The 243793-nt window shown below is 43.1% G+C and overlaps 2 protein-coding genes across 6 annotated transcripts; one reads left to right on the forward strand and one right to left on the reverse strand.

Moving 5' to 3' along the window:
* Positions 1-37294: 37294 nt before the first annotated feature.
* On the reverse strand, positions 37295-78012 carry ETNK1 (ethanolamine kinase 1). Its single transcript, XM_080914569.1, has 8 exons — positions 77647-78012; positions 64851-65110; positions 58851-58991; positions 56936-57078; positions 48501-48584; positions 46485-46645; positions 42511-42584; positions 37295-42324 (listed from the first exon to the last, which is right to left on the reverse strand). Exons 1-8 carry the CDS (start codon positions 77800-77802, stop codon positions 42252-42254), a joined length of 1092 nt encoding a protein of 363 aa, XP_080770695.1. The 5' UTR covers positions 77803-78012; the 3' UTR covers positions 37295-42251.
* A 59140-nt stretch (positions 78013-137152) lies between these two features.
* Positions 137153-226076, forward strand: C2CD5 (C2 calcium dependent domain containing 5). Of its 5 annotated transcripts, XM_080914910.1 has the most exons (29): positions 137153-137323; positions 137460-137578; positions 147553-147639; positions 153828-153999; positions 157100-157195; positions 163952-164107; positions 165475-165673; positions 170947-171098; positions 174311-174496; positions 175924-176009; positions 176629-176661; positions 180775-180883; positions 191924-192038; positions 194138-194233; positions 198351-198542; positions 200601-200787; positions 203186-203350; positions 205497-205637; positions 208836-208899; positions 209130-209191; positions 209382-209480; positions 210065-210154; positions 210623-210710; positions 210830-210916; positions 218502-218552; positions 219412-219513; positions 220676-220866; positions 223535-223681; positions 224918-226076. In XM_080914910.1, the coding sequence occupies exons 2-29, from the start codon at positions 137489-137491 to the stop codon at positions 225044-225046; spliced, it is 3372 nt and encodes a 1123-aa protein (XP_080771036.1). In that variant the 5' UTR covers positions 137153-137323; positions 137460-137488; the 3' UTR covers positions 225047-226076. The 5 variants fall into 5 exon arrangements, with proteins under 5 accessions (XP_080771036.1, XP_080771038.1, XP_080771040.1 ...); XM_080914912.1 differs by lacking the exon at positions 219412-219513; XM_080914914.1 differs by lacking the exon at positions 198351-198542.
* The last annotated feature ends 17717 nt before the right edge of the window (positions 226077-243793 follow it).

The raw sequence follows: 243793 nt of genomic DNA on the forward strand, positions 1-243793 counted from the left end.
TGAGCAGGAGACCTGGTCACACAAGCCAGAGATGCTAAGTCCCTTGAGAACTGGCAGCAACACCCCCTGAAGCTTCTGTCTCTGGACTCCTGTCTCCAAGATTGGATTTGACTTTATCAGAATGTCTCCTGGCTCCTGGATCATGCTCTGACGTTGCCCTCGGCATTCACACCCTCTAATGTCATTTTGGGGTTTAAACGAACCTCTTGGGAACCTCCAAAACTTTCGAAGGCTTAGATGGGTTTAATAGACATTCAGTGACTGTTTGCCCTCCCCGCTCCCAAACAAGGAAAGGGACTGGAAGAAGAAAGCCGCAGAGTGTGACGTAGGATTAGGTACTTCTCCTGTTGCTGTGATCAGACCACTAACAAGAAGCAAATTAAAGGAGAAATGGTTTGTTCACACTTAGGGAAGAACACACTCCGTGGGGCAGAAGGCACAATACATGAGGCTGGCGTTTACCCCTGAGTGGATCAGGAAGCAGAGGAAGACTGGGTCTAGGAGCATGCCTGACCTGGAACAGTCACAGTCCATGCCCCAGCAACCTGCTTCCTTCAATCAACCCCCCACCTCCTAAGTCTTCAGAAACAGTGCCAACAGCTCGGAACCAAGTGTCCAAACCCATGGGGGTTGGGAGGGGGCGGCATTAGTGGTAGGAAATGAGGTACATGCCTCAAACCTTCTATTATGGGGTTGGCTTGCAGCCTGTGGCTCAGTGGGTGAAGTGCCTACTAGGTAAGTGCAAGGACCCATGTAAAACCCAGAGATGACTGACACCAGTGGACCCTAGGCTAGGATCCAATCTAACCAATTAGTGAGCTCCACCCACATTCAGTAAAAGACCCTGCTTCATAATAATAATAATAATAATAATAATAATAATAATAACAGAAGAAGAAAACACCAGACAAGAATGCCTGCCCTCCACATGTGCCTGTATGGGTAAGTCACCTGTACATATACGCATATACTAACCTTCACACATATGTGTGTCCATGTGTGTGCGCACACACACGGAGGTTAGAGGAACACTGTCTCAGCCTAAATGACTGCACAGGTATCCGTTTATCTGGCTACTCATCATTGATTCTGCGTTGAGGTGAATCAATCCCCTCCACAGACCTGAGCAGCCCAGAATCTTTGACTTAACACTTGGTGACTGCAGCCACCAAAGCTCTGAGTAAGTGTTCACGGGCTGCGAGTCTAACTACATGTGTGAGTGATTACCATTTTCATTGTCTTCTGACCTCGTTTAGAACTATAGGAAACACCTCTCAGCCCGAGACCCAGTGCCACCCATCCCCCAACTTCCAGAAAGTTCTCTTCACAAAGGGCTGGGCAGCTGAGCATCATAGAGGTAATTGTATCACATCTTACAAACGTACGCTTTTATACTGAGCAGGTGAAAGGTATACGTCTATGAGAAACCCCTAAAGAACGATTCAACAGAGGGGCAAGCTTAAATGAATGTTTTGTTGTTTGTTGATTAAATGACTAAATGCTATGATGAATTAACAGAGATTCTTTTCCCTCTAACAAATCTAAAGGAGATTTTCAGCACTCTTCAAACATGCCAAAGTAATTCTCTGCCTTGGATGAAGAATGTAAGAAGTCAAAGGAAAACAAGGCTAAGAAAGTTCTCGCCAGGAACGAAATCCTAAATGAAACCATCTTCCTATAGGTCAGGTATGGAGATACATGCCTGAGCCCAGTGCTCAGGAAGCTGAGGCCTGAGGATTGCTACAAGTTCAACATCAGCACCTGCTGCACAGTGACTTCCAGGCACAACCAGGCTACAGAAGCAACCCTATGTCAATAAGCTATTTCCCTGAAATTTTGTTGAAAATATAGTAAAATACACTAAATGTTGCTAATATGTCTTTCTCAGGATGGTGTAAAGAACCTTTACCCCCTGGCCCCCGGCGCAATGATAAAATGAGTCATGATTCCACCGGCTTATCCTAAGCAACCAACGAGAACATTAGGCTCACTTACAGAGCAGTGGGGGAAGGGAAGGAACATGGGTGGCCTTTAGTGCCAGCAGTGCCATCTCCTGTCCCTCCTACCTACATCCTCTAGCCCCACCCCTAGGCATTAGGGTAGAATTGCATCCACCTGGGCGGAAGAAGTGGCTAGCTGCTCGGTTAAGGGTCCCAAGACGCCCCCGCCACCTCTCCTATGAGGGAAGGTAACAAGCCCCAGCTGCTACCGTGCTCATTTGAAAGAAGTCACCGGTGATCTAATAAAGGTGGTGGCTCAAAGGCTAGTACGCCGTAACATTATAAACATCGGAACGTACTGTGCGGTTTTAATTAGTACAGGTATTTTTACCATAGGAAGACTTTTCTCCGAGGGAGAGAACCCTTCATATAGGAGCCAGAGTAATGCCTCCACAGTTGAGAGATTCAGTACCCAGCACTCACGCCGGATGACTCACTGATAGTAACTCCGGCTCTGGGGACTCTTGTCACCCTTTTCTGGCCTCCATGGCTACCACACTGACATGTAGAAACCCACATAGGAATATGCATATCCAAATAAATAATGTGTCCTTTTTTTCCTGATTAAGTCATCTCATTAAGCCAGTTGACTTGGGCTTCTACAACAGTGACTTCAGCCTCCTCCACTGTTTAACAATCTCAGAAGGACTATGTAAGCCAATGAGTGGCTTGTGGATGCTCTTCTGGAAATGATCCCACTTCTTTCCCACAAGGTGTTTTCCTTGTAGCGATGCTGTTTTGCTGGGCATGCGCACTGGTGCTTCATATGCGGCCTCTTCCTTTGCGCCTCGATGAAGCTGCACACACCACCAGCGACTTGGCGTTACTGCTGGTGAGCAGGATTAGAAAGCGGTGAATCGTCCCACGGGCGTCTTTCCTGTGCCTTTAAAAGCTGCAGTGTGACTTCATGGCCGACTCATTGCTAGCACAAAGCGAACAGCGGTGCAAGCCCCACCTCGTATTTTTTTTTAAAGTAACACGGATGCTCCCTCTATTATCTTTTCCAATTCAGTTCTTCCTTTCTTCCCAAGGATAATCGTGGCTTGAGTATGAATTTATAATATCGCATATGTAGGAAGAAAGATCAATGGATCGATCGACTGATTGGTTGGTTATATTTGCAATGCTTAAATTCATTGTCGACTGGACTTAGTTAGAATCACTGTGAAAACCCACATTGGTGTATCTCTTAGAGTGTTTCCAAAAAGGTTTACCCTGAGGAGGAGGATCCATGCCGAATGGGGCCAATGCCATTTCATAGGCTGAATAAAAAGAAGAAATCAAGCCGTCCACCTGCATTTCTCTTCCTTGCTCCTTCCCCCCCTTCTTCTCTGCTTCCGGACTGAAGATGCGAGGTGATCAGCTGCCTCAGACTCTGCTCCGTGGCTTCCCAGCCAGAAGGGTCCCTTCTTTCCATGGCTTGCAATGAGCCTTTCCCTCGAGCTGCTTTTGACAGGCATTTTGTCTCAGCGGGGAGCGAGTAACTAATACAGCACCCTATCTGCTTAGTGTATATCCAAAAGAACATGGAGTGTCAAAATATGGTTTAAAAAAATGCATCGAGTGTGCTTGTCTCTGAAATTTCATCTTTTAAAATATAACTTTAATTTTCCTCCTGACGCTGGGAAGTTTTAGAGGACAAATTTCATAGAGCCTTTATTTTTACAACCAAAAATCAATGGCCTCTTTGTGGAAAAACCAACAGATACAAAACGGATTGGAGCAAGGATATTTCTTAGAATGAAAAATCCTGAAACCCGTGCTGTCAGTTCCGAGAAGATGCTGGGAGTAAGGAGGAAGTCTGAGATGGTGATGATGTGACTGAAAATACTCTCAGACAGTTTACACCTTATCTACACCTCTGAAATCGGGGGTGAAATGAGTTCAAATTAGACTGTGGAGGTGAACCCAGAAATGGTAAAAGGTTACTACCGTTGAATTCTTTTCCATTTGCGGAGCTTCACAGCCTGGGGCTGCTGCTTAATGGGGTATTATCTGATGCGCTAGATTTCTCCTTGCACAATGTAAGCTGTTCCCGGGCATCAGTGACGGCCTCAGCAAACCACAGTTTTCTGATCACTGAAGACTTTCTATGGCTCCCAGAACTCTGGTTCATCACAGATGTGGCTTGGGTCACCTGAAAAGAACCTAAGCAAGTGAAGTCTACTCAAGCGACATTACACACGTGTGCTTACAGACAACACAGTGGAAAAGGCCCGTCTGGAATATTCAAACCTTAAGAGAGAGTCAACAGACTGCATGTAGGATCTAAAAGGCCGTTAAAATTGTCGGGCCAAGCCGCTTAAGTAAAGAATAGCTCACTTACTGGTTTTATGCAGTCAGAGTTTTAGTAAGTAATAAATGCACATTAAGCCTGGCTCTTGGTCAGACTTCTTTGGATCATTATCAGCCGCTTAGTAATTTTATCTAAAAGAGAAGTATTGATTTGGGTGTCCCAGCCAGATGCTAATTCAGAATTACAGTCCACTCTTCCTAGACTGCCTTTGGCAACCACCTAGACCAGCGTGCCCTCTGTCACCAGCTTCCAGAGAGGCCAAGGTAAGCTCCCTCTGGCTAATTTCAACACACACACACACACACACACACACACACACACACACACACACACATCCCCAAGGGTTCCCACGACCTCTTGCCCATCATATATTCAGCCAGATAAATTTTCATCTTTTAATCCTTTATGGCAACAGGGTGTTCTTTGTAGTCAGTCCCTTGGCCAGATCTACTACACAGGACAGGGGCAGATGTTTCTTTACAGATGCCTGATTTCGATACAGAGTATCCCAGATTGATAACAGAAACATGAAGAACAAAGTTGTAGACTGGCTTCTCACAGGAAGGGGGAGAATGAACAACTAGCCTAAGTATTTACAGGATGGTTCAAAAGCAGAAAACGGCTGTAATCTCACCATGTTAGACAATTCACGGCATGATCATGATTTTTTTCCCACAGAAGAAATATTCCATACAATTTATGAAAATTAACATGGTATCAGGTCAGATGGCTAGGCAGGTCAGTGTGGTGGCTTAACTGTCCTGGACAAAACCCCAAGCCAGCCTCTCTGATTTACAGCTGTGCCATTAGGAAACTATGTATTTCTTTTATTTAATTTTGAAAACTTTGTTAATTTGTTGCAGGAGGAAAATGAGTTAAATCACTTGAATCCAAGTGGCTTTGATTGTAAAAGATGTGTCAACATAGAAACACAGGTAGTATTTAATATAATTATCATACTGAAAAAATAAAATTTATACTAATAAAATATGTAAAATGCATTTAAAAATGAGTTAAAGATGCAGTTTGACCTCTGATAAGTTTTAAAAGGTATCACTTAAACTTTGATAGGCTTGCAGAACTTTTAGAGAATTTTTTAATTTATTTTTAAGTAAGTTTGTGGGGTTTAAGTTTCTGTTAGCTAAGTTAATAGCTTTATGGGAGATCAGCAGTGTCCACAGAGGCTGGTGCTGTTGGGGGCTGAGGGGCTGGGGTTGTGAACCGCCCTATGTGAGTGCTGGCAGCCAAACTTGGGTCCTGTACAAGAGCAACAAACACTTTTAACCACTGGCCATCTCTCTAGCCCACGGTTTCAGTTTTATTTCTGCTTTACTATGGTGTGTGCTCACGTTTATACTCCCTATAAACCCTCGAGAGAGATCACAACATGCTTCCTACCTTACCTAGGAGGCACTCAGAAAAGAATTTAATGAACACAGACAATCACATCTGCACCTAAAATGAATACTTCCCCACGTGTTAGGACCCTAAGGCAGCTTGTTGTACTTTAAAAAAAGAGAGAGAGAAACTTTTAAGATTACATCTGTTTGTTTGTGTGTGTGTGTGTTTATGTGTGCACACCTGTGCCACAGTATGGCATACCGGAAGTCAGTGGGCAACTTTGGAGAGTTGATTTTTCTCCCTCTACCTCATGGTTCCCTGGAATCAAACTTGTGTAATCAAGTTTGACCCCAATCACTACTCTCTGCTGAGTCATGTGTCCAGCTCGTGTGGCGTTTTGGTGACAGGATTTCCAAGTACATGAAATCTCAACAGTTACTTTTTATTGTCAACTTGATTGGATTTAATGACACCGGGCGCTGGCCTGGGGTGTCTGTGAAGCTGTCTTTAGACAGGTTTAGCTGAGGGAAGATGATCCACCCAGCTCCTATGAATTAGCTATGGAAGAATAATACATCCAGTTAGCACATACACACAAATTGAGAGCTAAAAAAATTAAATAAAATCATCTTGTCTTTCTTTAAGAATTTCTGACATTCATTAGCATCTCTGGATATAACTTCATGCAATTTATTTTTTTTTTTTATTTATAAAACTGTTTCCAGGTGTGACGGCATCCACCACAAGATACAGTTTAAAAATAAAACATGACAGCATTCACTTCCAAAATTTATGTGTGCTGTAGTTATACAAAAAAGTAATGTGTTAATGAAATCTCTCTCCCCCTCCTCCCTCCCTCTCCCCTTCCCTCCCTCGTTCACTTCTCTCTCTCTCTCTCTCTCTCTCTCTCTCTCTCTCTCTCTCTCTCTCTCTCTCTCTCTCTCTTTCTCTCATATGATGTCACACTCTCTAGAAGATGTTTTCAAGGTGAAAAAAAAAACCAAAAGAATGAATTCCAAAGTCTAGGTATTTCCCTCAGTCCTCCCACTGCTTTTGAATGGGTTTTACCTATGCACCCTAACAGCATGCTTGGTAATTCTCCTTTGGACTTTTTAATATGCTGAGCAGAAATTCTAGTGGCAGGCGAAACATCTTGGGGGCTCACAGTCGCCAGAGCAGACTCTGGCGGCACGTGAAAGCCGTAGGGTCCGAACACTGAGCAGCGAAGGAACACTGACAAAGTGTGTCTGAACACTGAGGAGGAACAGCGGAAGCTGGGAGGGTTTGCATTAACGTCCGGGGGCACAGGGCACTGAGGACCTAGCAGAGGAGCCCAGCAGCCATCAGGGAGGGAGCTTGCTCCAGTCTGAGCGGACCCTGAAGCAGGAGCTGTGAAAGGGCACGTGGAGGCTTCAGTAAGCTTTCTCCTTGCTACTTTTCATTCAGCCCTCAATGGTCAGGGTGGATCTTCTTCCCTCAGCTAAACCTGTCGAGAGACAGCTTCACAGACACCCCGGGCCAGCGCCCCAGGTGTCATTAAATCCAATCAAGTTGACAATAAAAAGTAACCGTTCAGATTTCATGTACTTGGAAATCCTGTCACCAAAAATCGCCACACGAGCTGGACACATGACTCAGCAGAGAGTAGTGATTGGGGTCAAACTTGATGACACAAGTTCGATTCCAGGGAACCATGAGGTAGAGGGAGAAAAATCAACTCTCCAAAGTTGCCCACTGACTTCCGGTATGCCATACTGTGGCACAGGTGTGCACACATAAACACACACACACAAACAAACAGATGTAATCTTAAAAGGTTTTTTGTTTGTTTGTTTGTTTTGTTTTAAGTACAACAAGCTGCTCCGGGGTCCTAAAAAACTTGGAGAAGTGTTCATTTTAGGTGCAGATGTGACTGCCCGTGTTCATTAAATTCTTTTCTGAGCGGCTCCTAGATAAAGGTAGGAAGCATGTTGTGAGGAGAAAAAGGAAGGGCATTTGTAGCAGCCCGGTGGGAGAGGCAGAGTCCTGAGGGATTTGTCCATAATTAGGACAGAACACTGGGGGTGAGCCTGTCTGGGAGATGTTGTTGGGGGGAGGGGGTGCGTGAGGGAGGGGGCAGGATCCAGCAGGGTCCATTCTGTAGGAAGATGGCAAAATTAAGCCACCATAAGAGGCAAAAGCCCCCTCTTCAAGGCCCCTCCTCTGCAGCTGGCAACCCTGGGGCTTCCAGAATTCAAGTTTCCCAGCCCCTGAATTATAAGTATCCCAGACAGTGTGGTCTATGAGACTCACCCTCACGGTGGGGCAGCTACATTATCTTTTCGTTCTCACCACTAAACCTCCTTCTAGTCTTTTCAAGTGATATTTGTGGGTGTCGAACACCTGGCCGTGAACACATACAAATTTCCCAGGCTTCTGGAGGATGTGCTGCTCTAGCTGAAAGGAATCTAATCCACCCCCAGAAGTAGCCTGGCCTCTTCACTCCCCGGGCACAGAGGTTAAATGCACACTCAACACAAAATCAAACAGGAGCACTCCATCCCTGGGTGTGTGCGTGTACTCACAGAACCCCAGGCCTGCAGCGCATGCTTGGTGCCTATATCATGTTGCCAGATACCAGTTGTCTATTGTAGGCTGCATATGCAATACCATATGGACACTATAAAATATCACATGTGTCGTCAGGATAATTTTACATTCGGTGCATGATTAAAGTGTCCAATATCGCACACCTAGCTTTTCTGCACGTGCATAGGTTTGCCTAGCAAACCACCTTCCTGATCAGCCTCAAAGGAAACCTGAGTTAAGGCCTCGTTACGTAAGATTAAAAAACAATATGGAAGCGCGCGTGCGGTTTGTTTTTCCTCCCTTGGGTTCTGCCGAACAGAAGTAGCACCCGCGCAGCTGTCAATACTCACTTCATCTGCTACGGGGCGGCTTCGCCTTTCACTCACTGTGACATTTTTAAAGTGGCAAAAAAAAAAAAAAAAAAGAGCTTAAAGCAGACATATTTGTCACTTTTTTTTTCTTCCTGGTGACCTTTTAAACACTGAGGGAAATGACTCTGTATGTACAAAAACCTCTAATCATTACACGTGCACTTCACAATAGTGTTTCAAACAGCCGTGTCGTTTGAATGTAAGAAATTTACATGGTGCTTTCCATGGGCCGCTGTTTATTTAATTATGCAAGAATTTAAACATAATAAAACCTCAAACATAGTTCTGAGACGTGGCCAACATGCAGTGCAACTGTCATGTGTCTCATTTTTAAAGTGGAGAGTCAGAAATAACTTACACACACCCTCAGCTTCCAGCTTTTAAATTCTCCTAAGGAGCTAAAACAGACTTATTCAATACATTTATATTTTAAAGGGGGTCATGGGGGGATAGGATTGTGACAGTTTCAAGAAGGTGAAAAATGAACTCTCAGCCATGCTCAGATCGGCTGTGTGGTCTCGAGAGCATCACTGAACATCTCTGATTTATAGTGTGATCTATCACACATGCCAGGCTGTATGAAGGGAATGAAATTAACAAATATTTGCACCCGAGCTCTAAAATCCATTTAGAAGCGAAGCTAATTTAACAGGACTTTGAGTTCAAAGTGTATTATTGTGTTAGCTAGAAATGTGGACAAAATTACTGTAATGTACCAAAAAGAGATAGGATGTTTCAAAGAAGCTGATCCTGACCTTAGCAGAAGACTGTGTGGTTGGGTGGGTGCTCAGGGGATCAGCTGGAGAGATGACCCCGAGGGTAAGTACCACACGAGCTTGGAGCCTGAGTTCAGAGCCTAGTGGCCTGTTAAGTTGGGTGTGGCCATGCACACCTGCCCCTTTGGGGCCTGAGGCTGTGGAGAACAGACAGACTGACAGCTCCAGGGGTGAGAGGTACTGACTCCGAGGAATACAGCAGACGGCAGTGGAGGAGATCGAGGACAATCCTCTATGACTTCTGCACGTGTGCACACGCACACCACATACACACATATACACATAAACACACACACAAGTACATATAAGCACACATACATCACACACAAATACACATAACCACACACACATCACACACAAATACACATAAGCACACACACACACACACACACACACACACATTAGAATACTAACTAAGCAAACAGTAAATAAATACAAAACCTGAGGCCTCCTAGGCATGGGGCTTTTCCTGGGCCCTACTCAGGGACAGAGAACCTTCTCTATAGTCAGCTCTCGGTAGCCACCTGGTGAGTGGTGTCTCCTCCTAGAATCCTGGCAAGACCATCTCTCCGAGCTTTGCCATGACAGCAACATGGTGACTCGAGCTCCCTGCTATGGCCAACATGCATTTCAACTGTCTCCATTTTAAAGTGGAAATTTAGAAATAACTTCCACACCCCCGACTTCCAGTTCTTGAGCTCCGATAAAGAACTGATAGTTCTGCCATTCAGAGAAAAAGCCAGGCATGGATCTCAATGCAGCATCCTCCCTGTCCAAAACTGCCTTGGAGACCCTGACCCCTAATCTGGGCCAGCTTGTGAATAGGGGACAAGGAACAATGGGCCTCCAGTCAAGGCCAAGGAACATGACATGTCTCCTTGATATTCAGTTTACTCAGGAGGCCGGGGTGATAAAGAAGGAGTCTGAAATGAAGATGTGTCCTAGGAAAGATCGCAAAGCACCAGAAGGAAGATGAGCATATAGGATTATTTGAAATCATGTATGTGAGGAAAGTTTGCAGCAGGAACTTGAGAGGGTCACAATGAGTAAAATTCTACAGCCAAGTAGGGGTGCAGAATTAGATGCCTTAACAAAGGGTGGGGGTCCCATCCTCGGAGAAGTAAGGTAGCCGGTAAGATGTAGCTGCAGCCGCTGAGCTGGAAGCAAGTGGGACTCAGCGGTGACGCCATCCAGCTGACACCACAGACCAATGAGGTTTTCATCAAGGAAATGACATTTCCAACTTTAGGGCTTATGTGGAAATGGTTGAAGTGGGAAGAGGCTACACCCTGAGAGCTTTACTGGAATAGTCCAGGCAGGAGAGTGCGTTCCTGCGGCCACGCTGGGGTGACAAGCCGGTGGGGAGAATGGGAGAAGGACCACCAGAGCTTGGCGGGTGAGTCTGATGAGGTCAGTGGAATACAGGCTATTATCGGCCTCCTGGCTTGACTAAATAGGTAAATGCTATTTTGTGATGGAAACACTTAAAATACAGTCACACAGATGTTAGAATGACGGCTCTACAAATCTGTTCCTGCTTGCAATAAACATCTGTGTTAAAGAGAAACTTTTTTTTGCTTGTATTTGACATTCTAGAATGAAGAGCAAGTCGGTATTTTCTCACAGACTGCACGTCACTGTGAACACACAACATCCACCGATATTAGGTTCTCTTGTCATTGATGAAACTCTTTCTCCCCGGCCACGAGTTAACCGCGGAACAACATTATACAACTCTCTGTTACAGTCTCAACAAGACAGAGTACAAGTTTCTGTAGCTCACACAGCACCTGTGTGGCAATAAAATTCCATGCACCGTTAAGTGGTACAAATTTATTTTATGTGCATAAGCAAAATGATTACAGTCCGGGCTGAGAAAAAAAATGTTTCAAAAAAATGCCCACCTAGGTGCATAGCTCCTGGGAATATATAAAGCTGCACAGAATCATCCTCTGCAAGACAAGATTCTGAGCATCCTTTCTCCAGCCCTGCCATGACGATTCCTCTATGACACTTAAATCATTGAGATGATAGTCTCCCAAATTTCCAGAACATTCCCAGACCCCAGAGAAGACAAGCTATGCTTGGGAAAGTGTTGTGGAGAAAAGACAGAGTCTGTTTTTTTGCTTTGGGATTTTTTTTTTTCCTCAGCAACTACGGGGTCCACTGCAGCTCAGAAGCAAACGATCTCCCTCCACAGGAGTTGTACCCAGGTATCTGAGGCCATCCTTGGCAGAGCTCACAGTGTGGATGGTACACCAAGAGCCAATAAAAAGGGGGAGGGAAAACACCGCACCATGATCTTTGGAAGGGGCCTCATCCCATCTCTGTACATTCTGAGACCTTCAGGCCTCCAGGAACTCCAGCTTCACACCCTGCAAGTCCCGGATTAGGTAGGTTGAGGGGAAATATGGTCGCCTCATCTAATGCTCTGTCTCCCCATTTTGCTGGTTCCCTGATTCAGCTGGCTAGGCTCACATGGGTTTCTCGAAGCCAATCTCCAGAAATGTCATTGAGCCAGTTGACAATATGTTAGAGGCTCGAAATTGGCTATGGTAAAAAAAAATATGTCAACTATAGAAACTGTCAAGCACAGAAAGTCCAGGCCTTTCCCTCTCCAGAGCCCATCATTAAAAGTTTACAAGCCTAAAGCGGTCCTCCAGCCTTCGGGGAGGTGAGAGGTCATTGAGGAATCATGTTTGCAGATGCCCGGCACCCTCTTCTCTCTAGCTTCACAGGAATCTTGGTGTTCGATGATAATGTCCGAAGTGGGAACTCATGGACACATTGATACTGTCTCTCTGAAGCAGCCATTCCTTAAATAGACAATTTGAGAACATCCCCGTATCCCAGTCTGTCAAGGGACACATTTCTGCCTCCCCTAAATCTCAGTTTTGTTTTTTCTTTTCCTCAGATCTTCAGCTTAGACGCAAACACGGACTCACTCTCTTCTTTCAGTCCGCTCCTCCTGCAAGACCAAGCTTGGGGAAATGCCACCGTGGCCTCCAGAGGAACTTGAAGCTGACAATTCCCTCAGCTTCAGTTTCTGGCCAAAAAGAGTTAAGACTCTGTCGGCTCCAAGCCACCAGGGGCTTCAGAAAGTCAGTCAAATCTGCCGACTCAACACATCTTAGCTTTTGATGGAAAAGATGCCAACCGAAGCAAAATGGGAAGACATTTCCAGGGAGTGGTAAAACCCAGACAGAGGGAATAGGGAGAAACTGAGATGACTTCTGTCTCAAAGATCCCAACAAGATGACATACCTCGTCAACCTGTCTTGGCCTCATTTGCTCAGTGAACTATTATCTCGGCCATTTTGCAAATGTCAAGTTGAGAACAGCCATCTAAATCGGCCAGCTTTGCAGAAGTTATCACCCTGACATCTTCCTCTCCATCATCCCTGCCCCAGGCCTTCCCTAGGCACGCCGATGCGGCCTTCTTCTGCATGCAGGTCTGTATAGACAACAGCCACTATTTAAAGTGCAGCTCAATGACTTCAGGGCTTTTAGCATTTTTGTAAGGCTGTAATATAGCTGGTGACATCTGTGGAGCAGTTGGTAGAGTTTGTCATTCTCAGAGTCATGGGTTCGGTCCCCAGCATTGCGGAGTTGTGGTGTTGAACATCCACTAACCAGCACTCAGGAAGTGAAGCCAGTGCCATCAGAAGTGCAAAGTCATCTTCAGCTACGTTGAGGTTCAAGTTCAGCCTGCACTACTTGGTGCCCAGTCTCAAAGATGTATCTTTAGATATACATGTTTTTCATTTATTAAAACCTTATTTAAAAGAACTTATAAATTTAAAAATAAATTACACAGCACAATAGCTTTTTTACATAGCACAAAGCTCAATGAAACCTCAATGTCCCCATGAACACAGATCACTGTACCTCTGAAGCCGTGGAGATTCACATTCAGTCTTACCCTTTCCCTCTCTGGTATATAAATTTAATATTTGATAGTGAAAAGTAACCGTGCACCTGTAAACATACACATTATACATTATATACATTGCATAGTCAGCACATCTCCTATGCTACCTGCTTCTCATATATCTTTTTTCCTTTTCTGTTTCTATAGGTTTCCTTTAAGTGTGTTTCAGGCACATACAAACATACATGTGCAGATAAATGTTGACAGATGTATAAACCCATAAAATCCTTGCCATGTTTAAGCTGATGAATATATGCATCACCCCAAAACATTCCCACACTGTTGGTCCTCTCACGCAGACTCCCTTGCCCAACCAGCAGGCAACACCCAATTCGTTTTCTGCAAAACTCAGCTACCTTTCTGCTCAAAGCTCGATTAGAAACAGCTCCAAAACCAAACCTGTCCTCCCCAACTGGCCTCTTTCACTTAGCATAATGATTTTTCTAATATTAATTTTGTAGCATTTAAGATAACATTGATTTAGCTCTAACTTTATTGTGTGTAATATCTGTGCATATCCACGCATATCTGTGCAGAAGATGGTAGAAGCTGAGACAGAAAGACGAGCAAAAATCTGCCAGCAGCAGCCGAGGACCAAATAGGAGCACCAGCAGCTCTGACCCCTTGTTCCGGCCACGGAGTCAGGGGGGACTCACTTGACAGCCTTTGGCTTTGCTGTTCAGTTTTGTTTTGTTTGGAGGGAGGGACTGAGACTCGGTTTTACTCTGAAACCGTGAATTCATTAAATTCACAGAATCCCCTCCTGCCCACCCCGTGGATTCCACGTGAGAGCCACCCCGCGCCGCTCACTCAGCTGGTTTGCCCGACTTTTCTGACAGAGGCCCCTTTTCCCCTTTGCAGTTTACAGCAGTTTCCCTGTGACTGTTTTCATTCCTGCTGGAGTGAGATGCGGACCTTTGGGGTTTGACTTTTGATGTTCCCCAGGAAGCTCTCTGTGAGGCTGAGCAGTGGCAAGAATTCCAGCTCCGGCTGCTCACAGGATCCTTGTGAGGAAAACCTCACTGCGCTGTGGCTCAATAGCGATCCTTGAATAAGGTAGTTTATCAAACATATTTTGACCTAAGATATTTTCGACTTCCAATGACTTATCAGGAAGTTACCCTATCATAGGCTATGGGATCGTCGCTATACAGAGGGTGGGTTAGAGAAAGGGGGAGGGAATAAAGGAAAAAAAGAAACCTGCAAATATCTGGTCATTTCTTCCCCATATTTTTCTTTTAGGAAAAAAAATAGTGCCTGTAGTAAGTAGAAGTAAAGGTATAATCAATAACTTCACAAATAAGTAACCCAGGGCCAGTGAGACTGCTCAATGGTTAGAGCACCAGCTGCTCTTGCAGAGAACTCCAGACTCAGTTTCCAGCCTCCACACCGGGCAGCTCAGAGCCGTGGCTGCAATTCCAGGGGAGCAGGTGCCCTCTAAGGGCACCAGCTATGCACATGGTGTAGCAACATACACGTAGACAAAACACATAAAATAAAAAGAAGCAAATAAACCTTTCCAACTAAATGAGTAATACAGGTCTTATCCCTCCAGGTTAAACAGGGCGGGCCAGGTGGGGGCGGTGCTCCTGCCCCCGAGAGTCCCAGCTCCTTCCTTCCCTCAGACTATCCTAACTGCGGACCAACTCTCCCCTCTAAGACCAGAGCACTGACAGAGACTTAGACTCAATAAAACCCTGCCCCTTCTTCCTTCTGCCCTCCACTTGAATTTGCTACAGAGGGTGAGTAATCTGAAGGTTCCCATTCACTGAAACGCAGATAAATGTGGCCTGCTTTGAGCTTACAGTGCCCGTGCCAGCTGAGAGGTCTACACCACTGTGCAACTGTCAAGAAAAAAAAATTAATACATCTAATTCAAGGACGAAAATAAAATAGCTCTGAAATAAAGTTTAGCATTTCTTTTTTTTTTTTTTTTTTTTTTTTTTTTTTTTTTTTTTTTTTTTTTTTTTGGCACTTAAAATACCCTTCTATTTGTGCTCTCTAACTGAGCATATGACTTGCAAAGGGAAGTAGCCATAAATCAGGATGCTGTAACACCCTCCTCACAAGACATTTGTCAGGGAAAAAAAAAATAATTCGCTTGCTGGCTAACGGGACACTAATACAGCCGTCCGGCCCATTCCATTTGGTCCCTTTTCAACAATCTCAGAGCGTTCCAGAGAACTAGACAAAGAAAATGGGAAGGCTCAGGATACTACCCCAGGCCTGATGAAGAGTATTCCCTGATGCTGATAGAACTCTTGGACCAGATCCTTCATTCTGAACCTTTTGAATCTCATCCATCAGTGTGGCAGACTTGTTTCCACTGCTGCAAGGAATGAGTTTCCAAATTGGCCTGAGGGATACATGCGGGTTAGAAACAATATTGTCGTTGGCCTAGCATTGGCAGGGTTGGTGGAAAGTCAGACAACTGTTATGTTCTGGAGTCTGAGCTAATGGTGCCCTCTGTTTTCCATTTTGGCTCCCATCAGCACAATTACCAGATGGCCAAGAAGCCACTAGAACAGAAGCAAAGACCCAATGCAGCAGACCACTCCAGGAAACAGTCATAGCATCCAGTGGTTGAGAACAGCCATCTGGATGCTGGGAGATGAAAGGGAAGAGGGAGACACAGCAGAACCCACTGGTCTCCTGCCTTTTGCCAAGCGCAAGGGCTGTTTAGAACAACAACTTCACCCAGATTCACCACGCACAGAGACGCCCACTCCTCCCTGCCAAAGCCAAGCCTTTATAGGTCACAACCAACTGGAAGACTTAAAAGGTTCTTCCTGGGTCTTCCCAAGATGTAGGACAGATCTCTACAGTCTTTAAAATATCTTTCCAGAGCCAATGATCTGGCTCAGCAGGTAGAGAGAGAGGCTTGCCACCAAAACTGCATTTGATGCATACCCAGAGTCCACAAGGTTGGAGAGAACAGACTGCCTCAAGATGTCCTCTGTCTGCTAAGTGCACACTGACTGCGCTTTGGCGAGGAGCACATACACACACAAATTAACTAGTTACTTTGTTAATAATAAGCAAACAGATATTTTTTTAAAAGAAAATCTTTCCAAGTGGTTCTGACAATCAGAATTCTGAGTCTGCTGGCTAGGAGGAATTTCAAACGCCATACCGAATGCAGAAGTTCTCGGCTGGGTAGCAGCTCTTCAGCTTCCCACTTCCAGCGCCTTCTCCTACACTGGGCAGGGCCCCAGGGCTCCTCCTGCCTCTGCCTCCTCAGCGTGAGGGCTGTAAAAGTTCGTGTCACCACAGCTGCCTTTTTATGTGGGTTCTGGGAAACCAAACTCGGGTTCTCGTGCTTGAAATGGCTGAAATTCTAGCTATGTGAAGGTGAGTGAGTGGACTTCCATCGGAGGTTGGGAGCAGGGCCTGCGTTCATCTGGCTCCCGCACTGACATCTGGCCAGACCAGAGGCCTCCTTGACCAAGGCACAACTGTTTCCGCAGTAATTAGATCTGAAGTCAAATCACCCGTTTGGATGAACAGCAGTCCTCGGCACAAGATAGCACTCAGCCAGGGCAAACTCAGAAGAGCAAACAGACAGCCGAGTGACTTCCACAGGGCTGAATTTCACAGCTATTTAAAGACTCTGAGAATACTGAACAGGAAAAACCCTCCAATCAGAAGAATACCAGAAAGGGTTGCAAATGAAAGCTAATCCTTGGAAACATGAACCGGAATTCTTTCTATTTCTACTTTAGTAGAGAAGAAATAGAGGATAAGAGGAGGGAACAAAACTTCTTTGGAAAACTGAAGAGAAATCCCAAGAATGAGTGGCAGCAAGGATTCTAAGTGTCAACGGACTCGGCAGTTTAGATGGCAAAGCTGAACAGTAGCAATCGGAGTAACTAGTTTTAGCTCTCTACGCCTATTGTCTGACCACCCTCGACCGCTGTAGCAGATCACACTGTTGTTTTTAGGTTCTGGTTGTTCTTTGGGTCTAGCAGACAGGATCTCAGCCTCTTGTCCAGATTGCCTGGCACGGATTCTTCACGGTGTAGTCTAGGCTGCTTCAAACTCACGGCCATCCTCCCACCGCAGTCACTGAGGCGGCCCGCCTGGCTGCGTCTCTGGTACCGCACTGCATAGTGATGAGCCAAATACATTTTCTCCAGCTCACTGACCTTCGGCCTGATCACGCGACTCCTGGGGCTAACAAACCAGGGAGTATCCTGACGCAGGTTTGTCCCCGGAAGCGTGCAGCCCTGAGAAGGAGGAGACTTAGCTCCCCAGGCAAGCCTCTGAGCCTCGGCAACAGCTGATTAAAACGTGGGCCAAAGATTCAGACAGACTCCCCGTGCTTCATTGAGACTGAAATAAACTTCCAAATATTCCATTGTCCTTATGGTACCTTTTGGTCTCAATTTAGATACCTCAGCTCCTACTATTATCGCTGCTGCGAATTAGGCATTTTATTTGTGAAAATGGTTCTAAAAAGAACTCACAAAAAAAAAAATCTGAATGGCTAAAGAAACTAAAAATGTCCAAAGCATGGATGTACACACCCCCACAGAGCACAGGTATACACACATATATACAGACACACACACAGACACACACACACACTACCACCACCACCACTTTGGTGTTTACTGTCTAAAAATCAAATAACCAAGTGGAAACTATGGGCTGACTCAAATAATAATGTCAGCTGCTGGATGGGCAAGATCATCAGGCTGACAATGACTTTTGTCACAATGAACTCCTACCATTAGAAACATATTTAAAGACGGCCTAGGCCCTGCTCAGCGGGTGTTTACTGGGTGCTTATTCCATATCAGAATGAGCAGCTGCAGTTGAAACAAAACCACAAGAGACAGAATTTTCTGTGAGCGAGCCTCTCCCTGATCCTTAAGCTCCTCGGGGCTCCACACCCCAAACAAATATCCAGAACAGCCGACAGTCAGAATCTGCTTCTAAACAAACGTCAAGCTTGCTAAGAAAAGCGTCCATGGCTCCCTCAAAATACAACCTACAGCGAACTTCAGCTAAGTGAGCCTTTTCCAGAGTACTTACTTTAAAGCTGGAAACAAAAATTTTTTACATGTCTGGTGTCATGACATAGCTAGAAGATAAGAGAGCCAGTAAAACCGAACGGAAACCAAAGGAAACCAAACGGGCCGGGGAGATGGCTGAGCAGGAGACGCGCAGGCGTGAGAGCCAGACTTTCAAAGCCCCAGACCTCCAGTCACTCAGTGCCCAGGAGGTGTAGACGCGATCCCAGAGAAGGAAGTTGGCTAGCTGGACCAGGTAATTGGCGAGCTCTGGATTCAAGTGAGAGAGACCTTGTCCCAAAGCATGAGGCAGAAAGCATCCAAGGAAGAAAGCCCACCTTCAACCTCTGACCTCCAAATGTATGCACCCATACAGGTAAACGCGCACGAGCGCACACTCACACATACACACACACACACACACACACACAGTGAAAAATAAGAGTTTAAAAAGATGACCCATAGTTAAGGGCACAGGCTGCTCTTGCGGGAAACTCAGGCTCAGCTCCCAGAAGCCACATGGCTGCTCACGGCCATCTTTAACTCTAGTTCCAGGGGATCTGATGCTCTCCATATAAATAATAATAATAATAATAATGATAATAATAAGTGAATTATCTTTGAAGTACCATGTAAATAAGTTTAACAAATGCTTTGAAGATCTCTATCAAGAAAAAGGTAAGTTAGATAAGCAATGTTTCTCACGGCCATTGATTATAATGACCTGTGTAAATTACAGCAATAATTATTCCTAACTTGTTTATAAATGCAAGTGAACTTTACTTGCAGTCCAACGGGGTTTTTTGGGAAATCAAAGGCTAATTTTCAAGAAACACATGCAGACAGATGGATGAATAGAAATGCAGTTAAAGTGGGGAGCCCAGGGGTGTCTGTCTACCTTTCAAAACCTGTAACAGTCTCTTCACCGGCGCGTTTTCCAATGGGTCATAATAGAAGCCACGGGGAAATCTTACTGAAAGAAAAGTAGGGCAGACCGTGTGTACCACATGAAGACACTTGAAACAAATGCTGTAATAATTAAGAAGGTGTGAAGAGCATCAGTGCAAACCGGATTTATGTCTGATCTAACATCACAGATCACGGGGGCAAGGGAGGGCGTTTCAGAATTGTATGAGGAAAAAAAAGTGTTATCAATGTTGAAAAGGATAAAAGTATCAAAGCCAAAATGTTAAAACATAACTGATAGATATCAGGAAAAATGCGTATTGAAAACTACATGGAAAATTCCACACTACCCCAGTCAGATGCCTGTCGTCAAAGCCAACAGGGCTGGGGCTGTAGCCTAGTGGTTAGTGCACTTGTCTGCTAAGCGCAAGGCCCATGACTCAGTGTGGGGGGAGGAGGATGGAGGAAGAGAGGGAGGGAGGAGGAGGGAGAGAAGGAACAAGAGAACGAAGTGAGGGAAGGTTGATGGAGACACAGAGAGAAAGGACTTTGTCTCACTCTGCAGTCACTGGTACAGGCAGTATGGAAGTCAGTGTGGTGATTCCTCAAACAGTTCAAACTAGAATATCCACAAGATGCAGCTGCACCACTCCTGAGTAAAGACCAGCAGGGATCTAAGTCAGCCTACTCCCTTTAAGTTCCCAGACTCAGGGCTATGTGTCCTTCTCCCCATCCATGTTTCCTGCTGTACTATTCACAACAGCAAAATAGGGAACCAGGTCAGGTGCCCGGCCACAGATAAACGGACAACAGAGTCCTCCCAGACATACCCAGCGAAGTTGTGTCCAGATGTGCAGAAGACAAAGTTGTGTCATTCTCGGAAAACTTGGCTGAACTGGAATCACGGCGTTAAGCAGAATAAGCTGAAACAAACTCAATTGTTTTCTTTCATCTGTGGAATCTAAATTTAAATATTGCCTTAGGGTTTCTATTCATGCATAAGCATCGTGACCAAGAAGCAAGTTGGGGAGGAAAGGGTTTATTCAGCTTACACCTCCACATTGCTGTTCGTCACCAAAGGAAGTCAGGACTGGAACTCAAGCAGGTCAGGAAGCAGGAGCTGATGCAGAGGTCATGGAGGGATGTCACTTACTGGCTTGCTTCCCCTGGCTTGCTCAGCCTGCTTTCCTATAGAACCCAGGTCCACCAGCCTAGGGATGGCACCACCCACAATGGGCTGGGCCAGGGATGGCTCCACCCACAATGGGCTGGACCCTCCCCCCTTGATCACTAGTTGATAAAATGCCTTACAGCTGGATCTCATGGAGGCATTTCCTCAACTGAGGCTCCTTTCTCTGTGATAACTCCAGCTTGTATCAAGTTAACACACAAAACCAGCCAGCACAAATATATGGTAAAAACCCTTATATGATGTGAAGAGAATTTTAAAATGAATGGCAGAAGGGAGGGGGATGTTGGGGGCAGGAATGGGGACACTGCAGGGGCCTGTCAGGAATTCAGTGATGTACATTTGAAATGTAATGAAAATGTAATGACAGTCCACCGTTTTGTGTGCTAGTGAAAAAAAAAAAAAATCAGTGTGTCTTAACCATCTTTCCGAAGCTGTAAAATTTTTTTAATGCGACACAAAATATAAACCCTAAAGTAAAAGACTAGTCCTTATTACTACACCAAAATAAAACAACTGCTCTGCATCCAAAAGACATCATTGAAAAGGTAAAACATTATCCTGTCCAGGAAGGAATTGTTTCCAGCACAGAGAACCAAGAAAAGATTAATATCTATCATTTACAAAGTTTGCTTATGAATTCCTGACCCCAAAAAAGCCCAACCTTATAGGGAAAAAAAAAATGAGCATGAGACACATCCGGGTATCTCTCAGAAAACGAAGCACTCATAAGGTTTATCTATACCCATAAATTATTAGTAAAATGCAAATTAAAGGCACAACCGGAATCCATTTCATACAGAGCAGAAAAGAAGCACCCGGAACTTCCGGACAACCGGAAGCACAACTTGGTACAACCGGTTTAGGAAGCAGCCCGGAGCCACAAATGGTAAGCTTCAGGCGATGGCTAATAGTAACTGTCAACCTGATGAAAGTCTAAGATGCCTGAGAGATGAACTTCTGAACACATCTGGGAACCTTCTGCTTTGTTTTACTTGTGTATTTAAGCGCCGTGTACTGATCCAATGGACGTCAGAAAACGTCGGGTCCTCTGGAACCGGAGTTACAGAAGATCCTAAGCTGCCATTGTGGGTCCTGGGAACAAAACCTCTACAGGGGCCTATGAGCCATCTCTCCAGCCCTATCTGAGGGATTAGTTCCATCACATTAACTGCTCTGGGAAGACACATCTTAACTGTGGATGTGACCGCTTCCTGGGCAGGGGACCCCTGACTGCAATGTAGAAAGCAAGCTGGGCGCTCGCTCGCATCAGCCCTCTGCTTCCTGAATGTGGATGAAGCCACACACCTCAGAGGCAGGACTCAAATTAAAATAGGCGGACGCTCGTGGTCTACGCTCATGGACTTCACAGCAGCGTTGCTTGAGTCAATAGAACCTAACTCCAAGGTCTGGAGAGTTGACTTGTCAGGTAAGAGCACAGTTAAGGTGCTCGTGCAGAGGACCTGGGCTCGGTTCTCAGCACCACGCGGAGGCTCAAAACCAGCTGTATCTATCTGCAGTTCCAGGGATCCAACACACTCGTCTGTCCTCCGTGGCAACGCTCGTGTGTGGTACACACACACACACACACACACACACACACACACGAGAGCACACACGTACTAACACATACAATGAAAAAAATGAATCTTTAAAGCAACTAAAAATAGTGACTTGTCATATACACACATCCCTTAACAAAGAATGTCTGGGGACTGTGTTGTTGGGTAAATTGTCCATTGTGCGTATTATCATAATGTGTAATTATACAAACAAACGTCAGGGCCTGCTGCACACCCAGGCTGAATGTTGTAAATACAGCCTGACATAACATATAATATAGAGCCATTGCTCCACAGGAAGAAATAACGTGAAATTAAATCAAGAACAAGAGAAAGTGCAATCAGAGTAAAAGGCTAATGACGCATTACACACGGTGTGCCGCTTCTGTGATTCTAATTGGTGTTCTAACCGTTTCTCCTTTTAAGTTGGTGTGTTTTCCTTTTCTAATTTTTTTTTTAATTCAAGTGTGTGTTCATCCGTATGTGTGCGTGGCGTGCGTGGCGTGCGTGGCGTGCGTGGCGTGCATGCAGTGTCTGTGGAGACCAGAAGAGGGCACTGGTTTCTCTTTTGCTGCTGAGCCTCTCTCCAGCCCTTTCTCAATGTCTTGCAACGGGAGAAAGATGCTGAAGAAAGGAGGGAAGTGGGGTCCCCTAAGCAGCGCTGCTGCTGTGACCGGTGGTGGCATAATACCTTGGGCTGTACTCCTGCCTGCAAGCTCTGCTCTAGGGCAGACAGAGCTGACAAAACGGTACAACCCGCTGTGTCGCTAGGCCACAGGAACCTCTCAGCTCCATCATAATTGACCAGGCCAGAGAGGACAAGATGGTACACCACTAAAGGTGCTTACTTGTGGGACTGGTAAGCTGGACTCAATCCCCAGGTTCCACATGGTAGGAGAAAGATGACTTTAGAGAACTGTCTTCTGACCCCACGCACGTTATGCGGCATGTGCAAACTCACACTCACATATACATAAATAAATGTATATACATTTTAAAAAATATTAGTGTGCTGGAGAAATGGCTCAATGGGTTGAGTCCAGTTTCTAACACTATGCCCAGCAACTCACAACAGCCTGTAACTTCAGTCCCAGGGGACCTAATAACAGAGTCCTGATCTCTGTGGAAACCCACAAACCTACATACAAATAAGTTATAAAATGAAATGCTTCCAATTAAAATAATAATAAGGGGCTGGAGAGATGGCTCAGCGGTTAAGAGGACTGACTGCTCTTCCGGAGGTCCTGAGTTCAATTCCCAGCAACCACATGGTGGCTCAGAACCACCTACATAATGTGATCTGATGCCCTCTTCTGGTGTGTGTGAAGACAGCAAGAGTGTACTCATATACATACAATAAATAAATGAACCCTTAAAAAAATAAAAAATAAGTAAATAAAATAATAATAAATAACGGCTGACCACAGTTATGTATGAAACCACTCTTGACGGAAGCATTTTGTTGTCTGTACAAAGCAAATACTATAATGTGAAAGCACACAATCTGAAGAGATGTCATACCAAACCAACAATAAACCGGGGCACAAAAATATACGTTCTAAGTACGAGCAAAATGCTCCGAAGTGATTAAATTAACAATACACAGCCGGGATACAGACACTACAGACAAACAAGGTGCTGTCGACTCAGAGTTTATGGGGCATAAAGATGAAACTAAACTATGAAATGAACAGACGGTGAGCGATACAACAGTTAGGGATCATGGTCTTTTCTAACTGGGTGTGTAGCTAAATGTCCGTTTTAGGAGCACCTTCTTATGTGAATATATACTGTTTGTATGTAACTTTCATCTTAAAAAAAAAAAAGACAGTTTCAGAAGGAGAGAAAGACAGAAAAATCTGAAGTTTATCAGACCGGCACTGGGAGGACAGCCTCGAGGGAATTCCTCTCAGTGCGCCTGCGCGAGTTTGGATTCTCCGGGTGTGTCGCATAAAAGCCAGACGCCAGTGCACCCCTGCAATCCAGCCGTGAGGAGGGCAGAGGCAGGAGAAGCCTCGGATGCTCGGCGTCCAGCTAGTGGGCTTTGTCTCACACCAAGTGGAAGGAGAGGACAGACACCCGAAGCTCGCACCCTCGGGTTTAAAAGAGAAAAACGAACACAGAGATGTCTGGGGCTTGTACTGCGGGGAACACAAGTTCCTTGAAGCCTCCGGGGGGTGGGGGGTGGGGGGTATTGCGCGGAGACTCACAAAGCACAGGGAACTTCAGGACCCGCGCTCTCTTTATCAAAGGTGTGTAAGGCATCACTATACCTTTCTGAGACAGGAAACAGAACCGAAAGGTAGAAAATGTGAGCATTGCTGGCATCACGGTGGGCAGTACTGACACTGAGGTCACGGAGGGCAGTACTGACACTGACGTCACGGAGGGCAGTACTGACACTGATGTCACGGAGGGCAGTACTGACACTGACGTCACGGAGGGCAGGCCAGACACTGACGTCACGGTGGGCAGTACTGACACTGACGTCACGGTGGGCAGTACTGACACTGACGTCACAGAGGGCAGTACTGACACTGATGTCACGGAGGGCAGTACTGACACTGACGTCACAGAGGGCAGTACTGACACTGATGTCACGGAGGGCAGTACTGACACTGACGTCACGGTGGGCAGTACTGACACTGACGTCACAGAGGGCAGGCCAGACACTGACGTCACGGAGGGCAGTACTGACGTCACGGAGGGCAGTACTGACACTGACGTCACAGAGGGCAGTACCGACGTCAAGGAGGGCAGGCCAGACAGTAACTAAAGACTGGTGTGTCCCGACGTGATGTAGTCGCTCCATAGTGCTGTGTTTTTCTGAGGAGATTAAAACTTGGTGGTGTGAAAAATCAATGTGTTTCCAAGTTTGAAAGAAAAGTAGAGAATGATCATCCCTCCCCTCCCTTCCCTTCTCTAATACTTTGTCTCCTTTGCTTCCTTTCTCTCTGACTTTTCATATTGTTCATTTATCCATGAAAATAAAATAAAATTAGCAGCCCCTCATAAAGCAAATCATTTTTCCACTGTTTCTGTGGGGAAGGGACCCAGGAGTATAGCCTGGGCTCCGTGTTCGGGCCTTGGCAGGGCGAGGGTGAGGGCTCAGGGCCCTTTCCCAAGCTCCTTTGCTTCACTGGCTGGCAGAGGTCAGCCCTGGGGCTGTAGGACTGGGTTCCCAGGTTCTTGCTGGGGCTTCGCTAAGGTCAGTCCCTGGAGACGAAGGTCAGGGCTTAGCTGCACAGCCCTCTTGTAACCACGAGGTCTTCCACGCCCACTGAGCCTCCGTCTGCTGCTTCTAGTCTCTCTCAGCTGATGTAAGCCGAGCAGTCAGATCAGGCCCTCTTTGGATAATCTCCCTTTAGATGAACACAAATCAGCTGACCCGGGGTCTTCGTGACAGCCAGAAACGTCACGGTTCGACATGTTTGCTGCACACGGTTGACAGGTGGTACTGAGTGGGAGAGAGCTGGGGAGATGGAGGCCATCCCATAGGACTCGAAGACACACATGGAATGTAGCCTTTATCCCATCAACAGAAGCCACTGAAGGATGGAAGGACTCTCTCTCTCCCTCTCTTCCTCTCCCCACCCCCCCCCAAAGGAAAATGTTGAACTCACATGAACTAAGTCTGCATTTTTGAAAGATGGCAAAGGAAAGACAGTAAGAAAAAAAAAAAAAGAAGTCACACTCAAAAATCTGAACAGCCCACAGAATACTATGACGTGCTCTCAGAAACCTTTTAATTTGAAAACTTATGACTGAACATCTACTATAGGCCCAGAAAAAAAATCATAATCAGAAAGCAAATAACCTAAGACTTCTCTTCTGCCAGCCATGACATACAGGTTCGATTGCTCTCTTCCTGGTTTCATTTTGTTTCTGTTGAGACACATGGTCTCATGTAGCCCAGGCTGTCCTTGAACTCACTAGGTAGCTGAGGATGATCCTGAACTCCTAATTCCCCCCGACTCTACCTCCCAAATGGTGGGGTTACAGGCATGTGCTTTGAGACCCAGCTACACACTGGCAAAATAGTTAAGACACGGCAGTAATCAAAATGCAAAACAGACTAAACTTCAGGGGAGACCCACACCACGCCTTCAAACTGTGGCTTCCCATTAAGACCCGAGCTTCCTTTCCCTAAAATCCACATGATGTGGTTTATGTGTGTCTGTGGGATTGCTGTTCAGGAGAACTAACGTTCTTACCGGTGAAACTGAGAGACACTTTCCCAAGGATTCTCCGTGTTTGTTTCCTTATGCAGAACCAGGGAAGGTAAAAATTTCAAGTGACTGGCACACTGCTGCCTTTACCCAAAAAGGTTCCTCAGCCAAAGCTGGGAGGAACAAGGCTAGAGATCAGTTTCCCTCTAGCTGGGGTATCCGATTACTCCGATTACTGCTCATTTGGTTCATCAAGGGGCTTCAGGGCGACTGGAGCAGCCCACAAGTATAATAAATCGCTACCTTTATCTCTTGACTGACTTGTAAATCTTGAACCTTTTCTGGGACTAACCACTTGCTCAAATCATTTATCAAAATTAAAACTAGGTTTTCAGAATACTGCCTTCTAAATCCCAAAGAACTCTGGAAGCTTAACCTTTCGAAGATCCTGCTAGGCCAAACACCAGTGGGTGACAGTAGCTGCTCTGATTAATGGCCGGTACCTGAGGTCTGGGGAGGACGCTGTCAGACACGTCCCTTACACAGTGGCACGAGTCAGCCAGTGATCAAAGTAAGAAAACACACTCCCTGTGCTGCTCTCGCAGATGGAACGTTCCCAGTGAACTGTGAGGGCATCCTGTGGGAATTCTTTTGCCATGGAAGTTTGTCGGAGCTCTTCTGCAGTGAGACAGAATCCACAGGCTTGGCTCTTTGTGTCGGTATGTGACATACATGTATGTGTAACAGTGCATGTTGCAGGTGCATGTATACAGAGCCCAGCAACTGAGGGTCTCCCCTTTTGGGGGGTAGAGACTTTCACTGAACCTGCAGCTCACTGACTCACACGGGTTGTCTGGTGAGGAAGCTCCAGGGACCCACCTGTCTCTGCCTCCACAGCGCTGGGGTTGTATTCACATACTGCGGTGCACTGCCTTCCATGTGGGTGCCCATTAGGGACTCGAACTCAGGTCCTAATGCTTGTAAAGTACATACTTTACAGGCTGAGCCATCTTCCTCATCCCCGTTTCGTACTTTTAGAAAGCCTTTCTAAGGGCAATCCGTGGCAGTCATAGAATAAGCCCTGGAATCCAGAGTAAACGGATCATAGCTTTTCTGTGATGCTGTTCTGGGGAAGAGAAGGACTTTGGTTAGCATTTGGTACTGCTTCCGTGGCACCGCATCTAGACACCCATCAGCGAGGCATGCTGTTCTGCCTCCTCTCCCCTCTCTATTTATAGTCTCTGGTACTATCTTAGGGCCTCCAAGGCATTTCATCCGAATAGCCGCTTTCACACAGAATGTTCCAGTACCTCCCCAGTGCAACCCTTGACATTTTCCCTTCCCTTCCTGGGGACACATGCTGTGACCCTGCTCTTCCTTTGTCAGAAACAGCAGCTGGGTGAGTTAATGGTCCCCTTGGATCTTCTGCCGCCCCCCTCCCCCCCCCCCCCCCCCCCGTGCGTGGCACCACCATCAAAACAAACTGTTCCTGGGCTCAGAGCCTCGACTAACTACTCACTCAAAGGCACAGGTTAGACCCAGATAGAGGAATAAAACAGTTATGTGCCCTATCAGGGCGCTCCAGGTTCCCTTAATTACATTTTACGAAATTGTCCCTTCAGATTCCTCAAACTAATGGTGAAACAGCTTTATCCTTTGGGATCTACTAACCACTAACCAGAGGGTCATAACTGCGGGCCGCACAGATTTTGGTAGTTTTATCAGCCTCTAGAGAAGCTTGTGTCTTTACTAGATTACTGTGTGAAGTGATTAATTCCCCTGTTTGTCTCAATATTTACATCTGGGAGATGCACCCAGTTACTGGTCCTCATTGAACCCTGAAAAACTGAGACATTGGACAGCATAAAAGCAACTTGCCCCAAACCAGTGAGTAACAAAGTTACACCCTGGTCTCCCAGATGCTGGGCTGGACTCCTTCAGAGACTTCTGTCTTCACCACCAGTGAAGCCCTGGATGAGTCCCAGGGGCAGGTGGCATCGTCCAACAGTTCTTCCGTTCTAGCTGCGTCTGGGCTTCAGTTCCGAGTCCGAAATATTTAAAAGCCCGTGCAAAGTTAGTAGCTGAGTGGTAGGCCCACGTGGGAGTTGTGAAGCTAAGTGGGCAAGAGGATTGAAGACAATGTCACCGGAGTAGGGGCACCAAAAGTGACACTTACGGAAAGCATGGTCAGGCCACTAAGGAAATGCCGTGGGAAGGGGAGACACAATATGGAAAGTCAAAACTAACAGCTGAGAGAAAACTCCCACAGCCTCAAGCCTCGGTGGGGGCTTCCCTGCAGGGTTCCAGAGGCTTCGGAGGCCTCAGCAGCTAGCTCACTCCAAGGTCATGAAGCAGAGCAAAAGAGGGGACCGGAAACAGGGCCAGCCCCCAATGATGCACTTCCGCCTACAGGATCAGACCCCCAAAAAACTGCTGGTTGAGAGGAAGCATTCAACACAGAGCTCATGGGACGTTGCATATTTGAACTTCCATGTTTTTATTTTCTGACACAGCACCTTGTGGCATTGCCAGGCTGGCCTGGACCTCTCGGGTATCCCCTAGTGTGACGAAGCCGGACCTGAACGCCCAGTTCCCAGGACTCTGCCCCACTGAACAAACGGAGCAAACCTGAGAGGTCAGAGAGAGCAGCTAATATGCTTAACTGGGTTCAGGTGTACAACACAAAAGGGTTCTGAAGTGCCGGCCGGATTCTAGAGAGACTGGCCTGAGACTGGGGTTTGAGGAGCAGGGGAGTCACTGGAAATAGAGAAAACCAAGGTGTGTTAGAACGTCTGACGTTCTGATCTGCATGGCTGTCGACTTCACACAGGGTCTGATGTGAGTCGCGGTAAAGGTGTCAGATTTTTTTTTTCCTGGAATGTTCAGAAGCCCCGCAACAGGAACAGAGAAAGCAAGTGCTTACTTTCTCATCTTAAACTTTATTTAGAAAATTACCAAATGTTTCACTACCCATTTTAAGAGTTGACAGCAATCAGGAAAAAGAAAATCTAGACTATGGAAAGAAAGCTACAGAAAAATAACTTAGCTCTCTCAACAAACAAACTGCAAGCAGAAAGACAGACAGACGGAGGGAGGGAGGGGAGAAGAGAGGGAGAGGGCTACCAAAGCTCTACTGAGACAAAAGTCCCAGCACAGCAGGAAGGTGGTGGGCACGAAGTCCCACCCTTAGCCTAGGAGCCAGTCACAGCAGATAGTCTGAGGAAAGGGAAGCCTTGTTTAAATGTGTGGCCCCAGCAGACTGGTCACACTCCAGTGGGTACCCACACACCCAAGAGTGTGTGGGCAGTCCCAGATGTACTCAATAAAGTAACAAATGAGGGTGTCAAACTGGGACTGTGGATCCAGGAGGAATTGGGGAGGGAGGTGAGCGAAGTAAAAAGTATAAAGTTCTCAAAGCATTAGCATTAACAGATTTTTTTTTTTAAGCCTAAAACTAATTTCTAAAAAGGAATCAGTGTGGTCATAGGACACGTTTGTAACCCCAGTACTCAGAGGATCATTAGGAGTTCGAGGCTACCTGGGCTATGTAGTGAAACCTCATCTCACAAATAATAATAATTAATAATAATAATAATAATAGAGAAAATTGACCAATCGCAAATATATAGGCTTTATTTAAATGCCAGTTTCAAAGATCAAAATATAAATTTTTTTTAACTTATGAGCCATTGCAACTTTGGATGTTGAGTTTGTAATATTAAGGAACTGATGATATTTTAGGAATGATGCTGGCATTGTAGTTACGCTGAAGCACCTTCATGAGTAATAGATGGGGTTACAGATAACTTGAACATGCTTCCAATCATGGTAGAGAGGAGGATGGAGTGTGAGGGTGGGGACCCAGAGCTGCCAGGATTGGGGAGCTCTGCGACCGAGTTATGGGTTCGAAAAGATTTCTTTTGCTAATCTCTGCACTTTCACATAGCTCAATATTCTGTAATAAATTTTACTGGATTTAAATTTTTAATGAATTCCTATTCAGTGAATAGTGTAAAAATCATGATAGTTTTAATGGACAGCTTAGGAGAAATTTAAAAGGAGAAAACAGTTTGAAAGGCGCAAAACATTTAAAAGGACTAAAACCGAGTCAGAAAGATTGAAAAAAAAAAAAAAAAAAAAAAAAAAACAGGGAGGATGCATTCAGAATGAAAGCGAGATTCCAAGGCAGACTTGTGACATTATATCACCACCTAGTGGCCTGTTTGCGTATTGCCCCTGAGCACTCGCGTGGGAAAGTTTTTTCCTGTAGCTGGCTGCACGTGTGAATATCCTAGACACCCTGAGCTCAGAGCTGAGCTTCAGTCTTTGAGGGGAGGGGATGCGGGGAGCAGGGGGAAGTCTAGCCTGTGGCAAAAACTCCCTTGACTCCTTACCAAACTTTATCTCTGCATCTTGTCCTGAGGGTCCGTATTTACTAATCATTTTGATCACAAGCTCCAACTTTGTTAGCTCCTAATTTGGCGGTTCAGGGTCCCGTGAACAAACCCTTGCTCGCTTTGTATGAACTCTGACCACACTTGGTTTTATCACATCCCAGAAGCCTGACTGGCTGTCGGCACTGAGCGTTCCTCTGTACTGAAATTCCAAGAGGAAAAATAGCTGCACCAAGCCGTCCAAGGCAAGGATGACTTCTGTGGTTAAAGAGACATGAATTTTGCAAGTCTGGAGTCAATTTATATTGAACATGAACTAGCTTAGCCCCTAATAGGCATTCACCACCCACCTCTGTGTTTGACACAACGTCCTATGATTATCAGGTGAAATCCTTTTAGAATAGAAAACAGACCACTAGCTTCCAGCAGCCAAAGGCTAAGAATGTCAGTGGATACCATCTGAGGCCCATTATGGAGATTTCCTGCTTTTTTGTAAATCACTTACCAAGGGCTGGGGATGCAGCAGTCAGGTGCTTATGCACACACACACATGCACACACACATACACACAGACCAAAACAAATGCCATCTCTGACAAATGCCTTTAATGACAATGAACCAGTATTAACCAGATGTGACAACGCAATCCCTTAATCCCAGCAGTGCCAGAGGTGGAGGCATTGGGAACAGGAGTTTGAATTCATCCTCAGCTGCATATCAAGCTTGAGGATGACCTGAATGTGAGATCTGAGAGAGAGAATGAAATGAATAAAAATAATATGTCAGGCAAACTAAAAAGAGAGTAAGGGGACAGAGAGGGCTCCATTGTTAAAAAGCACTTGCTGCTCTTGCAGAGGACCTGGGTGAGCTCCCAGCACCTACAGGGTGGCCCAGGAATATCTGTAACTCCGGCTCTAGAGGAGCCAACATCATCTTCTGGCCTCTAGGGGCAGTGCACGCATGTGGTGCTTATGTGGTACAAAGACATGCATGTAGGCAAAACACCTATACACACTGTTTCTGCCAGTCTTCTATTGCTGAGAAGAGATACTGTGACCAAAGCAACTCTTATAAGAGAAAGCTTTTTACTGGGTGCTTGCTTACAGTTTCAAAGGTTTAGCCCGTCATTATCTTGGTGAGGAACATGACAGCGCACAGGCAGGCATGTTGCTGAGGAAGTAGTTGAAAGTTCTACATCCAGATACGTAGGCAGAAGGGAGAGACACTGAGCCTGGCTTGGGCTTTTGAAACCTCAAAGTACACCTACCTAGTGACACACTTCCTCCAACAAGACCATACCTACTCCAAGACCACACCTCCTAATAGAGCCACTCCCTGATGACCAACCGTTCAAGTATAGAAGCCTATGGGGGCCAATCTTATTCAAAACACCACATTCCTGTCTCCCATAATAGGCTTATAGTTGTAATAAAAAATGCATTAGGTCCGACTTCAGAAGTCTCCAGTCAATCACTCTCAACCCCTATAAAATCAGAATCGAACAGCAGACCACACTGGGTGGTGGTGGTGGTGCATGCCTTTAATTCCAGCACTTGGGACGCAGAGGCAGATCTCTGTAACTTAGAGGCCAGCCTGGTCTACAGAGCTGGTTCCAGGGCAGCCAAAGCTATGCAAAGAAACAGTGGGTCCAGCTTTGGGGGGCTGGAGGGGGGCAGATCACATATTTCCAACATACAGAGGTACAGGATATACACTCATTCCAAAAGGGAGGAAATACTAGACCAAAGCCAGAAATGAAACCAGCAGAGCAAACTTTGAACTACATCTCCATGTCTCAGTCAAAGTTCTCTTTGGTTTGCAGCTCTGTTCAGTTTTGTTGACTGCAACATACTTCTCTCTCTTGAGGTGATTCCACACCCCCTCACAGACTCTCCCCTGTATGTATCTCATGGCTCTCTAACATCTTGAAGTCTCCAATACGATCCAGGCTTCACCTTCTCAGCTTCATACATGCAACGGCCTCTCCGGCCTCCATGAGCAGACACTGGAGGAACTGGTATTTGGAAGACACCCTAAGACCAAGTTCTCAGCACAAACAAAAAGATTTCTTTGCCCCAGCGGGACATAAGGCAAGGAACAAGAGACAAAGCAGGAGATCATGAGCTAGAAGAATGGGAAGGGTACAAGGGAGAACAGGAATAGGGGATCTGCCCAAGGTGGGAGTGCCTCTGGATAAAGGGGAGACAGACATGGCCCAGAGGCAAATGGCAGTTTGTAAAAGTAAAAACGAAAACCCGGTGTTGGAATGAGCTGTTCAGTTTTAATTAGACAGGTGAAATAGAAGAGCCAAAGGGGGGGCTTTTGATAGCTGGACCTTAGTAGCCATCATTCCCAGGGGAAGAAAGTGGCCAAATAAGGGGATGAAACTTGGGAGATTAGCTTTAGGAATGCAATCTATGGTTTAGCAAGGAAGGGCAGAGAGAATGGAGGGCCTACTGCAGCCATGTTTTTCATGCTTGAGCCAGCTTGAGCCCCTTCAGACACCCCTGACACATGCCTGGCCTCAGTGGTTTTCCTTTGCCACAGAGGGAGACTCCACAAACCTTTTCTTGCATCTCTGACTCTAAAGCCCAGAACCACATGGCTAAAGTCACCAAGTACTGCTTGCTGGTGCTAGAACATGGCTTCCTCATTCACATACATTCTCATTGGCTTCCTGTTTCCATGGTTTCCTTCACTCTTTAAGCTTTTCTGACTTGTCACAAGTTGGAGGTTGAGCTGAGTGGGGGTTTTCCCTTAGGTCACCATTCCCTTTAGTTCCATTTAACTTCAGGCTTTGCTTTAGATGTTTTATCTCCTAGAACACAGAATTTTGCTCTTCCTGGTGCTCCTTTTCTCCTCAAGTCATACATTTTGTATTTTTCCTTGCCCAATTATTCCTTTTTATTATAGAACTGCAAAAGATTGGCTACACCCACTCCAACAAAAGCCACACCTCCTAATCCTTCTCAAGTAGTGCCACTACCTAATGATTAAGCATTCAAATACATGAGTCTCTGGGGGTCATTCTTATTCAAACTATCACACACATAAAATAAATCTTTGAGGGGGAGAATAAATTATCACATTCCCTAGCTACTCCTCTGTGAGTGTATACCTTTCATGCATAAGGCCTTTTTGGTTTTGTATACTATAAAATCACACTAAACACTATATAAAGTAGTTGCTCATCAGGAATAAGGGGGTAAAAAGAGGATCGGGGTGAAAAAAGAATGAGCTGAGCTGGGGATAAAGCTTGGAGGTGGAACATTTGCGTAGCATGTACATGGTTCTGGATTTGACCCCCGGAACTGTGTCAATAGATAATAGCCAACTGTGGTGATGTAGGCTTTTAATCCCAACACTTGGAAGGAAGAGGCAGCTAGATTTCTGTGAGTTTGAGGCCAGCCTAGCCTGGTGTACATAGAGAGTTCCAGGACAGTCAAAGCTACATAATGAGACACCCTGTCTCAAAGAAAGAAGAAAGGAAAAGAAGGAAGGAAAGAACATGTTATTAGCAGGTCAGCTGCCATCATCAAAGACATCTAGATATATCCAAGCCTGTTTTGTAGATGGTGGTAAGAGAAACATTGGTGAGAGGTGACTTGTTACAGATGCTGGCAGGAGAGACCGCAGTGACACATGAGAGTCCAGGATTCCCACTGAAGGTCAGAGGAGGGAAACAGAAAAGAGGTCTCCAGTTGGAAGGTCCTAAAGAGTCCTTAATGAGGTAGAAGCGGGGCAATGGCCAGAGCTGAGTAAACCCAGATGTGTAGAAAGACTGCCATAGTGATGTCTTCAGACTTTGACCATCTGCCCAACACCCTGCCCTAATGTTTCATCTTTATTCTGAAAGATAAATGAAATAGTTCCATCACCACTTGGGAAAAGTGAAGACAACAGGAATCTGTTCTGATAAGGAAGTGAGTGCCGACAAACACTGTCAAGTACTTAGTATTTTCCTTCTTGTTCAGTTCAGTCAGATTTCAAAGTTGGTGCTCACAAATCTTTGAGTGAGATAGCTTTTGGCTTTTGTTAGGGACATCAGCAAGACAGCCTTTTCTGCCACCACAAAAGAAGAAATATGCAAGGAACACAATAACATTTTAAATTCTCTCCTAGTGTTACAAAACGAGGAAAAGAGAGCAGTTTGAATTAGCATCTTCAGTGTGGTGTGAAGATCAAAATAGTATTCATCAACTAACTACTAAATATAGTATTTTTGTAAAAAGAATTATTTTTCAGCTATTAAGATTCACAGTACAAATAGTTGTGAAAACCAACTACAGAGATCTTAGTAGAGACGGGTGTGTGATATTGATTCATAGTCTTATGCAGAATTTAAATTATTCAGGAAAGTTACTCACTGTGTCAAAAGCAATTGTAGGCTGTTAATTAGCCTCAGTTGTCAATTTGGTGAGATCTAGAATCACCTCTGGGTGTAACTATGGGGAATTGTCTCATTGGGTTAAGTTGGGAAGACTCAGTCGCTACAAATGGCACCATTTCCTAGGATGGAATCCTGGGTAGGAAAACGAAATGAACCAATCACAAGCATTTATCTCGACTACAGATAGCGCATGACCTTATCTGCTAGCACTTTGTTGTCAGAGCCATGAACTGTATCCACCAACTGTGAGCCAAAATACACCCTTGCTCAGGTTGCTTTTGTCAGGGTACTTTATCATAGCAACAGAAATAAAAATTAGGTTGTATCAAAGGCAACCCAGTGCAAGTGCTATGTGTTTGGACACAAGATTCTTGCCTACACCAGTCATTACTAACAGCTGTCATTATCTGCCACAAATAGGGTTCTAATGTAAGCCAATAATGCCTGCTTTGGGTTTTTCTGAGTTCTGTAAAATAGTACAAGAAAACTAACTGCAGATTCTAGCTGCAACTCTAAGACACACACACACACACACACACACACACAGAGAGAGAGAGAGAGAGAGAGAGAGAGAGAGAGAGAGAGAGAGAGAGAGAGAGGCATCTGCTGCTTCACTCACTGTTGTAGACCCACCTTTTAAAAACTAGGCTGAACTGTATGGTGGCACACACCTTTAATCCCAGTGATTGGGAGGCAGAGATAGTGGGATCTCTGTGAGTTGGATGCCAGGTCTATGTAGAGAGTTCTAGGACAGCCAGGGCTGTATAGAGCAGGCTACTGTAAGTCTAGTAACTCGGACTTGATCTCTGTAAACCATGTGCATAGTTCATTGCTGTGGTGCACTACGACCAGACCACTTATGGAGAAAGATTTATCTGGGTGTACGGTGCCACTGGAAAAGAAGGCGTAGTTTCTGAAGCAGGGATCTGAGGAGCAGACATCTTCAACCATGAGCAAAAGAGCACAGTAAGCTCGGAGAACAATGTGCTTTTCACCTCCAGGGACACTTCATCCAGCAAGGAAGGCTACAGCTCCTAAACATTTAACAACGCCACAGGCAAGGACCATTGACTCAAACATCTGAAGGGGGCACATTCTCATTTAAATATTACAATACGAAAGGAACTGACCACACAACTGTCTTTGAACCCCACAAAGGTGCAGTGGTACATGCACCAACCTACACACCTCTTTCACGCACACACATGCACGCAGACATGCACAGTATTTATAAACACACACACACACACACACACCCCTCTGGGAAATTAACTGCAGTTAAAAATATATTTCTCTCAATTGAAGCTTAAACAATACAAAACAAATCAAGATGGGAGGGAAAACATGGCGGAGTTCAATTAATTTCAACTTCAGGTTTTCTCCTTGTAGGCATCACACCGAGTCAGACAAGTTAATCTCACCATTTTTGCCCAGAGGGTTTAGCTTTCCTGAGATAATAAATCCTACCCTCCTAGTCTTTTCTTGGAAAATGTTTCTCTACTTTCTTACACTTTTGTGTGGGAAATGAAAGCTCATCATGTGCCCTTAGTACTAGTGTTTTGAAACTAGAGAAACAACATTCGCCTCACTAGGGAGCATGGACACACAAGGAGACAGACCCCAAAAGCATAAAACTGGACTGAGGAATTAAGTCCGTTGACATGGGGCAGTCCGGTAAAGTAAGGGCAAGGCCACAGGTGGACAGCTGGCTAAACAGAAACTTTCTCAAATCTCCCTCAGAGTTTGGGCCGAGAAGCCCGAGGAGCAGAGATCTGGAGCCTGGGAGGGGTGGCTCAGTTGGTAGGATAGATTTTCAAAATGTCTCGGCCGCACACTGCAAAGCCAGAATCAATGTGGCGGTTTGAATGAGCTGTACTCCCCTCCCCCACAGGCTCATGCATCTCAACACTTGGTCCCACTGGAGGGCCTCTGAGAGGCTGAAGAGTGTCTAGGAGGAAAAGCTTGCTGGAAGTATGTTACCAAGTGGACTTTAAAAATGTACACAGCCTTACCCCACTTCCTGTGCTTTTTCTACATGGCTGAAATGTGATCAACCTACTAGGGTGGAGGAAATCTTTAATCCTAGCAACTCAGGAAGCAGAGGCAGGTGGATCTCCTAAAATGCACATGTGGATCTATGTGGATACGTATGAGCAAGCTAGATTTTGGTATCCTAGCATGCTTCAACCTGGGCTCGTACTTTCTTGGTTAGGCTGGGAGCCAGCAAGCCCCAGTGATCTTTTGTTGGGCATACAGATACCCTTGCTAGATAAACACTCTATGACTCGACTCCAATCCTTTCAAGTCGGGTATTTCCCCATATTCTGCAAGACACAGTCTTAATTACATATGAACAACATGGACACATTATAGTTAGAACTCAACTTTATTGTTACAACCAATGTTTATTTACAGAATATAAATCTCTTCAAAAAGATACATTCCTTCATTTAATCAATGGTAGAAAGCCTTATTAAACAGAAATAAAGCCTAAGCCGTACTTTATCCGAAAAGAACCACGGCTTCACTGCAAGTTCATGAACACAGAACACAAAGGTACTTCACTACAGCAGCTTCATAAACGAGGCTGTTGATTTTCACCGGCAATGCCATTTTATACACGGAACAAACGTCACTTAAATTAACAGTAGTAAAAATTAAATTTAAAACATAAAAATATGTAACAACAAAGGAAAAAGCAGGAAGTATCTCTGCTAGCAAACAGATAAGCAAGTTCCCCAGCACTCAGACACTTGACGAGGTGGAGGGAGACCTAGGACAATGGCTGCGCTCATCTGCGAGGTATCGATCCCTGTTCAGTGCTGAGACTACCCATAGCACTTACAGTCTACACAAAGCAGCACTCGACCACAATTCACATTTGAGAAACACAAAGTTAAGACCCTATGCCACAACTTCCCAGTTCAACAGACAGCTAATGCAATGACAGTTCCTCATTTCAGCTTTCCCCCTTGCATATGGGTAATACCATGTCTCATTTCAGTCGAGACATGTAACCTTGCTGTACAAAAGCTCCTAAATACAGAAAGTTCTTACAGGTTCCCTTAGTTTACAGTCACCTTAGTACATGTAAATACAGGGGACAACTTCAGGTTACTAACAAGGAACACGCAGTATGTCACTACCCACAGCACACAGCAGCAATGCCACAGCACAGGCTCAGACAAGAGGTGCTCTGCCTCCGCTGCTCTGCCGGTGTCACTGGGCTTCAACCTCGCTGTTTCTGCCTAGGAAGCTGTAATCGGATAGGCTTTCCTGCTCCATTTTCACAAACTAGTCAAAAGACAATGGGGTGTTTTCAGTTCTGAGACTTCTAGTGTTACTGATAAGATCTAAAGGACCACCGTAGGTAAGGCAACCAAAAAATAAAATCACTATTTTAGAGTATTTTTGCAAGTCTATATGCCACTGACGCACAATGGACAAAGATGGCGGTGGTGCTACACTGCACAGTCCAGGGAGAAGCTGCAGCCAACACAAGAGTCTAAAGTGCTTATCAATCAAACACCATCATTTGTTTCTAATCCAAATACTTTGGGGTTTCTTCCCATATCAAACTGAGCCAAAATTAAAATTTTCAGCATAGAACCTGTTAAAACAAATCTAATTTATCTTGTGAATGTCACTGAATTTAGCCTTCAAGAATTCAGAGTAATGCAAAACCTCAAGTATTTTCGTTTACAGAAATATGGACTGAAATTCCAAAAATGGGGGCGTTTTGTCTGGAGCAGCTGATAGCATTTGTCAAAGCCAAGACTGAACACTGCTGTCACTGTGCGGAAGGCGGCTCAGCACCGTCTCCTCTGCGTCTCAGAACAGGCACAGGCCAGAAGGTGCAGGTTATCTTCACAGTAAAGACCAGCCTATAACCTGACGGGAAAGCCAACAGCAACTGAGGCCAAAGACTCTCTCTCCACCCGCACGCACCTTCCCAGTGAGGTAGCACATGCTGCAGCCACTAGGACAACCCCAGGACAAAGCACTGTTGACAGGCGACAGGTGAAAGGGAACTATTTAAGTCTACAGTACTCTGGAATGCAGTATAAAATGCTTGAAAGCAAGTCAGAGAAAAGTCAAACTCCACCTGGCACTCCTGCCCTTTCTATGCCAGTCAGTGAGATCACCAAGAGGTCCAGGGGCATAAGCGGAACAGAAGACAACTGAACACTTTTCTAACTTTTCTTTCGAGTGCTTGGGGGAATTGTTTTAAGTCTAAATTTAATTTTAGCAACACAGAATTAAAATAAACATTTGGAGGTCAGGGAGGGAAGTAGTTGGCCCGTACTGACCCACTCCAGAGAAGGTGTCTGACAAACCTGCGGGGTGCCGTTCGCCCTGTCTTATGGATAAGATTTACATTCACATTGAATTTCAAGTTTTTATAGAAAGTGTCAACAAACTCTGAAAATAGAAAAGGGACCACACTTCAGTTTACAAACAAATTACATTTTTAGTTTCCTTTAGCTTCAAATTGTGACTCAAAGATGAGCTCTGTAAATGTACTGCTTCCCAGAATCTAACTTACAAAATAATAATAACAGCCAAGTAAAAAATGGAAAAAAGTCTTATTAGGCACTGAGAGGCTAAATAAATAAATCCAAAGTGAACTTAACCATTAACCTTCCTTCCCGTTCCTGCTATCTCACTGCACTGTTCCCAGCCTAATGCCAAGGCTGGATCATTTAGTGACAGAAAAATTTCTACAAAGGAAAATGCAAAACTACACGCTCTTTACGCAAGACAACACTCACACTAATTACAGCGGCTTATTTACACTGTCCTATTTACACTCCAAGCAGACCTAGTTGATGAGGTTTGTGCTCATGTTGATCTCAGGCAGATCATGTCAACAGCAAGATGTGGCCACCACATCTCATTTCCAGAAACGGTGGTAGCACAAGGGGGAGAGAAAGGGCATCAAATATCACTGGTCAGGTTCAAGATCATACAGTGTGCCAGGGAGACAGGATGGGGGTGGAGGGCAGAAATGTAGAATTTTGCTTGTTAAAGCATCCAGGCCACTATGGTCTATTGATTACATTGAACATCCATGAATGCCACCTCTAACATCCACGTTCACATTTACAAAACTAGCCGACTACCAGCTGAGTGATTGGTAAGGCATTCAAGTTCCTTAGCTGAACAAAGAAGGCAACTGATATCTAGCAAGCCACAGGACACATTTTAGAGGGATGTTCTTCAGAACAGTCCCAACACACCCTCTTTAGAATCCCTTACATGGTCAATACAAAGAAAGACATTTTGAATCCTGTTGATAGTCTACACCATGATCCCCAAAAGTGTATGAGAAGCAGGTGCATCAGAGCACCCAAGTCTGGCCAAGGAATGGGGGCAAGAGTTTCCATGTGCTAGTCTCTTTCCCAGATCTCTTACAAGCTACCAGTGTGAACGAGGAAGCCTTGTGGTCATTGCACTCACTGCCACAGGAGTCTGTCACCTTTTAGCTGGCTGCTTTGCAGTCCACAGCAGCAGCAGCAGCAGCACAGTGAACTTCCATGCAAAGCACTCTCAAGAGCAGGAACAGACCAGCCAACACTGTCTTCTCCAGAGTTTCCACATGACACAAACTCTTGGATTTTAAGGAGGAAAGCAAAGAACCAGGAGGCTCACATCTTTATCATCCTATGACAATGTTCCAACCATGAATGAAATTCCACTAAGCCAGTTTTTGCAGGTTTGCTTTGTAGAGAGCTTGTCACTATTTGTTTCCATTCAAGGGAGTCGGCAGAACTGTAATGATCTTACAGTGATGTGGTTCATAAAGACAAATGTGAACATTACAGCACTGGGGAGGGAGAGACCGAATCCAGGTCTAACACTGTTAGAGACACGCATTTAAGAGTCTATGTATGTGGCTAGAATTTACCATCTCAAATGGCCTGTTGCTACTTTATTAGGTTTGAACACCTTGAGACAATCCAAGTATTTTAAAGCACTTGGCTGAGAACATAAGTCATGTGAACACCAGACAATCTTAGAATAGATCTGTATTTCATACTTTAAATATGCAGATCCATGGAGCCAACTTTGTACATAAGCACTTATGTGACCAAAGTGCAAAGCCTGTCTGACTAATCTAAGTAGTTACCCCTGACTGCTCAAGCCCACAGAGCAGTCTTCAAAGATTAAAGCCTTGTCTACCTCAAAGACCTAACTTCCTTTCATGAAATAGTTACCTCCCTCTTACACCTACACAAAATAAAAACTAGACTGACAAAACCAAGATAAATAAAAACAAGTCCTCCTACCACAACTACTCCTACTTCACATTTCCTTATCTGTTAGACTTTAAGTATTCAAGCTCAGTGACCTAGCTAATATTCCTTACTGATTCTGTAACACTACTCTGGAATTACACATATAACTAATCATTTGCTGACTATAGACACAAAACCAACATAGGGAATGAATCTGAATAGGAAGCATCTAAATGACATTCACTGCTTCCCAGAACGATGAACTCTGTCTGTTTCAATACTAACAACGCCAGCTATTGTTTAATGAACAAAAACAGAGCATCTCAAGGAAACATAACATGTGGTTACAAACAATTTGATAGGTAAATTCTAAAAACTGGGACTATTACCTTAAATGACTGTATCTAGTATTTGAAAACATGACTAAATAACAGATTTTAACATTAAATTGTTATATTCCAGGCTTATACACTAAATATATTTTATATTGTCAGGCTATGTAAAGAGACAATTTAATTCTAAGTTGTACTCCCCAAAAAAGAAATGATTTCCAATTTCCAATTCAAAAAAGTATTCCCAGGAGACAGTAACTGCCTTGCTCCCTCCTCCACGGGCATTTCTCTAAAATACCCTAAGTAACTACTGAGGCAGTGACTGCCAAGGTTGAGAGTAAATGATTCGTTTTACAAAGATTACACCAAACAACAAGAATGCCTTTTTGAAATTAAATCTATCAACAAAACCTTTCAAAGATGTCCACAATATTCTCATTGCATACAATGAACCAACAAATGAAAGATCAAAGTAGTCAGTCATGTCAAATCTGTAATAAGTAATTCACACATAACATGGGCTGTACTGCCACAGGCTAAAGCCAGACTCTACACTCTCTGCTGATGGTCAAATGTTTAGCCCACCACATACTGACAGCAGTAAGCATATTCTTAACATCATTCTATTTAAAAATAGGTTGGTTGTTTAGAGGCATAATTTTTAAAGCAAGATAACCAAATTAAATGAGTTTTAACAAATATTGGCTTTTGGAATTTCTCAGAACCATCCATAAGCGCCGCTCAGCTCCTGGAGAACAGCGAGGCCTCTTCTTTACTCTGGCATTTTTAGTGCTGTGACCTCAGGCTTCATTTTGAAGTACTGGTTAAAACGGACAATCGCATACCTAGTGGAGAAAGAACAAGGTGGAGTCAGAGCTGACCTCAGTCCTGCAGCTGCTTCCTCTTACGCTTCGCCTGCTGCCCCACCGGACACTCCCTTGCTGAGCACAGAGGTGGGTGTGACCTTCAGTGATGGACGCCCTTGTCATGTCTACCTAGGCCAACCTCGACCTCGGTGAACATCATCTTACCCAAGGAAGTCGAACTCGATCGTGGAGTACTTAGCTTGTATCAAAGCCCAGAGTCCCCAAAAGAAATGCGAAGCCTTAAAGAGAAAAATCAACAATTACAGAAATATATTTTTGTACGCAATACAAAATTGTTAATTCTATACTTTTCATCAATTACATGTATGGTACTTCACTTTCTCTCTACGTTCTTGGTAAAGACTGCATCTGGGTCTACTGAGCTACGCTCTCTAACCCAAAGTATCTTTTTTTCTTCTTCTTTTTTTTTTTTTTTAAATATAACATGGCCATCCAAAGCATACAAGTAATTATAGGGTCAGCCCTGATGACGTCACTGACAAGTGACAAAGTCAAAATAACTCGGAAAGTGAAGTCTAGTAGTTTCTGTAACCTCTGTCCAAAGCAGAATCCAACATTCCACATAGCGCACACACAGACACAGAACTGGTTCACACCCTCCATCTATTTTAATGGCTCCATTATGCACACTGCTTACAACAGTGACGAACAATGAATATATCAATGAAAACGGCATCCTAGAACTTAAAGTTAATGTGATTTATTTTACATGTTTGAGTGCCTCCATGCATCTTTGTGCACCACGTGCATTCCCAGTGTCCAGAAGAATGTAATATATCACCCGAACTGGAGTTGTAAATTGCTATGTGCCAGCATGTGCAGTGCTAGGACCAAATTCCAGGTCCCTCTTGGAAAGCTCTTAACCAATGAGCCATCTCTCCAGACCCTGTTTTCTTTCTGAATTACATTTGTTTGTGTGTTTAGAGAGGAGGGACAGACAGACAGACAGACACTGTAAACATATGTGGAAGAAAGAGGACTCATTTTCTCCTTCAACCATACAAATTTCCAGAATTTACTCTGGCCATTAGGCCATTTCACTGGCCCACAATTAATTTCACTTAGACATGGTATTTTAAAATTCAGCTAGCACAGGTCAACAGCAAGACAATTCAACAAGGGAAAGAGCTCTGAGTTTGACTCCAGGAACTCGAAGGAGAAACTACTCTCAAATTGTCTTGCCTTTTGATACGTATGTGCATGTATGTGTATACACATATACTAATTATAAAATCAAAATTTTATAGTTAAAAAAAAATACTGGTAACATAGAGGCTGCTCTTCCAGAAGACTCAGATAAGATTCCTAGTACCTATATGGCACCCACACAGGAGCTCACAGCCATCTGTAACTCCAGTCCCAGGGGACTGATGACATCTGATTCTGAGGGCACCAGGCACACAAAGTGGTATGCAAACATATATCAGGCAAAACATTCACAGACATAATTGTTTCTAATGCTGCTGGTAACAAAATTAGAGTTCCATTTCCCCAGAAATACTCTACTTTTACTAGAGATGCTCTAGAAAAAAATAATGTTAAAAATACAGTTTTATTTCTGGTATATCCTCTAAGGCAAAAGCAACAAATTGGCAGTGAGGTTGCTCAGAGAGGAAATGAAGTGGCTTCCACCCATCAAACCTAACATCCTTGATCTCCAGAACCCACATGGCAGAAGAAGAGAAACAATTCTAGTAGGCCGTCCTCTGACTCCACACATCCTGTGGCCTGAGCATGCTCACACCCAAAGTAAATGAAGACATTGTTTTGGTGTCATGTCAATGGAGGTCTCAAGTTTCAGTGCCTATCAACATCAACAGCCATAGAGAACTGCAAATAAGCACAGTGGAGATGCCCACCAGCGTGAGAATGCGATTATCACAAACTGTCAGTAACTGCTGAAAGCATGCAGCTGGATTAAATCCCTCTGCATTACTAACTGGACTGCACTCCTAGCCAGTATGGAAATGAACATGGAGACGTCACAGAAAGGTCTAAACAGATGTACTATGTGACCCAGCTACATATACTACTTCAACATTTACCACAATATGCCATGTTCTACACAACAAGGACATCTGCTGGACAAAGACCTTAAAGTAAAGAGAACGGGGGAGTTACTCATCCATTCAAACACCTCAGTGTTCTGCAAAAGGAAATCAGAGTTGCTAACAGCAGCTAGCAGAGGTCTTAAAGGGAAGTGGAGCATGCACCTGCATGCGTCGGTGCACACCTGTGTAAAAATCCTGCCACACTATTCTGGAGACAGAAAAGCCCCAATGTAACATTTCCAGAAATGAAATGGCCGAAAGCCACATAATAAAGATCAGTAGAATAAGACAAAAGAAATTCAACAAAAACTAACTAGTTTAAAGTTGGTATCTGACCTCAGGATATAGTGAACATACCATATACTCAAAAATGTATAGAAAATGCTAAAGGAGTGACACTGATAGAACAGTTCTTCAGCCAGCGACATGGGTCAATGACTAAAGGTTTCACCATAAAACCAAAGGGCACAGGTTCAACGCCTGATCCTCACGGGGTGATGAGAACACTCACACCTGCTAGTTGTTCTCTAAATTACACACACACACACACACACACTTTAGTCTGATGTCCACTCATCTTTCTCTATCAGCGTGCATAAATAAAGCAGGGCAGTGTGCACCTGTGTGCATATGGAAACACTCCCTTCCCACCTTACATTTTTGCATGTGTGTCTGTGAATGCGCATGTGTTGGAACACGTATTCGAGGTACATATATATGGAAGCCACTGTCTCTGGGTATCTTCTGTGATCTCTCTCCACCTCATACATTGAGGCAGGCTCTCTCCTAAACCCAGAGCTGAGCTAGCCTAGCTAGTCAGACGGCTCTGGGAATCCCTGCACTGAAATTAGAGGAGGGCTGTCACACCTCCCCAGGTGTGGCATTACACACCCTCTATTCTGGCCTAATGTCTACACAGCTAGCACTTTACTTGCTGAGCCATTTTTGAGACAGGAGCACACCAACTCAGAAGGCCGCCAGGACTCACCTGTTCACCCGTCTCCCTAGCACTGGAACTACAGGTGTGTGTCATGCCCACTTCTACATGGATGCTGGGGGTCTATCTAAACACAGGACCTGTAACCCCAACTCCAGGGGCCTGGACGAGGCCAGATACCACATGGGTCCAAGTAAATGCATTTGAAGTATAGTACAGTCATTTTTAACTTCAGCTTGGCTTAGTTTTTTGAGACGAGGTCTCAAATAGTCCAGCTGGTCTTGTTTGCTGTACGACCAGACTGACATTAAACTCTGCATCCTGCTGTGTCTGCTTTCCAAGAGCAAGTACTGTAGGCATGCACCATGATGGTTTCCTCCTTAAATCACATTGAAGTTTATTCTTAATTATACTTCACTAAAAATTTTAAAGATGGGTATTAAAAAACAAAACAAAACATGCATCTTGTCATCTAAGTTATAAGCATTTTGAAGAACTTTACTTACAACAGTCCTAACTAGAGCAGCAGTAAGGACTTAGCATCTGGCTGATGAACTGCGCTCAGACACAGCCCCAGTGTCTAAAGCACGTGGACACTGCAGTCTGTTAAGTCCACTCCTCTCTCTGGCAGTGAGCACTGTGCCAGCAGCTCGCCCACACATCAGACAGTGGCTGTCACATCTACACAGCCACTCCCGTGTTGTGCTGCCAGTGTCTCTGGAGAATCATTGCCTGCACCTAAGAGCAACAACAATCTAGCTGTGGGCCATCACTGAGTCTATCGGAAAAGACAAGATGGCCAATGCTCCCAAAGCCACATTCAAAATCTATAAAGTAGCTGAAAGAACTGACCTAATATTCAGTAATGTCTTAACACACCAGCTGCAGGCTGTGCTAATGAACTACAGTATTCTTATAGCTAATTTTCAAACCAAACTCAGGTAAAGATATATAAGTGGGTAAAGCAGCAACAAATTAGATCCTTAAAGCCAAGTAATCATTGACGCAGACTGTAAGCAACCACATTTTTCATTATTTTAAACAAAATTCACAAAACTAAAATTTGGTTTATCGAATGAATATTTAGTTAGCTACACTCAGGATGTGTCATTGATGCTATTTAAACTTACCAATGCAAACTGATTGACTTGAATGAAGAGTGTCTCTACTTCCTTTTCAGTGACGTCACTGCCAAAGCCCTTATACTCCTTGTAGGCTTCAAGGTAAGAGCGCAGCCACTGGTGCTGGAGTTCTCTATCTGGATAGAGACTATAGTCTACATCGCTGACACCTGAGGAGGAACAGAACAGACTACTGAGAAACACCCTTCACCACACCTATGTACTGCAGCCTAGCTTCTAGCCGAAAAGAAATGCAGCCTCTCTTCTGCTGGCAATGCCTTCCATTACACAATGGGCCCACATTCCGAATCCTAGCTTCACTCTAAGTAAGGCACAGAGCTGGTGCTCATCATAAGAAGCTGATGATGTCACTGCTTCCATTGGGCAGTCTTCAGCAGAAGCCCCGTATACGTCGGAGTAAGTGCCCCTGAGCATTTTTAAGTGGTAAAGGGAGAGCAGAGCCTCAAGCCCCACTTCCTGACACCTCTTGATAACACTCAGGGTATAAACATTTTTTCTTCCAACATATCTGTATTGATTATTTAGTTTCACACAATATACCCAATCACTCTCTATTCCCAGACCTCCTAAGTGCATCCCCAACCCTTGTGCCCTCCAGACCCCACAAAAGGGGGAAAAAAACCACCAAATCCAATTTGTATTGTCCATATACTTCAACTCTGCTATTTTGTATCTCTATCTTTTCCAGAGGAAGGGAAGGAGTGATGAAGAAGAGAATAAAGAAAGGTGAGCCATGGCCACAGTCTGATGACAATCCTAAATGTTTCTGCTACTCTTGCCTGGCACTTGGGGTTCTTCATAAATAATCTAAATCTAGCTCTTTGATGTTATAACTTTTGCTTCTCCTTCCAGAGATTTCTCTCCTACAGACAGCAGCCTCACCTTAATGTTCTCTTCCTCCCTTCTATTTCAACATTCAGGTGTTATTTCAGCTTTTCCCACAGCAGGTCGAAGACCATTGTGGCAGGTCACAAAAGGGCAAACTCTTATTCTATACAGACTCATTCCTGCCTATGGGAAACCGTATGAGAACATGCACAGCACTCAAATAAGGTTGTGTAGTTTGTTTGTGTGTGTGTGTGTGTGTGTGTGTGTGTGTGTTTGTGTGCAAAGCACATGCATGGGGCTGTGGTGTGTACCTGTGTGTGTGTGTTATGTGTATGGTAAATTTGGTTGAAATAAGTAACTAGAAACAAAACTTGCACCAACTTCATTTATCAGTCTAGACCCAAATTATATAAATATACAGACAGGAATCTGCTACAAGTTCAGTGATACAATATCCTCACTAGAAATAAAACATCTAAAATATTTGCTAATCTTTACTTTTAGAAAAAAAATCTAAATATAGTATTAATTATATACTCCACTTACATAAAAAAATCTGAAGTTTTAGAAGTAACTGTAAAATGAAATTCAAGAGGTAAAAAATGTACAGCCTTTTAATAGCAATCAAGTTTAAACTGGTATTAACTCATAGGCAGCAATGAGTCTGTAGGATAAGATTCACCCTTCATGACACGCACACTGCTCTCGCTATGAAGGAGGAAGCAGCAATGGTCTTTGAACTTCTGTGAAGAAAAAGCTGAATTGATACCTGAATGTTAGGTAGTATTTGGATGTGCAAATGAACAGAAGGGAGGGTGTAACATTAAGATGAGATCTACAGCATTCAAAACAAATTCATAAAAAATGTGAGTTAGAAAGCCTTTCAAGAACCATGTCTTTCTGTTGTGCTGGAGATGAAGCCGTGCTATTGCACATGTGATGGGCACGAGGAGCACAGGTCTGCACATGATCAAACCCAGGCCACAAGCCCCAGGACTGTATCCCTCTAGTGCAGTATTTCTGATGGCAATAAGGGAAAGCTCTCTTCTCCAGGAACAAGTAAACAAAGCCAGGGGGTCAAATGGGGACATGCTACTCCTGCCCAGGGACTCGTCCTTGGAACAACTGTAGAATGCTGTAGATGGTAGAGGACCAACAGTGAAGCATGGGTCTTACCTGCAAATTCATTGAAATGATTTCCAATATCATATGCCAGGTAGTTGTATCCAGAATACTCATAATCAATGAACTGTACATCACCTATGTGAGACACAAAAACAAAGCAAATAAGCAATCGTATGCATGACCAGAAACCCCCTATGCTATCTGTAACTCAGTCTCATACTGTCTCAATGCGTGTGCTTGGTTACATGCACTTCTGAGACAACACAGGGCAAGGCTGTGAATTTTATGGCAATGAGCTTTACAAAATTTAAATTAAGTCCCTTCATCAACAGCATTTCCAAAATATTATTATCCACTTTTGTTAAAATGAAAATATATCAGTTTCAAGTTCTAACAGAATATATGTTTTTCACCACATGGGGGCATCAGTAGCTTAAAAATTCATGTTTAGTTAAAAATAACTGTGGAAATTGTTAACAGCCTATCTTAGCAAAACATCATCTATGACAAACATCGCCTGTGACAAACTGTATACTAGTGAGCTTATCTAACATATGAAACAAACTCTGAAAACCTGAGTTCTGTGGTTCTGACAGCTTACATGGTAACCAATTTGATGTTATCACCAGTGTAAGAAGTGAGTTGCTATCAAATTCCTAAGTTTGTATGGTATAACCTCACAACTGAGTTTTCCATGTCTTAAGGGCATTATATGAGTTAAATTAAAATTTCATTCAAGTGTGTGTGTGTGTAAAAACAATCCTGTCCACCAAGTGATTACTATGTAAATACACAACTATGACAAAACATAGAAGTGATACTAATTTAAAAAAAAACTAATGTATGTCACTGCCCACACCAAAAATGTGTGTATCCCATGGCGGTACAGCTCCGGTGGAAACCAGAGCAGCCATGGCTGAAAGTCTTTTCCAGGATGCTCAAGTTGAGAAGCTGTAACGAGAATGTGGTCACCCCATCTTGTAAGTGTGCTGCAGTGACAAAGCAGACACAGGGGCGTTTCTCGAAGAGAGCAGTGTCTTCATTTTAATGTCTTAATAGAGAACTGGATACATAATCCAGAAGCGTAGTGAGCATAGTTAAATCAGCCACAAAAACAGAAACTTAGGACTAAGAGCTGTTGTGGAAACTAAAGCTCTTCAGACAGCGATAGGATTTAATTCTCAAACTGTGTAAAAATGGCCCTGGGGCTGGGGAGTAGCCTGGGGGTGGGGTGCTTCCCTATCAGGCACCAGGCCTGGGGTTGATCCTAAACACTCGATTGGGAAAAGTGGCAATGATCAAAGTATATTCCAGTTTGAAAAACTGGACACATCTTGTTACAATAGGTTTCTTAAATGTTAATAAGAATAAAATATTGCAATTTAGCACAAGTGAAACCTGCTGATCAGCACCACTAGCAGCACAAGGGCACCAGGACAAGGCTGGCAGTGAGAAGCTGCAGACCAAGTGTCATGGCAAGTCCTCCACTGAGACAAAGCAGTAAACAGCTCTCAACATGAGGAGTCGGAAATGTAAACTTATGGAAATGGATACTGAATCAGCTAATATACTGTGATGCTGTTTATTAAAATATGTCTATGAACAGAGAGCATACTGAAGATAGGGCAAAGAGGAATAAACCAGTGGTAGACTAGTGACTTTCCCTTTCAAACTTCTTTACAATGGGCGTTTCTGAAGACAAAACATTATTCTTAAAAAAAAAAAAAAAATACTATGGATATTCTATAGAAAATTGTCAACAAGTAAAACTAAATAAAATGATCCAGAACATACCTATCCTTTCATGAGCCTTCAAAGAACAGAACACAACATTTACCACAGTCTATAAGTGAACCAACTGAACGCCTAGCAGGTGACTTTACATGCAGCTGTTGATGACTTTGGCTCTTTAAGCACAACTTCTTGTAGAGCTCATTTTAATAGTTAAGTGCCAATAAAAATACACAGCCCAGTCCTGAAGCTTACTTTTGCCACATAAATAAATGCTTCAATTTTCAAAATTATATTTAGAATTTGGCAAATACAGTTAAAATAGCAGGTAAAAACAGACCCGCTTATACACATAATTTAATTAAAACATAAATTTTAAGAAAAGTTAAAATCTGTTTCATCATGGAAAGTTTTAGCAGTGACTTTTGTAGTAGCGTTAACTCATTAACACTGGCCTTTATGTTTAAATGCTATGTTGAGTTTATATTGAAATCTAAAGATAAGAAAATGAAGCTAACAAAGTACAGATGGGGCTGTTACCAGGCTCCGTGCATGTGAACAAGTGAGACGACAAAGCTCCAGTCAGTGCGTTTAAGAAGCACGGTGCGCCGCCACATGGCAGCAGCAATGGCATGCCTAATCTGTAGCAGATGAAGAAAATTTGGCAAACTCACATTGTACAAGACACAAAGCTTTAAAGGAAAGAAATTTTTTTAAAATCTGCATTAACTATTCTTTTTCAAGTTATTACAAAGTGGAACTCAACCTTAAATTTAAGATTCTGCAACAATGTAAAATTAAAGAGGCCTTTTATCTTAGGGTGCCAGAAAAATCAAATTACGGCATTGGAAAATATTCTCCTAGCAACAGAAGCATGTTATTTCTTTTTCCAGTGAGTTTAATTATTTCGTTTCTAAGATTTCCCAATATTAATGTTCATTACTATTAATAAATAACTCCTTAAGACAAGAATTTCTCCTTGAGGTCTCAAAGGTGAACAGATAATGAAAATACACCCTAGAATCTTATGTGCACACTCACTTCCCAAGGAGGGGCTTCTAGATCATCCAGACTCTCAGGGCATCCTTAACCTTTAAAAAAAACGATTAGCTTAAGGGCTAGCATTGATTTTCATCATCTTTAAATAAATGTACCAGTGACACACAACACAAAGCAAATAATGGATGAATTTGAATTTTCAAAAATATTTTTGATTTTTACTACTGTTTGAAGCCCTTTACCGCTGTAGGAAAAATCCAGTTAAACTGTTCAAATCTCAATACAAGAAAACTAGTCTTCCATTTATAAAAGCACTTTAAAGCCAAAAGCTTAAAATTAAACAAGGCTATATAATTAGAACAAGACATGTCTTGACTTTATCTTATTAAAAATGAAAAGTAAGGTCACCCATATGAGAGCCTGACCCTCGACCTAATGAGCTATTAGACATGGAGAACCAACAATGAGGAAAACTCACAAGAATTCTGCAGAAAACGCTGCCTGTCTTACACAGAACATGCCAAGAGGGTATGAGCTAGGAAAACCCAGGCCTGCTTACAGCACCTCCAGCACACCACAAGGGCTATGTGACAGAGCCTGGGGGAGGACACAAGAGCCCTCCTGGCACATGGACAGCAGTCAGACACTAGGAGAGAAATAGAGGATCTACACAGAACAGACACAGTAACATGTGAGGAAGGGTTGCAAAAGAACATTTTTTTTTAAAAAAGGAAGAAAAAAAACATGGTATTTCTAACATTCTCATCCAAGTATGACTCAAATACAGTGGATTTTAAAAGGCTCATGCAAACAACTCTAATTAAGGCTATGAGAACACATAGAAAGGGAAGGATGTTAGGAAGAAAAGGCTCACCAGGAATGGGTAAAGAACAATGGAGACGGAAAGGACCCACATACATCAGAAATGTGTGAAACTGTCAGACAGTAAAAATAAATATTGAAACCAAACATCCAGCAATATCTTAGTCAGTGTTTCTTACTAAGGAATGGAGGAGGACTGCTTTTGGTTTGAAAGCAGGGTGTTGCTATGCAGCCCTGGTTGCCCTGTCACTAGGCCATGTAGGCTACTCACTATGTAGACAACACAGGTAGGTCACTATCCTCATGCTCAGTCTCCTAAGAGCTAGGATTACAGACATGCACCACTGGGTGTGGCTAGAGTTCTGCTTTACACTGCCTGTCTTCAGGATGTTTTACTCTCATACGTAGTAGTCTAGAATAAATCAACTCAGGATTAGTACTCTCCAGGATGGTAAAAAGGCTCTTTACTTAAGGGCATTCAGGTTACAGAAGCATAGACACCTGTCAAATTCACCAAGTAGCATGCATAAAACTTGTTTTTAAAGGCAGGTTTCCACTATATTGTCTAGGTTACCTTGAACTCAGGCCACAGATATCCTACACTTCAGTTTCCAAACATCTGCAATTCCACGTCACACTCCAGCTTGCTATCTAAGACTGGCAGAGGCACTTCAGTGAACACTGAGCTCTAAACACACTTTGCTGCTAAAGAGCTCAGGGATGGAAGGCACTCAGGTCTCCAGCGCAGTAAAGAGAAAGTCAGATGGACTGATTAACGAGCAGGTGAAGTGGACGATAAAGCACAAACCTGTCAATTCTAGACTCTAGGTACCAGGCACATAGTTAAAAAGAATTAGGTCTGTATCTCTGTAGATTTTAAATATTTAAACTCAATATTCTATATACATGGATTTTATTTTCAAGGTATGGTAATACTCCAAGAGGGTAAGTAAAAGGTATATATGTGCATGACTATATTGGTTTTTATAAACAAACTTTTTATATGATTATTACCTATTTCTACTTGTTTCATCACTAATGTTTACATATGTCTGTATATGAGATTATCTTTCAAAGACAAGATTTTGTTTGTTTGTGTTATTTCTTTAATAGAGACTGGGGGCGGGGGGAGCCTAAACCTAGCCGAAAATGACTTGAATTTCCTGTCCTCTTTGCTTCTACCTTCCAAATAAATACTGGGGTCACAGTATTGTTGCGCCATTTGCCCAATGCTGAGGATAGCACGTGAGGCTTTGCATATCTTAGGCCAGCAGTAACTGAGCTGCATCTGTAGTGCCATAAGAACAGCTTTATTGAGAGGCCAGGCATGTCTCTGCCAAGCATGAAGGGACTAGAAATCTCTATAAATTACCTCCTAACAAGTCAGATTTGTATTAAATTTTAAAATTAAATCAATGGAAAAAGTATCTTCTACGTCATTAAAATAAGAAGTTTTGCGTTAATAAAAGTAGGATGGATCTTGGTTAGAGCCAACCAGGACTCAGAGTAGTGCTAACTTTCCTACCTACAGTGTACAAAACTAAAATCATCCTAATAAAAGGCCTTCATTTCCTTCTACTCCTTTGTTTTGCCTAAATGCCAACCAGTGAGCTTCTTATATTTTACTGAATAAAAAATGGACAATGATTAACATCCCTTAAATGTAAAGACTTTATGTGGGCATTTATGAAGAAACTGGGGTCGGGGTAAAAGCTTTGACAATAAATCAACTAAAGTTATTGTCAAAGCAAAGAACCTTCTAACAAAAGTAGAGACAAAAGCATAATCTCACAAGCTTCATTAATGGCTTCTGACATGTCAGCAACTGAAGAATTAGCTACAATCTGAATACAACACTGGAAGTCCTTCTGAGTTCCCCACTCTAAGACTCGCAGACAACTGCACCGTGCTGTCTTACTCTGAAGGAAGAATGGCTGCTTCCCAGTTTATTATAAATTCCATCTCATCACTGTGCACTGACCCCACGCTGAGGACAGCTGTCCCTTCATTAAAGCCAGGAATAGGCCATCCTCTAATAAACACAATCTTAGGCTAATTCTTTTTGTTGTTGTTGTTGTTGTTGTTGTTGTTGCTTGTTTGTTTTTGTTTTGTTTGTTTGTTCCTCCACATAGCTCTGGCTGCCCTGGAACTCCCTGAGATCCATCTGCCTCTGCCTCCCAAGTACCAGGATTAAAGGCGTACACCACCACTCCTCAGATACGCTAGCTTTTCAAGTCCTGATAGCATTTTATAAAAGGTATACTATAAACAACATAATAATGGCAGACAAACTATATACACATCTATTAATACCAAAACCAGTTCATCACATTATTGTAAAATGTATGCAGTCACTGCAAGATGATACTATACAAATGTATTAAATGAGCTTCAATTTACACTGCTGAGAAATTAAAACAACAAAGGCAGCTGCGTGGGCCAGGCCACTCACTCCACCCACTATTTTTATTGACTTGTATCTCTTAAGATAAGCAAAAAATAGGAAGGTACAACTTTAGGACAACAGATCAATGTGTATGTGAATAAAATGCCAATTTAATCCATTATTCTAAGTTACTCTCCCTTCCAAAAGCTCGCCTTTCATAAGCTACAGTAAAGGAAGCAGCTAAAACAGGTGTAGCGTACTTGCCTTCATTGCTGTGGTTATGAGTCTAGCTTTTAACGGCTGAGCCATCTCTCCAACTCCCTTTTGTGGTATCCTCAAACCCCACTCAAGATGGGGGTCTCAGTATGCAGCTCTATCTGTCCTGGAACTAAGTACACCAAATCTGCCAGCCTCTGCCTCCTATGTGCTGGGATACAAAATGTACCTACACACACCTGGCTCCCATATTGCGTTTTCTAAGATCACCTCTGGAGTGTCAAAGGAATGCTCCCACACCAAATGAATTAAACTTACCAATTTGTTGGACTAAAACATGGTATCTTCTACATGTAACTAGATTCAAATAGGCCACAGGCTTTCATTATCTCAAAGCTACTGTCTCCTCACCTAAAGTCACACCAAAGGATGAGGACAGTACTGCTTCTGGTCAGGCGTTCTTGAATTTTAGGTTTTACCTCAACACTCTAACTACAGTGTCTTAGAGGTTACATATCAACTACTAACACAGAAATCTTGTTGGGAGGGGATGCCACCAGATCCAATTAGCCTTTCTAGTATACATACTACTACTAATTGATAAAGAGAAAGCAAACACACAGCCTTTCCTTACTAGCACTCAAAATGCCCACAAAGACAAGGAGCAAGCAATACACCATGAACGCTTACTGGAAGAAAGGGACAGAGAGACATGGAGAAGGATTTGGAGCTCTAAAACCAAATGAAAACTTAATTGTTCTCTTTGATATACAAGCAATTACATGTAAATTACCAAGAGCTAAGACTGAAAAATTGTTTAATGAAAAGTACCTATGACAAAGTAATCTGATTTTTTTGGTCCCTTATTTTTACTTTTATAAACAACTTTGTTCTATGAAATGAATATGCAAAAAATAAAATAAAAATATAAATGACAATTGAACCTACATTCCAAAGGAAATAACAAATTCCCTTTAACTTGCAGTTAAAAATAAAGCTGAGTGTCCACTTTAAATGTAAGATGAAGTCCCTTACTCGAAACTCCATTACACAAATGTGTTATTAGGTCTGGCACTGAACTTAACGCTGGCACACCCATTAGGCAAGGCTAATGCTCCTGTCTCATGTGGCATTGAGATCTGGTCGCCACTCATTTACTGTAACAGCCATGAGTAATCAATCAACACAGCTCTCCTTAAAGAACACTGTCAGAGACCGAAAGTTTAAAGTGAGGTGATTCCACACAAAAATTAACACAATTCAAAACAGAGCCTCTATCAAACATAAAAAAATGAATGTCTTAAGGCCACCATCCTTGACAGTGTCTCTTTAGTTGGGTTTCAGGTTAAAGTTAGCCATAATTACTAACAATTACTTTATTAGAATAGTCCCAACTTTGAATCACTCACTAGTAGCAAATGTAATAATTTATGACTACAACAACAGTCATTTTTTGGTTTTAGTATATACATAAAAACACTCTTTTAAATTTAAAATACAGTCTTTGCAAAATAACTACTTTAGAAAACCGGCCTTCTCTGAAAAGTAGTAGCTCCAATTAATTTTTTAACATGAATGGTACTTTGAAATTTCAATTTAGTATTTGAGGGTGTTTATTGTTTAGCAACCAAACCTCAAAGCACTTTACCCAGTGCCCTAATAATGCAACCAGTGACTCTTAGATATGAACAGTCACACAAATTACACCAAAGCATCAACTTTTACCTCAGAATACGTTAAGTCTATTTACCACAGTTATTTTATTACTACTGCATTTGCTATAAATATGAACAAAGACAGTAATCTACATCTGAGTCTCTCCCTAGAGTATCAGCATATACACAGGAATTAGGAAGCCTGGTGATATTAACTGCTGTCAGCCCACAGCACTGAGAGGTTCCCAGAGACCCAGCAGTGCAGCAGCAACCTGTTCATTTCCCATACTCCCCACAACAGCAGACATGCTTTCAAAAATCACAAATAGCCAAACAGCTTTCAGAAAGATATATATTTATGTGTATATTTATAAATATATGTGTACACAAACACACACACATATATATACACAATCATCACTGTACACTCAAAAGTCAACAAACTACTTCTAATAATACAATTTTAAAGACATTTTATCCATATATGTATGTATGTATGTGTGTGTGTGTGTATACATATATATATATTCCTAATAGCAATTACCATCATTTTTATAACCTCAAGTGAAAATCTTTGTGTATGTTTTACTCCTTGTTTACTGATAAAGACAAGGGACCATTAAGAAGAGCATAAGAGCAATCAATCAAATTACTTACTGCTAAGGTCAAATACCTACCTTGTTTCTCGTTGTAGATTATATTCTTACACAACAGGTCATTATGGCACAGTACCACAGGTGAGCCCAGGCTGGAAAGAATCTCCTTCATCCAAGTCATCTCCTCCTGAAGAAGCTGAGGGCTTGGGATCTCACTTAGGAACCTTTCCATTTTAAAAGAAAAGTCAGACCTTATTTAGTTGATTGATACACCAAATTTCTTTCAAATTTAAAGCTAAAATTCTACCTCAAATGCGTTCTATTGCATAAGCACATATTCCTGAATTCAACAATAAACCAATGTGTTCCAAAACCTGAATAAAGAAAACCTTTATAATAAACTTAAACATATGGCAGTTAAACTGTAAAGCAGAAACTAAAAACTGATACTTGAAAAGTGAGAGGGACGGTGTACGCAGTTGCTAGCTACAGTGCCACTGAGAGTGCCTCATGCTCACTGCCACCTTTTTACAGCTGAGAGGACTGAGACACAATGAACTCATTAACAGATTAAAGTATATTATTTAAAGTTACACACTGAAAGTATTTATTTTAAACAAGGAAAGATAAAAATGGGTGGTTTTCAAAAAACTACCTAAGAACACTGTCTGAGATGGAGATGTCACACATCACCTACTTCATGTCAACAGCAAAGCTATGGCCTGCCTTAGTAAAACTATCATTAACACAGATTTTAAGCACAAGGGTTAAGAGAATGGTGCCTGGGAAAAAGGAGAAACCCACAAAGTATGGATGTAGGTTATCTACTTGTATAAAATTTAGTAGAAAATAAAATGATACAGAATGGGTAACTTCCTCCAGCTTGCCACGAGCACTCCAGGCAGAGTCACAGACTGCTATTCACGTACTCCTTCCCAAAGAGCTGTCTCCAAAGTCTACCAAAGTACTCTCCACCCTCAACACAAATTAGCTACATGGCAAGACCACCACCAAACCCAGCTACTAACCTACAGTAGTCCCTTCACGGCTGACTAAAATGGAGCTGAGCCCTTGCCAAGGTGACAAGGCAGGGACATAAACTGGTCACCCAGTCAGGCTGGACCCACAGTCTGCTGCTTCCCAGTAGTACACTTACATTATTCTGTGTGAGTGCATGTGCATATGAACACACACTATGAACTTAAGAGATTCTGTGTGTGTATGTGTGTGCACACGCGCTTGCGAGTGCGCACGCACACACACACACACACACACACACACACACACACACACACACACACACACACACACACACGAGAGCACGCGCAAGAGAGAGAAACAAAGCGAACACAGACATGTGGGTAAGCACACTGTCAACACTTTAAATAATGCTTGCTTCTGTTTTTCTGGAAATAGAATTCCTACACAAAGTAAAAGCCTTAATACACTTTAGATATAAACCTAATAAAATTTTTCATGTTCATACTAGGAATAATATTCAAGATTTAGACTATAGAGTAATCTATAGAAAAATCTCATATAAAAAATAAAAAGATCACAGACAATTTGAACTTGGCATCCAATTCAAAAGAGCTAAGATCCCAGAAGGTAAATTTTCACCTTAATAATCTGTTATTTAAATAAACATAGTAAATTAAAATACATTCTTACAGTCCCACATATATACATCTCTGTTTATCATAATTGGTACCAGTGTACCCTTTCCTGGTATTCTTTATAATTATGTCTAAATAAATATATTTGTAGCAACTCCATCTCCCCCTTTATTGTTGTAGGGATTTTTCTTCAGATTGGGGGTGGGAAGGAGAGGGGGCTTCAAAAGGATAAGGAGGTTCTTTTTATAATGTCATCCAAGAGCCACAGTCAATAGTTTTGTTCACTTTAATGCAGAGAGGAATGCAAACCAGATTTTATACAAGCATTATCTTCCAGTACCTACTAAGGGCAAAACAATGCAAATACCAAAGTATTTTACCTTTTATTAATGTCTTCATCAGCAAATCCTGTGGGAATGAGAGAAAAATATTTTCCCATCTTTAGCCACAGGTTAGATTTGGGGATCCAGCCATTGTGCGCATGAATAGCATGAATTTTAGCAAGCTGACGAGCTATTAGCCTGTTTAAAGAGAAAACAGCACAAAACCTTAAATTAGTAATAATTAAGTTGTCTATTTAGAAAAGACTCTCACTCTATCACCATTAGGGTCCTCAACTGCCTTCCACGCACTTCTGAGGTGTTTCCGTCTACGCTCCATTGTAACAGTCGCGCTGCTTCCTGCGTGTCTTTCTGGATTCCTCACAGCTGCTTGCTAAGCCTACAACGTCCGTGACTCCTGATGCATACACACAGGAATTTCTGACCCATCCTGGCCACAGCTTATCACTACTATATCTATGGTCCCCAGAAGAAAAAGCTACCCCCCATTAGTGGTACTGCTAAAAAAACAATTTGCTATCCCCCCAAATTCTGATGTAATAGGCTTGGTTATGATCTAGCTAATGAATGAGAATATTTTAAAAAGACTCCCTGATAACCTAACACACAAAAATACTTGAGAACAATTCAAACTAAGACAGAGAGCCAAGTGCCATACAGCTGTGATTAAATAAACTTTTAAGTTTCTACAATTATTCTTGTCCAATTTTTTTGAGATGAAGTGTCATATACCCTCGGCTAGCCTTAAGACTCTGTAGCAGAAGATGACCCTGAAGTTCTGATCACCTTGTGCCAACACTCCCTACGTAGGAATGCTGCCCCGACTTCACTCATATCAAACAAGTACATCACCATCTGAGCTGTAGCCCCAGCTCTCCATCAGGAATACTCTGGGGTTTTAGTCATGTGTTTAGTTGCCTAACATGAGCACTAAGAACCAAACTCCAGTCTCTGTAAAAGGAACAAGCTCCTACCCAACTGAGTCATCATCATCATCCAGCCCCAATCAGCTTTAAAAAGGTATTTAATATTTTAAAAAAATTACTTTTGTGTTGCTGATATACCTTTGTGAGTCATTCTCGTGCATGTATATGTCTGAGGTAGAAGAGGTACAGACAGGCCTGGAACTTCCTATGTAACAGAGATGATCTTAACTCCTCTGAAGCACAGGTGAGCTCCAGCCAGCACTGGCTTGTTCCTGTCCTCTTCTTCTCGTTGGGTGAGGAGGTAAGGTTACCTCACATCCTGACATTTGCTCTGTGCCACTGGATATGGGAATTTGGCTTGTCCTTCATTTCATTTAAGATCCAATAAAGATGATCAGAGCTTCCTACCCAGAATCCTTTTATAATAATTTATGATTCGGACATACTGCCCTTTTTCCTGTTTCCTGCAGTTTCTGTTTTCTAGTGGTTATTAGAACCTACTAAGTGTTTAAATGCCGGAGGAGTTACAACATGACTGGAGATAAACTGAATAGCAAGCAAACAGCAAATGCACTTAAAACTAGCTTGATTCCTAACAGTTTCTTCTTTTGGTTTTTTTAGCCTCCTTTTGAAAGAGAGAGAGAGAGAGAGAGAGAGAGAGAGAGAGAGAGAGAGAGAGAGAGAGAGAGAGAACAGTAAATCAATTTATCACAATGCAAACCAGATTGTCACACAATATACTTGAAAGAGTCCATGCCTGTTTCTAGCAGTAAATATTATATCTACATAGTGAGGATATGACATTAGTATGTTACATATTCTAAATGAGTAGATTTAACTGAAAATACAAGTAATACCACTTTAATCAAATTTGACCATAAATGCTAAGGTCGGCTTTAGCAAACCTCAGCTGACTAAATCTGCAGTCAGTCCCACATGTGTCTGGGGCCCATGTCCATGAATTCAACCAAGCACAACTGAAATGGCTGAGGAGAAAAAATTATCTCACAAAGTTACACCTTGTTACACTGAGTACTACATAATCTCTATACAAATAACACTACATGGAATTATAGTGAAGCAGCCTAGCCCTCCGAATCCTCCCTCCCTGTCCCCTCCCCACTGTCATAGACTGTGCTCTGCCTCTCTGCAATGGCTCGTCCATACTGAACATACCTAACCGCTCTGGAGAGCATCCCTACTGCATGTAGGGATAAGGTAAGTATCACAGAGACAACCGCAATGGGAGCCACATATGCGCCAGACAAATATCACATCACACAAAGAACTCAACTGATACATCATGTTTTCTAAGTAGCACAACAAAGCCCCATTTTTCTCTCTATTCTATTTTAATGCCTAAGAACTCAGTCACCTATCAGTGGTATTCTTACAGCATCTGTCTGTGTTGGCATGTGAATCAAAAGCTAATGACCGAAATGTCTTTATAGCTGAGTTTTCTCATTGACTTATGCAAGTTTATTAACATCTATCCCCTAGGGTTATCCTGTATCAATTTTATTAAGTTAAATTTAGACACTACAAAGTTCCTGTTAAGTGTTCCATCAGTATTAGCTATCACAGTCATTTGATCATGTCCCCAACTTTAATAAGTGAATTCTGACATTTTTAGAATTGTAATATGCCCATTACAACTGTTTATACAATAACTAACTAAAAAAACCAAGAGCAGGTGTAGGTGGCACAGTAACAAGTGGAGCCCCACCCCAGGGTGCTCGGAGGCTGGGGCTCAGGAGCTGCCAGGCATTTAAAGCCAGCCTGAGCTGCTGCTATGAGGCTCTATTCACCCAAAACCAGAGGACTGAGGAGGGGCAGGGGAATGAGAATATGAAACTGGTCATTGTGTCCCCGTGCCTCAAGCAGAGAAGTCTTATATGGGATTTCCTAGTTAAAAACGAAGGCAGTCAGGCAGGAGTTGATGGCGCTCATGCCTTTGATCCCAGCATTACTGAGGCAGAGGCAGGGGTCTCTTGTGTTCCAGGCCAGCTCGTCTAGGGCTACACAGAGAAACCCTGTCAAACAAACCCTTGTACCAACAAGAGAAAAAGAAGGTAGGAAGGGTGTAAGAGGGAGGGGGAAGGAAAGGGAAAGGAGAAAGAAGGAATGAATGTGTGAGAAAGATTCCCCTTTTGGGGGTGGGGGTGCTGCCCCCCTCCCACGGCCCCCAAAGGCCTGGCTTTGCAGGCTTGGTCTCTAGTTGAATGTGCGACCTGGAGGTGCTGGAGCCTTTTGGAGGTAGAGCCTGGGACCCAGACCTCTTCATATGCCTCTCTGCTTCCTTGCCACTCTGGTCTGATCCACCACGTAATGCCAGTTGCCGCTGCTCTTCTCACCACACCACCCGCCCCACCCCAAAAGAACCAAATGACCGACTGCATAGTTTAAACTCTTCCAACGAAGTGAAAACTGAACCTTTCTTAAGTTAGGTTTGTCAAGAATTTTGTTGAAGAAGTGAAAACTTAGCTCATGGTCAGGAAGCATTCTAAGGTATGGGATGGGCCCAAGATTAGAGTTCACCTAGTAATGACAGCACTGACTGTCCTAAACAAGAGATGGGATTAGTACCCAGTGTTCGCCTGGCCACATTTACATGCAGCTTTCAGACACTTCCTAAAAGCCAAAGTCCTGAGATGGGACCTTGTTATTTTTCATCCTCCAAGCCCCAAATTCCTAGTCTCAAGTAATACTCCTCCCTCAGCCTTTGGAGTAGCTGGGATTATAAGGCTTGGCACTGTACCTATCTGGGTGTGACTTTTAATGTTTGTAAATTGGGCGAGGGGCATGTGTATGGGTCATGTGCCTGCCAAAACTATGGCAGCCAGAAGGTAATAACAGGAACTGTCTTCCTTGATAACTCTTCTTTTTTTGTTTTTGAAATAGTTTTTCTACTAAACCTGATGTTCCCTACTCCTGCTCAACTGGCCAAGGAGCCCCCAAGGATCTGTCTCCACCTTCCACCCCAGGAGTGGGTTGCATGTGTGCAGCACCCTGCATTTGAGTGGTTCTGGGGATGCAACCTCCAGTCCTCAGGCCGTGCAGCAGCACTTTACCCACCGAACCTCCTCCCAGCCACTTTAACAAAAAAATCACATAGCCAAGGTCAGCCCCTGCCTCCCACTTCCCAAGTAAAACCATACATACATACCACACTCAGCAAAAAACTTAGAAGAGCATACTTCCAAAAGCTAACGGAAGGAACCACTTAGCATTATCTATGACAATTTGCCAAAATACTATTAGCAGTTTTAGTATCCAGTTTGTTAAAACTGCAAAGGTTGGCTAACATGTAAAACATTAACACACACTACTTAACACTGTCCAAGTTTAGGAAGTTTACCTACACATACAAATAGAGCATCCTTAGAAAAAGGACACAGATAATTACACAGCTGACTTTGTGTGATAGGTTAGTCGGATCAGACACCCTGAAAACCCTGTATTACAACTGCATTCAGGTTCTGCTGCAGGTATATATACATAGATTCTGTGTTTAAACCTGGCCTCATCCTAAAGACCACACATTATGAACACGCAAATACTCCACAGCCAAAAATTACCTAGAACAGCATTTCCTGGCCTGAAGCATTTTAGATGACAGAAATTCAGCCTGTGTTTTTGTATTAATAAACTTAACCATTATGATAATGTAGAATTAGGTAATATTACTCCTATTTTTTAGATGGGAAAGCGAGGCAGCAAATTCCCACACCTCAGTGAAGGTGAGGTAGCCTGGCTATATGCCCAAATGTCCACAGCTCAAAAAGGTGGCAAGATGGCTTTAATAGTATGTCTGAATGAAAGCCACAGGACGTCTAATGTATTATTTCAACATGGCCCCTCATTCCACAGCATCCTACCAGTATCCGCAAAGTAGAAAACAAACCCCTATGTCCTGTTTCAACTATTATGTCTGTAAAGTAAGAGTCTCCTGAATGGAAACTGCTGACTGGCGTGTGTCACTGAGTCCCAGTGTGAGGGACTGAAGACAACTCAACGGTCCTGGTGCAGAATGAAGGAGACGTGGGATCGGCACAGGGAATGAGGTCATCAGAGATGGAGTGCCGCAAGAGCTGTGCGCACCGCAGGAACTGCGCTCAAGGGCACGTAAACCACCCTGTTCTACTTAGCCGGCAGGCAGGACTATGTGATGAGACTGTGTCTCAAAAACAAACAAAGGAGCATGGGAGCACAGACCTGCATCTCAGCACCCAAAGATAACGGCAGAAGAATCGCAAGCTCCAGGCCATCCTCAGTTACAGTTAAGTTTGAGGTCAGCCCGGGACCATGAGCTCCTTCCTCATTAGAAAAACAATATTTGTATATAGTGTTTAACAGAATTTCAGGGCAGGCAAATGATATGGCGCATTTCATTCTAATTAGTTTTCACTCAAAAAAGGTTACAGTACAAGCCAGGACTGCTCCTCCATGAGACATCGTCTCCATGTCCGCTCTCACGCTCAAGTTGAACGTGTTTGCTCGTCACACTAATTAAAACATGATGTCCACTTGACAATCTTTATATTTTAAAATGTTTCAACTTTTAACATAGGAAATATTGGTAAACATGGATCAAACACAAAAGTCTGATGGATGTTCAAACATGTTCCTTCTTGAGAGGGACACAGGCTGGGATTGCAGGTGTGAACTACCATACCAGGCTGTTAAAAAGTGTCTAAGAAGCCAGCTAAATGTCACAGCAGGTAAAGGGACTTGCTATGCAACTCTGATGGACTGAAATTGATGCCAGAAACCCACAGGGAAAAAGGTTTTCTGCTGACCACTAAAAATGTGCTATGGCAAAAAACACCCAGACTCAAAACCTCTCCATTCTCATGTGCTCTCTCTCTATCTCTTCTGTCACTCTCTCTACGAGAGCGCACATGTACACACACGTACACACACACACACACACACACACACACACACACACACAACCTTCCCTCCCCCCCCATACACATACCTGCCTGCCCCCTCTCCCTCCTTTTTCTCCCCCCCACCACATTCACAAAAACTAAATGTAATTTTAAAAAAATTTTTAGTGCCTCTAGTGCACATAGCATTCTTTTTTAAAAGAAGAAACTTACAAAATTACCTGAAAATGGCTGGGTTGCAGACATGCTGTGGGTCCAAAGCTTCCCCCTGGATAAACTCATAGCATAATCCATTGTTAAAGGTGCAATAGAGCTGAGGTGCACAGCCATGAGCCTGCAGCACACGGAAACTTTTCACTTCTTCATCTCGGTCGACTAACAGTTCAGTCTTGTTGCCATAAATCCTCACCAGAACTACATCTTCCATGGTGTCACCCACATAGCAGGCGATGAGTTTGTTTGTGATCCCATCTGTGAACAGCTGCCAGAAGAAAATAAGAGAAATGCTAACAGACTTTCCTGAGGCTGGAATTAAAGATAGCATGTGAGTAAAATGGTAACTGGAAACACAAGTTTGGGTATAGTTTAGTACATGGGTAGCATACACCTGACCCTGGCCTCAATCTCCAAAACTCAGGAAAAACACCTACTTTTGAACGACCCTCACTGGTGTGGAGGACCCTTGGTAGTGTGCTTCCTCAGCAGGCAAGTCCTTATTTGACCCCAGCACCACTGGGGAAGGCACCTGAGGAGTGAGTGAGCCCACTTGGGGAAGATAGACTAGCCTGATAGACTGTGTGCAATAAGGCAAAGGAGGGGACAAGGACACAGTGGGTAGAAGCTCTGTAAGAAGATTGGCTCTATTCACCGAGACAGCACAGAGGGTGAAAGCTCTTAGCAGCACACCTGACACTAGACTTCAAGCCCAGGAGGAGCCAGCAGAGAAAGGAGAGCATTCACTGTGACCTCTGCTGACAGTCACAGCATGTCCATGGCCACAAATACACACAAAAGAGATGGAACAGAGGGGTCTGAGAAAGGCCAGATGTCATGACTCCCACTCTAACAGCAACACTCAAGAGGAGCCTGAGTTTAAGGTTAGCCTGCACTAACTACACAGTGAGCTCCAAGACAGAGTAAAACTATCTCCTGCAAAACAAGAGTTTGAGAGGGAAAACAATCTATGTAATTAGATTAAATGCAGAATACAAATAATCCAATTAAAACCTGAGTATGAGGGAAACTAGATTTTGCTATGTCAACAGAAAGCAGGTGCTGCCACCTAAAAAGGGAGCACAACCATATAAACATTACTAATAACCCTAGTCCAAGATTTAGCATCTAGCCCTGCAGAAACCAATCCCTTTAAATGCATATGCGCACAACCAGAAAGAATAAGCACCCTAATCACTGCAGAGAATTAGCATACCACTCACACCCTCATTTTCAAAATCGAGAAAAGTGATTCCATGTAGGCAGTCAGCAACACTCACAGAACAGGCACCACGTCCAACCGGACACACCTCCTCCTCTCCAAAGCTCAAGCGCTTACGAACTGGCCTGATTATAAAGGTCTCAGTAATGCCACAAGCTTAACACCCAAGAGCACTTTCTTAAACAGTTGGAACTAAGCCACATGACAACAAAATACACACCTCAAGTCCTGTGACTTATTTTTATTACAATGTTTAAATGCTTTAGAAATGACAAAATCAATTAGAAATTAATCAAATGGACATCTAAAGGTCTATGAGACAGGCATGCCCTAGACGGGAATAAGAAACGCAGCAGGTCAGCTGTGGGGGCACTTGCCTTTAATCCCATCACTCATTTGAGGCCAGCCTAGACTACAAACCCTGTCTTGGAAAATAAAAGGGGCAGGAAACAGGGAGTGGGGAGGGGGTGTCAGACTGAGGAGCAGGAAACAGGGTGGGGAGGGGGTGTCAGACTGAGGAGCACTAACAGGCCGTCCATAAGTGACATGTGTCTTACATGGTCAGTAGAGGTGTGAGAGTCAGTCTCTGTAACCTGGTATTGGTATCACCACAACAAACACAATGAGCAATCAGGCACTGAGTGGAACAATACTTGGTTCAGAGAACAGCCAGAGCGACTGGAGCTTCCACGGTGGCTGTCAGCCCTCATACTGAGCAGGGACCTCCTAGCACTAGACACAGACAGCGAGGCTGCTCAACAGAAAGACCTGTCACCTCCCAACAGAAGACAGATTTAGTAGGGTGGTTGTATCTGTCTCCCTAGAAGCTGAAGGAGCTATATAATATAACATACATGCTTAACAAAACAAGCAAAGACTGATTCTGAAATGGTGTGATCACCACATACAGTAAAAGTTCAGCACAAACTAAATGATCTCTTCTGAGAAAGGGCAAGAAGACTGCACAAGAGACTGCCTTTAGTTAATATATAGTAAAGGATATATGAGTGAAATTAAGTTTCATTCATTAAAAAAGAACATGTAAGGCATATAAGTTAGTGGTATACTATACATCTAACATGCAGATAAAGCCTAGATTCAACACTCCACAGTGACACACACACACACACACACACACACACACACACGTGCACACAGAGTGATTTAGCCTTCCAATTCAATAAGCTAGAAAGGAAGCTAAACATGGCAGTTGTGTCGGGTACCTATAAATGTAAACGCACCGGGACTGAAGCAGGAGGGATCCCAGGGATCCCAAGCTAAAGAACGGCCCGGGCTCTATGATGAATGGAAGGGGGGGGAGAGCTAAGAAAAAGGAATGAGAAAGAGCAAGAGCAGTGACATACTGAGATCTCATACTTCCACACAGAAAATAACACCTCCCAGTCTGAACCTAAAGCTCAGCAAGACTTACAAAGGGGAAACAACACAAGGCCTCTTAGACAGTCTAAGGCTGTGATCCTCAGTCAGAACACTCAAGCAAGAGAACTCAAGAATGAGCTCAAGACCAACCTGTGCTGATCTGGTCTCCTACAAAACACAAACTAAAACTTTACTTTCGTGAAAACACAAAAATAAAACTCTTAAATTATAATCAATAGAAACATAAAACAAGTATGACATCTCAACTAAATTTTCTCCAGGAATGCAAAGGTGACTTAATGTTTAAGTTTTTAAATTCTATGCATTTACCACAGTAACAAAAATGAATACACTGAATGCACTAAGCTGTCTGTGAAGAAGGGTCTAATAGCCCAGGCTGGCCATGCACTGAGGCTGAAGGGGCACTGATACAGACACGCATCATGCCCAGCTCACTCTGGCTTTCTTGTTAGCTCTTTCATATGAGTGTTCTGCCTACATGTATGTCTGTGACCCATGTATGTGCTTAGTACCTGCAGAGGACACTAGAGGTCCTGGAACTATACTTGCAGATGCCTGTGAGCTGCCATGAGGGTACTAGGAGGGGAACCCAAGTTCTCTGAAAGAGCACCCAGAGCTCTTCATCACTGAACCAACCAACTCTCCAGCCACATCTTACTATTTTAAAGAAGGAAAATATATGAATACACAAACATATGTCCTTGTATGTAATTTATACACAGAGAAAGAACCATCTGCATCTATAGGTTACATATCTGTGGCCTCAAACAACCCTGGATCAAGAATACCTGAAGAAAAGGAAGCACGCCTGCACAGCATAGCACAGACTATCAGGCATCATTCCCTACAGGTAACGGCACTGTACTAACTGTGTTACCTAGGTTACCTAAATGGTAGGAGAGGATGTCCACAGGCTAGTTATATGCAAGACTTTTAACCTACAAGGATCCTGAAACATCCCCAGACATCAGAGAGGATACAGCAAAGGAATGATGCTTCACTATTACAATAGTGTGTGATTCTGACTCAACCTTGGAAATTATCAATTTTTAGGAAGAGAAAACCATGTCACCGGTGAGGCTGCCATGTTTAGCTAAAGCCACAGAGTAATAGAATCTACTTAACACCTGATGCTATGCCACAAATTTTTAGGTCAGCAACACAAGCCCAAGTCATTCATTACCTGTCAAAAATAATGAGACAAAGTGCCTGAGCGCTGGGTTGTCTGTCAGAATACTGCCAACTGCTAGCCAACTATCAGGGTGAGCAAAATCCGGAACTGACAGGACCAACTCCAGAAGAATTGGGTCACTGTATCTACAACAATGTGCTAAACACTGAGAAAGTGTATGACTCCCTGTCAGTGAGACACACTACCACAAAAGGAAGACAGTGGCCAAGCAGGACTGAGCCAAAAAAAAAAAAAATGCCTGGGGCTGCTTATCTCAGAACCATCACAGAATAAGACCTGCACTTGGTGACAGCTCCCTACTTACAAGAGTACAACTCAAGGCAGGCAGGAAGTCAGCAAACCAGGCAACCAACGGGAGAGGAGCTGCCTCTTTTCTAAACCAGTTAGGACAATGGAAGTGACAAGAGTCTGAGGCCAGCCTAAGCTATACAGGGTAAGGAGTGTGTGTGTGTGTGTGTGTGTGTGTGTGTGTGTGTGTGTGTGTCTGTATGTGTGTGTGTGTGTGTGTGTGTGTACACATATGCATGTATGTATAACTTATTTTGTGGGTTTAGGAAATTTATGACATTTTCATACAAGCTAGTTATGGCTGGGATCCTGGAGAACCCAGAACTCACTGTGAAGATCCTTAATAGCTGTGACAAATGTCAGCATGCTGCAACTAGTAGCTAGCTGGTAAAATGAAAATTGGCTCCTATGCACTTAAAATGGACCACCCTAGGTGAGGTAGCTGAGCTGTGTACACAGGTATCAGCCTGACTTCATAAGGACCAAAAGCTGGTTTCTTTTTAAGTACCACTGTGAGGAATGCTCTGCTCATGGAGAGAACACATACTAGGTGTCGTATTATTCCACATAACACGGGTGAACTCTTTAATTAGATGAGAAAGGCCATAGATAAAAATAAGCATTCCTAAAGAAATTCTGCTTCGAGACTGCATATGAAGCCACAGCTGAGTGTAATGGCACCATCTTGGGATTTACAGACCTACCAGCTGTCATATAAGCTTCTTTCCCCAGAGTTTATCATCACACAGTTTATGACACATAGTTTATCATCTCTCTAGTCCAGTAAGAACATACCCTATGGAAGCAGTCAGAAAATTCATCCAAATCACAAAAATGTATACGAGTGGTCTTGACTATCAAAAAACTGAAATAGCTTCAACAATGTTAAAGGAAAAGCAAACCAATAAAAGGACAAACTATGGATCAAACACTTGCAATCCTAGTACTTGGGAGACAGGCAAAGGGACCTTACGTTCAAGGGCAGCCTGGGCTACATATGACTGTAAAACATAAAATTACATAGCTGCAGTTTTTTTTTTTTTTTTTTTTAAAACAGGTTCTCTTTATGCCCTTTGTTGTCCTAGATCTCACTGTGCACCATGGTGTGCTTAAAAAAAAAAAAAAATCCCTCATCCACAACAATTCGTTTTGTGAAAGGGAAGAAGACGACGCTGCTACTGTGGTCACCACTAGGGGGAGGGCAAGGTTAAGACCAGAAAGTAAAGATAAGTTCTGGCATTACTTCTTGCCCAGGGTCTGGGGCTACACAACTACTGTTTCATGAATTTCTCTCCCACTTATTTTTGGGACAGAATCTTGTGCTGCTTAGGCAGGCCTTGGCCTCCTGAACTCAAATAACCTCAACCTCCTAAGGAGCTAACCCTATAGGTGAGTACCACCATGTGCTAGCTAAGCTTACTTTTGTTAATGAAATGTACAATCTAAAGTTTCAGATGTATTTTTTGGCATGTGTGGCATGTACATGTGAGTATCCACATGTATGCAGGCACACATGGAGAAGCCCAAGATCAAAGGCCTCCTCAACCACTCCTCCTCCTTACCAAACATCTCTCAGCTGACTGGCTTGCCCCAGGAAGGCATCTCTAACCTTCTGAGTGCTGGGATTACAACCAGACCCACAGATACACTCAACAGGTCTATGCTGCTGGGAAGTCAACACTCCGGTCTTCACACACAGCAGCAAGCTTAATCTGAGTTTTACCTGCTGAGCCATCTCCCCAGCCCTGATGTATCGTGTGCTATTCTTAATTTCTAATTCCACGTATATGCATAGGTGTTTTGCCTGTGTCTGTGCACGTGTGTGCCTTATGCCAAAACAGCTTTTGGGGTGCAATGTAGGTGCTGGGAACCAAACATAGAACCCTTGAAAAATCAAGTGCTCCTAACAACTGAGCCATCTATCTAACCCCTTTTATCCTAATTCTGTCATTTTTTAAATTGTGTATGTGTGTGTGTTTATGACATGTGAAGGTCATAGACCAGTTTGCTGGTCCTCTCCTAACACATAGGTTCTAGGACTCAAAGTCAGTGAACGAGTCTTGGCAGCAAGTGCCTTTCTTTACCAGTTGAGTCATCTCACCAGACTCTAGGCAGGTACGAGTTGATCTTCCAGAGACCAAGAGTTCGAGTCCCAGGACCCACATTGCTCCAGGGCACCCAACACCACTTCTGTGCTTCATGGGTACTTGCACACATGTCATTCACAGAGATATGCACACATACAGAAACTAAACTTGTCTCAGCCCCAGGATCTACTTGATATTCTACTAGTGTGTGGTTTTATAGGGTTCAAAATTCATCCAAGGTGATCATTTATTCCTCAATTCACATTTATCCTAAAAGCCCAGTGTGTAGGAGGCATGGAGATCCCTGTGCTTACAGGTAAGCACTAGGGAACCTGGAATGTTAGCACACGGAGTTGTTCCTTCAAAGGCAGAGATGCATAACCTGTTATCCACCCAGAAGGCTGGGGGCTGACATGGTTAACTGCCTGGTGACCTTGGCTCTGTCTATATGGCCAGAGACCATACCAGATCCTCCCCAGACCCTTATGGTAACCTTGTTGATCTCTGTCAGTCTAGATACTGTCTTTATGGAAGATGTCACATGTAGTTAATCTACAGAACCCATCTTTATAGAGGGTGTCACCTGCACTTTAGAGTCTCAACAAGATCCCATCTGATCTCTGCTTAGCTTACTTTGTGACTTACTGGCACATGGGACTGAGTTAATAATCACCAGGAAATTTTTCTCCAAAATGTGCTGTGCTTAAATATGCCTAAAATAAACTACTCAGGGTCAGACTCCAGGGTTTGACAACCCTTAGACACAATCCACCCACCCATGGCCATGCATGAGAAGAGAGGTCCTAGTGCCATGAGGCCTCTAACGGTACATGTGATCTGAGGAGAGGTATCTATACCAGGATGGAGACATGATGCCAGCTTCTCAAAGAACTAAGAAGAAAAAAGCTATCAACAGTCAGTTTTTTATTCAGCTAACATTCTCAAGGGTTGGGTAGAATAACTTCTCTGTCTGATAAACTCTTCGCATGTGCATATACATGTGTGCGTGTACTAGAGACACAGGTTACCCAGGGGGCACATTCCACTCTGGTATTTTACTTTTGTTTGTTTGGTTTTTTCCCACACAGGGTTTCTCTGCGTAGCTCTCGCTGCGCTGGAACTCACTCTGCAGACTAGCTGGCCTTGATATCAGAGATCCGCCTGCCTCTGCCACCCAGGTGCTGCGATTAGAGAGGTGTGTGCCACTAAACCCAGCTGGTATTTTACTTTAACGCCACAAAATTTCTCTCAATCAATATTTCTCTGCATTATGTGACACTTCCTGTAACACTAAAATGTCACATCTTTGGAAACATGCACTGCTTTCCAGCTACATCTGTAATAAAAACTACTCACTCCCTAGTGATGGAGATCTTCATCTAAAACCCCACTCCCACGGCTCTGCCCACACTACTTAGGGCTCAGATGAACTGTGTGTGTGAAATGCTTCTTCCTTGCCTGGATTCGTTCATTTCCTTGAAAAAGAAGAGTTGAGGGTTGAGGTGCACCCTACTGTGACTCAGTTTCCAACACCTAACCACCTACCCCGACACAAACCCCACACAAGTTTACATCAGGCCCCCTCCTCTATGAAGCATTTTCCCAATTCTCCAGGGCTGCCTCATGCTCCAGTTCACAGCACAAAGGTACCCAGCTAAAAATTAACATTATCCCTTGTTTAAAAATACGTAAACGGGACGTTGTGGCACTGGGAACTGCCCCAGGGCCACACTCACTAGGCAAGCACTATAGGACTCAGCTACACACTCATTCCTGGGACATGGGAGACATGGAGATTCCTTCTGTTCAACCTCCACTTAGAAGGCTGTGGGAGACGAGACGGGAGCACCACACTGAAGCACACGCAGTTCACTTTAGGAACGTTGTAGTCATTTCCTTTCTAAGGCTCACAGCACTGCCTATGCTGCTGTTTTCATCTGCATTTCTTTTTGTTGGAGGGGGTTACTCTTTAATCCAACAGGCATAGAAGTCAAAATCCTACCACCTAGAACTCCTGTTCTAGAAACCTCATCTCAAAAAATTTTTTTTAAAAAGGCAAGAAACTTGCCAATGATTACAAAGCCATCCTCTTCCCACAACAGTGATAGCCCCAGGCCCATCAAGTAAAACCCACTATAAGGAAGCATTTCAGAGGTTGGGTTTCTGAGTAGGTACAGTGGTTCTGAGACAGGACTAGCCAAATGCTTTCCGTTTCATGCTGCCTTGTTTTAAAGTCCCTTCCACCCCATATTCTCCGACCGGGAGACAGGCAAGAACTGCAATGGGTACTGAGCCAGTGAGTGACAGATCTGGGAGGGACTACCTTAGGGATTGCTGCTCTTTGACCTAGAAAGGCTGTGTGCATGTGTTACGGTTGAGGCAGGGAGACCATGCCTGTGCAAGGCTGACTTCTTAAAAAACAAGTGTTGGTATCTGAAATATCACTAGCAATTTAAGTCTTCAACCACAGTTAAATCATACATCACAATAAAATCCATGGATAGTTTAAGAAAAATCAATAATAGTATTTGAAAGCTGTCAAACATTATTCTTTTTGGCATGAGTCAAATGTCACATAATCTCTCCGATCCTTGCTGATTATTTTTCTAAGACATCTAAGACAGGTACAGGAAGGAGACAAACAGTCTTAAGTGACAGGGGAACAAACAAACAAAGGTGAAGAACAGTAAAGAGCCCACAAGGAAGCCATCTTTATGCTGGAATGTGGTGAGCGGGGCTGGGGCTGGGGTAAAGAACTGTTTGTTGGATCCATTTTATAGCTATGGATAACAAAGCTTAGAAGGGCTAAGAATTTGACCAGAGCTGGGCAGTGGTGGCACATAAAGTCTGAAAATACTGAATGGACATAAGGAACCAATGTCCTAGCAAGTTCCCTGGGACCCTACAGCACAGACGCTGGGGAGTGGGGTTGGGGTTTAATGGGAAGGCTGCTGCACAAAATTAATTCTTGTGTGTGAGGGTACACATGTGCAGGCATAATACAAGTGTGCCTATGGAAGCCCAGAGTTAACATCAGGCGTCTACCTCAAGCTCCACCACCTGAATTAAAGCAGGGATCTCTCACTGAACCCTGAGCTGGATGAGTCCACTTGCTCAAGGAATTCCTGTTTTCTGCCTCAGAAGTGCTGGAAAAGATGTTAATTTTATATCATCTGTAACAAAAATATGGTCTTCCCAGCCCATCAAACTCGGCCATTGTATCACCTACTGTGGACCCCAAGCTAAGAAGAATTTACAGAGTGACATGCTAATGACAATCAATCTTGCTCAAACAGTGATATACAGAGGAAGTCAAGAAATTGTCAGCTTTTTCAAAGGGAAAAGGATTTTATCCAGGCATTGTATTGTAATCCCACAGCTGGAGAGGCTGAGGCAGGAAAATCTAAGAAAATGACAATAGGAAAGAAAAACAATTAAATCTCTTTGATCCTTTATGACTACCCCAAGAAAAGTCCTCAGCTGCATAACAAGGGGCTCTGTCATTTTCTAAATGTGGCCAAGCATGAGTGAAAGAAATGCAGTGAGCACAGAGGCAGTTTGTCCTAAGCCACAGCAGTTTAAGGAGTCAGCCTTGCACAGGCATGGCCTCCCTGCCTCAACCGTAACACATGCACACAGCCTTTCTAGGTCAAAGAGCAGCAATCCCTAAGGTAGTCCCTCCCAGATCTGTCACTCACTGGCTCAGTACCCATTGCAGTTCTTGCCTGTCTCCCGGTCGGAGAATATGGGGTGGAAGGGACTTTAAAACAAGGCAGCATGAAACGGAAAGCATTTGGCTAGTCCTGTCTCAGAACCACTGTACCTACTCAGAAACCCAACCTCTGAAACCCCTTAGAGTGGGGGATTTTTACTTGTTGGCCAGCTCTATCCAAAGTAAGAGCCATTCTCATGGGCTAGTGAGTTCTAAGGAGACTATCTCTTGTAGCATCATCAAGTCTCTTTGTTTTGAGCCCTTTTTTTTTTCACATTCCAAGTGTTAGTATTACAGGAATAAGTACCAGGAAAGACAAGAGTTGTCACAAAAGCTTCTAAAATATATTATATAAGAATTTATTTTTAATATATTTTTCTTCTGGGGGCTGGAGAGCAAAGACAGGGTTCTCAAGTAGCTCATGCTGGCCTGGAACTTCTTATGTAAAGCCAGGAACAACCTTGAGGTCATCTTCCTGCCTCCACTACACACAGCCAAGAAAAATGTTAGTTTTGGGAAGAAAAAACAGGGAGAGTTTAGGATAGAAAGCTTGTGTAGCATGACCTATGCTCAAACTTCCATTCCCAGAACCTTATACAATAGGGGAGGGGGATACCAAAACAAGCTATTGACACCAGCTGACCTAAAATTCCATTTATCTTTTGGGCTATCGGATACGTGCTCCTCTTTCACAAACAAGGCAGGAGTATTAATTTTTATAGTTCAAAAGGTAGAATTTGAAAAGAAACTATAATCATTTAATACTAAACAAGCAGACCACAATGACAAAAGTCTTTAAGCCCAAGGCTCAAGAGGCAAGTTCCAGGCCAGCCTGGTCTACAGAGCCAGTTCCAGGCCAGCCTGGTCTACAAAGCCAGTTCTAAACCAGATAGAGGTACAGTGAGACCTTTGTCTCAAAAAAATAAAAAAACAGAATTATTAAACAAAGCCCCCAGGCATCATTACTTTGCTCCTCTACTGAGCTAGGGGTAATAAAAACCCTAACCTTGGCTTACTGATAGCTCAGCTTCTGGTCCAAGAGTTGTGCTTGCAGGAGGGAATGAATTTCTAATTATCAATTCTAGAAGTGACTGAGAGCTCTGTCAAATACAGTTAAGTTCAGATCATGAACCCAAAGATTAAAGTTCACAGTCACGACACAGGAAAGGAACAGTGGAAAAACCTACAACTCCACCACAATGGAGCCTGAAACAGGATTGACCAACAGGTTGAGTGACCAATCTAGCCACCTTGCCTCAAAAAAAAAAAGAAAGAAAAAGAAAAAAGGTTGCAGCATATAAATGATTTACCCTGAACTTCTGTACAACAACCAAAATAATTTTAAGTCTTTTTTTACATATACCTTGGCTTTCCCTCACTAAGTTTCACCTGAGGTAAGAGAGAGCACCTACCTAATATTTCCTAGGCAACGATGACTTAAAAAGAGCTCAGTCCAACACAGCACACAGCATTCCATTCAACAGCTATTACCACTTTTCTACACACAAATAAATGAAAGGAAATTCCAAGCTTCAAACTTTAAAAATCACTGTTTAAAAAAAAAACAAAAAAAAAAAAACAAAAAAAATGGGATGCCAGCACTGCAATTTACCAGGAAGCAGCACTGCCTTTAATTAGTAAGATGTTTTCCAGAAATACATTTTATTAAATTTTAAAACTCTCTCAAACAAGTGAGTGAATACACACTATAGGAACAATCTAACATGAAGGCTACATAGTGAGTTCTGTAGAACACTTGCCTAGATTTCAGAATAGCCTTTCTCAGTACTGCAAAAAAAACACACACAAACACACACACACACACACACACACACACACACAGAGAGACATGCTTCCATTTGAAAAGCACTTCCTCGAAGGAAATGCAATAAATTTCCAAGTTATACATAAAAATCATTTCGAATCCACTATTTCCTATATACTCTGCCACCGGGCACGCCTTAAATTTTAAAGTCTTTTGTCTAACAAGTTTCTTCCCCAAAACATATGGGTTCCTTTCAGTTGCTCAGAACCCTTCTAGCAAAAACCGAAACTAAAACTCAAAAGCCCCCAGGTGTCAGGAACTGCTTTGGGGCCTAGACACTACTCATGTTTTAATTATACTTAAAAAAAATAATTTAGCAAAAAACTTAAATCAATAAATCCTGTATAAATCCCACCATGTATTGGAGTCATCAAAACGAGGCAGACGACTCGGACAATCCAGATAAATGTTTCCCCCATTACTGCTCAAACCTAAAACAAGCCCCAGCCGTTAAAAATTTACTAATTTGGCTTGTTTGAAAATTCATTTTAGTAATCCCTAAAGCTGTGCACTGAAGAAATTAGAACCAATCACACTAAAATTCTGGGTTTGGGGGAAAATAACTTGGAAGTGCCCTTTTTTTAACCCTAGATTTTCGGGGAAGAATGGGGGGGGGCTTTATCCTTGAGAATTTTTGTCTTTAAAAATCAGTGACTCACGAAAATATTCCCAGGCCACTGCTTACTCCAACCCAGAGCACTAATTCTTCTAAGACTTTACAAATTTAGAAACACCAACTCCAGCCTTCCGATAACGCAAGGACTGGCGTTCCCTAGCATCCTGGCGTGGGCAGCATCAGGTCCACGGTCATTCCGCTTCGGAATGGAGTTCTCTCGCGGCTCGGAGGATGTGGGAAGATCCCAGGCTGGATAAGGCAGGGATGGGAGGGAAGCGCAGGGAGGGAGGGCGGCGGAGAGGACCGCGGGAGGCGGATGGGCTGCGGGGTCTGGCAGAGGAAGGAGCCCTGGACCATGACGAGGGCCGCGGCAGCCATCCCCGGGAACCTCTCCGGGGCCCGGGCAGGCGTCGCTGACGCGGCGGCTTCGGGAAGGAAACCCGGTGCCTGCCCGGCCTCACCTGCAGGTTCACCTCCCGAGGGTCCCAGTGCGGCCGCAGGTGCCGCAGCAGGCTCAGGGCGCCGTCGCGGCAGCGCTGCTCCTCCTGGTCCTGCACCGTCACGTCGAGCTTCGGCACCTCGGGCGAGCCGGGCGGGACGTGGATGTAATTGGCCATGGCCCAGGCGACGGCGGACACGACCACGACGACCACGGCGACGGCGACCACGAGCGCGGCGGGCGCCGGCAGGCTGCTGGACCCTTCCGTCCCGGGGCGCCCTCGGCGGAGGGCTGCGGCCGCTCGGACGCACGGGCGGGCGGCGGGGGCGACGGGGCGGCCGGACCGGGTGCGCAGTGCAGAGAAGCGGAGGCACGGCCGCTCTCGGGAAGATGCCTCAGTGCGCTAGACCGCGGCCAGCCGCGAAGCATGCCGGGACTGGCCTGACGCTAGCGTCACGCCGGGGGCGGAGCCTCGGCTGCGTCAGGCGGCCGGCGGAGTGGCGAACCCCGCGGCACAATGGGCGGGCCTCGGGGCTCTTGGGGATTGGGGTCCCGGGGAGCGCGCACCGCCAGGCACTCCGCTACTGCGGGCTTGGCTGGGCGCCTGCACACGAACGAGTCCGAGTGCTGCCGAGCCCTGCCGAACGCTGCCGAGCACCGTCGAGCTTTGCCGAGCCCTACCGGGGCTCTAACGAGCTTTGCCCGAATCCTACCGGATTCTGCCGAGCCCAGCCGGAGCACTGTCGAGCTTTGCCGAGCCCAGCCGGAGCACTGTCGAGCTTTGCCGAGCCCAGCCGGAGCACTGTCGAGCTTTGCCGAGCCCTTCCGAACTCTGCCGATGCGCTGTGGATCCAGCCTTGTCAGGCGTCACCTTTCTAGATCACTAGGGTCCTGGGCTCTGCGTACTTAGGGCTTCCGTTCTTACGGGACGCCGAAAGCACGTCCTGAAATAACCCTAAATTTAAGCTGTGAGCTTGGCTACATTCTGGCCAAATTGGATTAATTTGGTCGTTTTGTTCCTGAAGGTGTGTGTGTGTGTGTGTGTGTGTGTGTGTGTGTGTGCACAGAACCACATGCTTGCTTGGTTTAGCAACCAAATTCCCTTTGGCGATACATAAAAATCACAGTATTTGGGACAAACTTTAGGTAAAGTGAGAGTAAACCTCTGGCTGTGGTGTGATGACAGATTCCTGTTACCCTAGTTCTCAGGTACCTACGGCGGGATTGCCATGAGTTCGAAACCAGCCTGGGCTACATAGTGAGTTCCAGGTTTGCCAAGGCTACTTAGTCATCAGCCGATCGATAATAGGGTAAGAAGACCGCAACACTCATTTTAAGGGTCAAATACTTGACCTTGCTGAGAATTACACAAAGCCGGTAATGTAAGTTAGCGACGAGGAAGGAGATGGAAAGAAAATTAGACAGCTGTCACCGCGCTCCCTGGAACTCGCGGGGCTGCAGGAAACCTCGGGTATCGATTAGAAAGACTCTGCTCTCTTCCTGCTAGCGGAATATTAGAAACTGGATCATCTGCAGGTATTTGATCTGCCTTTCTGCTTTCCTTTTATGACGGAGACAATGGAAGCAAGCCTCCCCTTGGCTTCCGGCTTCCCAAGCATACAAAGTGAACGACTTGTGAATAGTCAAATGTTTTATTACCTACTAGCACACATTTTTGTTCTCATTGTTCTGAATGAGCCTACATACCATTGTAAGTCCCAAAGCAAATAAGTCTGAGATAATGATAAATTATTTCCTACACTACAAAGGGGGAGATCCACTCCTGCATTTTTGCAACATTGTAAGTTTTTTGAACATTTCCAGACTTGGAAGGCCCTACTTTCAGTATCCTGAGTAAGAAAGCAAGCAAGCACCCACATGCGTGCACACACACACACACACACACACACACACACACACACACGGGGAAGGGGGAAGGGGGAGTTATTACAGGAAACACTAGATTGTGTATTCTATCTAACTGAGACTAAAATAACAGAACACACTAATACTTCCGGGTATTTAAGTAGTATCTCCTTATTAAATCGTTACATTTTAAGAATTATATGGAATATTTTTAACTAAAACAACTAACGCCAAATTAACTCTAAATTAAAGGTAAAACTTTAAGAAAACACACAAAAAGCCAGGCACAGCGGCACACACCTGTAATCCTAGCACTCAGGAGGCACTGCAGATGGATCGGGAATTCAAGGTAAGGAATTCAAAGTAAATTATGAGAGCCTATTTCGAAACAAACAAAAATATCTATTCTTTTTCCCTTTTTTAAAAGAATAAAGACCTTTTTAGGCATCCCATGGCTGACCTGGAATTTGCCTTGACCTCAGAGATCTGCTTCCCATGTGCGATGATTAAAACAAGCCCATCCCCCACCTCTCCCTCCCTCTCAGTCTGGAAAAGAATTCTCACTATGCCCCTTGCCAGCTGGCCTGGAATTTATTAGGTAGACCAAGCTAATATGGAACTCACAGAGACCCACCTGCCTCTGCACTCCAAAATGCTGAGATTAAAACCACGCGCTACCACACCAGGAAAAACTCATTCTTAGGATATTCGGAGGAGCACAGCACCTGCCAAGAAGATACACAGACTGCAGGCAAGTATCTGCTGAGAACATACGCAGCATCCTAAGTCACTAAGGACTGGGACTTCAAACAATGAGATCTGGCTAAAACGGAAAAGAATAACCCGGCCAAATGCTGGTGTCCATCCGCATCCGGAAGCCAGCAGTTTCATCCTCTGATACCTACCTAAATGAGTCAGAAAGTTATGTGTATATAGCCTGTTTATGAATGTTTATAGGACCTATATGTGTAAGTTGAAGAGCAACCAAGATGTCTTCCCATAAGTTAATTTTTAAAATTGTCCTACAACTAGGAAATAAAACTGTCAGTTGGCAAACTGTTCATATCTCTACCTTTTATTTCCAGTCAGATGGGCTTGGGTTTTGGGGTTTTTTTTTTTCCCTCGTGGTCCTGCCTACTGATTTCTTAGTTGTTCCTTCTAAGCTCATTTGAAGGTTTAACACAAAATTTGTTCCCAGAGGCTGTTCCCATTGCTTCCATAATACAGAAACCCATGGGGGTTGGTTTATTCTGTTTGTTTGAGTCTCAGTACATAACCCTAGCAGATGGGGCTGACACAGCTTGCTATCCTCCTGCCTCTGCCTCCCATCAGACTCGGTTTGTTTGGGGTTTTTATTATCCAAACAACTAACACATTGTTACAGTGTTCACGGACTGTGTTCACCTCTTCTGGTTCATCTTTTGTACTAGAAAGTTGGCCCCAGGAGAAAAAGGTGCAGCATATCTTATCTACTGCCACATTTCCAGGGCTTAAAATAGTATCTGCGACATAAATGATTCTAATCAACTGTAAGCCAAGCTAGTAAGTTCTTGACACGCTGCCAGCCCACGGTAAGAGCAGCCTCGGTCAGGGACTGTATTAGCAAATCCCCGCAGATCACCGTGAGCGTTTTCCACAACTAACTCATCTGCTACCTTGGGGCTAGTCTTGGTTCCAGTGGGTCTATAAAACTGTAGCACCTTGTGACAAACACCTAAAGGATGTAAGACAGTTGTCAAGACATACGTTACCAGGAAGCATCTGTTGTGCCCGTTGCTTCCTGTATGCAGCATGGTATGGGGCTTCCCATCCTCGGGATCGCCTGCCTCCTCATCTGTCCTGAAAGCTCACTCACTCTCACATCAGGACCGATGCCCCAGCAATGGCCATCATTGGGAACTTATCCTGGTTCCCCTGTGGCACACACTTCTCCCTTTTATTTCTTTTCCCGACTAGTGGTGGTGTCTTGGTGGTGGTGTGACAGTAGTGGTGGGGTGATGGTGGTGGGGTGGTGGTGTCAGGGACAAACTCGGGTGCAGCCCAGGCAGCTTGACCTCACTTCTTGCATTGAATTTTATCTTTCCTTTTTTTTTTTTGTTTTTACATTATTTGTACATTTTACAGTTTTCTTACATAGTGTTTCTTTTCAGAGCAGAAGAGTATGCAAAGCGGAGGACAACTTGTAGAAGTCTGTCCTCTCCTCCAGTGTTGACACTAGGGATCGAACTCCCTTTGTAAAGCCTGGCGAGCCTGTGACTGCTGAGCCATCGCGCTGGCCCCCATTTCTTTCCCTTACACATGATAAAACATCTTTAAAAATCTGCTCTGTGACACCCACATTGTGCTGTTAAGTCATAACAATTATGCCATACATAAAAGATGAAGGAGGATTTTTATAACCGGTTATGTAATGAGAATTCTGAGTGAGGGAGCCAATGGGTGGTTGAGTACAAACCCAGAGGTGCAAGTGATAAATATTTTAATTATAATGTAGTTCGATTTCATTCCCAGAGTAACAACATAAAGCATCTACTGAAGAAAATATTCTGTGCAATCAAATTACACAAGCATGTCTAACAGCTGGATCATCTACCCAATTGAAAACATGTTTAATTGGTTATTACCCAGAGGACTCTGAATCAACATATCACAGAGGTGCTCACACGTTCATGTTTGTTGCTGAGCTAGTCTTAGGACTGAGCGTGAACCAGCCTAGATGGCCACTGAAAGACAAACGTAGGATCTCGGTGAGTTCAAGGTACAACCTGCCTATATAGGGAGTTCCAGGACAGCCAGAGCTACATAGTGAGGCCTGTCTCTAAATAAATAAATAGGTGAAGAAAACGTGGTGACAAGCACAACCCATTTTGCTTAGCTTTAATGAAAAGGAGAAATTGTAATATTTGTAGGAAAACAGAAGTGGATATCATTATGTTAACCCAAACAAGCCAGAAAGAGAAAGACATACTCTATGTTCTCTCCTTCTCTCTCATTCTCTCTCTCTCTCTCTCTCTCTCTCTCTCTCTCTCTCTCTCTCTCTCTCTCTCTCTCGTGTGTGTGTGTGTGTGTGTGTGTGTGTGTGTGTGTGTGCGCGGGTGTGCGCGCGCGCGCGCTTGCGTGCATGCAAGTTGAAACTAGAAAAAAGATCATAAGAAGCAAAGAAAAGATAACGGGAAGAAAAACAGAGGGAATGGAATTTATATGACATCAAAGCAAGAAGCATTGTGGGAAGAATCAGATGGAGGCTTGCAGGATGGAGAGTGGGGGAAGGGAATGGGGAGAGTGGGGGAGGGGAACAAGCTAAAACACCATGAAATAATACATGTGCACGAAGATTCTGGAACGGTATCCTTTTTTTTTTTTTTTTTTTTTTTTGTATGCAAATCCCAAAATTTAATTTTAACGATGAAAAAATGCTTAAAATAAAACCACTTCCAAGCACCTAATAGAAAATTAAAGTTTATCAATGTAACATATCTGAAAACTCAGGAATTCAAAACATCTGCAGTACCAAGCGTTCAATGAGAAGCCAAAAAACAAAACAAAACAAAACAAAAAAAGGGAAGAAGCCTGAACAAGGCTGTACCTGCTCTCCTGAACAACGGGAAGATCGCCCTGGGCAGCTGTCCGCACACCCAACCTCGGAGACAGACTCTGACCGCTGCTGGGCTCCCAGTTTTAAGAGCTAATAATGCTGCGCTGTGGGGCAGAGCTGGCCGTACAGGTCCTGTCTTGTCTCTTTCTCACGTTCATGGCATCGGAGAATAAATCTATTTCTATCGGGTCGCTCTCTAGGAGCAGAGTCTCTACCAGCTTCCGTTTTCCCGCTATCCCCTTCATGACCCTAAGCAGTGGCTGCGTGTTGCAACTGGGAATTTGACAGAACAGAGAAGAATGAACTGTCTCCAGCTTTAGTATATAAAATCCACAGGGGGCAACGTGAGCCTATATCTACCTGTCTGCGATCCCAGCACTTGAGGGACAGCAGGGAAAAGCTTTGGCCGCATTAGACCGGGTCTCAACAACCAAGCAAAACAAATGAAATAACAGCAACAAATTAAATATATGGAGGGGAAGTGGGGGTGGGGGGGCTAAACTTCTGGTTTTGTGCTTAAGATGTATTCATTTGTGCTTAACATTTATTCATTATATGTATAAGCATTTTTGCCTCTTCGTTATGTCTGTGTATTATGTGTGTGCCTGGCCCCCGTGAAGGTGAGACTTAGGCCATGGGATCTGGAACTGAAGTTACCGTTGGTTGTGCGCTGCCGTGTGGATGCTGAGAACCTACAGGTCCCCAGAAAGAGCAGCCAATGCTCTTAACCGATGAGCCCTCTCTCCAACACCTTGTTTTGGTCATTTTTAGTCATATCACATACCTCAGAGGTACTTGTATAAGAAATGAAGCTGGGGCTCTTCACATGCTAAGATCATGCTTTGCACGTGCTAGAGTTATTCTTTACACATGCTAGGATCATGCTTTGTACATGCTAGGATCATGCTTTGTACATACAGAATCATGCTTTGTACATGATAGGATCATGCTTTGTACATGCTAGGATCTTGCTTTACTGCTGAGTAAAGCAACAACAAAATACAAAACAACACTGTGGAGGAAAAACTAAGAAATATCTTGCTGGGTTTTTTTTCCTCTCTTTTCCTTTTCTTAACTAGCACATCCCACACAGATTAGGTAAGCATTCTACTGCTTAACTACTTTCCCAGCCCTAAGATAATTACCTGAATAATAAAATTTAGAAGCCACAAACTGTAGGGCTGCAGCAGGAAGACACAAACGTGATTTTTATTTATTTTTTTTTTTTTGATGAACAGTCCCAAGCATTTTACTAATATAACAGTAATGTTTTTGTTGGTCTTTTGTTGGCTGGCTTGAGGTCTACTTATACACCTCCTTGGTTCTTCAAAACAAATGTTTAGATAACTTTTTGATATTTTGAAAAAAAAATAATCTCAGAGGAACTGTGCATGAATGTACCTAGGCTGACCTCCAACTTAACTCGCCTCTTTTCTTAGCCTCCTAATAACTGGGCAATAGACGTCTTGATACGTGGCTCAAAGAAGATACTGCTTTTCTTTATTATTAATTAAATTAAAATTATGAGGGGAATATTTATTGTGGGAAGGTTGTGTGCTATTCAAGAATAGGGTTATAAATTGTTTTCCAGAGAGTTTGGTAAATTTAGTTTGACAGTCTTTATTGTTGCCTCTTAAATGACAGAGATAATCTTGTTTTGATGACACAGACCCTGTAATCCTGGAACACAGGGGGAGGGGCAGGAGTTTGAAAGCATTCTTAGCAACATAGTGAACTCAAGGTTGGATTATGGAAGACCATGTCTCAGGGGGAAAAATTATACTTAAAAATTTAAAAACCAATAAACAAAAAAATTATAGTGATTAAAAGTTCAAATGTGGATCAATTTCTATCTTAGTTCTATGTAGAACAGTAGCAAATATATCACTTCAGAATCAACAAAAAATGACTCTATATACCTACAGTTTCAGAGGAACTGCATACGTTTGCACCTGTTTCTGGGATGAATGGGCACTACCTTCATGCCCACCGAGGTGCTGAGCACACAGTGGGGCTGCCTGCATGCCCACCGAGTTGCTGAGCACACAGTGGGGCTGCCTGCATGCCCACCGAGGTGCTGAGCACACAGTGGGGCTGCCTGCATGCCCACCGAGGTGCTGAGCACACAGTGGGGCTGCCTGCATGCCCACCGAGGTGCTGAGCACACAGTGGGGCTGCCGGCTCAAGCCCCAGACCCTGCTCTGCCTTGATCCGGAAGCTGATGCTTTGCCCTCTGGCTCTTTGGGGACCGCTGTGCTCCAATAGAGCTGAGCATGCTCCCTCTGTTCGCCATGCTCCTGGTCAGCAGAGCAATGACAGTAAGGAATTAACACTTATTGGACAACCTGGTGGTCCTCCTTCAGGAGGTGGGATGTGTGCCTGGTTACTATGTGGAAAGATCTGGTTTAACATCAAAACACACAGACCCACACATGCACACGCACATACAAGTGGTTCATTGTCAAATCTTCAGAATAATGAACAGGCTAACTAACAGTTTTGGGGCTGGTTTTTGTATGGTTTGGAGTTGATTTGGGGTTTTGTTGTTGTTTTGAGACAAAGTCTTGCTATGTGGCCCTGGCTGGCCTGGTACTTTCATTGTAGCCCAGCCTGGTTTGAAATTCCTACTCCATCTTAGCCTCGGGTACTGGGATACAGGCTTGAGCCCCCAAACTTGACTTTCACATTTGTTTACTTTTAGAGAAGGTCTCATTTATCCAACATGGAGATCAAACTTGGTGCTATGTAGCTGGGAATTTCTGATTCTCTCGCCTCCACTTCCTGAGGACTGGAATTACAGGAGTGAACTGTCACACATGGTTTAAACGGTGCTAAAAAACTGATCCCTGGTTTTCGGCCATATTAGAAAAGCAGCCTTCAACTGAGCCACATACCCAGCTCCCAAGTGTGTTTTAAGATTTTTGTCTTCAGCCAAGTATTTTACAGTGGTTAGCCTTCCGTATTTTGCTATGTAGCAGGCAGTGGTAAAGATATATTTCACTCTGCCCAACAGGCTCATTGCAATGTCTAAATTTTAGGTCAAGAAACGGAGTCAAAAAGGTCAGACGTAAGGTCTAGCTTCTATCAGACATTGTTTGACTTTTTCTGCCCTTCTGTGTCTCCCTCTTATCTCTTGAATTCTTTTACTTTATTTTATCTTATTTCCACCTGAAGATTTAAATGTTGTCTACCTTTTATGTATTATTTTATATATATAGTTTGGGGTCAAAAAGATGTACAGTCTTTCTGAGCATTGTCCAGAGTTGTAGGAAAGGGTAGAAATCCACAGTGTTTGTAAAACAACTCATTCTTATGACGTATATATTAAAAACAAAACAACAACAAAAACCAAACCCTGGATTCTGTGCCATCCTCGTGATCTGTTACATTTGGACAAGATCAGCAATTGACCTTCTAATTAATCATAGGGGCTTGCAGGCCACCCGGGGTTAGTGAGTTCACACAAGGAAAGAATCGCATCTTACTGAAGTCCAGAGAGATGGAATCCAGTGTTTCCTCATTATGGGTCAAGGCCTAACAGCATCACACAAGTTAATTAATTAGTACAGCAGGCCTTGTGCCACCAGGACGTTTTCTAGACGGACATTGTTGACCTCTTCTGAGCAGCTATCAGCAGAATGCCTCATCATCTGTCACTCAGTCGTTATCCGGGCTCGGTGACAGTTTATCGTGCAAGTCTACAGTGAACCTGCTCACGGTGATTCAAAGACACTTAGCAATCCCCAGAGTTTCCGTGTGTCGGTGGACTCCGCACCCCGCAAAGGACCCTGCCGCACCGTCTCTGGTTGCCGGTAACTTCGCAGGCACCGTGGTAAACCGCCAACCCTGTCATTCTTCACGACTGTACTCTTTTGGGTCGCGTTACTGGTGGCTTTAAAGTAGAACGGGAAGAAAAGAAGAGTAACATGAGCAGATGTAGTCCCTTCCAAAGGGCCAGCAAGCATAGGTCCTCCTACTGCCTTTCCCTTCTACCCAGGGTGCAGCCTAGAGCCGGGTTACACTTGCGCTCTTTCATCTAATAAGTAGCTTTTCCTTACTCTCCTCTGTACTGGACCTAACATCCTGGAACTAACATAAGACAGCATATTGACAAGCAGATAAAACGTTTTTGCAAAAGTTTTAGATAATGTAAAATGGAGTCGTCTTTTCTGCCAAAGGGCTGAGTAGTGTCTGATAACATCCAAGGCCAATAGCCAAATTGCCCCCTCTACCTGATCGAACCCTCTTGTCTGATATACTCACTGGTGTGTTTGAAAAGTGTCTTGATTTATGGCTTTCTTTGTTCTGTTACTGTAAAAGCAGTTCATGAGGTAGCTGCTTCCTTGAAACAGGGTATTTGGGGTTGCCTATGCTCAGGGGTCATCACTATAGCTACAGAATAAACCATGCCTTTGGTTCCTTTGAGACGGAAGCTGTTTCTCTTGTTAACACGGGCATGAGCCACCTTAGCTAGCCTGAATTTTGCAATGCTCTTTATATCTTAAGTAGATCACAAAACCATAAATAGTTAAGAAGGGGATGGGAGGGGGCGGGGGAACCAGAGGGAGAATCCTTGGGCCAAGTGTGGTAAGAAATGCTTTTCGCCCTGGCTCTCTGGGCTGAGGTAGGACGGTCTTGAGAGTATAAGGAAAGCCTGATCACAAACAAACAAATTCCAGACTAGTCAAGGCTACACAGTGAAACATTGTCTCAAAACAGGAACAAGGAAAACAAGAACAAAAGACCCCATGACCAAGTGTACAAAAACCAAAGTGAATACCCTGAGCTCAAGTCCAAGTAAATGTTTATTCTTCAAAATAAAAATAAATAAATAAATAAAATTAAAATACACTGGAAACCTTAGGAAATTGCTAGTATGAGGCTGGGAATGCAGCTTAATTGATAGTGTTTGTCTGGGGAACGTGAAGTCTTGGGCTCATCTATAGCACTGTGTAAGCCAGGTATGGCAGCTCACACCTGAACTAGGTACAGGAGCTGAAGACAAGAGGAGGGTCAGGAGCTCAAGGTCATCCTCCAAGGTCATCCTCCCCAACATCGTGCCTGTCTCAAGTAGAAAATTGCTGGTAAGAAAAAATACAACCAAAATGGAGTGTTGCCAAACTTACATTCGCTTGCTGGTTTGTTTGTTTGTTTTTTACTTTAGGTATGAGAGTATATATATATATATATATATTTTTTTTTTCTTTTTAAATTTACTTGTGGGGAGATGTTGCCCATTCTTTTACTGTTTGTTTTCCTTCAGTCAGGCTTTTGGGTCATTTCTAAATTTCTTCTTCTTTTTAAAAATGTTAGTGTGCATAGTTCATGTGTGTGTGTGTGTGTGTGTGTGTGTGTGTGTAGATATGTGTAAATGTGGTTGTTCATGCTTGTGTAGAAGTCTAAGGACAGATTTCAGGACTTAGTTCTCTGCTTCTACTGCGGGTTCCTGGGATTTGAACTCAGATTGTGAGCTGCCAGATGTGGCTGCTGGGACTTGAACTTGGGTCCTCTAGAAGAGCAGTGTGTGCTGAGTCGTTCTTTAGCTTGTTTCCTTCTGGCTGTTCTGCTCACTGTTGCTTATCCTTCCTTCTCACGCTGACCTCCCTTTGTTCTTTTTTCCAGCTCCTTTCTGTGTAACATTAGCTGGCTAATTCAACCCCTAGCATGGACCGAACCTGTTTAGACACCTGAGATCTTTTCTGTTTGATTGACACAGGCACTGTGACCACACATTCATCTGCTGTGCCCCGTACAGATCGGTAGATTGTATTTCCGTGTTTTATTACTCTTTTGAGTTCGTCTCTGACTGTTTCTTAGCGTGTTAATTCTCAAACATTTGTGAATTTTTCAGAGTCCTCCAGTTGCAGGCTACAGTGATAAGGGGGCTCTACCTGACGTGGTTTCAGTCCTTTGAAAATTGTGAAGCCTTGTTTGCCACAGAATATGAGATCTCTCTCGGAGGACAGTCTTTGTGTGCACCGAAGAAAGCAAGCTATCGCTGTCAGGACACGTCTCTTAGGTTCTTTTGGCTGAAAGTGAAGCTTAAGTTTTTTCTCGTCATTGCTCCTTTTTTCCAGGAGAAACATTGACTCCGGGTTTATAGGACGCACTGTGCAGCCTTGACTCTCCGAAACTCCAGCTGCCACCTCCCCAGGGCTGGCAGGAGGCCCAGCTTCTCTCCACCGCTTGCGGGTGAACATGAGCAGTGTTGACTCCGTGTGCACACTGAGGCTCCGTCCGAGTCCCCAGCTGGGACAGGCTGTGGTGTTCTGAATCGGAAGTGGAGATCGGCACAGCAGGGACATAAAGGGGAGCCACATTATGACCATTTGCACGCCTGAGTCCTTCCTCAGAGGAGCACCTAAGTTAAAACAGACCGTGGAACTCCCTTTGCAGTGCCTCAGTAGGGTGTCCACTCAATACATGTTTGCTACTAGGTTGTTTTCCATCAATAAAAAGAAAATACTGTTTGTACTACCTAGTCATATTTTAACTTTACACAGTAGGGTCAGCTGGATATAGCTCCTATCTGGAGTTGCAACTATGTAAAGGATTGTTTAAACCTGGGAGCTCAAGGCTAGCCTGGCAACCCAGGAGGTCCCAACCCCAGAATTTAAACAGTAGCAAAGCCAAATGAAACCTGTATTTTTTTATACATTTATGCATTTACCTATTTAATGTGTATACATTTTATTTATTTACTGTGTGGCGCACACAAGTGTGTGTGTGTGTGTGTGTGTATACTCTCGAACACGCATGTGCATGTGACAATCAGAGGAAAACCTACAGGAGTCAAGTTCCATCTTCTGCCACGTGGGTCCTAGAGACTGAACTCAGGTCACGGGGTTTAGTGTCAACGCCTCTGTTCTCTGAACCCTCTGGACGGCTCACAACTCATGGGTTTGACATCTACCACGTAAAGTCTGACGCAGCCTGACTAATCCATAAATACCTCTTACTTCTGTATTTGTGCTCTGGATTGACTCCCGGACTTTGTGTGCTAAGTACACAGCCTGTCGTGAGCCACACCCTAGGCCCCTCAGCAGTCTTTAATGAATAATGTTGGAGGGTTAGAAACAGCCTGCCTCTTGCCACACACTGTGAAATGTTTATCCTGAGTGCACTCAGGAGAGTTTGGCTGATTAAAGACAGATGATGAAATCTTAATGACTTCCGGGAGACTGGGGAAGGACCCAAGGCCAACACCATCAGATTCTCCTCCTGCTCACCAAGATCTTGTGGTACTTTTCTGGCAAGATCCCTGGCCTGGAGGGAAGGAACCTTTTTCCTACTCCTTGACAGTCTCTGGGGCCACAAGCTCTCTAACATCCTGTGGGGGAGGTGCAGGGAAGTAGGTCAGACTAGACTGAATTTTAAATAACTTGGTATGATGGGAAATCCATGGGATTTGCCCAAGATGTTCTTAAAAAGTGGCCCATGGGGATGAGGTAGAGCAGAATTTGAGTTAGGAAAAAACATTTTCTGTTTCTATTCTATTGAACAAAGTCTGCTTATGGAATCAGTTATGTGTGCTTTTCTGACAAAAGTACTCTGAACCCTTCCATTTATTATTATTATTATTATTATTATTATTATTATTATTATTATCATCATCATCATCATCATCATCATCATCACCATCATCATCATCATTATCATTATTTTACAGTTTACAGGCTCGATAGCTACAGACTAATGCTACCCATCATCTAAGGGATCCAGCTAGGCCTGGACTAGATGTCTGGAGTCCCAGCTGTTTGAGGGACTGAGGCAGGATGAAAAAGCCAAGCCCAGTCTGGCTGACACAGTTGGTTCAAGGCCAGATGGTGCCAATTAGTGAGGCTCACAGGAGGGCTGCTGTCACAGGGCGGTGGTCAGGCACTGGCCTAACAGGCACGAAACCCTGGATTCAATTCTCAGTATTATAAAAAGCAAGTAAACAAATAAAAATACAAAAATGAGATGCCTGAGTATAGGCCCTTCAGATGTAACCAGTGTCGTACTTAAGAATAACGTTGAATGTGTGTGTCCGTTTGTTGTATGCTTGTTGTCTTTTAATCCCCCTGCCTAACAAGATGCCTGACACATAGTAGGCATTTAAATATGATGCAGACAGGCTGCGGGTAGAGATCAGTAGTAGAGCGTGTACCTAAAAGCAAAGGAGTTTGTAAATTCAAGATATCACATCTTTCTCCTAAGGGAAAAGCTGAAAGTACTTGTGGGCTGGCTAGCATCCAACCAACCGCAGCCACTGATGTTGAAGATAAAGGCTGAATGTGCTGGGTGATGGACCCTTTCGGGTAAGATTACAGGGTTAGCAAACTAATAATCAGCTTCATTGTCCACCAAACTGCTCCCACAAACGCAGGTATTGTAACAGTGTTGCAGGGTTAAAAAGCATCAACAGTCCTCTTTAAAGCCGGTTCTGTTCCCAGCAGACTCTGATGCACTTATTGTTGCAGAGGCTACTGGAGAACAGTCACAAGTCAACCTTTATTTCCCAGCAGCCTCATGCTGAGCCAGGCCGTGGAACATGACCAGAGGCTGGCCATTCTGCACGGTTGTTTGACTTCTTCCAGTAACTCATTAACTACTTGTTTTCCTGAAGTCATGATCTCGTGCATGTGTAGACTCTCCCAAGTGTGTTTGAAGGCGGGTACTCTTTTGCCCTCTCAGTCCAAGCCCTCTCGGGCACCCTGCTGGTAAGCTGCCGTGCATTCACTGAGACGGTCCCTCCAGTGTTTGTCTTGGCACGAAAACTTTGGACTTCAATTTTGTGCAAAACCTTTCAGCTGAACTTTGTCTCGTTATTCATTTCTTATAACAACTTGGCACCCACTCAAATATGCACATGGAAACAGTGGTGTGGTGCTGAATTCTAAACGTCCATTTAAAAGGCAAATGTAACCGTGTTTTGTTTATACTCGTGTGTGTGTGTGTGTGTGTGTGTGTGTGTGTGTGTGTGTGTGTGTGTTTCAGGCTCTAAAGAACAATAAGATTGGCATTAAAATGGTGGTTGCTTTGGAATGACACGTTTGTTGGCCTGAGCAGTGTCTAATATCTAGATACATTAGATAAAGGGGAGGGGGGTTCTTAAGTTCCTCAACATGAAAACCTCAGCTAGAGTTGTGCCTTCTAGCCCAAGCACTAAGATGATAGAGGCCGGAGTATCAGGAGTTCAAGGCCAGTCTTCGATTCTGTAGATCCAGTCTCAAAACCAAAACAAGCACAAGAACCGGGGAGGAAAAGATTACCCACTTGGCAACAATGTAGACATTTGTTTCTGATATCTTTTGTCCAGTAGCCTAACTGTTCATTTAAACAATACTTAAGTTGTACTACAATTAAAGAACTATAGGCAGCCCCTGCTGGCCTGGAACTCTGTGCCTTGAATTCACAAAGCTCTGCCTGAGCTTGCTGCTGGTGATGGTGATATAGGTGGTGATGGTTGGTGATGGAGGTAGTGATGGAGGTGGTGGAGGTGGTGATGGTGATGGTGGTGGGATGGTGATGGTGATGGTGGTGATGGTGGAGGTGGTGGTGATGGTGGTGGAGGTGGTGATGATGGTGGTGGAGGTGGTGGAGGTGGTGATGGTGGTGATGGTGGTGGTGATGGTGGTGGAGGTGGTGATGGTGGTGATGGTGGAGGTGGTGGTGATGGTGGTGGAGGTGGTGATGGTGGTGGAGGTGGTGATGGTGGTGATGGTGGAGGTGGTGATGGTGGTGATGGTAGAGGTGGTGGTGATGGTGGTGGAGGTGGTGATGATGGTGGTGGAGGTGGTGATGATGGTGGTGGAGGTGGTGATGGTGGTGGAGGTGGTGATGGTGGTGATGGTGGAGGTGGTGATGGTGGTGATGGTAGAGGTGGTGGTGATGGTGGTGGAGGTGGTGATGATGGTGGTGGAGGTGGTGATGGTGGTGGTGGAGGTGGTGGTGATAGTGGTGGTGGAGATGGTGGTGGTGGAGGTGATGATGGTGGTGATGGTGGTGGTGGAGGTGATGATGGTGGTGGTGGAGGTGGTAATGGTGGTGATGTTGGTGGTGGAGGTGATGATGGTGGTGGAGAAGGTGGTAATGGTGGTGGTGGTGATGATGGTGGTGGTGGTAGAGGTAGTGTGGTGGTGTGTATATGGTGGGCTGTTAAAGGAATGTTCCACAATCCCTCTTTTTCTTTCCTTTTCTTTTAAATAAGAGTAGGATTGTAATCTGCAGTGAGTAAATAAGAAGAGTAGTGAAGTATGGTGGCTCCTACTTGCAATCCCAGCAGCACCTGGGAGTTGAGGCAGGAGAATTGCAGTGAGCATGAAACCAGCCCGAGCTATGCTGTGAGGTCCAACACAGCCCGGACTCTACCTTAAGCACAAAAACAAAAATAAATAATTCGTCCCCCACCCTATATTAGTCTGTTTACTCTAATTCATATCATACTTTTTGCAACCTCTGTCATTACTTTTCAATGTCATTTAATTTATTGAAAGAGAGTAAGGCTTCCTAGATGTGGATAAGCAAACCCAGAAAGTCTACACTAAGTGTATCTGAATGTTCCAGAAACTATCATAGTAACCACTAGTACACAATTAACATTAATTCACAACTACTGCAAGAACAATCATTGCCACCAAAAATCCATGGTGTGGTAAAAAAATGTTCTAAGAGAGAAAACCTTTCTGGCCCGCCCGTCTGAGCAGTACCAAGCAATCATGGGGTTCTCATCTCCATTTCCGGCTCAGTTCCAGTCAGATATTTGCAACATAGTACACAAGTTTTCTCAGTTGTGTGTGTCAAACAATGTGGAAGGCTGACCCCTCAAACGTGGGAGTCCGGGAGTAAATGGGAGTTTTCATGAGAATCCAGCAGGGTAGTGAATGATGTCACCTCGGAAAGACTGGTATTGCTTTGGGTCCTTATCAGAGAGTTTTCCAGAGCACTTGGCACAGAACAGATTAGTTCTTATTTTTTTTGCATCCCCAAGTTCTCTTCGCATCCTGAGACTCAGGCTATTATTACCAGGAGAGGGCTTGTTTTTGTACTCTTTAAAAACTTTCCAAAATACATATGAAACACTTTTACCAAAAGAAACAGAGAGGACAGCCAAGGAGCAGGAAGGCAGGTCAGCCAACCTGGCAGGCAGGCAGGCAGGAAGGAAGGGCTGAGGAAAATGAGATAATTTATTAAAGATTTCTCTAATAGACAAATGCAATTTAGTGTGACCATCTCAAGTTTCTGGTGAGAACGGGAAAGCTTATCCGGTGTGTGACTTGGTAATCATGTCAGAAGTCACTGAAACAACCCTATGGTGACTCTCCTAAGAGGTAAGATGCACAGTGCAATCCAGGTTGTGGTGGATTTGCAACCAGGCTAGCCTTCGGTGCTTAATTCTCCCGAGTGCTGAGTTTGTACCATCCTTCTCAGGTTGTGTTCATTAGGTATGGATAATGAGTCTTCTCGGAGACTCCTCTCGGGGGTGGCTGTGTGTAAGTTCATACATTCAAGACAAAATAAATTTTTTGACAGCATAAAACATTTAAACCTTTTAACAGTTTAAGTCTATATTTGTGAATTCATCATAGAAAGAGTCTTACATAAGGAAGTTAGAAAAAATATAAATTCAATGCTAAGAGAACCAGATACATCAAGTACAGTACATTCATTAACTAGAAATGTTAATTAGTATCAAAAAGGTATTTCCAAAGGATGGACATGCTTGTGGAGAACCGGAAACAGTTTGGCAGGAGCGTCATTGAAATGACAAAGTTATTTTGTTGTGTTTTCCCTCAAGACAGGGCTTTTCTGTGTAACCCTTCATGTCCTGAAACTTGTTCTATAGACCAGGCTGGTCTCAAATTTGTACAGATCCACCTGCCTTTGCTTCCCAAGTGCTGAGATCAAATGTGTGTGCCACCACCACCCGGTGACAAAATTAATTTTTAAAGAAATTTCAAGGCCTACAGATCTACATCAGTCAATTTCTTTACTGATGGAGCCCAGCTGCCTCTGTGATGTTTAAAGACCCCAAATCAAGTTGTCCTTTCTCTTCCTACATCCCCTAAGGTGCATGGTCGGCATGTCAGAACTAAGTATAGAGTCACCCTCCTGAAAGGAAGAAGGGAAAGGGTTGGGGGGGGGGGGTGGTTAGACAGAGGTTTCTCTCTTGTAGAGGGAGGGACACATTCCACCATTTGCTTTGGATGGTTTTGTATTTTGTTGCCCTGGGTGGCCTGGAAAACTGGCGGCATAAATCAATCTGACCTCAAACTCATGGGAAGCCTCCTGCCTCTTAGGTACAAGGTTTAAGTGTAGGATACCCTGGCACTAATCATTACTTATCTTGCTTTCTAATGTTTATGAACAGGCTAACAGAGTATGAAATAACTTCTTAAAACAAATTTTCTTCCTTCCTTTCTTCCTCTTCCTCTTCTTCCTCTTCTGCTTCTTCCTCTTTTTTTCCTCTTCTTCTTCCTCTTCCTCTTTTCCTTCTTCTTCCTCTTCTTCTTCTTCCTCCTCTTCTTCTTCCTCCTCTTCTTCTTCCTCTTCCTCTTCTTCCTTTTCTTTTTCCTCCCCCTCTTTCTCTTCCTCCTCCTCCTCCTCCTCCTTCTTCCAGAGTCTCAGGTAGCCCAGGCTGGCTTTGAACTTGAACTTGTTATGTAGCTGAAGTTGCCTTTGAGGTCTTGATTTCTGCCTTAGTCTCCCAAGTACCAGGGTCTGTAGCCCAAGCTGACCTTGAACCTATGGGTTCATTCCTAGCTTACACTTTCAAATCCAATGCCGGATATTAAATTCTGATTACTGAAGCTTCAAATTCAAGCATCATTGTCATACTGTTTTTTTTTTTATTTAAATACATCAAACTATATGTGCTTCCACTTTAAAAATGCAAATATATATTTTATATTCTCACTAACACTGGGCATTTTATTTTGTCTTTTTTTTAAAATCCAGAACTAAAACAAAATTAAAAAAATAATTTTTTTGTAAGGCAGATGTGATGGTTCATCTTGTAATCTTAGTACAAGGGAACTAGGCACAGGAAGATCAGGTGTTCAAGGACAGCCTCAACTACACCGTGAGCCAGCGTGAGCTATATGAGACCCTGTCTCAAAGAAACATAATAAACAACGGTGTGGTGGTTTGAATAGGTATGGTCCCCATAGATTCATGTATTTGAATGTTTGACCACAGGGAGTGGCACTATTGGGAGGTGTGGCCTTGTTGGAGGAAGTGTGTCACTTTTTGTAGGCAGACTTTGAGGTCGGTCTCCTATGATCAAAGTCTGCTCAGTGCAGCACAGTCTTCTACTGTGCTGCCCTCAGATAAGGATGTAGAACTCTACAACTCTAGCACCACATTTGCCTGCACACTACCATGTTTCCTACCATGATGACAATGAACGAAATCGCTGAACCTGTAAGCCAGTTGCAACTAAAAGTTGCCCTTTATAAGAGTTGCTGTGGTCATGGTGTCTCTTACAGCAATGCAACCCTAACAGTAACAAAATCGTTATGATTTTTTGGTAACTCACTGTGTACACTAGGCTGACCTTGACTACACAGAGATCTGCCTGCCTCTGTTTCACCAGTGTTGGGACTGAAGTCATGTCTGACCATGCCCTGCCCAATAATATTTCTTTTAGAGACAAGTTGAGGCTATGACTGGAGTACAGTGAATCCTCCTGGGTGTGATAATTATTGATCAGCAGGCACACCTTGGAGACCCCTTGCTACAGAAAGAGTGGTGACATGCCTCAGGGGGACTTGGGTCACGCTGTTCTGAACCACAGCCTTGGTTCTTGTGTTCAGGGCATCCTTCTGCTCTACCCTCCCAAGAAGTTGTATTCAGAGGCACCAGCCACCATGCCCAGCTCCAAAATCTATTTTTAAAAACTGAGAGACACTGTAACAATAGATTAGCAGAAGTGTGTTTGTAACATGGGAAGGACAGGAAGTCCCTGGGATAGACTTGCCGCAAAGATGAAAAGTTCCTGTTCATTAAGTTCAAGAGCCTTGCCAGCCCCTTGCAGAGATAACGAGATTGCCCTGGCCACCCCAAGGGCGGGGAGGGCTGGGGCATAGCCAGTCACTCACGTGGAGTCAGAGAGGAAGGAAGAGAGAAGTCAGAGCTCAAAAGACTCAAAATTGCTTCCGTATTTTTTGATTTAGAAGCTTCGTTGAATGTCTAAACATAATTGGGATGACTTGAACCCTGCGGCTATCTTTTTGATTAGAAAGAAAAGATTAATTGCCTGGCTTTGCACCTCACAAGGTGGTTCCTGGGATGTTCTGTGCATTGTTTGCCAGACACTCAACAGCTCAATTAAAAGTCAGAATTATAAACATGTAGGATGAGGTCTCAGGCTTAGATCATTTTAACCAAAAAAAAAAAAAAAAAAAAAAACATAAGATGAAACCGAAATAACTTGAACAATCTTTATACTAATTTTTGTATATATCTGGAATTTTTCATGAAATGAAATCTGTTTTTCTCTTTAAAAATTAATGTTTAAACCAGCATAAGAAGCAAGTATGTCTCATTATAACAGATTCATAAAGCTTTACTCTTAGTTACCACTTTCCTCCCACTGTCCTCTTCCCTCCCCTCCATTGTGGGCCTTTAATCTCTGTCCCCCAAACCACCCTTAATCTCATAGTTACCAAATTTTAACCTTTCTTTATCCACCACTTTTTCCTCCCTCTGATCTCTTTTTACCTCTCATGGTCCTCTTTCTAATACTCTCTCTCTCTCTCTCTCTCTCTCTCTCTCTCTCTCTCTCTCTCTCTCTCTCTCTCACACACACACACACACACACACACACACACACACACACACACATTCTTACACCCAAGTTCTGCTCCACAGACCAGCTTGCCTATATGAGAAGATTTAACTAAGATGTTCAGATCCTCCTTAATAAATTGGAAACTTTGTCTCACATTGAATCTGCTGCTGTGGTTATATACACTTCAAAATTAAATGAAAATATTCCAATGCCACAGGGTTTGCTCCACAGCCCGAGATTTATACATCCTCAATCCTGACAGTTTCATTCCTTTGTCTCACTAACTCATACCATCAGCCTTCCAACTCATGGTCCGTGTGTGTGTGTGTGTGTGTGTGTGTGTGTGTGTGTGTGTGTGTGTGTTTGTGTATGCCTGTGTGTGTTGTTTGTGTAAGTTTGTCTATGTGTGTGTTTGTGTATATTTGTCTCTCTGTGTGTGTGTTTGTCTGAGTGTGTGTCTCTCTCTCTTTCTGTCTGTGACTGTGACTATGTGTTTGTGTGCCCAGGTGTTGGACTGTCCCTCTCTCCTGAAATCTCACTTCACAAGGATGTGCTTCTGCCTCTGTGCACCTGTATTAGTGGCCCCTTGTTTCCTATTCTTCTCTGTTATTACAAAGTACACAAGATGAAAAGGCACTTCTTTTAGAGCACTGACGACATTTCTAATTAGCCTGGACTGTTGGAAAAGGTTAAACCATAATTTACAGTCATCAAACATTAGACTGAAAGTTTGACCCGGACACTCGGGTGCTTCCCTTAGCTTTCTTTGGCTCTATTATCTTAGCAACAGTCATGGACAATTGACCATGAATCGGGCTGTTACTGCTCCACCTGGCAACCAGAAGGAAGCAATCTCTGAAGAGACGCCCTTCTATACGCCAATAAACTGCAATCACGTCAATATCGGGTGCCCTTAGATACATTAATGAACTCTAGTCACATGACAACCTCAGAGAAGACTGTGTGAGTAACTAAGGCTTTGTGGATCAGCAGGAATTGCTGAGAGCTTTAGTCACATGAGGCAAATATCTTTTAACTATTTTTATTTTAGATTGTGAGTGTGTGTGTGTGTGTGTGTGTGTGTGTGTGTGTGTGTGTGTGCATGAGTGTGTGCAGGTGTCTATAAAGGCCAGAAGTGTCAGATCTGGAGTTGGAGTTACTGCTAGTTGTGAGCCAACCCATGTGACAGCTGGAAATGAAATTCAGGTCCTCTGCAAGAGCAGTGTGATCCCACCATTGAGCTTTCTCTGCCCCCTCTCTAACATTTTAAACAGGAAGCAACCAAAGCACATGGAAGATTACCAAGAACTGGAAAACATTCAACAGATACATATAAACCAGACCTTACAAAGACTAATCTTCGGCCATTTTGCCTGTGGATTTTTGCCAGTGTGAGTTTAAGCCTTCCAAACTCATCTAACTCCTCCTTACCCAAGGAAAACCACAACCCTACAGTTAGTGTGCAGACATAAACGTTTTGCACATACGTGAACACTGTATAGTATTATTCTAAACCTTTATAAATGACACAAATTATTCTGCACACCAACTTTTAAGATTAAATTTTCATTAAAAATTTAATGATCTCACAATTTTTAATTAAACTACTTCATTTGTTTTATGTATTTGATTACTTTTTATATAAGGTCTTATTTTTGTAGCCCTGGATAACCTCAAACTTGCTGCGTAGCTCAGGCTGACCTAAAATTTATAACAATTCTTCTGCCTAAGTTTACCTGAGTGGGATGCTTGGCTTCCTTCTGCACTTACTCATTGAAGTTTCTTCAGTAAAACAGAATATTCCCTTCTCCATCTATGATGAGACATTTTGTCTCTGCCTCTTGTTCTTGGCAGAGAAATAAAATCACAAGCATTTGGGAGTGTTAGGAGTGACTGTCTTTTGTTCTTAATGAGGCCACTCCTGTGTAGGTGCCTAGAGGTTCAGAATGGGAGATGGTTGTCAGAAAGCCCAGGCCTTAATCAGATACTTGAAATTCCCCGGGGCAATCCCCAGTGTCCTAGAAGAAGACACAGGCTGGAGACTGAGTTATTCTCTAGAATCGCCGTGACTATTCCCACACAGTGAAACTTCCATAGAAATCTACAACGGCGGCTGTGGAGTCGCTCTGGGATCATGTGATTCTGGTTCCCAGATCCCACCGTGGAAGGAGAAACCAGCTCTCAAAGTTGCCGTCTGACCTCTGTTGGTCAGTGTTCTGCCCACCTCAGGGCACCTCGAGTTCCAGACCTTCCTGCCTCTAACTGAAGACTGCACATGTGCACCATCACAATCCCCAATGTCACCTTTATCAGAAAAAAAGGAGGCGGTGTTGTAGAAATTAGTGCCTACCTAGACGGAGAATACATAGAATATTCCAGAAATATTTAAGAATCATGAATTAAAACATATAGAGTAGAGCAAAAACCAAAAAAACCCAGACCCATTAGGAAATCAGACCTATCCATAACCCAGGCCGGCATAAACTATGGAGATCCCCCTGCCTCAGTCTCCCAACCACTTATATTACATTTGTGAGCATCCATACTGGGCTGAATAAATTTCTTACTTCGTTAAACAATTAAGTATAGCAATGGGTCTAATAATTACCATCTCTTTGAAGAAGGATTTGGCCATAAATGATGCTTGAAAAAAAAATATAACATTCTATGGGTGGAAAATTTATGATCACTACAAATACCGTGTCAGAACTCAGGGCATGTGAAAGCGGTGTGTGAGATTTCTGAGAGTCTGTGAGAAAACTCCAAGTAAACAAGGAAACAGTCTTGTCATCTCTGTTCCTCCCAAACACAGATTTGTACTGACACTGCGCTTCCTTGCTCTCCCAGGTGTCTTAAACACAGGTGGGTTTGGCTTCATCAAACTGTCCAAAATCTTGCCCATTGTCATTCAGATTGACTTTCCCGGGTCGAGAGACGTCCTCGTGACTATACCTGTCAACTCAAGTGACCTTGCCCTTGTGGCTGTGTACAACTTGAACTCTAGTGAACTTCACTCAGAACGAAGTTGCCTAGCCCCTGAAAGACCCTCAGAAAAGAAATTACCAGATTCTCTGTGTAAAGCTGGCTGTCCCATGAAACTTTCCTCCACCTCATTTTTAGGCCCCATTCTCCCAGGTTCCTGCTGCCAAGTCGGAGTTATAACAACACTACAAACCTATGCTCGGTTGTTATGGAAACCACACATTTTTTTTTAACCTTGAGGTTTCTTTTTGATCGTCAAAAACCAAAAACAAACAAAAACAAAAAACAAAAACGTTAACTTTTTTTTTTTGGTTTTTTTTTTTTTTTTTTCCTGTGAGACGGTCTCACTGTGTAGGCTTGACTGGTCTGGAACTCGATGTGCAGATAAGACTGGTCTCAAACTCACAGAGGTGTGCCTGCCTACACCTCCCGAGTGCTAGGGTTAGATGTACACCACCATGACCACCTTAATTTATTTTTATTCAAATTCTCTCTCTCTCTCTCTCTCTCTCTCTCTCTCTCTCTCTCTCTCTCTCTCTCTCTCTCTCTCTCTTGTGTGTGTGTGTGTGTGTGTGTGAGAAAGAGAGAGAGAGAGAGAGAGAGAGAGAGAGAGAGAGAGAGAGAGAGAGAGAGAGCTGAGATTAAGGGTTTATGCCACCCCCGCTGCCCAGTACAGTATGTATTCTCAACCAGTGAGACACTTCTCCAAACCATAACTGGAAGTGTTCTAAAGTGAGGATGTCATGAACTTGAGATTAAGGACCTCTGTCCCTGAATGTGTCTTTAGGAATGAACCTGAGTCCCAGGCTGCTTGGTGTTCAGCTCACTGAGCACAGAGTTCATCCCCCGCTGCTCTGGAGCAGTCTTTGTCCTATGCAGGACGACCGTGACGCTAACACTAAGGGCCAAAAACAAACAAAGGGCTGTGGCTTGCTGGGACAAAACCCTAGTCCTCAAATATCTTTTATTGTATTGCAGTAACTTTGGTGACTGACTAGGAACTTATTAAGCAGATACTTGAGAAGGTTCGTTTCCCTGAGGGATTTTGTTGTTATTGAGACAAAGTAGGAGTCTGGCTATATAGGCCAGGCTGGCCTTGAACTGGCAATCTTCCTGCCTGAGCATCCAGAGTGTTGGTGTCATAAGCATGTGCTACCTCACCAGGCTGGAGTGTTCCTTAGCTATGTAAGCCTCATTTGTGGGTGTGTTAGTATTGCGGTATGGTTTATTAACATGAATTCTGCTTCTACTTGCAAAGCTAAAGCCAGTCATGTAAGCAGAGGTGGGATGAGGAAATTGCCTCGGCACAGAGATGTGGATTTGTTAACATTGCTTTGGTCTTTACTACTTTCTCATTCTTCAGCTTTTGACTGGTTGATTAATTGATTGGTTGGTTGATTGATTGATTGATTGATTGATTGATTCAGAGAGTCTCACTATGTGGCTTTGGATGTCCTGATCTCACGATGTAGACCAGGCTGGCCTAGAACTCAAAGAGATCCACCTGCCTCTGCATCCCAGGTGCTGAGTTCACAGGTGTGCCACAATTGCCTGGCTAATGTTGTGGTTGTTGTTGTTATTTTTAACGTCTAAGGCATTTGACCTACTCAGTGTGTTATAAATTGCCCTGGTAATCCAATCTGAGAGTCTCGCTGGAGCATGGGGAGGATGGAAAGTGGTAAGATGGAGGGTGAGGCTGCTGAGAGCTGGCTGAAGGCTGGAGACAGTGGTGGCGTTCATTGCAGGGGGGGGGTGCAAATCTCCCAGAGTGCCTACTTGTAGTTCAAGACGCCTTCCCCATAGAGGGGGTAACACACAGGAGGCCCAGCAGCAGCTGCAGACTCCACAGCTGCAACTGCATCAGCAGGCTAGCTCTTCAAGTCAAGTCTCTAGGACAACACGGGGCATGGCACTAAAGGGTGGGAAAGGCCCAGGGCAGGCTGGCCACTGTGAGCCTGGAAGCGGAGCAGGAGAGATGTATCCTGCACAGGCCAATCAGGATCTAACTAGAAGATGGCAGGCAGCCAAGTAATGTGCTCAAACAGACCGGGGTCCTGGTGGACCCTATGGCTACAAACAGTGTAGGTGACACAGGCAGGGAAATCTGTAGCTTCCATTATCACAGCTGCCACCAGCCTCTGGGTCACCTGCCAGGGTTTGCCCTGCAGTGGTGGACTCTGAACTTCTCAAACCCTCGCTCCTCCTACTGTGATCTCAAACCTCACACACTGTGACCTCCATCCTCCCCCACTTCCCACTGATCACCATGTCTTTGGGCCTAACTTACAGTTATGTTTTACAAAGTGGCTTGCAAAGGGATTCGATGCACTTACGATGTCTTTTTTTGTCTTTAAAAATACCTATACAGGAGGCTGGAGAGATGGCTCAGTGGTTAACAACACCGACTGCTCCTCCAGAGGTCCTGAGTTCAATTCCCAGCACCCATATGGTGGCTCACAGTCACCTGTAATGAGATCTGATGCCCTCTTCTGGTTTGTCTGAAGACAACGACAGTGTATTGATATGCATATAATAAATAAATAATTCTTAAAAAGAAAAAAACCTTTAAAAAATGCCCACACAACTAGATATTGGTTAACACCTCAAATTTTAGGACTGGCACAAGTTCAGTATTATTCTGGGATGTATTGTGAGTGGCAGACTAGCCAGGGAAACACTGCAGACAGGACCCTTCTCAAAAGCAATCAAAGTAAATATAGATCACTACTGTGGGGCTGGGCATAACTCAGTAGTACAGCATATCTAGCGTGAGTGTAGCCCTGGGTTCTGTCAACAGTACCTGCTCCTGCAAACAGCAACAACAAGAAGAGTCCTCAGACTTGACTGACGTTTGTCCTGAAGACCTTCAGCAGCTAGTGCTACCAGCACAGCTCCTCCAGTTGAGGTAGACATCGGGTGTGAACACACCTCTGTCAGCGGTGCTTACCAGGGAATCCTGAGGTCAGTGGTCCCGTTCACCTATTATCAGCTGGGCGTGGTGGCACATGCTCTTCAGGGGCAGATACAGGAGGATTGCCGTTTATTCCAAGAGCAGACTGAGTTACACTGTTGTGTGTATGTGTGTGTGGGGTGTGGGGGGAATTCTCCATGACCACTAAGGCTAACAGAGTAACAGTGCCTGAGGAAAGAAGGTAGTTCGGTTCAAATGTTGGATTCTGACCCTGAGTAGTTTATTTTAGGCATATTTAAGCACAGCATAACTTGGGGGGGGGGTGAATTCCTGGTGGTAATTAAGTCAATCCGGAGTGCACAATAAGTCACAAAGTAAGCTAAGCAGAGATCAGATGGGATCTTGTTGAGACTCTAAAGTGCAGGTGACACCCTCTATAAAGATGGGTTCTGTAGATTAACTACATGTGACATCTTCCATAAAGACAGTATCTAGACTGACAGAGATCAACAAGGTTACCATAAGGGTCTGGGGAGGATCTGGTATGGTCTCTGGCCATATAGACAGAGCCAAGGTCACCAGGCAGTTAACCATGTCAGCCCCCAGCCTTCTGGGTAGATAACAGGTTATGCATCTCTGCCTTTGAAGAAACAACATCCAGATATACGTGTGTGTGTGTGTGTGTGTGTGTGCGTGCGTGTGCACATGTGTTTAGTATTCCAAGTTCTGCTAGTTATCTGTGAATCCAGGACGTCTGTGCCTCCCCTACCCTGTGACTCTTTTATGTTACCAGGATTGCAGAATGATATCTTGTCTCAAAATTAAAAAAATAAATAAATCCCGATTCTCACTTTGATATGTTGAGAGAGATGAGCACACTTGTTCTAGTTCTTTGTTCTCCCCAAATTTGCAAAATTTAGCTACCAGTCTCCTTGAAGCTGCCCTCATTTGGGAATAGGGTCTCTGCAGGCTTTTGCAATCACACACACACAAGATGGAGTGTGACTACAAGAAAAGTCACACCACCTGCTTTATCTGGTGTCCTTATGAAGAAGGGAGAAATTGAGACACAGGGCAGACATGTGAAGACTGTCCTATGAAGATGAAGAAAAGGGTTGGGGTGATGCTTCTGTAAACTAAGGGATGCCAACTACTGTCTTACACCAATCCCGAGAAGAGGGATGGACAGATAGATGGTCTTTCACACACTTCAGAAGAAACCGAGACCACCAATGCTTTGAGCATGTAGCCTCCAGAGCTGGGACTGCTTGATCGCTGCGGTGTTAGCCGCCCACCGTGGTACTGCTCACGAACGTGGGACACTTCTGCTATTTCAGCTTATTACGAAACAGAAAGTTATTACCAAAGAGTACAGGCTGCTGTATACTTGAGTTACATGGCCCAGGAAACGAGAGGAGCAGGAGCTCTCGGACTTCTGAGAGCACGCGGTGGCGGGTCTCTGCAGCCTTGCTTTCCATGGCCTCCACCCATCCTCGCGTGGCTCGCTGGTCTCCGGGACTAGAAGCCTGATCGATATTTGCATCTTGCAAATTGACCAGGCACAGGTCAGGACACACTGAGCTGGCAGGGACAGGACAGTTGGGAGTAACCGTGGAGACACGGGGAGCCTTCACTGGTAAGGTAAAACTGCCTCCACACAAGCTCCCTTCACGTGGCCTCGAGACATGAAAGACTGCAAGACCTTCCTGACATGAAGGTTGGGCACACTGCCAGCTCTCGGTGACTAGCCATGTGCGCAACCATGGTGGCTGTCATTATCCCTGGGTAAGAAGGAATTCATAGATGGCAACTTTCTTCCCATTGGTCGTCCATACTGTTGGTTCAGGGTCAGGGTTGGAGGCTCTGTTCCTTTGGAGCTCCAGCTCTGTTCCCACTTGTACCCCAGTTTCTCTCCTTTGCCCCTTCAGAGTTCCCCCAGCTTCATATCGGAACATTCCTCACGGTCTGCGTCTTTATCATCTTTTCTATTTCATATTGTCTATTTCTTTTGTCTTCCTCCGACTCTGCCCCAAACCTGCCCTTCCTACCACGCACAACAGTTTCTCCAGTATCAACTTTGTCCTCTACTGGCTCTGCTGTAGACTTTACTTCTGATGTCCAGCTTTTCTTCTTTCTTGTGCCTTCTGCTTCTGGTTTTACGAAGACCGTGCTTCTTCCTGGGTGAAACAATCTGAATGAATGAGTGAATAAATGAACAGAAAGTCTCACCGTGTGGGGCAGGCCATCTTGACTGTAGGAGTCCCCTTCTGCATGAGCATCTAAGAGCCGGGATTACAGGTTTACACTGCTGCCTGGTGTATAATTTTATTGTTGACAAATGCCGATGGCAGGAGTTAGGGGTTTTAACTCAGCGGTACAGTGCTTGTGTTGTAAACGGAAAACCCTTGGCTTGTCCGTAACGTCTCCACAAATCATCAAACAAACAAGCAGACAAACAAGAGAACACAGAGAAAGCATAAAGGACCTTTTTGTTTTGTTTTGATTTTTTTAAGTGTGTGTGGGCATTTTGCCTATACATGTGTCTGAACACCGCTTGTGTGCCTGGCGCCCACAGAGGCTCGAAGAGGGCATCTGATTCCCTGGAATTAGAGTTCCAAATGATTGCAAGCCTCCATGTAGTACTGGGAATTGATCCCGGCCCCTTGGAAGAGCAGCCATCCCTCTAGACTCCAAACATATTTTTTAAGTGGGGTAAACATATTTGACATAAAAGTCACCATTTTTAATTTTTTTAAATGCCTTTTATAAATCATCATCACCATCAGCATCATCATGTGCATGTCTACATGGCGTGCATACATGGACACTCATGAGGCGGTCAGAGGACTACTCTGTGGAATCCTTTCTCGCTTTTGACCTTTCTATGGACCTTGGCATCTTCTAAGGACCACTTGCAGCCCCAGACCTTGCTTTAAGTCTCCCAGGCAGATTTGAGATAATAACTCACTTCTGACTGGGCCCTCTGCCTCTGTGGGGTGGTTTTGCACTCCTGGGCTCCAGTGATTGCTCACTGGTAGCAGGAACAATAGCTGCACTCTGGGTTGGACTCCGTCCATTGTTATGTGTGTCTCTCTTTCAGGTGACTAATGGTTTTCAGTAGTAACCATGAGGGAAAAATCAGTCACTATAATGTGACTGAAAGAAGAAACACCGTAGAAAAATGGTCATGTGTCTGTGCACTCACGCTGGCAGGGTATAAAAGCCAGTACAAGGTAAACATTTCTCCATTGAAGAGGCATAAAGCCTGCTTGTTTACTCGGTGACTTTAATAGCCACACGACCGTGCGAACTTTGATCTTCTGTGTACTGTGCTATAACTAATTGCTTAATAACTGTGACTATTGCTAAAAGGAAATGTGTGTAATGGGAGCCATTTAGATAACTACTAAATAACGCTTACTAATGTGATGTTTAATTTCCTCATTCTGGTCTTATACAGAAAGCAAAAAATAACTCCTTTTTTCCTTCTTTTGAATCAGAGATTGAACTCATGTCCTAATACATGTGCCAGAGGCACACAAATTCCTGTAATTTTAGCTCCAAGGGATCTACTTTCTTTGGCTCCCAAGAAAACACACACACACACACACACACACACACACACACATCCCTTAAAGATACACATAATTTTTCTAGATGTGATATTATTAAAATGTACCTGCACCTGTAGCAACTATTAGAACTTGAGCCAACAAGTTTATAAGAAAATGTTTAGGAAGCAGTATATTGTCAGTGTCTTTATTCAGAGGTATCCCGAATTTATCATCACGATGCTAATGGAAAATCTTATTATCTCTTAAGAGGTTTGAGTAGTGCCTCAGAATCCTTAGTGACTGGTATATCTTCCAAGTGCTTGCTGTCAGAACAGAGAAGGCTCTACTCTTGGGGTACCACTGATCCACACTCATGTGGGGGACTCTCCCACACTGACCCTGGCTTGGCCTGTGGTTTGCTTTCCCATTTAAACAAATGTCTTATTTTTTTTATTTGTGAGTGAGTGAGTGAGTGAGTGTGTGTGTGTGTGTGTGTGTGTGTGTGTGTGCACGCGTGTGAGTGCATGAATGAGTGAGTTCACATACCCATGGAGGGCATTACATCTGTCACTGGAGTTGCATCCAATTATAAGCTACCTGGAGCAGGTGCTGGACACTGACCCCATAGTGTCCCTAACTGCTGAGTCATCTCCCTACCCCACTTTGCTACTGTTTCTGTTTTTGAGAAGACCACAGAAACCTATGCTAGCTTGTACATGCTGTAGCTGTGTGGCCCAGCCAACTCCAGACCTAACCACCAAACAAGTGAACCATCACATGGTGTAGCTCCACTTAAGCCACCGGGACTTCAGGCAATATGTAGCTCCAGGCAGAAGAAGTACACGAATCTCAAACATGAGCCCAACGCAGATTCCCTGACCCGTGAATTATGAACAAATAGCAGAGATGCTGTCTGAAAGCAGTGCTCTGTGAGGCTTGATTTTTATATAGCAATATGTAATTAACATCCTAAGATATGAATTTTGGCTTTTATCCTAAGTGAGATGGAAAGATTGTGGAAGAAAACAGGAAGCAAGAGAGAAGTGTGCCAAGAAGTGACAGGATCTGACCTTTCAAAACCATTGCTTTGATTGCTGCACTGAAAAACAGGGGCAAGAGAGCCAAGGGATGATCAGGCGATCCATTAGGAAGACCTTGCAGTAAGCTGCCTACAGCATGCTCTTTCTGAGACCACTTTAAAGGTAGACAAGAAGGAATGGTTCCAGTCTGCATTCTGAATTCATGACATGTTGATATTTTGAAAGTAAATGTGATGGTTAATATCGATTGGTGGCTTGATTAGTGTCTAGGAGATTGATTGATTGATAAGCACATATCTAGAGATGATTAAAGAGGAGGTAAAGCCCCATCTGAAATGTGGCTCTGCCTGCTAAGTGAGGGGCCTGGATGGGATACAAAGGGTGTAGAGGGACTCTGGTCCAGCAATATGGCTGCTCTGGAAAGGGATCACATCCAGACACCTCCTAGGTCTGGGAGATCTGGTTAGAACACAGACATGGCTTTAATCTCAAATGATGGAAGTAATCTTAGTTTGTAGAAGGAAGCAGCCATGTTTGGAAATGACATCTAATTGGGGGGGGGGCAGACACAGTGATGGATCAGGAAGATTTGACAGAATAGGTCACTCTCGAGAACAGTGCAGGAAAGAGAGGCGACTTAAAAGAGCTGCCCAGGGAGACAGAGTCGTTCAGCTAGGTTCAGTTCATTTTGTTCCTGAGTTCCATCTGTCTGTGTAGTTCATGCAGTGCAGGTCAGCAGAGGCAGTCGAAGCCAGTGAAGAAAAAGGAGCCAGAAGATCAGAACAAAGTGCCAGGAAGTTTGAGACCAAGCAGAGCAATTCAGTCAGAAGCTGAGAGAAGCCAGTTTGAATTGGTCAGCTTAGAGAAGACTTTGAGCCAGAACAGCAGAGTTGAATCACCCAACCAGAGTTCAAAAGAATTAGAAAGAATGAGCTTGTTCAGCTGTAAGCCTCCAAGACTACAATTACGTCTGGTGAATAAAAGTCAAGTCTTCAAAAAAAGGAAGCCAGATGTTATGGCTTCTTCTCTGCCTGTGCTCTGACAGAGCTGCCACACCTCCCTGTGGTGATGGAAACACTAGTGAAACCATGAGCCAAGATATAGAGTTCCTCTCCCTGTTAGGGTTTTGCTCTGCAATTGAGAAATGCAGCAAAAAGACTGAACCAGAGACCTGACACAACAGATTTATTGGGCGAGGGGGAGGGGGGTAAGAGTTTCTGCTTTAATAGAATGGTATTGGGCACCCAGGAACCACACAGCTCTGAGATGGAACACTGCCCAAGGGAAGGGCATCCTGAGATATGGGAGCCAAGAACCACATAGCTCTGAGAGGAAGCCTCCTCAGCAGAGGTGTTGCAGCTCCCAGAAGAGACTATCTCTGTCCTTGGTGAGGAGCTCAGGAGCCTCAGCCCCATTTTCCCTTCTTGCTTCTTCTCAGCTTCTTCCTATGAGAGAGTCACTGCAAGCAGCAAATTTCATAAAGGATGTTTATTAAGGGAAGAATCCTGAAGAGAAAAGGGAGGAATCCAGGGCTGGCAGCTTTCTCTTCCTGGGAGTGGACAGTGGGGAATTGGACAAGGGGCCAGTACTCTTACAGGACTTCTGAGGGGCAGAGCTTCTCAGGGCAGAGATTCCCAGTGAATATTTGTGTGATTACAAATCCTGAGCTCGAGGGAGATCAGGGATTGGTGGGGTTTTATGGGAAGCTCAGGTATTTGTGGCTTTTTTTTCCACTCCCTTTTTCCTGCCTCAGGTTTCTGCTGAGGCACCATCTCTGTAGGGAGGGCTACAGAAGAGATACAGCCACTGTGGAAAACTCCTATGGGACAGCTCCTGCAGTGACGGTTTGTGAAAGTTGTAGATTAGACTGAGGCGGGAAAGATGTTGACAGAAGTGAGAAATTCTCTACACACCCCCACCCCACCCACGCAAAAACAATGGCCCACTGGCCCTCTCTGCCTGGGCCTAAGGGTCTTCCCTGAGTAAACAGTTCTCAGGAGAATCGTAAAATGTGCTGACTGATAGCTATCAGTCCTTCTAGAGAGTCCCAGTTAGGGTTATGACACATATGCTTACTAACCAATAGGTTTAAAGGTCAGTATGCTTAGCCAATGAATTTAAATTATAACCTTGCTGATGTAACTTGTACCCCAAAAAAGTACAAAAACTGTTTGTAACAGCCTTTGGGGGTTGCCTCTCCTCTGGATGTAGGCCACCCCAGTGCATTGGATGAATAAACCTCTTGCTTTTGCATCAATTCCCAATCTCTCAACTCATTCATGCGAGCATCAAATAGATAAGACTCAGTTTGGGTCTTACAATGTCACCACAGTGAAGAGCTAGCTTCTTATGCTGGCAGTAGGCTGAGGCAGGAAAGGCGGTTGCCACTACGGACAGCACCTGCAGCTCCAGCAGAGGTTGCAGGCTGAGGAGAAGTTCTGGGGCCACCATTTTGGTAGGAGCCACCATTTTGAACAGCACCTGAGGACCGTTTACCTTGGCTGCTGTAGGCTGAGGGAGAAGGGAGGAGCCTGCCATGGCTTTGACAGCTTTTGTGGGACAGTGGCTTTCATGGTGTACTTCTCAGGGACTACAGGACGGTATACAAAAGTTTGTCTCCGAATGAGGACAGAAAAGGAGACAGGCTGTGCAGGCATGAGCCTTATAAAGTGTATGTAAATTGTGGTAACAGTGGAAATGTTTCCCATTTGGCCACTGGCAATGACTTGGTGTTGAGTCACTAAAGATAAGCTAGGGGAGCACTTGGTTCTAGAGTGTGAGTAGCTTTGGTTTACCAACATTTCTACCTCTTATATATTGTAAAAGTTGAGGGAATAGGAAGGGCAACTGGTGAGGCCAGAGAGGGGTCACCATGCACTTTAGACTGCTTCCTGTTGTCTTGCGGCATTAACATCTTTGGGGATTCATGTCCAGGAAAAGCAGGTGGTTTCCATTGCTATCCAGGCTCTTCAGGGACATCTGCAGTTAGGGCAGTGCAGACAATGTCTTCACATCTAGACTACCTGGGGCTTACTGCTTTGAAGCTGTCCTGGGCAGAAGTGTTAAGGAGATACTTGGAGCTGGAGAGTTTCTGGAAGAAGGCAAAGTTAAGGCATTTAAAGGGAGAGTTTTATCTTGGGTACATTTGAAACTTCCCAGACCATAGTCCTGGCAGTTGTGTGAGGGGAATCAGAAGACCAGGAAAGAGGGAGAGATCCTACCTCAGGAATAGGCAGTAGGCAGGAAAAAGGCTTCTGATTGACAGGGGTGCTTATCTGGAGTCTGTTTGACCTGTGAGAGGTGAATCCAAGTTGATTTTATGAAGCTTAAAAGAAAGTTTGTAAGATTACAAAAAGAGCTAAGTTTTAGATCTGTTAGCATTACCTCTGTAATCCATACTGAAATCTATATTGTAGAAAAGGCAATAGATTTACACCTTTGAGTCACAGCTTGGGAACCAAAAAAATGATTCTGGGTTAAAACATGAACACTCTTTCCAGAGGGCTGGGTCTTATATTGGACGGTACAGTGAGAATACTTTTAAGTCTGTTCTTAGAAGACAATCTAAACAATGTAAAACTCTTGACCGATGAATGTTGTCATGGCTTACCAGAGCTGGATTGACTAGCTCATCTGAATCTTATTGGTTAATGTTGGCATTCTGAACTTTTAAAGTCTTAATATAGGGGCTGGAGAGATGGCTCAGCTGTTAAGAGCACTGGCTGCTCTTCCAAAGGTCCTGAGTTCAATTCCTAGCAACCACATAGTGGCTCACAACCATCTCTGATGGGATCTGATGCCCTCTTCTGGTGCGTCTGAGGACAGCGACAGTGCACTCATATACATAAAATAAATAAATCTTTAAAAAAGAAAATCTTAATGTCATAATTGCATAGAGAGGGAAAGAAATCTGAAACAATTTTCATTTTTGCATACACTTTAAATCACATTTTTTATATCCTTTACAGATTGCATTCACACACCTAAACCACTTTCTCAGACCTTTACAACTTGCATTTATATATATATTTTTTTTTTAAGTTTTGAAGGCCATTATTTGTTACATCTAAACCAAACAAACTTTTCTTGCTTCTAGTTACTCATTTTAGGCTTATCTTGGGAAACATAGACAGGAGACTAAATAAAGCTTATTCTGGTAATTGACTATAATAGCGTTTAGCAAGACTATCAAGTGTAGTTCTGAACACATTATGAATTTGGTAATTTATAGCGTGACTAATCATTAACTTGTATGTCTTAATTAACTTTAATATTTTACAGTAAGTTAATAGTTTTTATAAGATTAGGATTTTTACAGGTTTATTTCTGTTAAGTTTGAGTTTTAAAATTTGAGTTGAAGATTTAATTGAAGATCTCTTAGCACACAAATAAAGCATAAATGTATTAAATGTCTCTTTTATAGCAACATTATAGAATATTGCACTTTCTTGCATGACTTGTTTACTTAAATATTTAAATTTTAACAAAGTGAGCAGAAACAAAGACGCTAGACAAATATTACTGTGATACTTAGAAACCTATAAACCTTATTTATCAAATATGCCCTATTTATCAAAAATGTCCTGTTACTTAGCTAAATTTTCTAACAGCAAAGACACATGTAGTTAGACATGCATCTTAAATCAGCTGTTGTTAATCTGAGTGGATATTAGAACCTTACATTTTCATCATCACATATAATGTATTCTAAACAAGACTTGAATCATATTATAGTATGTCTTAGCAACTATAACTTTAAATTCTTATCAAAAATGCATAGCAATCCAAATAATTTGGAGACTTGTTTCCTTAGTCTAAAAAGAAGTTACAATAATAAACAGAGAGCCCATCGGTAGAAGTTTTACAGTTGTTCTATGCCATGTGGTCATCTGAAGAAGTCACATGGCATGTACCCTTTAACCTTAGTAAAGATGGCTGCCATGTACCCTTTAACCTTAGTAAAGATGGCTGCCAGTCATGTGCTGCTTATACCTTGATGAGGTCATTAGCCAAGATGGAGGAGAAGCACATGGTTGCTATTTAGAAACATGTTTTCCTAGTAAATCTAGTTTTGTTATTTTTTTGTTTTTGTTTTGTTGTTGTTGTTTTTTTAATGAGGAAGAGAGGCTCACACACACACACACACACACACACACACACACACACACAAACACAAAGAGGGAGAGCATTTTCATGGAGAAAAGGGAGCTGTCTTCATGGGTGCAGCAGGCTACAGAAGCCAGAGAGACGCAGAGGTGCCCACAGCTAGGGCATAGCAGGGCCAGAGCCCATAGAGCAGAGACAAATGGTCAGAAAGCAGGCACATAGGGCGAGGCTGCAGCTGGAGAATCCTGGCTTCTGCTCTAGAATTTGGATTCAAATGTTGTGGGTGGCTGAAGCCAGCAGAAACAAATGATCCAAGCATACTTTAAGAGAGTCAGGTGAGCAGTTTGGTTGGGAGAGGATGCTGCAGAGCAATTCGCCACCAGGCAGCGAAGAGCCTGTGCTAGAGCGCCAGCCAGCTGCAGCTGCTCTGCCCCTTTGCTTTCTCCCCCTCCTGCTAGGTCCAGCTCCTGGCTCTCACTTCCTAACAAACTTCCAGACCCATCAACTGTAACTTAGAACATGGATACAGCATGTAGGGGAGACCAGAGGAAACAAACAGGGCTTGGAACAGGGAAAAGAGAAATAGGGAATGGAGAATCCCTTCCTCCCCATCAGTGACTTGCAGTATTTATAAAGGTCCCAAAGACTGTGTGTAGCCAGAAGCTATGGAAGACACTGTTCCTATCAGGGCATTCCAAAGACTCAAAGTGGACCAAACAATGAAGCCACCTTTCAGTGGGCTTCTACCATACTTCATGGGGGTCAGGGAGTCTTGGTGCCCAGTACCAGGCCTTCTGAAGCCAAAAGAGGGAAAACAAAGCTCAAAATAATGAAGCCTAGCTGAAGGGAAAGGTTCTGGAGTAGAGCGGGTATCTCCACCTCCAAGGTTACCAGAGACTCACTTGTGTGTAGACTGGAGATTAACAGGAGGCTCCCAATGTAGCTCAGACCCCCAAAGGGGAACAAAGGCACCAGGATAACCTACAGAGTCACACAGCACCAATATTAGATTTATTTATTTATTTGCATTTATCATAGAGCCAAGCAATGGTACAAAGATCACATCATACTACAGACTCACACCACAGATTTATTGGGGGGGGATACAAAAGGCCACCTCTTTGTGAGGATGGGGAAAAGAAAAGAAGGTGGTTTGAATATGCTTGGCCCAGGGAGTGGCACTATTTGGAGGTGTAGTATTGGGGTAGGTGTGACCTTTTTGGAGTAGGTGAGGCCTTGTTGGAGGATGTGTGTGACTGTGGGCATGGACTTTAAGACCTTACTCCTAGCTGCCTGGAAGCCAGCCTTTCTATTCACCTTCAGAACAAGATGTTGAACTCTCAGCTCCTCAAGTGTCATGCTTGCCTGCATTTTGCTATGCTCCCACCTTATAAGACTTGCCTTAGTCATGGTGTCTGTTCATAGCAGTAAAACCGTAACTAAGACAGCCATCAAGGCATGAGTTTTATATAACATATGATACATGTTATATACAGCATGTTATAAATATATACAAACTATAACATAATATGCAGCTCATGACAATAGTGGAAATGTGTCACTTTAGCAGCTGGTGGTGACATGGCCGCTGGTCCTGAGTCACTGAAGTTTCTGGAGAAGCACCTGGTTTTAGAATGTGGATGGTTCTTGGTTTACCAACACACACTAAGTTGTTCCCTCACATGTTTGTTACAGCCACGACCAGTCAACCAATGCAGTGACATACGTTCAGAGCGGCCTGTGAGGTGAGATGAAGGGGACTAGAAGAACACACACACACACACACACACACACACACACACACACACACACAAACGATATCTTTTTTAACAAAGGAATGGTTTAGAGAGTTTTTGTTTTGTTTCCTGAAGTAGATGATGAGATCCTTAGTGAGGTGATAAGGAGGAGAAACAGCAAGTCAAGAGACGATGGTAACATTCGGAATTCTGCAGGGAGCGTTAATTTTGAACACACACAGACATCTCACCTTTCTGTCTAGCTTAGAATAAAAGCCCACACTCATATCGTTGGGGGAAAGGGATACACATGTGCCCCAGTGCACACGTAGAGGTCAGAGGACACCTCTGTGGAGTCGGTTCTCTCCTTTCCACCTTGATGGGTACTGGATCAGACTCAGGTCCTCAGGCTTGTTCAGCAAGTGCCACTACCCACTGAGTCATCCCACTACCCGCTGAGTCATCCCACTACCCGCTGAGTCATCCCACTACCCGCTGAGTCATCCCACTACCCGCTGAGTCATCCCACTACCCGCTGAGTCATCCCACTACCCGCTGAGTCATCTCACTACCCACTGAGTCATCCCACAGGCCCCTCTGGACAGAGCCTGACTCCGTTTACTCTCTCTCATGTATAAGTCACCAATCAACAAGTTGGACTAGTGGCCATCTGAAGAGTCCAGTCGGGCCCTGGCCTCCCGGGGAAGGGGAGGGCCCTGTTCAGAAGAGACAGTTAACTTGCTTCCCTCTGTTTCCCTTGCCCTCGGAGAACTGCCTGGCACATTGCTGAGGGTGGGTCTTCACTCAGTCTACTGATCTTCATGCTAATTGCTCTCAGAGCACCTTCTCAAAAAACACCCCCAAACCATCCAGTATTCGCTATCTGGGTTTTCCTTAGCCCAGATATATTGGCACACAAACTTAACCATCACAGCAGTGGCCAAAGATCTGGCTTTACAGGTGGAAGAGTCCCCGGCTCAGAAGCAATGGGTAGTAAACAAGGAAAGGAGCCAATGGTAGGCAGATGTGTAGGTGGGCACAGCCACAGGAAACTGAAGGCATGCCAATCTTTCAGCTTCTATTTTTGATTTGAAGTAGGAGGGAGGCATCTGGGGAGATGGGGAGGAGGTGAAGTGTGTAGAGGCTCTGAGAGTGAACGTGAGAGACTGGGGGTAGGGGGATAGGGAAATTAGAGCAATCCTGGTCATGGTGACTTTCCATGAACTGAGCACCAATCCATGTAGCCGATGGGCTTCTCTTTGGCAAATGCTGACTGATCCAGAGTTAGTACAAAGAAGGCAGAGAACACAGGATTTTCTGTAATGAGCTAGGTAGTCGAGAGCCAGGAGTACCTGCTTATGCCTTCTCTCCTAGCCGATAGTTTATACCTGAAGTTCTGCAAGCCCTTACAGTGTGTCCAGTTTTCTTTTGACACAGAAGCGTAACAGCCTCCATATAATTCATGTTCTAAAACCCCGCAGTTGAGCTGAGGAAAACGTGCAAAACATGCAGTGTTCTAAGTGAATGAAGAATTTTGTGTTGGGCTGCGTTCATACCTCTCCTCAGCTGCATGTTCCTGGGAGGATGTAGCTGAATGCGCCTTCTCAGTTATTACCATAACTGTGACTAAATGCATACCTACTGACCTAACCGACTTCAGGGAGGCATGGCAGAGAGCTCGGTACATGGCCGTGGGAGCAGGCAGCAACTTCTTCATGCGTGGTGATGATCCTGGAGTAGAGAAGGTTCTGACTGAAAGCAAACCAAAATAAAAACCTGAAAGTTTGCCCTCCGGTGACGACGCACTTCCTCCAGCTTGGCTCCAACTCCTAAATGGTCCGAAGCTTCTCAGCAAAGTGCCACCAGCTGGACACCTGAAGTTCAAACAACAAAGCCTACAGGGGACAGTACACCCTCTAAATAATCCCAGGGAGGGCATGGCCTTCAGCCCACATTCCCATGGGCTCGTTTTTCTTAGATGATTCCAGAAACAAACTATTGATCATAAAAATGACCTAAGATGTGCTGAAGACAGAACACCGGATGAGTTTGCTACTTCTGTTCCATATGTCGAGACCAGTCAGCCTCAAACTTCTAGAAAACTCTGACCTACGTGTGGCATTTGACGTTGTCCTTAGATAAATACTCTACATTCCCAAAGACAGGAGAGGCAGCAGAGACAGAGGTTTCCTTCCCTGGTTGCCAGCCTACTGCCTTCTCTCAACACTCATCTCTTGGACTTTGGCTTTTCTCTCACCCATTTTAGTAACACTAATGACTAAGCACACACCCTTAGACCTTTGTGTATGTCATTTCATCTTATATGATAATTCATACAGATGCTGTGAGTCTCACTCTGTTGCCCCTGATGTTTAAGACTGTTCATGCACACATACATGTGCATGTTTTGCTGGGGTTGAGAGCACTGAATCTTAACCACTGGACAATCAGGAAAGAGGCTGGCTAGAGATGGAACCCAGGTCTTTGCATCTGATGAGCCAGATCTCTAGCCCTAAATGACATATCATTTCACAGCCAAAATACCAAGTGATGAACCGTCACAAGTCTATTCCTTGGTATCTTGTAGTTTCTACTGCCAAGAAGACTCCAAACTCCTCCTTTAATTACTTCCTTTGTGAGGCTGAGTAGTCCCCTGCCTCAGATGTCATTATCCCATTTTCTGAAACCAGTGTCTTACACAGGAAAGGCAACTTCACAGGGATTTTACGTTAGGAGCTGGTTTTGTTAGATGATAAAGCTTCATAATGACCTAGAATATACTTTATAGTCCACGCTGGCACTGAATCCACGAGGACCCTCCTGCTGGGATTAGAGGTATGAGCCCCAAGCCAAGCAGGTTAGGACTAAGGAGAGGGTGAGATTCTCTGGAATCATCTGGTCGGGCCCAATGTAATGACAAAGGCCCTAGGGGAGTGAGAGAGGCGCATATGAGACTCACTGCGATGCGATGCGCTGTCCTCCTGTGAGCTGGGAGCACTTGCTGGCTTGACTGCTTCCAGCTAAGTGTTCACAGCTGAAGATTTGCAAGCTTTGCAGCCTGATCAGCTTTTCCTCATAGAAACACATTGCCTTTCATGTTCTAAAACCATGCAATCGAGCTACAAGAAAAACATGCAAAAAAAAAAAAAAAATTCAGTGTTCTAAGTGAGTTAAGCTTTTGTGTTGGGCTGCGTCAAAGGCTCTTCTTAGAGGCGTGTGGCAGGTAGGGTGTGATGGGTACACAAGCACAGTCACTACCACCACTGTTCAGCTGGTTCTCTGAGGTGACATCAGCCATAGAAGGCACCCGCACCAGTGAGTGTTCTACAGCACACACCTACACCAGACTTTACTTACTGATGTTTAATCTAAATTCAATATAGATTTCATTTTTCACAAAGTATTTCTCCTTTGATTGTTTGTCAAATGTTTGAAAACTATCAAAACTTCCAGGCATGACAGTGCACCTTTAAAACCCAGCACTCAGAGGGAAGAAACGAGAGAAATTCTGTGGGTTCAAGGCCAGTCTGGACTACATAATGAGTTCCAGGACAGCCAGAGATACACAATGAAACCGTGTCTTAAACAAATGAACAAACAACAGCAAAAGAAAATATCAAAAACAATTATCTGTGGATTATACAAAAATAGGTGGAGGGTAAATTTCGATGGTGTGTCTGATAGTTTGGGAGCCTCTAGCCTAGGTTATGTGGTAGATTAGAAGAAAATGTGCCCAGATCTCTAAGCAAAATTTGGTTTCTATTGCAGGGTCCTCTTGTCTAACACACACTGTGCTGTGTTTTATAAAAAGGAAAAAGAAGCCAGGGATATGTTTGATGGAGAACCTGTAAGACATAGGGGAAGTGAAGTCTCTGCTGGCCCATGCTGAGGCTTCCCTCCCCGATAAGGTACCAGCCACACAGCGGTATAGTATAGAACAGTTTATTTGTGGGGGGGGGGAGTTGAGGGGGTAGGAGAGAGAGAGAGAGAGAGAGAGAGAGAGAGAGAGAGAGAGAGACTAGAGGAGTAAAGACTGGCCATTCATGAACATATATAGAGGGGAGAGGGGAATGGGGAGAGAGAGGGGGAAGAACAGAAGAGAGCAAGAGAAGAGGAGAAGAGAGGAGAGAGAGGAGAGAGAGGAGGGGGCAAGCAGCCACTTTTATAACAAGTCAGGCACACTTGGGTGTTGCCAGGTAACTGTGGGGTAAAGAGAGCCTAGAGGAAATGCCAACACACTGTGTTTGTGGTGGTCACCATAGAGCTAGGGATGTGTCAGATGATGTGACAACAGAAGATCCACTAAGATGATTCAGAAAGAAAAGGCTGGATGGAGAGATGACTCAGTGGTTAGAGCACTGACTGCTCTTCCAGAGGTCCTGAGTTCAAATCCCAGCAACCACATGGTGGCTCACAACCATCTGTAATGAGATCTGATGCCCTCTTCTGGTGTGTCTGAAGACAGCTACAGTGTACTCATATATAATAAATAAATAAATAAATCTTAAAAAAAAATTGTTGCTGAGAAACCTGAGAACCTGAGTCATTTCCTGAACCCATCTTTGAAAGAGAGAATGTACTCTGAGTTGTGCTCTCACCTCTGCTCGCATGCGCGTGTGCACACACACACACACACACACACACACACACACACACAGATAAAGTGATAAGGGGACAGATTTGGAAAGGTAGCAATGGCAAAGTTGTAGCCGAAGTGGTGTGTCCTTGTGACACAGTCTAGGCAGGGTGGAAGGGACTGATAGGCTTCCTGAAGAGAGGTGAAGCCACAAAGCCCTACTGAGTTCAGAGAGCCGTTGTCCTAGGAATGACTTCAGGAAGGCCAGGAAGATGAAAGTCCTGAGTTGGTCTGTATGAACTTCAGGCATCAGTAAACAGTCCCAAGTATGAGACTCCATGTGTCGTTAACTAACAAAGTCTTTTCCAAGAAGGAAGGAACCAAGCTGTCGGTGATGGAGAGGTGTGGTGAGAGTTTGAGGTGTGACCCAGAATAGAACAGTAACCATGGGGGAGGAGAACCCATGGATGGTGCAGGAAACAGGAAAGAGATCCAGCAGTGTCTGGATGGACCGATGGACTGATGGCTGCCTCCAGCTTTACTTTTCTTCCTTCGGTGTCCAACTGTCTGAGAGAAGACATTTAAGGGGGAAGGGGTTTATTTATGTATAATCCTTCAAATGGAGGAAGACATCAGCAGGAGGGGGAAGCTGGCTGCTCATATTGCATCTGCCCCCAGAAAGCAGAGGGATGAAAAAAAGTAGGGGTCATACTGTGACACCTCAAGGTCAGCCTTAATAGAGTCACTTCCTCCAAAGACTCTGGTCTTTCAATACAGTGCCACCAGCTGAAGATCAAGTGCTCAGACATGGGAACCTCCGGTGGACATTTCAAAGTCAAACCACACTATTTCTCTTTTGAACACCAGCTCTCAACTTACACTCCTATTCCTTAGGATTTCGGTCCTTCAAAGTCCCTTTCCTTCTGGCAAGAAAAAACCAGCACGAGACTAACAACTGAAAAGTAGGAACACGATTTGTGCTTGGAGTAATTCTGGTTCTCTCTCTCTCTCTCTCTCTCTCTCTCTCTCTCTCTCTCTCTCTCTCTCTCTCTGTGTGTGTGTGTGTGTGTGTGTATACTTTCAAGTATGTGAATGCCCAAGGAGGCCAGAAGAGGGTGTCGTTCCCCTGAAGTGACAGGCTTTTGTGGGCTGCCCCACAGAGCCAAGTGCAGTTTCTCATTCACTGAGCCATCTCTCCAGACCCTTCTTTCTGTTTGGACACATCATGGACTCTCGGGGGGGGAGGGGGTTGGAAGCTTCTTAAGTTCTTCATTTCCAAAGCAGTACTTCATTTTCTCCCTGGACACACCATTCTTTCCTTTTATTAATTTCTCTCTGCTTTGGTAAAAGATATCCCGAAGGGACCTCCTCCCACCCAAGCATGCAAAGGACCCCCGTTGTACTTTTCCTCGGTCTGTCCAGCTGTCTCAGACCCACTGTCTGTCCTCACTTTGGTCCTGTGTCATCCTACTGTGGGTCATAGTATCGTCCTTTCACTTTTCTTCCTGCAATATTCATCACCATGGCTAACTTAAGCTAGTGTCTCAGTGTTGACTTCAATGTCACCGTACTTTACTTGACTCCCGGTCTTGTTCCCAGGACACGTGTCTTTTCTCTACATTCCTTTGATCTTGTTCATGTGCCAGAAGAAAGGAAGGAAGAAAGGGAGGGAGGGAGGGAAGGAGGGAGTGAGGAAGGAAGGAAAAGAGGAAGGGAGGGAGGGAGGAGGGAGGAAGGGAGGGAGCGAGGGAAGGAGGGAGGGAAGGAGGAAGGAAGGAAGAGCGGGAAGGAGGAAGGGAGAAAGGGAAGAAGGAAGGAAGGAAGGAAGGAAGGAAGGAAGGAAGGAAGGAAGGAAGAGAGGGATGGAGGAAGGGAGGGAGGAAGGACTTTTGTCTCACAGTTCAGAATGAAGTCCACAACAGCAGAACAGATATGGCAATGGGCTTGCTGAGTGGCATTTCCTGTGGAGACCAAGTATTTGAATAGGTGGGTCTGGACACTTAGACAATGTATTGTCTAAATATAAAATATATGAGAGGGACACTTCACCCTTAAATATTAACAGCTCAACTTTGGAAGTCTCTTCTACAGTCTTAGGTTCAAGCCTATTCAAATGTCCAAAGTCTCTTCTGAGAATCAAGAAAAACTTCGCTGTCATTTCCTACAGACTTGCTGTGTATGGCCATAGCCCTGTGTGAATAATGACCTCTCCTGGGCTAGGTTCATTCTGTATTTATAGCTTTACCCAGTGACATCCTATGTTCCTGGCACGTCCAGTATTTTGAAGTCTCCACTATAACTTGACTTTGCCTTACAGCTCCTTGTGTTGGTCATGTCTGTGTGTCATGGATTGGGGTGTCTTCCTTCTTTGCTACACACTGCCAAGGACCAGTGGCTTTTCTTTGTACCCTGGTACAAGCTTCTATAATCTCATAATGCTGATGTTCTTCACATGACTAAAACAATGAACCTAAGTAATGTATCATAGCAGTTCACCCTACTGGCTGACGAAATCACCTAGTTAACTAATTAGCAGTTGTGCAATAGCAAAACAAAATGTTTTTTTAAAAACCTGAAACTCTGAAGTAAAGATATGAATATTATCATTTTTTCAAGATGCTCTCCCATCAGGGATTTGAAGATACCAGGAATATCATGATGAAAGCAATGCTGGAAACCTTTTTAGTTGGAAGGCAAATAGGAAAGAGGGTTTCTGTCTCTTCCAGCTGCTGTGTAGGTGGAATGTACACTCAGGCCACCTCCAGGCTTTGAGTGACAGCATCTGGGAGGCCCTCACACACTTATCCTGTGCTAGAGCCTCAAGATGCTCGTTAGGAGGTCGTTGGTCTCTTATGTCATTGACGTTTCTGATGCAGTGACTATTTTGTTCTTGTCTTCTTAAAGGAAAGAATTCAAGGTAAAGGTACATATATGTATATGTATATGTATATATATATATATATATACATATTTTTTCAGTTTTAAATATATGTGTGTATGTCTTTGTGTTGCTATGGGCACTGTTTCCAATACCGATGGGAGGCCAGAGGTGTCAAAACACCACGGCTCTGTAGTTACAGGCTGTTACAAGGCCTGTGGGTTCTGGGAGCAGTACACACTCTTCAGAACAGAAATTAAAACCAAAATGCTGATTATATTATCATATCTAGAGAAGTTGGGTTCCCTTGACAATACAGGCCCTTTGTTAGGGCATGTGTGTGTGAGAAACTCTCTGTTCTTTTGGTTTTTGATCTATCAGGAACAACCTGTCTGCACCCTCTAGGACATTTACCTACAAAGGGGCACTTTGATCACTAGGAGACTGTTACCCAGACACCCCTGCAGTTTTCTCACTAGTTCCTTTGAGACTGCTCAAGGTCCAGGATTGACCTCACTAAGCAGGAGATCTGATGTGTGACCCTGCAAAGGGGGTGTAAGACCCACAGGCTGAAAACTACTACAGTCAATCTTATCGCTTGGGAGACAGAGGCAGGCAGGTCTCTGAGTTTGAAACCAGCCTTGTCTACAGAGTGAGTTTCAGGACAGCCAGCACTACATGGAGAAACCCTTTGTCCAAAGTCAAGATAATAATAATTTTTAAAAAAAGCAAATTAAAAATTGGACAGGACTTACATTCTTTTCTGGGATTTCTTTCCCTAAGATCTTCTGCTTGGCACTACGTTATCTGTATGTATCTTCAGGAATGATTTATGTTCTTGTGGGTATGCTGTATATTTGTGTGTGTGTGTGTGTGTGTGTGCGTGCGTGCGTGTGTATAGGTATATATGCATGTGTTTATAGGTGCATATGCACATGTGTGTGTATAGGTGTATATGCATATATGTAAGTGTGCACATGGAGAACAGAGGCAGATGTCCAGTGCCTTTCTGGATTGCTCTACTCAGCTGTTTCTCTTGAGAGTCTGGACATCGTGATGAGAAAGTCACCGGCATTGAGAAATGGTGAGACTAAACCTGAACGTGTGCTTTTTAGACCCTTGGAACTGGCTTGTGAGAAGTATTTGAAAAAGTTCCGAGCTGTAAACTAGAGATACCCTATAATGTCAGATCAGCTCTATGGGTGATTTTAGTGGTGCCTAGAAAGCCCTAATGCCTATGAAATTAAGAAAAAGCCAGGCTCACAAATTTTATGCCGGAACAGGGACTCCATCAGGAAATAGACTGGGGACCATCAACAATACCTGCGGAAACAAGATTGTCCACATTTTGTTCACGTTCTAAGGCTCTGTAGGACAGTTTAAAAGTGACAGCAATTATCTGGCAGAAGAAATTTCAAGACAGCACAGCATTTAGGCTGTAGCCGGGATCCTGTTGGCTCCGTTTAGATGAGTTTGTAATGGGAATCAGGAACCAAAAGCACACCAGAATGATTGAAAAATAATCTGTAGCCAGGTGGTGATGGTGCACGCTAAATCCCAGCATTCTGCAGGGGCAGGTGGATCTCTGGGTTCAAGGTCCACGTGGTCTACAGATGAGTTCTAGGACAGACAGGGCTACACACATACACACATAAAGCCTGTCTCGAAAACCAACCAACCAACCAACCAGCCAGCCAGCCAGCCAGCCAGCCAGCCAGCCAGCCAGCCAGCCAGCCAACCAACCAACCAACCAACCAGCCAGCCAGCCAGCCAGCCAGCCAGCCAGCCAGCCAGCCAGCCAGCCAGCCAGCCAGCCAACCAACCAACCAACCAACCAACCAGCCAGCCAGCCAGCCAGCCAGCCAGCCAGTCAGCCAGCCAGCCAGCCAGCCAGCCAACCAACCAAACAACCAGCCAGCCAACCAACCAAACAACCAACCAACCAGCCAGCCAGCCAGCCAGCCAGCCAGCCAGCCAGCCAGCCAGCCAGCCAGCCAGCCAGCCAGCCAACCAAACAACCAACCAACCAACCAGCCAACCAACCAGCCAGCCAGCCAGCCAGCCAGCCAGCCAACCAACCAAACAACCAACCAACCAGCCAACCAACCAGCCAACCAACCAACCAACCAACCAGCTAGCTAGCCAACCAACCAACCAACCAACCAAATAAAACAAGTAACAAAAAAAAAAAAAAAAAAAAAAAAAAAAAGGAAAAGAAAACATTTGATTTGATCATAAAAGAAGCATGTTGCAAACAAGGCAGCTGCAGTTGTACAAATATTACTGCCATGGAGAAGAGGAGGCAACTTGGTTGGTAAAGCATCTGTTTCACATGAATAGGGACTGTAGTGGCTCACAGTCGTCTGAAATCCCAGTTCCAGGGAATCTGATGCCTTCTTTTGGTACATGTAGCAACCCATTCATGTGTATAAATAGATAAATATTAAGATATCCAAGTGTTGGCAGCACATTATATATCAATATTGCACGTCAGAGACCTGTTAAGAAAGGATGTGAGGCCAGGACTGCAACTGAGTTGTAGATAACTTGCCTAGAATGAGTCTGACTATGGCACAATATATACACTTTTTCCTTATTTAAAAAAAAAGTACAAACTGGAGACAGAATAACATTGGAAACCCGAGAAGCAGAGACATTCTTGGGTGAGGAATCTCATAATCGTGCTATGGAAGATGAGCAGACGCTAGCCAGCTCTCCCCAGCACATGGGGGCAGGGCTGGAGCTATACCTAGCAGGTCAGCTGGTCATTTCTATTTCGGAACCTGCGCCTGATTCAGAATAGAAATGCTAAGCTTATTTTTCTTTTCAAAATTTCCATCAGATTAGGCAGAGAGTAAATATTTTAAGCACCAACAGTGTGACTTTTGTAACCACTAACAAGAGACTGATTGCAAAAATAGCCCAAGGAGCAAGATGCCTATTTCCTTTAGACACGGTTTCTGTGACTCCTGTCACTGCTTGTGACTATGAAAGCCACCGTGCTGCTCTTCTCTTGGACCGACTGAGCCCTGGGCAGGGTGGCAAGAGTGCTGCGGTAAGTCCCTCATTCAGCTGCATCTCTGCCATGAGAAGCGTTCAGAACATCAATGTATCTCAGTGACAGAGGGCTTATCTACTGTGTGAGAGGACCTGGGCTTCATCCAGAGTGCCGCCAAAAGAAAAAAGAAAAGCCAGACAGACAAATGCTGCCTATTTTCCTCATATGTGGACCATTTAAAATTATACATAGGTGAAGATGTTGAAGGGGATGTGGAAGAGGAGGAGGTTTAAAGAGTGGATGGGAGAAAACAAGCAGGGTAATAGAGTGCATGGGACAGGAAACTACTTAGAGGAAGGGAGGGGACCTTGAGAGGGGGCGGGAGGATGGGGTATGTGTAAGGGCTGGGGAGAGCACAAAGAAGAGCAAAGTCTAATGACTGACATGGATGAATGTGTTTATATATGAAAATATCACAGGAGAACCCATCTTTTTGTATGCTAATCAAAAATGGAAGGAAGGAAGAAAAGGACAGAAAGAATGCAAGCCATCCGGGGACAGGGTAGACATACTCAGCATGTGCAGGGTTTGGATTTAATCCCCATCTCTGCAACCAAACCAAAACAAAACAACCAATTCTTTCAAAATAAGTATCTGTAGTTCTAGGTCTTAGACGGACAAAAACGGGGATCAGGAGTTCAAGGCCGGCCTAAACTACAAAAACCTGTTCCAGATATGAAAGAAAAAGTACATACTACTCTTGCTGAAAACCTGGGTTTTGTTTCCAGCCCTCACATGTGGCTCACAAGCACTTACAACTATAGTTCTAGGGGACCTGATGTTCTCTGGCCTCTAGGGGCAGTGCACACACATAATGCACATACGAACATACATGCAGGCAAAGCATCATACACATAAAAATAAATAGATCTCAAAAATATTATAGCAGGAACCAAGGGGGTGATGAGGTGCTTTTGTCATTTTGTTTTAGCCTATGCCCTAAATAAGTTGCAAAAGAGAAACGTTATTGGATATTCTCTTAGGCCCAGCGGTTGGGGAAGGTAACCTTGAAAGGCGAGTGTGGGTCTCTCTGCTCTTGTGGATTATTGGTTGATTTGGTCCACAAGGGCAGTGGGAGCAGAGACATCCAACAAGGGGTTCAGAAGCCCTGTGAGTACTTATGGTGAATGACCACACTGAGACCACTTTTCAGTTGGCAGATCAACTTTACTTAGGGTGATTAAAGGCTGACAAAGTTTTTGGGGACTGAGGGCAGGGACATCCAGGATGCGCAAAGGTCATTGGCTGTGGCTTAGAGTACCCGGCATACCTGATTAGCATGGAGAAGCATTTCTGGAATCTCAGGTGCTGACTGAAGAGGTGTTGTCTGGAGAAAGGAAATGGATTCTTATACACTAATTGAGGCTGTGTGACATTCCTTGGGTAGAGGTGAATTTGGAGGCTTAGAATTCCCCAGACCAGGTCAGAGAAGAAGGTCTGCCAGAGAAGGGGGTCTCCCGTACTGCACTGAGCCCAGAGGCTATCCGGTCATAGTGGACTTTGGTGAGCAGTTTTCCCACAGGCAAGGAGTGACTCTGTCCAGATCTGGGTCAAGGATGAAAGCAAGTTCTACTGGAAGACGCCTTCAGCATCAGGCAGCAAAACAAAGGGACACGAGGATCATACATGTTGTTAACCTTTCACATGTTCAAGTGGTCAGGACAAGATGGAAGAGTTGGATAACTTCATAGAACGCAATATGTTCAGAGCAGGCCTATTGCGCTGCTGTATTTCCGAGAGGTGATAGGACCTTGTGCAGCTCAGTTTGGCCTTGAGATTACCATATAGACAAGGATTACCTTGAACTCCTGACCCTCGTACCGCTCCCTCCCAAGTGCTGTGATTACAAGCGTGTACCACCATACCCAGTTTATGTGGTACCAGGGTCCAATCCCAGAACTTCCCCCTGAGCCACACTGCTAGCTCTGGGCTAGTCGTCCTGGCTTTCGACTCGTTCTTACCACTCCACGGCTGCTGCTGTTTCACTCCGTTTGAAACAGAGCCGAGTGTTCTTCCTCATCTCCCCACTCTCCCTCCCCTGTGTGTGGTACCCAGGTCTCGTCAACTCGTCCCATCTCTTTCTCCACTTGAGTTTTACCAAGGACAAGGTAGCTCAGCGACTTCCTTCTCATGTTTGTGCTAACTTAATAAGGAGGAGCAGCAATGTCACTTTGCCTTTTGTTCTCAGTTTCCAGTTTATCCTGACATCGCACATGACAGCCACTGGAAAACACAGTAATTATACTAGAGGTTTCCCCCACCCTGCCGTTGTTGATTCCATCTTGAATCACCTGCTTCCCATTTTCGCCTGTCTTGTCCTTTTTCAGACACCACCTTTCTTTCTTCCAAGTTATCACCTTCCTGCACAAATCAAAATTCTGCACAAATCAAGTTTCTCACTGTTTCTAGTGTATGCTACGTTATTTTAAACTGAGTTTTCCTTGTTCAGATTTTGATGAGATCAAAAATGTCCAACTCAGAGGCCGGAGGGATAATTCAGTGGTTGAGGGTACTCACTGCTCCTGCAGAGGAACTGTGTTCATTTCCCAACAGAGACAACAGATGGCTCACAAGTGCCTGTCACTCCAGTTGCAGGTGATCCAGACCAGAGCCTTCTGACCCTGTCAGCACGGGTACATACATGGTGCACATAAACTCATAGAAACATGTAAATACAAATATTTTCAAAATGTCTAGCTCAAATTCTGTCCTCTTTTCAAGAACTTGGACCATGAGCTGGAGGCTCAGTGGTTAAGAACACTGGCTGCTCTTCCAGAGGTCCTGAGTTCAAACTCCACATGGTGGCTCACAACCATCTGTAATGAGATCTGATGCCCTCTTCTGGTGTGTCTGAAGACAGCTACAGTGTACTCATATAGAATAAATAAATCTTAAAAAAAAAAAAAAAAAGAACCTGGACCTCAACATGCCCCTGCCTCAGCCCTCTGGGTGCTGAGGTGCTGGGGTAATAGTTGTATACCTGCACTATACCCTGGATTTCTATCCTTTAAGTTCATCTTTGATGTGAAGGCACTGCCACAATTATTCTCTGATTATTATTTTTAAGCTCATTATGTTATTTTTATTACTATTACTATTATTTTGCTGCTGTGAACAAAGACCATGACCAAGGCAACTCTTATAAGGATAACGTGTAATTGGGGCTGGCTTACAGGTTCAGAGGTTCAGTCCATTATCATCAAGGGGCATGGCAGTATCTAGGCAGGCATGGTGTAGGGGGAGCTGAGAGTTCTACATCTTCATCTGAAGACTGATAAAAATGGCTTCCAGGCAGCTAAGATCCACACCCACAGTGACACACCTACTCCAACAAGGCCACACCTCCTAATATCGATACTCCCCGGGCTAGGGCTAAGTATATACAAACCATCACAATTAGAATTCTGAGACAGGCCTTCTCTGTGTAGCCCTGGCCATCCTGGAATCGATTTGTAGACCAGGCTGGCCTCAAACTCACAGAGATTCACCTGCCTCTGCCTCCCTAGCGCTAGGATTAAAGGCGTGTGCCATCACAATCAGCTAGAATTTATTTTTAAACCATCCAGTTGACGCTTACGTCAATGTCATTTATTTTGTTATGCTTTTCACTCATAGCATTTTTACCAATAAGCTTGTGACTCTCTGACGGCTGGGCGTGATGGTGCACGGTTGTACTCTTAGCAGTCGGGAGCCTGAGGGAGGAGAAAACTTAAGGCCAACCTTGTCTATTTAGTGAGTCTGTGGCCAGTCTGGGCTACATGAACCTTTAGGTCAAAGAAAAACAAAGCCAGGGCTTTCAGACCCACATCTCTAATACCAGCACAGAGATGAGGCTGAGGCAGGAAGATTGCTGTGAGTTTTAGACTATCCTGGTCGAGAACATGATTTCCAAGTCAGTCTACGTGACACAGAGAAAAACGTTGGCATCCTTGTAGACTCTAACTTATAGATCTTGTGCTTTATACAGTGTGTTATTATTAAATATTGATATGGGGTGTAGGGAGCTGCACTGTGCCATGCCCCAAAGATGGCGCCGCCCTCTGCCTTCCCGATGGTGAGCGCTCCCTGTGATAAACAACTCCTTATTTGGACTCACTTGCCTGGCTCCTCAACTTCTGCATGGTTACAACCTATCTGCATTGCCCACGTGGCGGCTTATGGTTTGCCAGTCTAGAGTATTTAGCCTGCTCCCTTCCCTCCCCCGGGAGCGGAGTCAGAAGCCAAAGCCGAAGAAGAAACTTGTACAAGGTTCCTGAATAAACTGCTCGAAGAAGATCTTCTCCGGGTCATGTCTTCCTTGCTGGTCGAGGTGGGGCGCGACAATATGGGAGGAGCTGTCTTAGGGTTTTACTGCTGTTAACAAATACCATGACCAAGGCAAGTCTTATAAAGAACAACATTTAACTGGGGCTGGCTTACAGGTTCAGAAGTTCAGTCCACTATCATGAAGGCAGGAGCAGGACAGCATCCAGGCAGGCACAGTGCAGACAGAACTGAGAGTTCTACATCTGCATCTGAAGCCTGTTAGCAGCAGAATATTGGCTTCCAGGCAGCTAGGATGAGGGTCTTAAAGCCACACCCACAGTGACACACCTACTCCAGCAGGGCCACACCTATTCCAACAGGGCCACTCCTGCTCCAACAGGGCCACACCTGCTCCAATAGGGCCATACCTCCAAACAGTGCAGCTCCCTGGGCCAAGCATATTCAAACCTGACAGGGGCAGTAAAATTTCCGACAACTTTGAATAGGGCTACCTTGAAGTAGGAAAAACAAGATCAACGGTGATCTTTTTTTTTTCCCTAGAGAAAGATGTCAAACCACGAGCCCACCAAATTCTAAGGCAGCAGTATTAACCACTGGGCTTTCTCTTGTGTGCGTTTTCTTTCAAGATACAACTACACTCATCTTTTGCCTCCAGAGCTTTGTACTTGCTGAGCAATATGAAAATTGAAACAGAACGTTAAAATTAGATTTTGTTTATATATTACAGGAAGGAAAGAGGGGGAGTGTTCACAAAACAGACACATTTCCATGTTAACCTAGTTTCTTAAAATATAAAACCAAGGGGCCTATTTTTATACTCACAAGCCTGCTGCTCTATCTGCCTTGTGGTCAGGACGGAGGAGACATCTCAGCACACTAGGGGAAGGTGGCGTCCTAAGACCAGAGGGTCCTAAAAGAACTTGAAAAGTGATGACTAACCTGATAAGTGCAGTGAGCTCAGCTCTTGGGAAACTGAGGCAGAAAGATCATGACTTTAGACTAGTTTGGGTCACATTAAGAATGCGGAGCCATCATGAGCCACATATTGAGATCCTGTCTTGAAAAAAAAAATAAGATGAGGTGAATATATTTGAAGGGGTCAAAGGTTGGTCAAATAACACATTGAGAAACAACCGTCTGGATGAAGCCTTTACTTTCTCTTCCACTTTTAAATTCATCCATCCAACGACGCTGCTTATAATAAGCAAAACTTGTAAACGTCAAATTTTACTAGTAGAATTACGTCATTAGAAACTAGAACTTGGACTAAGCTTTCTTAATACGGATAAAATAGACTTCAGGGGCTAGAAAAAAACGGCTCAGTGGTTCCGAGGGCTTTCTGCTCTTGGAGAGGACTGGAGTTTGCTTCTTAGCACCCAAGTGATGGCTCAGAACCAGGTGAGGCTTTGGTGACAGGCGCCCAGCACTGTCTTCGGTCTCCGTCAGCACCTCACGTGCACACATTCCCACGCAGACATGCATGTGCACACATAATTAAAAACTATACAAGAAAAATAAGGGTCAGACATAGTGGTGTGTGCCTGTAGTTTCAGCATTTTGGAAGAAAAGGCAATTGGATCTTGCTAAGTTCAGTGCCAGACTGTTCTACATACTGAATACCAGGACAAGGACTGCAGAGAGACCCTTGTCTCTAAATAAATAAACGAACAAGTGAATAAAATAAGCAAAAATAAAAATCAAATCTTGAAAAAAGGAGAGATACGCATAAGGATCTTTTAAAAAGTCTACCAGCTTACTTTATAACAATAAAAACCTCAGTTTCAGGAAGATACAGCTATTTTGTTTATGTGGGCTTAATCTTTACACATAATAAGCGTATAGGAGTGAATAGGTAAATCCACAGCTGTGGTGCGTTCCTCCGGTGACGTATGTCAGATTTTTGCGTCACTGTGACAAACATCTAACACAAACAACTTGAGGGGAAAACTTTGTCCTAGTTCATGGCTTCTGTGCATCTCTGGGTCTCATCTGGTTCCTGCAGGGGGACCTGGTGGAGGCAGAGGCCCATTGCGTCATGGCAGACAGGGGGAGGGGGCAGGGAGGAAAGGAAGAGGACCATACATGCGCCTCAAAAGCACGTCCCTGTTCCTTCTTTTTCCCACTGTAAAGTTGTTACTACCTGACAAAATATTGCCTGTAGATTTATGTTAAGGCAATACATGATTAGACAAGGAGAGGAAACGGAAAAGTGAAGAGTCAGGGAGTAAAACGGAAAAGGAGGAGTCAGAGAAGGAGAGGGCGGGATTAAGACAAGAGGAGGACTGTTCACGGCAAGTGAGAGGGATTTCTTAGGAGGGGAATGGAGAGTGTAGTGGTAAATCTGCCCAAAATAGACCGCAGCTTGTTTTCCTAATCACTGAGTCGTGTTTTCCTTAATGGGTTTATTTGGGTTGAAGAGGAAAATCAGCATATAGGCAGTTGGGTTGAAAAGGACATCGCAACAAGTGCCATCCGAGGATGACACGTTTGACCCTGAGATTGCTATGAACGCCTCACCGTGGGAGGGCATTTCCTATCCAAATCATAACTGAAAATTAACTTCCTGCACCTCCTCTCCCTGTGTTTGTGTTACCCTCCTTTTTTTTTCTGCTCTAGCTCTTGAGAGCTGTTTTTAAGGTAAAAAAAAAAGTGTTTTAGGTTTACTTTATTTTGTGTACTTGAGCATTTTGCTTCTAGGTATTTATGTGAACCACATGTATGCGGTGCTCACAGAAGCCAGAAGAGGGCGTCAGAGCTATAGATGGGATTAGAGTTATAGATGGCTGCAAGCCACATATGAGTGTGGGGATGCCAACCCAGGTGCTCTGCGGGAATAGCAAGTGCTCGTAACCCCAGTCCTGTCCTACAGGAAGAAGTAAGGAACCCATCAGTTTTATAGTAAATGACAGTCAAGATTTTAACCCAGTGGTGTTGCTTACTTGCTAATCTCTAGCATTATTAGACACTCACATACCCACCTACCCACTCTTATTTTTAAGGCTGGGTTTTGGGTATATAGGCCCGACTGGTTTGGTGTTCACTATGTAGCCAAAGCACTCCGCAGACTAGCTGGCATCTTCCTGCTTTCTTGTTCTGAGTGCCATGATGACAGGAATGTGTCACTACTGTTGGGATTCTGTAAACCCCATCCCACAGTTGCCTGGCAATAGCCAGGTATGCTCTGCCCCAGTAACCTGACACTATTAAAGGGGCTGCTTGCCCCTCCTCTCTCTCTTACCCTCTTGCTCTCTTGGCCACTTGCTCCCCCTCTTGCCCCTCCTCTCCTCATTCCCTTCCCCCTTTTCTCTCCACATGCTCATGGTCGGCCTCTGCTTCTCTACTCCTTTACTCTCCTCTCCTCTCCTCTCCTCTCCTCTTCTCTCTCTCTCTCTCTCTCTCTCTCTCTGCCTCTACTACCCTCTTAACTCCCCTCCCCATTTTCTGAATAAACTGTTCTGTACTATACTGTACTATGGCTGGTCTGTCAGAAAAAGGGATTCCCCACATGGGTCCCCCAGAGGCATCCCCCTTGCCCCCAGGCCTCGCCACACCTCCATGGGCAGTATTCCTCCTACTCTCTTTATCTTTTTCCTAATATGGTGCCAAAACCCAGGACATTATCTTTTTCTTTTTTATATACACATCATTGGTGCCCCATGTGAGGAGATTAGATTTCCTCACTACTGGATGGATATCTCTTCTTCCTTTCAACTACGCTTAGCTCCTTCACAAGGCCACGTGCAGGGCATGTCTTTTTTCCCTTATCATAAATGTGAGATAAAATACCTGCCTCTATCATGAGCTGGGGTGCAGTCGTAGTACTCAGAAGCAGACAATGATTATGTTATAGGGCTTGTGTTATTAGCAGTGGGGAAGAAACATCCACCAGCTGTCAGTGTTTGGCCATGAGGCTCATAGCAGCAGAAGGGAAAACCTGAGCTAGTTATTGTACTATATGGCAAGGCAAGTGATCTATTTTGGGGGTTCACAGACTTTAGAAACTCATGTGTTAGCTGGAATCTGAGGCCTGAATAAGAATCACTTAAGTAGAGACAGGTAGGAAGAGCTGGAAGGGGCTGGGGGCATTCCAGACACAGGTGAGAGACAGGATCTCATGGAGCCTAAACTCCCTGTGTAGCTAAGGATGGTTTAGCATCTTCTAGTCTCCACTTCTCGAGTGCTGGGATCACAGACACATGCCATCTTTCCTGACTACAGGAAATTTTACCCTGGGATAGAACAAAATTCATAATCTGAAGTTGTTGTCCACTGACTGAATATGGATTCCTTATTATTACAAAACAAAATTAAAACAATAATTAAAAAAAATAACAAAACAAGCCAAAAATAAAAGCAGAGCCTGACATGACAGGGTTTGCTTTTCTCACAGGATTTTAGTAAAAGAGAAAAAGTGGTCCAGTTCTGAAATGGGTGTCTAGCATGCAGGGAACCCGCACGACATATTGGCTTTTATTTAAAAACTAATCTGCAAGAGAAAGGGCATCCTGTGAAGCTGAAGATACTAATCAGAGGTCATCTCATGATTTATTTGTCAGGAAAGTAAGCACCGTTCCCAGCATTAATTAAAACAGACGAGTACTAGGAACCGGTTAAGCTGCAGCCAGGCTTCCACTGAGAGTCTTCAGGAAGCATCACAATTATAATCTCCTTCCTGTCGATGATGCCTCAGGCATCAGGTACACACAAGCACTTTATTAGGAGGTCCACTAATTAGGAGGCTGAGCCTGCTAACCTCTAATTGTGCAATTTGCAAATATTTTCTACATCCCAACATCTTGTAACTCTGTGAATTATATCCCATTAAAAATTATCTCCCGGCCTCCATTTTCTTTCGTTTTCCTGTATCTCTTTTTGGTTTGTTGTTGTCTGTGGTTCTGCAGGTTGAACCCTAAGGCCCCTGGACTAAGCAGGTGCTTGGCTATTGAGCTACATTCCCAAATTCTTCTTCCTTTCTGGGTCAGAACCTCACTTGGTAGCCTAGGTTGGGCCAGAAGTTTCAGCAATCCTCCTTCCTGCCTTTGCTTTTACATTTGAAAAGAGGAACTGGTGTCAAAGCAATGTATTTTCATTAGGAAAGCCATCCAAATAGTAAAAAGTCTCTTGTCTTTGGGTACCATTGATGTTGGGGAACTATCAAACTGAAGGACTTTTGTAAATTTTTTCTTGTGGGGAGGGGCTGCAGGCAGGGACTGACTGTCTCCTGCCATGTAACTCTGACTGACAAGGAACTTGCCACGTAGACAAGACTGGCTTTGAACTCAGAGATCTGCCTTTCTGGTGCTGGGAATTAAAGACACTTCATCACCATTCTCAGCTCTTTCTAACTGGAGCAAGGTAAAAGGAATTTCAATGTCTGCACCCCCTTTTCCAAAGATCTGAGGCAGGGGCTTGATCTCTGTGTATCCAAAAGGATGAAGTTCAGGTTGTGTGAGGACACTTTAAAGGTCAGCTAATTGGCAAGACAGTCCAGGTTTACAACAAATGTCATCCACAATGGCCAGGGACAGCAGAAAAGGCCAGTGGCACACAGTGCTTGTTGGCATTTACCCAACCAAGGATTTTATCATGAGACCAAAAACTGCACAAAGACTACCAAAGTCTCACCAAGCAGAATGAGGAAGAAAGAAGCAAGAAGGTGTGCAAAGAGCAATGTTACACACAGATTTCCTTAGAAACTGGTTCAGTGAAGGGAAAAACAATGTAAAAAGCATTGATTGCATTTGTAATGGATCTTTTAATTCAGCAAGGATATTTTAGTTGCTTAGAAATAAGCTACAAGTGAATCCAAGAAAATTACGTGAGATTTTTGTTATAGACACGGATAGAAGTTTCTCTAATCCAACGATTTATCCTTTAGTTTTTCTCTCCTTTTGAGCAAACCATTTTCTTTTTCTTTGGAAGAATCCAGCTTTGCCCATGGCCAAAATTCCTTTCTCAGGAATTTTGAAATGGCATTTCTGGTTCATTACTAGTTCAAGTTAATTTTTCTATCCAGTTTTAGTATTTTTGAAGTTAAAAAGATCATGTTGATACCGTCACTTAGGAATTTTCCATCCCTGATAAAATTCTCCACCTGCATTTTCAACGTCGATTTCGGTGTTTGCTACGGAGCATATTGGTAATGCTGGGATTGCCGTATCGTAGGAAGTGACCTTGTTGCATCTTGTGTGTGAGCTTCAACCCCAACCATCTTCTGAAAGTCTGAAGCTGTATCCAGTATCTCACTTTGGCAGGCCCGAGATATATGTAGAATGGGGTCAATGTACAAAGACACCACTGTTCTTCCGGCTCATTCCTCACACTGACTACGCGTACTGCGGGAGGTTCATTACTTGTAGACTTTTAGCAATCAGTGTAGATCTTCCCTTTAGGCTTGTGAATGCTTAATACTTAGAGAGCTGGATGTGCTGGCACAAACCCATCACCCCAGCACCCGTGACAACGCGCCAGGAAGACTGCCACAGTCAAAGCCAGCCTGGGTCATATAGAAAGGAGAGGTCAGCAGGCAAGGCCTTGCCTCAAAAAACAAAGTTCATACTGATGCACCAAGGAGTGTAGGGAAGGCCCTTTCAAGTGTGAAGTGACATCTGTAACCCAGAACACAGGACAAATGCCTGCGACTGAAATACTTTCACTATCTGAGATTCGTGCGCGTCTGTGTGTGTGTGTATATGTGTAGTCCCCTCCCCACAACCCCCCTTTTTATGAGCAAGGCTTTTTAGTCTGTTGCCCAGGCTGCTTGCTCTGCCTTCCAAGTTCTGGGTTGACAGATGTGCGCCCCCACACATGGCTTTAACCAGAAGATTCTTAGGGGAATTCACAGAAAACCACCACTCGCACCAGTATCCCTTCCCTGTGGCCGTCTTAGGAAACATTAACAGCAGACTCCTTTAGCATGTTCGGCAGCAGCAGTCTGTCCAGGATCCAGCAAAGTGAGGCGCGGTTGGGTTGTCACCAGCGCCGGATCCCCAGAGCTCTGAAGTGTGTCCTCAGCAAGGTTCCTGCACCTATCCGCAGGGAGGCCAGGTGGATGATGCAGGGCTCGACTCGTTACCCTGCTCTCCGCTCAGCCCCGCCCCTCTCCTGGCCCCGGCGAATTCAAATCGGCCCCGCCGAAGGGCAGAGCGCCGAGTGATCGATCGCTCCTGCCCCGCGAGCCGCCATTTTTGGAAGGTGGGAGGAGAAAGACGGGTGGGCGCGGCGCCTGCTCCGCGGGATGCCGACTGGACTTGGCGACTCTCTGCAGCAGGCCAGGGCTAGGGCAGCCCTTCCTCCGGCTGCTTCTCCGGAATGAGGCCTCGGCGCCCGCGCGGGACGACTCGGCTCCTCTTCAGAGCGTGAGTGCGGCGCGCGCGCGCCCTCTCCGCTGTCAGTTGGCGCGCGCTCCCGTCATCCCTCCGCGCGCTCCCGCCGCTCACCCCCCCACCCCCCGGGGCGCTCGCCCGGCGCAGACTCGCTTGTTTGTTTCTGCAGGAATCCTAGGAGAGGGCGAAGCCGCCGCGATGCCGGGGAAGCTGAAGGTGAAAATCGTGGCCGGTCGCCATTTGCCGGTGATGGACCGTGCCAGTGACCTGACGGACGCCTTCGTGGAGGTTGGTTCCTGGTCCTGCCCCTCAGAGCACGGGGTGCCGAGCCCAGCCCTTCCCGCGGTCCCCGGCTCCGTGGAGGGATGCCCACCGCCCCCAGCCCGTGGGATGTGGCCATTCGTCCAGGACAGGTCCCGCCGCCAGGCTCGCGGTGTCCCCCGGGGTCTGGGCGTCTGTCCGACCACCTGCCGGTTCGAGGCGTGGCCGCGGAGGCGCTCGCGCGACCTTATTTGCCATTAGGAGGTTAAGGGCCATTGCTGCAGCAAGTCCACGCAGCCAGCCCTCTGGGGGAACCGCAGTCCCACGGCGCGACTTCATCCAGCCCTTACTCCAACACTGTCTGCACCATCAGTGCAAGTCACACACAGCAGCAGCACTTCGGCTGCCCTTGTGGAGACGGGTAGGAAGATGAGCTGTCTCAGGGTAATTTATTGCCTTGAGGTAGGAAGTCAATTAAGTGCCATGGATTTCAATTGCAAAATTGCTTTTTAAGTCTAATGATTAGTTTAAAAGTCATGCAAATTAGCACAGGCCTACTGTCCGGAAGTTAATAACTCAGAACCTGAAAGAAGCCAAGGAGAAATTGTAATAAAAGTTGCCGTGATGAGGCGGACCATTAGAGCAGTAATCATTTGGGCTATTAATGCGTAGGGCTCAAAGACATATGACAGTATACTTCTATTCAGTGTATCCCTAAATGTTCTGGAGCCTCATCAGCTGCAACCTATTTGTTTTTTAATTTTATGGTATTTGTTGAGTTTAACTTTATTTTTTACTGAAAAAAAAAAAACCCCAAAAAAAACAAACCACTACTACCACCAACAACCCCCCCCCCCCCAAACCACACCAGTTTGCCCCCAGGCCGGACGGCCACGGATCTAAAGCTAACTGAAGTCACACTGCTGCCTGGAGAAGGACCCACACAGCTGATGTTAATAGCTAATGTGTATTGGGCTTCATTGTTGCCATGTTTGTGTTATGTACTTTTAAATCCTTAGTCCTCACAGCAGAGCTGCTGAGAGCCATATCCCCACCTTAGGTCAGGCCGCGAGTCCTAGGGGTGGAATAATGTGCCTACACTTACCTTGTAATCTCCACAGCCTAGCAGCCTCTCCATTAACCCGTTCCTGCCCAGAGACAAGATGCTGAATGTTCTATTGGAATGAGAGAACTTAATTCGGGATCAGAGTTTAAGAAAACGTTCTAAGGAAGTAACAGTTGAGCTGAGCCTTGAGGAACACCCAGGATTTTTAAGACAAAAAGAATGGCAAAAGCACAGAATGTGGTAAATGGAACGTTTAGGAAGCCATTGTAGTGTAATGTATACCTGGAGTAAAATGTGGGTACTGGAGTTTGGAGATGAAGCTGGAAAGGAGGGTTGAGCCAAGTCTTTGTTGTTATTCTATATTCCCTTTGTTACAGGAAGAGGGTTTTCAGCAGGAATGAGATTTTTTAAAATTAAAAATGTAGGTTGTCCATAAGATGACCTGAATGAGTGTGATATTTATTTTATTCTGAAGGTAGAATTTCAGTAAATTGTCCTAGCTTATTTTGAGATTAAAATCCTCTTTCAAGTCATGTATAGGATACACACTTAATCCTAATGTTCAGGAGGCAGAGGCAGGTGGATCTCTGAGTTTGAAGTCAGTGTGTTCTGTGGAGTTCTAAGGCCAGCCATGGATATGTAGATTCTATGTAAAAAATAAGTAAATGAAATAAAACCCATTAGTGAACCTTTCTGCCTCCATGTTCTGAGTAGCTGGAATTGCAGACATGCTGTCAGTCACAGCCCTTCCCATACATAAGTACTGATGGTGTGTGCTGGCCCTGTGCTCTTCTGGTCTAGCTGATGTGTGTATGATGATGAATAAGATGAATCTGGTTTCTGATTTTAAGGAACTTTTATTTTTGTGACTTAGGAAGACATTTAAAAAGTAAAAGTTATGACGTATATAATACAGATTAGGAAAAATTCTTGTGGGTGCCATAAGAGAATACAGTAGAGAACAATAAGGATCATCAATTTTAGGTCGTGAGATCAGTGCCAGTCAAGCAAACACCTGTTGGATGAGAGGCATTAGCTACTGAGAGACTGTAGCTTGTGTTTGTGTAAGAGGATGAGGAGGCAGAAGAGAAGCTGAGGGGTCTTGTGTGTCATGGCAATGAAGGAGCAAGTAGATGGACGTCTTAATGAAGGGAGAGTAGTGTAGTGTGAGCCACAATTGGGGAAATGATCAAGTGGCTGGTGGTGCAAGGCTTGAGAAGCCATGGCTAGGACTAGAACTTTATAACTCAGTTGGTGACTCTCATTGAATGGCACTTTGATTGCAGTGTGTTGAATCCAGTCTGTGTAGTCCAAACAGCAGGCCCACAAGGAAGATTTGGTAATGGAGAGAACTGGATGCATGCCAGATCTGTTCTGAAAGTAGATGAGACATTTGTTGGTAGACTGGAGCCAGGGGCCAGGCACAGGAGAACTAAAAGGCAATCCCTGGCTTTCTGGAGTAGTCAGGTCGTTTTCTGGAAGGATCGACTGAGAAGGCTCTGTTTTCACCGGGACATGTTAGGCATGAGATGTCTTTAACAGCATTTGTCAAAGAGGCAGTTGATTTGTGGCTGTAATGTTAAAAGAGTACCTTGAATGAAAGGTGAGCCAGCTTGCTCAGTCCTGTGAGATCAACTACCCACCCCTTCATTACTCTTTTGGTTGAGCCTTGGATTAAAAGTGCTTCAATTCATGCTATCTACAAACCCTTTAATAAAACAGATTTTGTTTTTTCTTTCTTTCTCTTCTTTCTTTCTCTTCTTTCTTTCTCTTTCTTTTCCTTCTTCCTCCCTCCTTCCCTCCTGTCTCTTTTCTTTCTTCCTTCTCTCTCTTCTCTCTCCCTCCCTACCTCTTTCTTTCTTTCTTTCTTTCTTTCTTTCTTTCTTTCTTTCTTTTCTTTTCTTTTCTTTTCGACATGGTTTCTTTGTGTAGCTGGGCTGTTCTGGAACTCACTTTAGACCACTGGCCTCACTGACATTCACCTGCCTCTGCCTCCCAAGTGCTGGAAGTAAAGGTATGCACCACCACACTTGGCTCTTTATTTTGCTTTTTTAAAAATACATTCTTTGTTTGTAGGTGTATTATGGTGTGTTTGTGTGTTTGTCTGTCTCTGTGTGTATGGATTATACATGCCACAACATGAGTGAATATAGAGATCAGAGGATAAGTTTCAGGATTCAAAATCAGGTTGTAAGGCTGTGTGGCAAAGTCTGTACCTGCTGAGCTATCTAGCTGACCCTATATCACTTATTTTGAAATCTATCTTGAGACATAATCATAGAAAATATAATTCATCTATACTCATAATAAAATGAGCACAGAACTCAAATAGAACAATAATTTGCGCATGTTTATTTCGGTATTGAGGTACTTGCTCATAAATGTAGTAGAAAATGGGAACTCATCAGGTTGAGTCATTGGCTAGTTATCGAGCTCTGGTACATAGTAGACACTGGAGTGGATGCCAATGGTATGGTAGGAGGAGGTAATTTATATGTAATATAATTAGATAGTGAGATAGATGGTAAGAAAATTGGTCTGGGTTACGGATGAGGGAGTGTCTCTTGAGGATAAGAATTTCACATGGAAAGACAAGTTTGTATAATTTTGAGTGTTGTCATTTCAGATCTTCATTGCTATTGTCTGGTTTTCCAAAACAAGCTGTTGTAGAAAATATTTAATCTCAATTGGGGCTTTTTATTCCACCTTTGATCATTCAGTTCTCAGGTAAAAGACATATAACCTTTATATTTATAATAAGCCTTAATCAGCACTGAAAGGTGGGCAGTTATCTACCCTCTAAGCTGTTATGTCTTCCCTGCCAATAACCACACAGTTTAACTTGCTGTGCTCCATCTGGGCTGTTCTTAGCTCCAACTGGCCAGCCCACATGGCCACGATGTCAAGATTCTTACCCCATGGCATCGTCTCCTTTCCACCGTTTTCTCCCTCACCCTCTCCTTGTTGTCTCTCCTCAGACCCCAAGCCTGGGAACCAAACCCTGCCTATTTTCTGCCCAGCTATAGGCTCTGGGCATCTTTATTTAACCAACTGTTTTAAATTAAGGAACAAGGTCACATTGTATATGTGAACCAGGCTTTGGGGACCAGTATTTAGTATTACAATACACAGCAAAAGACAAAACCTCAACAACTAGCTGCTCACTGGAGCAAGCAAAGCAGTGCTCACTTAATGTGATGGTTATAAATTGTGTGTTGTTGTTTTAGATAGTCTATCACTATGCAGTAATGTGCCTCAAACCTGAGGCTGTCCTGCTTCTGTCTATGAAGATGTCTGCCTGTGTATCTAAATTACTTTTCTATTTCTGTGAAGATATACCATCACCAAGGCAACTTATAGAAGAAACTGTTTATTGCGACTTACACTTTTAGAGGGTGAGTCCATGACCATGGTGGGGAGCATGGCAGCTGAAAGGAAAGCACGGTAATGGAGCAGTAGCTGAGAGCTCCCATCAGATCTACAAACATTAGGCAGATAGAGACTATCTACAGTGCTGACATACCCAATGACATACTCTTCCAACAAGACCATGGCTCCTAATCCTTCCCAAACTGTGCCAACATTCAAATGTTGAAGCCTATTATGGTCATTCTCTTTCAAACCATGGCTTGCAATAGCTATGGACTGTGAAAATGCTAAGGATATTAAAGCCTATCACAAGTGCTGGAGAGGTAGGTCAGTGGTTAAGAGCAGTGAATAATCTTCCAGAGAACCCTGGTTCAGTTCCTAGTACCAATATGTCCATTCACCATGGTCTATAATTTCAGTTCCAGGGAATCTGACACCTTCACTTGTCTCCTCAGACACTAGACATTGTACTCGGTGTGCAGATACCCATGCACACAAAACACAACTGTGTGCGTGTGTATGAATACATACACACACACACACACACACACACACACACACACACACACACACACACACACACCTTATTACAAAACTTTGATCTATAAAACTGCCTTGGAGTCAGGTGTATTTCCTTTGAGATAAAGTCTTGCTATGCAGCCCAGGTTGGCTTTGAATTCCCAGGATTTCTACGTGCTGGGATTACAGACTTGTGTCACATTGCCTTTTTTCTCAGTCATGTGACTATCTATTGGGCTATTCAAAAGCCATGACAAGGTGGGAATGAGTCAGAAAGAGACTAACTCTGGGACTATTGGGAATTTTGCATTGCAGGGCACCTAGTGTTTCTGGATCTTATGTACTGCCTCAATTTCCCCACAAACATGGCTAGAAATTTCTCAAACTTGAGGCTGGTGAAATGGTTCAGCAGGTAATAATGCTTGTTACCAAGCCTGGTAACCTGCGTTCAGTCCCTAAACCTGTACGGTGGAAGGAAAAAATTGACTTCCAAGAATATCCTCTGACCTTCATAGATGCCAGGCCACACACACATATACACACACACAAAGAAATAAATCAGTTAACTAGTGTGAAAAGAAAAAAAGAAATTTCTAACACTCAATTAGGGGCTGTCCCCGTCCTCTGACTCGTTAGTATAGTGGGATGTGTCCTTGAACAAACTTGACATTAAGAGGACATTTGAAGATGGCATGTGGGGATCATCTTTTAATCCCCAGAAGCAGAGCCAGGTGGATCTTTGAGTTTGAGGCCAGCCTGGTCTACATAGGGAAGTCTGTGCCAGCTAGAGTTACATAACTAAGACTGTCTCAAAAAAGTCATTTGAGTAGGCAGATAAAGGGAAGGAAGCTGTCATGGGTATGTGAAAAATGAGAATAGATGCCTTAGTAGGTAGGAGAGGAAGTTTCTAGAAAAGGAAGCCCTCAGTTTTTAAAAATAATTTATTTTATTTAATGTGTACAGTGCTTTGCCTGCATGTATATATATGCACCACGTGCTTGACTGGTGTCCAAGGAGGTTAGAAGAGAACATCGAATCCTCTGGAACTGGAATTGAGGGGACTTGTTAGCTTCTGTGTAGGTCCTAGGCATCAAACCCAGGTCCTCTGCAAGAACTGTGGTTCTTCACTGAGCCATCTCTCCAGCTCCAACCCTCAAGTGTTCAAGTAGCACTGAGAAGAAATTAAGACATGGAAGTGACTGGATGGTCAGCGTGGAAAGAGTTACTGAGCTTGTTTGTGAAGTTGACATCTCACTCCAGGGGCTTGTAGAGAATTAGGATGCTTGAGGGAGAAGTGGCATGAATAGGTGGCTGGTGCAGGAAGAGAGAAGTCTGTGCTCCTTGAGGTGCACATAGCTTTTAGCAATTAAGGAAATAAGGTTGTAGGACACGTTGTCTAATAAGAATAATCCTGCAGGAAGGAGAAAATTAGAGCAGGAAACAGAGGATAATGAAGGATTACAATTAAAGAGGTAAGCTCTGTGGTGTAGACTAAGTAATATAAGCTGGTGGGAGGGGCTAAGGGAGCCTATGCCTGTAGCTCCTAATGAGAAACCCACCTCCTTCACTCATTCCAGCCTTGCCAGTGACAGGCTATAGTGTGCACTGCCATGTCTGGAAGGTTATGAGAACTTTGGATACTGTCTCTGGAGGGTAGTTAAGTGTCCACAGGGACATAGAAAAGTTTTTCACAAGAGTGTGACCACCTTGGTGATGGCAAAACCAGGGATAGAACATATATAGTTGGAACGAGAGCTGGTGTTGAAAAGATTATGAAGTGAATTCTGCTTTCTGTCTGAACCTAGGGGATCAGATGCTGAGTAGTCTTGAACTTGGGGAGAGAGTCTGTTTAGCCGCCTTCTCAACAGTTCTTCTGACCTACTGAGCTGTAGTATGTAGTGGTCTGTGTGCTCCAATACTGCAGACTGCTGTCCAGTGTGCCTGGATTTCCCATTACTTGTCTAATAAAGTGCACTAGGAGGCACTTACTTCTGTTCCCAGAGAGGCGCACATGTACCTGTGCAGGTGTATGTGTGCCATATGTGGATGTCAAGAGGACTCTTATTTCACTGTGGGTTCTCAGGAAGAAACTCATGTCATTAGACTTGCAATTCATTTTCCATAGTGCACTTAAGCCTTTAGTGATTCTGTGATCTAACCAAAGTTTCTTGACTAACAGACCAAGTATTGGTCCAAGTTGTGTTGACTGAGGGAATTTCTCTTCTATGACGTGAAGACCAAGTTGTAAAGATGGTTATTCTTGAGCAGAGGATGACATTCAGTGGTGAGATGTGCAAGACCCTTGGCGTAATCACCAATACAGAAAATAACAAAACATTCTTTTTGCAGGAATCTCTAGGATGAATAAGACAAGGAGTTTTAATAAATAGATCTTCAGATTAATGTTTGTGCTTGCTAAACTGTGCTGTTCTTTTCTGTTTTGAGTCTGAGGGATCAAGGAGAGAAAAATAAATACTTAGTATTTTCCATCATACCATGTGTTTTCATGGATAATGCATAATTATTATGAAATGTCCTGATAACCTTTTTTTTAGAGGAAAAAGCAGATTTGAACAACAGGCAAAGTAATTTGAGTAGAAAATGTTCTACCCCACTGTGAGACTTTCAGTTAAAATCCCTGCTGCTCTAAAGGAAGTTGTAAGATGTTCATTTAATCACTGAGTAATAATAAAATCTCCTTTGAAGTAAACAAGACTGAAGGAACTATGGTTTGCTCTAGAACGGGGTCACACAGTGGCCATGTTTGGTCTAACAGTTTTCCATTTTTGTATGTTTATTGAAATGTGGGGATGCTAGATCTTTAAGTTATCTTGAGTTGAAAAAAGAAAAAAGATAAATTATCAGCACAACCACTTGTCTAGTCCCAAGAAGTCCCTTTGCCCAAAAGAATTTTAGACAGAAACTTGCACCAGCTCAGGACTGGGGAAATAGTTCCTATCTGCTGTAAGGAAGCATTCTTATCTGTGGCAAAAGGGACCTCTGGCTGTCCATTAACTATATGCCTTTGGTGTCTAGTGTAGCAAGGTCTTTGCTAGCTTCTAGATTCCTTCAAGCTCTACACAGCATGTACCCCAGTTTACAGATTTCCCTTCTTCCAGGTACCTGATCCCTTAAAACCCTGGAAACGTTTTCTGCATTGCTTCTTTCTGCTTCCCTAGAAACAGACAGACAGCCTTGGTGGTTTGAAATAAACTTTATCCTTTTCCACCCTGAGTGGCTATTTTGGTTTCTTTACTGTGCCCATTTCATTCACTACTGTTATGGGAAAAAAGAGGGCCATGAACTTAACTTAAAATTAAAGCTCTCTTTGCTAGGAGTCAGAACCATTCAATATATTTGGCATTTGAATGGTTCTGTAATTCTAACAACCATTTTATCTCAAATATAGCAGTTTTAGGTAAATTTAACAACAATGTATCTAAAATTCTTAGTTGATCTTCATCCTTTGATTGTCATGGTGTCCCAATTGGATCAGGCCTCCATATACTGTGGTGAGCAGAAAACAAAAGCTGAAGATGTCATTCAAACTCTGAATAGCAGCTGCCCCTACTGTCCGAGCCACAAGGAAAAGCCATGGGGTATATTTTTAAAAACATTTTAATTTTAATATATTAAGTTTTTAAAATGTAGGAGTATATCTACATGCCAGAAGAAGGCATCAGATTTTTTTTTATAGATGGTCATAGGTACCAGGTGGTTGCTGGGAATTGAACTCAGGACCTCTGGAAGAGCAGTCAGTATTCTTAACTGACGAGCCTTATCTTCAGCCTTTCTATGTTTTATTCACAGTTTTTAAATGCTTCCATTAGTTAAAAACCACTTGAATGTTTTTAACCAGTATTAAAGATGGTCAGATGAACTATTTATGCTTTTAAAGTTTATTTTGTTACCTAAGTTAAATGGAAATTGCCTCTTCATAGCTATAGCTATAAATAAGAATTAAAAAGTTGCTCAGCGTGGGTGTACTAATGCTCTTCTAAGCATCTCCTTAGAGGTGTGTTGAAATGCCAGTTGTTAGAACTTGTGCTTTGTAGAGTAGTATTAGTCAACTATTTTAGGGTATTAGTGGTTCTAGAAAGTGTCCACTTCTAAAATTCAGGTTTGTTTGCTAGGCTTTTTTTTTTTTTTTTTTTGATAGCCTGTTGCATCAACACCTGTAACCACCTTTGTTGAAGAAATTTCAGGCTTATATTTGGTATTCTATAAGATTGTAGGTTCAAGATGCAGCTTTTAAAGAAATTTATTAGTAATATGTTTAATTTTGTTTAGACTTAATTTCTTTCCTTGGAAGTTGCTCACTCTTCACTTAAAGTAGCCTTGTCATTGTGTTCTGTACTATTGGTAATGGTGCCAGACTTATCTTTCTTTCCCCCTGGTGAACCTGGAATTTACTCTGTATGGCAGGCTGGCCTCAAAATCTTGGCAAGCCTCCTGTCTCAGCTTTTTACGTGATTATAGGCATGTGTTACCTCTCTGGCTAATTGTGACAAATTGGGAACTTAGTTCTTTATTTGGCAAATGCCTTTCTCAGTTTCTTATTTATCTTGATTGCTGAGGTGAGGAGACATGTCTTCTTTACCTTCTGATTTGGTTGTAGACTCCTCCCTTAGTGCTGATGTAATCCAAATGTTTTCGGTTCTCTGTAGAGCTGCTCAGGTAGACCAGAAGGTGATCCCTGGGCCTTGTGTCCTACTTGCTTACCTGGGCAGATCAACCCTTCTTTCTTTTTTAGGATATTTGCCTTTTTCTCTTCATTTTGTTAATCCTCACTTTGCTTAGCTGCCACTAACATTTATTAGTCCAACACCCATTCCCCCACCCCACCCCACCCTGCCCCACCCCATCCCACCCCACCCCATTCCCTTTCTTTAGCTGGTCTCTTGCTATGCAGACCAGACTGGCTTTGAATTTAGAGATCTGACTTCTCTTCTGAGTGCTAGAATTAAAGACATTGCCACCATTCCCAGCTTAGAATTTATTCAAATATTTGATGTTTATATTTAAAGTTTCTTCTTCTTTTTTTAAGGTAAAATTTGGTAATACAACCTTTAAGACAGATGTGTACCTTAAGTCGCTCAATCCTCAGTGGAACTCGGAGTGGTTCAAATTTGAGGTAAGCTGTTGTTTGGGTATGACCCCTTTTCCTAAGAATGATAAAGAGCAGCTTCTCCTTTAAGTATGCTAGTTTTTGTGCCTGGGAAATATTTCCACCTCTGTTCATTAGGGAGGATTGGGGTTTTGAAGCAGCATATCATAGTTTAAACATATGCCAACACAGATAAACAATGGGCATCCTCATAGGCATTGTGTTCTAGTTTTCTTTGGGTTCTAGAATATACCAGATCTAAAGAACAATGCAGACTTAGAAACAAGCAGTCTTGTCATTTTAAACATCTTTGTAGCTATAATGTAGCTGAGGTTGACCCTGAACTGTTAATCCTCCTGTTCCTACTTTGCAAGTGCTAGGATTATAGGCATCTGACCCAGGCCTGGTTCCAACCATTTCTGCATTTTTAATTTTGAGGCCAAACCTTGCAATATCATTCATGCTAGCTTTGAATTGAGACCCTTCTGTCTCAGCCTCTCTTGCAGCTGGTACATTCTCACTCAGTTTCATTTTAGGATACCTCTGTAGCGTTAAGTACATTTACAGTGTTTTGAAAACATTACTACTATTTCCTAAACTTTTACCCTAAACAGAAACTGTACTCTTTGAACCATAATTTCCATTCCCTTTTTCTTGACCTTGGTAACTTTTGGTGTTTCTTGTTTGTTTGAGTTTACTTAGGATATAACTGACCTTGCATTTGAGGATGACCTTGAACTTCTGATTCTCCTGCTTCTATTTCCAGAGTTCTGGGATTGTAGACTTCTTGTTTTTAAACTTCATTCCTTCATTTCTTCATTCCTTCATTCACTCACTCATGTTTTATTTATATAGGCCTTTTGCCTGCCTATGTGTATGAGCACATGTATGCACATGATGGTTGGAATGTGTATGAGCACATGTGTGCACATGATGGTTGGAATGTGTATGAGCACATGTATGCACATGATGGTTGGAATGTGTATGAGCACATGTATGCACATGATGGCTCCGACAGGCAGCTGTTGCCCTTACTAATCACTGAGCCTTCTTTCCAGCCCTTAGTGTTTGCTTTCAAACTTAATTATTTACCTTTTTGTTGTTGAATTATAGAAATGATTTATGTGTATATATATATATATATTTACATATATATTTCATACATGTGTATATTTTGCTAGGGATTGAGCTTAGGTCTTTATATGTCTTATATATTTTTAATATTTATTCCTATCATATATCACTTGTAGATACTTTCTGATCTTCAGAAGGTTTTACCTTCTTGATTTTTTTTTCAAGGCTTGATTTCTTTGCTTACCCCTGGCTGTTCTGAAATTCACTCTGTAGACCTCAGGCTGTCTTTGAACTCAATGATCTGCTCTTCTGATTCTGAGTGCTGGGATTAAAGTCATGTGCCATCAAAGGTTTATTTATTTTATTTATGTGAGTACACTGTAGCTGTCTTCAGACACACCAGAAGAGGGCATTGGATTCCATTACAGGTGGTTGTGAGCTACCATGTGGTTGCTGGGATTTGAACTTAGGACCTCTGGAAGAGCAGTCAGTATTCTTAACCACTGAGCCATCTCTCCAGCCCCCATGTATATTTTTTAATGAAGTTCAGTACATACAGATTCATGTTGTTGTTTTTGCTTTTTGGTACCATAAATTTACTCTCTGTGTTTTCTTCTGAGAATATCATGGTTTAGCTTTTATCTATAGGTCATTGATTAATTTTGAATTAGCTTTTTAATGGTATGATGTGCGAGGCTAGCTTTTTCTTTCTGTGTGTGTAGTTATGTAGGTGTTTAAGTCTTGTTTGTTAAGAGACTTACTTCATTCTCCATTGATGAGAGCTAAGAGTCTTTTTTAAGTTTACATGTCAACCAGGTGCTGGAGAGATGGCTTAATGGTTAGGAGGACTGGCTCTTCTAGAGAACCATTTGGTACCTGGCTGTCATAGGGCAGCTCACAACAGCCTAGAGAGCTTCTGAGGATCCAGGGCAGTTTTCTGGCCTCTATGGGCACTTGTATTCATATGTGCATGTGTATGTAAACACATCCACAGTGCACACATAAGACACACACACAAGACATCTCACACAAACACATCTCACATACACACAAACACACACACACACCACACCACACCTATACAAAACTCTTTAAAAAGTCAACAAGAGGCTGTATGTGAGGTACACACCAGGACTAGGGGTTAATTCTCATTGGCTCTGGTTGTTATAGGTTATTAGGTGTAGATACAAGTCTGGGGGTGTCTGGCTGACAAAGGGGTCAAGGGTGAGTGAAGGTGGGACAGGAGTTGAGTGGGCTGTGAGGTTCTGGTAGAGAAGAGCCTGGCTCAGTGGCAGGTTCTGAGATGGAAGGTGAAGGTAGACAGGGTTGAGAAGAGCACTCTTGTCCAAAAGGACCTGAAGCTGCCGATCTTCTCCAAGGCTCAGAGGAGGTGCTTTCCATCCTCTTACCCATGGCTGCTTTTTGCCTTTTCTTCATCCGCACTTTGTCTCCTGTCCAGTAGGGATCCCTTTGAGGCATCATGGGGTGTTTGATGGCTGTGTGGAGTACTCTCTAGCCTATCCTAAGCCATCCTCTTGTTATGCCGATGATGCGTTAGTTCTTCTAGCTCTCTAGCTTCTTTATGGGTGCTTTCTGTAAAGACATTAGTTTCTTGTGCCTAGCTATCTATCTCTTGGTAGTGTGTTTCTCTTTTTTCCTTTGTGTACCTATTCACTTTTAAATGGGTGTCTCCGTTTCTGACACGTCCAACTCCACTATTGCAAGTTTTGGGGAGAGGGTGATGAAGCACTGAAGAAGCTCTCGTTTAACAACAGTTTTGTCATGGCTCTTATGTAGTGCAGAGAATGATTCCCGTCTTCCTCATCTGAGCCGTACTTTGCAGTCATTGTGCACACTGGTAAAGGCCAACTCCTCTGTCCTTTAAGGGAAGAGAATGAAGTACAGCAAACTGTCGGCTGATCTGAAGGGTACCGTGGCTGTGCTGAGAGCCTTCCGAACTACTAGGGAAGGAAGGAGATCGCACTGCTTTTCTCCTGTCAATGGCAGACTGTGATTTCTTCTTTGGTGCCAGGAAATGTGTTCTACAAGAGTCAGGATGCTGTGAAATGCCAAGGTCTGATCGGAGAAAATGGAAGTCCTGTTCCTGAAACTTGCTGAGTTATCCATGTCTGCATTTGTGCTGCCCATTCTGAGCTTCATTTTCCTCAGTGTGCATCTTTTTAGAGGCACACCAGGATGACTAATTCTGTGTTCATACAGGAAAGTCTTTTGTATGTTAATACGAGCTGGCAGCAGTGAAATTGGGTGTTACTGTGAGATCAGTTAGGCATTAGTTGGTTGAACATTGACATTTTGAGACACTCATGTCCTTCAGATGACAGGCGTGAGCGGCACAGGCATGATGTTAGTCCGGTCTGCTGCTGTGAAGAGACACCATGACCGTGGTAGCACTTAAAGAAAGCATTCAATCCAGGGCTGGCCTACAGTTTCACAGGTTTCATCTATTATAGTGGGAGCTGATGTGGTGGTAGAGCTACATCCTTATTCACAGAGAGAGATGGACCACGCCTGGTATGGGCTTTTGAAACCCTAAAGCCCACCCACACCCTTCAGCAAGGTCACATTTTCTCATCTTGTTAATAGTTACAAATAGTACCACTCCCTAGTGATTAAGTATTCAAATATATGTGCTTCTGGGGGCCATTATTCAAAATACAACGTTCTGCTCCCAGGCCCTATAGGCTGGTAGCCATATTATAATGCAAAAATGTATTCAGTCCAATTTCTAAAGTCCCCTTGGGTGGTACAGCCTTAATACACCTGGCTTCAGAACTTTTCCTTGGCTACAGAGGGAGACAACACCCCCTTTTTGTATCCTTGTCTCTAAAACCTGAATCACATGGCCGAAGGTACCAAGTTCTGCTTGCTAGGGCTGGAACCTGGTTCCCTCAATCAAATACTCTCATCAGCTTTCTGTCTCACTGGTCTCCTTCACTCCTTAAGCTTTCCTGAGTTACTTTTCACAAGTTGGGAGCTGAGCTGAGATCACCTCTCTTTATTCCATTTAGCATCAGTCTTCCCTTCCTCCCCACCCACCTCCCATTCCCCCAACAGGGTGTCTCTGTGTAGTCTTAGAAGTCCTGGTTTACATTGTAGACTAGGCTGGCTTCGAACTCACAGAGCTCTGCCTACCCGTGCCACACAGGTGCTGGGATTAAGGCGTGTACCACCACTGTTTGGCTTTGCTTAGACTTTTTATCTCTTCCTGCAGTGAATTTAGCCCCATTACACTCTTGGTGCTCCTTTTCTCCTCAAGCCATACATTTGAAAATGTTTTCCTTGTTTAGCTTGCTCCTTTTCATTATAGATGTGCATGAGAATCACTAGTAACCACAGGACAGAGTCAGTACTAGACTATCTTGAAATCTCCTCTAACAATGCTATTGATCCTCAGTTTAGTCTCTGACAAGGGCAGAAAGCAGCCACATTCTTTGCCAAAATATCCCAAGAATGGTCTCTAGGTTACTTACTACTATTCTTCTCTGAAACGTCTTGAGCCAGGCCATCGTAATCTACATTGCTCGTAGAACCTCTGTCTTCCTTGCTCATGCTGGTATGGCCCATTCCATTGGAGTGTTCAGCTGCTTTCCTAAGCCAAAGCCTAAAAGTCTACATCTGCCAACAAGCAGCATGGCCAGGCCCCGTCACAGCAGCACCCTTCTCCTTGGTACCAACTTCTGTCTTAGTCACTGTCCTGTTTCTGTAAAGAGACACCATGACCAAGGCAAAATGTATAAAAGAAAGCATTTAACTGGGGGCTTGCTTACAGTTTCAGAGGTTTAGTCCATTATTATCACAGTGGGAGCTGGCATGGTTCTGGAAAAGTAGTGGAGAGCTACATCTAGATCCACAGGCAGGGGGAGGGGGAGACAGAGATAGACAGACTGCACCTGGTGTGGACGCTTGAAATCTCAGAGCCACCCCCACTCCACTGCCAGTCCTGTAATACACGCACACTTTTTCCACACTTCTTAATCCTTTTAAATAGTGCCACTCCCTGGTGACTAAACATTCAAATATATAGGGGCCATCCTTATTCAAACCACCACATATACTAAGGAAACAAAACTGCAAGTTGAAAAGCTGCTAAGATGGCCACTGGGGTGGCACCTTGAATCCCAGTGCTTAGGTGCAGAGGCAAGAGGATTTCTGTGAGTTCGAGGCCAGCCTGATCTACAGAGCAAGTTCCAGGTTACTCAGAACTACAATGAAACCCTGTCTCAAATAATAAAACAAGACCAGCTGCTGCTATGCTTGTGTCTCAGCTCACAGCCAGTAAGACATTCACCTGTGACAATGGCATATCGGACAGTAGCTACCATGCTGATGACCTGTCTCCCTGTGGGATGTGCTCACGTTTCTCCAAAGAACCACTTCTAAGTAGCTTGACTGTGGCTGAGCTTTCTACTAAGGGACTCCATTATAGAAACTGTTTTTTTCTAGAAGTAGCTCTTTTCCCAAGGTTCCCAAGGGGTGGATCCCTTTAGGAGGTTTTCCACTTTGCGAAACTCTGGGTCCCTAGTTGCTTATAACTTACCACTTGCAAGAGAGGCTGGGAAATGTAGTCTTTTAATGGGGCATATTGTATGCAGTTGATATATCTAAATATTTAAAATATTTCTGAAAAGCCAGGCTTGTTGGCACATGTCTGTAATCTTACTGTTGGGGAAGCTGAGGTAGAGTCCAGCTTGGTCTACCTATGGAGTTCCAGGACAGCCTGGGCTTCATAGAAAACCCCATTTCCCCCCACCTCATTTTTTTTCTTTTTATAGAAATGAACACACTCTCTCTCTCTCTCTCTCTCTCTCTCTCTCTCTCTCTCTCACACACACACACACACACACACACACACACAGTCGCACACACTCACACACACATATTTCTGGGGAAGTTTTTACTTCTTGCCATTCTGGAATTGCATGCAAGGCCTTGTGCTGTATGCTGCAGGTGCCCCGCCACTGATTTATAGTGCTTGCCCCTAGTTATACTTGTGTTTGCTAATCTCTCTCCCACTGTCCTTAAAGATAAGCCCTAAGATACCTTTATGGTTTGGCAGTGTATAACTTTGTGATACTTAAGGCTTCAAAGGTTTAAGATTTAATTTCAGGGTGTGCTTTTAGGTGGATGATGAAGATTTGCAAGATGAGCCTCTGCAGATAACAGTTCTTGACCACGATACTTACAGTGCAAACGATGCTATTGGGAAGGTGTACATTGACATCGACCCTCTACTGTATAGTGAAGCGGCAACAGTCATCTCAGGGTGGTTCCCAATTTATGACACCATCCATGGTAAGGAAACGAAATGCAGCTTGGTCTCTGTTTACCGCATTTCTAAAATACATCTTGGAAAATAGACAAGTAGCCAAATGCTGCGGAGAGAACACTATTTCTCTGAGCAGTTAAAATGTCTGGAACAGACAGGAAATGTGTCATTTAAAAGCTGTCTCTGTGGGTAGGGTGGGTCTGCTGGAGCATTTCCTAGCCAGCATTATACTCTGGGATGGCCTCTAGCATTGACAAATGAAAGAAAAGAAAAAGTAAAATTTACAATAATGATGTATTGGAAGACTATACTTTTAAAATATATTTTAACTGATTAATGTTATTTAAAGCTGGATTTTTATCCAGGGATGATGGTACTTGCTTTTAGTCCCAGTTTTGGAAGGCTAAGTAGTAAGACTGTGAGTTTGAGACTAACCTGAGGTCTAGGAACACGGGGGTCTGTACACTGCACTTGTGGGTTGAGAGCTGTTTCTTCACAGTGTTCATGTCATTTATGGTTTTTCTCAGTTTTTCTTTGTCTTAGAGGAATTATGATGTGTAGAGCAGAAGTGAGACGCTGGAGTGACTCTGTCATCATTTCTCTACTGGTTTAGAACATAGCTATTTTTGTAAGAAAGTACAAGCTCATTTTTTTATGAGTAAAGAAAGCAACAATTAAAATTTAAAAAATGGGAAACCTTAATTTTATTATGGTATATATTGGTAAGATTTATAAAATTCCTTGAAGTTCTCAATAATTTTTAAAATATAAAGGGGTCCTGTGACCAAAAAATTCTGAGACTTGCTGATCTAACTGGATAGTTGCATTTGAGGGCATGTCCCAACCCAGGATGGACACAGATATCCCTGCCCTGCTTCCACCGTGGTGGCTTTCTGACCTGGGAATTTCACTGAGAAAGTAATGACAATAAAGGAATGGGATGTTTGTGATGGAGCAAGACACTTGCTAAGGGCTGGGAATAAATTCATTCTGACTTCCATCTATATTCTATTATTTACAAACTTTCAAAATGATAAATCAGATTGAGAAATAGAATTTTAAAATAGATTAGATCCTATTTATAGTCCCTGTTTTCCAGTCAGAAGTTTCCTGAAACAGTGAAACAGGTTGAACAGTGTGATATACTATGACTTGCAAAATTCATGTTGCAAAACATGATCGTCTCAGAGTTGTTGAAATAAAAGTTTTAATCTGTACTATCATTAGAAGATTTGGTAGAATGCATGATAAAATGTATTTGCACAGTTTCATTTCTCTATTATAACTGACTCTCTCTTCTCCTTCACCCTCTGTTTTCTACAGTGTATGTATTATATGTTTTCTTTAGAGTCGGGAAGTAAAGGCAATCATGTTGCAGTTAAAACACTGTGACCCAGAGTATACAGAGACTGTGTAGTTGGCAAAGTGCTTGCCATGTAAGCATGAGGACTTGAGTTCACTCCTCAGAGACTATAGGAAGGAAGCAGTGTGTACCAGTACTGAGCGGGGGCAGGAGGAGCCTGGGCTGGCAGATGGTCTAGTCAATCAGTGAGAAGAGAGCAGTGGTGGGCAGGCGACTCAGACACTACAGTGATTGCCGTAGAAGAAAAAGCATGAGTTTAGCACCCATGTGTAAACATGGCATCTTCTCTAATACCCAAACTGGAGAGGGGATTATATTATTAGTCAGTCTATGATGCTAAAGAGCTAGTCATGGACCCAAAGTAAATCGATAAACAGCTATGTGCATAAAGTTTTTCAGCTTTTTTCCCCTCTTAGTTTTTTTAGACACAGTTTCTCTGTGTAGCCCTGGCTGTCCTGGAACTTGCTCTGCTGCCTTTGAACTCAGAGATCCATCTGCCTCTGCCTACCACCATTACCACCACCATCACCACCACCACCACCACCATCACCACCACCACCACCACCATCACCACCACTACCACCACCACCATCACCACCACCACCACCACCATCACCACCACCATCACCACCATCACGACGACCACCACCACCACCATCACCACCACCACCACCACCATCACCACCATCACGACGACCACCACCACCACCATCACGACGACCACCACCACCACCATCACCACCACCACCATCACCATCACCACCACCATCACCACCACCACCACCATCACCACCACCACCATCACCACCACCACCATCACCACCACCTCCACCACCTCCACCACCATCACCACCATCACCACCACCATCACCACCTCCACCACCACCATCACCACCATCACCACCACCACCATCACCACCACCACCACCACCATCACCACCACCACCATCACCACCACCACCACCACCACCACCACCATCACCACCACCACGACGACCACCACCACCACCATCACCATCACCACCATCTCCATCACCACCACCACCACCACCACCACCACCATCACCACCTCCACCACCTCCACCACCATCACCACCACCACCACCACCATCACCACCACCGTCACCATCACCACCACCATTTAACATTAAAGGTTGTTTATAATTGGCTTAGTATGGGCTCTGTGTTTGAAATGTCTCTTCCTGTTTCAGTAAATTCTAAAGGCTTTTCTTAGAAGTTGTTAAGAGATGAAGGCAGTCAAGTAAATGTAGATAGTAAATGCTTAGCAGCAGGGCTGGGGCATTTCTTTATTGCAGCATGTTCTGAAAGCCGCATGGATAAACCTGTCATGTTAAATTGGAGTCTGTGTGGCGCAGGAGTATATCCTTGGTGTCAAGGAGAGCTGACTTTTATTCTTGCCCTCCTGCCTGTTAGTTAGTGCACTATGTTTCCTTTAAAAGGAAGATGGTGCTAGGGCAGGATGAGCTCCCTGGGTTGAGGTGAGCATGGCAAGCGTTTGGTGGGTCGTGTCGTCTTCCCAGCACTGCCTCATCCATGCAGACTCATGCCTCAGGCGGTCTTGTGGACGAGCCAGGTAACCGTGGGCACAGTGCTCTCCTCGGGCTGTCTCAACCTCAGTGTGCCGAGGGACCTAGGGGTGCCACTGGCTGGCAGTGCATCCCCTGAAGAGCAGGAATTGCCATCGGTTTGCATCACGACTGTGCACTTTTTCAACTTACACTTGATTTTCCTTTCAATCTCAGGTATCCGCGGAGAAATCAATGTTGTTGTCAAAGTTGACCTCTTCAATGATTTAAACAGATTTAGACAGTCATCGTGTGGGGTTAAATTCTTTTGCAGTAAGTAAATACATTGTTTTGTTCAACAGAAAAAATTAGTAATTTTTAAATATGGAAAACTAATACTTAGAAGGATTAGTAGAAAAAGTGTTTTAGAGTTTGGTTTTGATATAAGGGAAAAATGTTGAACACAGTCGCTGTTGCTCTGTGACTGTTTATTTTGTCTTAGAGTAAATGATGTCTAATTTTTACAGATTCTTAGAAATTTTTGCTAAAAAGACCCTGAGGCATCTTGCTGTAGTGTAGACCACTGAGTGAGGTGCAGGGCTGTGGAGCAGTCTGCAGCCCCGACAGTGATGTGTGCTGTGGTACACAGCCCTCACCACTCCCTACACAGTGACATGGGGGTCTGCTCTGGCAGCACAACACCAGCCTGTGCTCGCAGGCCCAGCCTCTCCCAGTAGCCCGCATCAGCGTGTGGATACAGTTCTTGACAGACTGGTATGGATGGTCCCCTTTGGAACAAGACTGGATCCTACTTGAGTCCAACCGTACTTTGTTTCAGTGACTCAAAGGCGCCGGTGTCTCATGTCCTGTGAGAACGGCACCAGTTGCTGTACGGCTATGGGCGCTGCTGGGGAACGGCTCTGTGGGGCTCTCCACGTCCACAAAGGAGCTGCAGTAAGAGCTGCAAAGATATGCTGCCTCCAGTTTGCATCAGCTACCAACTTTCATTTGATTTTAGTAGCTTAAATTTATTTTTAACTTGTACTTAATATGTGATACTCTGATATTTTGATTTTCTATTTAATGTTTAGCTATTCTCTGAATAATGAAAGTACAGTTTATATTTGTTATTTTTATATGAGAAAAGTGAGACGTCTTATGACAAGAAATTATTATTTTTTCCTTACCGCTTTATTAAAAAAAAAAAAAAAGAGGATATGATTTTTAAAGGAATTTTGGCATAACATTATATGAATATTTTTGTCAGTACTTAATTCTTTTAGAGGTTTGATAGCATGCATTGAAATCCCACTAGTTACCATAAGCATGAAGTACATGTAGGACAGAATGTAACATGGAAACAGATTTCTTGTTGGGTATAGATTAAGCATAATGATCTGTGAATACCAACAATTGCTACAAGGCTATTATCTTAGTTCTTGGATTATTAATGATTTGATGTCCAGGTGTACCACACTCCGAGAGGGTGCTATACATTAATTTTTTTCCCTGAGAAGGACTGAAGCTTTCTTTTCTTTTCTTTCTTTTTTTTTTTTTTTTGGCCTTTGTTTTTCTTGAGCTTCATATAGTCTGTGAGTTGTTTCTGGGGTGTTCAGAGCTTTTGTGAGGTTAGTATCCAATTATCAGTGACTGTATATTATGTCTGTTCTTTTGTGCCTGGGTTACCTCACTCAGGATGATATTCTCTTGATGCATCCATTTTTGTAGGAATTTCATAAAGTCATTGTTTCTGATAGCTGAGTAGTACTCCATTGTATAAATATACCACACTTTTTGTATCCATTCATCTACTGAAGGACATCTGGGTTCTTTCCAGCTTCTGGCTATTATAAATAGAGCTGCTATGAACATTGTGGTGCATGTGTCTTTGTGGTATATTGGAGCTTCTCTGGGGTATAGTCCCAGAAGTGGAATAACTGGGTCTTCAGGTAGTACTATGTTCAATTTTCTGAGGAACCGCCAGACTGATTTCCAGAGTGGTTGTACCAGTTTAAAACCCCACCAACAGTGGATAAGTGTTCCTCTTTCTCCGCATCCTCGCCAGCATCTGCTGTCATTTGAATTTTTGATCTTAGCCATTCTGACTGGTGTGAGGTGGAATCTCAGGGTTGTTTTGATTGGCATTTTCCTGATGACTAAGGATGTCGAGGACTTCCTTAGATGCTTCTCCGACATTCGATACCCTCAATTGAGAAATTTTTGTTTAGCTCTGTACCCCATTTTTTAATAGGATTGTTTGATTCTCTGGTGTCTAACTTCTTGAGTTCTTTGTTTACCTTGGATATTAGGCTTCTATCAGATGTGGGGTTGGTAAAGATTTTTTTCCAATCTGTTGGTTGCCGTTTTGTTTACTTGACAGTGTCCTTAGCCTTACAGAAACTTTGCAATCTCCTTAAGTCACATTTGTTGATCTTTGACCTTAGAGCACGAGCCATTGGTGTTCTGTTCAGGAAATTTTCCCCTGTGCCTATGTGTTCTAAGGTTTTCCCTACTTTCTCTTCTAATAGTTTCAGTGTACCTGGTTTAATGTGGAGATCTTTGATCCACTTGCACTTGAGCTTTGTACAAGGAGATAAGAAAGAATCTATTTTCATTATTCTGCATGCTGAGTGCCAGTTGAACCAACACCATTTGTTGAAGAGACTGTCCTTTTTCCATTGAATGTTTACAGCTCCTTTGTCAAAAATCAAGTGACCATATATATGAGGGTTTATTTCTGGATTTTCTATTCTATTCCATTGATCCACATGCCTATCTCTGTACCAGCACCATGCAGTTTTTAACACAATTTCCTTGTAATATAGCTTGAGGTCAGAGATGGTGATTCCCGCAGATGTTTTCTTGTTGTTGAGGATGGATTTCGCTATTCTAGGTTTTTTGTTAGTTCAGATGAAATTGCACATTGCTCTTTCCAACTCTATGAAGAATTGGGTTGGAATTTTGATGAGGATTGCATTGAATCTGTAGATTGTAAGATGGCCATTTTTACAATGTTGATCCTTCCAATCCATGAGCATGGGAGATCTTTCCATTTTCTGAGATCTTCCTCGATTTCCTTCTTCAGAGATTTGAAGTTCTTGTCATACAGGTCCTTCGCTTGCTTAGTTAGAGTCACACCAAAGTATTTCATATTGTTTGTGACTATTGTGAAGGGTATCTTTTCCCTAATTTCTTTCTCTGCATGTTTGTTCTTTGAATAGAGGAAGGCTACTGATTTGTTTGAGTTAATTTTATATCCAGCTACTTTGCTGAACTTGTTTATCAGCTGTAGAAGTTCTCTGGTGGAGTTTTTGGGGTCACTTATGTACACTATCATGTCATCGGCAAATAGTGATATTTTTACTTCTTCCTTTCCAATTTGTATCCCTTTGATTTCCTTTTGTTGTCTAATTGCTCCAGCCAGGACTTCTAGTACTATGTTGAATAGGTAGGGGGAGAGTGGGCAGCCTTGTTTAGTACCTGATTTTAGTGGGATTGCTTCAAGTTTCTCACCATTAAGTTTGATGTTGGCTATTGGTTTGCTGTATATTGCTTTTATTATGTTTAGGTATGGGCTTGGCTTCCTGTTCTTTCCAAGACTTTTAACATGAAGGGGTGTTGAATTTTGCAAATGCATTCTCAGCATCTAGTGAGATGACCATGTGTTTTTTTTCTTTGAGTTTGTTTATATGGTGTACTACGTTGATGGATTTCCGTATATTAAACCATCTCTGCATCCCAGGGATAAAGCCTACTTCATCATGGTGAATGATCATTTTAATGTGTTCTTGGATTTGGTTTGCAAGGATTTTGTTGAGTATTTTTACATCAATGTTCCTAAGTGAGATTGGTCTGAAGTTCTCTTTCCTCGTAGGGTCTTTGTGTAGTTTAGGAACGAGGGTTATTGTGGCCTCAAAAAAGGTGTTAGGTAGTGTTCCATCTGACTCTATTTTGTGGAATAGTTTGGAGAATATTGGTATTAGGTCGTCAATAAAAGTCTGATAGAATTCTGCACTGAACCCATCTGGACCTGGGCTTTTTTTGGTTGGGAGGGTTTTGATGACTGCTTCTATTTCTTTAGGTGTTATCTGATTATTTAGATGGTTTACCTGGCTTTGGTTTGACTTAGTATCTGGTATCTGTCTATGAATTCATCCATTTCCTCCAGATTTTCCAGCTTTGTTGAGTATAGGCTTTTGTAGTAGGATCTGATGATTTCTTGAATTTCTTCAGTTTCAGGTGTTATGTCTTCACTTTCCTTTCTGATTTTGCTAAATTGGATACTCTTACTTTGCCCTCTAGTTAGTCTTTTATCAATCTTGTTAATTTTCTCAAAGAAGCAGCTCTTGGTTTTGTTGATTCTTTGAATGGTTCTTTTTGTTTCTACTTGGTCAATTTTTGCTCTGAGTTTGATTATTTTTTGCAGTCTACTCCTCTTGGGTGTATCTGCTTCCTTTTGTTCTAGAGCTTTCAACTCTGCTGTCAAGTTGCTAGTGTATGCTCTCTCCAGTTTCCTTTTGGAAGTGTTCAGAGATATGTGTTTTCCTCTCAGTACTGCTTTCATTGCATCCCATAGGTTTGGGTATGTTGTGTTTTCATTTTTATTAAATTCTAGAAAATCTTCAATTTCTTTATTTATTCTTTGACCATGCTTTCATATACTAGAGCATTGTTTAGTTTCCATGTGTATATGGGCTTTTGTTGTCTTTGTTGTTTTTAAAGACTAGCCTTATAGTCCATGGTGATCTGATAGGATGCATGGGAGTATTTCAATCTTCTTATATCTATTGAGGCTTGTTTTGTGACCAGTTTTATGGTCAATTTTGTAGAAGGTGCCTTGAGGTGCTGAGAAGAAGGTGTATTCTTTTCTTTCAGGATGAAATGTTCTATAGATGTCTTATTAATTCCAATTGGTTCATAACCTCTGCTAGTTTCACTGTGTCCTTGTTCAGTTTCTGCTTCCATGATCTGTCCATTGATGAGAGTTTGGTGTTGGTCTCCCACTATTATTGTGTGGGGTGTTGTGTATTTTTTGAGCTTTAGTAGGGTTTTCTTTTATGAATATGGGTGCTCTTATATTTGGAGCATATATGTTAAGGATTGTGAGTTCCTCCTGATAAACTTTCCCTGTAATGAGTAAAAAGTATCCTTCCTTATCTTTTTTGATAACTTTTGGTTGAAAATCTACATTATTCAATATTAGAATGGCTACTCCAGCTTGTTTCTTGTGGCCGTTTGCTTGGAAGGTTTTTTCCCAACCTTTTACTCTGAGATAGTGTCTGTCTTTGTCTCTGAGGTGAGTTTCCTGTATGCAGCAAAATGCTGGATTCTGTTTATGTATCCAGTCTTATAGCCTATATCTTTATATTGGGGAATTGAGTCCATTTATATTAACAGATATTAAGGAATAGTGGTTGCTGTTTCCTACTATTTTTGCTTTTAGAGGTAGAATTGTGCCTGTGTCTCTTTCTTCTTATGGTTTTCTTGCTTAGTTATTTTCTTGTTTTTACTAGGATGTAGTTTCTCTCCTTGTATTGGGTTTTCCACTTATAATTCTTGTAGTGCTGTATTTGTGGTCAGATATTGTGTAAATTTAGTTTTGTCCTAGAATATCTTGGTCTCTCCATCTATGGTGATTGAGAGTTTTGCTGAGTATAGCAGCTTGGGCTGAAACTTGTGTTCTCTTAGGGTCTGCATGATGTCTGTCCAGGATCTTCTAGCTTTCATAGTCTCTGTTGAGAAGTCAGGTGTAATTCTGATTGGTCTGCCTGCCTTTATATGTTACATGACCTTTTCCCCTTACTGCTTTTAGTATTCTTTATTTGTTTTGGACACTTGGTATTTTGACTGTTATGTGTTGGTAGGAATTTCTTTTCTGGTCCAACCTATTTGTAGTTCTGTAGGCTTCTTTTATGCTCATGGTCATCTCATTCTTAAGGGTAGGGAAGTTTTCTTCTACGATTTTGTTGAAGATATTTACTGTGCCTCTTAGTTGATATTTTTCGCCCTCTTCTATTCCTATTATCCTTAGGTTTGGTCTTCTCTTTGTGTCCTGGATCTCCTGGACATTTTGGGTTATGAGCTTTTTGGCTTTTGCATCTTCTCTGACTGTTTTGTCTATGTTTTCAGTGTTGTCTTTGGCCCCTGAGATTCTCTCTTTCATCTCTCGTAGTCTGTTGGAGATACTTGCATCTGTGACTCCTGATTTCACTTTTTGGTTTCCACCTCCAGGGTTGTCTCTTTTAGTGTTTTCTTTATTGTTTCCATTTCCATTTTCAATTCCTTCATCTCTTTGGTTCTGTTTTCCTCTAGTTCTTTGATTTCTTTGCGTGTTTTTCGTGTTTCCTCTTTAAAAGCTACTATTTGTTTATGGTTTTCCTCCTGTTCTTGTTTAAGTGAGTTACTCATGCTCTTCTCAAATATCTCCATCATCATCTTAAGGTATGATTTCAGGTCTGAGTCTTCTTTTTCTGGAGTGTTTGGCATTCCACTGCTTGCTGTGATGGGAGAGCTGGGTTCTGATGTTTTCAGGTTGTCTTAGTTTCCATTGTGTAAGTTCTTTCGCTTTCCTCTTGCCTTCAAGTTGTCTGTGATTATACATGGTCTTGTTGTCAGTGATTGGTTCACGTTTCTCCTGTGTACCTGGCCTGTGTCCCTGGATCTCAGCTGTTCCCAGTGGCAAATGGCCTGAGCATTTGGTCCGCACGTGATGGCTTTCTGGATGGATACCAAGTCCCTATTCCAGGGTTCCTGCTTCCCTGAACTAATCAGGGGGCTGTGCTTTTCCAGTGCTCAGCCCAGACCTCTCTGAGCCCTGGCTGCTCATGATGCAGTCTCACCAGGCCTGTGTTTCTAGATCTCCGCTGTTCCAGGTGGCAAATGGCTTCGGAAATTATTTTTAGGATAAGAGATCTAAAAGGTTCTCAAATTCATAATTCCTTTGAGGTTTTGTAGTAGAAATTCTTACATTAGATCTAGGACATAGAAACTGGATGGATATTTTTCTTTTTTGTTTATATGTATATTTTGTAAAACTTTAAGTTTGGCTTTGTGATTCATTAAAGGATAATAACTAATTTATTTTAACAGCAACATCTATTCCAAAGTGCTACAGAGCTGTGGTAATCCATGGATTTGTAGAGGAACTTGTGGTCAATGAGGATCCTGAGTATCAATGGATTGATCGAATCCGCACACCCAGGGCATCAAATGAAGCCAGACAGAGACTCATTTCCTTAATGTCAGGTACTTTTCTTGTAAAGCAGCTTTCCTATTGACTGACTTGGGCTTTAGGATTTCTTCTTCCTTTCATATGGTCCTTGAAATTTTCCAACAACGCTTGGGAACTTTAAGTATCGATTCATTACCTCAGGCACCATCCCATCAAAGCGTTGAATACATTTAACAAGTAGAGATCTAAATCAGTTGTGTATGTGTGTATGTGTGAACATATGGCACTCAGGTATGTGTGTCACTTTCAAGGCCAGAGAACAATCTCAAGTATTTCTCAACCACTGTGTGTTTAAAAAAATTTTTTTTCCTTTTTAAGAAATGGTTTTGCTATGGTTTGGAACTCACCAGACTAGTTTGATTGGCTTGTCGATCTCCAGGGATCCATCTCCTCAGTGTTCTGATTACAAATGTGAGCCACTTTAAAAAAATGAAACAAACCATGGGTTCTGGGGATCGAACTCAAGTCCTTATGAAAGTACACTCTGCTGGCTGAGCTGTTTTCCTGGCCCCTTGAGTGTTTTCTTAAGTGGATCGCAAAAGGACATTGTGTTCTATGTAATATAATGTAAGGGATGAATTCTGTAGATCCTGGAAGGAACTCTGAGCAGGGAACAGCTGCAGTTCCCTCCTTAGCATCATTTGGAATCATGGCTTAGGCAAGCCATGCTTCTTGCTCACGTTACCTGTGTGGGCACAGTCCTTTCTTGAGAACTGACTGCATAGCTCTTCTGACTGTCTGTACCACTTGCCTGGCCAGCAGTAGATACAAGCCAGTAGATGTGGAACTTGTTTCTGTTTGTGTGAGTGTATATGTGCACGTGTGTGTCGCTACATATATTTATGTGTGAATGTGTGGGCCAGAGGTTAACATCTGTCCTTTTTTCCTCGATCACCTTCCACTGTATGTTTTTGAGGAAGTCTCTCCCTGAACCTGGAGCTCATCAGTTGGCCAGAGTCGCTGGTCAGCAAGCCAGGGACTCTACTGCTGGGAGTATAGGGCTTTATTGTTAGAGTTCAGATTTGGTTTTTACAAATAATATCTAATCTATCTGTCTGTCTGTCTGTCTATAATATTACACACACAAACATCAGGTCCTCATGCCTGTACAGCAGAGCTTGAGTCATTGAATTGAAGCATATCTTTCTTGTTCATCCTCCTGACACATGGACGTGAGAAGAATGCCGGCATATGGCACATGGATGAACGAGTGTGCATTCACTCACCATGCTTCAGCTTTTAGCCAATAGCATCTTACTTTCCCAATACCACATAACCTGATTCTTCAACCTTTAGTTTTTGTATTGCTATTATAGCCTTCATTTTAAAAGTATGTAATACAGATATGTGAAATTACAAATGAGTTTCTTTCTTTCTGTAGGTGAATTGCAGAGAAAGATTGGCTTGAAAGTCCTTGAGATGAGAGGAAATGCAGTTGTTGGGTACTTGCAGTGTTTTGATCTGGAAGGCGAGTCTGGGTTAGTGGTACGAGCCATAGGAACAGCGTGTACTCTGGATAAATTAAGTAGCCCAGCAGCATTTCTTCCTGCATGCAATTCCCCATCCAAAGAAATGAAGGAGTAAGTATGAATCAGTGCAAGTCTTCTCAAGCAGATGTCTACCTTTTACCAGCAAGTTCCATTCCTTCTCACATTTTGCTAGCAGTGTTCAATGTAGTTTTTACTTGTGTGATTTTTTTCTTAAATATTGCAGATGCTTAGACATCAGCTATCTAAAGCATGAAATGAATATTTATGTCCTGTGTGGAACTTGCCTTCCTCTCTAGAAGATGCTTGACTGTAACTGTATTTACTGTGGCACTGTGTAAAGACCTCAGCTTGTCTGTGTAGGGTCTCAGCGGCAGTGTCTGCCATGTGCAGGCACTTCATGGAAAGAGACCTTGGGTCTCACTAAGTACTGATACTGGGTCTGTAAGGCAAGGTGGGCAAACTCTTCACCTTCCCTCTCTCCATCCCCCCTCTCTCCCTCCCCCTCTCCCTCCCTCCCTTGCTCTTACCTTTTCTTTCTCCCTTTAGAGATTGGTTCTCACTTTGTTGCCCAGGCTGACCCAAAGTTCTTGGCTTCAACAAGAGGTGGGATGGTGGTCAGCACTGTGTGTGCTTAAGCAAGGTTTTTTTTTGAAAGGCCAGGTAGTAAATATTTTAGATTCTGGCAGTGTAGACTGTCTTTATTTATAACACACACACACACACACATACACACACACACACACACACACACACACCATAAAACAAAACAAAACCCGAAAGCACCCTCCTACCAAATACCAGATCCCCCTCCCAGAAAAATCAAAACAACAATAAGTATAAGAAATCCCTTCAAAAGAGTTCCCAGCCCATGATCTAAAGGCATTTATTTAGACTTATAGATTGCTTGAAGGCTGTGTGCTCAGTATAACTAGTCAGAGTTACTGTGGCTGTGAAACACCATGATCAAAGGAACTTGGAGTAGAAAGGGTTATTTGGCTTAAACTTTTGTATCACTATTCTTCATTGAAGGAAGTCAGAACAAGAACTCTAGGAGAGTAGGAACCTCAGGGCAGGAGCTGATGCAGAGGCCATGGTGGGGTGCTGGTTACTGGCTTGCTCCTCATGGCTTGCTCAGCCTGCTTTCTTATAGAACCCGGAACCACCAGTCCAGTTATGACATCCCCCACAATGGGCTTTTCTATTCTCACTATTTTAAAAATGCCCTATAGGCTTGCCTACAGTCAGATCTTATGGGGGCATTTTTACAATAGAGGCTCCCTGTTCTCAGATGACTGGCATATGTCAAGTTGGCATAAAACTAGCCAGTACCTCTAGTTAGGCTTGTCTCTGTGATTGACTTGGCCTGTGGATTTTCTCTTGTTTCAAAGGCAGATTCTTAGTATGGTTGGTGAGAGATAGCTTGCCCATGCCTAATCAGAAAATACTAAATCTGGAATACTCTGACACTGGAAAAACAGTACCAGTCCTCAAGAGCCTTGGGTTTTTAGGTTAGAAGTACTCAGCTAGTGAAATCTAGAATCAAATATTCTAAGATCTGAGATGCTTGATGCTCTTGTTGACCAGTAGTTAAGTTAAGCACTCTTCTGAACGGTCAGTGGAGATGATTGAATGATGATTTTTTTTTCCTGTTGTAATAATTATGTTGAAAATCTTGTTGGGGGTGGAGATGCTGACTTATCTATGTGATTGGAACAACTTTGCAAGTGAGGTCCAGGCTGGATGCCATTACTTCTTCATTAGGCCAGTGATCTAGAAGTAGTTCTAAGTGGAGGCTGAGGAAGTTATGTGCTCAGGCAGGACAGGCAGATGATTTAATTTTGGTGGTGCTACTATGTAACTCTACCATTGTAGCATCAGCAGTACACAAACTAGTGAGCTAGCTAGTTTCAGGATTCAGCCTCAGCATGTCATCTGTTGATGTTTCCTGGTTAGATTATCAGGGGTTAGATTTCTGTAGATGGACAGTCTAACCCATTTCCTGGTTCACAAGTAGTCATCAGAAAGGAAGTGGAAACAATTGCAGATCTCAAGAGAGGTTTTGTTTTTTTCTATTATCTTATTGAAAAAGGAAATTTTTTTTGAACATACCTTTGTTTAGCCTACTCCTTTGGTAGTCTTTAGTTATTTAGATTAAATTCTGCTCACAAAATTTAGCAAGGTAGTAACAAGTTTTATTGGGAAGTGTACTTACAAATGAAATTAATTAAAAAGTTATAACCTGTTTTATGTTCCATTAAAAATGTCTTCTAAGGCTGAAGATATGTAAATTATTGCCTAACATATATGAGGTTCTAGATATATATCACAATCCTATAATAAAATATCACAATGCTGTAATAAAAGTGCATAAATATAAAATTTGTCCTAAAAACCATGAACTTTTACCTCATACTTGTAGAGTTGGATTGCACATAGATTCAGATACTAGCCACCCTTCCATAGCAAATCTCATTAAAGACTTGGTTCTTGAAGCTACAGTACATGCCTGTAGCCTCAATATTTGGAGGCTGAGAAGCAGGATGATCTTAAGTTGGAAGCCAGCTTGGGCTACTTGGTAAGATTCTGCCTCTAAATACATACACACACGCACACATGCACACATGCACGCACGCACAAGACCTGAGTCTATCAATTGCCACTATCTAGTTTTATCTACATGTCAAGAATCTGGGCTTCTGCAGGTTCATGTCTGAAGTAATCTATACACTGAGGTTTTGAGTAAAAAGAAAACATTTTACTTGACAGACCTTAGAAAGACAGAAACAACTAACTCTGTTGTTTCCTGTACATTCATGAGGAGACATTCAATAAGCCCTGGTGGGGTTGTTTCTCCTTTTCCTCACAGCCATTTACTTTAAATTGTGAGTCAGAGTGGACTGTCTACCATGCATTACTAGGGTAATGGGAAGGCACCTTATAATGTATGCCATGTCTAGAAAACCCCTCAAAGATGTAGGCTGCTCTGTTTCAACTGGCTGTTCTGTATTTGTTACAAGAAATCAGTTTATGTGACATTTAAATTCAGTTATGATTTATCTCATTATAACTGATGTCATCTTTGGTTATTGCATAACATTGGGTTTAGGTTGGAATTTGGTAAAAGGAAATAGCTTGGATTTAGTAGGTTATCTCAATGAATGATGAGGATGGATTCAACACTGGAAATGTGTTCTTTTGAAACAAACTTTCATACAAGGAGACTGGTTGAACTCTGAATACATCATGGTAGTGCTCCAGTATATTTGAACTTTGATTTGATATCATACTTGGAAATTTTGCAGTGTTTGTAATGTTTTACTGCATTAATGATATGCATGCTCTCTGTAAGTTTCTTTTCTCTCTCTCTCAGATATTGTATACCAAAACAAATCCCTTTGATTTTCCTCACTGAGCTCTCATGGTGAAGTTGCATTCCATGTGATTTATCACTGCTCTGCACACAAGATGCTTTCTAAGGGACTTAAGTGTGAGTTCTTGTGTGCATGGAACAACCAAGCTGAGGAATTAGAAGGCCCTTCCTCACTTGGGCAGAGAGAAAAACTCCATTCACTCAGTTGTTTATATAAAAGCAGGCCACCTCTAAGAGCTCTAATGTGTCAGTCATCCTAAGTGTGCTTTAGATTTATGTTACCCACAGCAGCAGAGCACCAGTCCTGCGTGAGTCTGAAGCGGTGTTCTCTTGCAGTCTGGTGCTACATTAGCCTGCTTTGATGCAGTCTGTGCTGTCTGTTTGAGGCTGAGCTGTGCCTGGCCACACACATTCACATCCCTCCCTCGGTTTCTCTTCCAGCTGCCAGTTCTCATGTTCTTAATACCTTGCTCTTGAAATTACTACTAAACTTTATTCTTAGAAAGATAGAAGTAATTGTTTAAACAATTTATATCTTAGTTTCAAAGAACATGGCAATTCTGTATTTGACTTTTCACTTTTATGGGTGACCCTCCCATAAGTGTGATAGGAATCCTTTTCTGATGAAAATGAAGACAAGTATGTTTAAAACAACCTAAAGTTTTTAGTAGTGTTTTCTAGTCTCATTGACAGTTATGCTTGCTGTTTTCCTTATTGACAGCTCTTGATTTACTAATCTAATTCTTTAAGATCATATATCCTAACCCATTAATTATTAGCTGTTCTCTTTTAATTTCAACTTTTTGCATGCTAGGAAATAAATTATAAGTTTTCTCCCTTAACAAAAGCTCCTTTGAAATAATTTTAACATAGCTTTTGCAATCTGTTGTATGTATTGTTTTTTTTTCTTCCACTTTGACCACAAATTCCTTCAGGTCTCCGCTGGTTCATCCTCCAAGCCATGGATGCCGCTCGACTCACAACAGCCCAATTCACACTGCTACTGGCTCACGACTCACTCAGAACTTCTCTGTGTCTGTTCCCACTCTCATCTATACTGGTACGAGACTGCTCAGACGCCAGAGCTGGGGAGAGGCAGGCCACGGGCACAGTGGCTGCAGAGGCAGGCAGGCAGGTAGTGTAGGCAGGTACCATAAGCCTTTGCTTCTTCCCTTTCTTATTTCTAATCCAGCTTCAATGAAGGACTTCTGTTTAGCTGACACAAAGGCTCTCTGACTGTGGAAGTGAAGGTGTTTTTCAGCTTCCAGAGTCTCTTCCACAGATCCTCTCATAGCCCTATGAGTTTGTGTATTGCATTCTGAGAGCCCTCCAATTGTATTCATATGAAAATCTCTGTGTTTTGAGGGAGACACCACCACCTTGATTTGCTTCTTTTCTTAAGTGCAAAGTCTGTAGGGTTTTGAGATGATAGGGTCTGTTTGATTCTGTGGAAGGGCTACTGGAAGAGCAGGTAAGCAACTGTTTGCATCAAATGCAGTGTTTCTGTGTGGCTCTACTTATGTCCTCTGCGCTGTGTTTTTAGCTGTAGCACTCTGATGCTATAGGATAAGGAAACAGTTTTCTTTCCGAGACACTCGTGTGTGTAAATATGAAGATAGTTACAGATATTTCCACACACCATTTGTGGCCATCATTTTTGTTTGTAACTTACAAAAACATTTATTTGAAATATTTTGTCATTTGTTTATTCTTTTTGTTTCTCCTTTTAATATATACATTTTTAATCTCCATTAGTCTACCATTTCATGCTTCTTTGCTTTTCCACTTGGCTTATTAACTGTTTCAATGCAGATAATATTGGAGAGTGATAAATGATAAAGCAGTTGTTTGTCTCTGACCTCATTCCCAGCTCCACACTTAAGAAATGACTGCCGGCCCCACCCTAGATCTCTCCTGATGTCTGGATCATGCTGCCAACTGTCAAGCCCTTTGGCACATGATTGCTTAATATGTCTCCACCTTCTTCTGGCAGGATTCCCTTCAATGAAGATCCCAATCCCAATACTCACTCATCAGGACCCTCAACCCCTCTGAAAAACCAAACTTATTCCTTTTCACCTTCCAAGTCCTACAGTCGACAGTCCTCTTCTTCTGACACAGATTTGAGTTTGACACCCAAGACGGGTAAGGCGCTTCCACCCACCTTTTGTGTTTCCTCGTAAGAACTTGTTTCTGTTCCTTGTTAGCTGCTCATCCAAACCTTTCCTCCTGTTTCTGCATTTAAGTTAAAGTTAATGTGAATGCTGATCATTGCTGTTATTAAAGTTAATTTTTTTTGTAGAGACACTATTTTGTTTAAGAGTGAGATTTTAATTAATTTAATTATTGTTGATACCAAGTCCAGAGTTTATTTTTGGCTGTTGACATTTTTCATTTCATGTTGAAGTCAAGAGGAATGCCATCTTAAAATAAAACATTTGCATAGTAACCCTAGAGGTCTGCAATCAAATTGCAGCTTTGAACTTTAATTCCTCTTAAGCATATGATTGATTTATTTCTTACTCATTTTTATTTCAGAATTTAGTTGTGTTTTTATTATGGGCATAGTTCAGAACGAGAATGGTTGTATAGCAGTTCATCTGCTTTTTGGCTTAAGCTTAGCTCAGTGTAGAGAATTGCCTGAGTTTAACTAGAAAGCAGAAAACAGAAAAAAAAGAAAACAAAGAAGAAATGATATTGGTCACATCGATTTGTTATTTTGTTTACATGTTAACCTAAACAGTAATATAAATATCGATCATTTCAGTTATTAAAACTTTTTATAGAGGAATTACCTTGATTGGAGAGTCATTTAACTGTTTAGTCATTCTTAATAACACGTTTGTGGGCTCAGGGTGCTGAGCTGTGCTACTCTTGCTCTCCAGGTTGAAACTGCAGTTTAAATTTCCCCATCCTTGAATATTTTCCAACTTATTAAATTTATAATTCTTCCTCTCTTTTTGTTTTATGAATGATTTCTTTGTTTTTGTTAATGTTTTTTGATAAAAAGCTGATAAAAGATTAAATTGGCTTCTATGAGAGAATTCAGTTATTTAAATAATTTTAAAAGAAAGATGGAAAATTTTTAAATTCACTGTTTCTAGTATATTAAGTACTAGGAATAGTTTTCCCATCAAATTGACTAAAACTGTTTTTATTTGTATTATTTTGAATTTATCATCTTATAACCTCTAATGCTTTATTTTAGTGTTAGAAGAATTTATAAAATGGATCCCGATATTTTGAAAACAATCAAAACAAAATTTTATTTATTATAGACTTAATTTCTTTTTTTATAAATAAGGTCACAGAATATAAACACCCATCTCTGTGTTTTTATTACTATTCCTGTTACGTCTCTCCAACACAATTTATTTTGACAGCTACTTTATTTTTAAATATATGCTCAGTTTTAACCTATTAAACCACCTGCAAATCAGAAATCCTTGAGAAAAGATTGTATCTGCCTGCAGTGCACGTAGGCTTTTCTGTTTCCTTTTTGCCTAGGTGATAATGCATTAGACCTGCTCTGACTTAGCATGTGCATTGTATTAAGTATTACAAGTAATGTAAAGAAGATTTAAAATAGGAAGAAGGGTATGCAGAGTTTAGGAGTAATGATTAAACTTATGTGATAGCATTTTATAGTAATGGACGCTTTAGAATGTGGCATTTTAACTGACTTTGTGCCATAAAAATTGAACTATTTAAATTGGGATGAGATAAAAAAGAATGTGTAAGAGACTTGACTTCATGTTCATGACACTCAGAACAAGATAGACTTGGGATGAGATTGTCTCCTCAGCTTCCCCCACTGCCCCTGCATTCTTTTAGACCAGATCCTGTTAAGTTGCTGAGGCTGGTCTTCGCCTTGTGAGTTGCAGCAGTCCCAGGCCCGGTGTAGCTGGGACTCTGGGTGTGCTCTCCTAAACAAGGAGATGTGACCACAGCTGTGAGGCTTTGGCTTGCTTACTGATTAGCTTTTGCATCACCACAGATTAAGTTTAGGAAGTTCTGTGGGGTTTTTTTTTTTTTTGTTTGTTTGTTTTTTCTTTTTGCTCTTTGTTAATCCTCACAAAAGGGCAAACCTAAAGTTTGATTAAGTGTCAGGAACAGCTCTCTCCAGCTTTCTGACTGGTATCAGATGTGCTAACAAGGACTCGTGTAGTACTGGTCCTGGTTCTTAAAACCCCATTTAAGAATTGTGTGCTGCTCTGACTACGCACCTCTGAGCCGACTAAGTGCTTTATTCTGTTTGCCTGCCTGAGCCTTAGCTTGGGGAGCCCTTTGCCACCTTTCACGGCCTGGAGGGGCTTGTCACTTCCCAGTTACGGAGCGGTAGACTCGTGTCTAAACCTCCCAAAGCTGAGAGTCAGCGAGCATCCTTTGCTGCCTCTGTTGGTCTTCTGAGAAACAGTAGAGGAAGCTGATTGTAGTTGACTTACTGTTTATAAACTGAGAAGTTAGAAATAGAGCAGAAGTAATAAAGGGTGGCTGAGAAAGCTATTTCCTGTTTATAATAAATAGTTTTTTGTTAGTTTTCTTAATTTTTTTTACTTTATTAGAATCTAATTTCTAACATTTTTAAAAATAAGGTTTCAAAAATGTTTTCCCCAAGTTCTCAATTAACAGGAGTAGAGTTTTTGAATGCTGGTGTAGGTGTATAGCAGATTTACACACTTGGTTTGGGTTGATTTTACTTTCTTAGGCAGGTTGGGTGTATATATTTGTTATAATATACAGGGTATTTGACCTTTATATGTAAATCTCTGTAAATAGCACTATGATTAAAGTATGAAACATTTTAGAGGAAAGGTAAAAAAGGATTAATGTATATCTCAGAACTGGAGAGCAAAAACCTAGTTATTTTGAACTCATAACTCAGTACTTCTGATTATTTTTTTAGTGAGTATACTATCAGTACAAAAATATGCAGTATTTTAGCTGGTGACATATGAGGGTGCCACAATTTACCACTTTAAGTGTTAGGATGGAAGCAACAAGTGTCTAATGGACAGTGGTGGTTTTTAGCTATACAGGTTCTTAAATACAGTTAACCAACCAACCAAAATTGGTGGGCAATTTAAGTATTTGAAGAAGTCAGTTAAAAGTGATGTAGTGGCATAACATCTTGCTAATGATTTAGTTTGTAGTGAGCAGTTTGAAAGGGCTTAGTTCATTTAGCATGTGTCCTTGGTGTGCACTGTGTGGCCAGGGCTCTGGGTGGGTTCCTAAGCTCATGTTGATTTGTGTGCATTTGAATCCATTTGACTGTTATGTTTCGCCTCGTCACTGCTTTCCTTCTCCTGATTTCTGATCATCTTCTGAATCTGCATCTTTGGTACTTTCCTCCACAGCACCTTACCCACAGGGGCCGGGGGTCTACCTGTGTCCCAGCTCCACCCCCCCCTCTTGTGGTTCCCTCCACCTTAAGTCCCGCCTCCTCTCGGAATCTAGCCTTACCCCTCACCACTCTAGCCCTGTCAGCCCCGTTCTGAGGAAAAGTGTTTCTTTCAGTGAAGAGCTGTTCCTGGCTGCTTCTGGTAGGATCACATTATGTCAGCTTTTTTAATAATCCCTTTATTTTAAGTCATCTTTGAAAACGTACTATTTTATACCATAAAGAATGATTGTGTGCTTTATATGTCTATTAGTAATTTTACTGACAGAGTTAATCAGAATTACAAAGGTGTCATTAGAGGTTACTTGATGAATAATTATGAGTATTCACTAAATTTTATATTTAACAAAAATGATATCTCAGGACGTGGATGTGGATGTTTACTGTAACTCTTAGTACCTAGGTTCTCACTCAAGTGTCTGTTGTAGATGCTCTTTGCCCCCCCCCCCTTACCTGCTCCATCCACATCAGACCTGTGCCATCCTGTTGCTAAACCATAAAGCTACATGAGAAAATTATTCTGTTTGAACCAGTTGAAGTCTCATTTTAGTGCTATTCTTTTATTATACATTTGTTTTCTTTCCACTACATTAATCAAGTTATTCTGCTATGTTTTCTAGTACTTTATTTATCACTGCAAACTTACCTTTTATTTTGTGATTTTTTTAAATATGCTTCATATAAAGCTCTTGGTTTTATTTCTAGTTAGCATTGTGTAGTCTCTAAAAACCTTAAGATTACTATAAGAAAAACTTTTACTTTGAAAGAACAGAATGGGACTACACACATGCTAACCCTTGTTTCCTTATCCAAGAACAGCTAAAAATGTAAATACGAATTAACTCCTTCCTGAGGTGCTGCAGTGAACTTGGCTGGTGGATCTGTAGCTCTGAGGGTGGAAACCACCCCAGCACTAGCTTGAGCATCCCATCTCCATACAGATCTTGGCCATATGTGTCCTTGTGCTGCTCTCAAAGCAACAATAGCACATGTTAGGGAAGATGTGATATTAGCTTTAAAACTACATCTGAGAGTGAGCAAATACAAGTTTTTCATCCATGACTGTGCATCTGTGATGTGTTTCCACATGTGTGTTGATTTTTGTTAATGAGCACATTCCATGTTCAGAGGAGGGCATCCTCGGAGAACAAGCTTCATTCTGAAGGCTGGTTTGCTTTTTAGTTCTCCTGTAGTTTTTACATGAGCAGTTCCCGTGTTTCTCTCCATATTTAACCAGATATTTTGATGTGTTTAAATTGTTAGCATAGTAAGAGTTATTCTTTTGATTATTTTATTAAAATTGTCAACTTTTAAATAATGAATATTATCAAAGATTTGTTACCTTGTATTAATATTCTTGCTAGAACAAATTGATTCTAAAATTAGCTGTGACCATAACTTTGATATTTACTTTAAAGAAAGTTTTAGTATACTAGAGTAAAATACATGTGTTAGTTACCATCTCTAAATATGTGGATAATTTTCTTGTATTTTGACACACTGTGTGAAGATGAATGTGGTTGAGCTGTTTAGTAGTTACCTGGTGATTCACGTGCTGCTGTCCTATAGGAATGGGCAGTGGTAGTGCTGGCAAAGAAGGGGGGCCCTTTAAAGCTCTGTTACGACAACAGACCCAGTCGGCGTTGGAACAGCGGGTAAGAGTCCATTTCTCTTCTTGCTCTGTCATCGTGCCTTTGTATGCCTGTGTTCCTGGTTGCTTAAAAGCTTCTGAAAGGTGTTGTTGAACATTATCTATAATATTGGAGTTTTAAAGTTCAAACATATTTAAGATATCAAAGTAATTTATTCACCAATATTTCCTTTACTGGAAAAATTCTGTAACTTTGCTGTTTTGTAGAGCTTTTTGATTTAAAGTATTTAAATTGAATTTTAATGTTTCTAATCTTTGATTTAAAATACTTCTGGAAATACCCATTGAGTTCTGAAATCATTCTAGTGTTCATTAAAGTGGCAATACAGAGAAGAAAATGGTCAGCATTTTTGCAGGAGACAATCTCAGCAGTGACACCTTAAGTTGGCACTGAGCATGTTGGCATTTACCTGCTGGTGTCACTTTTGTCACTGGCCTGTTTGTAGATTAGATACAAGACGCCTATTCTGTTCTCGGTATCAAGTGGACTAAGTGTGACTGTCTAGCATAACATGTCTATTTTAATTACCATGTATAATGTTTACTTACTTTATTGAGCTGGAAACTGAATCTAGTTTTTGGATGATTTTTTTCTCTCTCTCCTTATAAATGTCCTTGCTAAGGGAGGATCGCCTCATAGGTTCTGTAGAGCGCGGGTATGTTTCTAAACGTATGGGAGCCTGCTCCTTGTGCTACAAGCTTTTCTATTTTTAATCTTGTTCTCCTAAGTTTTATTTCAGCTTTTAACAAATGTTGCTGGCATTTTCTGACCTTGGTACTGTGAGGCTCATGCTCTTTTCTGCTAACGCAGTGCATGGTTCATGTGTCCCGTCCTGTGCTTCAGACAGAGCTCCACAGCTTTCTCTGTGTCTGCTTTGGAAGCTATAAGCACTTAGAGAATTTTATCTTGTGTGTTCATCTTACACCAGCATTTGGGAGAGAACAAAGGCGAGACATAGTGAGCCAAAAAAAAGGCGCATCTCCTTCTGCAGTTTGTTTCTGAGAGTAGTCTGTTTTTTTTCTATGACTGCAGACAGTTTTTTTTTTTATGCTATATGTGTGTGTGTGTGTGTGTGTGTGTGTGTGTGTATACACACGGTGGGGCAAACAGAGCTGAAGCATAGTCGTAAGTTGAGTTCTACCCAGGTCCTGTTTCTCTGGGAACTGGAGTGCCCAAAGGTCTTGTTGATAGGCAAGCGTCCTCCCACAGTTCCTCTTACCTTTGCTACAGCAGCAGTCATCATGGATGACAGCAGAGCCAAAGGTTACCGCAGTGGAGAAGAGGGTCAGTGGAGGTGTGGGTGTCTATTTACCATGTTTTCAGCCAGAATAGTTTTATCTTTGCCTTCTCCCATTTCTAACCCGATTGATTAATGAAATGAGTGCACTGGCCGTGTGGCCATGTGAAATATTGCTGTCTTTATTGTGCACTATAGACCTTCGAAGCCATGATCACTGTGTAGTTCAGGCTAGCCCTGGCCTCAATCATATTGCTTTAGCCTTGCAAATGCTGGGATTATAATGCCCATATAAAAGTTGTATGTGTCTGTGAATACGTTTTAAAATGAAATAGAATGTCATCATTTTTACTCCCTTCTTTCCCTCCTCCCAGCTCTTCCCATGCCTACCCACACTCACCTCTTTTGAAAAATTATTATTCCATATATACATGCATATGTATGTATATATATATATATGTAAAGATATGTATGTACAACCTGCTAAGTTTGTTTTTTATATTTGTATGCATGTGGTTTCAGGGTTGGCTACTTTGGGTTGAACACCCAATAAGTTGGCTCATCCCTGGGAGAAGCTAAGTCTTTTTAGTTGCTTGTAGTTCTCTGTCTAATAAAAATAAAATTTACCCCTTCTGTGTTGGCATGTTCACGGATGTTGCTGTTGTTCTGGCTTGTTTATGTAGCCATTTCTAGGAGAGACTGTTTCAGCAGAATTTTTGGGCTCTTACTTTTTTTTCTGTCCCCTTTTTCTAGGGGTTCTCTGTGTCACAGATGCAGGAGCTATGATGTAAATGTTTCTTTTAGGGTCAGGCTCCCCGTGATCCCTACATGTCCAGTAGTATTTTCTTTAATGTCTCCATTTGCTGTAAAGAGAGGCCTCACTGCTGAGGAGTGGTAGCTGCACTTACCTGTGTGTATATGGATCAGATTTGTAATTGAGGAATTGGGCTGCTTTAGTAATGTGGCCATGGTGGATTGTTTTCTAAAGTCCATGGCCTCATTGGGTGGGAAGCATTGATTCAGATATGATTTCCCCCTGTGAGTGGTTAAGTTCGTTTAGACAGCTAGCTGTTGGTTACCACAGCCCTTTGAGTGTCACAGGGAGGCCTTTAGGATATCTTGTGTGATGTTTGGTTCATTGTTATGGTTCATAGGTGTTGTGGCTGGGTAGGACTGTTTAATTTCATCCCTCTTAGCAACTTGCATAATATTTTCTGGTACTGTGGAGGCTAGATTGCAGAACAAAAGAGGCTTTCAGATGCAGCTCAAATCATCTGAGTGTGGAGTTCTAAGTGCGTGGGTCCTCAGTAATAGAGGCCTATCGTTGACTTCTCAGAGGTAACAAGGTCTTCATCAACAGTTTATATTGCTTTAGGACTTGGACTACCCTTACCAACCATCTGAAAGGCCTTTCTTGTCTGGTACTGGGGGTTTTGTTGTCTATGCTTCCTGTAAGGGAACACTGTCATGCCAAAAGCTTTAAACATCTTTAAACTATTTGTGTGTGTGCATGTGTTTTCATATATACACTTACATGTTTTACTTTAAGTATAAAATATGATTCCCTGTGGATCTGTTAGATAGCCTTGGTAGCCTTGGTATGGTTTGCCTCTTTCCTTCTCCATGTGTTCTGACCTTCATTCTTCTACAGCTGGAATCCGTTCACTGGTACCCCCTCCCGTCACTACCCCTACCCCACAACTGTGGGCTTTATACCTTCTTGGTTTCTCTGGTTACTCTTTGTTGTATAATCACATGATAGCATATGAGGATTTGAAACTAGGGACGTTAGATGAGTGAGAACACGTAAGGATTTTTGGTATGCAGATGGAGGGCAGAGATGGCTCAAAGGAGTGCCTCTTCCACTGTTCAGGTCAGTTGAACTCAGGATGTCAGGCTGGCAACAAGCACCTTCATCTGCAAAGCCTTTTTGCTGGTCTCTAATGTACTTTTAAACAGTCTAAAATCTGGGACATGTTAACACATTGGACATATATTATTAGAAGATCTTCATAGGATCAAAAACAACGGTGTTGAGAACTACTGTGTATTCTTACGTAAAGCCTACTGTGTAGCTGTCATGGTTTTACATCTGTATCACTCTTCCATACACTGAGTTTCTTTGTGTTCAGAAGCAGCAACGCAGCAGAGCCGTAGGCTTTTCCAGTCACCTCTGGCTGCTCTTGATGCATCTTGATTCCCATCCTTGTTTCAGTCTAGGTCACATATAAACACTTTCAGTGGATAGGCGATTACTCTTCTTACACAGTTCATCTCTTCTTGCCTTTATTAAGGTAAAGGTTACCTCTGAGTTCTGACCGGGTTTTAATGTGTGGATGTATATGCACACCCCATGTGTACTTTTAACTTTATATTCCTGGGGGTGCAGGGCTGCTCCTCTGCTGGTGATTGCATATTGATCTGCCTTAAACACTGCGCTTCAGCTGTTTTTGTATTCCTGCTTTAAGCAGCCAGCCAGTGGCCTTGCTGCTTTTCTATGTGCCTGCTTTTAGCATTAGCTCCTTTCTTTTATTTGTTGCATTTAATCTGCTGTGGCCTAGAAAATGCAATAATGGTGAGCTTTTAAAATGACAAGCATTTTAGCATGTGTAGCTACTTTACACCAGTGTGAGCATCCCCCGTGGAGATGCCTTGGGATGCAGTACATGAGCTGTAGAACTCATGTACTTAGTCCTTGGAGAGCTCTCTTGGGCCATTTTCAAACTCCTCATGTTGAGAGTAGCTGGGGCTGTTGGTGAGTAGCTTCAGTTAAGAGAGTTAGGTTCAGGTCAGGAAGCAGTCACCCTGTCCTTGCGCCCACTTTGTCTACTGCAAATGACTGCTGTAAGGCTAATTACAGACATTCCCTCTCCTCCTGGTGCTCCTCTGGAGAGTTCCTATCTTCAGTTTTCTTTTTGGTTCTTCATGTCGTTCTGTGGCAGAGGGGAGCCACAGCGTGTTTCTCACCCTCACCACGAGCCTCTCTCCTGCTTCATGTATAGTCTGCACATGTACTTGCTTCTCCCCACAGCGATTGGCTCACACTTCACCTACATGTTTACCTTTCTCTTTTTTACCCCGCCACACTGCTGGTCCTTTTACTCCATCAGCTGTACTTCTTTTCTCTAAGTTTCTTGTTGCATGCTGGCCTCGGGAATATTTACCAATAACCTGTATTGCCTGTATGTACGAGAGCCAGCTTTACTGGGAAATGCAAATGGTCACCAGGTTGTCCAATCATGTGCCTCACTGGGAAATGGTGTTGAATAGGAGTTTGAGAAGAGAGGAGTGTGTTGTAAATATATCAGCTGGGAACTCTTGAATATTCCCCCAGTCTGAGTAGCTGGATTTTGAATCCCACTGACCTTGTTGGGAAGCAGATTTGGATCTGTGAATGTCTGAGAAAGTTGAATGAAACAGCAGGTCTAGTGTATTTATCTCAGGCCATGCATTTCCCATGCTAGGATCTGCATGAGCAGAGCCTTCTACTGTGCATTCGGCCATCTCTGTCTTGTCTCTTGTCTCCAACAGGAGTTCCCCTTCCTCACCTTGACAGCCTTCCCCCCTGGACTCCTCGTGCACGTAGGTGGTGTTGTCAGTGCACGCTCCGTGAAGCTTCTGGATCGGATCCACAACCCTGGTATGTTTTCTAAAACGTTTTATTTTATTGCCTGTATTTAAGGTGTGATTGTAAAATTTTTATTAATATTGAAAGCAAATTTAACCCAAAAAGAGAGATGAAAACAGATTATAAACAGATATAAGTTACTCTGAGATATTTTCAGGAATCACAATTAAAGGTAAACTAAAGTATATTTTAGTTATTTTTAATGTAACAAATGAGCACATTTTGACTTATTTTTGACTGAGCTGTTCTTTTGAGGGGATCATTAATTAATGTTTGAGTTAGCTGTTCTGTTTGTTTAGGGAGATAAGGAATTTCACTGTGTGTCCTTCAAGGTCATTGCATTAGGCCATTAGTGTTTTTCCGCTTGTTCATATGGTCAAAAAAGGAAGAGCAGCCGCTCACGTCTTTAAAGCACAGTGATGGAGAAGTCAGGCAGCAGAGTCCTGGCACCTTTGAGACTTGGATTACAAATACTTAGGTGTGGAGGATGAAAGATGCTTAGTGGTTAAAGTCACTGACTGCTCTTCCAGAGAACCCGGGTTCTGTTCCCCAGTACACACACGGCGGCCCATAACCGTCTGTATCTCCAATATCTGACACCCTCACACAGAAATACATCCAGGCAAAACACTGTACATAAAATAAAAATAAATAAATTTGAAAAAAAGAGGAAAGGAGTGCTTGGGTGAGGTTTTTCAGTCTACAAGAAAACATGATCAATGATGGTAGCTCCCTTTGGAGTCATGTCTTATGTTGGCTGAAACACCATAGACCTGAAGGAATACTGACATCTATACTTTTGTGTATTTTGGAAGACTTTAATTCATCACTTCCAGCAGCTTCTTTGAGACATGTAGGGAAAGGGAAAAGACTGCTCTGAAATATTAGATGGAAAACATTGCCAATAGGGCTTTTAAGTATAACAGGTATTACTAATTTTCACATTTAAATTTAGTCAGTGCTCTGTGGCTTGGTTTTACTTGAGAATCAGAATGGAATTCTTCTGACTGCAGATGAGACACCAGAAAGTCAATGCTAATCATGTTTGTTTAGCTCTACAATGAGCAAATACATCATTTCAAGCTCTGGTATTTTGTTTTGATTTGTTTATTTTTCCTGTTCCTTTATTTCTATGGTTAGTTTAAGGTCTAATTTTCCTTATGGTATTTGTATACTCTGTAGCACATTAAATTCATGTAGAAGGCAACTTCTGGCCTTGGGAAGTTCAGTTACAAGACGGGTAAGGAAAGACTGATCAACGAGACCCGAGGGGTCCTGTGCTTCCCACGGATGAATGACTTACGTTTCAGTGCTCCTCTTGATATGACACTGTCAAAATTAGTTTTAGAAATGTATTTAAGTAATGTTCTCTTTCATTTTGGAGCTTCCTAATTGTGAGATAAACTCTAGAGCCTGGGAAGACAAACAAACATTGTTTAAATTAGCTTTAAATGGAGATAAATATCTAAGAATGTCTTTACTTTTACAAACTCTTCTTTTTGAGAGTTTCTTATACTCATCAGTTCATTCCAGGCAAGAACCCCAAGAGCCCCAGAAACAGGGCGTCCTCACAGAATGAGTTTTGTGTGCTGTAACAGCAGCTCCTCAGTTTCCTCCTCCCTTTCAGAAGAGATGTCCATTCTGCATGGCAGGCCTCAGTTACTGTTACTGTACATCCCCAGGACAAGTGCCCATTGATTTATATGTAGATACTATGAAATGCTGTGCAGTCACACCTTTAGTTTGCCTTGTTTAGTCAAATAGTCATCAAGTATATATCCTGTGGTTTCAATCCTATTCTGATTTAAATACATGCTTTTTGGATTCTTTTGTGTATAAATTAGACACTAAAATGCCTAACAGCACCTCCAAGTCCCTTGATTAATTTTCATGGAAAAAAGATAGATTTGTTGAGAAAAGATGGATATTAACCCTTGGAGAGAACCTGGAGAACTGATTATCACTAGGAATTAGCATTGCTGCCATGCAGAGAGAGACTTGAGGATTTGTCCGAGTACATGTGCAATGTGTTTCTCAACAGCTATTTTTGACTAGTAAATATGAAACATTTTAATTTTTTTTCAGCAGAAAAGGGAGACTATTATTTTAAGACCACTGCCACAAGTTCTAACTACTGGTGATTATTTCAGAATTCTTAAAGCTTCTTCCTTTGCTAAATCCCAGGCCAACAGAAGCCTGAACAGGGAGAGACAGGAGTGGGTTTGAGCATACAATGATCAAATAGCCAGAGGAGTTAATTCGAGGTTACTGTAGCATACTCCTCCTGCCTTCTGTCTCTATTTCTTATTAACTCTGCTGTCTCTGTCTTCCAGTTCCTGTCAAATGCTGGTGTCAATTGTGTTCTTGTCTGTAGTTTTCTTTTGTTTGTTTTATTCCTACTATTCTGCACCTAAAACTGATCAACTAATTTGCTGTTTTGAACTCAGCCTTTGTCGGAATTATGGGTAACACAAGATCTTACAAACTGCTAGACTGGAATAGTTTCAATTCAGGTATTTTAATGGTCATTCAGTATTACATATGCTGACAGAAATTATGGCAGCTCAGTGAGGTTTTAGAGACATTCTAGATTAACCAGTTTATTCTGTAATAGTTATGTCACAGCTGGTAATTTGCATGGAAATTACATAAAATAAAAGTGTATGAGCTAAAATGAATCAAAAATATACTATAAATTATGAATGACTTTGCTTATGTGACTAACTTTGAGAATATAATTAAATTCTCTTTATGCATTTGGCCAGTGTTTTCATATCTGGTAAGTGATACAGGCATTGGCTTTATCATTAAGCAGCATTTGTTAAACACATTAAACAACCAGCCTGATAAACCTTAAAGCATGCTTTAACAGCTCAGTCAGACTTAATAGACTGTATTTACTGTTTTATAAACTACCAGGCAGTGTGACTCTTAGCATTCTCATATCTAATGCTAGAGATGTTCCAGTCTCATAGCAGGACAGAGTTTTCAGGAGATTAACAGTATCTATAAGCTTTCCTCCTTCCATATGAGATTTCCAGGTTTTTTATAAGTAATTTGATTATAGTCTGTAGCCATTAAAAAGAAGCAAACCAAAACATTACAGCTGACGATGTGTTTTAGTAATGCCTATGAGTTTCTTTTGGAAAAGCATATTCTTAATAATATACATATCTCAAATTATTTTGGGAATTAAAATTTGGAACTATTTTAATTAAACACTAAAGTGGACATTTAAAGGATATTTTTAGTCCCTTGTCTCAGTGTATCTTACAGCAACACAAAAGCACCAAAGAGTAATGCTTTTAGTATTTGTGCGCATCAGTCAAAGACTAAGCTCTGGTGTACATTAACTGACTCTGAAGGGTGTCATGTTCCAGATCTGACTTTGTCAGCATGTGCAAATATGGAGTGATCTCAATTCTAACTCTTGGAAGAAATTACCTTTGTTTTCTAAACAGGGTTTTTACCATTGTGCTGACATTTGTTAAAATAAAAATGATTGTTTTATTTATTGTTCTTTTTTCTTTTTTAGTGAGAAAACGAAACACCCTATTAGATTGTTTTCTAAAGTAAGACTGTATTCCAATACATGGTTAGCTTGGTGTAATTAGAAAAATAGGTTGTGCATAAAAATGATTGATCACTGACAACTTAAGGAAGTGAAATCTTGTAGATCAGGTACTTTTAGACTGTGGTAGTTGGTCAGATGACAGAATTTTTTATAAAAGGCAAGTGCAGAAGTTACATCTCCCATACAGCAGGGCAGCTGTTTGACAGGACAGGCATGGCTGAGGAAGCAGTATATCTTGCCATCACTGTCAGTAATGTCAGATGGGAAGTGTGCAAAACAGAAGTGGGTATTGAGCCATATGCAGGAGGGCCAGGGAGGAAGAGTGAGTCTGGTGGCGCACTGGCTGTGTAAGCAGTCCCAAGGCCAACCTAATCTCTCAAGTGAGGCTTCTCAGAGAAATGAGCCAAACAAGTTTCAAAATGGCTAAAGTGTGATGACACTTTGAGTTTAATGTATTCATAGTGCCATCCTTTGGTTGAAATAAGGCTGAGCTTGGTACAAGTTTAGATAAAAGACTTGAAAATTCTGAAGAAAATGTAGTATGTTTGGTAAACATATTCAAATATATCCCCTGAATTTGGAACTGTTCTGCCATTGCTGTCCCATAATGTCATAATGTCAAGAATTGACCACACTTAGAGCTGGAGCAATGACTCGGTGGTTCTGAGCACTGACTGTTCTTCCCCAGGACCCATGCTCAATTCCCAGCACCACATGGCAGCTCGTAGCTGTGTCTAATTTCAACTCCAATGGATACAGTGCCTTCTTCTGGCCTTGACGGGTACTGCTTGCACATGGTGTAGCCAGAAATACAGGCAAACACCCAAACACAAATGTTTAAACAAAAGAACCTAGGTGAACAAAGATTTGACCCTTATTAGTAGGAAAAATAATCATTAATATTATGTTTAACTTTAAAATTATTCATATTCATTTCTTGAATTCTTTGACAACATGAATAATATGAGGCTTAAGTCAATTTGATGATAGTCATCCAGGAGGAAAAAAGACAGAGTAGGAGGGAAGGAGAGGGGAGGGAGGAAGGGAGGGAGGGGAGGAGGAGGGGAAGGGGTTCAGAACGAGAAGCATTTGTTAGGTGCTGGACTTTCATATTTCAGAAATGTCACTGATGTCACTAGAGGAGACTACGCCACTCCACATTCACAGTTTTGGCCAGTGATGAGTCATGAAGTGTGGTTGTTGTCCCATCAGGTCCTACTGCCTTCTGTGTGTCATTGCATGCTAGGATGCTTTCACAGCAGTGCACGCTGGCCATTGTGGCATTTCTCAGAACACACAGCTCAGGCATTGAGTGATACAAGAGTGAGTTGGAACTTACTGTGTGCTCTACAGTTTGTTAGGCACTAGAGGACAAATATTGGCAGTTGTCCTGTCTTCTTGAAACTTGTGTTCTTAAATGGTAAAAAAGCATTAAATGTATTACATTGTTGAATGGTGTACAGTGTAGAAGCAGGCATGATTAACTGTGTTGGTGTGTTCTGATTCTTAAGCTCATGTTTGAAGGCTATGTGTATCAGATTGTCATAGGTTTCTAATCTTTCAGTAAGATATGTAGTGCTGTATGAATGCATATTGCTGTGTCCTAAATCTCCAGCATTTGGGAGTCAGTCTGAGCCAGTGCTTCTCTGATAGTCGGATAGTTACTTTATAGATCACAAAGGTTCCTGTGGCTCAGCCCTCCTGCCCATTGCTTTTGTCTTGGCCATCTTGTCCCATAACAACCACAGTGATGGGACATTTTTATGCACTAAGAAGAAGTGAACCCGTCCCATGAGTCTGAGACTTTATTGTGTTGTTACTTTTCACTTCCTCATTTTTCTGTTCTGAGAACAGAATTTGAGAAAAGTAGGTGGATGTTAGCATCTGTCAAGGAGCCTGAGATGTTACTGTTGATTGTGTGATGAGATTACAGTAATGAGGTTGTGATGACATGCCTTGGGTCTTCCTGGCAGACACTGCCTCTCCACAGACTTGGAGATAAGCTAAAGAGGCTTGAACATTTGCTACATGCTGGACCATATCTGCTTTCTAATAGCAGGTCATTTGAGTCTCAGGAGACCTTTGAGGGAGACTCAATCCTATTTTGTGGGTGTACAAAACAAAACAGTAGTTTCCTGAGGTGTCAGGAGAGCACAGCACACCACAAGCAGAGCTTGAGTGACCTGGCTGTGGGACCTAACATGGACGATAGACTTGGTTTGCTGGTGAATGTAGCAGGCCTGTCAGCTGCCTGTCAACTCTCAGGCAAGGGGGCAGGTGATTTTTGATTTGATGTCATGTCCAGAATTAGGAAAAACAAATTAGTTGAAGTAGATTGTTGGATTTTGGTTTTGAGAATTTTTTTGAAGTTTTAAGAATATTTTAGATGAATCTTCAATTTTATGAGATACATCTTTTTTTCTTTCAGTCATTACAGACTTGAGTTATAAGGCAACCTTTAGTGGTTTGAAGTTAGAAAATGCTGCATTTTGTTAATCACAATTATTTTTTTAGAAAGCTCATTTTGGGAGCAAAAACTCGGTTAAAAACTTGAAAATTAAGTTTGTTACTTCACAAAATATTTAATTGTAAGAAAATGTGACGAGCCAGGTAGTGGTCACACAGGCATTTAATCCCAGTACTTGGGATGCAGAGGCAGTTGGATCTCTGAATTTGAGGCCAACCTGATCTACATAGTGAGTTCAGGACAGCCAGGGTTACATAGAGAGACCCAGTCTAAAAACAACATGTAGAAAAGAAAATGTTAGCTAGCTGATGTGTCATGAAATAACATCTGAATTTGTTCATTCTCTTTTGTTTGTTGTTTTAACGACCCTTAAACAGTTTTGATCTGTCAGTGAGTGTTTTGGTATACTCAAGTGAGTTGAGCATTACACTGGCACCAGGAGCCTCGTTAAGCCAGGGGTGCTCAGGTGAGAGTTAATGTGGACGTAGACAGTTTTCAGGAATTGATGAGACCAAGAAGTCCTAGCAGCAGCATGTGAGGTCTGGATAAGGAATGTCGAGGTGCAGAGTAGATTCTATGTCTGGTTTTAAAGAGTAGCAGCAAACTGTTAGATGTAGAATAGCTTATAAGCCAGCCACCAGGCTTTGATGTTCTCACTGTCTGTCCATATTGCTTTTAGTACAGTGAGGACTGGTTCTTAGTCTGGTTCTAATCCCTATTCAGTTTGAGGCTGTGTACTATGTTGAACCTGAGCTCTTCCATTTCTGTTACTTCCTGGGAAGTCACTTTCCAGTGTTTGGGATGTAACTTCCCTTGTGCCCCTCAGCAGCCAGATTATCATATCCAAAACCTTTGCTCGATCCAGACAAATCCCATCTTCTCCTCTTGTCTGTTTTTAAGTTAGGTTGAGCCGAATGTGATGGTTCATACTCAAACCATGACTCGTTTGAAACAGGCATGAGGATTGTGAGTTTGGGGCTAGTTTGAACTCCATTTCAGCAAAAGACAGAATAATTATGTTCGGTAAACATAAACAGAACTGATTTTGAACACTTTGGGTAGGTAGGTATATCTTAGTTACAAATATGTAATTACTTCAAATCACTGAAGGATTGAGTTTAATAAAGGCATTTTGTGTTGACTGTTCACATCTTACTTCCTGAGATGTACATTGGCATTTTAAAACTCTAGCAGTTTCACCCACACTTCTGAACCAAAAGATGGCAAGATATCAAGCTGTGACCATGCTCTAGAACAGCAACAATAGAAAAGGGATTGTAGTGCCAACCACCATGGTAACATCACTAAGAACCAAGGGTGTGCTGAATGTAGAGCCCAGTGATGTTAGCTGCCAAAAGAAGAAAAGTTAAGAGAGCTATAAAACCTATAAAAAGTTTGATCCATAGGGGAAAAAGCTTTAAAATACTGTGAAATATAATTTGTATAATAATTAAAATTTAATTTTTCCTAAAATGTTCCTTAATTAGAAATAATTGTATAGATGATAAGGACATGGTATTTAATGTGGAAATCATTTGCTTACCACCTTGGAATGCTTGATAGATGAGTACACATCTCAGCTGTATTTTCCTAAGATGACTAACAGACCCATGTACTACATGGATAATTGCTGTACCTTTTTAAGCTAACTACCTCTGTTTTGCTTTTTGTAAAAGTATGATAGAACTTCAAATTTATGCTTTGGTTCCTTAAATAAAATAAATAGGTTCAGTAGTGTATTTCCTATTAAAATGTAGTTAGCAGTTTTTAAACTTTAAGATTCTATTATAGGGATTAAATAATGTGATGTCGCTTTTTTATTGGTGATAAGTATTCTGAGTCTTGGCTCATCTTTGGCATGGTTTTAGTGTAGCTTTGAAAATAAATAGAACCTTTTTTAACACTAAATAGACGGACTAGTCTGAATTTTTTTGTAGTGACGTAAAATAAATAGAACCTTTCTTAACACTAAATAGACGGACTAATGTGAATTTTTCTGTAGTGACGTAACTTCATCCCTTGCTCTTGCTTGTAGGGTAGTGGCCATGGTGGCCAGAGTGGTGAAGCCCTCCTCCTGTACGCTTGCCTTGCTCTCACCTAGAGGCTAGGGCCATTCCTTTCTGTGACCATTTCAGTGAGCTGCCATAGTTTTCCGTCTGTGCTGTCACCTGATCCGAGCATGCGCCAAAACATCAGTGTGCCTCGCTCCTGTCTGCCAAATCTGCTTTGCAAACCCTTTGTTCCTTAGCTTCTGCTTTAGCCCAAATCACCAAACCAAATGTAACATCTCCAGAGTGTGGACACATGCCATTGGCTTCCTTGTCCTTGTCATGTAACTAGCTTCTTACACGCGTCAGTACTTTACTGAGCACAGCACTGGCATCTCATGCACTTGTGTGGCTGTGTCAGAATGAAGGCTGCTTGTGAGCTTGCCTGAGGGGTGTGAATGCTGCCCTTGCACTCAGTCATCTCGCTCTTGCTCTCGCTAAGGGTTAATCAGCCACACATTCTTCCATGGCTTTGGTTTAATTGTCTGTTGTTTTATGTTATACCAAGGTAAGTCTGATGTGGAGTAACTGTATTCTGCGTGGTTACACATACCTCAAGGGAATGACATTTCTCCATTTGAGTATGCTCGGCATTTCTAAATCAATACATTTCAGGCTTAAAATAAGTGGCTCTCTCCATGTCTTCATTATTTTTTTTAAATGGTGTTGTGGATTGCTGCTGAAAAAAACCTATTTTTAAAAACAGGGAACCTACCACATGTTACTTGTGGTACAGGAAAGGTGAGTCTACTGTGAGAAACTTAACATGGCATACAGTGATTGTCTTAGAAAATATTTTAAACTTCCAGAGTAGTTCAAAAGGTAAATAGCAAATTCATTAATGACTTTAAGAAAAGTTAGACTTAACGGTGTTTTAGTAAAACAGCTATTTTCTAGACTAAAAGTTATTTCTGTTTGTGATACTTATTTTTGTAGAACTATAATTTGGCAAGCAAGGATACTACATAAGCAACAGTTTGTTCTCTGCTATAATTTCCTTTTGGAAAAGGATGAGTTTACATGGGTGTTTAAATTGGCATACCAGCATGCATGTACAGCCAGGCGTGGTGGCTCATACTTGTAATGTTAGCACTGGGGAGGCTGAGACAGGACGGTTTGCTGCAGTTCCAGCAGCCTGACCTACTTAGTGAGCTTGAGACCAGTTGGGCAAACGTATCTCAAACACAAAAAATAACAAGGGCGTGTCTGTTCATTAGCAGAGTGGCTGTGAGCTCTGAAGTCCACTTGTGCTCATTCAGCCGTAGATGCACATGGCCACTGGAAGGTTGATAGCATGGGATGTAGCCTTTTCCATTCTCTTTCTTCTTTACTTTATCTTGTGCTTTCATCTTTCCTCAGTTTTCTTCAGTCTGTGCTTCTTTCTTTTCCTCTGAAGGAACATATTTTTAGGGTAGCTCTTTCTCCAACCCCAGACTTGCTCAAGAGCTGGCTGACATTTACCTCCTCATTCCCCTTGTCACTTCCTCCTTGCCGAGGAGACACCCATCACAGGAATGTGAGCTCTCACAAGTTCTTAACCTTTCTTTACTGTCTCTCTTCACTACTTTACTAGTGAGTATACTTCTATTTCATTTATTTTGAAAAACTATGCTGAAAATCTGATATAACTGCTGTGTAAAAATAGGAAGTGGTATTTGCTTGGTTTTCTGCGCTAGAACCTTGTGTGTGGGAAACTTACAGTAAGAGCTTAGCACTGATTCAGAGGTGAGTTAGCGTCCTCCCAACCCGCACTGACCACAAAAAGAAGCAGGTAACAGACCAGTCTCAGTCCTAACGCTTTTACCATGAGGACTTAGTCTCACTTGCAGTGATTGTTCAGTAAGCACAGGTGATTACGAAGTGCAGAGCCAGTCCTCTGTTTATACTGCCCCCTACAGGGACTCTAGAGTTCCTCATGATCTGACCCAGGCTGCAGTCCTGAGCAGTATTACTCCCAAACACTGGGATGAACTCAGTATCTCTACTTGCTGGCTGTGCCACTTAGCTGATCTTTAGTCCCCAAACAGTTTTTGTTATGGTAAGACAGGAACCCAAGTTTGTTGATGCCCAGGCCATGTTTAACAACTCATGAGCCAGTTTTCCACGTACCCAAGACTTCAGGCACGAGTTACTATGTCCATAAGAAAGCTACCCTTTGAAGTTATAGGCCATATATGGAGTTTATAATTTTGTGTTTGAAATATGCCTTCTATATTAGCCAAATTATTTGTGTTAACCCTTTAAATGTATCTTTTTCTTTTTTTGCCTCTCTCAGGTTTTTTTTTTTTTTTTTTTTTTTTTGTTTTTTTTTTGTTTTTTTAAATTGGCTAGTCCTTTTTTATACCCTGTTACTCCACCCTAGGACTTACACCTTTACTAAAGAATGACAAATTAAGGTTTCCAATACCATTTATAAATATTGATGAATATTTACCTTGTGAAGAACGCAGAATGTAGTAGATTATAAAGATAGATAGGTGTCAGAATACAAAATCAGAATTTAAATTAAATTTATGGATAGGATACATAATGTATGCTCTCAGTGAGAATCTGAGCAGGTGTGATGGCGAATCTCACCGTAGGCGAGTTAGCGTTCAGAACTGGAGGCAGAGGGCCAGTCACAGCCTCACAGTCGCCCTCAGCACGTAGACTGAGCACTAGGGAATCTTGTCCCGCAAAGAGTGAAGCAAATCAGCAAGATCGGAATCTGGAAAGGTGAGGTTTCCGTCCTAAGGTGTAACAACTAAAGCAGAACCATTGTGAGCGCTGCCCTTCCCTGAAGTGGTAAAGCCCGTAGAGCAGAGCGGGCGGTGCTCAGTCAGATTGGCGTGGAGTCAGCTCTAGTACAGCAGGAGTGAGAGTGTGGGGCAGCACTGCGATCCCAGTCAGGATCACTGCACACATTTCCTGCTAATGGGTAACATGCTGTTGAGTAGTCAACTGACTTACACTTTATTTTTCAGATGAACCAGAAACTCGAGATGCATGGTGGGCAGAAATCAGACAAGAGATAAAGTCGCATGCTAAAGCCTTAGGCTGCCATGCTGTAGTGGGCTACAGCGAGTCAACTAGCATCTGGTAAATGACAACTTGGATTTCTTGACTTGACATTGTGGTTTGGCTTGTTGTGTGAGCTGGGGAAATATAATACAAGTCCAAGAAGAGAGGCACAGTGGGAAGCCAAGAAGGTTGAGCGAATCGGGTCAAGTTCAAGATGCCTTCTGCCCACTTGATTTCTGTAAACTTGAGAGTCCCAGTTTATCAGTTAGGATGATAATTTGTACAAACTGTGTTGTGGGTGTTGTGGTGTCATGTGAGTGTGTAATAACCAGCCTGCCCACTTATCAGTCCTTAGCTTGTAGCACTTTAGTGCTAAGTCTGGGGACTCCTTCAGTGGGACATTGGATGAAGTTCTAGGTGTTTTATAAATGAACTGTCAAGTATCTCTAATGTTTGTCCTCAACCATCCTTAATCCCAACACTTGGGAGGCAGAGCTGTCTCTGAGTTCAAGGTCAGCCTAGTCAACATAGTGATTCCAGGCCAGCCAAGAGCTATACAGACCCTGTATTAAAGAAAGAGAGAAAGAAAAGGAGAAAAGCAGTCACAAAGCCACTGTACTTACTACATTTATGAGTTGGGATAAACTACTTTTTTTGCTAACAAAGTATCCCTCCCTAACGGCTAAGTTAAGAAGAACCTTCCATATTTTGCCTCCTGCCTTTCTCCCAAACCATCTCTCCTTCATGCCCAAAACTGTGCTCTTCGCAAGGGTTTCCAACCTCCAGTCACTCTTCTGCCACGGCCCCTTGTCCTCCTCATAGCCACTGGGGTGGCTCAGGCCATCTTGCTATCAAGCCCTCTGTTGCCACACAACTTTTGAGTATGTTTTGGACTTGTTGATCATTTGAAACCAATTAAAAATATGAAACTATAAAATTTTAGCTACAGATTGCATACAACCTAATGTTAGGCACATTTTTTTCTCTTTTAAATTTATGGTTTATTTATTTATGTGCATTGGTTTTCTGAGGGAGTGCTGGATCTCCTGGAACTGGAGTTAGGAACAGTTGAGAGCTGCCACGTGGGAGCTGGGAACTGAACTCAGGTCGTTTGGAAGAGCAGTCAGTGCTCTTAACTGCTGAGCCATCTCTCCAAACCCATATCTTTTTCTTTGGTTTTTGTTATTTTATCTTCCTGGAACCCTATCTCTGTGTCCTTCTAGAAAGCTGAAAATTGCTATTCAGAGGCCATTAGACCCTGTGCTGTCTTACTTCTCCACTGTATATCGCGTAGTTCTTACTGTCTGATTCTCTGCTCATCTGTTGATCACTACTGTTAGAGAAAAGTCATTAACATACAGTAAGTATGAGTATTACTGAGCTGTGCTATTTATTGTTAAGCACAATGCTGCACTGAACTCTGGTTGATTCTCAGGCGCTCACAGTCTGTCTGCTTTGAACCTGACGCCCTGTGCTTGGATGTCACATGGCTGATCTTGTCTTGCTCTCTGGCTTCTGTCCACTTCCTCCTTTGTTCTCCCTTCTTTCTCCTTATCTGCACTTGTCTCAGTGGCTGACACTGAGGGCGACGCTCAGCTGCGTCGATTGTCTCATTATTGTTGCTGTCCAGACAGACTGAAGTGAAAAATTTAAAACAATTCCTTGTAAAATAAGACTCATACACACACACACACACACACACACACACACACACACACACACACACACACGAGTAATACATTTTAAGTTTTGTTTAGTATATTTTGGGTACTATTTTAGATATGTTTACAATTCTAATTCAGATTATGCTGCAGCATTATAGATTACTTACATAGCTGTGCTTTTAGAATAATTTTAATAAAGCTTTATAGATATTTAGAGGAATAGTTTGATAGCTTCTTACTAGATTTATAGTTTAAACTATTTAACACTTCGGGAAACTATTACTGTTGATTTATCTCTTTTAAGTTCTAATTTGTAGCAGCTCTAGCCTTTGCATTTGATGCCTACTTACCGTTTGTTTCCTGCCTAGGTTCAGGGGTAGTGTTTGCATACTAATGATCATGAAGGTCCGCCTGACTTATCACTCCTGATACTCAGTGTTTTCTGAAGGTTTATAGTTGAGAATGCTAACCTGTTTTTTTTGTTGTTGTTGTTGTTATGTTTTGTTTTTCTAGTGAAGAAGTCTGTATTTTATCAGCGTCTGGCACGGCAGCTGTACTGAACCCTCGGTTTCTACAGGAAGGCACTGTGGAGGGCTGTTTGGAGCAAAGGTTGTCATGGCTTGCTTTTCTAAATTTTAAATTCTCAGAGTCGGGTGGTTTTCTGTAGGGTTGGCTGATAGGGGACTACTGCCCTGGCAGTACGGGCACACGGCTAACGGCTGTGCTGGATTCTGTCCTACACACCGTGAAGCCTCATGTATGACGAGCGACAGAAGAGTCTCAGGTATACCTTTCCCTTTTAGCATTGTCATAAAATGGACCTAGATTATAACCGCAATGTTTTTAACCAGTACAGTTTGCTCCTTTATGCCAGCTTCGATCCTTTTCTTAGGCACACATATTTTTCTTTTCTTTTTCTTAAATTATAATTTGTTTTTAAGTAATGTACACTGGTGGGGGTTTTGTTGTTGTTGCTAATTTATCTTTTTCAAGTCTTAATTTGCAGCAGCTCTTGCTTCTGCATTTGATGCACACTTAGCTTGTGTTTTCTGCCTTAGGTTTAGGGATAGTGCTTGAATATTATCTAATATATAAGATAGTCTGGGTTCTTTTTGTCTGATTCCCACGACAGAATTTATTTTCATAAATTCCTCTTCCACAAAACAATCAAAGCACTTACTGTATTGCGCTAAACTGCTTAAAGGTTTTATGAAAAAATGACTTTAATGCATGTGAGATGGAAAATGAAAGTATTGGATAAAGTCAGCCTACTTTAACTCACTTCATTATTGGCTTCTTTAACCCCTTAAAGTGTTAGCGTCTATAAATGTAAGATGTTTTCTATAAACAGATGAGGCTATCCAATGTGTCTGTAAATGAGTGTACTTAAGTATATTAGAATTATTAGCTAGCATCTACTATGATAAGAATACTTAATTATATAAATTAAGGAAGTATAAAAATTCTCTATATTCCAATTAATTGTAATTTTGCAGGAGGATATGATGTAGAATGATCTTGTAGTATTGGTGAAGAAGGCCTTGCTGTTTATTCTTTTGAGAATATCTAAGTGGACATTGGCCATTCCTTATTCTTGTGCCTTCACAGTAGGGGCACTGGTGAGGAATTGGACTGTATTGAGTGATTTACCCAGTGCACAGTGCTCTTCAACTGAGGGCGAACTAGAACCTATGCTCGCTAGGCAGGAATGCACCAATCAGACTGCATTCTTATATAAGGTAGACGATTACTGGTGGTTGAATTTAAGAATCTGTTTATGTTGGGCAAGTGCTTTGCCACTGACCAACATCCCCAGTATCTTCGAAACCTAATTTAGTAACTTTTCAAAGCTGCCTGGTATTTGTTTCGTGGCTTAGATGGGTACAGTAATTTTCAATATAACTCTGTAAAGTATCTAGTGTGTGTGTGTCGTGTGTGTGTGTGTGTGTGTGTGTGTGTGTGTGTGTGTGTGTGTGTGTTTGTAAGATTGTAGTTGCACACATGCCACAACACGTGGGTGGTAGTTAGAGGATAACTTTTAGGAGTGACCTCTTTCCTTCCACCAAGTGAGTTTTGGGGATCAAACGAGATGATCACACTGGATGGCAACCACCCTTCCCTGCCGACTACTCTGCCAGACCCCTCACTCCCACGGAATTTTTAGTGCTTACTAGAAATCATTTGGAGAATATAGGAGAGTAGAAAGGAAAGATTCACTTAATCTCAGTATCCAGAGAAAGGTCTTTGTGGCCTTCTTGTTTTACGTGCTTTGAAATATTGTACTTCTCTGAAATTTGTACCTCATGGTTTTGCTGTAGACACTCAAGTCTGTGCAGAGCACTTAGTTAAAAATGGTTCCACCCTCGTGAGTTTACATGAATGGGAATTAAGCAGGAGTGTTTCGGTAAATATTAAAAATGGCTTAACCTTTTATCAGCCCCATGGTCTCACTCCTCGGATGTCTCTAGTGTGGAGCCGAGAGCAGACTCTGTCACTCGGTCCAAAAGCCTCCCTCTCCATGCGGTTCCCTTCCCAGGTGGTTCACTCCATCCGCCCTGTTGCTTCTGTTCCGGGTGGATAGGACCGCCCAAGCACCTTCCTTTCCTCCACCCCCAACACAGACATGACTTCAAAGCCGAGTAGCTTATCAGTTAGGTTTATATATGAAATTCTCAGTCCACAAAACCTCTAATGGACAACGATACAAACTGCCCTTCTGCATGAGATAAAGAGACCCATAGAAACCCTTAAAAATATTCATATCTACCTATTGCCAATAAAGTTTACCTGGATCTAGATCCTTCTTCTCCAGCTTCATCTTGATTCCTCCTCGAATCCCCTTTCTCTCTTCCTCTTCCGTTTTCCTAGCCTTTCCCCTGCCTACCTCTCCTTTTCCAATCGTGCATTAGCTTAGCATCAACCCACACAGGAGGTCAGTTTGGAGTGGCTCACAAGCTGCTGTGGCACTGCAGGCTGATGCAGGCTAAGTAGACTTGCATTTACATGTCAGGTAGACATTACATCTGCAAGATGGGTATATTTAGTTGTAGTTTTCTTAATCTTCAAAAACAAAAACAACAAAAATGCCCATAAGACAAACATTGCTAGTCACTCCAGTTTTATAGAAGAGGGTGCGATAGGTTTGGCACCTAGTGTGGATTCACACTGTTGAACCACTAACAGCTTACAGTGAGCAGGTTGGTGCTCAGTATTGGTTTGTTTGTAATATGCATGTCATATGAAGTAGCTCTTTTGGCCCCTTGGGAATGTTGTTCCTAGAAATAAAGAATTTCAGTGTATACCTTCTTCTAACTTACTATTTTTTTCTTTTTAATCCTTTGTTACAACTTTATTCCAGTTGCTTATTTTTTATTCTTTGGTGATTCCATATGTGTATTTAGTGTATGTTGGTCACGTCTTCCATTACTATCAGTCCGTCCTCTCACTTTCACTGAAACAGTTCTCCCTAGCAGGTTTCCCCTTCTGCTTTATGGGTTTTGGGGGACAAAAATCCTGAATTTAATTAGGGTTGCATCTGTGAACATGGGGTAGAAGTGACTTGCTTGAGCCTGGGCAGCGTATCAGTGGCCAGAACCCTCCCTCCTCAGTAGCCATCAGCTGTCAGTGTGTCAGGAGTCTCTGGAGGGTGGGTCATGAGCGCTTCCCTCGGCACAGTGTGTGTCAGTGGTCCTTAGTTTGTGCAGATCTTGTGTGTTCATGGGTGTGTGTCATTCACAGAAGACAAGGTTCCCAGCACCTCCCCCATCCTGTGTGCTCAACATTCTTAGCAGCCCTCACTGTGCTCACACTTGGCGTCCAGTCTCTTATTCTTAGCACTTTGGACCACACAGGAGACTCTGCATTAACCATCCCCCACCGCAGAGAAACTTCTGACCAAGGCTAACAGCAGCATTCGACTGTGGGTAGATAGGAATGTAAATGCTTAGAAGTCAGCTTGGCACCATGTCTATTTAGCAAGCAACAGTTGTAGTTTCCTGATAGGGCCCATGCTCATCCCAGGCGAGGCTCCTGAGCAAGGTTATAGCACTAGGTATGAGTTCTCTCCTGTGGAGTGGGCCTGAAATCTAGGGAGAAAACACACGGTGACTTAGAGCAGTCACACCACTATGTTACCCGTCTGCACAGTTCCCTGACAGTTTGCTACAGCAGCTCACCTGGTCTATTACTGGGTGACACTTTTTGCTCCAGAAGCCTGTATATCTCTTAGCACCGTGTAAGCTGGTGGCAATGGGGAGAGTTGCAACCAAAGCATTTGGTATCTTCTTACCATTTGGTTCCCATGGACAACCAAGAGTTGTTTTGTGTCTTTGCTTTTACGTGTGTGTGTGTGTGTGTGTTTGTATTTATTAACCATTAGGAAAATGTTACCTTTGCTGTCTATCCATCTGTTTTTATGATACCCCCTCCCCCCTTTTTGTGTCAGAAGTCAGCTTTGTCAATGTTATGGCAAATGATTCTTAGAGGAGTAGTAATGGCTGGCTTCATGGTTGCTAGTAACTTACCAGTCACTGGGCACACCGCTCTGCTGTAAGTTGTATTGTCTGTACACAGATGCACTGTGTGTGTGTAATATGTGTTATTTAAATGTCATAAGTGTTTTAGAAATGCTGTATGACTTTTATTTGCTATTTTTCTTTTGTTGAGGGTGACTAGGTATTGGACCACGAGTAGAGTGCCTTATTATTTTTAACATATATTTATATAGGATTGAAGAGAACTTACCTGTAGGCTGCGGATTCTGCCATATACCATACGATGAACTGAACATGCCGTTTCCAGCTCATCTCACATATTGCTATAACTGCAGGAAACAGAAGGTCCCTGATGTTCTCTTTACAACTATAGATCTGCCCACAGATGCAATGGTTGTTGGAAAAGGTTGTCTTATTCAGGCAAGGTATGTTTGTCCCAACTGAATCTGATGTTCTTGAAAACCCATGAGGTATACAGACATAAACTTGAGTGATATACATTGTTTCTTATATGTTTGGTCCTGAACCAACTGGGCAACTCTATTTGAATCTTGTATTTATTCCATCTACAGCTGACAGAAACAATACTCTATAACACTCAGCTTTGTATGCACAGAATCTTTTTAACATTTCTGTTGTAGATATGTTTATTATATGTGTGAGTTTGTTTATAGTTTGGAGGATGGCTAAATACCAGCTGCTTTAGAGACCTCTAAAATATTCTGAAACAGGGTGGGTTTCTTGCTTTTGCTTTTGTGTTTTCTTTTAAAGAACAGTGCCTTCTTCATGCAAAACTCAGCTCTTTATCACTGGAGTAGGACGTGCTGAGGTATGACACATGCAGCAAATAGCTGGAAGTGTCCCATTTACCAACACCAGCCAGGTTTCCTGGTCCTTTGGATGTTTTTGTCTTTACCATGAAACTTGAGCAGTAGTGGCACTCTTGGTCCTTTTCTCCCGAGACTCTTGATTTCAGTGTCACACAGAGTCTGTTTTTGTTTTCAAGACAAAATTTCTCTGTGTAGTCTTGGCTGTCCTGGATCTTCTTTTATAGACCAGACTGGCCTTGAACTCACAGAGATTGTCTTGCCTTTGGCTTTGGAGTTGTTTTGTTTTGTTTTAACCGCACTGGCGTTTTGCCTGCATGTATGTTTGTAGAGAGAGTTTCAGTTCCGATCTGCTAGGATTGAAGTTACAGACAGCTTGCCATGTGCTCCTACCTGCTGAACCATCTCTAGCCCCCTGAGTCTTTATCTCAACACAGTTAATGCCCTTCAGTTTGTTGACTCTTCTTAATGGGAGCCGTGGGTGTGGACCCTCTGTCAACTCATAGGTGTATGTGCTATGCTTGTGCCTGTGAGACTCATAGTGTAAAACCTGCTCCTGAGCTTCAGAGCTGCCAACCTCTCTGCTTCACACCCTAGTATGATGAGCAGCAAAGGTCTCACATTGTGGCAGCCGCACCGACAGTCCTCCACCAATCATGTCTTTGTACGCCAATAGCTCCCCTGGTCTGTTCATGTCCTGCCTGGGAATCGTTGATATTGTCCTCCTTTACACAGACTAGTTCCAAAGGTATATTGAGTTTTGTTCTGAAATATATTCTATTAGTGTATTTCTTCTGTCTTCTGCTTCCATTTGGGATCACCTCCCCCTCCCTGAAGTATATATCCTTGAGTATTATTTGCTGGTCTGTTGGTGATGAATATTTGTTTGTGTTTGTCTAGAGATGTATTTATTTTCATGTTGGAAGCATTTGATGTGCAGGTATTTTTTGTGAGCACAGTAGAGAAAGCGTTTACACTGCCTTTCTGGCTGTTGTTACTACTGCTGAGTGTGTGCTGTTTCTCTCTGGAGCTTTCCCTTGCATAACAGCTGCTCAGATCATTTGTGTGTGTAAGCTAACATTTCTCTCTGCTCTTCACTCGTCCTACAGTTATGTGTGGTTTTTGCCTACATATATGTATATATGCATATATGTATCTATGCACACCATGTTCATAGTGGTGACCAAAAGAGGGCATCAGATCCCGTAGAACTGGAGTTAGCGATGACTGTAAGCTGCCATGTGGGTGCTCTGACTTGCACTCTGGTTTCTGGAAAAACAGCCAGTGCTTTTGACTGCTGAACCATCCCCAGCCCTGGAACCTAAGATTTTTAAATTGTGTAGTGATTCTGACCAATTAATTCTTTTCTAGAGATTCTGAGGTTTTTAATTCCTACTGATTTGAACTTCTAATAAAGACACACCTAGGGACAGAAATGACAATGCAACAGGTTAAAGTGTGACAAGTCAGTTTGAGATTTAGTGGGTTTGTAAGCATTCTTTTAGGTAGTCTTGTTCTTAGTGGTGCTGGAGATCAGACTCAAGGCCTCAAACATCGTAATGAGAGCTCTTCCAGTAAAGCAGATCCCCATCTAGACATCTCTTAGGACACAGTACCAAGAATACAGTGCACTTACAGAGTGGTTCTCCTTTGTAGGTTATGTCGATTAAAAAAGAAAGCACAGGCAGAAGCCAATGCCACAGCTATCAGTAATCTCCTGCCGTTTATGGAATACGAAGTACACACTCAACTGATGAACAAGCTCAAACTCAAAGGAATGAATGCTTTGTTTGGACTGAGAATTCAGATCACAGTGGGCGAGAACATGCTGATGGGCTTAGCGGTGAGTGGAGGGGCCTTTGTAACCCAGAGGCTGGAGAATGCTGTAGGATTCAAAGGGTTATGTCAGAGATAGGAAACCAGGTGTGGTAGTGCATCCTCATCCTGCACCTAGGACCTGAGGTCAGGAGATGAAGGCTGTGTGGGCTACACAGCAAGAATCAGTGGACAGAAGTGAAGACGTAGCTGCAGCCATCAAGCCTTTAACAGTGGAGAAGTTTAGGAAGTAAGTCTGGTGGTTTTCTTTTACATAGTTTTAAGGGACCAGTTTATCATTTCTCATTTGTTGTGTTGAAACCACTGATCTGGACGCTATTATTATAATATATCGGGCTGTTGACAGTTATAGGATTTTCATCTGTGTGTTGACAGATTTCAAATTGTATTTCTTATGTCATCTTTTTCATGGCTATAGAGATATTTAATTTATAAAATATATAGACATTCTAGTCTTTTTCTCTCTATACATTTATAGTTAAAATGCATTTTTTTTGTTTCATTTCCTCTTTTTATTATACCAAGTATGTAAATTTTATTTAATTTTTTAGATTTTGAGGCAAGATTTTTTTCTAATGAGTGCATGCCTTGATCCTTCTGCCTCAGCCTGCTGAGTACTGGATTTGCAGGTGTACACTACCATGCTCAGGTGTATGTTGTTGTATGTAGGAGATAATTATGTGATTGTGGTGACTGGATAGTTTATGGCACTTATGTAACCTCAGGCCTGCTTCAGGTAATGTTTTCATGTTCCCTGGTGATGCCATTCACAGCGCCTGCCATTATCTGGGCCACTTCACTGTGTGCACCAAAATCTCAGGATCTGAAGGCTAGCTTGCTGATGTCACTTAAAAGGAGAAGACAGTGCTGCCATGGGGTCATTCCAAAGAGACAGGGTCATAGGTGCTGACAGTGCTTTCAAATTCAGGCCCATCTGGTTCTGCAGTTCAAGGCTGGTGTTCATCAGCCAGTTTCTTAGCAGTGTTAGGTGATGCTAAGGCTTGTCAGGGCTTCTTAGTAGTTGACATGAGGAGCTACATACGGCTCTGCTATCGAGGGTCTGGAAGAGGGCTGCCAAGGGCCAGTTTCAGCCACTGTGCAGACGTCATTTTAGAATGTCAAAATCCTGACAGTTGGTGCATTTCACATCAAATATACAAGCAAGCATCCAAGATTGAAAGTGCCACCTCCCCTTGATTCCCATAGCACTAGTTGAATGCTTCTTTTTTCTCTTATTAGTGTTTCACAGTTATTTGTAGATGGGCACACACCATGGTACACATGTTGGGACCAAAGGACGCCCTGTGGGAGTCGCTTTTCTCCTTTCCCTGTGTAGGTTCCATGGAGGAAACTCGGGTCATCAAGTTTTGCAGAGGAGGCCTTTGCCATTTTGCCAATCCTGTTTTTGCTCTTTTTGAGATAGAGTTTCATGTAGCCTAGACTGGTCTTGAACTTGCCTGTGTAACTGAGGTTGGTCTTAAATTTCTGATCCTCTTGGCTCTACTTCTTAAGAGCTGGAATTACAGGCATGTGCTAGCACACCACCTTCATGCTTAGGTTTCTTTACATTTTGCTTTGCTTGTGGTAACTTAAACACACACACACACACACACACACACACACACACACACACACACAGATTTTGTCTTATTTTATCTTTCCTATAATTTTCCAATACTGTATACTGACTGATGTAGAATGAGAAACTGTCACTGTGTTAGTTAGTAAAATAAGTATCAAGTAACTTGTTTGTAGGTAGCTATGGAGTAAGGTGGGTGAATGATATGGCCAGATGAACTGCTTCCCGGTTCCTTACGACACCTTTCCCGTACTGACCGCTGCTGCTCTCTGAGCTAACCCTTCTACAGGCACACTGCCTTCTCATTGGTGGCAGAGCTGTTGTGGTGACTTTTCCTTTTGCTAAGAGATATCTGATTTCAAGTTAGTTCTATCTGTTTATTTTAGGTATTCTAAGACATGGTCTCATGCTATAGCCCAGACAAGCCTGGAACTCACGCTGAAGCTTAGGCTTGCCTAGAAGGTCGTATTCTCCTGGACAGATTGCTCAGAATTCAGCCCTTTCCTTTCCTTTCCTTTCCTTTCCTTTCCTTTCCTTTCCTTTTCTTTTCTTTTCTTTTCTTTTCTTTATATAAGTATGGGTAAGGTGTGAAATGCATAGCTGGCTATGCAGCTACGCAGCTAGAGATCCCCTTTCAGAGCTGTCACCATCTCCTTAGGAGTCTCCCCAGAATACATCAGCCCTGTTAGCAGAGTGTTTTATGTTCTTGTGGACATGGCCTAGCCATGTGGCTTTTGTATAGAGCAAAGTGCACATTCCTAGACAGAGAACTTAAGGCCATTGTTGTTTGGTATTTCGTCTGATCACACCCCTTTATTTTCACAAGTCGGCCACAGGAGTCTACTTAGCAGCCTTGCCAATGCCTGGTGGTATCCAGATTGCTGGGAAGACCCCTAATGATGGCTCCTATGAACAGCACATCTCCCATATGCAGAAGAAAATCAATGACACGATTGCAAAAAACAAAGAACTGTATGAGATCAACCCCCCGGTGAGTGACTGCGGTCTGCACCAGTCAGCAGCTGAATGGAGGCTATTTGGAAGGTGTCTTCCTTTGGGCATGGATGTTTTTAACCTTACTGTTCTTGTTTAAATGTCTTCTTTTTGATGAGGCCTTCTCTCATCCACTGTACACAGGGCATGTCTCCTTCCAGGTCTTAACTTCTCACATGTGCATGTGTCTCTGTATATGTATGTGAGTGTGCATGTTCACATGCCTGACTTCTGTGGGACACTACACACCCAGAATTTTTTTTCTCTTGCCCATTGCAACCTGTAGAGTAAAGCTCTATTACAGCCATGTTTCTTGTTCTAGAAAGATCTCCCACGTAAGAGCCTCTCAGTACATACTTGTTAAATGGCTATGTGAGTAGTTTAAAATGTTCTTTTTTCGGCTGGAGTCTTGACTTACAGCTATAATCTCAGCTGTTGGGAAGCTGAGGCATGAATGTTGTGGGTTCGAGGCCATGTGGCTGACTGCAGAAGGGAAAGTAATGAAGCAGAAGTCTGACTGCATCCTAGCAGGAAGACAGCGTGCAGATGCACATCAGCAGCACTGTAGGCGGTGTGCCTGGAGGGCACCATGAAGGAAGGCGGTCCTGTGGAGATCAGGATTGAAAATGTGAAAAATCTTTACTGAGCAATTTCATGCCTTGTGTCTCGTCATCGTTTCTTAAATAGCATAGTGTAAGAACTGTGCACAATTTCACCTCAGGAAGTCTAGAGGTGGCTTAAGAAACTCAGGGAAGGCTGGCCATGTAGCTCAGTGCAGAACAGTGCCCTAGCATGTGCTTGGCCCTAGATTTGATCTCCATTGCTACAGAATAAAGAAAGTATACACACAGAGCAAGATGTGTAAGTAAGTTGTGTGCAGATTCTATGTTATTTTATGATGCCAGTTTGGTCATCCCGCCCTGTGGACACTGAGGGATGACCATAAGATCCCCTCGGAAACCAATGCTTAATATGGGTACAAAGTAAGTTCCTTTTCCCAGTAATCTGGGGTGCTTTTCCTTTCATACCACTTTATTGTGATTTTAAAAATTTCACCATGTATGGATTTTATTCCAGTATGTCTTTTCTTATTTCAGACATTAAATATATTTCTGTCTTTATGTTAGAAATGGTTTGACAAAGTGACAAGGTTGATTGCTGGGCCGCTGGCACATAACAGTTTCAGGTTTTTAATTTTGTACAGGAGTCAGTTTATACCTACCTGTCAATATGTAAATATCAACTATAAGTTTTATTTTAATTATGTATTTATGGGAGGCACGGCATGCGTATGTGAATGCATGTGCTTTCGGAGGCCTGTGATTGCCCTACGTGGTTCTCCACTTAGTTTTTAGCTCAGAGATGCATCTGTTTCTCATTTTTTGTTAATTGTGCTGAACCACTTCTCGGATATGTGCAGGGCAGGTTCTATATATAACCCGGACGGTGTGGCAGTACTCCACAGGTGGCTTTTTTCTTACACACGTGCTAGCAGTGAACGGTTAGCACCATTTTGGAAACCTCTAGTATAAATAAGCTGTGTGAAGGAGGTTCTGCTGTTGTGCTCACACATCACCGCCCAGGCTGACTGTTTAAAACACACACATTTGTGCAGACTGACATCACACACTGCTTGTAGAAGATCAGTTCTGTTGTTGAAGATTATTTAGCATGATGAATTGTACAGCCTGCATATGCATTTGTATAAGTATGTACTATCTCGTCATATACACATACACTTTCACATTTCACTATCTTAGAGCCTTGAAGGGTTGCTACTGGAGAAGAAAGACTATGAAAAACTAATGCCCTCTGCTGGAGAATCTTTCCCTCTCTCTAGCCAATTGTCCTTTAGAGTGCTTCCTAGGCATCCGTCTGGATAGTGTGGAAAGCGCCTGTGCCTGGGTGGTTCCAGCCTCACTGTAGCTCCCCGTCTGTACACGTCACCTTAACTTTGTTATGCCCTGGGCAGTTAACCTGCTTTTGTACATAAAACATCTGTATCTTCTATGACCTGAAAAATGAAACTTCAGAGTTCAATGAATGCATCTTGTGGATTTTTTTCTGACCGGGAAGCTATGTGTTATTATAAAGGTTTAAAAGCAAACTGAAGAATTCAGTGTCTGTAATTGCGTTTCTTTCAGGAGGTATCTGAAGAGATGATAGGATCACCCATCCCAGAACCCAGACAGCGCTCACGACTTTTAAGATCGCAGTCAGAAAGTTCTGATGAAGTTACAGAGTTAGACCTTTCACATGGGAAAAAAGATGCTTTTGTTTTAGAGGTAATACTGCATTGAAGTAATCTCCTAACAGACTGAGAGGATGAATAGTTTATAATTGGGTTCTAAACTGATGTGCCAACTTCACTGTGTCACAGCTGCCAGGGAGAGTGTACATTTCACACATTTGACCATAGCAGTGACTGACAGTCACTGATGCTGAAAAGTACATAGCTCTGAAGTCGCATGGACTCGAGTCATAGTTAAAGTGGAGATGAGCACCCTCACTGTGGTGGTTTGAATAGGTTTGGCTCCATAGACTCAAGTGCTTGAATGCTTGGCCTGTAAGGAGTGGCTCTAATAGGAGGGATAGCCTTGGAGAAAGTCTCTCATGGCTGCCTTTGGATCAAAATGTAGGGCTCTCTGCTCCTCTAGCACCATGACTGTCATGCTTCCCAATATGATAATGTCTGAACCTCTGAAACTGTAAGCCATCCCCAATTCAGTATTTGCCTTCATAAGAGTTTCCTTGGCCACGGTGTAGCATAATAACAATGAAGCCCTAACTATGACACTCGTCAAAAATCTAAAATCTGAATTGGCCAGAAATTCTAAATTTGGGGGCTGGAGCTGTAGCTCATTTGGTAAAGTACTTACCTGACATTAATGCAGGACCCTAGCACCGTGTGAACTGGACAAGTTGTGTAAGCCTTTGATCCTGGTGCTCCAGAGGAAGTATTCCTTCACTGGAGTAAGTTCAAGACCAGCCTGGACTATAAGAGAACCCCTCAAAAGAAAAAAGTTCACTTTTAAAGTTTTGGTTTTAGAGCATTTTCGTTTCTGGAGCTAAGGAGTAGGAATGCTGAGCTCCTAATGTGTGTAGACATCAGAGTCTGGAGTGCTAGGATCAAAGGAACTGAAATCTCTAAAGGGAAAAGACTCTCGGCCTGCAAGTGTTTACCATTTCGAGTTATTTTTTGTAAGCCTGAATGACTTTAAACCAGAAAATGTACTGGTTCTATCTATCTATCTATCTATCTATCTATCTATCTATCTATCTATTTATCTATCTATCTATCTATCTATCTATCTTCTATCTATTTATCTACCTACCTACCTACCTACCTACCTACCTACTTATCTATCTGGTTTTTCAAGACAGAGTTTCTCTGTATAGCTGTCCTGGAACTCGCTTTATAGACCAAGCTGGTTTTGAACTCACAGAGATCTTGGGCAGTATGGCTAAAGGAGGGATTAGAGTTGTATGACACAATGTCCAGCTTAATGTACTGTTTTTTAGCACAGTATACTTGTTCTTACTTTTTATGACTGTATTTGATAAACACTACTATATGCACTTTGCAATAATCTCACTGAATACTGAGTACAGTGTGTTCTTGTTGCATACCTGAGATACTGTGACAGTCTTGAACATTTAAGCTCTTTTCCTGAGGAGTAGCCATGGTGTGGTGCTCAGCAGCTTACTATTCTCAGAACTGTCCCCTCCCACCCTTCCCTGAGAGCAGTTTAGGAGAGTCAGGAATGATGCATGCACATTGTAAGAAGAACATGGCTGAGTAGAATCTGGTGCTTTGACTTTGGAAGCTGGCAGTAGACTCATTATTGGAATGAGCTTGGAGAGGAGAATCTGAAACATGGGTAACTGCTAAGGGAATTGCCCGTAAGACAAGCAGTTGAGTGAGACCAGAGGGCTTTCTGGCTTTGTATCTGGTTTTTTAAAAAGATTTATTCATATGTTTTATGCATGTATATATGTGTATGCACCTTCATGAGTTTATGCAGGTTGTCCTTGAGGCCAGAGAGATCCAAATCCCCATTTTTGCAATTATAGGCCTTTGTTACAAGCCACCCAGTATGGGTACTAGGAACCAAAGCTAGATCCTCTGCAAGGACAAGATGTGCTCTTAACTGCTGAGCTGCCCATCTGGCTCCTGAGATATGCAGAAAATCTGAACTGTGGTCTGTCCTCCATGGCTCTACAGTCTGAAATGGGGAGGAAGGGAACTCAGTGGGAAAGCAGTGTGGTTCAGGCAGGTGACTGGCTCTGGGCTACAGTTACCACAGTCAGCAGTAACGTCAGTGCTCCCCAGAGCTTGTCAGATTGGACTCTGTTTCAGATCTAGAACAAGGCAATGTCAAGTTGGGGCCCTAAAAGTGGCTTAACAAGCTCTTCAGGTGGCTAAGCATCCCCTAAAGTTTGGTCCACAGTATAACTGATAAGTCAGGTGATGGATCCTGGTGGGCAGAGACAAAATTAAAAGTAAAATAAAAAGTATTTCTATTGTGGGCAGAAGGTGGGCGCAGGGGATAGATTGAGTGAGAGGAGAGAGATGAGGCGTGCCTGTGACTCTGCTTGTGTTTGTGCCCGTGTTTGGAGAATCCTGGCTTGAGGCCATGACTGGACAGCGAAGCTGAAGTGTGAGTGAGCAAGGCTGTGGGATGCTGTATGTAAGAACATAGTTTTTATTCAGGCCTGCTTATGTTATATAGAGAGTATTTTCATAAACATTTTGAAAAGTGCATAAAAATAATGTCAGTATACTTAAATATATAAAAGGTTTTACTTAGAAGTATTTGAAGTTGTTACTATGGGGAAATCTGCTGGTGCTAGAATTTCCTTATATGCAGGTGTCTGCAGAAGCAAGAGTTACTTTTCTATTGTGGTGAAGAGATACCATGACCAGGGCAACTTCTAGAAAAAAGGAGTTTATTGAGGCTTATAATTCCAGAGGGGTAGAGTCCATGACCATCATAATGGGGTGTGACAGCAGGCAGGTAGAGGTGGTGATGGAGTAGTAGTTGAGAGCTTTCATCCTTATGTGTAGGTAAGAGGCAGAGAGAAAGAGCTAGCTTTTGAAACTCAAAGCCTACCCCAAATGACACACCTCCAAATCCTTTCCAAACATTTCCTCCACCTGGAGATCAGGTGTTCGGATCCATGAGCCTAATGGGGCCATTCTTATTCCAGCCATCACACAGGAGGTCGGATCCACCGAGGCTGGAGTTTCAGTGTTGTGAGTGTCTCAGTTTGGGTGTTGGTAACCAAACTCTGGTCCTCAGAAGAACAGCAAACACTCTTAACTGAGACACTGTTCCAGCCCCCATAGCAGGGGAAATGGTTCTGCATTTTCTGAGTTTTTAACTCTTGAGCGTTTCTGAGAATGAAAATAACTTAAGGAATCAGGACAACTTCCGTCTTTGGATAAATGGTTACGCAGTGTTTTATCATTCTGCTTCTAGATCGATGACACTGATGCCATGGAAGACGTGCATTCCCTCCTTACTGATGTTCCTCCTCCTTCAGGTATGCAGCAGGCTCGCTGGGAGACAAGGCAGGTGTGAGAGGAATAGCTTTCTTCTTAGTTATTCATTTATTGTTGTTGAAATGGGGTCTCATGTATCTCAGTCTGCATTGAACTCAGCATGTAGTCAAAAGTAATAAAAATTTTATATTTAAACTTTATAGTTGAGAAATATTATTTCTTAAAACCAAAATTAGTAAAGTATCATTTTAATTATAATTTGTTTTGGCAGGTTTTTATAGTTGTAATACAGAAATTATGCCTGGCATAAATAATTGGACATCAGAAATACAGGTAAACTTTTATCAGATTGATGCAAATACTGTAGATATTATAAGTTTCACTTAAGTGCCTATTCTGTGGACCCCAATAGCAATTACAAACCCTATTCTTTTTAATCTTACTAGTTATTCATCGTTTGCAGTTTTATCAATTATGGGAAAAGAATAATAAGACATCATGTTGTTCTTTCTCCTGCACCTAGATGTTTACATCAGTAAGAGTGGTCAGACTAAGTAGCCTCAACTTGACTAACCAAGCTCTCAATAAGAACTTCAACGGCCTGTGTGAGAACTTGCTCAAGGTAGGAGCCTGCCACTCAGAACCCGAGTGAACTGGACTGGTCTTCTCTGGCCCTCGTACCTCACGTAGCTGGGAGTGTGCTGTCTCTGTGAGCCTGTCAGTCTCACCTGTGCCACACTGAGGCACTGGCTTGTTCTTGCTCTTCGAAGAGACAGCATTAGGAAAAGAGCCATTTAATGTATTAGCTTAACTTTCATACAAATCTCGTACATCTGTAGAATGTTCTTAAGACCCTGAGTTGTTGAAAAATGTTAAACCCTTATTGGTGTGTGTTCTGCTCAGAGTGGTGGGTTGTATAAAGTTGTGTTAGCTAATTGCAGTGGTACCCAGTGCCTGGGCTCCCTCTGTCACTTGTCTTCCAAGATAGTCCCACCTCTTACTTCCTGTCCTCGGGTTTACATGATATTGTATAGACACCGAGACCTTAGACAGCCATTCGCTGGCACTGCACTCTCAAAGAGAGGCCGGTTTAGCTTTCCACCCTTTGTTTTCGCCCTTTGCGATGTAGTATCTCTGTACAGTTAACTCCACGAATCCATTAGTGTACAGTGAAGAGTGACGTCACCAGTCCTCTCCTTTCCGCAGAGTCTGTATTTCAAACTTCGGTCCATGACCCCGTGCTGCCTCTGCCATGTGAACTTTACGGTGTCTCTGCCTGAAGATGAATTAATCCAGGTAAGGAAGGTGCCATCAATTGTAGAAGAGGCTTCTAGCCCTTTGTGATCTGTTTTAATTTAATGTTCCCACAGTCAGTAACTCACAGTGTTTTAACTCAGACTGTCTGAAGGGATGTATTAGCTTGTATCAGGCTGTGTAGTTCACTTGTCTTATTGCTGGTTATCTGCATGGGAAACGGAGGTGCTCCAAGTGAGCACATAGGAAACAGAATGGGGTTCCTTGTTCATGACTTTTCCAGTCCCATTTAGAGACCTGGTCTCTTAGAGAAGGCACATTCAGAAAAGTCTAGGTTTGATGTACATGTTGCATGGCTGAATTTACATAGAATTCTGATTGAGAGTCTTAATTAGGAAAGGAAAGCTAGTTGATTGATACAGGTTGTCCCTTGGTACTGAAAGAAAATTGTAAGCGATTGAATTTTATCAGTGGTTATTTTACCAATAATAATTGTTTCTATAATTGTAGGTTACAGTCACAGCAGTTGCAATAACTTTTGATAAACACCAGGCCTTACAGACCACAAAAACCCACGTCGAGAAGTCACTGCAAAGAGGTAAACTTTGAAGTCTAGGAAGTAAAGTTCCCATTTGCCTGTTATAGCTTTGCAGTAGGCTGGGGTTAAAGCTGGACCAGAGATGGTTGCTAAGTAACTGCTGTGCATCTACCTTTCAGCCTCCACAGATAATGAAGAACTGTTGCAGTTCCCGCTGGAGCTCTGCTCGGACTCACTGCCCTCTCATCCTTTCCCTACAGCTAAAGGTTGGTCCTGTGGGAGGCTGGGGGGCATGGTAGTCTCTCTTTCCTCTTTCTGTTTCCTCAGTTAGTCTGAGAAGTCAGTCCTTCACACCCCATCAGTGAGTGTTGGTCTTACTTCGTAAAGAGAGCTCTCCGTAAACGGTGAAGGTCATTTTCTCATGTTTCATTCTTATACTTCAGTTTTAATTTCGCAGTGTATATATTTACATATAGTGTGTGTATTTGGTGTTTTATCTGGTAGGTTATTTTCTAGTAGAGGTTTTTATTTGGATTTTCATAGAATCTCCAGGGGAATACACAGATTAGGCAGGAATGTGCTTCTAACTGCCCCCCTCCAAAACACACACACAGGGTTTCTCTGTGTAGCCCTGGGTATCCTAGAATTCCCTCTGTAGCCCAGGCTGGCCTTGAACCCTCTCTGCCTCCAGAGTGCTGGATTAAAGGCGTGTGACAGCACTGCCAGCCTGTGCTTCTGTCCTTTACCCATGATTGGGCTGACGGACAATGGCTGTACAGAAACTGAGAGCTTTTAAAATACAAAGTAATCCCCGTTAATGGAAAAACTCTTAAAAGAATGGGAGGACTGCTTTTTTCTGTTTCTCTTTATTTTGTATAATTTTTATTTTGACTTTTCAAAACTGTTGTCTAATCTTACATTATCTATTCAGTAAATGTAGTTTTATCTTTTTAAGTTTTTAATTGAGAAATGATTCATTTCTTATTTAACATTGAATTAGTTACTATAATCATTATATTTCATAACAATTGAAATTTTCAGAATATTTTTATTTGGTAACAAATTATATATAAAACAGAATAACTCTGTGTGTGTGTGTGTGTGTGTGTGTGTGTGTGTGTGTGTGTGTACACGCTCACTAAATCAGTCATTGCTTGGTCTAAGAGTCCATGTAGGGATATAAGTCTGTGCCATCGTCCATAGGTGTGAAGAAACAGGCCATGTTTGGACTCTGACCTGGTAACTTGCTCATCATTCTTGTGTTGTCAGCAACAACCCAGTTTAGACCTGAGTGTCCTCACTTTCCTCCAAAGGATAAAGAAGAAATCCAAGTCAAGGGCATTTGGGTTCAGACTTCTGATTAAGTCCTAGAGAGGAAAATATCATTGTTAAGACTCTTCTCCAGGGGCTTGATGAAATGGCTCAGAGGTTAACGGCAGTTGCCATTTAGGATCGATTTTAGTGCCCAGCCCCCACATGGCAGCTCGCAGCTGTCTACAGTTAGTCTCAGGGGGCCCGATGCTCTCTTCTGGCCTCCTCTGTTATCAGGCACGTATTCTCTGAACAGGCATGCATGCATGCAGAACACTTGTACATACAAAGTAAAGGTAAGTCTTAAAAAGAGCTTCCTTGAGTTCCTTAGATATCCCCTTCTTTTCAGAGATCAGTTGTCCTTCCTCTGCAGTAAGAAACCACCCCTAAAGCCTAGTCGATGAATGGCTAGTCTTTGCTGATTTACATGAATGTGTTTGGCATTGGGGTGCATCTCAGCTGGGTGATAGCCATGCTGCCGTTACTGACTGGACTCTGCAGAGATGACCATGAAGCTTGTGAGTCTGCCTTATCCACACTGATGCTTCCACAGTGCAGCCAGCTATACCTCCTGCTTATGTGGCTGCCTTAGGAAACGATACTCTGACTCTTGGGAACTGAAGACAAGGGGAAAACGTGGCTGGAATGTCTGCACACGTACTGCCTGAAGTGCTTACTGCTAAGGTCAGGTAGTGTCAGAGGTTTGAGGTGGAGAGAAGTGGTAGGAAAGCCTGGTGGCAGCACTGTTACCATGCAGGTCCACTAACTGGACCTCTGCCAGCCTTGGCTTCACATGCCTTCATCTCAAGCTTTACACTTCCTCTTAGCCTTTGAATTAAGTTTTAAAATGTTTCTGTGTTTCTCTTTTGTGATTGTGAACATGTTTGTATTTAAAAAGTAAATGAAAGGCTGAATTCATGTCCAGGTTCTGAGAGCATCCATAATTAGTTTTTCCAAGAAGCTCCAGTGAGGCAAAACATGGAGTCAGATTCCCCTCCGGGTTCTAGAGTCCTTCCGGGCAGCCTCGGTGTGGGAGGGGCTGACGAAGGGCAAGGCGTGAGAGCTTAGGTCGTAGGTTACAGCGCTGGCTCTAGATTTTACTTGGGGTTTCCAGAGCTGGAGAAACATTAAGTCACACCACACTTCCTTCACTGCTGTCATGTCTACTAATATGTAAAACATACTAAAACGTGTGCCACCCAGTGAGCCACACAGAAACTATGCTTGCCTGGAATATGAAAACCAGCAGTGAACAGTGTATCTGTGCCTCTCACATGTAGTGTGAGTTGTGTAGGTTCTGGTTTGTGTTGTTTGTATATATTGTCTTTACTTCCTCTCAACCTTTCAGGAGGACACGGTTAAATATGTCTTTAAAGTTATTTTAAGGTAATTTGGAGAGTTTGAGGATAAGGTAGGTTATGAAAGGTTTGACTAGAGCAGTGCTCTTACACATGACTGGATGCTTATGTGTTCTAACATGGCAGTGTTGAATAGAATAGAAGTGTGTGAAACCTTGAGTTTGGCAGTGAGAGGAGTCCGGGAGAGGAAGGCAGGAGGGTTGGAAGGGATGCTGAAGGTCTCTCCTGTGTGGCTTTGCTGAGGTTGCTAGCTGAGCAGGCAGAATTATTTCTTTTTAAAGGTTCTATGAACATTGACTTCTAATTAACAGTCATGTTCTCGAAAAAAAGAATGATTTGTTACTTGTTTATTTCCCCATTATGTTGACAAGGTGAATAGTCTGAAGAGCCAAGCATAAAGTGTTTATTAACAATTGTGCTTCGCTTTTAGATTAACCTTCTGGTGTTATGTATTGATTGATTGATATCAATAAAAGTAAATGCCATGCACTGCGTGCATCCATGCATCTATCCTGACTCACCATACATAATAAGTCAGGGCCTGGATTGTCCATCCTTTTCAGTTTTCCCTTCCATGGTGCATTGTTCGCTTTTGATTTTAATATTGGTTTGTCTCCGATTTCTGGTTGGCTCAGTATCATCTAGTTACTGTGATTTGTTTGCTGTGAAATATTAAAAGGTGTTGATTTCAGTCATTTCTCAAAGGCTGTCAGGATTTCTCAATAAGTCTTAGGGGGAACATACATGATGTGGTATCAGCATGAAGGGTTTCCTAGGCTTTTCCTAGGCTGTGCTATAGGAAGGCATGGGTAGCCCAAATGCTACAGAACTTTCACAATGGCCTCATCAGTATCCATAATTCTGGCCTTTTTCTTTAGTCGTTGTTGTTTTAGTATACTTTTTAAATGATGTGTATAAAAAGGGGGAGATTAAATATAGTAAAAATATAGAGTCTAAGTGAAGCTATTTGGGATATAAGAATTTTAAATGAAAACTTCTCATAGAATGCAGATGAGCTCAATAATTTTCTGCTTTAATGCTTCTAAAAGGTTAACAGCGCATATTGGTTACAGTGAGCCGACGGGCTTACACAAGTGTAAACCACATAGTACTTTAATATGTCTCAGATATGTTATAAATGTGATCTGTTCTAGATGGTAGTTTTACTTAGATCATTCCCTCCTGTTTCTATGCTACTTGGTGCTTGCTCAGTCCTTCCTGCTCAGTGGCAGATGCTGTAGCCTGCTGGGGGACTCGATTGATGTCTACAGAGGCAGCATGAGAACCTATAAACATTAGCTTTCATTCTTCCAATGAAGAATGTTTCTGAATTCTTAACTCTATGCAGTAGCTCTTTATACGACTACAAATACCTTTATATAAATCTGTCAGGTATCTCCTATATCTGCTTTCTATAAACTGTATATTTTGACATTATGATCAAAATGGTGACAGCAATAAAAATAATTTATGAGTAGTCTTCATGTAGTTGGATGGCCAAAGTGCTGGCAGGGGAGGGACGCTGTCGGGTAGAGATTGAAGAGAATGAGAGATAAAGAGAGGCACACAAGGTATAATCCCAGAACTTGTTAGTGTCAGACCCTCACTCTAAGACAGACAAACAAATGAAGGAATGAGACAAATCTAAAGATAGGTCTTACTGTCTTTAGCTCATCCAAGAGATGGCCTGGAAGGGAGGGATGGAATGAACGGGAAGCAGAGGCAGGAAGGCTTTTCTTCCCTCTGTCTTCAGGGCAGCTCGAGGTCAGCGAGATGCCAAGGAGGCAGAGTGCAAATCAAGGGAAAGCCTAGACTGTGCCAGGCTCTGAAGAGAAGCGGTTAAGCTGGTCCTAAGAATAGATGCCAGAAACCTGTGCAGGAATGTGGACAGTAGAGAAGCAAAGACAAGGAAAGTAGTGTGGGGTATTTGTCTTCAGTTGATGCATATGACTCGTGTGAGTTCATTGTGTGTTATCAAATTATACATTGCTGATGCCTTACTTTTGACTTTCCAGTATAAACTATTCACATTGAAGCTGCTATTTCTGTCTTAACAATTTACAACACCTATGGCAATTTCTTTATTAGTTCATCCACATCTAAGTAGGTTTATATCAATCTTTAGATTGATCATTAACTTAGTCACTAAGCTACTTTTTATAGATATAAGGTATATCCAATCATTTATTATGTTGATGAAAAATGCCTGAAAGAATGTGAAACTCAGTTGTGATAATAGTAACTTGAAATTATGAATGTTTAAATGGGAAAATAATAAAAATTGAAGACTCTGGACTACATACCTTTTATCCTACAAAAGAATACTATTTGTAAGAATTTTTAAGAAAGTAACTTTAAAAGTACATTCACTTTAAAAAATTTTAGAGCAAAGATGATTGGTAATTCTAGTGCTAGAAGTAAAAAGTCACAGAAGGCACTGATTTTTGTTACAGCAAACTTTGTCCACTGTGATACCAGAAAACAGGGTGACTTGGAAAGAGTAGAAACCTACTGCTTCAGTGTTCTGGAGGCTGGGAAGGCAGGCTCACTGAGGTTCTGTCAACTTGGAAGGGTCTTCTTACTGGGTTGTGGTATGGGGAAGACCAAACGACGCTTACAGTGGCACCAATTTCACTGGAGGATGTTAGTGTGTAGCTCAGAGGAGCTGAGCATACAGGCCATGGCCACAGCTGACAGGTGTCTCTCATTGGCTGTCACAGACTCGTGAGAAGAACTTGGGAAGCATATAAAAGTAGGGGGAGCCTGGTTGCCACTCTACTGCTGTGCTGGTCACTAACAAGCGTTCCTGCTAGCCCATTCTTAACCTGTGTTTTAGTCTCCAGACCTGTGGACATGTGGCTTGCCAAGTGTTGCTAGAGTAAGCTAAGAGAGTAATAACCTGCAACCTTACTTGTTTTGCCCAGTTAGATATCTAGTCTCATGATGGAAGAAGTAAGCCTGCTGTGTGCTCACATGGGCAAATGCACACATATACGTACAAATACACACACATACACAAACATTGTAAAGCGTGGACTTCTGTGTGTCTTGATAACAGCTCTTTGAAGATGGAGTGGGGTTCTCATCTGCATGGGGAGTGTTTGTCTCACTCTTCCACACAGACATGCACATGACATTGAATTCAGCACTAGCTCCCCAGCAGACCTTGTATGGTGCTTACAAGAAGTAATGAAAGATGTTGTCTTTGATTACTGTTGACCTGCAGATTGCTTAGTGCTTTATTGTTAGAGCTACCAGTCTGTCAACAAGCCAGACTGCATACAGTTGAGTGCCTTCTTGTTTGAGTCTGTTACCCGGGAGGACAGACTGTTGAGAAGGAGCCAGGATTCTGCGGACTTTTGTGTCTAAGGTGTACACATTGGACTGGAGCGCCAGAGTTCACTTGTTCTGTACCAGCTGGCCTTGAGCTTTTCTGCAAGAGAAGAGTTCGGGTCTGACAGATAAATGACAAGTGCACTCAAGAGGCTCCAAGAATGCTGCAGGATGTCCATGATTCACAACAGTAGTGAAGGCAGGGGACAAAGAGCCCTCCCCCTTTATAAAAAGTAGGGAAGACAGTAATTCAGAGAGAATCACACAAGATCATGTAGTCTAAAATAAAGTCTTCTCCAATTGTTTCTCTCAAGAGCACTAGCTATGTAGGAAAAAATGGAGTATTTTAAATTATTTGTTTGTTTATGCTTTTTGGGGATAGGATTGTCCAAACTCACTGCATGGCTGAGGATGACTTTAAATTCCTGAACCTCCTCCTACCTCTTTCCAAATGCTGGGTTTAGAAGTGTGCACCTTAGTGCTTGGCTCATCATAGTCTTCTTTACAAACGCGACCATTTTATATTGCTTTGTAACGATTCTTTTCCATTTGGCACAGTTTACGGTATAATGACACAGTTGTCATTAAATCAGATACAACAGTACTGAGTTACAGAAGAGAGTTTCTTTTTAGTGGTTCTTAAAATTATTTGAGTCATTTTTTCTTGATCCTGAGGAGGGGGCAATTTCCAAGATGCCTAATCCAAATTATACGTTCCTCCCTCCTCTCTCCCTCCCCTCCTCCCTCCGTCCTTCCCTCCCTCCCTCCCCCTCTCTCTCTTCCCTTCTCTATCTCTCTGTTAGTGGAGATCAAGTCTCAGAGCCCATGTGTGCTGGGAAGGCAGTCTATCATGAACTACTGTCCTTAACTCTTGGTTTTGTAAGACAGCCTTGAACTCTCTGTATGCTCTGAGTTGGTAGGTGTTTGTCATGACACTTAGGAGAATGTTCTCTACAAGTCATATTCTGAGTAATTAAATTTTATTAATTTGAAAATATTATCAAAAGACCAATACATTAAAGATGAACAATATATTTACTTAATTGATACTTTAAAAAAATTGACTACCCCAAATAATTCTCAGTGTTTCTAATGAGCTATTTTTTTTTTTCAGTTTTATCATTCCTTGAAACAAAGTACAAAGATGCTAGTACAGAGAGGACATGAAGAGCAAGAATAGATTGATGTTAGTAGTGTGCTTCCCTTTTCACAGCATCCTACATATACCCCACAAATACCTAAGAAACCAGGAGGACCTCTGCCTGGGTGCTACTCCCAAGGTGCTGGGAAGGGTGTGATTCTGTTTGGGATTCCTAGCCATCTCTCTGGAGATCTGTCAGTCATGTAGTTTCACAAAGTCTTGGTACCACTAGAGGGAGGTGTTGATAGTCAGATGGAGTCCTTAGAGGTAAGGAGGGCCACAGCTAGGCAGTGGTGCTAATGTGTGTGGCTGTTTTCCTGGGGTGTGATGTTCCATGGTACTGGCTCTCACTACTTACTCCCCTAAAACATTGCCCCCATTTTCCCTCCCAGCCCTCCCCAGCACACTGACCCTGGCTTCTTACCCCATGCCATGGTTTTGTTAGCCTGCTACTGTTTGTATTATCCAGAAACTGACTTGTGTTGTAATAAGACATCACCTTGGCATAGTATTTATTAGTGGGGCTAGTTCCATATAAAGTACTGCCATTTTAAATCCTAATACGGGTGCTTGGTTTGCTTTTATAATGACAGCATAAAGATTTACTTGCTCTGTTCTTCTGGTATATGGAAGATATTAACAGGCAGCAGAGAAGAGGCGATGGCTTGTCCTTGTGTCCAAACTAATGTGTGTGTATTGTCTCATTAGAACACCTGGAGAGGGCGAGCTCTAACTCAGGGATTCCAGCTGCACAGAGAGGTGAGTTTGTCTCCGGAAGCACACAGCCACCGTGGGTGTGAAGTCACACATCAGTAGACGCACAGTTACAGCAGAGGAATGCCCTGAACAGTGGAATAGACCCCAGAGAGCTTTGTTGTATTTAGAATGTTTGACAAGTTCAAAAGGATTTACTTTGGTTATTGCTACTTTTTACAGTGTAAACATTTTTCAAGTTTCTAAAGCTGTTGTTCTTTAGCCTTTTATAAAAGTAGTAATGTAAAAGTTACTGTTGGCAGAAGGGATGCTAGCTGCCCCTCCTTGTCCGAAGCCTTGCTGCCAGAAATCAGACCTGAAAGCGGAACATAGATGGCAATGGCCCTCTGGTTTTCTTGATGTTTTCAGAGTTGGGTTATGGAAGGGTACTTTAGTGAGGGGCAGGTCATTGTAGGGTGGTTGGGTTTTCTTTTTTGTTGTTGTTGTTGTTTTTGGTTTTTCCCCTTCAGGCATTTTCAACACTTTATTTTAGTTTTGATTTTTGGGCAAAACTAGGGGATGGGGTTGCTTATAATGGGTTGATTATGAATTAAATCTTAAATTACAATCAATTAGAAGAACTAAATTCTTATACTGAGGAGAGTGGGAACAACTAAGCAGACTGAGTCCTCTGCTCCCAGACACCGTGCAGTCACGCGCCCAGCGCTCTGCCCACTGTCACTGGGTTTGAACACTTGAAAGTCTAAAGCTCAGCCGTGCACCACCTCCTGTCTGATCTAAAAGGTCACTCTTTCTGTAAGCTACAGTGAAGTTAAGTTACGTCATCGAGGAGCATTGTGGCGAACAAGACACATCATCCATATTTTTCTTTGTGTTTTCTTTTGTTTTCTGTCTGTGTTTCCAGCACCGTCAGTTGATTACAGTTCCTTTGCAGACAGATGCAGCAGCTGGATAGAGCTCATTAAACTGAAAGCTCAGACCATAAGGCGCGGATCAATTAAGACAAGTAGGCGGATGTTTCTACCACATTCTGATGGCCTGAGAAGCATATTCCTGATTTCGCAGTGGTGAAGGCTAGACCTTACTGCCTAGTAACAACATTGCCAATCAGTCATGTGTTTGAGTGTGAAAGCTGCAGGTGCTTGGTCATGTGTAAGGAGTTATCACAGAGTCTTTTGGTGGTTACTTTCAGCTGTAGAATGGTCTTTTAAGTTCTACTTTTTATGAACGTACGCAGATGCATATGACATCCCTGTCTAGGAGGACTCAGCCAGCTTTCTTGTTGAAGAGACACTCTTCCAGGAAATTCTGAGGGACAGGGACCAAGTGTGCACAGAGAAAGTAGACAGTGTATCTTACTGCTGGACCAGACAGATGTTTTATAACATGTGTTATGGCAGATTTTGAGGAAACCATATTTGAGTGAGTTCATATTAAAAAGGAAAAAGCTACATTTTTCAGGATATATCAGAATCATTGTTTTAGTCCTAGAGGTACTAAATTAATAAGTATGTGGCCTCGGTTTCCTCCTGAGGTGACAGGGATGGTGTGGCCATGTGGCTGGTTGTGAGGCTAGAGGTTAGAACAGGTGTATGTTTCTGGCTTACTGCAGTTACTTAATAACTGGCGGGAACTATTTTACTGTTACCTTCCCAAATGTCTTTTAGACAGCCACGATTAATTGTTAAGGTTTAAGTTACATGGCTGTTTAATCAAAAAGGTTTGGGAAAGAAATACAATAATGTATTACAGCTACTGTTACCTAGGCTGCCTACAAGCCTACAGTGTTGGAGTATTCTGACGAGGTGGACACTGTCCTGGGATGTCACAACTTTCACACTCTTCTCAACAATTTGTTTCTCCGGCAGCTCCTTACTGCTCTGGCGCTTTCCTGTCTCCACTCTGTAACCGATCACTGTGTGTCTAGCTGCACTGCATCAACATTTTCCTTTGCAGGAATGCCATTTCCTTCCCACAGAACTTCATCCCAGCCCCTCCTCATGTTTCTCTCTCTCTAAATTGCATGTAGTGCATGATAATTTCTTCTCCTTCATGACATGGCTTAGTCACAGACAGCTGAATGTTATCACCTCTGTTTGGAAGCCTTAGGGGATTATCCAGTTCCCAGGGTCTGTTCTTAATGTGTCCTCATCTTTCTTCAACTGTAGCTGTGACTGTCGAAAAAGCCAGTCCCATGGGTGATGGAAATTTCCGGAATCGCTCTGTCCCACCTTGTGCAAGTCCCACAGTTGGAGTTGTTAAGATGACGCCTCTTTCCTTCATCCCTGGAGCAAAGATAACCAAGTACCTTGGCATCATTAACATGTTTTTCATTAGAGAAACGACTTCTCTCCGTGAGGTAACTTTGCACAACTTCCTGAAGTTGTTTTTTAAGAATCAGTACTGAAACCAAGTTTCCAGTTATGAGTTCTTCCAAACAACACAGGCATTATGTTTTACTTTCCCATTGTGACCAGTCTGGGAGACTTTTGTATACTTAGCAAGTTTCATACAGTGACACATTTTATAGGAGCTTTATCTGATTTTGTTTGTCGAAGTTTTGAATCCTTATTGTAAAACAAGTAACTTTCTCCTATATTTGATACAAGATTTTAGACCACACTGATGGGCCTCACTATGTTTTCTAAGAAGGTGGTTTCGGGTTTTTTTTTTTTTTTTTTTTTTTTTTAATAGCAGTTTCTAAAAATCCCCATGTAGGAATACTAGGTTTCTATAGTAAATATATGATCTAGAGATAACTTCCTTTGGGCTTTATGGTTTCTTCCCTTTGAAAGAAGAATGAGGCTGCCTGTTGTTACTCTTGACAGTGCACAAGAACTGTCTTGTTGGTTTTTACTAGACATGGAAAATTGTGACAGGGGTTATGTATTTTATATGATTGTGATTAAATCTCAAAATCAGGGCCACTCTCTTGTGCCATTTGTAACATGAGAATTTAACCTGAGCCGAAAGGATATTAATTATTGTATCTTAGGAGTCAGGATTGCTGAACATGTCAGTATTATGAACGAATGCGGGAACTCTGAAGTTACAGAGATCTGAAGCCCTGTCCTCTGTACCTTATATTGTGGAAAGCGTGTGTTTCCTACGATGACTTGCTCTGCTTTGCTTTGTGTCACGGGAGCTCTTGCATGCTCTCTCTCTCCACGCCACACTTCCTTCTCCAGCACGGAGCCTGCCTGGCATAGAGCAGGCACAACCATCTTTGAGCAAATGCTTGAATAGGTCTGACAGGATAATTAGGGAATACTTCCTTCTAGGATAATCTGTGTTACTTATACTCTTTGTTTATGTGGAGGATAAACCATGCCGTCTCGGAACCTCTAAATGGAGAATTTAAATCCTCTTAAGTCTGATAGACTAGGTTTGTATCAAGTTTAGCATGGTCTCTCTGTTGTTCTCCAGTTGCTCCTAACAGTACTCCTTTAAGTTTGATTCTGCTGTGAGATGGTGGTGCTGTGTTGTGAGGATGCTGTGTTGTGAGGATGCTGTGTTGTGAGGATGCTGTGTTGTGAGGATGCTGTGTTGTGAGGATGCTGTGTTGTGAGGATGCTGTGTTGTGAGGATGCTGTGTTGTGAGGATGCTGTGTTGTGAGGATGCTGGGTTGTGAGGATGCTGGGTTGTGAGGATGCTGGGTTGTACATGATCCTATCTTCTCAGCCTCCTTGACAGTGGGGTCCATGCACAAGTCTGCCATTTCTTTTCTTACTCTTCGATGCTGCTGAAGTGTTCATGGCTGTTATGTTGCTGCCTGGTTGATCCCACTGCAGCAGTGACCTGCACCATTAACTTAAGGCTTGGTGTCCATGTGTGTTGTTGCCTGGGAGATCCTTCTTACAGTCACTTATGCATCCTAGAATCTGCCTTCTGAGTGCATGGTGCTCCAGTCCAACTCCAAGCAGAAGGTGACTGCAGCGTGTATGGAGCTGCACTGTGGGGTGGAGGTGAAAATAGCTGATCTAATTCTGGATTTCAATATCGATAACTTCCCAAGATCACTATCTGGGAGATCTGCTTAGAGTTTTAGAAAGATGTGCTGGAGCTGGAGAGGTGGCTCAGCAGTTAGAGCACTGGCTGCTCTTCAGGGGTCCAGGCCCAATTTCTAGCTCCAAATGGTAGCTCACTACCTTCTGAAGCTCCATTTGCAGAGGATCTAGTGCCGCCTTCTATCCTTTCTGGGCATGAGGCACATATGTGGTTCCTTTGCATACTTAAGTACAGACAGAACACCCATGCACATTAGCTTTTCTTAAGATGTACTTAAGAAAATAATTTTGCTCCATACAGAGACTCTAAAGTTCTCTTGACTTCAATTTAATTCAGAAATTTCCATTTTAATCATCCTTAACCTCTAGTAGAGTTGATAGGAAAGTTCAACTGAAAAGTATTTACACTGCTGACTGGTTTTCCTTTGTTCTGTGTGTGTGAAATCAAGTAGTTCCCACATCACTCCTTCTCTTTCTCAGCCATGTGTGCCGTGCTTCTTTCTGCACTGCGGAAGATGGCTGCAGCACGTACCACAGTGAGCTAGCTGCACGGTAGTGCACACATGGAGTGCACACTTATAGTGTACATGTGTAGTGCACACATGTAGGCCCAGCACAGCTAAGGCCTGAAGTTCATGAATCTGGCACTGTGCAAAGTCAGGATGGTGGTGATAGTACTAGAGCAGCAGCCAGTGTGCAGTAGTCGTGGATTTTCCAGGCAGCACGAGGCAGCACAGTTGTTTCCCAGTACCACATGTTCTTGAAACATACAGTGTGCATGATAAAAGCTGGTCACAGGCAAATTACAATGATCTGAGCTTTAAGGAAAGTACTTTAAGGTCGTTAGTCAGATGTGTTTATTAAAAGTGTGTTTGCTAATGAAAAACAATCCCTCACTCTGAGGAAAATATAAGTGGTTGTCTTTACATTAAGGTAACTTGGAATGTGTACTGTGTTCTTTGACAATTTGTGTTGTCCTATGCTGTGTGTGACATGCTGGTCATGGACCTTGTTTGCAGGAAGGCGGAGTCAGTGGTTTTCTCCACGCTTTCATTGCTGAGGTGTTTGCCATGGTCCGAGCTCATGTGGCTGCACTGGGAGGGAATGCTGTTGTCTCCTATATCATGAAGCAGTGTGTCTTCATGGAGAACCCCAGTAAGAACCAGGTAAGACGCTGCTGCTAATGTCAGAAAGTCTGCAAATGCCCCTCTGGCCATCCACCTCCGTTCCTTTCCACAGAAGAGTGGCTTGTTAGAAACTCTGAGCGTAGGTGCTTCCAACATGCTTTCCTGACTATTAACCGCACGGTCGTCACTGCTCAAACGCTCTCACATACCCCGCATGACTTGGAATTTCTGCCCTGAGCTACTGATCTGCCACTTTCTTGGTGAGCTTTTGAAATATGGATCCGACTGTGTCTCCTCTCTGAGGAGACCTGAGGGACGCCTTACTCCTTATGCTGACGTGTGTCGTCCCTGCCTTGATGGTGGAGAACACCATGGACAGACTGCTTAAGTATCACTCTCTGAACAGGGCATAGATGAGGTCTTATTAGACTACCCCTTAGAATAACATCCTTTTATTAATTTTAACTGAATAGTGCAAAACCTAAAACTTTCTTCTAAAATGAACGTACTATGTAAGTAACAAGGTGTCTTGAAGTATTCTGTCTTATGAGTCAGGACCACTGAACACATTGGTGTTGATATGTGGAGGTGTGAGCCCTGTCCCCTGTCGGTTGAGCTGTCTCAGTACATTGTGTTGTGGAAAGTGTGTGTTTCCTACGATGACTTGCTCTGCTTTGCTTTGTGTCACGGGAGCTCTTGCATGCTTGCTCTCTCCACACCACACTTCTTTCTCCAGCATGGAGCCTGCCTGGCATAGCCATATGGGTAGGCTTTCATATAATTTTCACTTCTGTTTAGTATTTCAGGCATAACTATATTTTTTCTTTCTTATATATAGTATTTATATTGTTTTTAGTATTTTTCCTTTTATAACATGGTACAGTAAAAACTAATGTCTGGGATTTTTCTCTAGGGGAAATACAGACTTTCTGGTGATTGTGGAATACATACTCTGCTCTGCAGAGACATTGACAGATTGCTCTTCTCCAGAACATGGGTTTTGTTGCCTTAGCAATATCCAACTTTCACCATCTTCCCAATTATAAGACATGGTCTCTTATTGTCACCTTATAGGTCTCTGATTAATAGCTGGCTTAAATATTTTGTCACAGATTCCCAGGCTTCCTGGATTTCTGTTTTCATCTTCTGCTAAGTTGTTTTTATCCTGGTGGTTGCCTGGCTATGCTGGGTTTGGTTTCTACCAGAACCCTTGCACGGCAGGCATATGGTCACCTTGGCTGTGTGCATCTAAGCTTCTGTCTGCTATTTCTACAGGCACAGTGTCTCATAAATGTCAGTGGGGACGCAGTGGTTTTTGTTCGTGACTCTGACTTAGAAGTCATATCGTCTCAGCAGCCTGCTGCCAGCTGCCAGCCATCATGTACTGGAGAAGTTACAACCTGAAGACGACGGCTCAGCCGAGTGAAATTCACGCGTCTCCACTGATTACCATTGTCTTCTCCAGCAGCAGTCCCAGCATGGGCGGAGCACAGAGGAGGAGGGATGTGTCTGCTTGGTTTGTGCACACATCTCGGGAGACTTGAGAATTTCTGATCTTGACATCTTATTTATCCAGTCTACACAGACAGGCCCCGTGGATCCTAGTACCTTCAGTTATGGAAGTTGTTTGTAATTTATGTTGATTTTAATAAAATTATAACTAAAAGTGAATTGGAGAGATCATCAAGAATCTAGGATAGGTTCTTCTGTGACTTAGAAACTAAGCAGGAATCCAAATTGCTAATAAGTCCATAGTTGATTTGAAAGTGGAGGAAACTTCTATGTATATTCAGGAAATCACTGTGTGAATTTCTCGGTGTCTTGCTTGAAATGAATTTGCTAGCTGGATGGGTGATGGGTTTCAACCGTCTTTTAAAAGGAAGTTTCTACAGTGTGTGTCTGCAGAGTTGCCTGACTGCTCTAAGGCGCCTTCATGGGACGTGTTTGTATTGAGGAGCAGAGGTGCCTCATGACTGTCTGTCCACATGAAGGAGGGAGGGGCACCCCATGACTGCCTGTTGCTTCATATTTAATTGTCTAGAGAAGGCTTGGCTTTAACCTGGAGAGACTGCTGTGAAATGTATTTAAGTAGTGAAAGTACAGTTGACCTAGGAAGAAGAGGATTGTTTTCTAATGATGCTATATTGCACTCTTTATAATCTTAGGGATTGTGAGGTACACTGTTTGGTATAGAACATGGAAAGGAGACTTGAATATGCTGTGAAGTATTGAATGTATGTATTAAGTCTTACCTATGCCAAGTACCCACTACTAATGAGATATCAAATTCCTCCTTTGCCCAATAAAATGTCCTTATAAGACTTAGAATTTTATTCTCTCAAAACAACAAATTACCCTAAAGATGAAAAGTCATCTTATGGTTACACAGGTGTCAATATTTTTCTGTATTTTGTTTATAATTTTATTTTTTAAATAAAAAGTTATAAACAGCATATTCGCAACTCTTTGCCTCTTTGGTGTGATGCATGCTTCTGAGTCATTGCCACCTTTTTATCCTCACTCACCCATTCTTGATGTCAGGAAACATCCACTGAGTAACTACTGTATGGTGGATCCTGGTCCTCACTGTGTGTGTGTGTGTGTGTGTGTGCGCGAGTGCACCTGTATTCTGTGTGCTTATGTCATTCCTGCTATCCTTGGGCAGTTAGGTATTCAACACCTGCTACTGAGTGTGTCTTAAGTCGAAGGGCATAGCTGTGGGTCATGAGCAGACACATGTGAGTTCCTCCATGTGTCGGGCTTGCAGTTCAGTGTCTGCACTGAAGCACTGTGAGCATGAGCTCCTGGATATGCGGTGCCAGGCAGGGACAGCTTGGTTAACCCTTGTCTGATCTATCACACCTTTGCTCAAGTGGAATTCTCATGCCATAACTGCCCCTTTATGCTTCCACGCTGATGAGCATGGCTTAGAACTACATGGCTGCCACTGTGTGCTGTCTCAGTGTTCTCGGCCGGCACACAGAACAGCACTGTGCCTAGTGGCAGTTCACCTTTTCAGCCTCAGACCCTTCCAGCTTTTTGCTGACACTAATTTTTTTATTGCTGTGACTTCTTATTCTGGACATTTTGTATAAACGGAGTCAAAATATGCTTCTGGGTCCAGATTCTGTGCTTTGAATCTTCCATGTCACTCAAGGCATTAAAGGTGTGCTTAGTAAGAACTGTTGTGGTTAAAATAAAAATGTGGGGGGCCTTTTATGCCTTGTTAGTGCCAGCACCATTAGGGCCACATGGCACCTTGGTGTATCTTAATCTCAGCAGCTCCACGATGCCTCCAAGTCCTCTCAGACCCAGGATGACCTCGGGTCACTCTCTCCCACCTGTCCCTGCCAGCCAGGAACTTGCTCACACTCCTCACAGCTGGGTAAAATCATGCCTCAACTTATCAAACAGACTTATATGTTAAATTCTCAATCCACAATACATCCACACAATAAGCTAACAACCATTTGACAAAAATATAAACCGCCCACCTAGACAAAACAAATTGACCCATAGAAACCCTTAGAAATAATCATATCTACCTATCACTAATTAAGACCACCTGGGTCTAGAACCTCTTCCTCCGACTCCAGCTTGATTCTTTCTGCTTCTCCTCTCCCGCCTTTCCAAAACTTTATCCCCAACCCACTCTCTCCTGTCCAATCATGTATCACCTTGACCCAACTAATGCCAGCCCTCACCTGCATATAGACATCAACTTACACTAAAAAATTACCATTTTTGTTTACCACAACAAAGAACAGTATCATCATTCTTACAGTAGCTAAGCAAGCCAGGCGCCTTTGCCTTGTCTTGATTTCTGTTTTTTGTTTTGATTTGATTTGTTTTGCTTTTCCTGCAGTCCATGGAGAAATCTCATTTCTAGGTGAGAGAGCAACTCTGCCTCTTTCTGGGAGTAAACTAATATTTGTGATGCAGATTGTGAAGTTCTCTTGCTTCAGCAAAACTGCCCCTGTGCAGGCACAGCTGGGTCCCAACAGGTTTGGGATGCTCCCTGGCAGGCTTGACAGATGGGAGGTAACTGTAGTAGGTATTTCTAAGGTGACAAAAGCTCTATCTTCTCGAATGCACTCTTAACTGCTACATTTGCCCTCAGCCCCTCACAGGACTGCCTAGTGTACCAGGTTCTCATCTTCCCTATAGTGGCCAAGGCTTCCAGAATGATCAGTGAACGAAGGAAGAGCTGTTGGACATAGGTAAAGGAGAACCTTGGAGGACTTCTCTGCAGGCAAGACCCTTTTTATTCACTTGGATGTCCTTACTGACTAGGTCTCCATCTCCCAGCTAGTCTGTCAGACCCTGGGTCCTGTGGTAAAGCCCTCTGAGGTCTGAGGCTTCTTAGTGGATGGGGTGAGACAGCGCTGTGCTCCCACCCTCTCACCTGAGGAGCACCTGAAGACTTAGAGACTGACTCAGGCCAATAGGGGCTCAGAACTTTGACCCTAAAGAGTGAGTACTAGCCAGTTCAGTCAACAGGGTTAGTGGTTTCATTAAAGACATTTTAAATGGGGTTAAGAAAAAGAAGGAGTTGTTCAGAAGAAAGGCATACCCAAGTAGAAGGGGCGTGCTCCCAAGAAAGTAAGGAAACGTTAGAGGGACTAACTGTGGATGGCTTCTTTGAAAGTAAGCTGTTGTCTTTACAGCCTTTTGGAGACTTACAAGTTATATCTCACAGTGTTGGTAAGGAACCTTGCTACTCTAGGCAGGAGCCCTGTAAGAGGTGTCCAGAGATGCCATGGATGGAGTCTAGTCTGATAAGCTGCAACCAGGGGCCCATAGGACTGGGGGGTCCTCTAGGTGGGGTTTCTGCTGAAATTCCTGGTGACTAAGCTCCTGGCTGGGAAGGGAGAATTAACAAGTGGCTGTTAATTATGCTGAAATTCTAGCCTCTCCCTGCAAAAAGCTACTTTCCAGAGCCAAGAGCTTCTTGGCTCCAAGATTTCTATTCCCAGTCTGTGCTGCCTCAGGCCCAGACTGCCTTGCCAGCCCATTCCTCATTCCCTTATGGTACCTTCAGGGTTTCAGCTGTAGTTCTGTGCTGCTCACCACCCTGGGATCCATCTCTTCTTCTTCTTCCACACATTCTTGGTGTGTGTGAAGTTCTTTGGGATCCAGTACAGTGGCCCCTGACTTCCCTCTTTGCCTCCAGTCCTTCACATAGCAGATGGGCTGGGGTTTGTTTGTTTGGTTTTGTTCTCTAAAGCTCTTGGGTGTTCCCCAGTTCCTTCCTCTGTTCCTCTCAGGGCCCCCACACCCCAGGGAAAGACCCTGGTGTATATTAGCTAAAACAGCATCCAGACCTAACAGTCACAGGCAGGGTGGCCAAGCCACTTAGCATCTAGCTGTCCCACTGTGGCAACAGGGGCAGGGCACAGTGGGGCTGGACCCCCTCAGGGTAGTCTGTAGCTCATGGGTGCCCCACCCCTGGAGACCCTTCCCCAAGAGAAAGTCCAAGAAAACTGCTTTGAGAACAACCCCCCACCCCCCGAAAGCTTTGCCAAGTTCACCAGGAGCATCACCTCATAGGAAGCATTTGTGTGTGTGTGTTCATCATTTTACTTTTGGTGTGGTCATGTGAGTGTGGAGGTCTGAGGTCCATTGCTGGTGAGCTTTCTTGCATCCCACCTTTATTTATTGAGACCCCTGGCCACCACCTGTCACAGTCTGGCTGCACTCACTCAGAACTCCCCCCCCCCATGCTTTACCTGTGGGGCCATCACCTCTGCCTTCCCATGTTTTGACACAAGGTCCTTATAGTTCAAGACTGGCCACTTAGCAAGGCATGAGCTCAAACTCCTGATCCTCCTGGTTCCTGCTGGGATTCCGGGTGTGTGCAGCTGGAGCCCACTCCTTGTTCACAGTCGTCTCCATTCATCTGCTTTTGTATCCAGCAGCCCTTTGGGGTTTTATAGGATCCAGGAGCCCTTCTTAGGCAAACGGAGAGCAATGTGGGCATCACCAGTGAGTGCCTCTCTTGTGTCGTGTCTGTGGACACACCCGCTAATTCGTAAAACTTGGTACAGAATGAGCTTGCCAGAAACTCCATTTTATACGCACCATTTGTCACTCAACAGTGGTTAGAGCCGTTGTTTCCTTAGCTACTCTTGTTCCAGTGCATCAGCCCCCAGACACATGTCCACTCAGAACACTTCAACACAGCTGGCCCTGCTAAACCTGGCTCCTGCCAGAGAGGCTTCTGTCTTGGCTTCTAACTGGCATGTGGTGGTCAACTGAAGTGGGCATATGCCAGGATTTGCTCTTGAAATACCAGGGCCAAGCTGTTCATGGCGTTCTTGAAGTCTCCTTCGTCTTCATGACTGCTCCAACGATGAAGTGTGGAGTCTCTGTTACAGTAGTTAGATTTGCTGAGCTTGCTGCTCCACCTCCACCTCTGGTCTGCCGTAACGCATCTGGTGGTCATCTGCTACTCCTGACTTCAGCGTGAATTGGACCGTAGTGCCTTCTTTTTAAACAAAAGAATCATTTTACATACACATAAAATTTCATAAATACAATATAGGATTATATATATATATACATACATATATATATATATATATATATACATTTAAACACATTAATGTCTGACTTACCATTATTACGTATATATGATGCACGTGAATCTGTACCATAGCATGCATGTGGAAGTTGGAGGACAATTTTATGGAGTCAGTTCTCTCTGCTTTTACATAGGCTCTGAGGTTTGAACTTGGGCCATCAGATTTTCATGGCAAGTACTTTACCTTCTCAGCCATCTTGTATACCTTATAAATACTATCGGTAAATAGAGTAATTAAAAAATTCCATTACCAACAGGGTTTTGGGAAACACTGGGAACTAAACCAGAATTCTGTGCACATTATGCTTCTTCCATGGAAATGGAATCTTCTGTCTGGAAATTAACACTTAATTCTGCCAAGATGTGGATACTGTATTCCAGTGAGTATGAATAGAGCTATCTTTTAATAGCGTTTTCAATTCCCTTGAAAAGGGGAAGTTTCTGTTCCGTGACATATGTACATAATTTGCTGTGTATGTAATAAATGTTCCTATATTTTTTTGTCTTTCTCTGCTTTGTTTTAACTCTTGCCATATCTAGGCTTTCCATTATACTAGAGACAAATGACCCTCTTTTTCTTTTTAGATGTTCTAGTTAAGGTGCCTCCCACTCAACTTGCTTTATCGGGCCATCTTGGAAGTTCATCACTTTTAAACATTCCAAATGCCCACACACAAAAGGTTGGCATCAAGCACTCTCCTTCGGTCACTGTTGAGGGAGCGTTTCCCATTAGCTCTGGGGCTTACCCATTTGGCCGACTAGCCAGGAAGCCTTATTTGGTGATCCTGCTGTCTGCCCACTCCTGGTGCTGGGATTATGAGCATGTGTCTCTGTGTCCAACTTTTATAGTGTGGCTCTTGGGAATTGAACCCCAATTCTCATGCTTGTACATCACAGACTTGTGCGAATGGGTTTCCCCACTGTGTAGTCACACAGGGAATGCAAGGTTGTGTGGTTAAACAAGGGAGGCAGTCAACAGATGTTCAAGACTGCCATGCCGTGCAACACTGACAGTAAACATTAAACAATTACCCTCTAAAGGAGAGAAACCGTATACTAATTCCTCAAACCAGTAACGTGGTTGTTAGGATTTAAATGTGAAATGTTTCCCACAAGTCCTCAGCTGATGGTATGGTTTTGGGAGATTGTGGAACCTTTAGGACTTGGCAAAGGCAGAGAAACAGAATTGCAGTTTGAGGGTTGTAGCCTAGTTCCATCCCAGCCAGACTCATCTGTGAAGAAAGATCCACACAGCAAGCTTCCATTGCCATAAATGGAGCCCAAAGAGCCTTCCTCCCCTACCACAGTGGACTGATCCCTTAAACAGGAAGCCTGAATTAACCCTTTGTCACCTGAGTTGGTTTTGTTGGGTATTCTGTTAGGGCAATAAGAAAACAGCCAATACAGGCTGTTTTTATCTCCGTGCACTGTATGTGGTTGGGTGCGATAGTTCTCAAACAGTTGCCAGGGCACTAGGTTTCCTGTATCATCACAGCCATCTTGTGCTATGCTCTTAGGATGGCTACAGGAGGATTTCTGGGGCTCGATCACGACGTATGGGGCCACCACAATCTGTGGGCTTTGTCAGTGGATGTTATATAGCAAATGGTTGTTTTTACTGATCCAAGCTCTGGACCTTTGCATTGGAATAAAATTAAGTATGTACGTGACACTTTATGTTCTATCTCAAGAGATTTCCTAAAACCCTTTCTTAGGCTCTGAATTCAATGAGGAAGTGGGGCTGAAGAAAATAGTGGGGGTGACCAGAAAAATGCTATCCTAACAAGTTCAATCTCAGACATTAAAGCCTGTGTATTCCATATGTATTTGGTAGATGTGTAAGGTTATACTTAATATTTGAAAATGAATCAATATAAATATGATATTATTCTTAGACATGTATATTATTTAATGGCTACATTGACTGTTAAATGACTAGTTAACACATGAACTGCCTCTTGTACAAAAATTTTTAGGAAATATTTTTGCTTTAGTGGCAGGTGAGTACCATTGTTAAACAATCACAATTCAGTTTGGGGGTGTAACCCAGTCAGCAGAAAGCTAGTGGAATATGCATAGAGCTCTGAGTTCAATGCCCTGTATCCTGTAAGCCAGCAGGGCACACTCCTATTTTTTATTATTTTTGTTTTGTTTGTTTGTTGGTGAGGCCACGTAAAACCCTCTGACAAATGGCCCGGGAAATGGCTCAGTAGATAAGAGTGCTTGCTGTCCAAGCACGGGGACCTGAGTTTGAACCCCTAGCACCAGCATAAACATTGGCAGCCAGATATGCCTGTGAGCCCCGCATGAGGGTGAGGGTTGGAGAGGTGGATCCTGGGAACTTGCTGGCTGGCCGGCCAACCTAGCTGAAATGTTCACTTTCAGGATTAGTGAGAGAACCAGTGTCACCTGAACAAAGTGGAAAGAGGCAAAGCAGGAAGCACAGTGGTCTCTCCTGACCAGTGTCTGTGCACAAGCCTCATACCTGCATACACACACGTACACGAACAAATAAGATGGGTGACTTGGAGGAAAATTACTAAAATATGCTCACTACATTGTACTTTTGAATTTATTCCATGAATCTGCAGTGAGCATTAGACTGTAGTTTGTACCGTTCTTTCAAAGCCTTCAAATGCTAGTTCTCTCAGATAAATCAGCATAGGTTGGCAAAAGCCAACATATATATCTCTATCATCTCTATCTCTATCAGTGAATCCTTGGTAGGCCCAAAATGGGCTTCAAAAAACCAGCGATCTCACTGTGAACTACATTAAATGACAAGGACTTAATGGGTGTGATCAGGGTTAAAATGGAAAGAGAATCTGGGTGGGTTCTAGAATCTGCGAACATGAGTCCATTTTAGTAGAGTGGACAGGAGGGGCTTAGATTAAGATTGTATTGAATCTACAGACAAGTTAGGAGGGCACAGACCCTTAGTTTCCAGGCTTCTGCCATTGGGATGTTTGTGGTCTGTGCCGTAGCCTGAAGCCATGTTGATGCCGATGCTGCGGCAGTGGTCACAGACGCTGTTGGAGACTTTGTTGAGTTCCTCGAACTGTGCTGCCATTGGAGTCTGTGTGGATGCCTGTCGTAGTTAGGGTTTTACTGCTATGAACAGACACCATGACCAAGTCAAGTCTTATTAGGGATAAAGGACAACATAGATTGGGGGCTGGCCTACAGGTTCAGAGGTTTAGTCCATTATTATCAAGGCGGGAGCATGGCAGAGTCCAGGCAGGCATGGTGCAGGAGATGTTGAGAGTTCTACATCTTTATCTGAAGGCTGGTGGAAGACTGACTTCCGGGTATCTAGGAAGTGGGTCTGATAGCCCGCACCCACAGTGACACCCCTACTCCAGCAAAGCCACACCTACTGGATCCAACAGGGCCACACCTTCTAATAGTGCCACTCCCTGGACCAAGCACGTGCAAATCATCACTTTGCTCTTGGGTCTTGCTGTCACCTGTGACCATATTGATGTCTTTGGCCTGTGCCCTGCAGCAGAGTGTTGATGTCCACGGTCTGTGCTGTCACCTGAAACCACATGGAACTCGTGATCCCACTGAAGCTGCCCAAGTTTAGGCCACACCCCCAGCCCATGGTACCACCCTGTTTAGGAACCACCTTCCAGTGCCTTCCTTGCCTCTCATTTTTCTAAGAGCTGAAGAGCGAGCACCCCGACCTGCGTAGGTTCTGGTTGAACGGAGTGGCACGGCTGGCTTGATACGGAAGGACCACGGTTCTCTGTGTGAGCCATGAGCCGGTTTGTTTCATCGTCTGTGTGCTCACTGGAGCAGCATTTCTCTGTTTCCAGGAATCCCTTGGCATCCACAGCTCCGCTAACGAGACTGACTTTTAGCCCATCTCAGTTGCTAATGTCCCTTCTTCCATGAAACTAGTTATCTCTGGCTCCCCTTCACGCTTTTTACATCACACTCAACGCCCATCGTCTTCCTCCATTTCTTTCCCTCTTACTGGTTGACACAGGCTCTCCACCTGAACCTGGGAGCTTCCTGATCTGACCAGACTAGCTGGACAGTAAACACGAGGATCCTCCTGCCTCCACCTCCGCAGTGCCAGTTTGCACCCCTCGCCAAGGAGCGATTTGCACTTGGTGACTTCTGGGAACTGGGAAATTAATTTCTTCAATGGCATGACACTGGATTTGTCAGTCATATTCCAGAGTAGACCTCAGGCTGGGGAGGGGGTGTCATTAGCAACACAAAATTGATTCCATAGTTTCTCGTTCTTCCTCCCTTCCTTCCTTCCTTTCTTTCTTTTGTTCTTTCTTTCTTTCCTTCCTTCCTCCCCCCTCCTTCCCTCTCTTTCTTTTCCCTCCCTCTATCCCCTTCCCTCCCTCCCTCCCTCCCTCCCCCCCTTCCATTAGTTTGTTTTTCTAGATGGTCTTATGTAGCCTAGGCTGGCTGACCTTGAACTCCCTAACTTCCCTACCCCACCTCTAAACCCTAAGCTTACAGGTGAGCGCCACTAACTCTGTATTTTACTATGAGACAGAGTCTGCTGTGCTGCTCTGGCTGGTCTGGAACGTGCTATATAATGCAGATTAGCTTTGAACTCACAGAGCTCTGCCTGCCTCTGCCTCCTGAGTACTGGGATTAAAGCATGCACACCCCCAACCTAGGTCTACCTGCTTTCTGTGGTGATGAGGATCAAAGGCAGGGCCTTGTGCCTGCTAGTAAAGTACTCTTCCAGGCAGCTACAGCCTATCCTCTCCATTTACTGTTAATGTTTTAGTTTCCCAAAGTACTTAAGCTTAGTACTCCCCAACATCTATCCTCCCCGATCAACACAGATTTAATGGTATTGCCTGTGATGTATGATTCTAACATATTCACATGTAAGTTACAATTGCTTTTACTTTATAAATATATGTTTGATAGCCACTACTATCTTTTCTGATGCCTGCTTAGTGTTACTTAAGCTACCATTTCTTTCTCTTAATGTCATGCTAATCTCATATACATGTTAGAGGTTTATAACTTACTAGGACTAAGATTCTGTTGAAAATCTTTATTTTACCTCCATCTTGGGCGTGGCTGAGTTCGCTATACATGTCTGGGTTCACTGTACTTTTTCCAGAAAAGTGTACCATGGTTCCTCACAGAATACCAGGCACTTAGTGCTGTGGTTTGGAGGTGAGATGTACCCTCGGGCTCATGTGTCTGTCCCCCATAGGAGGCATTGTTCAGGGAGATCTCAGAGCCTTTAAGAGGTAGAATTTCACTGGAGTAAGTGAGTCACTGGGGGCGGGCCTTGAGGTTTTATAGCCTGGCCCACTTCCTGTTCTTTCTGCTTTGTAACTGCTGAACACAATATGATTGGCCACCCCACATTCCTGTCGTCAGGCCTTTCTTCTTCGTGATGGACCCTGACCCTCTAGAGCTACAAGCCATGACAGTTTCTCCCTCGTGTTGCTTTTGTTGGATTTGTTCTTACAGCAACACAAAGTGACTCAAGACACCCAGAAATGAGTGTGTGTGTCTGAGTGAGTGAGTGGGATGGGTGAATGTGTGTCAGTGAGTAGGTAAGAGTGTGAGTGTGTATGAGTGAGTGTGTGAGTAAGTATGTAAGTATGTGAGTGTGAGTGAGTAAGTGGGTATGTGTGTGTCTGAGTGAGTGAATGTGAGAGTGAGTAGAGTGTGATTCTGAGTGAGCTAGTGTGTGAGTGTGTGTGTGAGTTAGTGTATTAGTGTGTGAGTATGTGAATGTGAGTATGTGAGTGAGTGTATATATGGGTGTGTGAGTATGTGTGTGATTAAGTGTATATGAGTGTGTGTGAGTTAGTTTGTGAGTGCGAGTATAAGAGTATGTGTATGTATGTGAGTATGAGTATGTGTGTGTGTGAGTGAATATGTGTGAGTTAGTGAGTTAGTATGTATGAGTATGTGTATGTGTGAGTATATATGTGAGTGTGTGAATGTATGAATGTGAGGGAGCTAACTTTATAGTCTTTGAGGTCATAATAGCAGCTGTGTTGCTGTGATCAGAACTTTAATGCAAGCTTTTCCATGAACTGCAGAAGGCTTTTGAAGAACACCAGTTAAATGTCAGCTTTCTCATTTGAACACAAGAAAAAGAATCTGTGTTCCAAATCCCAATGTATTTGGGTCCCAAAGTAGAAAGGACACAAATAACTTAAAGTGTAATTTTAATTATAAAATCATATAATTTCTGGGCAACCAGTTGAGTTCTACAAAACAGTTAATATAAATTGAGAAACTTTCTTGAAATATGGATTTGAATCTATCCCCATTTCTTGAATCCTTGCTAAAGTTAGTTAGTACTTTCCTTCTTAAATAATGCAATCATTTTATATTTCACAGACTCTTATTTTAAAAAGGTTTATCTATGAGTAAAAACTGCAAAGTAGACCTTTCTCTTGTATATCAATATAGTGCTTTTATCTTGATGGCTTTCGAAATAAGTTCCCGTGGAAACAGTCACTTGGGAAAGTTGATGTTCTGAGCAGCCATATTTCACTGACAGAGAATGCTCCCTGGAAAAGAGAGCTGGAACGTGCAGTGTGGATGACCAGCACCTCTGGAGTTTAGAGGAAACTTCCTCTGTACTTCACTCAGTCACCAGAAGATGTTCTCTCTGAGAGGCTTTCAGAGACTCTGCAAGAGGGCAGGCCAACAAAACAGGATGGATTCTCTTAGGGTTTAACTGCTGTGAGCAGACACCATGACCAATGCAGGTCTTATAAAGAACAACATTTAATTGAGGCTGGCTTTCAGATTCACAGGTTCAGTCCATTATCATCAAGGCAGGAGCATGGCAGCATCCAGGCAGACATAGTGCAGGCAGAGCTGAGAGTTCTACATCTGCATCTGAAGGCTGCTAGCGGAATACTGGCTTTCAGGCAGCTAAGATGAGGGTCTTAAAGCCCACATCCACAGTGACACACCTACTCTAACAAAGCCACACCTTTTGAAAGTGCCACTCCCTGTGCTGAGCATATACAAACCATCCCAGACTCTAACCACAGGGCAGAAGATGGCTGCATGGCACCAGTGGGACCCAAAGCCATGCCTGTCTCTATAACACACAACTGCTCAATCATTCTCACCTGGATAGTATTTGCTGAGCTTTTATAGACAAACCAGTTTATGTGAAGATGGCATTTTGGCCTCTTCCTTACACGTGAAAACATACGTCGCTTTTTACAATTATGTCTGATGGGTCGCCTCAAAATTTAAATTGATCAGCACCCTGGTTCTCATCTGTGGAGTGAAAGCGCTGGGGCAGAAGGGACTCCCAGTGCAAACGATGGGAACGTTCATCAGCTCACGAAGGCTCTGCACTCGGAGCAAACACCTCATCTGCTGTTGGAAATAGGAGCTGAAGCATCAATTAATAATGGGGGGAAGGAGGTGATAGCCAGTGGGCTCGATATATTGATTTCTATTTGCTCCCTCGGGGCATTTTCCAGGAAGCCCCTTATATTTATTCCCAGCTTGTTCCAAAGGCGTGCACTGAAGCCATCTCTGAGACTGGCTTCCCCAAGAGCCCAGTGTTCTTGGACAATGGGATAGACGAAGGCACCCTTTTATTCCTCAGTTTTGGGGGTGACTCTAAGAATTATGGTTGTAAACGCCCTTCCCGCATTGTCTCAGCCCATCTTGGGGCATTAACAACAGGCCTGCCAGGAACAGCGTCGCCCTGGTGCACAGTATTGGTGCAGCCAATCTTTATTGCATGTAAAATGGAAGAAAACTTAGTTTTTGCAATTAAAATGCTATTATTGGGGCTGGTGAGATGGTCCAGTTTGCTTGCTTCTTTTCCAGAGGACCTTAGTTTAGTCACCAACACCCATGTTGGGTGGCTCACAACTATCTGCTACTCCAACTTCAGAGGAATCTCATATCTTTGTACTCTGATGACTCCTGAACTCATGTCTTTTTATCCACATAAAGCTACACACACACACATACACACACACACACACATACACACACACACACACACCACACACATACCATATCACACATACCATACACACACCGCATACACCACACCACACATGCACCACATATACCACACCACACATACACCACACAGACACACACACACACACACACACACACACACACACATACACCACCATACCATACATATACCACACACATCACACATACACCACACACACCACACACCCCATACACACTCATTAAAAAATAGTAAAATCACGCAGCTGGAGAGCTGGCTCAGTGATTAAGAACACATGTCGCTCCTGCAGAAGATGTGGCTTCAGGACCCACATGATAGTTCACAACATCTCTAACTCTAGTGCCGAGGGTCCTGTAAAAGTAACTTTTATTTCTCTGATACTTGTCTTCTCTGAAGGCTTACTGCCTCTGTCTGCTAACCTAGGCCTAGTCCTGAAAGTTTCTAGCCTCTATAAAATCTAGTCTAGGTCTAGAATGTTTTCAGCCTTTGAGACTCGCTGCTGAATAAGTTCACCCCTTCCTAGCTGGCTCAAACTTCTCTCCAAGATGACTGAATCCGTCTGGATTCTGTTAGTTTCTGACTGAATTGCTCTGCTTGGCCTCCTACTAACGTTGGCGATCTGTTCTAGTCTTCTGGTTCCTTCTCATTCCTAGCTCATTCTGTATTCATCTGTGTCTAGCTTGTTCTCTCTTTAACCTGTCTCTCTTAAACTCCCAGCAGCACCACCTCCTCCCTCTCTCTGTGCTGCTCCCTTAAGTAGCTTCCCTTTCCCCTCCCTTTTTGTGAAAGTTGGGCGGATCCTTTTCTGTCAAACCTTTCTCTGATTCGTCACTTTGTCTGCCACTCAATGACATGTCACTTTCAAACATATGTGCTTCCTTCTACAAACTAACTTTACCATTATTGTTTGGGATGAAAGCTGCGTGCTAAGGGTAAGCCACACCCAACTACAAACAGGTTTTCTCAGCAAATAACACAATCTCGGGGTTCATAGTGTGATCAAATATCTTGCAGCATGATACAATGTCCCTTCTGACCTCTGACCTCTGGATATTAGGGATGTGCTGTAAATACATACACACAGGCTAAACACTGATCTACATAAAACAATCCTAAACAAGTAAAAGTAAATCTAAAAATTTATGGTATTACTTAGAATACAGAAACATCTTTAAGATAAAGCTGTTCTCTCAATTTTTATATAAGGAGCTAATTCTCCTAATGTTTCTATATCTCTAATAGTTGCTGTTGACAACCATGATGCTAGGTTGGAGAAATGGCTCAGTGGTTAAGCATTTTTTACTGTTCTTGCAGAGGACCTGGGTCTACAGCTGAGCACCAAACCTAAATTGATGTAACCTTTGATGTTGACATTGGTTTTTATCTATTTAGAGCATCTCTTTGGAGAGTTACAAAGGTTGATATTAAGTATCACAATCTCCATTTATTTGTGTGTGTGTTTTAATCTCTGTACAGATGTTTATAGTTGACTCTCACTGTGTGTTTTATTGCAACACAATTCGGGTGTGTCCAAATCTCCACCCATATATGATAATACATTAGTTACTTTCCTTGGTACATGACCACATACCTGACAGGATATGTTCTATGTCCTGCTGTTTACTGTGCAATAGAGTGTTCATAACACACACCCGTGACCCCAGAACTCTGGAGGCAGAATCTAGAGGGTTGCCTTAAGTTCTGGTCAAGACTGATCCACACAGTGGATACCAGGACCAGGGATACATAGTGAGGGCTTGTCTCAGAAACAAGACTAAACTGTTGGTGAAGTCACACCCCTTTCCATGAGATTCTCCGCTGGCTTGAATCTCCATTGGCCAGCATCGAAGCTGGAGGCATGGTGAGGTAAATATTTAAAAAGCGCTCGACCAGATCGGGAGCTGCTCTGGAGTGGCACCTGGCCACACCTCTTTCACTCACAATGTCCTTGGTGGGTTGTTACCACGTTAGGCTCACACATCCCAATTCCGTGGCAGGCTTGGTGTGCCCCACCACCAAACTTTCTCTTGAACTCAATTAAGTCGCTACGTGAATGAACAGAACACACAATACCTCTGATCCAACCGATAAGATATAATTTTTCCATCTAGACAGCACAAAATCCTATATACACCCATCCGTTTTAAATATTCATAAGAACCTATATCTGTGCATAGAGAAGAATCTTAACATCTGCCACCATGTTTCTCCCAGCTCCTCCTCCCTCTGGCTCCTTCCTCTCCTTCTAAATCTTTTTTCCCGCCCACCCTTCCTTCTCGTCCAGTGACAGACCTCATTCCATCTGGTATCTTCTTGAATAAAGACATCATCTGCAGAGGCCTGATCGATGGCAACTGCAGAGACGCACTGATTTCAGATGTGTCACAGTGAGACAACCGTACACCTTGAAATTGCAAAAACAGGCTGATGGCTAAGGCAACAAATGAGTAAGCGTCGGAAACTTAATTGAATGTTGTCAAGTCTTTGTATCCTTAAGCCATCCTTGTTCTTAATCTTGTTTTTTTTTTTTTCTCCTTCTGAGAATTGTGAAATTGAATGAGATTGCCCCCCACTCCATCCCCACCCACACCTAGATTCATAGGTTTTAATTCCTGGCCCCAGTTGGTGGAACCGTTTGTGAAGGATTAGGAGGTGTGGCCTTGTTGGAGGAGGTGCCACTGGGGGTGGGCTTGGAGGTTCTGTTCCTAGTGTGTCTCTCTCTGCCCTGTGATTGTTGTCTCAGCCTATAAGTTACCACCAGCCACTGCTCCACTGCCATTCCTGCCTTCTGCCATGTTCCTACTATGGTGCCACAGGCTCATCTCTGAAACTGTAAGCAAGTCCTCAGTAAGAAACAAGTAAGAAACCAATGAAGACCAAGGTGACGATGGGTTAGAAGCTTGCTGAACTTACTACCCACCTCTGCATAGGGAAAAATGCTTTGTCAGTGGCTAAAGCTGTAAAATGTGCAGTAACAGAATTTTAAATGAACTATTAAAAAATGTTCTGGCTAATCTGGTCATTTAGGGTTCAATCCCCCAGGTGACACAAGAATCCTGCTTTGTTGTTGTGTGTTGTGGTGGCCTCCCTCCTCAGCCCCCTTCTCTGAGGAGTGGTAACTCAGCTGAGGAGACGGGACACTGAGGTTCTGAATCCTTCGCTGGCCACTTTCTCTGTTCCTGACTGTCATTGTTGAGGACACAGAGTCCAGGGCATTGCCAACCCAATAAAAAGAGGTTTACAGACAGGAATAAAATGCGTCTTCACCTGGTCTCAATCCAGGAAGTGGAGCAGGGTGACCTCTGAACTCTGCCAAGACAGGAAACACTTGGAGGCAGAGCAGAGCTGAGGCAGAAGGTTCTAGAAAGTCCATAGCCAGAGGTTTCTTATATCTGGGTGACATGACTAAAGAAGGAAAAAAAAGACAATTACTATGTTTCTACTTTGTTTCCATGTTTTCTTGTTAGCTCTAATATTTGATTCACTGTAACTAATTCCTTCCTGTCTGTTTCTTTGCTTCGTTTATGTACCGGAGCCTTGGTGGGAAGCTGAGTGTGGCCATTCACCATTCACCATTCACTTACATCAGCAGACCACGGCTTGGTTTGGTTTGCTTTGTTTGGGGTTAACTTGGAAGAGATTATTTGTTGAACTTTGTTGCCTCAGGACACCTTCTATTTTGGCTACACAACAGGGACAGAAGCTGTCTTTGAGCAGGCAGTGTTGAGAAATCACACGGGCCTGGAACCCTTCTCTTCCTGGCATACTCTGAATCTACACTTCTAGTCAGACCTGAAGATGCGTTTGGAGGGAGTTGATCTTGATATTTACAGACTGAATCTTCTCCTAGCCCAGCAGTTTAGAGTTTATTACACGCACTACAGAGGGCTAAGTGCCCTGCCAAATTTTTGCTAATGTTACCATTAAAGATATTTAGTGACTAGTATTTCTGCCGCCACTGAAAACGGCATGCAGTTACTCACAGAATGTATTTTTCTCCTTTCAGACTGCAAAGCCCCAGAGGTTCGCACTAATAGCCAACCTCTTCTAGAGACATTACTCACTACAAATTACCCTTCCACAAGCCCAGATTACAGGAGACTAATGGCCTGTCATATTCTGAGCCACGAGTATCATAACGTATAACGGGCATTACCAACCATCTTTTGCTCCCGGTCAGCAGTTTTGCTTTATTTATTCACGGAGTGCCAGGGACGGGATGCAGACCCTGGTGCTGTGAGTTCCAGTTCCTGTCTGGTTTTGTTTGTTTTTGAGACAGGATCTTGTGAAGCCTGGGTGGCCTTCCTGACCCTATCTACCTCTGTTTCCTACGTGTTGGAATTATGTCTCCTTAATTAAGTTTTTGCACACATCTGGGGATTGAGTCCAGGGTCTTGCACATGCTACACAAGTACCTTGGCATTTAGCTACCTCCCTCAGGTTTATGATGATCATCGTCTTTAAATAAAAAGCCACTGAACAGCACTGCGGACTGAGCTCAGGGCCTCTCTCCCCCCTCATAGGTAAGCATCCTGGCAATGGGCTGTGTCTCAGCAGCACTGAACATTTTGGCAATCAGTTTTAAAAAATACAGAATAAAGATTTTTGACATAACTCCTTAGGAGATGATTGGCAAGTAAAATGAGAAATGGGTAAAGGATGGATTGACAGTATCAACTATTAAAATGAAGGCACTTATCAACTGTGATTCAAAGAGAAGCCAGACTTAAATAGATACATGGAGATGTGCATCCTCGGTTAAGATTCCGATAAATGCCGTCATCACTTCTACGGGGTACTGTTGGCGGGATTAAGGCAATGCGCCGCAGTCCACACGTGGACGCGTCCCAAGGAATAATGTGTGACATTCTTTGTGCAGAGGGTCACTCAGAGCAGCCTGAAGTTGTCCTCAGGTCTTGCGGTAGTGCTCCCCACACTCGGAGGTGGAAACGGGAGGATCCGGAGTTTGAGGAAGCCTGGGCTGCATAGGCTGTTTCCTGGACAAACAAAAATTCCTTTGATTATAATTTTTAGGAAAGGCTTTTCAAAAATTAGCCTGCGGGTTAAACATCAAAGACACCAAGGAGTCTTAAAATATCAAATTTGGAACAAAAAAAAGACTTAATAGCAGCCACAAGCAGATAGAGATCCGCTCCATGGACCCCGTGGCTAAACCTGCCTGCCGAGCAGCACGGAACCGAGCAGAACCCTCCAGAGTCTACGTGACTCGTCCCGCCTCCCTCTCTGACGCCAGTTCTCATCCTTTCTGCCCCTGGTCTCCTCTTCAATACCGGAAGGTCTCCAAGTATGAGGTGTACGCATGACGTCACTCACACAGTTCTCGAGAAAGACCCTTACAAAAATACAGAAGACAACGTTTTAATGAACATGCAGCAAAAACGTGTAACCTACAGACGTCTCCAGGAATATCTAGAGAGGTAGACCCGGCTAACGAGTTGGCCCTCCTTGGTTGGACGGAAAGTGACTCGAAGGGCATGTATTATCAAAGAGAAATAAAAATAGACCCTAGCTCACATATAGAACCACGATTATATCAGACCTCCCTTTCGGCTGATTCAACAAAATGCAGAAA

Source organism: Micromys minutus (genome assembly GCF_963924665.1).
Source record: "Micromys minutus genome assembly, chromosome: 3".
NCBI lineage: Eukaryota > Metazoa > Chordata > Mammalia > Rodentia > Muridae > Micromys > Micromys minutus.

What these genes read in the sequence shown, in the direction of transcription:
- C2CD5 (XM_080914910.1), top strand. Translation starts at nt 137,489, where the DNA reads ATGCCGGGGAAGCTGAAGGTGAAAATCGTGGCCGGTCGCCATTTGCCG. An exon ending in TGTATGAGATCAACCCCCCG is followed by an intron (nt 203,351 to 205,496) that starts GTGAGTGACTGC and finishes CGTTTCTTTCAG; the next exon opens with GAGGTATCTGAAGAGATGAT. An exon ending in CGAGAAGTCACTGCAAAGAG is followed by an intron (nt 210,711 to 210,829) that starts GTAAACTTTGAA and finishes TCTACCTTTCAG; the next exon opens with CCTCCACAGATAATGAAGAA.
- ETNK1 (XM_080914569.1), bottom strand. Translation starts at nt 77,802, where the DNA reads ATGGCCAATTACATCCACGTCCCGCCCGGCTCGCCCGAGGTGCCGAAG. An exon ending in TGCAACCCAGCCATTTTCAG is followed by an intron (nt 58,992 to 64,850) that starts GTAATTTTGTAA and finishes CTCTTTAAACAG; the next exon opens with GCTAATAGCTCGTCAGCTTG. An exon ending in AAGTCAATCAGTTTGCATTG is followed by an intron (nt 42,585 to 46,484) that starts GTAAGTTTAAAT and finishes TTTCTCTTTAAG; the next exon opens with GCTTCGCATTTCTTTTGGGG.